Source organism: Cibotium barometz, chromosome 9 (assembly GCF_041138505.1).
Source record: "Cibotium barometz isolate CiBa-2024 chromosome 9, ASM4113850v1, whole genome shotgun sequence".
Classification (NCBI taxonomy): domain Eukaryota; kingdom Viridiplantae; phylum Streptophyta; class Polypodiopsida; order Cyatheales; family Cibotiaceae; genus Cibotium; species Cibotium barometz.
This window is the reverse complement of record NC_141054.1, coordinates 57,610,125-57,898,482: the sequence shown is the minus strand read 5'-3', so window position 1 is coordinate 57,898,482 and position 288,358 is coordinate 57,610,125. Positions and strand designations below refer to the sequence as shown.

Sequence of the window (288,358 nt, the reverse complement as noted above, 5' to 3'; positions counted from 1 at the left end):
TTTTACCCTGTTTTGGTCTAGAGAGAGAAAATGTCTAGTGGGAGGTAATCCAAAATTGAGATATTTTTGGATATAAAAATCCTCCTAGTGTCTAAAATGGTTTCCCCTGAAATAGAAATTCAAAAAGAAATTTCCAATGTACAATTGGAATTAATTGAAAATAGGTATAAAGGATTTTAGCCTAAGGGTCCAGATTTTTAGAAATTTTTGGATTATGGTCCAATTAAGGTTCCTATGTACCAATAAGATTAATCCAAATATAGGGAGGAGATAAATTGAAGAATAAAAGAAAAATCCCAAAAATGAGTAAATGCTCACATAAGATGAAGAGTTGACTGAGTACAAGGTTTATTAGTGAAAAACTATGAATATTACTAAAAAAATGAGATATTTTGGGTATAATGATACATTTTTGACACCTTGGTAAGGAGAAGGGGGCTCTTCAAGGAGGCACCTATTTCACATGTGTGGAGGAGTTTTAAACTAAAAAATAATAGATATTTTCATCTCTCCTCTCTCCTATTTCAAAACTAGATCCAAAAAGTAAGTTGAACTGACCAAAAAATGGTCAAAAATTGACCAAACTGATCTAGAAAATTCTAGAATCAGTTTGCTTGGTTAGAGGCTCACTTTTTCCTATAAATAGAAGCCTCCCCCTTTGTAAAAGCTTAATGGTGTTTTATGCACTGTTACTCTACTCCTGTCCTGAGCCATCTACATTGATTTTTTTAATAATTCAATTGTTTTTGGCCTAATCCTCTCCAAAGTGAATTGGTGGCCACTATTGCTTCAAACAATAGTAGAACCCTCAATCCCTCAAGCCAAAGGAGAGCTTATAAGCTCCATGTAAGCTAATTTTCTTACTTGTTTAATGAAAAATCTATGGTTTTCTTAATTTTTATGTTTTATAAATGTTGAATTAAATTCAAATGCTATGCCTTTGATTAAAAGGCCACCCCCTTCTCTTCTTTACATTCCAACCTTTCTTAATCCTAGAAAGATTAACTAAGTGATTAATTAAACTCTTCTTATTGTTTACTCTCTTAAATTTAAACAATTGTGTAGATTAGAGTTCTATAAATCTAATTGGGTAAAAAGTTAGAAATGTGTGATGAAATTTATACAAATTGATATTCAGACTAAAACTCATAAATTAGTAATTGGGTCTTCAGATGGAAGTACCGCAATTGCATGGAATCCCTGACTTGGTTGAGGCCTAGACATGATGGTATATTTACCTTATAATTCCAAGGACCATGACTACCCGTATATACCGAGGGTATAACTGTAGCTCTTTACTGGGAGTATATACGAGTAAATCTAAGACCTTGAAATTATAAGCAAAAATGCTATACAGATGATGAATTCGAATGTGGTTGATATGATTTTAAAACTTTGGTTGAGAATTGATGAGTTGATTTGGATTCTGATTGAAAAATGATGATTCTTGAATTTTGGTTGAAAAGCGATAAGCTAAGCAAAACCACAATAAGGATGAATGGGACGAGTCCCTGTGATGATGTTCGTAACTGGAATGACGATAATGACTTCAGCAAATCACTATGAGATTAGTGGATTGTGCTGACACTTTGCTATTGTTAACACTTGACCTAGTGGATCAAGTTAAGAGATGACAAATTAAAAATCTGTATAATTGAAATTTCCATGGAGGACTGTTTAGATGGAAATTTCCATGGAGGACTGTTCAGATGGAAATTTTGGTCTGATGGACCATTATTGTGTTAAAAATATGAATGATATGATCTAAATGAATTGTTATCTATATGCATCAACAATGTACTGTTGCGAAAGTCAACCATCGCGCAAAAGGCAAGCATTTGTATCTTCTCTTATCTGAAGTCTATATGCATAATATTACCGTTGAGTTGCGGTCTTTATCTCCTCATTTGAACCTTGTCTATTCCTACGATTGAGTGGGATTCCAACATGCCAACCATCCTCTCCTCGAGAAAATAGAAGAACATATAATAGAGGCATATACAAACGGTGCAGGTTAGATAATTTTTTTATAGCACCTGTGCGTGACACTATTTGAATATCTCTATGCCTCACATGAAAATCATCTCCTTGACTCGGCATGGTAGCGGCAACCTCACTTCCTTTAGGAACCAAGTATTGCCTTGAAGTTGATGGCGCTTCAATGAGTGATGACCATTCTCAAATCTACATGTGGACTTGACTGCAACATGTCTCTCATTGTATGAAGTGCACATGTATACGGATTATATCCATACATCATTGTTTGTAACCTCTCAAGTACATTATGATTTAAAGAAGGCATCCCATGAAGTCGATTCTCTAATTCATGCTCTATATCATACACATATAGTTGGGCAAATCGAGGAGCCGCATCTCGTGTTTCATTAGGTATTACAGAACCAACACGATGATAGGTAGTACCATGGATTTGAAAATTGAATACTCCTCTCCCCCTAGTGAATTGATTATCCAAGTGAGCACCCAGTGGAACGAATGCCAAGGCATTTTTATAAGAACGTATATTCTTTCTATATTCCTTACTTTCATTATCATTACCAAGTAACAACTCAACCAATACAGGAGGTGGATTTTCCAAAGGTAGTAAAGAGATATTCCCACTTCCACAACACTGTTTTCCCACATATTGTCTTATCTTTCTTGACGCCTCACGTTTCCAAATTAGTGCACCACAAAAATGACACTTATAAGTAAGGGCTCCTAAAATAAGTGAAGAGTACAATCTCCAAAATATACCACCATAGTTGCTGGGTGCTTAACATTCCGAGGAAATGAAAACACATGCCTCATAGAGTGACATTCGGATTTAATATCTTTCACATCGCCAACAACACAGCAAATAGAATGAAAATTATCATCCACAGAGGTAGCTCATTTAAATCAAATGAAAAAGGGCCTTGTTCTAGGACCATGGTACATGGAGATTAGATTATTCCACAAATTGAATAATAAAAGAAACAAACCATAACATCATTGCATAAATCAAGAGCATTAAAAATCAAAGAACACAAGATTGGGTGCAATCTCCCCCCCGACATGTGTGGCTCCACTCCCACACGCAATATTTAAATCATATTCATAAATTTAGCCCTTGGAGACATAAATAGCATAGCTTTTTCAAAATTGGTCTTTTTATAAAATTGAACCTTAGTCCAATGTTTATAAAGTATCTCATAAAAAATAAACCTTGCTCAATATATGTTCAATGGGCCAAATCATACAAAATCAAATGTTTAGCACACATGTGCTCGGCTAGATAATCTCGTCCAATGTCCACCTTTGTTGTCCTAAACTCATGAACTATATTCAATATAGTCCACAATGTTAGATCACAATTACTTTGGAATCACTCACAAAGATAATTCTAACAAATGGAAATCATTCAATACCATGCTTCACACATGAACCATGCATCACACAATGATTTGGATTCACTCCCATGATGAAATATGTTGAAAAATCTGATTCCCATGATAGTCCTCCCATTTGAGAAAACAACTGTCCTCAGTTGTAACTATCAGCACACACGAGTGATCAAGCACATTAATTGTTTCCACATTGGATTCACTCCCAATGTCCTCACGCGTGTCACACATGTCTTAAAGTTGATCAGATTCACTCACAATCTAACTCCTACATTGGATTCATTTGCAATGTTTTCATATGTATCACACGTATTCACAGAGTATACCACACATTTCACACGTGTCACAGCTGGTTGGATTCACTCACAACCAACTAGGGTCACCCTTATCAATAATTAATTCAAAAGAGTTGATCGGATTTACTCACAATCAAACTCACACATTTTCTTACATGCGTCACACGTCACAGTTGGTTGGATTCACTCACACCAAATAATTCTTTAATCACACTTGGGTCACCTAAGATATTCTTTTCACTTATTGGATCACCTAATAATAATTTAATTACCATAACATTCCCTCTTGTTTGGGTTGTAACTAAACTCAGTTGCATATTTAATTAGCAAGTGAAGAGAGTCAAAATATAATATCTATCACACAGATAGAATCCCTCTCAACACTAGATTATGATAAGTTATACGTCACATATAAATATCACTTAGATTGTCCGTCCAACGGACATCAAAAAAGTATCCTTTGCATACACCAATACGAGTATCTTTCAAAGACACCAATACAAGTATCTTTCACAGACACCTGCTAAACCTTATTTGAAATAGAAAAGAGAATAATTTGAAGAAAGTGTTTTAAATGAGGTGTTAAAGTTTAAAGATTGAATGTGAAATAACAATAAGTTACATACATTCTTCGGTGATCAGTCGAAAAACATATGTGCATCATTGTTAGTTTACTCAAGTCCTGATAGTGAATGGTCTAATATGTATTTTCTTCCACATGTAGAAAGTACGTATCAATCATTGAACTGTCTTGACCAATATATTTGAATTTAACTATAGTTTTTTTCCTCTTGCTTGGCAAGAAAGTCACCTGTCTAGTGGTAGAAATCATGATTGGGAGTGCCCTCTTATTTAGGTTGGTCGCCGTCGTCTTCGCCTTTAACCATATTCATGATCACAGCTCGATTCTTTGTCTTCTCTGGACACTCATATGGATAATTCCTTTCTTTTGTCGTGCCAATAACATGTAATCACATGAGATTTTTGATCTCCATTATTGGTCTTCTTTGCAGTTTTAGTTTTCTCCCCATTCACTTGTGGACCATTGTGCTTCTCTGCTTTATCTTTGTGCTGAAACTTCTCAAAATGTGTAGATCAAGAAGACTAAGGAATATGAGAATCTGTCCTCACTGTAGTGTCTCTCAAAAATCCAATTTTCTTCTTGCAGTTTATTGCTAGAGAGATGGCATTGCTAAGAGAATGAGGATGAAACATGCCAAAATCTGTTATGAACTATTATGAACTTCCTTCTTTGCTCTTTTTCATGAACTTTCTCTATAGCTTGAAGTTGCAATAAGGTTTGCCAAAATTTATCAGCATAGGTTGATATGTTCTTCTTTTCAAGCTATCTAAAAATATCCCATTGCTGTCTGCCTTTACCCTTAAATGACAGAGGTAAGAAATCCTTTTTGACTAGCTTTTGGAATTCTTTCAATGACTTTCGTTTGCATTTTCCCTGTCTAATGACATTCCACCAAAGAGCTCCACTGCTTACCAAATGATTAGTAGCACATTTAACCTTATCCTTCTCAGAAAAAATTTCTCTAGAAAAATGATCATCAAGTTGGCTCAACCATGCGAGTATGACGTGTGCATCCTTTTTGCCATAATCCTGAAAAATAAAAGCCTTTCTGCTGATCTTGTGTCCCTTTTGAGACTCTTGAGCTTTGAGAGTAGCTCGCACAGTTCTTTGGATAGGGTTCTCGTCACAATCCAAAGAATCACATTTGGAATATGCATGTCTTCGCTTCTTGCAAGTAAATTTCTACTCAAGATCTTCTCTTTGCCTCGTCTCATTCAACAACTAAGCTTGAAGTACGTTTACTTGATTTTGGATAGTAGGTGGTTGTGGATAGATTACCATTATAGAAAAAGCAAGTAAAATAATATGGAAATGCAGAAATAAAATAGAAAAGGTAGCAAGATTATCTGACTCCCGTGTATTTCGAAAGAAGGCTTGTTGAAGCGCTCAAATTCGATGGCGTCCAACGAACAACAAGAATAATAACCCAATGTTGCCTTGATGTCAACAATTTGGAAAGAAGCCCAGAACACTTGTTTTTGTACCAAAATTCAAAAATTGGAAAGTTGTGGATGAAGAAAAATTTATGGCATGGAAACTCCCTCTATCTCCATCTTTGACTAAGAAAAAATTAGATTTTTGAAGCTTTCTGTTATTTTGTGTGCAGAATCTGAAATTTTAGCATAAAGGGGATTTTGTAGCCTTTATTTTACTTGGGAAAGCATGGTTTTGAAGCTTGAATTTGGAAAGGTTGAAAGGTTGAAAGCTTAGTGGTAAAGCTTTAAAAAGAATCTATTTATTATATCTTATAGCTTGGGTAGGTATCCAAGGCTTAACCTAGGCTTATTTAAGCTTAAGATAAGCCTAAACTTAAGCATAAACAAGCATAAAATTGCCCGTGAGGCTACTTCAAAAAAAATGTGGATTTGCAGATACTTGTTAGCCCTCTAATATACAAATTAAGTAGATAGAGCTCTTATCAATTCTGAAAATAGTCCAATAAGCTCCTCAATGAGCTAATTCCATCCATAAAGATGGATTATGGAGAGGATTAGATTTGATAAAGGTGGTTTTGGGAGAAGAAGGTGGGTTTTTTTAAAGTGATTTTATGCATAAAAGTGGCTTTATCCCTCAAATTTTGATCCAAATCTTGATCCGATGGCCCAAAAAAACTGAACCTTATTTCAATGCTTTTAAAGTATCTCATCAAAAACAAACCTTTCCAAACATATGTACAATGGGCCAAATCATACAAAATCAAATGTTTATCACACATGTACTCGGCTAGATAATCTCATCTAATTTCCACCTTGGTTGTCCCGAACTCATGATATATACTCAATATAGTCCACAATGTTAGATCACAACTACTTTGGAATCACTCACAAAGATAATTCTAACAAATGGAAATCATTCACTATCGTGCTTCACACATGAACCATGCATCACACATAATTATTTGGATTCACTCCCATGATAAAATATTTTGAAACATCTAACTCCCATGATAGTTCCATATCTCTATGTGCCTATGCATTTGAATGTCCATTGATAGGTTCTTGAAGTACCGTAGCATTGGCAATTGCTCTGTTTCTTGAATCTAAGTGGATTCCACCATGGATGCCTCTATGCTCCTCCTCATTTTCAACCCTTCCAGATGTTTCAATTTTATTTTCATTAAAGTAATCTGCTAAATTAGCAACATTTTATTTTCGAATGCAAGCCCTTATCCATGAATGATTACAGCAAGACATGCGTGCTGTATCCAAAATTCAAAGCCAACGAACTTGATTCAAACTCAAGTACAGCTCCTAACCATCTTCAATCTCCTTCAAACACAAAATACAGCTCCTAACCATCTTCAAGTATATACAGCTCCTAACCATCTTCAATCTCTTTCAAACACAAAATAACAAATACTAACTATCCAAAATTTAAAGCCAACAAACTTCATTCAAGTATATACAGCTCCTAACCATCTTCAATCTCTTTCAAACACAAAAATACTAACTTCCTTTTATAAATATTCTTAACTTCAAACAGCAACATAATATTACCTTATTACATTTATTCTACTTCAACAGCCATTATCACACATGTGACCGTACTCCAAATAGACTTAGCTCAATAACAATGTAATTCTTAGAGAATTTTTTAATACATAAGTGAGTATAAGATATACAAACCATCTCCTACATAGATAAATGAGTATAACATGTACAATCCATCTCCTACATAGATAAAGGGTAATAACATATACAATGAGAGAGCTAGATGCTTTATTGGATGTACTTAACCCGCCTCCATCCCAACCCCACATTAGTTAACCAGAGCCATGTATGTTATTTATCTCCACAGTATAGAGTACTTTGTACTATTTTTTTCTTTTGTATCCATTTGATGTCCATTGAGACATGATGATGATGTACACAGGTTTTGTCTCATAGGCCATTTTTGGCCTTTAATATAATATTTCTCTCTCTCTCTCTCTCTCTCTCTCTCTCTCTCTCTCTCTCTCTCTCTCTCTCTCTCTCCTCTTAATCACTTTCACTAAAATATTTATCTCTCTCATACACACGACACACACACACACATCAAAAGTAAAAATTCATAATCTCATCAACAAGCACTAAGCAGACCCATCCGAGCGGAGCTAGGTATCCGGCCGACTGCTAGTGTGTTAGCTCTGGCAGTGCTAGTAGCCAATGCCAAATGCTAATTGCATTGCTTCAAGGACGCAACGATTCCAACACTTCCTCCCTATTTCAGCCACTCCAAAGTTGGCTTAACCTTCACCTTCAAGTATTGTGTTACTTGAGTTGTGTTGTGTTACAAAAAGTAAGGCCTCCTACCCTTTATATAGGGTTCACCAAGGGCTAGAGTTGGGCCAACCCTAGATCCCTTTTCCACCCCCACATGCCCACTTTATTTGGGGTGTGTTCACACCTACATGACCTCTTTCTCTCACCCTTTACCACTTGTACATCATATATTTCAATAGAAGCTCCATATCTTTCCTTCATTGCACACTAGTGATAAGTTCACACCTGAAATAACCTAAGTCTAATGTCCACACACTTGGCTAGCTGGATGCAGCCATTATTGTCCACACACACACTGCTAGACTGGTGTCCACATGCTACCGCTATCCACTAGATCCTGATGAGCTTGCATTCTCAACACTCCCCCTTAAGCTCACCATATCCATCTCATGTACTCCAAGCCTGTCTCTGAAGTACTCAAACTTCTCTTTACCAAGTGGTTTGGTAAGAGATATTTGCAACCTGCTCTTCAGTCTCTCTTCAGTCTTCACATATGTCAACTTTATCTGTCCATCCAAAACTTTCTCCTTGATGAAATGATAGTGGACTTCTATGTGTTTGGTCCTCGCATGATAGACCAGATTGCTTGCCAACTATATGCTACTCATGTTGTCACAATGTATCACAACTTTCCCATCACATTTATGTCTCAAATCTTTGAGTAGATTTTTTAGCCATACCACCTCACATGCAGCCATAGCTACTCCTTTATACTCTGCGTATGTGCTAGATAAAGTAATTGTGGGTTGCCTTTTGCTACTCCAACTCACCACTTCACTTCCCAATGTGAAAGCATAGCCACTAGTAGATCTTTTGTCATAAGAACTACCTGGCCAATACGTATGCATATCCATGAACATCCATAACTTTGCCATACTCAATAAAGGAGCCCATAATGTGCTATAGCTTGTGAGTCAATTTATGCAAAGCCCAAGGAAACCGCATTTGGATGTAGTGAGAAGATGGTTGGTAGTTTGATATATAAGTCATGTATATCAAACTACCAACCATCTTTCTATACATTGTCACATCAAACTACCAACCATCTTTCTATACATTTTCACATCCTCAATCTCTTCACCACAATCAACCCTTAGCTTCACATTTTGCTCCAATGGTATGCACATTGGCTTGCAACCTGTCATGCCATACTTAGCTAGCATATTCAATGCATACTACCTTTGAACCAACCAAATGCCTGACCACATAATGAAACTTTCACATCAGCGATATCCTTGTTTGAATCACCTGTCACAATCAAGTCATCTAAATAGATAACAATACCGTGTGCTTTCTTCTTTACATATAGTGATGAATCTAATGTTCCCACATGAAAACCAATGCTAATGAGATACGTGCTTATCTTATCTATCTAAGCATGTGGTGCTTGCTTCAATCCAAGGCCTTCTTCAATTTATATATATGTGTAGGATATTTGGGATTCACATAACCTTTTGGCTGCTCCCATGAACACTTCTTCTTGCAATTTACCATTCAGAAATGCATTCTTTACATCTATTTGATGCATTTCCCAACCATTTGACGCAACCAATGCAATCACAGATCTCACTATTCCCATCTTAGCCATGGGGATGTTTCATCATAATCCAAATCATGTGTCTGTGCATATACCTTTGCGACCATCCTTTCTTTATGCCTTTCTATTAATCCATCCGACTTACATTTCACTTTATACACCCACTTGCAACTAATGACATTCTTTCCACTTGGTAATGCAACCAAGTCCCAGGTATCATTGTGTACCAAGGCATCCATTTCTTCGTCCATTGCTTTCTCCCATACATGCTTTCCAATAGCTTCTCCCATACATGCTTTCCAATAGCTTCTCCCATACATGATGGTTCCACATGCTTTATCATTGATGTCATGTATGCATAATGCATTGCTGCATACCCATCATATGTCAATCTCTCCACTAGATTCCTAATCCTTTATGACCTTCTCAAAACCTGTGGTTCACTTGTGTAAGATTCCTCCCTCCAGCTTTTGAGATGTACAGGTGTAAGAACCTCCCCTTCTGATCTTGTAATTATTTCCCTCTTTGAAATAAAAGAAAGATTCTGTTTTACCCTGTTTTGACCTGGAGGGAGAAAATGTCTAGAGAGAGGTAATCCAAAATTGAGATATTTTTGGATATAAAAATCCTCCTAGTGTTTAAAATGGTTTTCCCTAAAACAGAAATTCAAAAAGAACTTTCCAATGTGCATTTGGAATTAATTGAAAATAAGTATAAAGGACCTTAGCCTAAGGGTCTAGATTTTCAGAAATTTTTAGATTATGGTCCAATTAAGGTTCCTATGGGCCAATAGGATCAATCCAAGTGTGGGGAGGAGATAAATCCAATTTGTAAAATAAAAATACCCAAAATGAGTTGACTAAGTATAAGGTTTATTAGTAAAAAACTATGAATATTACTAAAAAAATGAGATATTTTGGGTATAATGATTCAATTTTGACACCTTGGTAAGGAGAAAGGGGCTTTTCAAGGAGGTGCCTATTTCACATGTGTGGTGGAGTTTTAAACTCAAAAATATTGTGATATTTTTATCTCTCCTCTCTCCTAGATCAAACCAAATCAAAAGGGAGTCAAACTAGGTCCAAATCTTGTCCAAATTCAGCCAAACTGAACCTGAAAAATTCTAGAAACTAGTTGGACTTGGTTAGAGGCCTTCCTCACCTATAAATAGATCCTTAGCCCTTTGTAAAAAAATATGAGAAGTATACCATGCCAGTATTATACTGAAATAATGATATTTTCTATTATCCTCTAAAAAATCCTCTACAAATTGGAGAGATTGGAGTTTCTCTCTCTCTTTAATCTTCCTTGGAGTCTTCATCAACATACCAAACCAATTAATTGGTTGGGGGCCTCTACATTGATTAAAGAATCAAGAAATCTACGAGATAAAGTGTGGTTTATGGTCTTTTTTTAAAATTTCCAAATGTTCTCTCTTCTCAACCTCTCTTAAGCTTCAGAAGCATTCAATTGAATGGCTTTTTAATACAATTGAAGTTCTTTAATGAATTGTAGTGATAAAACACATAAATTTTCATTTATGCTTAAATTAAATATTTTTTTTAAAAGCATGTCTCTCTCTCCCCCAAAGAATGGTCATTCCTATGACTTATTCTATATTCAAATGAAGCTTCTCATGAAGCAATTCTCTAATCTAAAAGTAACTTCTATGCTTGTCAAATTGAGGCCAAATAAGTGGCTTTTTAATTCTTTTATACTATTTAATTCATGGAAAAATTAAGAATCAAGTCTATAATTGGATATTGATCCAATTAATGGTTATTCTATCATATGATATTACTAAACTTTATGTTTTCAAAATTATTAAGAATTATCAGTAATAGCAGCGAAGCTATGGCAAAATTTTAAAAAATTAACACACTTTTATGCAACACATAGTAGATATGCATAAGAGCATACATATGTATAGATCTTATGCATATGTATAGATATTATATATTTTTAGATCTTATGTGTATGTATGTCTTATATATGCTCTATATGCAATGCCTTAGAGCATGCTCTTATGTCATATAAGCACATAAGATATAAAAATAGCATGCTCTTATGTCAAAATTGAAAAGGCACCTCCTTGAAAAGCCCCTTTCTCCTTATACAAGAGCTAAGATCTATACATATATAAGATCAAGGAGAAAGGTGCTCTTATGCTCTTATAAATGTATAGATCTTATATATGTATAGATCTTAGCTCTTATATATGTATAGATCTTTTGTGTATGTCTAGCACTTCAGTCATCTTTGAAGAGAAAAAAAACTTCCAGAAACATATGTTTGTTCAAGCATAAGCTTCTTCACATACATTTTATGTTGGGCATAAGCTTCTCCAAGGACATGTTATGCTTCTTCAAGGTAAGGGTCATAAATCCCTAATATGTTTCTTTTTTTTTTGCTTATGTCACACCCTTACATGCTTGTGTGTGATTTTCAATGTTGATATTTATGCATATATGCTTGCATATAGCTCTCCAATGTACTAGAGGTCTAATGCATTATGCTCTTGCATCCATAGAGCTCTTATGTATGAGAGCTCTAATGCATTATGCATAAGACCTTTAATGAATGATTTCAAGAGCATAGCACATAATGCATTATGCATAAGACCTTTAATGAATGATTTCAAGATCATAGCACATAATGCAAAACGCATGTATGTATAAGATATCTAATGCATAATCCAAGTTTTTGGGGTTTTTTTTAATGTTTTTATAGCTTCTGCAAGTACATATTATGCCTATATAATGTCTCCAGACATATTATGAGTTTTTTTGCAAAGTAGCTACTCTATGTGAGATCTTCTTCTATTCAAGGTTGATGTTGTTAGGCTATGGGGGAAGCTCTATGTGCTTTTCAACTCTCTTAGGGGCAGTGCATGGCATGGGAATTCACATTCTCATCATCCATATGTTCTACCCGTAATGTTAACATTTATCTCCTATATTGTGCCAACTTGTTCAGGTAACCCACACTTGGATGCAACTATTTTACCCAAAAAAATCCAAAATAGATAACTATTTGTTGAGGTCATGATTAGGGCACTTGAGTGAGCATTAAGGATGCATGCGGGGTTTGAGATGAAGTTGAAGGGTTATGAAGGTGATGTTTGAGACATAGACAAAGTTCAAGGCGATGCATAGTTGAATGGTCAAGTTTTTTGGTGATGCATAGGTGAATGGTTTTGTTTTGAAGGATAAATGGTTGTGTTTGGAATGATTAATGGTTGTGTTTTGATATGCACGCGATCCACCATTGCTAGCGGTGGAAAGCGTACCAAGACAGAAAAGGCACAAGCAGTTGAAAAGGAATGGGAGTCTCAGGCAACAATTAGTTTGGATCAAATTAGTCGTGTTGTGGAGACTAATATTGAGGGTGTTTAGGATGCTGGGGAGAGGAGGTGGACAGTCAGACAGACTGACTATATGCCAGGTGGCTCTCTTATGGATGAGGGTAGTGGCAAAGAAGCTTTTTTATAGATTGTGCCTTATGTTATGAGACCAGAGGTGCCTCCATTCGAGGATAACAAAGATGAGAATAAGATTTACATTGACAAAGGTGAGGATATCATGCAAGAAACTAGATTTTTTAGTTGTTTTCAATGTCCTATGATACCTTTGTGCAGACTTATTCCTTATGCCCATGTTAGGGGTTTAAGGGAAGATGTTTCTGGTCTAAAGATTTCATTTGGAAAAGAGGGACATGTGCCAGAAAAGGGAGCATTTATAGTTTCCATTTGGACATGTGCCAGAAAAGGGAGCATTTATAGTTTCCATTTGGACATGTGAAAAGGAGACTACCTATGTGAATGAGGAGATCACTAGTGGATGGGATGCTATTTGGCATGACATCAACAGGGAGTTTGAGGAGGAGTTAAGAAGTAGACTGGAGTTGCACATCCTTGTGGGTAGGAAGTTTTATGTGTGGGAGGGAAACCATCGTACGATGGCTTGGACATAAGCCATCAAAGAAATATTTTCTTAAACAAGAGTAAAGCACCATCATGTATTGTGTACACGTGTATGATCATTGATTCTACACGTGTGAGCGAGATCAATCTCTTGACAAGCCTTCAAAGGATAAATTAGTAAGTTGCATATAAATTTATGATTGAGATCTTGTGGTGTTTTTCTTGAGCAAATTGTAATTTTTTGTCTTCATTTTTTAAAGCTTGAATACTCATGCTTTGGTGACCATAACCTTGTGAGACGAGATTGTGAATTGTGCCAACATTAGTGCTGCCAATCATGATGATTACATGAAAGATTTGCTAGAGAGAGATAGAAAGTTAATTACTTTGATTAGAAAGAAGAATATAAAGGGAGCCGAGCCTTGGTACCCTCTTACACGTATATACTTGGGGGCAAGCTTGTTTATAATGTGAGTATTTGATAGCTTAAGATTTGTTTGATACTCATTCTTTGCTTTAAATTGTCATGTGATGAGATTCGATGTTATGTGAAGGTTCAAATTACTCAAGCCTTGAACAAAAAGCTTGAGCAACTACGCTTGACCATGTGAATTGCATTTCTATTGAGATTAATATAGAGTGACTCTATTTGCGTTTCAAGACAATGTTAATTTTGGACATAGTGTGTTGAGAATGATATCCATTTGTGTAGATCCTTAACATTATTGATCCAAATCATGGTGATGCACGGCGGGCTAAAGTGTAGTCCTTAAAGTGGGATGTGGATAGCTTCACAACACTGGAGAAGCTGAATTTATTAGCATTGTGTGATGTACCAAAAGACTCCAAAATCTTTTGGTTGGGTTTATTGGAGGCAAGCAAGATAACCAAAAATATGTTTGGCCCTGTGCACGGAGATCATGTCTACAGAAAGTAAGTCATGGTTTTCTATAGCTATTTGTGTTTAGTTGTTTGCAATTTTCAAAACCTACTCTTATGTCATATGCATGCTTTCATTTGTGATGTGATTTATTTTTGCTTTGAAGCTAGCTTCGAAAAGAGGTCACTCTTGAAAAGATTTTTTACAAAGGGAAAATGCTATCCTTAAAGATTTTGTGGAAGAGCCTAATGGCATGGTAGTGCTCAATGATTGCTTCCTCTATGATGATTACAAGGAGATAAAGATTGAGAAGAGGAAGCCATTGTTCCCTCTTGAGAGACAGGCCGCCAAGACACAAGGGAAAAAAAGAGTGCTGAAAAGGCAACAAAGAAGTCTAACATGGTCTAGATGGCTGCCGAGGGGTTGATTTATACGTTGATTTTTTTTTGCAAGTGGTGTTGGAAATGTTCTTAAGAAAATGCTACATTCTTTTAAACTCAAAGATGCTTTCTCAATCATGTGTTGCATTTCAAAGTTTTCAGATATTTTGTGTGTTTGAAAGTAAGGGGTCATTTGGCTATCATGCTTGTAAAGAGCAAAGAAATGGTTGCCTCTAGATAATGAGGCATTGTGTATGTACCCCCAAAGTATGCATAAGTTGTCCAAGTGGGAGATGGAGATGTGCCCTTGGTGGGTTGACCTTGAAAAAGGTCATGTTTTGGAGCAGGAGAAAAATTTCCACTAGCATTTCAAGATTGGGCATCCTCTTGATATGGAGAAAAAGAGACCTACAAAAAGGAGAGGTAAGTTAGGTTCTTTATTAATGTAGGCATCAGCTAACCATTGGTCATTGTTTTGAGTTGCTCGTTGCTTTATTTTGCATGTATAAGACGAATACAAAGTTGTGGAAGAGCAGCCAAGGGTGGACTTATTAGATGCAGAGATAGACATGAATATTGAGGATGCTCATGATGATGGTATTTCTTTTCCAACCTCTCTAAAATTGACCTTGGGATATTCTTTTTGTTGTGTTGACACTACATTATGTCATGTTATGATTTTGGCTTTCTCTCTATCCAATTCCTATGTGCTGTCAAGTGTTGTATTCTTTGGGGGAGCCCTTGGCTCCGTCTCCTCACTTGTCCACCGAATTCCAAAGCCCTTTTCCTTTAAGAAAGTTTGCAATGCGGTACTTCCAAATCCAGAAGTTGTGTGTACTATCTCAAGATTTTCCCCAACAATCTTTCTGGACTGTCACTCATTTTGCTATACACAATGTTCACTGAATATTGCAAACAATCAACTTAAACACAGATACATACATGTACTTCGTCACCAATGCTATCCACACATTCCACAATTTTTATGGGGCGACAAAATCCAGGACTCAAAACCACTATTTGCATAAGTTGAAAATAACTTGGCGCCACTCACAAAATCTTTGAAACACATCCAAAACAATCCTCCACTTTCCGAAACACTCTAATGAACTCACACTTTGCATACAAGCTCACCCAAGTAGCATTTGAGCTTGACTATGCATAAACAGTCCACTATGCCTTGTTATGATAGGTTTTCTCCAGCCTTCCAATCCTTCAAATCACTGAGAAAGGATCAAACCAAGTGTAAACCATATACATTTACATCCATACATCCTCTATGTTACATATGGGCATCATCCAAACTCATTACATGCCAAAAGTTGTTCTCTGTTTTGATGTAAACCTATAAACAATCATTAACAATCACTAATCTAGGTCCAATAACTTCAAATGTGATCCAAATTCAAGGCCTAGTAATTCATTAGTTCCATATGATATTGCTCCACCTTCGTGTAAAAGGAATTTGACCAATTTTGAGTAATGTGAGAGTAATCGCTCAATTAGTCATGCCCTGTTTCACTAATGGTAGTATACTATCCTATTAATCTTGCTTAATCCAGCTCCTTTTTTATGTTTCTAGCTACTAGATGCCCCAATAAGCTTCTCTTCACTCACATACACTCATTTGCTAAGCAGTTTGAGCACTCCATATAGTAAGTAGACTCCGGAAGGTATCAAACACATGTAAAATCTCAAAAAATTGCTACAAGGACCTGTAAATTCAACACCGCATACTCCTAGGGAAGTTTGGGTGCTTGTTAATCATTACACAAGCCTTAGTAATTTAACTATGCATTCTCCAAACACTTCAATGCTTCCAATCTTTGTAATAACCACCTCCAATGGCTCTGATTTTGGCATACATTCTTTGTTTTTGTGAAGCTTCCAAAACAATGATTTTCCCTCTTGTACAATGCATAGATTTGCTTCAAAATCAAGTTAGGGTTTGCATACAGGTTTCTATTGCATTCACCAATGCCACATACATGTGCCCTTCACCCATTACATACATTTGCCTCTTTGCATTCAAGCTCTCAAGCTTTCCATTAAAACTTGCAAAACAGAATTTCCACTTGCTTTGGGCAACTCAAATCTTGCTTTTCTTGTGTCAAATCACTTACAATCTGCTCAAGGGAGTTTAGCTTTGCTTACCCGTGGTCCTTAGCTTTCAGATATGTTGAGTAGATGTGTGCTCCAAGCTTCTCTTTTCTCCAAGCTCCAATGGAAAGCTCCAAGCTCCAATGGAAAGCTTCTCTTTTCTCCAAGCTCCAATGGAAAGCTCCAAAAAACCAGAATTTTCCTCTTCTTCACTCACTCATAAAACCCTAATAGAGAGCACCAGAATTTTCCTCTTCTTCACTCACTCATAAAACCCTAATAGAGAGCACCAGGCTCTAATACCATGAAAAGAGAGAAGAGATAGACACAAGGGTAGAGAGGAAAACCCTAATTAGCTCTCATTATCTCAAACCATCAACATATACATAATAGAGAAGCTCCATAGCTTTCCTTCATTGCACATCACAAAACACATCACACTACACTAGTGATAAGTTCACATTGAAATAATCCAAGTCTAATGTCCACACACTTGGCCAGCTGGATGTGGCCATTATTGTCCACACACACACTACTAGACATCATGGTCTCCACATGCTACCGCTATCCACGAGATCCCGATGAGCTTGCATTCTCAACACCTGCTTGGTGAACTCTAGAGGGAAGGCATGCATCAGAGAGGTAGTGATGGTTATCTCTACTGGCTCAGAGAAATAGGGGATCAAGTGGTGAATTGAGCTAAGTCTACTGCATCCTCCTCTCTCTGGGTCAAGCATTGCCACAACGGAAGGAGGGGCATGCCCAAGCGAGGCAAATGGGAGGGGAAGAGGGGATTTTGATGGTGCTACAAGGGGAAGAGATTATAGGAGTTGAAGGGGGGGAAGCAGTGGGAGGAGGAGAGGAGGGATGATGGGGGGGGAGGGGGGGACGAGGGTCAGGGGGGATGTCAAAGGAGTTCTCTTCCAGGGGAGGGGGAGGGTAGAGGCTAGGAGGGGCACCTACAAGGGAGGGGGCTGAGAGGCTGGGCTCGTCCCAAGGACTCTTTAGGTCTGCTTTAGAAAATGACGGGTGGCCTCGTTCGAGGTTATCAGAGTGTTTGCCATGGAGTCCTCTTTGAGGGAAGGGGAAAGAGGTCTTAACGCCGTGCCATAAAGGGAAAAAACCAAACCCTTGCCTTCATGGGATGTGCGTAAAAAACCGGGGAGAAGGAAGCAGAGTGCGGATGAAAGGAATGGCGAGACCAAGGTGCTAAAAGGAGGAGGTAGCAGAAAGAAGGGGGGCCAAGGGATGGAAAGAGAGACAGAAGGTAGAAGCAAGGGGTAGGTAGGGCAGGAAGCAACACAGAGGGGCACTGCAAACAGAGGAGGGCAATAGAGGATGTGAAAGAGGAGGGTGCATGCTAAAGCGAGAGGAAGGGGAGGAGTAGGGGAGGACAACAGGGTAGGAGGGGGTTGGGAGGGTGCATGCTAAAGTGAGAGAAAGGGGACGAATATGGCACGAAAATTCTTTTCTGCATTAATTAATTACTTGAAGAGAGGGAACCTTAGACATGGGACAATAGAAGGCTTAGATGTTAGACCTTAGGGTTAATTTAATTTTTTTTTAAATTAACTATGTCTAGAGTGTTCGGAGCACTGACTTTGGAGTATCTAGAGTCTTTGTTTGATAAAGGCTTTAAAAGGGAGGTGTGGCTGGTATTCGAGCTGGGGCAAAGCCCCCCACGAGAGAGAGAGAGAGAGAGAGAGAGAGAGAGAGAGAGAGAGAGAGAGTTGAACGACGTTTTTTTTTACTTTTTTTGTTGCATTGGGTCTATATATTACAGGTTACACTATTAGGTTAAAATCTTAGCGCACTTTGATTAATTAGCACATGTTAGGGTGCTAATTAATTGAATTCATAGTAGTTGGCCTGAATATGGCACCATTAGGGGAGGAGTAGAGGAGGATGATGGGGCACGGGGGGAGGTGAGAAGGGGTGGGGCTCAAGCATGATTAATTTTTCAACTTGGGTTTAATGTTTTGAAAATTGAAGAGCCCATCTATGGTGGCTTCAATTTTCCATATATCTATTAGGCAAACACTTATACAAATTTTCTTTTCTATTACCATTTATGATGATGTCCCAAAGTTGCCAACAATATTTTAGAAAATGTAAAATATATTTTTCTTTTGACTTATGTAATATATTACAAGACATACGAAGAAAATTTGAAAACTTTGATAGCTAAGGAGATGTGTTAAATTTTAGAGTGGATTCGACAATCTTCATTTAGGGTCTTACTTTTATTTGTTTGAAAACATTGTGTCAAGAAGGGTAATTTGACATGTAGGTCAATGACAATCTAGTACAAAAAGGTGAATAGTGCCAAATTGATGTTTTATTAATTTGAAATACATATTTTAAGCTACAAAATGTATTAATTCGAAATACATATTTTATTAATTTGAAATACATATTTAATTCAAAATACATATTTAAATCTACAAAACGGTGAATAGTGCCAACTAATATTTTATTAATTCAAAATACATATTTAAATCTATAAAATGTATGTTATGCCTTTGTGGCCCTGTTGTTGCGTAAGTCACTCTCTATTTTATTTAGCATAGATGGCTTGTTTCAACAAACTTGGTAACTCATTCCATTAATAGAATATGGAATCTAAAGCATCTTGGTATATAGAAGTAAGATGTATATAGAAAAGTAATATTTGTTAGAGACTAATATGTAAATTATTTTTGAATAGGAATATCCAAAGGAGTGACAACACAAGTGCAAGGATCCCATTGACTATGTGCTCCAATTTGCTACATATTTGCAATTTTCAAAGCCTGCAAAATGAAACATCAATGTAGATTGTAAGGCTTGTGTATACATGAAAACAAAACCTTTGCTAAATAAAATGGAGAATTTAACTTACTATGCTTTAGTCATTTGCCTATAATTATGACTTGACCTAAAGCCTACCAAGCATGTACTTGGTGATCATTATCTTTATCATTGAGTAAATATTAATAGGCATGTATATCATTGAGTAAATATTAGCACAGGAGTGTATATCTAGCTAGAGTTGTAATGGGAATTTTTTCTAGAAGAGCATATTTTACTTGGGTAAAGATACATATAAAACAAAAGAAGATGAATCAACATGGTACGAACACATTTCCCTTTGCTAGCTAATGCCTCAACATAATTTGAGTAATTGGATAACATAATGAACATATACCTAGCCATTATTATAGATTTGCCTGTGCTTAGAAACATATCCAATATAGTAGATCTACTTATGACTAAAATTCTATTCATACAAGAAAGAAGCCAAAACATGTGGCTAGAGTGGTTGTTATAGTTCATGCATTATATCAAGGGGTTTATGGTTATCCAGTATATGTCATGCCAAGTAGTATTGCACAAGGAGGCTTAATTAAGTGATCATGGGGAATTCGGAAAAATGCATCAAGTGCATTACACATTACAAAGAGCAAGAGGCCCTTGAACATCTTTGGAGCGCCTTTAATGAGAGGTTACGAGCCTTTAGTGAAGAGAAAGAGCACAATGCCTTTTTTAATTTTGAGTTTAAGTCTAATGCTCAATCACAAGACACCAAAACGGAGATGGCATACACAAAACCATTACTCAAATCACCTATAGGGCAAAAAAGGTTTATGATGAGGAGCGCCTTTAATGAGAGGTTACGAGCCTTTAGTGAAGAGAAAGAGCACAATGCCTTTTTTAATTTTGAGTTTAAGTCTAATGTTCAATCACAAGACACCAAAACGGAGATGGCATACACAGAACCATTACTCAAATCACCTGTAGGGCAAAAAAGGTTTATGATGAGGAGAAAACGCATGTTCAATCACATGCTATCTCGGTCGATCAATGGATATTATTTAATTAACACAACCTTAGGACACGAGCCTCCTCCTCCTCCTCCTCTCCCTTGAGGCCTTTTATAGGGAATTGTGAGACCTTGAATAGAAAAAGGACATGGTTGAATGCATGCAAATAGAAAGGGCAAGGAGGTGCTGGGTTCAAAACCTGTTGGCTGTTGATGACACACGCACACAAGCACAAAGATCCAAAAAAAAAGGCAAAGAAGGTCATCATTTTTTTTTTACTTTTTCAAGCATTAATCATTGCATTCTAAAATAAAACCTTAAAAAACACTCTTATTCTTGAAAAGCTCACAGAATATATTTAAATGGAAATGTAAAACAATATTTGGGTGGCCTATTTATTGCACTTAGTTATTGTTGCAACCTTGGAGTGAAGATATTAGTAGGGTGGGGGAACTTTTTAGTTACTTGGGTTAGGGTAAGATATTGGGGGAGCTTTTTACTTACTGGGGTCGGTAGACACGACGAGGCCAGTGTTGTTAAAGAGGCACGTCCACCAATTGCGGCCGTTCTTCTGGTAGTAGAGGTTCATGGCGTAGGAGGCGTGGGCGATGGGCGTGTCGGGCAGGAAGCAGGCGCCCCCGACCTGGATGGCCCGACAATCCACGCCCCCCGGCCCGCACGCAAAGTCGATGTTCCTTCTCAAGTACACTTCGTCGGCAGCCGGCTTCCCCACACACCACACCTTCTGGCCACCAGCTGCTGCTGCCTTCAACACACCCCACCACCACCACCACCACCATTAGCTAATCAATCATCAACACAAATTGTGATTATGCTAATCAAGAGGGAGGTTTTACAGAAAGCACTATACTGGGGTTGTAGACGCTGTCGCCGTTGTTGACGAAACGGCCTCATCAATAAATGGGTAATTTGTAAAATACCTGCTCGCTGCTACCCAAAAAAAAAAAAAAGATTTTGTATATCGTCCAGGTGTATTTTAACGTCATGATAATAATAAAAAAGCGTTTCTGCAAGTTAACCTGAGCATTGAGCAAGGAAGGCAAATGTGAGAGCAATGCTCACGCAAAACCAATAGTAAGTTGCCATTGTTGTGGTCCAATGAGCAAGCAATAAACAAAGATTGAGGATCCCTAGCAACAAGAACAGGCAAGGTCATACGCCCTCCTTTGATTTATTGACCTCTCTAAAGTGGTGCTTGCTTCCAAACGTAAACTTTTGCTCTGCCTAGGTACAAACAAACAAAGTAAAGTTGGCCATGAATAATTACTTGTAGGTCATAAGTTCACTTCAAGAGCATTTTTCTTGCCCCACCCCACACTATTACTTTATATATGTCAAGAACTTGCCACTTACATGATTGCAATGTGCATGGCTATTCCCCTTGGGCTAGTTCTCAAAGTGTTAAAGTTCACAATAGTGCTTGTTCAAAGGAGAGGAAAAAGTTATCTTGTTGGCTTTTACGATAATACAATTAAGGGCCACGTTGATTTGGTGTATCATGCATACAACAATCCTATAGCACTTAAGAGCTCAAAAGAGAGTGTCAATCTTTTGTTGGCTTTTACGATAATACAATTAAGGGCCACGTTGATTTGGTGTATCATGCATACAAGAATCCTATAGCACTTAAGGGCTTAAAAGAGAGTGTCAATCTTAGCATGGAGTGTATATAAAGAATACTTTTTCTCATAGATCTTTTAGATGTGGCATAGGCCCCATCGACTACTTTAAAAATAATAAATGTGAGTCTTTTTCATTGGACACTTGGTTTGCTTTAAGCATCAAATTGTGCATCTAGCTCATGAGGAGTTTGTACGTGATTACCCATCTTTTCAGAATTTGTTGCTTGCCTCTAAAGTTCCAAATGGTTGTGACTTCTAGATAATCATCCACATATATACGTAATATACTTAGCCCCTCACATCATCTAAATGATCTACTTGAGCATTAAAAGTATTATTTCATCCTATCTACACTTTTGACATAGTGTTTTACAAAAAGGAAACATGAATGAAAATTTAATTTCACCAAAGAAACATTTTTCATTTGGAGCTTTATAACCAAAGCCATGAGAAGGTCTAGTTTTATAAAATTATCTGATCTTTCTTACGTATACATAAAAAAATACTAGTAAGAAACCTCTGACCATGCCATAAAATCTATCCACACTCTTATATATGACAAAGACAATACATAGCCTAAAAGCATCAACACAATGTTTGATGGTTAGAAACAACAATATTACATTTTAAATGACATCTATAAAACTTGATGATGGAAGATCGCAACATCATTTTGCATATTCTTGCAAATACACTTCACTCCCTTCAGCCTTTGTTACCATACCACATCACTTTTCCACATCTGCAAATCAAACAACGAGCCCTCGTTCTAAAACAATATATATATATATATATATCCCTCTCTCTCTCTCTCTCTCTCTCTCTCTCTCTCTCTCTCTCTCTCTCTCTCTCTCTCTCTCTCTCTCTCTCTCTCTCTCGTATTCTCTTCTAGATTTCTATGTTGATGTATTATCATATTGCATTACTATATCCTCATAGTTTTCTCATTGATGACATTAATTGTTTATAGTTTCTAAGTTGTCTAGCAAAGCATAACTTGCATATAACAGAGTGTTTGATTACATATTGATATTAGCCTCAATCTTCATTTCAAAATTTCTTTCTAATGATGTGATCCTATTTGTTCGTTATTAAATGTTGTCATGTAAAAATTCTACACATAAAGGAAGGATCTCTCGAGGAGTCAACTTAATAGATTAAACCCCACAAAGGCTTAGAGTGTGGCAAATGTCCAAAAGCATGTATGGCTAACAATGGTTACAAAGGAAAGAAAGGGTAATAAGTGTGCATTAGAAAGACCTTAGAAAGTGTACTAAGAGGCAACCAGAAACACGGAGACAAGTGTACATTAATAAGACCAGGAATCTATCTTAAAAGTGTACTAGGAGGCACCCACAGACATGGAGTTAATTTTCTCATATCTTTGCATTAGAATAGTGCAAAGTAGTTTGCACTATTGGAAGTAGTTTGCACTACTTCTAATAGGGCCAAGGACATAATTGCTTAGGCATAAATTGCTTAGAGTGCTACTTCTAGCCTTTCAAGCTTAGAGTGCTATTTCTAACATAAATTTATGAGAGTGCTATTTCTAACATAGTTTTTCAAGCTTCAAGGCAAGCTTGAAAAGAAGGTTGCGTAGGTTGAAACTTGCAAATGGGGCCACGTCTCTCCTATTATAGAGGGGGATACTAGTTATATGTCTAAATAGTTACTACTTCCAAATTATACACTCCTTCCAATAGGGCCAAGCACATAATTTCTTCGGCATAATTTTCTTATTTGAGTACTATTTCCAATATAGCATTTCAAGCTTCAAGGAAAGCTTGAAAAGAAGGTTGGATAGGTGTTGAAACTTGTAAATGGTACCACCCCTCTCTTATTGTAGAGGGCCCACACTAGTTGTATGTGAAAGTAGGGTGAAGGATTGTATATCTTAAAAGGGGGCATGAGGGAAATCTATTTGGCTCTACCTTGGTGTACTAACTTGGTGTACAATGCCTCCTATGAGCATGTGAAAAAAAGGTTGTTTTGGCAAACACAAAAATCAAGATTGTTGCAACATTGGTGGAGCATGATAGGCATGATAGGACAGTTATAGCCTTGTAGAATGTCAAGCAAGAGTTGCAAGGACTGTAGGAGATGCATTGCAAGGAGGAGCTATGGGCAAAATCTAGAGAGATTTGTAGTGCTTAAAATGAGTTAACCATTACAAGGCAGGCATCTTTTATGGCTAAAGGAATTTTACAAAAGAAGCTAGAAGTTGAAATATCAACATTTGTTTCCGCTTTGCAATTTCTTGGCATACAACCCATTTCAAGAGTGGTGTAGCTCTACAAGTGAACATTTGTTTTCACTTTGCAATTTCTTGGCATACAACCCATTTCAAGAGTGGCATGTCTCTACAAGTGAACACACACATAAATTACTTCCTTAACTCATTTATTCACCATGTATTTAGCTCATTAGATAACATAATTTAAGACCTATTTTATTTACCATGGTAGCAAAAATTTTGGCAACATGCTAATGTTAGCTCTCATTAGATACAAAAAATTGGTAAAATGCTAATGTTTAGCTCATTAGATATAAAAATTTTGGCAACATGATAATATTATGCAATAAACCTAGTTATAGGTATGGACTTTATTGAGTAAATGCTATGGCATAATGATAGTACATATCTTATTGAGTTTATGGTGTATTTCTCTTTCCCCCTTCAAAGGTGCCTTGCCTTGTCATGACTCAACCATCATCATTATAGCTAATGCATGCATAGGGTGTGGCATTAACATTGAAAATGTCAAGGGTGCTTACATCCTACAATGCCCACATATCTACCATATTTTTGGTTTTTCCTAGTTGTACAAAACATGGGATAAGTTCCCTAGTGCACCTAAAAGAGCTTGGAGTTGCTCACTACATCGATAAGTGGGGTGAGGGTATACATGTTATGATGAGGTTCCATGTGGGGAGGCTGTCTCCTCCACTTGTGACTCGGATCCTCATGCAATACACGCAAAGCAATTGTTTCACATACCCTTTTGAGATTAGGATCTAGAGCCCATGGAGCCTATCGAGATCTCCAAAAGTTTTGAGTATCCTCTTAGCAACTCTTAGCAGTGAGGATGAAATTTCTTCGAGGGATCTTGGTGAGGTTGAGGATGGCCTACTCCCTTCGCTATAGAGGACCAAATTAGGCCTATGGGAGGTGTGGCTAAGGATGTGGATGAAGACCTAATCTCAAAGCCAGTGATGGGAGAGGTACACTTAAGCATGGAGGAGGAAGGCATGCTAGTGGATGAAGCCACTCTAGATGACATTGCTTGGGATGCCTTGAATCCCCCTTTGACATCTTGAAGTGCACTGCTTGGGGGGGGCGAGCCATTGTGGGAGTCCAGCGGTGATAGTGCCATGACGGTTTAAAGGAAGAGGTTGACTTAAAAATGTTGTGTCCTAGGATGCTCCTCAGTGTCCCTTTATCCAACAACTCTAAGAGCGAGTCAGAGTGCTATAACCCCCCGCCAAAGTCCATGTAAGAGATTAAGTACACTTGTTCCCTATGTCCTACCGGTGTCACGGGTGACAACACTACCCAGGTGGATGTCACAACTCCCCTATACCAAACTCCATAGAAGAGGCCAAGTGCAGAGCAAGTTGCTATCGTGGTGGATGTTGCTATTGATGTGGTGGTGGCAGATTCCTTTGGGAAGGGAGAAGAGGGCAACATCGATGAAGATACTTACCAAGTGCATGCCACTTCTGAAGTTAAGGATGCTAGTGGGAAGGGAGAGGAGGACAGTAATGTGGCTGTGGTGGTGGGGTAGGCATAGTTGTGGTGGCCGGGTAGGCATGACCGACTCATCAAGCAAGGTAGACAACTCTACCCACAAGGAGGGTATGGAAGATGCCAGTGGAGAATTGGTTAAATTGGGAGGAATTATTGAAGATTCAAAGCATGATGTTGACTACACAGAGCAACCTGAGAAGATGGCAATGAAAACAAAGAGTGGAACCATAATGATATAGACGACATAGAGCTGGGCAGTGATGCGGATCCCTTCATTATTCTCCATCAAGCTAAGCATGTAAGTGATCCCAACTCTCCCACTTTCTTGCAAGCCTTCAATGGTAGCACTTGGATGGCCAGCATCATGTACATGTGTGCATGTATAACCACCTTTCTTGCAAGCCTTCAATGGTAGCACTTGGATGGCCAGCATCATGTACATGTGTGCATGTATAACCACCTTTGATCTTCCCTTTTTAGTGGGAGCATCGTCATTTCCTTTAAAAAATTCCATCAGGACGTTACAAGAATGTTTATGTTTGCCTTGTTCCTGGGTGCGTGATGCCTTGCATGATCATGTTAAAGCTTTTTGTATGAAGGGAGGGTGCAAACTACATTCTTGTAGTCCACCATCTAGGCCTTTTAATCATCCCTTTCAAGAGGGGAATTCTACAAGGTCACTTACACAGGTTCACAAATGGGTGTACATAGGCCACCAAAGATGTAGAGGTGAACCAGTTTTACATGATGCGCTACTGGCCAAAGCCAAAATAGAGTATGATGTTGCCATGTAAAAACACAAAGAGGGTCTCTCTTTGGAGGATAGAAAGGCATTCATAGAGGACTACATTCAGAGAGGCTTGGAGAAGTATAAGTTCAGGACCTTGCCTAAAAAAAGGGCAAACAACCATTTCACACCACTGAAGTAGTAATGTCCCCCAAAGTCGATAGTGGGTGAAGGGATACAAGTAGAAGCACCAAGCAAGTTGTCCCAAGATAAATTCTACATGAAATCATAATTTCTTCCCTTTAAACCTTGAACTAGGATTATTCTCAGCATGGTAGGGCCAACATTATTAATGAATATCGATGTCAGGATGTCCATTGATGCTTTAACCAATTTAATGAGTGGCCCACCTAGATTGGTCAAATTAGCTCCAACCAAGGAGCCTTCAAATGAAGGTAAGCACTTTTGTCATTGCTAATAATTAGGCTGATGAATCTGGCTTATACAATATTGTCTTTATTTTTTGGGCTGATGTTGTAGATATGGACCAACCCAGCAAGCCGCCAAGGCAGACATGTAGAGGCCAATGTTCCATTATTACAAACCCAATGAGAGCCTCCATGCCCAAGAGATCAAGCAAGCCAACAAGGTAGACATGCAAAGGCTGACATTCCATTGTTGTAAATCCAATGAGAGCCTCAATGCCCAAGCGATCCAAAGAGGCAATTGGGCCTGAAGTCTTCTCTGAAAATGCCCTTGAGCTCCAAGAGGAAGTGCCCTTGAGCTCCAACAGGAAGTGCCCACAACACGTAGATCCGTGCGTATGAATATGCACTCCTTTAGGCTATTCGATTGCTAAGGGAACTCTACTTAGTTTGTGTAGCTTGTTTTTGGTACGTAGGCTAGTACTTTCTGGTTCTACATTGTAAACATTTTTTTAGTGTGTAAACAGTAGTTTTTTGGGCTAATGGGCTAGTCAAACACCTATTTACTCAATAAACGTGTACTCATATTTTTATCTTAAATGCAAAAAGTTATTTTATGCACAACAATGTAAGTGCATGGGTGGTGTAAGAATGGGTAATGAAATAGTGCATGGAAATGTAAGAGTGCATGGTGATGTAAGAGGGTGCATGGTGATGTAAGAATGGAGAGTGCATGGGGATGTAAGAGGGCACATGGGAATGTAACAGTGTGCATGATGGTGATGTTGTTAGTATACACTCAATGCCCGCCTCTCAGCATGTATCTCACTTTGATGTATAATGCACATTTGTTAGGCCCCCATTATGAGGAGTAGCCATGGTGCATATGTCTTTAGTGGGAACCCTAGTTTAGATGCTAATGGGGTCATTATTGTGACCATTGATGATGGTTAGGAGATGGTCAAGCAACGGTATGAGGAATATTCCCTAGAATTTTTCCTCGAAAACTAGGTCCGTCACCCCTTCTACACCTCGTACATAGATCCATCCAGAGTCTATCTAGATCGCCATCTAAGCTCTACTTGAGAGTGCACGGGCGGACAGCACCATCACTTGTACCTCTTTGGTATAATCAGAATTTTAAATTCTCTCCATTGTGTATCTATTGCATTGTCTATTGTGCTTTGTCTTGCTGTCTCTTTCCACTGTGCCATATTCTTATAGATGTAAGAGGGTGCATTGGTGATGTAAGAATGGGAGAGTTCGTGGGGATGTAAGAGTGTGCATGGTAATCTAAGAGGGTGCATGGTAGTGTGCATGGTGCGTGGTAGTGTGCATGGTGATATAAGAATGGGAGTGCCTGGGGATGTAAGAGGGTGTGTGGGAATTTAAGAGTGTGCACTGGCCATATAAGTGTGCAATGTAAGAGTTTGCATTGTGCATTGGAATAATGTAACAATGTGCATCGTGCATGGGAATAATGTAAGAATGTGCATGGGGGAATGTCCGTAAAAATGTGCATGGGGAAATGTCCATAAAAATGTGCATGTGAGAGAAATAATGTGCATGGTAGTGTAAGAGTGTACATCGTGCAATATAAGAGTGTGCATGGGTAATGTAAGAACGTGCATTATGGTAGTGGAAGAGTAGGCATTGTGCAATATAAGAGTGTACATGGGTAATGTAAGAATGTGCATCATGGTGGGTGGGGCATGGTGGGTAATGCAAAAATGTCTAAAAATGTGTACACGTAATGTAAGACTCATGCATGGGCAATGTAAGTGTGTGCATGGTGTGAACCACATCATGCACAGGCACTATAAGAGTGTGCACCGCTTCTTGTGGCAATGCAAGAGTGTGCATGGTGTACACAACATCATCATTCACCGGCAATGTAAGAGTGTGCATGTTGTGCATGACATGGTGTGCATGTTGTGCATGATGTGGTGTGCACACACCACATCGTGCATGGGCTATGGAAGTGTGTATGCACCACTTCTTGTGGCAATGTTGTTGGCAAATCACAGGTCCAACCATGGAGCTATGGAGGATGGAACCTCTCCATGGTTGAGGAGGAAGAAGAAGAGAGAAAAGAGAGAGCAAGTTGGGCACAACACCAACAAGTGATTGTATTATGAATGATTGAGAATGAGATATGAATGAACCACCAAGTACAATACCCTTTTATAGGCATTAAACCCTATCTTTTGACCCTAACTAAGACCGTTCACACCTAGAGTGTTCACACCAAGTTGGCTATAAACCCAATGACCAGATGCCCGTATCCCCAATGTCACATGATATTTTGGTGTACTTCTAACACCCTCTCTCAACAAAATATCCATGGCTACTATGCTGTCAATGCTAGCTCTAGTTACTGCGCAGCGCATGAGCTAACAGCAAGTCGAGTCAGAGCAGAGGCAACATCACAACGTTCATTGGGGCTACCTGGTGGCGTGCAGACCCTCTTCACAGGGCCATGGTGTGACTCAAGGGCGGTCAACATCACGGGAATGAAGAACGCAGAACGTTGTGAAGGTGAAAAACACAGACAAGTCGTTTGTATGTTTTTCTGCGATGCAAGCAAAAGAGCCAATGTTTACATGGCAAAAGAGGTGACCGACTGAGCACCATTAAACACAAGGCTAAGTTGGGCTGAAGAATGATGCATGAAAGAGAAAAACGCAAGCATGAGGGTGTATACAAATCATAGGGAAGCATGATAAAAATGAAGAGTAGGCTAGCAAGGCAGGAGCATGGTGGTGATGATGAACTGAGAATCATGGCTCTAATACCATGTTGGCAATTACAGGTCCAACCATGGAGCTATGGAGGATGGAACCTATCCATGATTGAGGAAGAAGAAGAAGAGAGAAAGGGAGAGCAAGTTGGGCACAACACAAGGTGATTGTATTATGAATCAATGAGAATGAGATATGAATGAACCACCAAGTACAGTACCCTTTTATAGGCATTAAACCCTATCTTTTGACCCTAACTAAGAGGTTGTTCACACCTAGCGTGTTCACACCAAGTTGGCTATAATCCTAGGACCAGATGCCCGTATCCCCAATGTCACATGATATTTTGGGGTATTTCTAAAAAATGTAAGAGTGTGCACCTCATTATGTAAGAGTATGCATAGTGTGCACGACGTCATGCACGAGCATTGTAAAACTCCCCCCCACTTCTTGTGCAACATGTAAGAGTGTACATGGTGTGCACTACATCATGCACGGGCACTGTAAGAGTGTGCACTGCTTCTTGTGGCAATGCAAGAGTGTGCATGGTGTGTATTGTGTCGTGCATGGGCAATGTGAGAGTGTGCATGGTGTGCACACCACTATGTAAGAGTCTATACACAACACATCGTGCATGAGAAATGGAAGTGTGTATACACCACTATGTAAGAGTCTGTACACACCACACCGTGCATGGGGGGGCAATGAAAGAGTGTGCATGAAGTGCACACCACTATGTAAGAATCTGTACACACCACCTCATGCATGGGCGATGGAAGAGTGTGAAAATCACTATGTAAGAGTATGCATGGTGTGCACCACGTCGTGCCAAGAATTGTAAGACTCCCCCCTTCTTGTGCACCAAATAAGAGTGGGCATGGTGTGCGTCACACTATGCATAGGCAATGTAAGAGAGTGTATAGTGTGCACAATGTCATGCACGGATAATGTAAGAGTGTGCATGGTGTGCACACCACTAAGTAAGAGTGTGCACACACCACGTTGTGCATGGGAAATGGAAGCATGTGACCACTTCTTGTGGCAATGTAAGAGTGTACACGCCACTATTTAAGAGTATGCACCACTTCTTGTGGCAATGTAAGAGTGTGCACACCACTATATATAAGATTGTGCACCACTTCTTGTGGAAATCTAAGAGTGTGCACACCACTATGTAAGAGTGTGCATGGTGTGCATCATGTCATGCATGGGCATCATAAGGCTCTCCCGCCCGTTTCTTGTGCAGCGCATGTAAGAGTGTGCATGGTTTTTGCACCACATTAGGCATAGGCAATGCAAGGGGCACTACATCTTTTGGCAATGCAAGAGTGTGCATGGTGTGCACCACATTATGTATGGGTAATATGTATGGGTAATGTAAGAGTGTGCACTACTTCTTATGGTAATGTAAAAGTGTGCATGATGTATACGGGCAATGTAAGAGTGTGCATGGTGTGCACACCACTATGTGAGAGTGTGCACACACCACATTGTGCATGGGAATGGAAAACACCACTTATTGTGGGAATGTAAAAGTGTGCAAACCACTATGTAAGAGTGCGCATAATGTGGACCACGTCATGCACAAGAATTGTAGGACTCCCCCCCTTCTTGTTCACCACATAAGATTGTGCATGGTGTGCACAATGTTGTGCACGGGCAATGTAAGAGCGTGCATGGTGTGCACCATGTCGTGCACAGGCAATCTCGAGTGTGCATAGTGTGCACCATGTTAACACTCATTGGACACCTCTCTAGCGTCGACACCATCCATTGGGCAACTGTCACTTCATTTGGTTGTTTACATTACAAATGCTAACATTGTATATTTTACATGTGTGATCACCACTTATCTATGAAAGGCACGCCATGGGATTAATTATGGAGAATACATTCTTAGATTAAGTTTTTGCACAAGCCTAGGTGGACCTAAATAGCCATGGATCTATATTTTTAAGTATGGCCACCCAAGGTATGAAGGCTAGGGGCCAAGATAAGGGTCAATTTGTATTCTCACCATTCATTCTCTTATACAACTAATAGAGTGCTCTTCTTTTCTACTCTCTTTCTCTCTTTTATATCTTGCTTGCTTGCCTAATTCAATTAGAGCTACTATATGCTCATTATGTATGTGTGAGTGCATGTGAGAGAGAGATTGAGTGAGAGGAGGATTGAGCTTCCATTGGAGTGCGGCGGTAGCATTGGAGTGGAGCTTTGGAGTGTGGCTACGTGGTGGCAACATCGTCTCCTATGAGAATCCGAGCACAAGCGTTCACGAGGTGAGTGACACACCTTGCCCATGCAATTGTGAGCTAGGTTATGGAAAATCAGCTTATAAGTTTGAGCTATTTTACGCTCCGGAGTGTGGTTGGGCAAAGCCCCACGACTTGGTTAGTTCCTGCACTCTTTCTATAGTACAAGGGATTCCCATAAATGGCACCATTGCCGAGGAATAGCCCTACCACATAGCCACAATGTATTTTGAATGTGTGTGTGTGTGTGTGTGTGTGTGTGTGTGTGTGTGTGTGTGTGTGTGTGTGTGTGTTTGAGAGAGAGAGAGAGAGAGAGAGAGAGAGAGAGAGAGAGAGAATGAATTTTGTTATATTTTTGTTTTCTGTTTTTTCAAGAATGGTAGAAATGAACTGCTGAAAATCTGCCCATTTTGTGGCATTGTTGGCATTGTTGTTGAAATCTGCAATTTCTACAATTTGTTCAACTTCTACAATTTCTACATATTTCTCAATTTTTGCATGTTTTGCATTTTCTGTGAGTGCTACAATTTGTGCATTTAGGTTATTTCTTCTTCCACTTATCATTTACAAGTTCAATTTGTGGTTTTATATATTTTTTAATTTTAAAATTAAAAAACAATCAATTGAACATTACATTGAAAGAATTGGATTAAATAGACCACAAAATCGATTTCCTTGCATAGTGTTTATCCCAATTTCGACTCCTTACTACGTAGAGAAATTGGGATAAAAACATAAAATAGGGGAGGATTTGCAACACACAGAAATTTTTATGTTTTCTACACATTTTGTATTTTTTCATTAGTGTAATTTTACCACGAGTTAATTATGCTTAATAATCTCTCTAATTTGGGACATTTTGATTGGTTGGTCGTATTTAATGTGTGTAGGCTTTTAGGCCACTAGCCCAAAAAGTCCAAGAGTCTGTTTTGAGTGGCTGGACACATTTAATGCATGCAAGTCCCAAGTCAAAGATTCTAGGAAAACCCCTTTTCGACAAAACGGAAAATTGAAATCGTAAACAGTAAACCAAAAATGTAAAAAGAAAAAAATAAAAATAAAAAGTGAAAAGATAAAAAGGGAAAGGTAAAGGGTCCAAAAAATATATATATAGAAATTTTATTAAAAATGCACGCACAAACTTGCCTAATATATGATTTAGGCTATTGTGATCGTGTTGATGCAACTTGTGCGACACCCAAAAAATTTGCATTTTTACATAGTTGAGAACTATGAAAGCCAACGCTTGTAACGCTTAATCGACCCCAAAAAATACGCTATTTTTGGTGCCAGATGGGTTAAGAAACACAAAAGACGTGTTTTGGAAAACTTTGGACAATCCAAAAAAAAAATTAAAACGAATTAAATTTTAAAAATTCTCAAACTTATCCAGGGCATCTGTAAGACCTTATAACACCCAATATTCACATGCACCTATGATCTGGGTGTATATTAGAGGCCTATTTAGATGATAGTGCATCTATGGAGCTAGATACATAGTACCAACCTCCTACAATGGGCTCAAGACTTTCGATCACAACCTAGTTTAGCATTGTACAAGGACCTATCCTAGGGACCAGTGATACTTTGTCAAATTTTAAGTCAATGGAAATCCAAGAAGTGAGAACCCTAACCAAGTCTCACCAGTCAAGCTAGCTACCAGTCTTTTTGACTGCATAACTAGCTACCTTAGAGGTTCGGCCTCAACTGCTACCTCTGAACCAAATCTTACAACTTACGAACCGTATGATGAAGGAGTTGAGGTTAACTTTAGAGAGAGACATGATGTACTCTCATCGTTACAAGTAGGGAGTATTCACATTGATATCCATGTATATACAATGCTTATTGCACCTGCTGCAAACTGTGACCATTGAGCCACCCTGCTTATGCCCGCCGATGGTAGGACATTAGAAGAAGTGCAGGCGATAGTAGAGGAATTGATCCAGGCTACTAGAGAAAAGGAAGAGGAGACTTTGAAATTGACACAACAATGATTAACAGCACAAACAGTTCAATACACTCCAAAACAAGTCCCAAACCAAGACTGCGCAGGTAGTGCCCAATAGTCTCGACACAAGCAATAACATTACGTCTACCTCAAGCAAAGAGCTAGGCTTACAAATCATGGATCAACATCTTCTCACACAAATGATGGGGAGTATAACGCATCAACAGAGACTCTTATGGATTTCACCACAGGCCAAGCTTATATGTTAGTTGGGAAGGGATTGTCCAATCAATATCTGGGGCCACAATAGAGGAGGAACAATTGTAGGGTATCTGTAATTGTATAAATAGGGTCATTGAACATTACAGGATCCAAAGACCTATGGCGTAAGTTGGGACATCCAAAGCAAGAATGCCCACAATAAGCAAAATGGTAACACCTCCTTTGAGCCTAGTGGATCCTACTTTTGTAGTATCACCCAGCTATACCATGGACCACCAACCTATATCTTCTAGCCCAAAAGGCCATGCTGTAGGGACTTAGGAGCATACTAGCATGAGCTTCACCTTCTTAGATGCTAAAGCTGCCCCCACCCTAGGTAATACTAGTACGCTGCCTCATCTAGTGGAAAGTACCACACCACCAACTATGGCACCTTGACTGACGTAGAATTACCTTTGAGCCACATGCCCATGGTTACCACGATATCCAACACCACTTCACATAGGGAGCCCCCTACGCCTAGCATATCTAGTATTACCATTCCTATAGGGGTCACATCCCATTCTAGTGCACCCATGAAACATCCCTTTCCTAGAGTGAGTGTGCTACCAACTCCTGCGAGACTAGCTGCACCTAATGCCCATATGACTAAAGCACCTATTGGGGTGCCAGTAGGACACATACCTTATGTAGCACATCTACCCCCACCAAGGTTTATACCAATGCATCCTCATGCAATGCCACATGTTGCACCTCCACCTACTCCTATCATGGCTCCTGTTATGCCAACACCAGCTCTACCTAGAGACCTAATTGCTTTTACACAAGCCCTAGGAAGAGCGGTAGCGAAAAGTATAACACCTACTGTGAGAGATGATGGTCGACAAAGACATGGAAAATTTGCCCAGATAGCCAAGCTAACTCATAAATTCACTAGAGATGGTGATCCTAGGAGACATTTAAAAGTATTTGATCAAGTGTGTGAAGCCTTAGGAGAATGAAATGAGGTCTCCAAGACCAATGCCTTTATTCTAACATTAGATGGTAAGGCTAGGGATTTGTATAGAACTCTTAGAGTCGAGGAAAGCTTAAACTTCACTGCTCTTAGGAGATTGTTCTTGAAGAAATTTGTGCGTGAAGGAGTCTTATGGGGTGTAGCTTCACAGCTACACAAAGCCAAGAGGGAAGAAGAGGAGTCAGTTAGATATTTCATTAGCCATCTCAAGCATTTGAACTCTCATTTCCTTCCGCTTGAACGTTATTCGAATAATCAATTGTTGGATAGATTCATCCATGGGCTTAACCAGGAAGCGATCCATACTGGCTTAGTCATTAGAGCGATCACTACATGGGATGAAGTCACAACAAATGCCATCCAACTAGAAGATAATCTCATGGTTAAGGGAGCTAAAGCATTGGATTCTAAATCTATTACTTCCAAAGTCACGGGACATAGCACTTCTACAGTTAAACCCCCTAAAGGCAACACTTTAACAGAGATGAATTTCACAGATATCATGAAAGCACTGCAAGAGGGAATGAAGGCCAATAGAGTCCCTGAAAATGTACATATGTACCCATGGAGAGAGCTTCAATGGTGCTCAATCTGTTGATGACAAGGACATTTGACCAGTGAGTATCCAGTCCTAAGGGCATGCTATAATGGTAATTGTTCTTTTTGTGGGTGTTATGGTCATGAGGCTTCACAGTGTTGCACGCATTTGCAAACCCTTGTGCTAATGTTTCTAGGCCTCAACAATTGGCTTTACCTACCTCATCACAGCCACCATAAGCCATAATGCCTACAGCAGCATCTCAACCCAATGCTAATCAAACGACACAACAACCTATTTGCAAGGGGGATTAGCAATACACAAAATGTGTTGTTACCTCCACCAATTTTGGGACCTCAACCTCCACCCACGAGGATCACACCATTAAATCAAATAGGTTTCGAGGAACCTTTTTAGTGTCTAGACTATGAGGTTGACTTGGACAGTGCCTCACATGTCATCGTTGAGGACTCCACAGATCTTCATCCAAACTATTATGTAGTGGATGGGAGAGAGGGAGTCAAACCAGTTTACCAACTTGTTGTGATGGGCAGGGGCCAAGACATTAATGCCACAGCGAGAAGAATGCCTCTGTCAAGGTCCCCATCGAGTTTCAGAATGCCCTCTGTCAATGTTACTACTGTCAAGGTCCCCATCGAGTTTCGGAATGCCCTTAGAAGTTCCTCAACTCAACCAAGCACGGCCCTCAAACATGCCACAGGCTACTTATAACCGTTGTGGCATAGATCATTGGATTAAGGACTGCCCCAAGAAGATTATGTGGTGATAAGCCCACAAACATGACCCATCATCACGAAACATGATTGGGGTAAGTAATCAAACTCAAAGGCATATCCTTAAAAATCTAAATCACACACCTTTGAATGCTATCACCCAGCTACAAGCCGAAAACCGACATGTTCTCAAGCAATGATTTGTGGCCTCAATAGGGGAATCTAAAAAGAAGAAGAAAAGTAGGAGAAGAAAGTCAGTTAAAATGGGAAAAGGAAGGAAACCAAAAAGAAAACTCTTGGGATGCCTCAAGAGCCAATGGACAACATGTGCTTCTCTCTAAACAAGGTTGACCAGAGGTCTACAAAGATGTCCCAATTCATGGAGGAATAGCCAACGCTTGTCTGCTGGTTTATTTACGGCTTGCCTTCAGGTTGGCATCTAGCATCATGTTGACCCCAGCTGGCATCTAGCATCATGTTGACCCCAGCTGGAGCATGTCTGCCCAAAACCACTTCCACTTGTCCAAACACTACCAAACTTGATGGGAGAAATCCTCTACCTCTGGTCCACCTACACATCAAGCTCCAACTCAAATCTCCTTTAGCAAGCCCTCCATCAACCCTCTAAGATGGCTGCAAGCTGGTGCTGGAGATGCTTTAGACCAGACACTAACCCTTCTACTGAGAAATACTCTCCAAAACCAAGAGCACGGGGAAGGAGGCCCCACAGGAACATGCAGTTCCTAAAACTAGATCACATATGACAAAACTTAGCTCTTATCCTGACCCCTCAGAAGGAGATTGAGAAACTCCAAGTGTTTGGTGATTTAGTTACGAAAACACAAGAGGAGTTTGAACCAAGACCCAAGCAAGTGAGAGTCTCAGATACTGTACACCCTAGTACCTTAATGCCTACTATACTGAGATTGCAAACCTCTAGATGTGCCAAGTGTCATCATGGAAGAAATTGAGGCCTCCACCTCTCATAGTTTGATCCCTGACTAGTTTAAGGGACAACTACCATATGGAAACTTTGAGCCCATCTCGGAGGTCGGTTTTCTGTTGAAAGCATGGATCAAGCTCTCCTAAACAACTTCCTAATAACAAGACATTTACCTAATCATAAACTAATCCTACAACTAATGACAACACTAATCTAAGGTGGATTAAAATGAACAAGACTCATTGTGATGAGTGTGTGCTAATTAAGTTTAAACTCAAGTTCAGTTAGGTTACATGATGGAAACATGTACTCATAAAAAGACTTCAGATGTTGTTCTTGTATTCCAATGCCTGAAATGTCCTCCTTTTATATGAGGAGAGTATAACTTAGCTTTTCTCTTGCATGTGGGATAATTCTCACTTGGTGATGTGCCTTCTCACACTCACTCCATACTTTTCTTGTGCTCCATGGCACCATATTTCTCAACAGTCCCCCTTGGTGCCAAATCTTTGGGCTACTCAAGGTGGTTGGATGTTGGTTACATAATGTTGTTTGAATTTTTCCTTTCTACATTCCCCTATATGCTATGAGAAACTTTGGCCCATGTGCTACTTTGGCACTTCCCCCCCTTAATGCTACTTTGGCTCTTAGGTGAGGGATGAATTTCTAGCTTGGGTACATCATCAGTCCCAGAGGCTAGTTTTACAAGCACTTTTTGTAGGAAGTAGGATTTACAATTTTTGATAATTAGGTGGGTAGCTTCTTTGATGTGGACTAGATGCAATTTCCCAGTTTTCACACATGCTTGCATACTCATGTGGTTGCAGCATTTTTACAAAGATTGTAATTTTTCTTTTTCACACACACTAGCATGCTCATTTGGCTGCTCTTACAAAGGTTACAATTTTTTGCAAAAATAACTTTTCAATGTCTTTGTAAAAGATTTGCAAAAAAATGCTAATGATATTCATTGTTGCTTGGTGTCAATATGATTAGCATGAAAGATTTCTTTTCCATGTAAACAACCTCTTATAGAAGAGCTTTCACACCACAATTTTAAAGGCTTAGCATTTGAGCCTTAGCCACACAAAAAATATTTTTTCCCCTTTTTTTTTCCTTAACAAAAATTGAAGTGAACCTTTTTTTTCCTTAACAAAAATTAAAGTGAACCTATCTTCAACCTCACGGCCGCCTGAATGTGCTGCTATATGTAGATCGGCGTGTGGAGCTTGATGTTGGGCTAATGGAGCAGAGACGTGCATGTGCTGAAGGTGTTTCCTCCGCCGGGCTCTACTCTTCTCTCTCACGCTTACTATGCACAATATGTGCACTGTTTTGCTGCCATGAAGCATTGTTCTTGTGATTGTTGCTGTCTTTTTCTATTTTGCTGAAGAGGCTGCTCTGCTGCGAACATTGGGTAGGAGCCACAGCAATGACAGCGTGTGGGGCTGCTAGACGGCTGGCTACATTTCTTGTGCTTCTTGCTGTGTTGTGCTTCCACTTGGCTGCTGGCACCTCTCACAACCCTCTTCTCTTTCCTTACTTTTGGCTGTTGCTGCTTCTTTCCCATTTTACTGAGATGTCACTGTTTCTTTCCCTTACTGTGCTGCACTTTGGCCGCTGTACTACTGAGATGCTTTAAGGCTTTGATAAGCCTTATATTAAGGCTTTTTTTTTTATGGGAGATACTAAGGTTGTTGGTATTACGATTGTTGGTAGGATATCACAATAGTGTGCAACAAGGTGATGAGAGACAGTTGCATGAACAAGGGTAGCAACTCTAAAAGAAGGAACCCTAATATTAATAAGATCACTAATCACTTGCTAATAAAACCTCTAATCTCTTCATAATAAACTGAACCTAAACTAGGAGAGCTAGACCTAAGCTTTGATACCATGTTGAAAGCATGGATCGAGCTCTCCTAAACAACTTCTTAATAATAAGACATTTACCTAATCATAAACTAATCCTATAACTAATGACAACACTAATCTAAGGTGGATAAAAATGAACAAGACTCATTGTGATGAGTGTGTGCTAATTAAGTTTAGACTCAAGTTAAGTTAGGTTACATGATAGAAACATGTACTCATAAAAAGACTTGAGATATTGTGCTTGTATTCCAATGCTTGAAATGTCCTCATTTTATATGAGGAGAGTACAACTTAGCTTTCCTCTTGCATGTGGGATAATTCTCACTTGGTGATGTGCCTTCTCACACTCACTCCATACTTTTCTTGTGCTCCATGGCACCATATTTCTCAACATTTTCCAATCTCACCAACATCTATTCTGGAAAAAGGAGGTCATGAATGCACCACTAAATATCCCCAAATTGTTAGACTTTATAACCTCACAAACCAGTACCATAACTACTCGATTGAGTGGAGATCCTAAATTGTTTAAAGCAATGAGAGCTCTTCTTAATGGGAAACTAAATGTTGGATTACCGCCATGTTCTGGCATGCATAAGGCACGTCCCTGATATACAATGGAGACACCTCGAGTTGTACCCGAATCAATAGTCCAAGTGGAAGAAGAAAATACCAAATCTATGGTTAAAATTTCACTTAACAAATTGGGACAATACTTTGAAGGTGATGAGTCTAACACACTACTACCAATTACGGCCAAGGGTATCAGAGTAATGGGATTCCTTGATGGTGGTATGGGAGTCAGTATAATCATCAAGAAATGCTCGGAGAAGATGGCCAAGCCACGTCTAGAAGTCTCAGACATCATTGTCAAGATGGCTAACAAGACTGTCGCCAAACCTATTGGGATGATATGAGATTTAAAGATCAAGGTTCTCAAACATTGGGTCAAACATGCCTTCATTGTTATGGACTTTTCAAAACAACAAGAATCATATGAAATGATCTTAGGATGCCCGTTCATGAATGAGAGAAGCAAAGATGGTACATGACTGGTCTAAGAACCATGTCTACCTCCAATTCAATGATTCCATCATCAGGGTTGTGTGATTGGCCGCGTACATCCTATGAGTAGTGGTGGATAACTTTTTCAAAACTATTTAGACACCACCACTTATTCAGTCCCATTGCAATACTGCTATACTTGCAGAGAAGAGACCGATTTAGGGAAGGACCCACAATCTATTGAGCCTGAAGATGATCTAAATTGGATACATATGCTAAGGCTGTAGGTAAAGCAACCGATAAAGGAAAGGAAAATGAGCCTCATTTGCATCTAGCACCTAAGCATTACAATTCATACACCATAGGGGAACGCAAGTTAGTGTTTGATAATGCCAATCGTAATCCCACAAGTGAGAGTGGAGGAGTCTATAATGAGCCTGCAGCATTCAAGGAAGTAGACTTGGCTGAACTAGGAGAAGATCCTAAGCCTTTCTACATAGCCAAGGACTTAAATAAGGCCAAGGAGGTTGAACTTGTAGCTCTCCTCAAGGAGTATAGGGATTTGTTTGCATGGATATACCATGATATGAAGGGAGTTCCCACAGAGGTGGTACAACACACCATCCCCATGGTACCCAAAGCTAAACCAATTCAACAGCACCCTATCCAATGAATCCCAAATATGCAAGCATTGTTAAGAAAGAGATCGATAAATTCATTGAGTGTGGATTCATCTATGAGATTGAACGCTCAGAATGGGTCTCACCCATTGTGGTTGTGACCAAGAAGAATGGAAAACTTAGAGTGTGTGTTGATCTCAAGAAAGTGAATGCTGCCACCCCCGCAGGGAGCACTACCCCTTGCCATATTCATAACATGTGCTCAAACGAGTTGCTAGCAAGGAAGCTTATAGCTTTTTGGATGGATACTCAGGCTATAATCGCACCTGAGGTCCAAGTCAAAACAACATTTTTCACTAAGCATGGTGTATATTCTTACAAAGTTATGCCATTTAGTCTAAACATTGTACCAGCCACATTCCAAAGACTTATGAGAATACCGCTTTTAAGGACTTCTTAAGAAATTTTCTTGAAGTTTTCTTGGATGATTTGTGCATTCATTCATCTTGGAAAAAGCATCTAGCATGCCTAAAAAAGGTGTTTGAAAGGTGTTGATTTTATCGCATATCCTTAAACCCTTATAAATGCCAGTTTTGGGTGAAACATGGAGTTATTCTTGGGTATATAGTGTCCAAAAATGGGATTTCCACTGATGAGAGAAAAATCAAGGTCATCTTGGAATTACCCCCACCAATAAACTACAAGGGAGTCCAAAGATTCATGAACCGTTGGTATATTTTTTTCTATGTGGAAATAGCTTGTCCTTTGTACAAGCTATTAATTGTATTTATATGGACAAAGGAGTGTCAACAAGCTTATGATGCACTAAAGCAAGCCTTGGCCACCACCAGTGCTCCAATCTTGCGAACACCTAACTGGGATCTCATCTTTCATGTACACATTGATGCCTCTAATTTTGTAATTGGATGTGTCCTAGCATAGCCAGGGAAACACAAACTGGACTATCCTATTAGTTTTACAAGTCGACAACTAGATGATGCTAAAATCAATTACACCACCACTGAGCGTGAAGGGTTAGCAATGGTCTGTGATGTAAAGAAATTGGCATTACCTTCTTGCTAACAAATTGGCATTGCTAACAAATTTGTTTTTTATGTTGACCATCAAGCCTTGTTGTATCTGGTAAACAAGCCATGCTCCATATGAAGGATCACAAGGTGGCTGTTAATTCTTCTTGAGTTCGAATTTATAGTAGTAGTGAGGCATGGCAAGAAACATGTCATGGCAGATCATCTATCCCACATATCTAATGGGCAAAGCACCAATCGAGGTTGATGATGAGTTACCAAATGCTACACTGTTCAAGATTGAGGCTATTCTAGAATGGAGTGAGAGAATCATTAACTTTTTAGCTAATGGTTTTCCATAGAAGGAAAGGAACTGAGGAAAGATTTAGCAAAAAAGTTGCTAAAAGAGAGTGCACCTTACCAACTTATTGCCATAACTCTTTATAGATGAGGTAAGGATGACATATTAAGACACTGCCCTAGGGAGGATGAATACTTATACATCATCGAGCAAGCACACCAAGGGGTAGCTGGTGGTGGACACTTCGCAAGCGATGTTATAGTAGCAAGAAAAAAATACTCCAATCACGGTATTGGTGGCCTATGCTCTTCAAAGATTGTGCACTATTTGTCAAGGGATGTGACGAGTACCAACATTGTGCAGAGCCACAAAAGAAGGACATAATGTCACTACATCGTGCCAGAGTCAACTAACCTTTTAAAAAATAGGGCTTAGATTTCATTGGCCCTATTAGTCTCCTGATGCACGTGGCACACAAGCACGCTTCATCATTTTTGCCACAGATCATGTAACCAAATGGGCTAAAGCAAGAGCTTCACGAAAAGCAGATGCCATGGTGATTGCTAAGTTTCTCTATGAGAACATCATTACTTGCATTGGATGTCCATTTGAGCTAGTAAGTGATCAAGGCAAGCATTTCGTCAAACGATGTACTCAAAAATCTCACTAACATATTCATGACCGTTCACCGTAAGTCAACGCCATATTACCCACAGGAAAATGGCCACGCAAAGAGTACCAACAACAAGGTTCTTATTTTGATATTAACAAAGACTATTGAAGCTCGATGCACTAACTGGGAGTCCAAGATCACAGTTGCTTTATGGGCCTATCGCACATCATACAAAGTTGCAATTGGTTGCACACCATTTAAGATGGTGTATGGACTTGATGCAGTAATGCCTTGGGAGTTCATGATCCCTAGCTTAAGGGTAGCTGTGTAAGTGAAAAGTTTGATGGTCATGAATTGGCTAATCAGTTTTTTGTTTTGGAACAACTCACAGAGGAGAGACAAATTGTAGTGCAAAACATGCTGACAGAAAAAAGACGTGGTTTGACCAAAATCTCAAGGACAAGGAGATCAAGGTAGGAGATCTTGTACTTATGTATGGGGTCCATAGTGAAAAGAAAAAGCTTAAATATACTAGAAATTTAGGGTTTGTGAAGTTACTCCACAAGGTACTATACGTGTTAAGACTCTTGATGGAGTTGAATCTATTGGTTTCCTTAGTGGTAGTAAGTTTTAAAAATACTATGGACCTCTTACCGAAGAATCCTTACATTCTTTTCATGACAAGAAAGCCACCAAGGAAAGGGCCACTCAAAAGAAAACCCAAGCCCAAGAGGAGAGGCAAGGGAAAGACGAGCCAAACTTCAACAATGTAGAGAAGAAAACCTTAGACCTACTACATGAGCTTATGACGGAGAGGTAATCGATAACATGGAGGATCACATCCTAGCTGTGAGAACATCCATTCAATTGCCTAGCCCTTATGGTAAAGACTTTATAATGCATTACTTAATACAGGGACTAGTCACAATCTAATTTCCATCAATACATGGAACCAGTCGTCGTCGTCGGGAAAACCCCAACTCGTAGATACCTCCTTAAAGGTGAAAGGTATCCATGGTAGAAACACCAACGTTCTTGGGCTATTACAAATATAGATATACTGTGACGGTAGTAAGCAACTGGTGGGAGACTTCCTAGTTATGCCTACCAAAACATTACCTAAACCAATAATACTTGGTCATAAGTGGATGAAGGTTGCAGGATGTATGATTGATTGGCCGACATGGTATGTCTTTGTGGGTGAAACCACAGCTGAACAATCTACTCATAAACCCTTGCCACCTCTCACTATTATTGAGCGTTGCAAAACGAGGAGAAAGCTTCAATATCCACTTCAGTGTGTTCACACTATTAAAAAAACTCTTGATTCTTCTACCTCCACATAACAAACACCTACATATCAAAAGAACGAACAGATATAACGAACTATAAAGTGGCATATCAAAAAACTCTTGATTCTTCTACCTCCACACACCTACATATCAAAAGAATGAGCAAATATGACGAGCTATAAAGTGGCAACCCAAATCTACCTTGAAATGGGTTTCCAAGATTGCTCTATCCATACCACCTCAACCGACCAAGCAAGGGAGGACCTCAACACAAGAATCGGTGTAGGAAGTCCAAGTTACAAGTTACCCCAAAATGGTTTCCCAAACGCTTATTAAAAGCTCAGGGCAACTATGAGGGTAACAATTGTATTTGGATACCAAAACATAAAATTATACCACTAGTCTCACTGCCGTCGCTTACAAATTACCCAAGTCTCTTCAATGATGGAAAAAAGCTTCAATAGCTCAAATGCCAACAAAGAAAAAGCTATTGTAAATGAACCTTCACCACCGATACCCAAACAAGTCTGGATTCCAAAGAGAAACCCTATCACACGAGACATGGTGATTGATGGTGAAGCTTCTACCTCAATAAAGGTTACAAAACCATTGTTGGCTATCCAAGCCCCGACCCCATTGATTTCCCTAGAGCGACCCACTATGCAAGTGTCAACTCCATTGCTCGTCTATAAGGGTGAACCCATGAGCTCCATCCACTCTTATGAGAGCCCTTTGCTACCATTAAAGTTAAAAGTTGACATGCCACAACAAGTAACAAAGGGCGCTCCTAGCCAACAAACACTGATGGAGCAAAGTTGGAAGAGATGGTTACAAAAAACCTACAATACCTTTTGAGGTTAAGGTATGATAGAAAGCAGGAAGGGGGGACTTATGCTAATATCATTACTTTTACTCTCCACATTTTGCTCCGCAACAAAGTTCATGTCCATATCAAGAGGGAGTCTGTTGGAAAAAAGCTAACCCATGACAATAATATAGCTCGAACCAACAGTGTACAACAATATAGAAACTATACACATACTAAATATCTGACTAACCATACAAATTTTTAAAAAAAAATAAAAAAAAAAGATGATGAGAAAGAGAACATGTCAAATAAAGAATGAAGTATAACTCTGCTAGACTACAGGCTGTGAGCATGGACTTTTCATGGACCGACATGAGTGACCCTATCTTGAACCCGTATTGCCAAGAATGGTACAATTGAGGGTAGCTAAGTATTCCTCCTTTCCAGACCCACTCATGCTATTTTTATAAACCATTAGGGGAGAGATGTTATGGAGCCACCTTTGTGGACCTATTCTATCTACAATTCCATCCCCTTGCACCGTGTATTACCTATATGCATCGCATATTGTACGTGTAGTGTCCTACTTATGTTGGCACTATAGAACTTATTTTAGGCGCTATGGGGCATGACTATCGCAGTCCATGGTAGGAGAGACACCACAACGACACAATCACGTGAGTGTACATTACCCAGTGGGAGGACTCTATCAAGATAGAACTACACAGGAACAACTTGTCGATCAAGGAAGGAGGGTAAGAACTTATAGACTTACACCGTCATTTATTGTAGTAATTTTTTCGCTTCCTTGTTCCTTCCTTGTTCCTTCTGGAGCATGGTGGGTGATGTCCTAGACAACTTAGCTCACAATAGCTACTTAACTCACTTACCTATAGTACCCATGCCATTTCAGAGTGAGGATGCACTCAGACCATTGCCTAGTATACCATAGGACACACACACACACACACATATATATATGAAGCAAACCCATGTGAGGGGAAAGATCAACCTAATGACGTTGAATTGGAGCATGCTTACGAACTATGGTTATCTGACGATGAGCTTACTAGATGAGTTTGATTTACAGGTTAATGAGGTACAGCCTGTAGACCAGATCTAGATTTACAACTTATAATGGACGTGCAACCTCGATATGGACAGGCTTTTCCTCATTGCCCAGGTGTATTCTAACCCATCCTCACCTTTTTCTACTATTTCAAAGTTTTTTTAATGATTCTCCATTTAATGTTTGTTTGAGTGCTTGCATCGTTATGTAAGTGGTCTACCAATTTTCTAGTTATTACTTGGATAACCATTTAGGCTTTGGTCCTAGTTCAATCCTTCCTGAGATCAACCTTAGAGTATGCCAAGTAATTCACCTTCCTTAGTGTGCCCTCTTTAGTAAGAATAAAGCCTTTTAGGTGAATTGTGAAAGTGAACTTTTAAAAAAAAAACAAAAACAAAACAAAGTAAAAATACCAAGAAAACCCACAAGAAGATAACCATCGCCATGTGTGATGTAGGTAGGACTTTTGGCTCTTAGTGAGCCTTGGGACCGTAGCCTTGATCTCCATGGGATGAGACCTTATGGCTAAAAACCTATCAATAAAGGGCTTTAAAAAAACCATCGTTGTAGAGGTACTTAGCGATTCTTAGATACTCTTGTACGAGGTCTCTGGACCATTGCTTGGGTCTCTGCTGAATGGTGCCCTACTTTTATATTTTTAGAATCAAAATGAACGCTTAGAATAATAACTTCTCAGTTTCATTTATGAGGCTAGATAATAGCTAGAGATAGTTTCACCAAAGTGATAGTGTGTCGAGACGAAGGTCATAACTAGAGGCATGCTTTTTGTTTCATCTTAGTTAGATCGAATTTGGACCAATCTTAATATTACCCTTGTCTTAACTAGAAAATTTGACTAGTCGCAAAAATCTTTCCTCACTACTTGATTGGTATTTGATTGGTATTTGCATTATGCTTTAGCCTCGACGAATCTTCATTGACATATTCCGAGGATGGAATCTGCATCATCAGGAAGGGGGGAATGTTAACCCTCATTGGACACCTCTCTAGCGTCGATGCCATTCATTGGCAACCGTCACTTCATTTGGCCATTGTTGTTGACTTTAAAAATGCTAATATTCTATATTTTACGTGTGCGATCACCGCTTGTCTATGAAAGGCACGCCATGGGAATAATTATGAAGGTTGCATTCTTAGATTAAGTGTTTGCACAAGCCTAGGCGGCCTTGGATAGCCATGGACCTATATTTTAAGTATGGCCGCCCAAGGTGTGAAGGCTAGGGGCCAAGATAAGAGTCAATTTGTATTCTTACCATTCATTCTATTATGCAACTAATAGAATGCTCTTCTTCTCTACTCTTTTGCTCTCTTATGTGTCTTGCTTGCTTGCCTAATTCAATTAGAGCTACTAGATGCTCATTATGTATGTGTGAGTGCATGTGAGAGAGAGAGAGATTGAGTGAGAGGAGGGTCGAGCTTCCATTGGAGTGCGATGGTGGCATTGGAGTGGATATTTGGAGTATGGTTGCATGGCAACATCGTCTGCTACGAGAATCTGAGCACAAGCATTCACGAGGTGAGTGACACACCTTGCCCATGCAATTGTGGGCTAGGTTATGGAAGATTAGCTTCTCGGTTAGAGTTGTTTTATACTCCTGAGTGGGGTTGGACAAAGTCCCATGACCTTGGTTAGTTCCCACACTCTCTCTATGGTGTAAGGGCTTTCCACACCACATCGTGCAAGCATGGGCAATGTAAGAGTGTGCATGGTATGCATAACATCATGCATGGGCAATGTAAGAGTATGCATGGTGTGCACCACATCGTTTATTGGCAATGTAAGAGTGTGCATAGTGTGTAGCACATTGTGCACATGCAATGTAAGAGTGTGCACCTATTGTAAATAACAATGTACTTGCTTCAGAGTTGAAAAATATAACTTAGTTTGTCATTTTTACGATCAAAAAACTTCTATTTTTGGAAAATGAGCCATTTTTGCTTAGAAATTTGTAATTTTGAATCCAAATTTGAAATCTACGCGTAATTTTATGCTTAAAATAGTTTTTTCGGAACAAAAAACGGGCACCCGGAATGGGTTTAATTAAGCTTTTAAGTCTTTAATCTGCGAACTTCCGACCAAAAATAGTAACTATCCAGGCGTCTAATCAACGAACGGAACACGCCCCCATGGTCACGGGGCAAGGCCGGACATTTTTGTCAAAAAATATTTTTGACCCCCCGGGACGACGGCGGGCGGGCGGCCGGCGTGGGCCCCACCACGGGCGCCGCCCGTGAAAAAAACCGACAATCCGCCCGAGACACCCAAGCGTGTACACGACCTAGACGCACCCTCCAGCACACCCCTACACGTACCCCCTCCTCCCAGAACCCTCTATCCACAGGTGTCGCGCTCTCTCTCTCTTGGGGACACCTCCACCCCCATGTGTCACACTTTCTCTCTCCTCGAGACACCTCCACCCCCAGGTGTCTCACGCCCACACCCTCTCCCGGACACCTACACCACCCAGGTGTCACCTTCCCGCACCCGGACGTCCACCCTCCAAGCACCTATAAAAGGACCCTCCCAGCCCCCTTCTCCAGACAAGCCCCCAGCAAGCCCCTACGCGCAAGCCCTCTCTCAAGCTCTAGGACATGTCCTACACTCTTCTTCCCCCCCCCCCCCCCCCCCCCCCCCCCCGTGTGAATAGACTTAAAGTGTGCCTCTCCTCCAACCCTTGCCTTACTCTTCCCTAGGCCTCCCTAGACGTACACTCTTCTCAAGAGCTCTCCAAGTTAAGGACACCCTCTCAATTCCCCCCCCCCCCCATATGCGGCGCCTTAAACTTAGGCTAAGAGGTCGTTCCTGCCCATAAGCCCAACAAGCTTTTCCTACCCCAAACGGACTCCGTTTTCGAATCCGTTGAAACCAGTAGAATTCTCTCTTTTCTCTCCACGCTCCCAACCTCTTATATTCACCTCGTTTTCTCTCTATCCTCTTAAAACTCTAGTGCTCCTATGGCGCCGAAACGCCGCCGAATTGAAGAACCACGCGCTGCCCAAGGAGGGAATGAGGCGAATCGCGTCCCTGCAATCGACTTCGCCCCTCTTGAAGCGAATAGGCATGAAAACGATAACCAGGTTGGTCATTTAATAAGTTTAAGTAAAAATTCTCTCTTATGAAGTTTAATGCAAAGATTCGAAATAATAAGAAAGGAACCAAGGTTAAACCCCTAGTATAGATGGCCTAAAGTACCTTATGGTTACTCTTAAGTAAAGTTATAGGAAAATAATCTTGCTTTTGAATCATTGTCTTTCCGAAACGATAGTTTTTGTTAATGTGTGAATTCATTGAATAAAGGCTATGTCTCTTTTTATTGGATATACTGCTGGTTTATTGCTAACATGCAGGTACAGCTTCTCCCCCCCCTTAGCTAACTCCGTGCTTGCCTGTGTAGCCGGGCGGAGGATATAGCGAGGCGGTCGGGAGTCGGCCCAGGGCAATCCCCTCCTATGCCCCACTGGGAATTGGATTTCACCACCAGGGTGATGTATATATGCTGCCTAGTTCTGTGGGTCCAGGCTAGTGCGGTGACTTAACCCCCACCTCATGAGGAGACGTCCCCTCCGAAGAGCGAGAGGGTTTGTTACAAGCGTCAGTACCTGAGGGGGTGACAGGACGGCTTGGCCCTCATCGGCTGGCTGACGACGAGGGGAGACGGTCCGTGAGGTTTACCCAGCTGGTTGAGGCTGGAAGATCGAATTCTAGATTATCGATGTAGTTGTGGTTATGGTTATGGTTTGGACATGAGTTTGGATTGGAATATCGGCCCAGTTTCAGGGTCTTTGTAAATATTTTACACTGTAAGTATGTTCGTTGATTTCAATGTTGTGCTAAGGAAGATTTTCTTTAAGGAATCAAGTGTAATTAATTAATAAAGGAATTTGTTTTTAAGTGTTTCACAATGTGGTAGGACTTAATTAGAAAATAATTGAACGGGTGAGTGTGTGGAAAGTGGGAGAATGGATGCCCTGACGGTACCATTCTAAGGATGGGTGGACCCGATCAGTCGGGTAGCTTTCTACTAGTCGTAACCTACGATACTTAGGGAATAGTAGAGTCACGAACAAGACTTGTTTTAGGGGACCGAGCCAGCGGCCGTGCCTCATGAATACGGGGGAAAGAGGCGTTGGCTTCCTTGAACCAAGTGTGGGTCTTGTTCCATCTCCACGCACATTTCGTGCTGGGGATTAGAATTTCCTTTAGGATGACTACGCTTCCCTTGCAAGATAGAGTTAGGTCCGTCCGTTTGCTCGTAACCTCATATTTCTACGAGATCGAGGTGTCGTCAATCGGAAAATAACATGAGACTTGACCGCCTATCAAAAGGATTCCCCCGCCCTACGGGTCGGGGGCCTTACACGTGGTATCAGAGCGCGTTTAGACTTGGGAGATTTTATATTGTATTCTCTTGTTGCTCTAGGAATTCTTGTTAAACTAATCTAGTTACGGCTGGATGCAGGAGGACGAGATGGATCCCTATTCTCGCTTCCTGGTATTCCAATGCATGTTCATACTGCTTGTCGCTCTTCCGAATTCGAGTTCCGTGACACTATGATGCACATTGTAGACAAGCCAACCCTTCCTCTTTACACTTGCATCGAAAGGGGATGGAACAGAACTGAGTATTGGCATCGTCGATCTACCTATTTCATCATTCGAGCTGAGCACGTCGGCAATCTCACCAACGACTTGAGGCGGATCCGATATGCTGAGATGTTGCGGATGGTTCGCCTGTTCTGGTTTATTGGCACTCCTCGTAACACCTATGTCACTATCGATGGGAATCGCATGTTGCAGAATCGATGGGTTTATGATAGGGTGACTCAAGTTGTATCCCCTGATAGAGTAGCCATGACCCATCTTTCTAGACGAGGTTTACCTCCCCTACCAGAGACTTATCGAGTTCTTGAAACCATGGGAGAACCCCCCTACTTTTTCAATGCTACCACCGCAGATCTTTATTAGTTTCCCTACAGGACTATCATGTAAATAAATAAGACTGGATGTAGTCCAATCCTTGTAAATGGCTTGGTTTACTTGTAAATATTAAAGCTTGGAATAAAAGGTTTTGATTTTCACACTTATTGTCTTATGTGTATTAAACCGCCTAAGTGACATGATTCTAAATTTAGCTTCATATTGATAACCAGGATCGTCAACTTCTTGCTCCCAATGCATTATATACAGATACACAGGAGAAGAAGCTTCTCCTCAAACAAATGCAACCTCCCTCATTTAATGGGGCAGGTTCAAAGATTGAAAGGGATGCAGAAGTTTGGATAGAAGCCATGGACGATTACTTTTCGGCTGCTGGTACAGGAATTGGGAATCAATCCATGCTTGCCAGATTCCGTCTTACCGGGGACGCCAAACTTTGGTGGAAGCAATGGTGCCGAGATAAGGGCGTCACTGAAGATACCCAAACCTGGAGTGACATTAAGCAAGCTGTGAAGGGCCGTTATCTTCCCCCATCTCATGAATCTATTAAGATGAACGAGTTCTTCAGCCTCAAACAGCTTAGCCTAACCTTGGAGGAATACTACTCAAAATTTGTCACACTTGGCAAATATGCTCCACCTATGTCGATCACTCAACAAGTGGCCCGATTTTGCCAAGGGCTGAATGAACCTTTGGATTCTCGCCTTGAAGCAATGTGTGCGCTTTTGCCGCACAGGTCGTAGCTGGGGACTTGCCGGACACCGTATGCGAGCCACGAATGGCTGCAAGCATACAACCAGGGAAGGAAGCTCAAACAGAATGCCAAAGGGTGTGTCACTCACCGCTCAACTGCCGCCTTGAAGGATTCCCGCGTCGCAGCCGTGAAGGAGGAGCCGCCATCGCCGCTCTACCGCCTCTCCGCCGCCGTGCCGCTACACAATGCTCGATCGCTCTCTCACTCTCTCTCTCTCTCTCTCACTCACACACGCAGGAGAAGGAAACCAAAGAGATAAGGCAAGAGCACTCTTGTATTCACAACACATGAGAATGAGGATTTTAGGGTTACATTTGACTCATATAGGTGACTTGGCCGTTCACACTTGGGCGCCCATATATGGTCGGCCGACCCTAACCCTTATCCTACTGATATCCAAGGTGCGCCTCTCATCGGCGATCACCCAATCCCTTCATCCTTAACATATGGTGCCAACAAGCCCGGCCCATGACTCAGAATATTTAAATTAATGACGTAAAATATAGTACGTCGCCATGTCCGTCATGGGTTAACATGCCCCCCTTCCTGATGTAGATTCCGTCCTCGGAAGCTATGGTATGGTAAGCTCGAGAGGGTGTTGTGGTAGACCGTCTGCAAAACAGGGAAGTAGAGTGAAGGTATGCTGGAATTCAAAAGATATAAAGTGTATAAATTCAAGCATGTGAGACCACAATGGATGTTGCTATGAGAACTTAGTTTAAGGGTCACATGAGTGAGCTAGTGTAGCAAATTAATAGGAGTTTAAAATTATTGAAAGGAATTCAAGAGTTAGCAAGGTGTCAAAGGTTAATCAAGATTTATAACTGGCCTAAGTCAAGGAAAATAACCAGACTTAATAAATAAACAGATGACCACACTGTGTCTACTGTAAGAACAAGTTAATACCACAAGCCTTGGGACACAAGAAACATCAGAGTTACAGGAGCTTTTTGCCTTCTTCTTTTTTTTTTTAATTAATGCACGTGACAATTTTTACACACAATGGCGACCTTCCTAAGGCAAAACTAACATCGATCCTGGTACCATGTTTAACACAAGGCATTATCCAGGAATCTATTAGCTTACTTTAGGCAAGGCTACCCCCTACCAACCAAGGCATCGGTCTGGAGTAGAATACTCCTCGCCTACCAAGTATCAATAAGGCGATAGGCCAACATTAAAGCACATCATAGACTTGTATTGCCATTTATTGTAGGCTTTTTTTTTTTAAATCTATTTCTTTTGATCTTTGCTCCTGAACTATAATTTGTCTTGCATCCTTTCGACAAAGGGGTAATAGCTATGTGCTAGAGGTCAACACACACATGGCCAGGTGTCAAACATTAAGATGGTTTGACCCTAGACCTAAGACAATCGTATTCCAAGGTTAACTAAAGACATCATGCTGCCTGGGAATATTTCCAATAAAGTTAAGCTTATTAATGATTTACACTAGCATGCAAGCAACTTCAAAAACTAAGTAGTACATTGACAATTTCCATGTGGTCATGCATTATAGTTTATGCAATTGATTGAACAGTAAAAACGAAAGAGCGTGGGTATGGAAGAATTACACCTATAATTGGAGATCTCCTTGATTCGACGAGACAGCTTGCAATTTGATGTAGATATATTTTGATGAACGTTGCGGCAGTCTCAGGACTTGAAAGCGAACCCACCTCAAACTTTTCAACCTGTACAATCAACTAACAAGCACTATACCTCGAGAGGCACATCAGTGTGAAAATTTCAAGACTTGTTTAAGGAATCTAAACTAAAAAAAACTTGGAAACGCTAACCTACCTACCAGTCACCACACTACTACTGAGGATACGGTAAGAGGATGTTGTAGAGTCCTGGCTCTAGCCCTAAGGCTAAGCCTCTATCCGCATCATCCAAACAAATAAAGTCAACCTCAGTAGTGCCATGAGTTTCATCCGTCCATTCATCATTGTCAGATATTTCATTTTCATTTTCCCATCCACATAAACTCATCAAAAATGTAACCATGCGAGGATAGTCATCTTGTGGAAAAGGAAAGCATTGGGCTATCGGGGATATGTCCTCTACGGAGTAGGGGTCAGTCATGGTCAATAGGCGAATTAGCCATTCTAATTCTTCAACATTTTCTTCTCTGGCTAGTACATCTATATGATCCCATTCAGTTTCAATAACAGGATAACACATGTGAAATATCTGAGAAAGGTATAGATGATACCTCTCACCAAAGGTAGGAGTGGATGAAGTGTATGATGATCGGGCATCTGCCATATCTGCAAACACAGATATAGCATCAGTAGGTTTATGAATGACAGGTCAATCTAGTTCTTGATTGTATACGGATATTTCTCTTGTTTTTGTGCTCTTGCTCTTTTTACTATTTTTTGTTTTTCTTTTCTTTGTTTTTTTTTTAAAAAAATGTATGAAGCTATATATATACATCCCCTTGAATTTGGCAATTACATGGTCAGGGGAGAAGGTTATAAGGAGGAAGCATTAGAATGTCGAGCGCGTGAGTACATGCTCCCCCTTTCCTTGGGTAGATCATATTATTTGCAATGATGTTGCAGCCTCTTGGAACCAATTTGTCCAGTGGGTCATAGGTTGTGATGTGGGCAGATAGCTTTTTATGACCCTTGTGGCTACATCCAATTGCAGAGATGGTAGTGTACGCTCCCATTGACGAATGGAGGAAATGGTTTCCGACGATACTATTACAAGGGAAGACGTAGACTCATCGGTTTTTTGTTGGGTGTTGACAAGAGTAGGTGTAGAGCATGTAGAAACTTCTATATGAGTGTGTGCCTGGCATGAGGAGCTAGAAGCTTCATGTGGCTCCCCCCTTCCTGAGCTAGGTGGTAATGATCGATATCGTTTGGGAATCCAAACTAACTCTGGAAGAAGTGGTGCAGAGCACTCTATTACCTTTCCCTTACCACGGTCTTGAATTGTCATTGGGGTGGCAACAATTGGTTTGCAAGGTTTTACAAGTGATGTAGAGGGATTCAACTTATGTTTAGGGACCCAAATCTGGTCATTCCCCTCATAGTACCCTTGGGCTACTAATAATTTTTTAGGGATCCATCGCGATGTTACATTGCCCTTTCTCGGGTGGGTAGCTGCTTTCCTTTTACGAGGCTTCTTGGTGGCTGAACGAGATTGAGCAGGGGAAGTAGCTGTTAATGAAGCTTTGGGGACCCATTTGTATGTACTCTTTGGCATAGTAAGCGAAGCTTTAGGGACCACCTTGCCTGTTTCCACTCTTGGCGTTGAATCGTTAGAGGGGTGGCCAACAATCGAAGATGGTTCTGCCACTGGACTTTGTGATTTTTCATTATCTAATATTTGAGTGGATGACTTAGGTGCGGGATTTTGAGCGGTCAGACCTAGTGTTGGTTCTTGCGTTGTGACTTGTCTGGTTGCCCAATCGATATTGCACTTGGTGGCCATCATCCATTTGCGCCCTAAGATTACAGTCCCTTCCATGGTACCAGCAGGCATAACCAAAAAGCTTTGAATTATGGTTCCCTTGTCATAAGCAACCGGAGTGTGCAGAATTCCTGAGACAGGGGTTTTCTTCTTGTTGATTCCTTGAACTTGGATAGAACTCTTGGATAAAGGTGGTTTTCCCAGTTGACACCACACGCCATATGATAGCAAATTGTGTTGAGCTCCTGTATCCAATAATGCATTATACAGCACCTCCCCGTAAGGACTCTGTAACTCAATTGGGTATCTTAGAGGTGGGCAGATTCCAGTGCATCCTCCTCTGCTTCCTCGAAAAATACTTGCGTAATTCCCAAGTTGGCTTCTCGTTGTCTCCTAGCACGCTGTTGACGTTCTTTGGCTTCGACTCTTGCTTGTATCTTTTTAAGCTCAGCCTGTTCTTTAGCTGCCTTCTTTTGATGGATTGCGTGTAACTCCTCCTGGCTCAGGGGGTCATAGTATCTTTTGAATTTACTCCCATTAAGGAATCCAATGGTTTCAACTCCGTCGAGAGTCTCCACTCTAATGGTACCTTGCGGGGTAATTTCACATACTCTATATGGTCCCTTACCAGCATATTTGAGCTTCTTCTTTTCGTTTCGCACTCCATACATCAGGACTTTATCCCCAACCTTGATGTCCTTGTCCTTTAGATGGCGATCAAACCATTTTTTCCTTCTATCCTTCTCCACAAGGGCATTGTATACAGCCAATTGTCTTTCTTCGTTTAGCCTCTCAAGGATATATAGACGCTCTGCTAAGGGATTACCATCCCAACCCTCTTGAGTAGCAACACGAAGACTAGGAATGACAAATTCCCACGGCATGACTGCTTCTTGGCCATATACCATTTTGAATGGTGTGCAATTAATAGCCACTTTGTACGCAGTACGATAGGCCCATAAAGCTGTCGTAAGCTTTAGATCCCAATCCGTGCGATGAGCTTCAACTGTCTTTGTCAAAATAGAGATTAAAGTCTTGTTGGTACTCTCGGCTTGGCCATTCGCTTGCGGATAGTAAGGAGTAGATTTATGATGGGATATCATGAAATTTGTTGTGAGCTCCTTAATCACTTCATTTATAAAATGCGTACCATTGTCGCTCACAAGTTCAAAAGGAAAACCGAATCGTGTGATTATATTTTCAAAGAGGAACTTGGCTGTTGTTCTCGCATCTGCCTTACGTGTCGCTTTCGCTTCAGCCCATTTGGTCATATAGTCAGTGGCCACAATAATATAGCGAGATTGTGTGTTTCGGGCCGCTGGACTAATTGGACCTACAAAGTCTAAACCCCACTTTTCAAATGGTTGGTTTACTTTGATCGGATGTAGGGGCATCTGATCTTTCCTCTAGGGTTTCTTATATCGTTGGCATTCATCGCAACCCTTCACAAAGAGTGATGCGTCTTGGAACATAGTGGGCCACCAATACCCTGATTGTAAGATCTTTCGCGCAGTTAAGTCGCCTGAGAAGTGACCACCGGCTACGCCCATATGTGCCTCTTGCAAAATGTATAGATACTCATCCTCTCGGGCACAACGCCTAAGAACGTCATCCTTTCCTCTTTTATAAAGAGTCCCGGCTATCAGGCAATAGGGTTCGCATTCTTTGATTAGCTTTCGAGCTAGATCTTTACGAAGCTCCTTGGGTGGAAAGCCATTAACCAAAAAGTTAACAATCTTCTCACTCCATTCAGGCATTGTCTCCACCATGAACAGGGAAGTGTCCGGTAAGTCATCATCAACCCCCGTAGGAGCCTCACCATTAGGTATGCGAGACAAATGATCAGCCATAACATGTTTTTTGCCAGGTCTCACAACAACAGTGAAATCAAACTCAAGAAGAATCAATAGCCATCGTGTGATTCTTCCTGAGAGCATGGTTTGTTTACCAGATACAACAATGCTTGATGATCCACATAGAAAACAAACTTGGTGGCAAGGAGGTAATAACGAAATTTCCTTACTGCATATATCATTGCCAACCCTTCTCGCTCCGTAGTGGTGTAGTTCATCTCAGCATCATTCAACTGGCGACGACAGGCAAAGCTAATGGGGTAGTCTAGCTTGTGTTCTCCAGGTTGAGTTAACACACACCCAATAGCAAAGTTTGATGCATCAATATGCACATGGAAGAGTAAATCCCAGTTAGGCATTCTCAAGATTGGAGCACTCGCCAAGGTCTTCTTTAATAGCTCATAGGCACGGTCACATTCTTCGGTCCAAATAAACTCGATGAGAAGCTTATACAATGGTCGAGCTATCTCGGCGAAGAAGAGAATAAACCTTCGATAATAACCAACGTGGCCCATAAAGCGTTGGACTCCCTTGTAGTTGGTGGGTGGGGGTAATTCCAGAATGACCTTGATTTTACTCTCGTCAGTGGAAATCCCATTTTTGGACACTATATGCCCTAAGATAACTCCGTGTTTAACCCAGAATTGGCATTTGAAAGGATTCAAGGAGATGCGATATAATCTACACCTTTCAAATATTTTTCGTAAACACATCAAGTGCTCGTCCCAAGAGGAATGAACACAAAGATCATCTAAGAAAGCTTCACAGAAGTCCCTTAGATATTCCTTAAAGGCCGTGTTTATCAATCGTTGGAATGTTGCAGGTGCATTGGTCAAGCCAAAAGCCATGACGCGAAAGGCAAACACTCCAAACTCTATGATAAATGCTGTTTTAGCTTGGTCCTCGACTGCAATTGTGATCTGATTGTAACCCGAGTACCCATCTAAAAAGCTATATGCCTCCTTGCCTGCCACTCTTTCAAGCACATGTTCAGAATATGGCAAGGGGTAATGATCCCTTCTGGTGGCTGCATTAACCTTTTTGAGATCAACGCACACTCTGAGTTTCCCATTCTTCTTTGGCACGATGACTATCGGAGAAACCCATTCTGAGTGCTCAATAGGATATATGAATCCACATTTTACCAGCTTTTCAATTTCCTCTTGTACAATCTTTGCGTACTTAGGATTCATTGGGTAGGGACGTTGCTGGACTGGTTTAGCAGTGCTAATCATTGGAATCGTGTGTTGCACCACCGAGGGTGGAACACCCTTCATATCATGATATGTCCAAGCAAATATGTCCTTGAATTCTTTAAGAAGCTTCGTAAGTGCAGCTTCTTCCGCCTTGGTGAGGTCTTGAGCAATAAAAACTGGTTTAGACTCCTCACCCGGATCTGCTAAGTCTATCTCCTTAACTACCACAGGGCCATCGTAGACACCGCTACTCCCATTGGTAGGCGTTCGTTGGGCTTTTGTGTAGACTACTTTACGTTCCCCTGTGGTGAATGATTTGAAATGCTCGGGTGCGGGGTGTAAGTCTACTGGTTCTTGTTGTGCCAGGCTTTTTGCTTTCAATTCCGCTTCCTTTTGTTGTTGAGCCAACTCTTGGTTTTACCGCCTTCTTGCAGTACGACTTAGTTTCGGCTTCTCTTCGATTTCTAATTGGGCGACGTCATGAGGTTGCGGAATACACCACATGACACTTTGGAGGTATTGTCCCCAATTATCCGCTATCTTCCGATGAGCATCAATGGCTCCTACATAACTAAGCCATTCTGCAGTGGATCGCTCCTTGTTTATTGCAGTTCGTACATTAGCTCGATAGCGTTGGCGCTTATGTCTCGTTTTCTTCTTACCAAGTTTTTGATTTTTGTTTCTATCAGATTCGAACTCACTTGGTCGATCTTCACTTTCGGATGAACTGCAGGAGGTCATTGTCCTAGGCCTTGAGAACCTTGCTTCCACATTTGGGTGAATATTTGATTCATTTTCCCCATCAGGCTCAGGGTCAGTTTCTTCTTGAGATTCATACTCAGAGTTGCATTGGTCAGAGTCTTCGCTACTTTCAGTATCGGTGGAGTTTTCCACGTTCTCGCCATCAGGAGTCAAGTGCATAACACCTATCATGTTTATTGGCACTAAGGTGGCATATCTTGCCCCTCAGGTGTTACCCAACTTGTGCCTCTATTTTCCCATGTGTCTATGGTTGCCGCTAGGTGTACCCAATCCACGTTATCCGACTCAGTCATACCCGGTAGGACATCCATGTAAGGAGAATCCTTCCCATCATCAGTCTCTTTTTTGCATGTATAGCAATACCTTAATGGGGCAGAGTGAATAGTGGTATCCGATCGATTATCAATGATAACCTTGCTTCCTAAAGGATGTGCACGACCATTCTCAAGATCAAGTCGAATGACAGAGTCCTGGAATTGTAGATAGACATGGTTTTTCGACCAGTCATGCACCATTTATGCTTCCCTCATGAAAGGACGTCCTAAGATCATTTGATATGACATAGGATGCTTGGAGAAATCCATTACAATGAAGGTATGTTTTACCTTGTATCCCAGGACCTTGATCTTGAGGTCCCTTAACATTCCAATAGGTTTAGCTATGGTTCCGTTTGCCATCTTAACCACTATGTTTGTGACTTCGAGGTGAGGTCTTCCCATGGATTCCCAACAGTTTTTAGTCACAATGCTCACTCTAGCACCACCATCAAGGATTCCCTTTAGAGTTAATCCCTTGGTAGTAATGGGGAGGGTGGCATTAGATTCGTCCCCTTCAAAGTACTGACCCAACTTGTTCACAGGTATTTCCACGACCGAATCTTCATCAAAGTTGGGTTGTAGATCCCAATGCTCCCCTTCATCTTGAAGCGTGTCGGGTCTATCCATATTTGCAAATTGTGGTAACCCCGCCTTTAGTTCTCCATTGAGAAATGCCCGAAGAGCTAAGAATAGCTCAGGATCTCCGTATAATTTGGATATGATCGTGGTTCTGATTTCAGAGGACATGAAATCCATTAGCTTGGACACGTTCAATGGTACTTTTCGAGATATCGCTCCTTGACTAGGGACTGGTGAAGATGGAATCACTTCCTCTTCAATGGGGTCAGGCATTCCCTCACTAAACATTCTTTCCAGCAAGAAGGGTGTTTGTCCACTTCCTGATGTCCTATCCTCACTTCCTTCCCGAATGATACTAGGTATCGCTAACGGTTTATGGTTCCTGTGAGGTTGAACTTGCGTAGGAAACAATGTATCTGGAATTTTGACTTTTCTCGGGTTTGGTTCCAGCTCTCTTTGTGTTTCTTCCACCAAACCCCTTAAGTGTTGCACTTGTTCAATCTCCTCAACTGGGTTTGGGTAAGTACCAATCTTTTTCTTGAGGGTTTTTGGCCCACGTGGCTTGTCTTGGGGAGTCTCAGTCAGTTTGGGTGGTCGAGAGGGCATTAACTGACTTGGTTGTGGGACCGAGGAAGTTTCCTTCTGTTTTCCCTTATTTATGTACTCGCTTGATTCTCCTTCATTGAGCTCCCGAGTGGGTTCTTCCCTTAAGGTAGTGGCTTTGGTCCCCATGGTTTCTATTGAATCAGAATCGTCTTCAGGATCATTCATATACACGGGGTCGTCTCCTGTCCCTATGTTAGTCTTTGAACTGGGCTTGGAGCTCGTGGCATTAAGCGATCTCTTTCGCCGTGTTTTCTTTTTCTTTGCCTGAGCGATTGATGCAGTATCCCTCTCTTCAAGAATGTAGTTTTGATTTTGAAGCATTGACCGTGTAACTACATTTGCGGGTACAACGGGTGTGCTTCTTCGTGCTTGGTTGGTGACCTCAACCAAATTCAATGGCGTAATCTTGGGTGCATTAGGATTATGTGGACATTGAGCGATCAAATGATCTATGCCACAATGATTACATGTAAGAACCGGCATTCCCGATGTGCTCGCTTGATTTGGTTGCATCTGAGTAGAGATCTTCTGTAGCCTATTAGGGCACTCTGCTACACGATGTGGTCCACCACACTCGTAGCATTGAAGAGGTGGTCTCCTCGCCAAGGTATTAAGGTTTTGCCCCCTTGTGGCGAGAGCAGCCGCTTGATATACAGGCTTAACTTGCCCGAAATGATCCTCCATGTAGTACTGGGGAATCATTTCAAACGTATCAATCCCGTATGGAACAGTGGGGTCTATCTCCTCTTCATAATCCCCACATGCACTATGTGACTCACAACCCATCTGGTTTACAGGGGTAATCCTTGGATGTGGAGGTTGTGGTCCTAGCACTGGCGGTGGTAATGGCACAGACTGGACTACATTCGGATTCCTTGGAACTATGTGCTGTGATGGTTGCTCGATAGGTTGTGCAGGCATTAGCGCGGGTACTTGAGGTGTGTTTGACCAAGCTAGTGGTGCCTGGTTTGCCAACATTCGCTTAAGTGTTAGGCAATCTTTAGATTGATGGCCATACTTACCACATGCATTGCAATTCCCATTGAATTTGACTCTAAATGTGGGACATTCACTCGTGCTATGTGGTCCTAAGCACACCGAACACCATTGTTGCTCTCTCCTTGGGTACATATGGCTATTCTGAGGAGCTCGATTACCCCTAAAGTATTCTTGGAGAGCCTTAGTAAGGTCGGTCACAGACATTTCAGATATCTTGGGCTCCTTGGCAATAGGTTTCACCGTCATTGGCTCGTGCCCAGATACTTGCGAACTAACGGATTTTGTTTCTGAACACCTTTTTACCTGCAATCATCAAGTTGTCTTCTAACTGGATTGCATTGGCAGTGACTGCTTCCCACGTTGTAAGACCTCTAATGACTAGGCCATTGTAAATGTCCTCGTGGCGCAATCCTCGGATAAATCTATCGAGGAGTTGGTTGTTATTGAAGCGTTCATCGGGAGTGCAACGAGAATTTAGATACTTCAATCGACTTATAAAGTCTCTCACTGACTCCCCTTCCTCGCGTTCAGCTTTTTGGAGTTGAGATGCTACCCCCCAAAGCACACCCTCACGTATGTATTCTTTCAAGAACAATCTCTTGAGAGTGGGGTAGTGAGTGCGCTCTTCAACCCTTAAGGTTCGATACCAATCTTCGGCCTTCCCACTTAAGGTTAAGCCTAAGGCTTTACACTTATGCAGCTCATTGTGCTCTTCCAAGGAATCACACACGTGTTCAAAGACTTCAATGTGCTTCCTAACATCCTCGTTACCACTGAAGTTTTGAGTGAGCTTAGCCACTTGTACTGCCTTGCTTCTAGGTTCTCTCTCAGGTATGCCCCGCATGTTTTCTGCAATGGATCGTCCGATCGTCTGAGCAAATGCTGCGAGATCACCTAAGTGAGCAGGCATAGTTGGTGGAGGCACTTCTGGGATAGCCTGGTTGATAGGAGTTGGCGTTGGTCTGAGTAGGTTGGCAAATGACGTAGGATATGATATGTGGCTAGGCCTAGCTCCTCTTGGATAAGGGTGGTGATAAGGCGATTGTGGAGCATACACCATTGGCATACTAAGAGGCGTAGGAGCTACCTGAGCATGAGTAGCGATAGGTACATAGGGTCGATAGGCACTGGCACGCACTGTTGTAGGTACTGTTCCACTAGGTAGCAGTGTCGTACTAACTACAGCGGTAACAGGTGCACTTTCAGCTATGCTCATCATTGGGGTAGGCATTGCGGATTCCCTAATGGAAAGTTGAGCCAAGGTTGGAAAGCTAAAGTTACTACTCGTGGGCTCAACCTGCATTGAGACTCCAGGCGAAACAACATATGAAGGGTCTATGGGACTCACCGAGGGAGTCTCCAATTATGATAGGGTTGGTTGTTTTGCCTTGCCCGTATCCAAAAACCTCATAGGGCCAGTGGAAACTAGGTTCACTCCCCTATTTTGCCTCTCAATTTGGATAATTCTATGAATCACCTCACATATCATGTGTTGTTGCTCCTCTAGATTAGTGGCGCTAGATGTAGATCGTAGGACTTCTAACCAACCTACATGGTATGTGTAACCTGTGTATAGGTCAGTTAGAGTCTCTGTGTGTAGATCATATTCCCAATTTTCATTGAGAAATATCCCATCTAGACTTGGTGTGCCAAATGGTTCTCTTGAAGTGGACGCAATGTCACTTCTTATGGATTGGCTTCTAGGGACCTCTACTTTAGGAAGAGCATCGGAATGTGGTAGCTCAGTAGGGCCCTCATTAAACGAAGTGGGTAGAATATCCACATGGACACTCTTTGGGAGGGTAGGGTCTACATAAGATGTGAATGGCGAATCTACTACCCCTCCCTCCTCATTTACTTCGCTTGTCGCATGTTCGGAGCGTGTAGCTCTACTAAAGGTCTCTATTAGACGACTAAACATGCTAGATCCGGGTTGTGGGGCCCACACTGGCATGTTTTGGCTTGTCTCCTTAGGATTCTTGGTAGGGTGCCCTTCCATGGCTTCTGAGTCAGAGGACAAGTCACTATCCACTATTCGTGGATCTTGGGTTGCACTCCCTTGGGTTCCAGCCGAAGGCCAAGATGCTAACGTGGAGGGATGGTGTGAGCCTGCGTAGACTGAAACACTTTCTAGTGGCTCAGACTCTAGCACCCGACCAGAGCGTAGATGCATGTGACGTGGGTACCCTACATGCGTTGGTAACTACCCTTGAAACTCACACAAGTGGTTTCTTAGGTGTTTCGCACCCCGTTTTTACCTGTTTTTGTGTTGTTTTTAACCCGTTTTTGACCCCCTTACTTACGGTCGAACTTGGACTAGGGCGTATGATAGCTCGAAACGAGCGTATCGTTCAAAGGGTCCTAGTGTGCTTTACAGCACCGTGTTCGCCTATCTAGAGCTCCTGTAGTCCTCAAAACAGTCCGCTTCCCTTGGGGGGAAGGGGCAAAAGCCTATTTGCTTGTGGAGGAAAGGGTGAGGGCTTTATCCCACATACTCACTTTACTCCTTGGGGAGTGGGCTACATATAGGGCACAACTTCCCATAAGCTCTCACTTGAAAGAAAGCTATGGAGGCTCACTCTCCTATATATATATATCAAAAGACCGAGGCCGGGGTCGGGGTCGGGGTCGTGGTCGTGGGTCAATTGGGTCGTGGGTCGATTGGGGTTCTTTCTTTTCAAAATTTTTTTCTCCAATTAGAAAATCTTTCCTCTCCACACGTTCGGTTCTTTCTTTGAAAATAAAATTTAAATTTTTTCTTTTTTATTTTTTATAATTTTTTTTTATTTTTTAGTTTCTATTTTTTTTGTGAGATAAGTTTTGTATGGTTTCCTTAGGGTTCAGCCTTGGCCGCGGCGCAGTTCGCACACACAGCACAGATCTGGGGATTCAGAAATCCCTCTCACACGCAGATACCAGATAACAGAACGCACGCCCACACGCGGAGCGAAAATATAACAAAAGAAACAGAAATGCAACACAGAAACGCCTTGACAACAAACACACAATCGCTTTCCTACAGTGTAGATTAAACTTCACGCAGCATCCGAGCTGCAAACTGGAGCTTGGTGCATGGCAACTCCCCGGCAGCGGCGCCAAAAATGTGCGCTTTTGCCGCACAGGTCGTAGCTGGGGACTTGCCGGACACCGTATGCGAGCCACGAATGGCTGCAAGCATACAACCAGGGAAGGAAGCTCAAACAGAATGCCAAAGGGTGTGTCACTCACCGCTCAACCGCCGCCTTGAAGGATTCCCGCGTCGCAGCCGTGAAGGAGGAGCCGCCGTCGCCGCTCTACCGCCTCTCCGCCGCCGTGCCGCTACACAGTGCTCGATCGCTCTCTCACTCTCTCTCTCTCTCTCTCTCTCTCTCACACGCAGGAGAAGGAAACCAAAGAGATAAGGCAAGAGCACTCTTGTATTCACAACACATGAGAATGAGGATTTTAGGGTTACATTTGACTCATATAGGTGACTTGGCCATTCACACTTGGGCGCCCATACATGGCCGGCCGACCCTAACCCTTATCCTACTGATATCCAAGGTGCGCCTCTCATCGGCGATCACCCAATCCCTTCATCCTTAACATATGGTGCCGACAAGCCCGGCCCATGACTCAGAATATTTAAATTAATGACGTAAAATATAGTACGTCGCCATGTCCGTCATGGGTTAACACAATGAGGCCAACTACCTTACAAGATGCTCTTACCCGAGCCAAACCTCTAGCTAAAGAAGTAAAGAGTGGTCAAGCAAAGAAGAGAGTCTATCCTGAGTCTAACCCAAGGGGGCGCCTTCAGAGGAATTACCAATCGAATTTCCGCCACAACACTATTGGTCAGTACCCCAATAATTTTGTCCCCCGCAGTTATGCTAATTCCACTTCAGAATCCTATGGGGACCAAAGGTGCTTTTATTGCGATGAAGTTGGCCACTTCCGGAATGAATGCCCCAAACTTGCAAAACCCTCTCTCAATCCTAGTGTCATTGCTGCTCCACGAGGCGGCCGGGTAGTTCAAGGTCGTGGGATTCCTAATAACCGCCAGGCTGGACGAGGTGGTGGTGGACGTGGTAGAGGTCGTGGAGTGACTGCCCGTGTCTGCTCTATGATTGGTGAACCGACTTTAGAGATGGAAGAAGAAGAGCAAGCCACCATTCATGCAGCTATAGAACATCAAGGACCTAATCAGCAGTTTTCTGTTATCCAAGCTCCGGCTACTTATCAAGGTAGATCTTTCCAGCTTTTGGTTGATTGTGGTAGTACGCATTCCAAAATGCTTGCATAAGTTACAGTTAGATCAAAAACCAGCCCAAGCAATGATTGTTGAGTTAGCTAGTGGAAAAGAAGAAGTATCCTGACATTGTGTGGGAGATCTTGAATTTGAATTGGGTGGTGAATCAACCCATGGGTATTTTAGAAGCTTACCATTAGGGATTTATGATGGAATCCTTGGTATGGATTGGTTAATTGCAAACAATGCTGACATTCACTGTGCTGAAGGAAGCATCACCTTTAAGAATAGTCAAGGACAGGTAGTATCAGCCCAGGGAAGAACAGGTAAACCCAAATTTCATTTGGTCAAAGCTAATCGTCTTCTTAAGGGAGTGCACAAGGGCCAACAGATCTTCCTTGTCAAACTCAACAAGGTAGACGAAAGCAATCCAGATTTAGAACCCTCTTGGCTCCAGGAGTTTTCATATATCTTTCCAGAGGAACTTACAAAACTACCCCCATCTCGAGAAGTAGATCATGGGATTGAGTTAATCCCTAGGGCTGAATCAGTTTCAAGGAGACCTTACAAAATGTCTCTTCCTGAAGCCATAGAGCTCAAGGAACAACTTAGGCAGCTCATTGAGCAAGGATTCATTCGCCCTAGTAATTCCCCATGGGGAGCGCCTGTTCTTTTCCAGAGAAAGAAGGAAGGCACGCTTCGTCTTTGTATTGACTACCGAGGCCTAAACAAGGTCACTGTCAAAAACAAATACCCCATTCCTCGCATCGACGAACTTCTTGACAGACTTTATGGATCCAAAGTTTTCTCCAAGATGGATTTAAGGTCTGGCTACTATCAAATTAGGATCAAGGAATCAGATATCTCCAAAACCGCCTTCAATACCCGCTATGGCCACTATGAATTTACAGTCATGCCATTTGGATTAACCAATGCTCCCGCCACCTTCAACCGCGTGATGCAGGATATCTTCCGACCCTACTTGGATGAATTTGTCCTTGTCTTCTTCGATGACATCTTAGTCTATTCTCAGTCAAAAGAGGAACATGAGGAGCATGTACGCAAAGTATTGCAAATACTGCGCGAACATAAGCTCTATGCCAAGAAAAGCAAATGTACCTTCTTCACTTCCCAAATTGAATATCTAGGGTTAATTGTCTCCTCAAGGGGCATCTCAGTAGACCCTGCCAAAGTCAAGGATATATTGGAATGGCCACCCCCTAGGACAGTCAAAGAAATCCGTGGGTTTCTAGGCATCACAGGATGGTATAGGATCTTCATCAAGGATTATGCCAAGATAGCCACACCCTTAACTGATCTTCTCAAGAAGGAATGTAAGATAGTATGGTTACCAATCCACCAAATCAGTTTTAGCCAACTTAAGGCTATCCTCACCTCAGCACCAGTTCTGAAGCTCCCTGACTTCACCAAAGAGTTTGAGGTTGTCACTGATGCTAGTGGCCTTGCACTTGGTGGTGTCTTAATTCAAGAAGGAAGGCCTGTGGCTTACACTTCTCGTAAGCTTAAATCCTATGAAGTCAATTATGCCACCCATGATTTGGAACTCCTTGCAGTTGTTCATTGTTTCAAGTTATGGAGACACTATCTCCTAGGCCGTAAGTTTCTGCTTGTAACTGACCACCAGAGCTTAAAGTGGATATTCACCCAGCCCAATCTCAACATGAGGCAAAGGAGGTGGATTGAGATTCTACAAGAGTTTGATTTTGATATCAAATTTCGTCCTGGAAAGGATAATGTTGTAGCAGATGCCCTTAGTCGCAAATCCTTCCTAAGTGCAATCTCTATGCCAAATAACCCCATCCTAGAGAAGGTAAAGCAAGTTTCACCTCATGACCCTGATTACCAAAAGCTAGTAAGCCTAGTTCACAAGGAGGCACCCACAGAAAAGGAAAATGTATTAATCAAGGGATACACCCTCGATGATGAATGCCTCTACTTCATGCATAGGTTATGTATTCCCAAGGATCTTGCACTGAAGAAGATGATCTTGTATGAAGCTCATGATAGCCCCGTATAGCAGGACACCCAGGTTATGCAAAAACCTTGAATGCCTTAAGGAGAAGTTACTTTTGGCCTGGAATGAAGAGAGATATCCTTCAATACATCAGACAATGCCTTTCATGTCAAAGGATTAAAGCTGAAAGAATCAAAATGCCCGGGAAACTCCAACCTCTGGACATTCCTCAGATGAAGTGGGAATGTATCAGTATGGATTTTGTCACAAGTCTTCCCACAACACAAGGAGGGTATGATTCTATTTTAGTAGTTGTGGATATGCTTACCAAAGTCACCCATATTATCCCAGTAAAGAAGACATTTAAATCTTCTGATATTGCCCGCCTTTTCATCAAGGAAATCTTAAGGCTTCATGGATTGCCAAAAAGAATAGTCAGTGACCGGGACTCTGACTTCACTTCAAAGTTCTGGACATCATTATTCCAGGCTATTGGAACACAACTTTGTTTCAGTACAGCTTACCACCCAAAAACAGATGGTCAAATTGAGAGAGTTAATCAGGTTATAGAAGACATCCTGAGAGCCTATTGTGGGCGTGAACCAAAGAAGTGGATTCAGTATCTCCCTCTAGTGGAATTCTCTTACAATACATCCTATCACCAAAGCATAGGGATGTCACCATTCAAAGCTCTTTATGGTCAGGAATGTTTGTCTCCCTTAAATTTCTCTGACCCCACACTAAAGGTTGAAGCCTCTAGAATGATGCTTGAAGAAATGGAAGAACAAACCAAAGCTATTCGTAAGGATATTAAAGCCGCCCAGGATCGACAGAAGCATTATGCTGATACCAAAAGATCTGAAAGAATTTTTCAGCAAGGAGACAAAGTTTTTCTTCGAGTGCGGCCAAAGAGAAGTTCTTTATCTCTTGGAAAATTTAGGAAGCTGAGTCCAAGGTATTGTGGGCCTTATGAAGTCATCAAATGTTTGGGAAAACATGCCTACAAACTTCGCCTCCCAACCCACCTCAAAATCCATGATATATTCCATGTAAGCTTACTAAAGCCATATGTGCCTCATCCTGATCATGTTCTTGATGATGAACAAATTGTAATGCCAACTCAGGGACTCCTTGAAATGAGACCTAATAGAATCATTGACTCTAGAGAAAGAGTGCTTCGCAATAGAATCCTTAGGGAACATTTAGTGGAATGGAAAGATTACCCTGAGGAGGATGCCACTTGGGAGGAAGAGTCAACCCTCCAAAAGAATTACCCAGAGTTCGTGCCGAGATGACATCTCGAGTTCTTTTAGTAGGGAAGGATGTAACATACCCATTGTAAATAACAATGTACTTGCTTCAGAGTTGAAAAATATAACTTAGTTTGCGACACCTACACCACCTAGGTGTCACCTTCCCGCACCCGGACGTCCACCCTCCAGCACCTATAAAAGGACCCTCCCAGCCCCCTTCTCCAGACAAGCCCCCAGCAAGCCCCTACGCGCAAGCCCTCTCTCAAGCTCTAGGACATGTCCTACACTCTTCTCCCCCCCGTGTGAATAGACTTAAAGTGTGCCTCTCCTCCAACCCTTGCCTTACTCTTCCCTAGGCCTCCCTAGATGTACACTCTTCTCAAGAGCTCTCCAAGTTAAGGACACCCTCTCAATCCCCCCCATATGCGGCGACTTAAACTTAGGCTAAGAGGTCGTTCCTGCCCATAAGCCCAACAAGCTTTTCCTACACCAAACGGACTCCGTTTTCGAATCCGTTGAAACCACTAGAATTCTCTCCTTTCTCTCCACGCTCCCAACCTCTTATATTCACCTCGTTTTCTCTCTATCCTCTTAAAACTCTAGTGCTCCTATGGCGCCGAAACGCCGCCGAATTGAAGAACCACGCGCTGCCCAAGGAGGGAATGAGGCGAATCGCGTCCCTGCACAATCGACTTCGCCCCTCTTGAAGCGAATAGGCATGAAACGATAACCAGGTTGGTCATTTAATAAGTTTAAGTAAAAATTCTCTCTTATGAAGTTTAATGCAAAGATTCGAAATAATAGGAAAGGAACCAAGGTTAAACCCCTAGTATAGATGGCCTAAAGTACCTTATGGTTACTCTTAAGTAAAGTTATAGGAAAATAATCTTGCTTTTGAATCATTGTCTTTCCGAAACGATAGTTTTTGTTAATGTGTGAATTCATTGAATAAAGGCTATGTCTCTTTTTATTGGATATACTGCTGGTTTATTGCTAACATGCAGGTACAGCTTCCCCCCCCCTTAGCTAACTCCGTGCTTGCCTGTGTAGCCGGGCGGAGGATATAGCGAGGCCGGGAGTCGGCCCAGGGCAATCCCCTCCTATGCCCCACTGGGAATTGGATTTCACCACCAGGGTGATGTATATATGCTGCCTAGTTCTGTGGGTCCAGGCTAGTGCAGTGACTTAACCCCCACCTCATGAGGAGACGTCCCCTCCGAAGAGCGAGAGGGTTTGTTACAAGCGTCAGTACCTGAGGGGGTGACAGGACGGCTTGGCCCTCATCGGCTGGCTGACGACGAGGGGAGACGGTCCGTGAGGTTTACCCAGCTGGTTGAGGCTGGAAGATCGAATTCTAGATTATCGATGTAGTTGTGGTTATGGTTATGGTTTGGACATGAGTTTGGATTGGAATATCGGCCCGGTTTCAAGGTCTTTGTAAATATTTTTCACTGTAAGTATGTTCGTTGATTTCAATGTTGTGCTAAGGAAGATTTTCTTTAAGGAATCAAGTGTAATTAATTAATAAAGGAATTTGTTTTTAAGTGTTTCACAGTGTGGTAGGACTTAATTAGAAAATAATTGAACGGGTGAGTGTGTGGAAAGTGGGAGAATGGATGCCCTGACGGTACCATTCTAAGGATGGGTGGACCCGATCAGTCGGATAGCTTTCTACTAGTCGTAACCTACGATACTTAGGGAATAGTAGAGTCACGAACAAGACTTGTTTTAGGGGACCGAGCCAGCGGCCGTGCCTCATGAATACGGGGGAAAAAGGCGTTTGGCTTCCTTGAACCAAGTGTGGGTCTTGTTCCATCTCCACGCACATTTCGTGCTGGGGATTAGGATTTCCTTTAGGATGACTACGCTTCCCTTGCGAGATAGAGTTAGGTCCGTCCGTTTGCTCGTAACCTCACATTTCTACGAGATCGAGGTGTCGTCAATCGGAAAATAACATGAGACTTGACCGCCTATCAAAAGGATTCCCCCGCCCGGGGGCCTTACAGCACCACTTCTTGTGGCAATGCAAGAGTGTACATAGTGTGCACAATGTCGTGCACATGCAATGTAAGAGTGCGCATACCACTATGTAAGAGTGTGCACACACCATTTCATGCATGGGCAATCAAAGCATACGCACCACTTCTTATGGCAATGTAACAATGTGCAAAACACTATGTAAGAGGGTGCATGGTGTGCACCACATCGTGCACAGGCATTGTAAGAGTGTGCATAGTGTGCACACCACTATATAAGAGTTTGCACATGGTGTGCACAATGTCATGCATGAGCAATGTAAGTGTTATGCACAAGCAATGTAAGAGTGTGCATGTGCAATATAGGAGTGGGCATGGTATGAGTGTGCATCAATGTAAGAGTGTGCATCACTATGTAAGCACGTGCATGTGTAATGTAAGAGTGTGCATGCCAATATATGACTTTGCATTGCATGTAGGCTTGGGAAATGTAAGACTATACATTAACCTTGCTAGCCTCTTCTCGGATGAATGGTCGTACCACTTATAGAGAATTCCCAAACCTAACAAATTGTTGAAATGGAGCACATGGATGTGTGACTATATTTGGCAATGATGCCTTCATTTGTTGGAGTGATGCAAGCATTCTAGAAGCCATGTTTGCACGTGCTAAGGTAAGAAGATGTTTGTACCTGCAATGAAGAGGCCAAAAAAGAGCCTAGTAAAGATGTAAAATGTTTTCATACTGAATTTAGAGTTCACTATTTTCATACAAACCTGATGCCTATAAGGTTTCTTGCATTATTTTTTCCATGCTTACTACCACACGCAACCGATTTTAAGCAGCATGTTGGCCATCCTCTCCTTGGGCCTCTCCCTGGGTGGCTCCACCTGTAGGCAAAAGAGTAATATTGTCTTGTAAAATGGCCATAAGAGCACACATATTAAAAGATGTTGTTCCACCCACTGGCCCGCAGGCATTTCTTCCGAAAATTCGTAGAGGTTACTGACTACTAATGGTTCATCATCATTGATGCCTAGTTCTACGAGGTTGTTTCCTTTATTTGTGGTGCTTGTTTGTTGAGAACCAATAGGATACAAATAAGAGGTAGGGTGAAACAGGTTCTTTAGTTTTTTTTAAATGGGCTTGCAACTCTACGCACCTCTCATTTATAATGGTGCCTGTTTGTTGAGAACCAATGGGCCAGGATACAAATAAGAGATACGGTGAAACTGTATTCTTTAGTTTTTTTTTTTTAAGGCTTACAACCCTACGCACCTCCCATTTAATGGAAAGTTGCATTGTAAATGTTCAGACTCTTAGACTCTTGTTCAAAATATACTCCATGGAGATGCCATTCACTTTCATTATCTTGAGTTGATGATTCTAGAGGTTTCCTCTTTGGCCCCAATCACATGTGCAACATGTACATTCACAATCTGCACTATACACTTTGTACCAATGTCTATGTTTTATGCTTCTTACTCTTGCATTTGTTCCCTCCTCATCAAGGAACTTAACATATGAGTTTAGCACATTTAATCGAGTTCACAACCACATTTTCTACAGTAAAATTCTTCTTAAACATAGCTTCCTTAAGCATATCCGTGTACCAAAAATATAAATGGCACCCAAATACACGTTTTTGAACAAGCCAATCAATGCGACACCCATGAATTGTCCTACACCCAATGAGGAAACATGATTTTAATAAGCCATGGTATGACTCAATGACACCATTAGTGTCTTGGTTGGCATGTGGAAGTAAGTAATCATGCTACACAAACCCACACGCCTAGGAAAATGAAATACATCATGAAATGACATGAAATAAATTTTTTGATGAAGAACTAGATAAATTATATTTGTAAGTATACCTATACAATGTGACCAATTGTCTTTAAAGAACTAGATAAATTATATTTGTAAGTGTACCTATACAATGTGACCAATTACCTTTGAACTATTGTAAGAAAGTTTTTTGTTCTTTGTATTTATCCATGAAAGCAGTAAGCAATATGGTAGCTTCCTCTTCTCTTTGTGTCGGTACCTCAGAGCACTTTCCACACATATTTATTATGCCACCAAGATCCCTAAACATGTCCGTACGAGTTGTCCAATCTAGGACTTTACCAATGAGGTGCTTTAATCCACAACATCGAACGTGCCATAGACATAGGTAGATTGGCAAGTTAAACACAAGCTTGCATGCAACAAGTGTCACCACAAAGGTAAGACATAGATGACAACTTGCTCCAAAATGCACATAGGTTGTTTGACAAAGAACACACAACATACTTCAAGGCCTGAATTTGAGCTGTTGCATCGTCAACTAAGAAAGCATTAGCCTCCCAAGATGGATTATAGTCAAGCATTTGGTCTCGTTGTGCTTGCTATTAGCCATGTGGTCACCGAGATGGTTGTGTTGACCCGTACCACATGAAGATTGTTCCAAACAGCATCGAATACTAAAACGATATATAAATAGAACTATAAGAACATCTATATTCATAAGCACGTGATGTCAACAATAGATTATGGAGGTCAAAGTGAAAAAAGAGAAGTCCACCTTATACTTGTTGGTTCCAAATGTGGCATCCATGGCAAGCACACTATTTTGGTTGTACTTGTTCAACATTTCTAGTTGCCAATGTGTGTGAATCCTCAAAAAATGAATGGGTGTCCCTTTCTATCATCAAAAGGTTGATAACAAAAAAGAGTGGGACTTGTTATCCATGATCCAATTATGGACACTAATTGCATCATCGGGGTCGGTTTGCAAGGTCAATGTTTCGAACTTACTTGCAACATTCAAGATGTCATGAATAGTAAGAAAGGTATCTCTTACCATTCAAAACTTACCTTGCCAAGGCCTTGTGCAACATGTCACATATCATGCTCTTTTTGGGTGGTTTGCTCCACAGGATGCATAGGCGAGAGAGTTCTTGGGCGCATCTAGCGTGCGTGGATTGCTTGCATAGGGCTAGACGGATACGTGGCATCGGCGAGAGCAGCCAACGATTCAAAATCTAGAATGGGGTGTGCCTTATCCACGGGCTCGATAACCTTAGTACGTGAACCATGCATGAAATTCGATGCTTATTCCCAAAGTGCACGGTCAAAGGGAGACCCCCTCCTTAGTTGACGTGCCAGTGGGGCTCCCATCACAGCTGATGTGGAGGCAATCCTCCTTGCCCTATGCTCGGACTAGGCAAGAGTCGATAACCCATTCAATGCCGGTCCAACAGAGCGGGGTGGGGAAAAAAAACTAAGTAGCCAAGCACGCAAGGGGACCACCCAAATAGCAGCTCTACCCACAGCCTCATAGCCTGTGTAATTTGGCTCGTCTCCGCTCATCATCACCTTCAAATTTAGCTGTGGCATAGTTCGACACATCAGCGACGTATTCCCTCCAACAAGTAACAATCATCCCCAAGGGGCACTCTCTTTCAACGTCATCGTGGTATCATTGGTGGTGAGCTACATAGATTTGATTTGTTTTTTTTATTGAGTTAAAACTCTAGTGGAATCTGTTGTGAAGAGCTTTATGTAAGCGTGAGTTCATATGGCACAAAGGCAAATTCTCTCTTCAAATTGAATGCCATATTGAGTGGCCTTAATCCACTCTTGTCTGAGCCTGAGCCTTCAAAGCAGCCATTTAAGCACTAGCTTGGTATGAGTATTGTTTACTTGGCTTCATCATTATCATTTGTTTCCTTCAAAGTAGCCATATAAACACTAGCTTGGTGTACGGCTATTGTTTACTTGGGGCTTGGCTTCTCTTGCCTTTATTTTATGTTGAGTAGCATTGAATTTCTCATCCTCTTGATGTTTAGCCATTTTTTTCCAGTGGGATATGATTAAGCATGTTACTTATAAGAGATTTATAACGTTTCTTGAGCTTATCATAGAAATCATAATATTTATTGAGCTTACTCCTATTAAAATGCTCTTGAATTTTCACTCCATCTAGCCATCTAGGGTCTCAATTTTTGTTGAACCTTGTGGTGTCAGTTCAATGACTCTAAAAGGTCCAAGTCCCTTGTACTTCAATGAATTACACAGGGACTAAATTTCCCCTTTTAATGTCCTTATCACACTAAGATTATTGTCAAAACGGCCATTTCCTTCACAGCTTCTCAACAATCATTCCATGAATAGTTTGTATTCGTGTTTCATGGAGCTTTTCCAAGTTTATCAACCTCTCTATTAGTGTACTTTATATTTTCCTTTCCTTTACTACCGCATACAAACTTGGTTTTGATGATGTATCATGTCTTACAAAAAGAAAAGTTATTGGCACCTTCTAAGAGTTAGGCCAAATATCATGTATAATGGACCTGTCTCATGAGTTACGTGAGTAGTGCACCCATTATCAACCACCCAATCCGTAAAGACATGAGGTGGCAAGAATCGGTGAGTCCACGGGAAGGTCCTCAATGTTGATGATAGTCTTCTTGGTGGAAGAGGAACTTTGGGATTGGTTGGTAGACGAAGACGTTTGATTGGTGGGCTTCTTTGCAGAACCACCTTCTCTCTTCTTCTTGCGATAGTCAGGCTGAATGTGACCGCCAAGTACAAGTTTGATGGTACATTGGAGGTAAGGATCATGTTAAAGGGTTTTGAAGAGGTCGAACATTCACCCCATAGCTAGATTTACCATTATTCGTATAGTACTAGCATGGCTGCTCATGGTGGCAAGTGGCCGATATTGAAAATGGATATAAAGCTAGTTCAGAAAACAAATTGTGTAGAGTCCAAAAGGCATTGTACAAGTTGAAACAAGCCCACTGGGCATGGTACTAGTGGATGGATGCTTTCTTTGTAAGTGTTGGTCTCTCTAAAAGCTAGTCACATGTAAATTTGTATATTTTCTTTGAGCGAGGTAGGTACATGATGTGGACAGGCTCATTATAAAGGGGAGTTGAGAGAGAGAGAGAGAGAGAGAGAGAGAGAGAGAGAGGAAAACAATATGCTTAACAAAGAGAAGTGTAGGTCATGTAGAAAAGCCACTTATCAATTATTACTTATCAAGGAAGATCTCAAACAGTTCCGTGTTGGTGTGGCGCCAAAATGTTCTATGAGTTTCCATTAAATATATTCTTTGAGATTTTCAAGAATAAGAGTGTTTTTCTAAGGTTTCATTTTAGTATGTAATGATTAATGCTTGAAAAAGTCAATGAAATGATGACCCTCCATATCCTTTCTATTTAAGGCCATGAAATGATTACCCTCCATATCCTTTCTATTTGCATGCATTCACCCATATGCTTTCTATTAGCATGTATTGACTCATATTATTTCTACTAGAGGTCTCACAATTCTCAATAAAAGGCTTCAAAAGGCTCATTTAAAAAGTAAAGGGAAGGAGAAAGAAGAAAAAGGGTGGGAACACATATACTAAGGTTGTATTAATTGAATGCCACATCATTGGCATTTTAATTAATACACCTAAAAAAAGTTTGTAAAATAGGCACTTCACTGCAACTTACAAAAACCTTTGAAATCATCATCTCCTCTTGACTTAGGCCCAATCCGTAGGTCTAGCCACGGTAAGGCCAGCTCCTCATTCTGACTCCTTTCTCTAGCTTGAACATAAGAAATCGGCCTCTCCATTCTCGTCAAATGACCTTGCCTTCCCGACTCGACTGCTTTCCTGGTTACGCTTTCGTAGCTTCGTCAGTTCTCGTCCCAAGTTGCTTTTCATCTATTTACTGCACTTTGCAATCAATAAATTAAAAAAACAATGCGAAAGCAGCCCGGATTGAGGGACCTTTTAACTTCCATGCATATGGAAAAGAGAGAAAAAGGAAAAAACTGAACAGACTTAGAAGTCGTTGAAAGGAATATTTGAGCATGATTCTTTCCCGGTTCTCCCAGATTACTTTGCCCATGATCGCTTAACACTATACTTCGTCTGTCATGTTTTTTCCGCATGTGAAGAAGATGCCATACATGCAGCACACTCAACTTCATTCGTTTGGTTTTTGAGCTCATTGTCAGGCCTGATATTGCCTCCTTGAGCAGAGTCTCCTTGTCAACCTGCCTTTTCTTCTTTCCTTCCTTGCTTTTCAAGATGGGCCAGGTGAAGGGATGACCTAAACTCTGTTCGATCAAAGCAGAATTTAACGTTCATAATGTTGCAATGGATGGGAGGAGGACGGCGCAAAGTGAAAACTGTACGAATCTCTCTCTCTCTCTCTCTCTCACACACACACACACACACACACACGCACACCTAGAGAGAGGGGGGGTCTCTTCTTGCAGGAAGTTGAAAAAGCACAGCAGTTTTGTTTGTCTAGCTTATGCTTTAAAAAAAAAGCAGATTTTTGTGCATCTTCTCTTTGAATCCAAACGAGAGAGAGAGAGAGAGAGAGAGAGAGAGAGAGAGAGAGAGAGGTGCAATATGTTTGTTTCACTTATGCTTTTTTCAATGCGTTTGTTCAATGCTCATATTGCTTGCTATGGTTGGAGATCATATCAGACAAAGAAATCCATTGAAGCCAGGTAATGTTGCTGCATTTCATCCACCTTAGCAGCGCTGTTTGTAAGCTCTTTAAAAGCAATTCTTACAAACTATGTTGAAAGTTCTTACAAGACATTCAGAACTAAGACCTTGATGGAGAGTCCTGGTTGAGGTTGTGATTGGGGTTCCGTGTTCTAAACTTTGTGTTACTTTCAGGCAGCATCAGTTCTTCGAGCAACGGAGACAACAGTTAAGGTCTCAGGCAAATTTTGATAGATTCTCTCAGCAACAAGAGAATATTTACTCATTAGACATTGCGAGCTTGAAGCATCTTTCTCGGCTTGCACAACATTTTGTCAATGATCAGATCGAGGGTACTGAAAACTTTGCTTCAGGTGCGATGAGAACTTGATTTTGAAAACAAATAATATTCTTTCATATACCTACTTTCTTCCACCTGCCTTGCTTACTACAGTGAAACAGTCTGAACTTAAGTATGTAAAAGAAAGCATATGTGTCAAGGGAAACACATGCATCACTCCTTCCCTTGGTGCATGTGATCTAGGACTAAACTGAAACGCCCATCACTCTTCAAAAGTGAGGATAGCTGGCCTTGTGTGAACGGCAAGCTTGGATTGCACTTGACTAGCATGCAAGGCAGGGGATGTACCAGCTGGATACCACAAGCATTGGAAATCAAAGCATGGGGTGGAAAAGCAAAAATGTTATTTTAGAAAAAATGGAGATGTCATGCAAAATCTGTCAGCAACATGTGTAGCCTCAATATCAAGCAAGATCTGTCTGCAGCATGTGTAGCTTCACTATCAAACAAGATCCTTCTGCCACGTTTGCAACCTTGTGGTGGGAGCACGTGGAGAATGGCCAAGTGGACAACGTGAGCAAAATGGCTGAACCAACAACCTCCAAAAGGGGCTGCCATTACAGACAGCCAAGTTCTTGTCTGCTGCAGATCAGCCATACTGCTTGATGAGCAGCAGGTCTTCCAAGATAATGGGCCTTTCCTTAGCCCCACCAGCAGTAGACAAGTTTGCATCCCATCAGCAGACATTAGCCCAATGCCTTAGTTTCTTGTAGCATCTGCAGATACGTTCCAAGGGGCTGAGAGAGAGTATGCCCTTGTCTGGTGGTCAAAGGGACCACTGTGTGAAAACAGCATTCTTCCCAGCCCTAAAAAAGGGGATTTTACTGGGCTTTATTGGTTTTATTTGGGATTTTTGGTGTCTTTGCTGCTGGCCGACAGCCTTTAGGCTGGTCAACCAGCAGTCCCACAGACTATATATAGCTTTAACCCATCAAGTCACCATTGTACCACTTCATAGACATATTCGGTACCACTTCTGTTGCTGTTACTGCTGCGGGGGACTGCACATCATCTTTTTCATCATCGACATCATCATCGCTTCACCTTCCGTTGCTCACTAACATAGCTGTCAGGTACGATACCGTACGGTTCGTACGATACAATATCGTACCGGAAAATATGGTATGATATAATTAGAAAAATAAAAATAAAATCGTACGGTCTTTAAAAAAAAAACTTACAAACTTTAGTATTTTCAATTTCAAAGACAAGACAAGTTGTCACATGACTCAAACCAAAATTCCATTAAAACCAAGTTGAAAACATACATGGATGTTAGGCTAAAGCCTAAGTCATACAATGCGAGACGCTCTAGGCACATGTAGCCGTAGTAGTAAGTACAAAAAGTGATGCACCAAAAAGGGAGGCTAGAGGGTTGGGACTAGAATCTAGTGATCACTATCAAAATTAGAGCTCTTGCTAGGATCATCTCCATCAGAAGAGTGCCTATCGGAGCTTGCAGAAGTCACCCTCGTTAAGGATGTTGCCCTTGTCATCAAACTCGGGCTCTCCAAGCTCCTGTGACAAGGCAATCAGAGCGTCCTCATTTCCAAGAGCGGAGGAAGAACTATTGGAACCTCATCGTGTGTTTTAAAAAATTACTTATAAACTTTGGTATTTCCAATTTCGAGATATGGAGTATTTTAAAAAGGAGGGAAGCATCATAGTACAGAGGAAAGCTCAAACAACCATTGACAAGCAAAAACAAGACCATTACTCACAAATAAAATTTTATTTTATTTTTTCCTTGAAATAATCCGTACGAGTCTGTATGATATCTTAGCGTACGGTATTCCGTACGATATGCTGTCATATGTCGTACGGAGACAACTATGCTCACTACCACCTCGGAGTGTCCCTACATCCACCGACGCAAGCCTTTGACACCGACCATCTCACGGAGTGCCTTTGCCTCACATCGACGGGAGCCTTCGTCGCCGACCGTGCTTCAGTTCCGACATCGTCTTTGCTTCTGCACTGGTCTTTTTACTCAAAGTCACCTCACATTAGAGGGCTCTTGTACATATGTTCACTCACCATTATACATAGACTCACTCACCTATTTCATGCTGTGTTGTTTTGCTCTGATCTCTCGTACATTTGGTCCTTTTGTCCTTTTGCCCTCACAACCTCCTTAGCCCCACCTTAGTCCCACCAACCGTGATGCCAAGAGAGTCCCGGGGCGCGGGGATGCGAGGAGTATACGGGCTCAGGTTGCCATAAGGGTGTGATTAATACCTCGCAAAATGCTACAAATGCATTGAGTGTCATAAATTTGGGTGCCCTCGATCGCCTCGGTACACGGACATTGTGCATGGTTGCTTGCAGTAGAAATGGCAACAGAAACAATAGAAACGGCTTAAAACTAGGAAACCGAAACGGCTAGGAAACGACATGTCTTTAACATTATGTAGCATATGTAAATAGAAATGATGGAAAAGGCTGAGAGAAATAGAGGAAAAACTTGGGATAGATCACAATCTAATAGAAATAACAAGGAAAATTGGAGAAAATCAAAACCTACTAGGAAAAGATCGTGGAAAAATTCTTAGGCGAGATTAGGAAATGGGGAAATGGAAATGAAAATAGAAACGACTCCTCCCATAGTTTTTCTCATCCATAACTCATTTTGAGGCTTTGCACGAGTCAAGAAGATGGAGAACAACCCTAGAATCAAGGCGATCCTGAGGAAGAAGAGGTCGTGGACGAGATACCTTTCATGACTATGAGAGACATGTAAGATATCGGCATCAAGGATCCACTTTCTTATTGTCAGCGGTATTCAAAGGAATCTGGATTCTCTATCAAAGAAACTTCTAGCACTCATATCCCTCATGTGAAGAGCCTCATACTATTCATCCTACCCGTTATGATCTGTCACGTGCATCCCGCACTTGGATGCCACCTAGACACATCTGTACAGAAGGTGTAGGACCTGGGATGGCAAACTGGTCCCATGTGAGCCCAGTCTGGGACGAGTCAGCCAGGGTTCCATCCCAGTTGTCCAAGGTCAGGTGTGCATTGTCCTGCACATGAAACAGTGCCAGTCCGCGCTGTGAGTCTCCCTCTGAAATGATGTCAGTGATTCTGTGTATCTGGTATGGTATTGAATGCCAGATCATTGTGTAGACAAGTTAGGGTTTGCATATAGGAAAGGGGCCAGCCCATAGGGCTACCCCAAGTACTTGTGTGGGCATGGGGACAGTGTAAAACCACCCCCATGAGGGCCAGGAAGGCCCTGGCTGTACCCACCAGCCATGGATAGGCCATGGAGGGCTGTAGGACAGCCCTAGGGGCAGGCCACGGGTAGCATACAGGTTGTCCAGCCTTTTTATGGCTGTAGGGCAAGTATGGGGGCAGGCCATACAGGCTGCCCAGTCTCCAAACAGCATGTATACAGTGCCCAGGCCTTCTAGAAAACATGCGCCTAATGCCCAGCCAGCCATGAGAGCATGCGCAGCATTTTTTGGAATTGATTTAGCATTGAATGCTGAATATACAGTCGTGGGCTGAATTTATGCCAGCCGACTGGATTAGAGCTAGCCGACTGCCTTTATTGGTGGGTAGTATAAATACTTGAGCCCACAATCCATTGTGTTATCTCATAATTCACCAAGAGCTAAGGCAATCAAAGGGGCAGGACAGCCAAGGATTTGCCAACGCAAAGAGGGTGAAGGATTGCAGGTCAAGGGCAGAGTTATCTTAGCCAAGAAAGGTCAAGTTTTCTGTATTTTCTTTCAGATTTGCATCATTCTAATAAAGCAAATACACCATTCGTGGTGGGGGCCCTACAGAGGGTATTTGGGACCCAATACTGTGTCCTCTCGTCTCTCTCCCTCTCTCTCTATTTTCTGCACATCTTCATTCAGTTTTGTGTGTTAATTCCGTCGCGACAAGTGTGCTGTTTTCTGAGCTTTGAAGTTACCGATCTTCCCCAAAGCTTCTGCATGTTACAGTGGTATCAGAGCCTACTTCAAGTGCAAAGATTCAGCAAAGAAACCAGAATTTTTTCTCGCTCGTGTGGTTGGTTTTCAGACGCCGGTGGACTACCCCTTTTAGAGTGACTCCTGTCCCTCGAAGGACGGTTGGTTTTCAGCCTCCGGAAGTCTCCCACACACATAATGGATGGTTGGATTGCGCTCTAGAAAGGAAGTGCGTTTTCTTGCTATGGCGAGCTTCGACGATGAGAGAGACCAAGAACCTTGGGACCAAAGTGCACCAGGCAGCCCAGCTAGGGCACTAGGCTTGAGCGTTACAGAGATGTTCTAGCAGATGATGCGAGCAATCGCAGACCAGACAACCAAGTTGGAAGAGCAGAAGGCGCAGATTTTGGCTCTGGAAGAGCGTACTCGTTCTCCAGCGTTGCGTTTTCCATCTCCTCCTCCCTCTCCTTCCGTATCCCAAATTCCAGATCCTCGACACAGGGACCCTCTTGCGGGGTCACGACCGCAGCCAAGCTCTTTGCTTGAGTTGCAGATGTGTGCATTGGAGATCTGACAACGTGAAGACGAAGCCATGCGACGCGTGGAACACGAGCGTTACCTTGCAGCTTTGGACGCCAGATTGACACTAGCGGCGCCCTCGAATCATTTTCCGGAGAAAATGAATTTCAGTAAGTATAATGGTAAACTCGACCCCACAACTCTTTATTCATGGTTGCATCAGTTTGAAGCTTACTTTGCCGCAGTTAGAAAGACAGATACTGACAGTGATCTTAGCCAGTTGGTACTTGGAAGGTGAGGCCATTCCTTGGTGGACTCCGTGGGCTCATGCCCACACCAGATTAGGTATGGCAGCTTATGTGTGGGACGAGTTTGTCTGCGACCTTAAGCAGCGGTTTCTACCGCCCCACTACCTTGAGAGACTCGAAGATGAGTTCAGGGGAGTGCGTCAAAATGCGCAACCAGTCCTTCAGTTTGCCAATAGAATTTCGACTTTATGTTTGCAATTAGGCTTTTCTGATTCGGACAAGAAAGGACAGTTTTTATATGGCCTTGACACACAAATCCAGTGGGAGGTGCGTATGTTTAGGCCAGCCACCTTTGAAGCCGCACTCTCGCTTGCGTAGAGTGCAGAAATGAAGCATAATGGTGGCAAGACCAAGACTTCCCAGCCGGCTACTCCCAAGGCTACCGCCTCGGGGGGAAAAGGCTAGAACCAGACGGGGTCTTCCCCAGGACAGAGCACGGGAGCCTCTGGCTCCAAGAACTCAAACAATGCGTCTAACCTTACTCCAGACCAAAAAGCGGAGGCAGGCAAGACAGGTGGCAAGTTGAGTGCTGAGGAGCTTTCTCAGTACAAGGAGGAGGGTAGATGTTTCTTTTGTCATACAAAAGGACATACTTCTCGGGAGTGTCCTAAGAAGACTCCAAAGACCGCTGTTGCTGCCTCCACAGCTTTCGTGGTGAGCCCAACTCCCACACAGACCCCAGTGGCTGCCCCTAGTTCTTCTAATCCCAATGCTTCAGTTGGAGCAATCATTAGTCGGGAACTCGAAGATAAGCAGAAGGGCGCCCATGACCAGTAGTATGAGCGCAACGAATTGCTCAAGTTCTTTGGCTACATAGGTGGCAAGAGAGTCGTTGTCTTGTTTGACAGCGGCAGCTTCGTCCCGACTTCGGTGGACAAATAGGTTGAGGGTTTTAGCACAGGCATGATGACGAGCGTCAAGTATGAAGCTTTCAGGGCATAGAATTTGTGCGTGATTTTATGGTTGCCCCTCTTGTAGGAGCAGACATAATTTTGGGTATTGAGTGGTTTCACAAGTTCCTTCGTGATGTCAAGTGGGACAAGCACACGTTCTAGATCAATCGGAATGTGTCAAACGCCCCAGTGACCATTAAGTGTGAGCTAGGAATTCCGAACTTTTCGCTTATAAGCCACTTGCAGGGTAAGCGAGCAGTCAGGAAAGGCGCACATTGTGCAATGATATACATCCAGACAGCCCAGACGGTGGCCAGTGCTTCCGAGAAGTACTCGGCTCTCCATGAAAAGTTCCAAAAGATTTTTCTTCGGGACAGTCTCCCGTCCCAGCTCCCCCCGTCCAGACCAGAGGACCATAAGATTGACCTCCTCCTAGGCTCGGAACCCTCAAGCAAGTTTCCGTATCCCCTTTCCAAGGCAATGGAATCGGAGTTGGACCGCCAACTCCAAGAATTGTTGCAATCTGGCTTCATCCGCCCCAGCGTGTTGCCATTTGCAGCACCGATCTTATTTGTCAAGAAGAAAGATGGGTCTTCTCGTTTGTGTGTCGATTATTGTGCATTCAATAAGCTGACTATCAAGAGTAGATTCTCGATGTCTCGCATTGATTATATTCTTGAGAGGCTGAATGGAGCGAAGGTGTTCTCGAAAATCGATTTAAAGAGTGGGTACCACCAGGTGAGGATTGTAGAGGGGGACATCCCAAGACAGTCTTCTGTACGGAATGAGCCTACTATGAATTCGTGGTCATGCCATTTGGCTTGACGAACGCCCCAGCTACTTTCAACCGCATGATGATGCGTGTTTTCCGGGATTTGATTGGAAAGTGTGTGTTCATATTTTTGGACGACATACTGGTATTTTCAGCTACGGTTAAGCAGCATGACTGTCACGTGCATCCCGCACTTGGATGCCACGTAGACATATCTATACAGCAGGTGCAGGACTTGGGATGGTGAACTAGTCCCATGTGAGCCCAGTTCGGGACGAGTCAGCCAGGGATCCATCTCAGTCGTCCGAGGTCACAGGTGTGCATTGTCCTGCACATAGAGTCCAAGGTCAAGGGTGCACTGTCCTGCACATGAAACAGTGCCAGTCCACGCTGTAAGTCTCCCTCTGGAATGATGTCAGTGATTCTGTGTATTTGGTATGGTACCAGATGCCAGATCATTGTGTAGTTAGTTAGGGTTTGCTTTTAGAACAAGGGGCCAGCCCATAGGGCTACCCTGGGTCTTTGTGTGGGCATGGGGATAGTGTGAAACCATCCCCATGAGGGCTAGGAAGGCCTTGGTTGAACCCTCTAGTCATGGAGGGGCTGTAGGACAGCCCTAGGGGCAGGCTAAGGGCAAACATTCAGGAGATACAGTCTTTGTATGGCTGTAGGGCAGGTATGGGGCAGCCCATACAGGCTGCCCAGCCCCTAGATTGTTTGCAAAACAGTGTGCAGCCCATGTAGAAGCATGCGCCTGATGTCCAGCCATATAGGGAATAATGCGCAGCATTTAATGGGATTTTTCTAGCATTTAATGCTATTATTCAATCATGGGACAGAATTAATGCTGGCTCAGATTTACATCATTCTAATAAAGCAAATACACCATCTGTGGTGGGGACCCTACAGAGGGTATTTGGGACCCAATACTGTGTCAACTCCATCTATCTCTCTCTCTCTCTCTCTCTCTCTCTCTCTCTCTATTTTCTGCACATCTTCATTCAGTTTGTGCGTTAATTCTGTTTCGAAAAGAGTGCAAGTTACCGATCTTCTCCGAAGCTTCCGCTTGTTACAATGACATTGATATGGAGAAAGTCCTTAAGTTGCTGGAAAGCAATGAGCTCTACGTCAATGAAAAGAAGTCGGAATTTTATTTGTTCTAGGTGCATTACTATATAATTAGTGCAGAAGGCATTCGACTTGATCCGGCTAAAGTGGCCGAGATTGTAAATTGGGAAGTACCTCAGATAGCCTATGACATCAGATCCTTTGTGGGTATATCCCAGGCATACTCCACCCACATAGACAGGTGTTCTGACCTCTCATCTCACCGAACTGCTTAAGGGTGTAAAGACAAAAAGGTTACGGATTCGAATGACTCCACGAGCGTTGGAGGCATTCAAGAACCTCAAGGTGGCTTTATTAGAAGCGCCTTGTTTAGCACTTGCCTCGTGGGACGAGCCATTTCAGGTGATCACCAATGCGAGTAACATCGCAATTGGCGGTGTGTTACAACAAACTGGTCATCCAGTAGCTTACATGTCTCGTAAGTTATTGCCTGCGGAGAAAAACTACTTAGTCTACGATCGTGAACTCCTAGCAGTTATACAGGCCTTGAAACATTGGAAACATTTCCTTTATGGCCGTGACTTTGAGGTTCGCACTGACCATCAGGCATTACGCTGGATTCAGACAATGCCAAGTGCACAGTGGAGTGACCGATAACACCGCTGGAGCCAGATATTCCAGCAATTTGGTGGTATGATTGAGTACCTTCCAGGAAAGGCCAATCCAGTGGCCGACGCTTTGAGCAGGAAGGGACAAGTGACTTCGATTCAGACCACTAGACTCGATCTTGTTGGTACAAGACTAGATGACATGAAGCACACGTACATGGATTCTGAGGAATTCGGTACACAGTAGGAACAGGCATTGGATGCCACAGGACTATGCCACTTTTTGATACGCGATGGTTGGCTTTTCTACAAAGGCCGATTGTGTGTCATGAAGTCGTTCAGGGCAGCTCTTCTCCATGATGCCCATGACGCCATTACTGGTGGTCATAGGGGCATGAATTCGACTCTGGAGAAATTGGAACGGCAATATTATTGGCCCAAGATGAGGCGAGATGTGTTTACATATGTACAACGCTATGATATTTGTCAAAAAGTGTGAGCTCCTCGTGGAAAGAAGATAGGGTTATTACAGCCCTTGCCAATTCCTGAGGGTTCTTTCCAAGATATTTCAATGGACTTTGTCACGAATCTGTCTCCCAGTCCGAGTAAGCGTAATACTTAGTGCTTAACTATAGTGGATAGATTTAACAAATTTGTTATGCTTATTCCTTGCAGGGCCAATGGGACCGCCGAGGATGTTGCCTAGTTGTTCATTCGGCATTGGTACTCGATTGGCGCTATTCCTAGGACCATAGTGTTAGACCGAGATGCCAAGTTTACCAGTCATTTTTGGAGGGCATTGTTTGATAACTTTGGTACTAAATTGAATTTTTCTAGTGCATTCCACCCACAGACGGACGGCCAGACGGAGATATACAACCAGTTGGCCTTTGATGTGCTGAAGTGTTATGTCCACGATGAGCAAGGTAAGTGGGAATCATATTTGCCTTTAGTTCAAGCTGTTTTGAATGATTCTTTTTCTTCAGCTATTGGCGGGACTCCATATGAGGCAGCGTTTGGAAGACCTTTCCAGTCGTTTTTGACTAGGACCTCGTCTTCAGTACACCTGAAGCGAACAGAGTGACGGAGTCTTACCAGGAGATTTTAGAGTCAGTTAAAGACAGGTTGGCTAAAGCGCAAGAGGCCTACACTCGACAGGCCAATAAAGACCGAAGAGAGATGAAGTTTTCGGAAGGGGATTGGGTTTATCTTCGGATTATGAAGTAAAGGTTGAAGCAGGTGGGCAAGCGATGCCCAAAGTTGTCTTTCAGGAGCTTCGGACCTTTTCCCATCCAGAAAAAGATCAATGAGGTTTCCATGCAGTTGAAGCTACCTCCGAGTTGGACTATGCAGGATGTGTTTCACGTCAGTTGGTTAAAGCCATATGCAGGTTCGATCCCTTTAAAAGTTAAAGATGAGGCGGAACCAGATATTGTTGATGAAGCAGAAGTTATGGTTTCCGAACAGATTCTTCTGCACCGTTTCAAGCATGGCTCTGGCCGAAGGCAAAGACAGTGGCTCACGAAGTTTCAGGACCGAGGGACCCATGAAGCGGTATGGCTTGACAAAGAGTTTTTCGAAGACTATCCGGCATTATTGACGGATTATTTGGAGGCTATGCAGCTTCCGTCAAGTTAAGTAGAAGGGGATGTCTCGTGCATCCCGCACTTGGATGCCACGTAGACATATTTGTACAGAAGGTGCAGGACCTGGGATGGCAAATTGGTCCCATGTGAGCCGAGTCCGGGATGAGTCAGCCAGGGTTCCATCCCAGTCGTCCAAGGTCAAGTGTGCACTGTCCTGCACATGAAACAGTGCCAGTCCGCACTGTGAGTCTCCCTCTGGAATGATGTCAGTGATTCTGTGTATCTGGTATGGTATTGGATGCCAGATCATTGTGTAGACAAGTTAGGGTTTGCATATAGGAAAGGGGCCAGCCCATAGGGCTACCCCAAGTACTTGTGTGGGCATGGGAACAGTGTAAAACCACCCCCATGAGGGCCAGGAAGGCCCTGGCTGCACCCACCAGCCATGGATAGGCCATGGAGGGCTGTAGGACAGCCCTAGGGGCAGGCCACGGGTAGCATACAGGTTGTCCAGCCTTTTTATGGCTGTAGGGCAAGTATGGGGGCAGCCCATAAAGGCTGCCCAGTCTCCAAACAGCATGTATACAGTGCCCAGGCCTTCTAGAAACCATGCACCTAATGCCCAGCCAGCCATGAGAGCATGCGCAGCATTTTTTGGAATTGATTTAGCATTGAATGCTGAATATACAGTCGTGGGCTGAATTTATGCCAGCTGACTGGATTAGAGCTGGCCGATTGCCTTTATTGGGTAGTATAAATACTTGAGCCCACAATCCATTGTGTTATCTCATAATTCACCAAGAGCTAAGGCAATCAAAGGGGCAGGACAGCCAAGGATTTGCTAACGCAAAGAGGGTGAAGGATTGCAGGTCAAGGGCAGAGTTATCTCAGCCAACCACAACCACCAAACTAGTCTATATATAGTGCCCAAGGTCGACATAGACGTATGTTGGCCATGGGGGATTATCCTAGAATACAAAGGACCACACTCCTAAAATTAAGGAGAGTTGCTATTTTTGGCCCGACTCCGATGGAAATTCTGTTCGTGTCATTACATCTGGAATTGAGCAGATACCAAGAGTTGGCAAAGTGCCTATGACAGAATGTCTACCAGTTGGGATATTTTTAGAGGTAAAGATTATGGAAGGACCCATCTCTTCGATTGGGACATGTGGCAAGAAAGTGGACCAAAGTGAGACAAGTGGCCTCACACTTGTCACCTCAGCTATTGTGTGGCTCTCCACTTGTCATCGTAACCTTCTCTTGCCATTTTAGCTCATGGGAGGCCCAAATCTATAAATTGGAGCCCTCTCTCTTCATTAATAGAGGCTCTCTTGCTGCACACTAGCCTCTACCACCGTTACAGGCTGCCCTAATGATGGCTACTCTCTTTCTCTCTCTCTTGAAGGCTTCCCATGAAGAATACCGGCTGTTGGGGACTGTTTTGGAGGCTTCCATCGCGAAGAAATACTGAAGGCAAGGGTATTCAATCATTTATTATGATTTCTAGCCATTGTACTTGTTGTACCAGCATTTGTACTTACTGTACCTGCTATACCAGCCACCGTACCTACTGTACCAGCCACTGTACATGCTGTACTAGCCACTGTATCGGCTGTACCAGCCATTGTACGTGCTGTACCGGCTGAATGGAGAGTGGTACTTACTGTACCAACTCTATTGCATGAAGACCCGTGGTTTTTTGGGGAAGAATCAGTACCCACACGGAGGTATATGGATTATGTTGTTGGCTCGGCATTTCTACAGCCTATGTTCCGGCTCAGTTGCCATGTGTTGGGCTGTGTTATGGCATTTGTATATGGATAATCCGGCATCTCCCGTGGGGAGAGTAAGGCCCTCAAAGCTTGTACATGGTATTATTCTCCTTGGGTAATAAAATACTCCAAGGGGGGGGTCGGCCCATTCCGGCCTCTATGCGGTGTCACACATGCAAGCTCCATTTTCAGCATTTGTGGATGTTTTGTCCAGTTTCATGTTTTGTGCAAAGTGATGATGGATATATGTTAAGGCTGTGGCCATGTTTAAATGTTTTAATATGCATTGATGGTATCAACAAGTGTGTCAAAGGCCTAGTCCCCCAGGCACCCGCTGCGAGTTACATTGGTATCAGAGCATAGGCTTTCTTGGAAGCGGAGGCTTCCTTATCAATAAGGAAGAGAAAAGATCTCAAGTGGGGACCACACTTACCATCATTGCTGTTAAGCATGGCCAGCTGCTTCATAGCTTATGAAGCAAGAGCATGAGCAGTAGACAGCTTGTTGATCTAAGGATTTATGAATTCACAAAATTTATCTTGGAAGTATGTAGTTGGCTTTATGTGCACACGTTTAGCACTCTTTCCATATGGATATTGTGGATTATATTATCAAGCTTACAGGCAAGCTATATGGAGATATATCTCGGGATATCTTAAGGATATGGTGAGGAGATATTTCTTTTGACTTCATGACCAACCTGGCAAAGAACAGCTAAGTATACTTTGAGTTTGCAAAGTTGGTGCTTTTGCTATTTACTATGAAGTGTTTTTGATATTCACTAACCCTTGTATAGCTATGCAAGGAGAAAGGTGTTGTTGTTTGCCTTGAGATGGTGTCAGGGAAACATTGTTTATGGCTCCCTTTAATGGGATGAATTCTTTTCATGGCTCCCTTTATTGGGATGGATTATATCCATGGAGATTTCTTTCTTGGACGAGATTTATATAGATATTGGGCTTCACAAGCAATTTCTATGGACGAATCTATCCGAGTTTATAGAGAAGAAATCTTTGGATATCTCATGGATATGATGCTTTTATGGATAAAGTCCACCTCTACTCCAAGGTTTATGGATTATGTTTATGACTCCCTTTTACTGGGATGGATTATTCCTTTTGGCTCCCTTTATTTGGGATGCATTGGACTTATGAAACTCATGATTCACATACCCTGTGTAGTGTTCTCTTGTCCTACGTGCTCTCTTGAAGATTGTTTCTACCATGTGAGGGTGGAACAATAGAGAGCAAATGGAAGGGAACATGGGCACTTCAAAGGGTAGTGACAAGCACAACATACCCTGTGTAGTGTTCTCTTGTCTTACGTGCTCTCTTGAAGATTGTTTCTACCATGTGTGGGTGGAACAATAGAGAGCAGATGGAAGGGAACATGGGCACTTGAGAGGGTAGTGTGAGTTGGTGGCTGAAATGCCTATAAACTATGTGTAGCAGAAATGCTTATGGAACACCAGGTTATCTATGCCTGCGAGTGATTGTTTTATCTTGTTACTTGAGCCCACCTCTCATCCAAGGTGTGTGGTCAGAGTACCAACACGGAGTGCAAGTGGTAAAGTGGACATGACGGGACTTATGTCTATGCCAAGGGTCATGTGGACCGATGTCTTGTTGGCAGGAGACTTATTTTGTCTCGCCCATTTACTTGGGACATGGATTATGATATCTGGACTTCTGGGACTGTTTTGTCTCGCCCATTTACTTGGGACATGGATTATGATATCTGGACTTATGGGACTGATTTGTCTCGCCCATTTACTTGGGACATGATTATGATATCTGGACTTATGGGACTGTTTTTGTCTCGCCCATTTATCTTGGGACATGATTTTGATATTGGTATTATGGAGACTTATTTAGTCTCGCCCATTTCTTTTTGGGACATGGATTCTTCAGTTATATTGGATTTTTGAGACTGTCTCGTCTCGCCCAATCGATGGGACATGATTATATCTTGAATATATGGCTTGAAGCTTAAAGTTGCGGACAACTTTTAAGAAGTTGGGGAGGATGTCACCAGCCTGGACATTTCCCAGTATGAAAGAGGTCTGGTGGACTCCAAGATGTCTAAATATTTGGAAAGTACAAGCTTTGGGAATGGGGGATTATCCTAGAATACAAAGGACCACACTCCTAAAATTAAGGAGAGTTGCTATTTTTGGCCCAACTCCGATGGAAATTCTGTTCGTGTCATTACATCTGGAATTGAGCAGATACCAAGAGTTGGCAAAGTGCCTATGACAGAATGTCTACCAGTTGGGATATTTTTAGAGGTAAAGATTATGGAAGAACCCATCTCTTAGATTGGGACATGTGGCAAGAAAGTGGACCAAAGTGAGACAAGTGGCCTCACACTTGTCACCTCAGCTATTGTGTGGCTCTCCACTTGTCATCGTAACCTTCTCTTGCCATTTTAGCTCATGGGAGGCCCAAATCTATAACTTGGAGCCCTCTCTCTTCATTAATAGAGGCTCTCTTGCTGCACACTAGCCTCTACCACCGTTATAGGCTGCCCTAATGATGGCTACTCTCTTTCTCTCTCTTTTGAAGGCTTCCCATGAAGAATACCGGCTGTTGGGGACTCTTTTGGAGGCTTCCATCGCGAAGAAATACTGAAGGCAAGGGTATTCAATCATTTATTATGATTTCTAGCCATTGTACTTGTTGTACCAGCATTTGTACTTACTGTACCTGCTATACCAGCCATTGTACCTACTGTACCAGCCATTGTACCTGTTGTACTTGCTGTACCAGCCACTATACCGGTTGTACCAGCCATTGTACGTGCTGTACCGGCTGAATGGAGAGTGGTACTTGCTGTACCAACTCTATTGCATGAAGACCCGTGGTTTTTGGGGAAGAATCAGTACCCACATGGAGGTATATGGATTATGTTGTTGGCTCGGTACATGATATTATTCTCCTTGGGTAATAAAATACTCCAAGGGGGGGGTCGGCCCATTCCGGCCTCTATGCGGTCACACATGCAAGCTCCATTTTCAGCATTTGTGGATGTTTTGTCCAGTTTTATGTTTTGTGCAAAGTGATGATGGATATATGTTAAGGCTGTGGCCATGTTTAAATGTTTTAATATGCATTGATGGTATCAACAAGTGTGTCAAAGGCCTAGTCCCCTAGGCACCCGCTGCGAGTTACAGTTTCAATGTGTGTGAACAACTGCTAGTACGTATAAATCTCGTGTAGGAACAGCCTCTTAAAAGGCATATGTGGTGGCATCATATTTGGCATATGTGGTGGTATCATATTTAGCATATGTGGTGAAATCATATCTAGCATATGCTTTAGAATATCTAATGGGGTCTCTCCTATAAAAAGGACCTATGTCTATAATGAATTTATGCTTTCCACTACATCTTGTACTTCCTTAATCCCTTTGAGCTTGTGCTGAATATCTTGTTGGTCATCATCATCTCTCTCTCTCTCTCTCTCTCTCTCTCTCTCTCTCTCTCTCTGCTCACGCTACACGCTGTTGGTTTTCGCCATTTTCTCCCTCTTCGCCTCGTTCACTGCGTCCACCCTCTGCTCGTGCGCCGCGCACTAGCACCCTGCCCTGCTTGCGCCGCCTTGCTCTCGTTGTGCAGCTACTCTTTCTGCCTCTGCCTCCGCCTCCGCCCATTCTGGCTCGAGCTCCGACTGCGCAACTCCTCCACGCCACCCTACTCTATCCGCCGCTGTCCACGTTGCGTGCCTCTGCCTCCATCGGCCCTGTGCTCCACAATATAATGCAGAATGTTCCTACCTCGGATTAATGGTTGAACCCTCAACCAGAAGCGAGTCCCACCCTTACCCCATCGCACATTGGGCCGGCTCCCGTCTTCTCCCATGTCCTTGATCACAGCTTGAGCTGGGTGATTGTGACAATGGTGCTCCATCTTGAAGACAGTGTGAACAAGATTGAAGAACAGGCTCAAAAGGCCCTCTCATACCAGAAGAAGCTGATAGACAGGATATTGAACCAACACCGAAAGGAGATTCATGCTGTCAGGACTCAGATCTAGGGCAAAGACAATCGGGTAGAGGAAATGTACAAACAACTGCAAGATGAGATGCGACAAGAGATGGAAGCCTGGAAGGACGCATGCTTGGCTGCATGCATGGAGAAATGTATGGAATTATGCAAGGAAGAGATACACAAGTATGGCAAAGAGGAAGGAGAGCTAGCTATACAAGAAGCCCTTGCTCTAGAGATTGCCCAGTTGCGAGATGCCAATGCCAAACATGAGGCAGAACTACACAAGGCTAAGAAGGCAATCATAGCAGAGATTCAAGAGGCCAAATCAGGATTCCGAGAGGAGCATGCAGGCCTCCGAAAAGACATGGAAGCAACCAAAGAAGAGGTTGGAGAAACCTGCAAATGGGTTGAGGTTGTGAAAAAGCAAAAAACAGTCCACACCCCAAATGCCACATCCATCATGATGGCCATGCTTGAGAAAGAGGAGCATCGCCAATCTAGGGCTCTACATGTGTGAGTAACAAGCTTGCAAGTGGGCAACTCACCAAAAGAGGACGGTGAGACTTTATGGAGACAAATGGGCCTCACTAACACCCCTTTTGTAGATGCTTGGCGAGAAGGGAAGGACTTGACGAGGGAGAGGCCTCTCCTCCTCAAGTTCAAAGATACGGAGTTCTGTTTGGCTTTCTCGAAGAAGAGGTACACCATCCGAACCACCAAAATATATCTTGGAGATGACCTCACCCTCCTACAGGTGGAACACAGGAAAGGCAGGATGGTTCAGATTATGGAAGCCCGCAAGGCAAGAAAATGGGCCGTTTATCGTGATGACCGATTCATCATCATGGATAAATGCCCCACATGACGGTGCGGGGTCTATGAGACCACAGGTGCATTGAGGATGGAAGTATGGAATTTCAATGGAACTCTATGGTTAGACATAGGAGGCTTCACAGAGACTTACACAGATAGGGATATTATCTTGTACACAGAAACACATCAAAGCATTGAGGGAGGGCTACCCAAAGTGGAGGGTTACACATGGGAGTCGGCTTTCAGAGGACAAACACGCATGCATGCTTGTTTCGCCCTCATTTGAGAGGCATGCTCACAATGGATAGACACGATGAGGAGGCTCGCTTTATGTGGATGCGATTAGCTAGGCCTGGCTTGAGAGTGATGCATATTGTAGTATGCTACTTCCCACCAGAGAAATCAGAATATGCATGCAGGTTGACAGCGAAAGGGGAGACTCCATATGCGCCATTATTTGCGGACATTGCAGAGTTCTCCCAACAAGGAGAGGTCCTCCTATTAGGAGACTTTAATGGATGGACAAAAGGGGAACAAGTGTACACATATGACTTCCAGGGAGATGCCATTATGTTGTGAGAAATTGACTTGGTTGAGATGGGCCACCTGAGGGCCAACTAGGATATGGGGAATGCAACACCATATGGTAGACACTTCTTGGAGATGGGGGCTACGCATGAGCTGGGTATATATAATGGGCTGTCTCGATGGCCGCAGTCGGACAGCCTCACATCTTTTCCGCATGGGGGAGGCACTAGTATGGTGGATTACCTCATGGGGTCTCCCCCTCTTATACCACACCCAGACTTCACCATCCCTCCTCCCCCCATACTAGTTGACCACACACTACTTTCTTTCACGATCTCATGCCCCACCTTACTGCCCACACCAACACCCCCTGCCACCACCTTCACCTGGATTCATTTCCATCATGATCTTGACCACATTTATGAGGACCACCTCTCCCGCCAGATTTCAGCTCTCAACTTATCCCTCCCTATCTCCACCATTATATCCTAGCTCTCCTCCATCATCCATGACTCCGCCCACGCCAGCTTCCCCTATACCACATGCTCCACAACAAGTTTGCCAGTGGGGTCCCAACCCCAGAATGGATGGTATGATGAAGAGTGCAAAATCACCAAGCTTCGCCTCTTACGCAAAAGGGAACATGGGCTGACTTCAACACATAAGATGCAACGCATCTTCCGTACATTTCACTCGCCGAAAGAAACGGGCATTTCTCGCTAGACGAGAACAAGAGTTATACCAGCTCTTTTTGAGCGAGGACAACTTAGAAGCTTGGCGCTTTCTTGAAGAAAAAAGAGCACCTACACCTATCATAGATCCTAGCCTTTGGGAAGCCTATGTATGACTGCTATATGATGTGCCAGACCAACCTATACCACAAATGTCACACATTTCTCGGCCACATCATCTTACCTCTTTGATTCCCCCAATGTCACTAGGGCTCTTAAAAAGTTGCATAATGGGAGAGCAAAAGATCATAAGGATCTACACGCGGAACATTTTGCCCATGGGCACTACGTATTGGCTCCCATTCTTGCCAGTCTTTTTAACATAGCACTCTGTGAAGGCTTCCCACCCTCCTGGACTACCAACACCATTGTCCCCATCCACAAAGCAAGAGACCCCACGGACCCAGGTAACTATAGGACTATCATGATTGGTCATACAATGGCCAAGATCAATGGGGCAGTACTAGAGGACATGATGAGCCCTATGGCAGAGAGGATGGGAAACAAAGCATTAGGCCAGGCAGGCTTCAGGAGAAACTTCTCCACGTTGGACCATATCTTTACTTTACTTTATGGGCTATCTTTACATGTGTGTTGCTGCTTTGTGGATTTCCACAAAGCCTTTGACTCCGTCCCTTGATCCCGTCTGATGGGACGCTTGTAGGAGCACCAGTTCTCACATGAGATGATATGGGGTGTGATGGCACTATATGAGGCAGTACTCGGCCGAGTACGTGCACCCGGTGGGACCTCGGGAGATATACTTGGGAGATATATGTAGCACTACTGGGGTTAAGCAGGGCTGCCCACTCTCACCTACACTCTTTGGCCTATACATTGATGAGATCGCAATATTTGTGGATAGTTTCGAAGGTGGAGGTTCACCATTGGCTCAGACGGTAGTGCCCATATTGCTATATGCTGACGACATTGTCTTGATCTCAAATTCAGCCGAGGGTTTACAGAAACACTTAAATGCATTGGACAGATTTTGCAGGGAGAGAGACCTTACGGTCAATTTGGGCAAAACCAAGGTTATGGTCTGCAACACATCTTATGCAGTCGCCTCACGATTTTCTTTCATATACAGAGATGCCCCAGTGGAGATTGTGCAGAAGTATGTGTATCTAGGAGTCACTTTTATAGGCCCTTTGTTCTGCATGACCCCAACTGGAGAGACAGTGTTTCCAGGCACATTTCCAAGAACCTCGCACTAAGTGTTGGCTCTTTAATACTCTAGTACCACCAACGGCTATATATGGTGCAGCCTTTTGGGGGCCAGGCCTAGGGAAGGATCACTGGAGGAGCATAGAGAGGCTACAGTTGATGATGTTGTCACGCATGATGAGGAGTAAGCCATTTGTACCACATGACATTCTACATGCAGAGTTTGGGGTGGCCCCACTGGTTACAGATGCCCTTTTTCAGACTGTCACTTTTATTCAGCATGTATACACGCTTGACAGAGATCGCCTCCCACGACTAGCACTAGAGACCTCTATGCAATTATACAGTGAGAGGGAGAGGGAGCGATTGAGACGAGCTGGACTGCCCTCCTCCTCAGTGACACGGCTGCCACCATTACCGACACATGCATGGTACTTTGAGGTAGTCGAGTGGTTTTATGCACATGGCATACGGATGGACCGTCTCCCCCCGTTTTAGTATAGCCTGGATTCCCCCTACTCACGACAGGAGATCAATCGGATCATTCGGTTAGATCTACTCGGGCTACACATACACTAGACATGGCTGTCTCTGTCAGAGATTGGTAAGAAGAGTGAGTTCTACAGAGATCACTTCTTGAGACTCTCCGAGGATGGATTCTTTGAGATCCTTGGATACAAATAGATACACATGTCGCATGCTATGCGTATCACGATCGGCTAGCTTATGCTATCCTCCCACCACCTCAGAGTAGAGATTGGCAGAGCTGATGATATCCCACATGAGGAGAGGACATGCACAATACGCACTACAGGAGCAGTAGAGGATGAGCCCATTATATGTTCAGTTGCCGGGCTTACTATGAGACATGGGGGAGATTCCACTGCCTCTTCCGAGAGGGATTCAGACCACTCACACAGGTGATACAGTTTGAGGATCAGAGGTGCTTGGGCATGTACTTGATGGATCTCAGACGACACAGGGATGTAGTGTTGAGGTAGTATGCCGAGAGTCAGCCCCGGCTCCGACAAGACACCTCACAAAGAGCCATCACAGATTTCTTTGTGGTACACACATCCACATTGAAATCCACTGTCCACAACAGTTCCTCTACTGCGACAGAGCCCATACCCATGCTCCAGCTCCACGCCCTAGAGGAGTTCTTAGCGAGAGAGCTCAATCCATTTTGTGAGCCAGACGTGGCTGACCCAGAGCATCAAGACCCTCCACCGCATAGAGACGGATTTGTGAGGTTCTCCATCAACATGACACGCTCCCATCACAGAGGCCTGACATTCACTCCACCATTAGATGGTGGATATTGTCATTGGCTGATCACAACATATCTCACTCTACACAGGATCATTTGTTGATCACATGTAATGTCAGATGTTATCATTTTACTTTTTCTTTCAGTTTTCCATGGCTCAGTATATCCATGGTACCATTGTATTACTTTTGGTCTCATAGGCCCTTGGGGTCTTCTGTAGATGTTAAATTTTAATTTAACTTTCTTTCTTTCTTTCTCTTCTGCCCACTAGTTGTGTGTTGCACTCTAGGCATTTGTCAACATTTGGTATCGTTTGCTATTGCAGCCATACGAGCTCCACACACAGACAACACCTCTGCCTCAGAGCTCATCCTAAGAAGACTACCACTCCCCAGACCGCCACCCCAGCCACCACGGCTTGAGTGGTGAGCCTAGCTCCCACACAGATCCTAGTGGTTGTCCCTAGTTCTTCGAATCCCAATGCTTTGGTTGGAGCAATCATTAGTCGGGAGCTCGAAGATAAGTAGAAGGGCGCCCATGACCAGGAGTATGAGTGCAATGAATTGCTCAAGACCTTTAGCTACATAGGTGGCCAGAGAGTCGTCGCCTTGTTTTGACAGCGGCAACACGGAGGATGTGGTCACGGAACAGGCCACTCGGCGTGCCCGTTTTGTCTTGACTTCGGTGGACAAGCAAGTTGAGGGTTTTAGCACAGGCATGACAACAACTTTCCGCTCATAAGCCACTAGCAGGCTAAACGAGTAATCAGGAAAGGCGCACATTGTGCGATGATTTACATCTAGACTGCCCAGAGCGTGGTTAGTGCTTTCGAGAAGTATCTGGCTCTCCATGAAAAGTTCCAGAAGATTTTTCTTCGGGACAATCTCCCTCTCCAGCTCCACCCGTCCAAACCGGAGGACCACAAGATCGACCTTCTCCCAGGCTCGGAACCTCCGATATCATCTTTCCAAGGCAATGTAATTGGAGTTGGACTGTCAACTCCAAGAATTATTGCAATCTGGCTTCATCCGTCCTAGTATGTCACCATTTACAGCACCGATCCTGTTTGTCAAGAAGGATGGGTCTTCTCAATTGTGTGTCGATTATCATGCACTCAATAAGCTGACTATCAAGAGTAGATTCCCAATGCCTCGAATAGATTATATTCTCGAGAGGCTGAATGGGGCTAAGATGTTCTCAAAACTCGATTTGAAGAGTGGGTACCACCAGGTGAGGATTGTTAAGGGGGACATCCCTAAGAAAGCCTTTCGTACGGAATGGACCCACTATGAATTTGTTGTCATGTATTTTGGCTTGACGAATGCCCTAGCCACATTCAACCGCATGATGATGCGGGTATTCTGGAAATTAATTGGAAAGTGTGTGTTCATATTTCTAGACGACAGATTGGTATTTTCAGCTACTGTTGAGCAACGTGACATTGATGTGGAGAAAGTCCTGAAGTTGTTGGAAAGCAACAAGCTCTACGTCAATGAGAAGAAGTTGGAATTTTATTTGTTCAAGGTTCATTACTTTGGATATATAATTAGTGCAGAAGGCATTCGACTTGATCCGGCCAAGGTGGCCGAGATTGTGAATTGGGAAGTACCGCACAGTGCTTATGACATCAGATCCTTTGTGGGTATATGGCAGGCATACTCCACCCACATAGACAAGTTTTCTGACCTCTTGGCGGAACGAACCGATCTGCTTAAAGGGTGTCAAGACTAAAATGCAACGGATTCGAATGACTCCACGAGCGTTGGAGGCATTCAAGAACCTCAAGGTGGTTTTGTCAGAAGCCCCTTGTCTAGCGCTTGCCTCGTGGGACGAGCCATTCCAAGTGATCACCGATGTGAGTAACATCGCAATTGGAGGTGTATTACAGCAGAATGGTCATCCAGTAGCTTACATGTCTCATAAGTTACTGTCCGTCGAAAAGAATTACTCGGTCTATGATCGGGAACTCCTCGCAATTATTTAGGCCTTGAAACATTGGAAACATTTCCTTTATGGTCGTGACTTTGAGGCTCGCACTGACCATCAAGAATTATGTTGGATTCATACAATGCCAAGTGCACAGTGGAGTGACCGACAGCACCGTTGGAGCCAGATATTCCAGCAATTTGGTGGTATGATTGAGTACCTTTCAGGAAAGGCCAATCCAGTGGCCGATGCTTTGAGCTGGAAGGGAGAGGTGACTTTGATTCAGACCACTAGACTCGACCTTGTTGGTACGGGACTAGACGACATGAAGCACACGTATGCGGATTCCGAGGAATTCGGTACACAGTGGGAACAGGCAGTGGATGCCACAGGACCATGCCACTTTTTGATACGTGATGGTTGGCTTTTCTACAAAGGCTCAATGCGTGTCATGAAGTCGTTCAGGGCAGGGGGCAGCTCTTCTCCATGACGCCAATGACGCCATTACTGGTGGTTATCGGGGCATGAATTCGACTTTGGAGAAGTTAGAACGACAATATTATTGACCAAAGATGAGGCAAGATGTGTTTGCACATGTGCAACAATGTGACATTTGTCAAAAGGTGAAAGCTCCTCGTGGGAAGAAGATAGGGTTGTTACAGCCCTTACCAATTCCTAAGGGACCTTTCCAAGATATATCAATGGATTTCGTCACGAATCTGCCCTCAGTCCGGGTAAACGTAATACTACTATAGTTGATAGATTTAGTAAATTTGTTATGTAAGCTTATTCCATGCACGGCCAATGTGACCGCTGAAGATGTTGCCCATTTGTTCATTCGACATTGGTACTCGATTGGTGGGATCCCTAGAACCATAGTGTTAGACCGAGATGCCAAGTTTACTAGTCATTTTTGGAGGGCATTGTTTGATAACTTTGGTACTAAATTGAATTTTTCCAGTGCTTTTAACCCACAGACTGATGGCCAGAGAGAAATCTACAACCACTTGGCCTTTGATGTGCTGAAGTGTTATGTCCACGATGAGCAAGGTAAACGGGGATCATATTTGCCTTTAGTTCAAGCTGTTTTGAATGATTCCTTTTTTTTTCAGCTATTGGCAGGACTCCATATGAAGCATCGTTTGGAAGACCATTTTTAGTCGCTATTGACCAGAATCTCGTCTTCAGTACCTGAAGCGAATAGATTGGCGGAATCTTACCAGGAGATTTTGGAGTCAGTAAAAGATAGGTTGGCTAAAGCACAGGAGGCCTACACTTAACAGGCCAACAAAGACCGAAGGGATATGAAGTTTTCGGAAGGTGATTGGGTTTATCTTCGGATCATGAAGCAAAGGTTGAAAGAGGTGGGCAAGCGATGCCCAAAGTTGTCATTCAGGACCTTCGGACCTTTTCCTATCCAGAGAAAGATTAACGAGGTTTCAATGAAGTTGAAGCTACCTCCGAGCTGGACTATGCATGATCTGTTTCATGTCAGTTGGTTAAAACCATATGCAGGTTCGATCCCTTCATAAGTGAAAGACGAAGCAGAACTAGATATCATTGATGAAGCTAAAGTGATGGTTCCAGAATAGATCATTTGCACCGCTTCAAGCATGGCTCAGGCTAAAGACAGAGAGTTCCTCACAAAGTTTAGGACCGAGGGACCCATGAATCGGTATGGCTTGACAAAGAGTTCTTCGATGACTATCTGGCTTTATTGACGGACTATTTGGAGGCTATGTAGCTTCCGTCAAGTTAAGCAGAAGGGGATGTCACGTGCATCCCGCACTTGGATGCCACGTGGTCATATTTGAACAAGAAGGTGCAGGACCTGGAGTGGAAAACTGGTCCCATGTGGGCACTAGGATTGTAGGCGGCTAGAGCATAAGGGCTGCCCAAACAACTTGGACAGAAGCGTTGGAAAAGCTAGCAGCCCACGTGTGAAAACGAATACTTAAACAACATTTAATGCTCATTAAACAAGTCGTGGAAGGGATTTATTGCTGGCCGATTGAGAACTTTTGCTGGTATAAAAACACAGCCTAGAAAAACGATTCATTTATCTCATATTTCCCAAAGTGCTGTAGCAACTCAAGGGCCCGGACAGCCAAGGGAGAAGGTTGAAGGTCAAGGGCAGAGATTTATCTTGGCCAAAACAGGTCAAGGCTTAGTATTTTATTTTTAGATTTTACATCATTCTAATAAAAGCAAATACACCATTCGTGGTGGGGGCCCTACAGAGGGTATTCGGGACCCAATAGTGTGTCCTCTTCTCCCTCTCTTTCTCTGTCTATTTTCTGCATATCTATTTTCAGTTTTGTGCGTTATTCTCGTCGTGAACGATTTTTGATTTCTGAGCATTGAAGTTAGCGATCTACCCCGAAGCTTCTGCATGTTACAGCACATCAAGTATGGTCCAAATTGGAGGATCTCTATGCTCAAGATTCATCGATGCGGTTAGTTACTTTGCAAGGGCAACTCTACAGTGTGTTATTTCCTACTGGCAGTTCTATGCAGTTGTTCCTCATGAAGGCCAAGGTTATCCATGACCAGTTTGGCAATGCATGCTGCTTTGTCCTCTGCTCAGTTGGTTGCACTTATCCTCACCAAGCTTCCCCCGGAGTATGATGTGGTTTCTCGAGCTTTGAGGTGCGAGGTCACAACCACTCAATTGGATTTTGGTGACCTCAGCTCCCTTCTCTTGGAAGAAGAGTCCATCCTCGTTTCTCAAGGTAAGATCAAGATGTCTCTTAATAGTTTTGATCAGGCACTTACTTCAGTACAGAAAAAAGGTCGGAGTCGTTGCTTCTTATGTGGGAAGAGAGGACATCTGTCTAAGGATTGTTTGTCCAAGAAGGAGGACAACACCAAGGGCAAGTCTTCATCTCAGAAGAAGGGCAAAGACACAACATGAGACAGTGATACAGATACTTCTAGTGATTCATCTAGGGCTCCCAGGGCGCTTCCAACTCGGGAGGATCAAGATGGTGTTCTTCTCTAGTACACATGAAGTTTCCCCCATGTGCTTCCAGCCAAAGGAGGCTTGTGGGCGGGAGAGGGGGTTGTAAGCAGCTCCATTTTTTGGTGCATGGGAACCGTGAGTCGGAGTTCCAAGCATTAAAAATTTGGAAGGACAAGATCATCTTTGGTGTAGCAGAGACTATGGACATGATCTATTCTGAGTTCATTGTTCGAGGTTTTGGGACGTGATGTGCTCACAATCCATTGCTGGGGGATAATGGGCGCGGTGTGTCCGGCAGCTCATCATTCTATTCTTGGAGCTCATTGCACACTTGTGTGGGAATTCAAAGTTCTTTGCTGTTCGTGGTGGCATTGTGTTTCGAGGAAACAGGTTGGCGGGTGCTCTCTCCGAGGTGATTCCGGTATTTGTAGTACGGAGGGTCCATGGTTGCATCTTCATCTGCTTATCTTCTTCAGACTCTTGCACAATATGAGCTCAGAGGGGGTGTTAGAATATTGTGCATCTCAGTGTATTGGGGCCATGCCTATTTATTGGGTATTATCTACATTTTTCTCCTTTTAGTAGGTTGTGGAGTAGTCGGCCAGCTCCTAGGGGCAGTCGGCCAGCTCCCTACCTCACTATATAAGGGGCCTCCTCTAGTCACTTCTATTATCCAATCCTAGCACATTTGTATTGCACTCTCTTGTTGGCTATTGCCCTTGTAAAAGCCTCATGCTATAATAGAAGGTGATCTTGTCAACAAGCTCTCTCTCTCTCTCTCTTTCTTTCCTTGTCTATGTTTCCGCTTGTGCATACTTCAACACTTTTTATAGGAGAGACCCCTTTACAAATTCTAAAGCATATGTTGCCAACACATATGCTTTATGCCAAATATGATGCCACCACATATGCCTTCTAAGAGGCTGTTCCGGCACAAAAGACGTATACATACTAGCGGTTGTTCACACACATTGGAACCACTTTATTTAAAGTCTACATACAATGTTAGTTTACACAACCATTTTATTCCACATTAATCACTATTAATATTTAACTTCTTCTTCTTTCACTATTAATATTTAACAACTTCTTCTTGTACATAATACAAAGCAGTAGTTTAGGACTATTGTGTGTGCTGTATGTGTGATTCTGCCGCACTCTTCTTTCTATCTTTGAAAACCCTAGCAAATAGGTGCAAGTGTTCTACACTAATTCTAGAATTGGCTCTGGGATGCACTTAGGAGGGGCGAGTGGCTTCTATTCGATCAGTTACATAAGAATTGGCTCTGCAATTTCCTTACAAGCCGCTTTACGCGTGCTTTCTCTAGCAGTGGTTGGGATATTCCTTTTGCTTTTTGGAAAGATTGGATATGTGTATGAGGCCTTCCCCTTGTTAGAGCTAGTTTGAGTAGGAGGTCCTTAGTCGTCTCACCAAGGGAGGTAGCTTCGGAACTCTCATCCAAACCACTCTCTATACTTACTACGTCGCCGTCCTTGACAACTTGTTGCGTGCTTCGTTTCTGCATGCTCTTACCTGAACTTCACTTGTTAAGGTGTCTCGTTCTTTGGTGAACTATAGCCTCAAACATGGAAGCATAGCTATATTCCATGGGCTCTCCTTTTTCTAGTAGTAGTACCCAAATTGGTCTTGTTGCTCATAAGACAGAGCTTTCCTGTTTTGTGCCTCTTGGAATCTGCTGGTAACGTCACAGAGTGCTACTGAGCAGGTATCACAGTTCAGCCCTTTGTAACTCCTTTTTCATATCAAGTAAAAAAAAAACTCCATGAAGGTTGTGAACGTTGTGTTGTTTATGATTTTTGCATTGTTTAATAAGCAAGTAAGCCACTTCTTCCAAGCTATTTGACATTTCTTTGCTCTTCCTTGGCACTGGCACCCTAGATCCTCACATGCTGCTGTTTGTCTTTCCACTTCAAACAGCTTGGTTCCTTTTTTTGAGAGACCAGAGAATAGGTGAAAGAAGCACATTGTTTTTTTTTTTTCTGAGAAAAGATCCTTTCATTAGTTATAAAAAACGCCCGTAGGGCTACAAAAGATCCTCTCCTGCTCACAAGAAAAAACAGAGCAGAGAAAACAGCAGGGCAGCCAGGGAGACTCTCCCTAGGTGCTGAAAAGTACAAGTATCAGTACAAAGAACTGAATGGCTATATCATACAATAGGAGGGGGGAAAAGCCAAACAGGTAGCCTGTAGTGCTAGCAGGGGGACCCCGCGTGAAGGGTATAGAAGGGGCCGCTGCGCCAGGTGGTGTGAAAGGCCTGGCGCCGCAAGATTGCCTCATCCGAGTCGCCCCGAATGCGGTCGTACTGTCCCCGCAAGGTGTGGATCAACTCCTGCCAGATCCCCCGAACAGTCTCTGCTGGTGGCTACAGTCTCCCCTCAAAGGCCCTGAAACACCGGGCCTTCCAGGTGAACCAGATGGTGATGCTGCTGAGGAGCTCCCATCGTAGATCCATCTCCTGTGTCCAGCTGGTGGACGAGAAATCCGGTGAAGAAACAAGGCGAGGCTGGCCCCTAATGAATCTGATGGCCTGGCTGTCTTGCTCCGTCTCATAGCCCATAGCAGGCCCTGACGAAGTCGACCAAGCAGCGGCACCCCACGTATACGTACCCTCTGGAGAGAGGGGGGCCAGAATACGCAGCATCCGCAGCCAAATCAGCTGCGCCTGAGGGCAGTCCCAAAGGCAATGTCTCTGTGTCTCCATAGGGTGGCCGCATCGGGCGCAGGCCGTTGGAAGACCGCTGTAGACAAGCCAGGTGCCAACTGCTGAGCCCCTGTGGGCGACCAGCCACTGGAAAGTCGAGATCCTGCGGGCCTGTCGACTAGCCCAGAGTCGGGCCCAAAATTCCTCCAAAAACTCCTGTGAGAGTCCCTGTAGCCGCCAGTGCCCCGCTGCAGCTGGAGAGACCATCCTCCTCGCCGTCAAAATATGCCGTCCCAACCGAACAGTATACTGAAAAAAGGTAATCTCTGTGGCCTCAAGGGATGCATAAGGATCGTGCCACTCGTACTCACCAGGGTCCCACTGTATAGCCGGGCCAAGGGGCGCGCTGCATATGCTCATATGCGCCAATCCGGGAGCACATCTGCAGGGTCTGGGTCAATATGCCACTTCCGAGAAGCGGCGGCCACTACCCGTATCCTCTGAAAGGTGCACTCTGCAACCAAAGGCGACTCCACCTCCACTCTCTGAAGTCTGCCCTCATCCTGAATCTCATAGTAGAGGCATCTGCCATCCTCAGTGCAAGCTCTGACAGCAATCAGGATCTCCAACTGTGTAAAGGCTCCCATCCACCGTGGGGCCACTAGCTCGATAGGCGTGAACCACTCCTCTGTGAGTGCCTCCTGAATGTCATCCCTGATAATCAACCCCCCTCTGAACTGACTCAGCCTCTCCACCTGGATCTCCTCTGGTAGACTGCAGAAGGCCTGCCAGTCTCCAAAGCTACGTGCTGGGCCTGCCGCCAAAGGTCCCCAGGCTAGACGAGGCCGAGAACCCAGCAGATGACCCTGCTCTGTGCGAACCGCTGGGCTCCAGATGAGCGGCTGTCTGGCCCGCTCCTCAACACAAGAAGGAGGTCGCTGAGAGAGCCCCGGTCTCAGCAGCTCCCAAGCTCTCAGGATGCTCAAAGCAAATCTGTCCTCCCATCCTCTACTGAGGCCTGTCCTCCTCATCTCTATGAAGATCCATCGAATCTTTGGTGCCCAAGTGCCCCCTGCTGGGGGAGCCCGAGCCTGCAGCCGCTGCAAGAGAAGCTCTTTCCAAGGCTCAGTGCCTGGAAGCAGCCCCCGAACAATAAGCTTCCCCAATAAGGCTCTACTCTGATCGACTGGATCTATAATGCCCAAGCCTCCCTGAGCCAGCGGAAGTGTAATAACTGCCCATGCAACCTTTGCCCAAGCTGGTTGACCGTCCCGCCCAGACCAAAGAAAGTTCCTGATCAGCCTCTGGACCTGGGTGATGCAAGAGCTCGAGAAGATCTAGCAAGACGTAATGTACCACATGGTCGCTAATAGCACCTGATTTGCCACCACCACCCTCCCGGCCAGGGATAGTCGAGCTGTACTCCAATACAAAAGCTTCTTCCGAATGCTCAGAAGAAGCGGGGCAAACTGCTGCTCAGGTGACAAATCTAGTCCAATCTGGCATCCCAAATACCGCACTGCTGTGCCAGGAGGAATCCATTTAAAGCCGGGGTCCGGGCTCCATGCCGGAATGGAAGCGCTACTGATCCAAAAGGCCACTGTCTTGCGCCAATTGATCAATGCTCCTGAAGCTGCACTAAAAACCTGGAGCGACTGCTCTGCCCGAAGAAGATTGGCCTCCTGGCCATGCAAAAATAAGCCCCTGTCGTCTGCAAACTGAGCATCGAGCAGGTTCTCCCCCGAACTGGGAGCTGGAGTCCTCTCAAACCAACCTTCTCTGCCGTCAAATACATGCTCATAGCCTCCGCAAAGAAGAGAAAAAGAAAAGGGGCGAGGGGACACCCCTGACGGACTGATCTGGTCAGCTCAAAACTCGGCCCCCGTCCTTCTGCAATCAACACCTGGCTGCGAGTTGTGGAATACAGAGCCGCCACCCCTCTAATCCAACCTGGCTCAAAGCCCAGGCGAAGCATAGTGCCCTCTAGGAAACCCCAATCGACTCTATCGTATGCCTTCTCAAAATCGAGAAGCATCACGACCAACTCCTCACCAAGAAATCTAGCTCGGGCCGTCGCCTCCCAGAAGGTGAAAATGTTGTCAAGGATACTACGCTCCTTGACGAATCGTGTCTGGGTAGCATGAATCAACTCCCCCAGGAAGGGCTGGATCCTCAAACTCAAGGCCTTTGCTAAGACCTTGTAGACAGTATTGAGGATCGTAATAGGTCTCCAATGCCGAATATCATCTGATACTCCCTCCCCCTTGGGGATGAGAAAGATCAAGCCCTCTGAAAAGCTCTGTGGCATCACCCCAGTGTCCAAAACATACTGAAAGCCCCTGCGGAGGTCTGGCCCCAAAAGGTCCCAATAGCGCATAAAAAAGGCAGGCGTCAGCCCGTCCTCCCCTGGGCAACTATGGTGCGGCATGACCCTCAAGGCCTCAGCAAGCTCAACCTCTGAAAGAGGCGCACCAAGGACTGTACGCATAAGATCTGTGACCCTCCTCTGCACCTGGGCCCACACCGTCTGTCTGCAAGCATCCCGAGCCTCAGTGGCTGGCTCCGCTGAAAGCAGGTCTCTATAGAACCCAGTGGCAATGGCTCGGATCTCCCCGGGCTCAGTAACTACAAACCCGTCCGGCCTCCCAAGCTGACGGACTCCTGCTCGAGCATGGCGGGGTCCGGTAATCTCAAAAAACTCCCCAGTCACTCTATCCCCAAGCTACGTCCACTGAGAGGCCTGGCGACGATAGTAAAACTCATGTCTCTGCTCCTCTGCCTCTCTAACCTCCTGGCGTGCCTGGCTCAGCTGGGACGCCACCCACTCACATGCAGGCTGCCGCTCCTGAAGGCGCTGAAGCGAAGCAAGGCTGCATCTCAGCCGCTGCTCCCGCTCGCGAATCTCTCCCAGCCGTGTCAAAGCTGCAGCGTGCAGAAAAGAGCTAAGCTCCATGAGTCTCTGGGCACACTGGCCTGCTGCATCCTGGTCAGAGCACTGACTATCATGCCAGATCCTCTCAATGTCCTCTGCAAGACTAGGATTTGTAAGTACCCTCTCTGGGATCCTCAACTGCAAGCTGGGCTCCCGTGTCCTCTCCTCAAGTGTCAAAATAACTGGCGCATGATCTGAAAATGAGGTGCCAGCGAGAATGCCAACGGAGCCCCCTCGCTCCCCTAACCAGTCGCCCACATAAAAGCGATCAATCCGTGATAGATTAGTCCCTCCCTGCCGGCGATCCGACCGAGAGAAACTAAGACTGTCCTGAGAGCGGGAGAAGGCCCCATGCTGCCATGCATCAGTGATCCTCAGTGACATGCAAAATCGCTCCCAAGTTGCAAGCTCTGTGCCGTGCACTGTAACATGACTGCCTCCCACCCTATCAGCCGGGTCCTCAAGCATGTTGAAGTCACCCCCGACACACCAATGTGTGGCCTCCTCTGGCAATGCATCCGTAACTTGGGTCCAGAACTCTGCTCTGGCACTAGCATGGTTGGGCGCATAGACGTTGAGCACGCCCACTAGCTCATCATGCATCCTCAGAATGACATACTGTGCTCTACCAGGCACAATGATCCCTCGATCCACAATGGCCTGCCGCCATACATCTGCAATGACCATGCATACTCCTCCCTGTCCACCCAAAGGACCAAACCCTGCAGACCAAAAGGTGTCCCATCTACCAGGCATCACCGAACCATATCTCCGGATCCTGCTCTCACCCAAGTGGTGCTCCTGCATCATCAAAATATCAATGCTGCCACCAACCAGGCATCTCTGAAGCTCCTGCCTCAAGCAACCACGATAGCGTATATAATGTGCTCCGCCAAGGCCCTGTACATTCCATGAGATGATCCTCATGGATGACCTGCTGAGGTGGATGCTGTCTCAGCCGTACGGCGGGCCTTCGCAAGCGGCTTGGATGGAGAATAGTCCCCATCCGAGCGGCTACGAATCTGCCCACCCGGTGTACTGCAAGAATCACGGATCAGGCGCCAGTGGTTGTGACCCATGGCGACTGCCCCCCGCTCAGACAGAGCAACCTCGTGTATACATACATATCTAGGGTCGTGTGCTAAGTCTGCCACTATGCGAACGACCAAATGACGAATCCCTGAGGCATCCACACTCCCGGGATCCAAGAAAAAATGAGCCAACTCCCATAGTCGGCCTATCACATCTGTCACCTCCAGATCGCTCACATGATGAGAAAACTCAACTGCCTGAGTCTTCAAAGTGCTAAGAGCGAGCTCTAGAGTCCACTCCCGGTCGCATGGGCCACATAGAGGGAACGAGAAGGCCACCGCTGAATCAAGTGCCTCCTCCCCGCGGGCCGGAGGAATCACTACATGAACTCTGATGGGTGCTGGCTCATGGGGGCCCTCTGCTCCAAAAAGCCGTGTGAAGGCGTAATCAAAAGCCTCCGAGCGCTGTCTAGTGCCGAGGCGACTCAGCCGACTGTGGATAGATGATATCCGTGAAGCCCGAATCGGCATGGTAAGTCTCCTCTGTGGTGCTCGAGCGAGGTCGGTGCTCAGCGCCCTCCGGACTGCAGGTGAACGCCAGGGGACTGCCAGGGCCTCCCGGGGAGGAGAGGCGGGCGGGGGGGGAGGGGGGGGGGGCGAGGGGGGTGGAGAGGGAGCCGCTGCCGAAACCGGAGCGGGGACGGGAGGAGGCGAAGGTGGAAGCGAGGCGGTGGGGGGAGACGGGGGTGGGGGGGGTGAAGGAGGGGGTGCTGGCATCTCCTGGTCCTCAGTCGTCTCGCAGGGGTCTCCTCCTGGAGGGGAGTAAAGCTGTTCCTCATCACGGGAACCCAGTGATGCTGAGACTGTGGCTGCTGCTTCTGCAGCGGTCTCTGGGCGTGCTGCTGTGGCTGTCTCCCTCGACGGCGCCCCTGTCTAGGCTGCCACTCCGAGGTCTCTGTGGCCTGAGCAGGTGTCCCGGAGGCTGGCTGCTGAGCCGCATCTGTGGGCGGGCCATCAGGGGCCTGCTGCTGGGGTGAGGGTCGGGGTCTCCTGCGAGGGCAGGCCTTGGCCAGATGACTGACGTGCCTGCAAATGAAGCACTGGTTCGGGAGCCCCGAGAACTCCACTCTCTGATCAATCCATCCCCCCCCTATCCTAGGTAGCTGAATGACCTTAGGAAGGGAGGAGATGTCAGACACCAAAACTCTGACTGAGGGTAGCCCAGCTGCTCTGGCCACCACTGAAGCTGCTGTGGGACCAGTCTCTAGTACCGAGCCCACCAATGCTCCTAGCCTAGAGAGGAGCGGAAGATACTCCCGGCGGAGTCCAGGGAAGCAAACTGTAACATGGAAAAGGCGCTCTCCCTGCTCGGCCGCTGCTGGGTCAAAGCCATGCTGCCAAGGTCTGAAGAAAGCCCGAGCACCCCTGATGTCAAGGGGACTCATGGCTAGGACCTTGGCCACGCTCTGGGCGGTCTCGAACTCGATCTGGTAATGTCCACGGCCCAGTAACTGTACGTCCAGGATCTTGCCCACATCTGCAAGAAGGCGGGCCTGGAGAAGATCCCGGATCTCCCCTCTGCTGGGGCGAGTGCCGACTATACGGCAGATGGTGGAATGAGCCTGGAGGCGTTCCACCTCTGCGGTGAGGCTCGCTTCCTCTTCTGGCGAAAGAGAAAGCCTGATGGGGGTGTCCTCAGGGCAGGCGAGGGGGCTGCGGGGGAGTCCCTCTGAGGCGGGGCGGGAGGAGCCTCCATCAGAGTCTGAAGCTATGGCGAAGGCGAGGCGAAAGCGGAGATCCTGCAAGAACCGAGCTGCACACAGAGAGGCGGAAGACGAAGGCCGGAGAAAAAGGGAAAACCCCCCTGGGGGCAGAAATCAGCAAGAAAAGGGAGGGGGGGGGGGCGAGGCGGCGAAGAAGTAGCCCGGGGGGGGGGGGGGGGGGGGGGGGGAGCTGTGCGCAAGAGGGGTGGGGGGGAGAAAGAGCTGGTGGAGGGGGGGGGGGGTCGGGGCGCTGCAGAGGGGAGGTGGGCGCCAAAAGGAAGGGGGGGCGCGAAGGAGAGGTGGGGCGGCGGGCAGTACAGCGAGGGAGGGGGGCGCAGAAGCGAGGGCAAGCGGGGCGGCAAGGGGGGGCGCGAGGAATGAGGGGGGCGCGAGGGGGCGAGCAGGCAGGTAGGCGGGGGGGGCACAGGTGTGCAGGTAGCGCGAGCAGGGAGGGGCGGGAGCTTCAGCGAACATCGAAAGAAGCACATTGTTATGTGTTTTTATTTTATTTAGGAGGGTGCATGTAAGTACACATCGATTCTGGGCTATTAATATATACAGAAAAGGAACAGTACCACATTAACTATCATTACAGGAGTTGAGACTTGGGACTTTTAGGGATGACTACTGTGAACCTGTAGGGCAAACAGGGACAGTAAATTGAAACAAGGTGATTAGTTCTACTGTGTGTTTGTCAAGTACTTGTTTCCTTGTTATAGCTGTTTGAACTAGTGCAGTAATGAGACTGTGTGAAAGCTGTTGAATAAATGCCCTGGTTGTGATATCAGGCTGCTGTGTGAATTGTGCATGACTGGTTCTCATGCGTTCACGGGCAGGTGTGGTTGCTGCACATGTACATGCTGAAGATTAGTGGCCACCATCAATAGCACACAATTTGCAACCTGTGGTAGCTAATAAACAGAAATAAAAACCTGCTAGTGTCTCAACATGGTGATTGGTTTGTGCTTTACGGCTGGCATTCTATTGACGGTAATCTCATTTCTTCAAGGAAATCTTGATCTTGAGCAAAAGAGGGTGCATATTAAAAATTGACAGGCAAGAACTAGTCAAGCTGCTAATTTCAAGATGGGGGCGTTCTGCATTGCACCTTAAGATGTTGCCTTAGCATTTTATATCTCTGACACCTTCCTTGTGCCTTGTTTAGACCAGATTTAAAATTCTTGGGTACTGAGGCAAACGGTTGAGGGAGAGTGGTTGCTCTGGATAGAGATTACGTGTGAGGGGGAGGGTAGAGGAGTTACGTTGGGGCCTGTCCCATCTGTGCCTCTGGGGGAGAAATGTCCTGAGAAATCAAATATCTGTTAGAATAGCTCCCACAGCATTGGCAACATAGGTGTGCGTGACATTTATGGATGCATATTTTACTTGCCAAGTTTGATTGGGTAGTTGTCCTTTGAAGGTCACATATAACACACAAACAGCTTGTGCAGAGGAATTCAGGAAAACAGTGTGTTCTGAAGGGCATGCAGGGAACCAACATGATGATGACCATCATTGCACAGGTGATTTTCTGGGCAAGTAGTTGTGAGCTTAAATGCTCTTGATTTTTTTCACTTACAGGGTAAAATGGTTTTTCCAACCCTTTCAGTGTAACCTGCAAAAGCACTCATCTGGTTCATCCATCTCATAATTATACTGCTTTGCCAGGCAACCATGAAAACCTTCCAGAAACCACACTCGATGTAGCAGCTCTTTTAAGAACAACGTAAGCAGACACTTGGGAAAGCAAAGTGATTAGTGTCTTTTACACCAGCCTTTCATTGGTAATATGTTTTCAAGGAAGCTGTGCTTTTGTTGTAGTGTTGGAACCCAATGGACGCCTGCTTCTGCTGCTGCTGCTGCTGCTGCCTCACACGATGGACCAGGAATTTGCTCCCAAGAACCATCAACGGTTCTAGCAAAGGCTTCACATCTTGGAAGTGATGATCCAAAGCAGGAGGAAATGAATCTCAAGAGTCAACCAAATTCGAAACAAGACAATATTACAAAACTTAATCCATTGCAAAAGAGTGCTCAACAGCATAAAACTTTTGCAAGTAAGAGCTTTCTGTCAAGTGGATTTTATAGGACATGATTTCCAGGTATTTTTAAAGAGGTGTGATGATGGTTTCACGTGATAGGGTTCTTCATTTGACTGTACAGACTTCAAAATACTGGATCTTATCAGTGGTCAAGAGAGTGAACAGCAGAAAGAGGGCTCATGTTCTGAGCTTTACGCAGCTTATGTGCTAGAAGGTATTCAATCTTGGATGTGTTAATGAAAGCTGATGTAATTTACTAAGTCTCTGAGCTGATTTCACGTCATTCTTCATCCTTTTCTCTGGGAGTAGTATAAGGTAAGACTTGTTACATATAGGAGCATTGCCCATCCCTGCCGGTGGACTGGGCAGGTGGATGGGCAGGATCCCAAGTGGCTCCCTTGCGACGGGCACATATAGGCTTTATTACACGTAGCATGAGCAGGTTCACATTTTTCAGCAGGTCCCAGTGCAGGTTGTCAGCTTTTGGGAAAGTGATGGATTTTGATTGACCCTGTGCTATGTCTCTGGAAGGTTTCTTCCTTGATGGGTATGCGTTGGCAATCCAAGTCAGCATCCCAAGGATAAGGTGAATAAGACCCTCGGTAAGAAAAGAAGGCATACTCCGGACATGTGTTCCACATCTCCGGAAGGGCCATAGTGATATGCTCCTCAAACTGATTCCAAAATGTCATGAAAAGGTGGGTGAAAGGCCATCATCCCCTGGACACTTACCTTAGGGTAATGCATGGAGTGCTTGCCTGAATTCCTCAGCGGAGAAGGGGGCATCAAGTGAAGTATACATGTCCTCTGTGACCATCTGATGCAAAGCAGCCCAAACCTTCTGTCGTGCTCTATCCCTCTATGGGGTATGAGGCCAGATGCTATGAGAGTATGTCTTTCCTTGTCAAGAACCCAATCATCAACATAGAAGCGGTCTAAGCGTGCATAGATGCAACCTGCATCCCTCCTCCTATTGGACAACAAAGGAGGAGAGAGGATGGCCTGTTGTGTATCATCCTCAACCCAAGAATATCTGCCATGTATAGAGAGAATAAACCTCTCCAAGGAGGCCCTCTCAAGTGGGTGCACCATACCCACTTGTCCTCTTTTATCTGCTGCTCCATGAAGAGGAGCATCATTCCTCCTCATGTCCGCTCATGTGTCAATGCTAAGTTAACATGGGATGCCCTTGCAGCAGTTTATCAAGTGCGCAAACGAGGCACGTGTTGCCTACTTGAAGTAGTTGGACATGTTAAATATGAATGAGAAGGACTCTATCGATGAGTACCTTATGGCGAAAGACCTTCGAGAGCAACTTGCAAACATTGATGAGATCATACCAGATCCTTCTCTCGTCTCTTCTATCCTCAATGCATTACCTAATCATATCAGAGTTTTTCCACGACACTCAGGTTGCTTATGAAGGCCAATCCCAACACATTCTCTTTTGATGCGTTGGTGTCCTTACTCCTGCAAGAAGAGAAATCTAGAGTGAACAGGTCTAGCATGAGGACGGGGAATTAGGCTTTGGTTGCCTATGGGCAAAGCCTGGTGCCAATGGCTATAAGCCAAAAGGTGTATCAGCCACCTCTTCTGGCAAAGATGCAGACAAAAGGGACAGCGAGAAGCCCAAGAAGAAGGGTGAATGCAATTACTACCGCAAGCCAGGTCATTACATCAATGAATGTAGGAAGAGGCTTGCTAAGGAAAAGGAGAAGAAAGACTTTGGGTCTTACTCATTGCCAAACAGTGTACCTAATTTGGGATGACTACTTAACATGTAACTCTAGTGTGTTTCGCTCTTCATGTCTCTTGGGTCGTCTTGGTGATTGTCTACCTCTCATGTCACTGTCTAGTCTGGGATGCATGATAAGCATAGTGTCTTGTCAGGGTTGTGTGAGTGTGTAGTGGAGCATTACTGTGCCGCTAATCGCCCATCTAGTGGCAACATCCATGCAAATCGCTGGAATTCGCCACGGATCTCAGTAAAGTCAGTGTAGCCGCATGTCTCCCTAGTCAAGTAGCAACTCCTGAAGGCATATTGCCATAGAGTGAACCTGTGACTCATAATAGTGTTACAAACCCTAGTGTGCCAGGCAGTAAGGTGTGCCTACAAGTACACCAAAATATGGCGATCCTGTCTGGGACCTGGGGGGTTCCATGGCCCCCTGCCTCTCCATGTCCGCTCCACCTGCTGTTTTTTTTTTGCCATGGTGCTGTCTTGTTTATTGTTCCAGCGAGCCTCTTGCTGTTGTATTGCACACTAAAGCCAGCCCCTGTTATTCTTGCTGTGGTGAGTATAGCGGCCACCCACAGAACTGGTTATTCCTCCAGAGGGTGGTGTACAGGTGTGCGCAGCTCGCTGTGGCGCTCGAGGGTGGTGCCGGAAGCTTGCCATGTTGCACTACTCTCTGCCCCATATGAACCCTGCCCACTTCCTTCACACGTCACTCGCTCCTTCCAGCTTGCTCAGCGTGCCTCTTCCAAGCTGTTGCTTGGCACTTCTTTGTCAAATAGTCAACCCTGCCTGTTACTCGGTGCTCCTCCACACGTTGACTCATGCTTTGCACACTTCTTCTGACGGGTAAGGTGATGGAAATTTCTCTGGATTTTATGTGCAAACATCCGTCAAATCTACTTTTCCCTAAAGAGGCGAAGCCACATGACTCCATACACATCAGCATACCACCCATTTTGAGGCTTTGAGCCCACCGGGGGTTTGGCAATGGAGCAAAGGGTGTGTGAGAAGCTAGCTTGGGCAGATTCGTGTGGAATAGATGTGAGATATGTTGTAATGGCTGAGAGTGATGATGAGAGATCAAGGTCAGCTGTGTGGTGGTATAACAGACCATGGTGAAAGTGAATGTGGGTGAAGGTGGATGTGGGGGGATCTGAGGTGTGTGGCAAGTGGGGGCAAGATATGGTGAAGGTTAAGTAAGCATGATCTGCCCTAATGGGTGGTGGTGGGATGGTGAAGGTCCTAGATATGTGCAAGAGACTCCATCAAGTAATCCACCGTGCTAGAGCCAACCCCCGAACCGGAAAAAGCTCAGGCTATGCAACTTTGCAAGGTGGGCCAACGGGACATCTCGTTATAGATCCTAGATTAATCGTCTCAAACCCAGTCTTCACCCTCTCTTGTGTCTTTGAGATTTTCTTCTGGCTGCTTGTTTCTATGAGAACATTCAAATACTAGATAATGATATGCACTTGTTCTCCTCAGAAACAACATACAAGTTAGCATTGAAGGGACTTCTTGAGACTGATAAACGTGGGGGCTAGTTTGATGGTTCTACGGCTTGGGGGCTGTACAGTGCCGTCTTGAGCTTGCGAACCATGCTGTCCATACCGGGGGCCTTGAAACTTAGTGGCTGCTCTACATACACCTTCTTGAGGACCCGCTTGAGGAAAGCGAACTGCACATCAATCTGAAGAACAGCTCACTTTCTCTTTTTGGTAAGGTCAAGACCATATGGATCATGGTTCACATGAACTAGAAATACTTTTTTCTTTCATAAAAGTGAGCCATCTGAAGGACAGCCCACCTCCTCTTTTTGGTAAGGTCAAGACCATATGGATCATGGTTCGCATGTATTAAAGTACTCCATGCTACACTATTAACAATGCCTTTGATACAAGTCCTGACACCAGTGATAGGCAAGGTTATGGTTCGCATGTATTAAAGTACTCCATGCTACACTATTAACAATGCCTTTGATACAAGTCCTGACACCAGTGATAGACAAGGTATGGCCTGCATGTTGGTGCAGATCATGCATCATATGAGATCTGATTTGTGTTTTTTTTTCATGCTTTCATTTCAGGTATGGGGAAGGTTCCCAACTGCACCCCGAAGAATGTAGAAAAAAAGAACGACAAGGTTGGTCCAGCTTGTAAACCCACACCTGGGTAAGTGTAGAAGTATATAGAAAAAATCTTAATACAAACATCTTGCATACATTTTACCACACGTCACTAGTGTATCAGCTATGGTTTTTGAATTGCAGAGTGCAGCACCTTTCAAATGACATGAATACAAAACATGCTAGAAGACAGAAAGGCATTGTGCATCTTCACGGAAGCTCTGTTTGTAAGACGGTACAGTACAGTCTTTCTTATGTGAAAGATGGAACCAAAACTTTGAGTGCAAAGGCCTAATCATATCAGTTTATGGCTCTACTCATTCACAAAATATTTGAAGAATGTCTGCAAAGCTCAGAGGATGGAGTGTTTGGAGTATTTTCTACAGAAAGATGCAGTGATGTTTATGCTCGTTAGTTTATGCAGGGTGAAAAATGTGATGCAGTAAATAGCTTAGAAACTTTCTCTCACACTGATGGAGAACTTCGCCCAGGGAAATACCACCGAGGGAAATTCCATACAGGGGATCACCACCCAGGGGAAGATATAAATATCTGGCCAAGATTGCATTGTGTCAATTCACATTTGGATCATCTACCTGATAGGGCATTGTCAAAAGAGAGACAGTTTTCAGGCCCTGATTACATTGTGACATTTCCTTCTCCTGTATATAATTGTGGTCCAAAATTTTCAAATATCGACTCACAAGCTCAGTCAGTGAGTTTTGCTTTAGAAGAAAGCCATCTGTTTTCCATCTGCTCCGACTATGAATCGACAAATGCTGGCTATCACATGGATGATTATGGATTGTTTGATGACATTCAATGTGATGATAAGCCAACAGATGTTCGTGCCAGTCAAAGCAATGATAGGATCACAAACCTCCAGATCGAAAACTTGACTGATGGCGTATTGGCACTGCATGATTCTTCAAGCCCTAATGCTTCACCATCATTATTTGTACAGGTCTCCATTTTTGTTATTTTTTTTTTCGCTTTGATAAAAGGGCATGCTATTTTATCTTTGGGTGAAGTTGCTTGTTCTGCCTGTTGGAAACTTGACTGACCGAGTATTGGCAATGCATGATCCTTCACCATCATAATTTGGACAGGTCTCCATTTTTTGTTCTTTTTGTTGTCTTTTTGATAGCAGGGCACACTGTTTAGATTTGCGTGAAACCGCTTGTATCTTTCACTAATTTGTATTCAATTTTAAAGGCCAATGTGCCATTTGGAAGCCACATTGTCCTCCTTAAGCCAGCACCGCATGCGTTGGCTTCCAAAGAGTCTATGAAACCAAAATGATGTATATGAAGTGTCCATGAAATCTCGTCATGGATGAAAAAGAAAAAACAACAGAAAACTAAAATTGAAAACTGAAAGCTAAGATGTCAGACCGTAAGATTATACAAGATGAAAAATCTAGATCCCACTATGCCAAGTATAGGGTACACTAAGTGACGGGATATGGGAGAGAAAAAAAAACAGTCAATTATGCCGGGCAAAGGTCCATCCAGGATATCCATCGTGGGTGATATAAATGTCAGTAGTCTGCCGTGAGGATGAGGCCGCTCCATGGCAGGCCAAGATCTCCTAAATTTGGGGGGTGGGCAGGGTTCGACGGAATGAGGACGTCTAGATCTATTGAGTGTGTGTGTCTAATCTGATGTTACTCCCATGGGCCTGCTGCGAGGGGGCACTGTGGTATAGGCTCCCATATCTATTCTGGTGGGCTCTGGTGCCTCCCTATCCACCCCTCTAGGATGGAAAAACTGGTGATGGTAAGCTGTGAGAAAGAAAGAAGAAAGGAAAGTTATATTAACGTCTACAAAAGGCCAAAATGACCTATGAGAACAAAAGATTACGTAATCATCCAGAGTACAAAATATGAAATGAAATGAGCTGAGCATTACATTGCAAGGCTAGAGCTAACTAGGATCTGTGATCCATGATCTAGGATCTATGAGCTGAGGCTAGAGCAGATCCAATACAGTACAGGGCTGATCCAAGTATGCATATAAAAGAGGGGGGGGCCTGATCCAAATGAAAAGTAAAGTAAAGCCGATACAAGGCCGATAGGGGGGGTGCTGGGGAGGGCATCCTCATCCTAAAATCTCCCGCATAGGGCGTTGTAGCATGGAAGTCATGGTAGGGAGGCTAAGTCGATGTGGTAAGGCCTGTCAGTGGTGGGAAATGATAGCCACAATCCTCCTGTGATGGCGTGGGCATGGTCGAGGTCCTCGTGGCTTAGGGTGTCTGGTCTTGCAAAGCTTGGTGGCTCTCTCTAGAGTCACTCCTCTCAGCTTGGCTCCCACCTGGTGTCCAAGTGTGTGGTCAGATCTCGGTGTCACAGGCGGGCACGTGAATACAAAAAACCATTGGCCCAAATCACAACATACATTCAACATCCATCACAACATGAGCATGAATCAATACATCTGTCACATGCATCATAAACATATACATCTTGAAAACCACATAAGATAATCTTGCACATGACAGAGCACTAGGGGCTGAAGTTGGGCCAGCCCCCCCCGAGGTATCTTTATTACCAACACAGTATTCTCTTGTACAAGATGCGGGTGCCCGGGAGTTCCACTGCTTTGCCAGCACCAGATTTATGCAAATCTGTGAAAAACAAAGTAATACAAGCTCTCGGTCACCAACCAGCAGTCACCAATTGCTCAATAAAGAGAGCAGACCCTCGGTCACCAACCAGGGCGAAAGCAGTCACCAACTGCTTTCCAGTGAAACCAAGCCCTCGGTCACCAACCAGGGCTAAACAGTCATCAACTGTTTCCTTGATTTAATGGCTGTCCACACGATTGTGCAATCCAACAGCTTCAAACAGGCCCAAAACAGCACTTTGGCCAAACCGTTTTGCAACCAGTGAGTAGGGTTGAAGCCAGGCACAAGCTGTATCAATTCCAATCCAAGAAAACCTTGTTATCTTGCAGAGTTATGCTATAAATCAGCACAGCCTGCCTGTAGAGAAGCAAGAGATGCTGCCGACCAGCCCGAGAGAGCCTGTATGTAACTCAACTGGCTCCCTATAGCCTGTATTCAACTTGGCCACAGCAAAAGAGAAGAGAGAAATCATTGACGACCAGCCCAATAGCACATGTTTTTTTGTAGTCGGCCAGCCCTACAACACACATTCTTGAAGTTGACTAGCTGTCTAGCACCAGTAGGAGCAGTCGGCCAGCTTCAAGTCTCTTCTCACTGCTGTTCAACAGCCCTAAACTCCCTCTGGAAGAAGTCGACGTGCTCTTTTTGGCTGCCCTGACTTGTTCAACACACCATGCTCCCAGAAAAGCAACTCGTGTGCCATAAAATACCTCCTCAACCACTTTTAGCAACTTGTGGGCTTTTGGCCTAGTGCCTGGGTGCCCAACACTCATAACTGGTCCCGGTTCATTAATAAAGTCCAGAGTCTAGACCGATGTGAACTCTCTTATAATTTATAAGTTTGTCCGCCCAAACTTTAATGAGTATGAACCTACAACCATAGACTTTAGTAGACAAAGGAAATAATAATTAAATAAGGTTGAGTGTGCACACTTACCACCTGCAAAACACATAAAAATCACTGCCTTAGTCCCAAACAGGTGTGCACACGTGTCCACGGGGTGTCCCTTGCATGAGTCCAGTTAACTCACTAGTGTCACCAACCCTTCCATGAGTTCACATACTCACTAAACAGGGTCACCAACTCTTTCATGAGTTTACACACTCACTAAGGTCACCAACCCCTGCATGAGTGCATTTAAGAAAAAAAAGAAAAAAAAGAAAGAGACTTCTATTAAGTATGAAAAAGACATACGACAATCACAACTATAAGCCGGAAAAGAATAGAATCATCCCAATATGTAAGGTGATTTCAACCATTGAGGAGCATCATGATGCCATGAAAGACCTATGGTACTAGAGGAAAAGAAGATGCCATGGTCTCACTCCCGTATAAATATCACGTGCTTTGCTTGCGTAGAACGAGAGGGCCCCTGAATACGAGCCCAAGTAGCCATAAGAGTATGGATGATATCACCCCATATAGTACTAATGCACTGAGACCCAAAAATCTGGGCACCCTCAATAGCTCCGTGCATCTAGCTCTCCAGATCTGCCATGCTGTAATACTGGCAACAATCTCCCAACTGGTGTCAATCCTCTGTTTGGGGAGTGTATAATCAGAGTGAGGGACATCCTGCAATAAACCATGCTGGGCAATACCTCTGCGAATGAAAATAGTAGAATCTGTACCACTGTCCTCATAAAAAAGTTGCGGACTGGATTGGGAGAGCCAAGCAACTACCTCCCAAGTCACATGCATGGCTCGGCCACTCAATTTGCCCATAAGTTGGGCTACAGAACCCCAAATCTGTTGTGCAGTACTGCATCCCCATAAACAATGTTGTACAGTCTCAGAATCTGCCGCACACCTAGGACAGGAAGGTGCTACACCGAAAACCGATCTCCACTGATTGGTGGGGAGACCACCATGTATGAATAACCAAAAGAAATGAGAGATCTGGCTCCTTTTGTATGAGTGCCAAAGTCTATGCCAATATCTGCGCTATATCACTGGAGAAATATCAGAGCTCTCCCAATGAGGCCCAAGAGTAGGGATCCTATGCATCTGTCTAGTGAGGAGAAGCCTGGCATTCCAGACGGTGAAACTGAAAAAAGGAAGGCTTTTCAAAAGATCGAAGGCATCAATCCACTTCCACTCTCCGGCATCCCACTGAAGATATCTGATAGGACTGCTACCATATAACCACAAACACCAAGAGCCATGAGTCACTATCTGAGGAGAAGGGTCAATGAACCAACGCTTCCCCGAACGACCAACAATCCTCACTGGACTAAGCCTAGTATCTCGGATGATCTCCTCCATACTACATCTCCTCAATCTCCCTCTAGGCATGATAGAGTAAATGATGCAATCTGTAGCCTCTTGGCCAGGGAGAGCAATGATCTGTAGAGGTATGCCTATCCTCGAAAAAACTCCCAGCTAACTCGGATGATAGTCTCCATGAAAGGTCCCAGAGAGCCACTCATGCGGAATAGCTGCATCAATCTGATCAATACGAATGCGAGAGCCCCTAAGATGCTGAATGGATGCAGCTCTTCGATCCTCCGTAAGACTCTTAAAGGTCTTCCAAGCAAGAACTGTGTATGCACATCTCTCCCAACCTTACCACTGCATATAACGAGATGCACCAAGTGGCCGACCAGCCTCATCCCTGATGAGCTCGTTCCACATAATAGGTTGTCGGTCAGCCTCATCCAAAGACCTAGGAAGCCTTTGTCGCAAAAAAGATCTCATGCTTCCCCTTGCTCTGACAATGGCTACAATAAGAGGGGAAGATGGTGCCCTAATATCAGCCTCTGTGAACAAAAATCTTGTGCTGGACATCGAGTCTCTCCCGACCCGGGGTGTACATCCGGAAATCTGAGACAAGAAAAAATCCTTCCAAGGCTCAGTGTGTGGTAGGAAACCTCTGACCACAAGTTTGTAGAGCAACGCCCTGTACTGAACATCCGGATTGATAATATTCAAGTCCCCCTCTTGTTTGGGTTGAATAATTGTGAGCCAAGCTACCTTGGCACGAGTGTCTGAGGTGCTATCCAAACCCGACCAGAGAAAATTGCGGATCAATCTCGATTGACCAATGCACGCACGAGAGAAGAACCAACAAGAGGCAATAAACCAAGTTGAGGCAAGCAATACCTGTTTAGCCACCAAAGCTTTGGAAGCTAAATCTAATCTCCTGGAGCTCCAACGAAGGAGCTTCTTTCGAATACTCTTAAGTACTGAAGCAAACTGCTGTTATTGGAGAAATATCAATCCCAATCTGGCATCCCAAATATCTAGCAGTGCATTCTCTGCTGATCCAAGTAAAACCAAGCTCTACACCCCAAGCAACTCTCAGTGAATCACTAACCCAAAAACCAACAGATTTGTGCCAATTAATGATTGCCCCTGTTGCCAAACAGAACTACTCTAGTGCTATCCAGAAAGAACATAAGCATATATGTGAAGCCTCCAAGAACATGGCTGTGTCATCAGCTAACTCAGAGTCAACCAATTTCTCTTGACTGCGAAGAGGCAACCTCAATCCAGAAATACCAGCAATGGAGCGGAGAAAGATACTCATGGCCTCTCCAACTATGATATATAATAATGGGGCTAAAGGGAAACCTTGCCGTACTGAGCGAGAAATCTGAAACCGCTCTCCTCTATCACTGCAAGCGAGCACTCTACTGTGGGCATCACGATACATGCATGAAACTCCCTTGATCCATCTCTGAGAGAAGCCCATATGGCTAAGAGTATCCTCAAGGAAGTCCTAATCCACTCTATCATAGGTCTTCTCAAAATCCAAGAGCAGAATGGCTAAGGGCTGATTGCTCGCTTTAACCCATTCGATGGCCCGCCAAAACGAGAAATTGTTATCAAAGATGCTCCTGCTATGTAAGAATCCATTCTAAGTATCATGAATGACATCCTGCAAAATTGGCTGCAATCTGATGCTCACTGCCTTAGCAAGAATCTTATATGCAGTCCCAAGTAAGGTGATAGGTCTCCACTAGCCAATCAATGTCTTATCCCCACTCTTAGGAATAAGATAAATAAGCCCCTCAGTGAGAGAAGAAGGCATAGAACTTGTGTCCCACATCTCCTGGAGAGCCGATGTGATCTCATCCCCAATCTCATCCCAAAAAGTAATGAAAAAAACAGGGGAGAGGCCATCCTCCCCTGGACACGTACCATGAGGTAAGGCATGAAGAGCACGATTGAACTCCTGCATAGAAAAAGGGGCATCTAGAGTGGCACACATCTCCTCAATGATCAAATGTGGCAATGCATTCCAAACCTTCCTCTGTGTTTGTGTCTCAAATTAGAGTGCGGCTCAGCACTAAGAAGCTAGCGATAGAAATCAGTGGCAATCTGTCTAACCATAAGAGGATCTGAGTTAAGAGTGCCATGTGAATCCTGCAACTGCCTGACACTATCTTTGGCATGAGATGGGCCGTGAGTAGCAAAGAAATGTTTGTTGCGTCTGCCACCCATCTGTGTCCAAAAGGATTCTTGGGCATGGAAACGGTACTCCGTGCGCTGCTCAAGAGAGTGATGAAGTTCTGCCCTAACAATACATAAACAATCTGCAACCCATTGAGCATGAGGATGTTTCTCGTGCTCTTTCTGTAAGGCAGCCAATCTACGTCTAATAGCCCTTTCTAAATCCAAGGCCTCTTGCCACTTAGATAGGGCACATGTGTGATAAAAGTCACTAATATCACAGAGAGCAGAGGCTAGGCTTTGAGAGGCCTGTGAGAAATCATGAGATCTCCAAATATCAAGCATATGACGTGATAGCTCTGCATCTGAAAACAAATGATCAGGGATGCGTACATGGGGTGCAGATCCATGGCAATTCGGATCTCTAATACATAAAACCACTGGGCAATGATCCAATTTGGAGGTGCCTGTAGCAATAAAAGTATGCCCCCACCTTTGTCAAGCACCAAATCATCCACATAAAATCTGTCTAACCGTGCATAAATACATCTTGCATCCCTTCTCCTGTTAGACCATGAATAAAGAAGAGTGGATGGTCTCCTCGAAATGTCATCCTCATGCCAACAATCTCTGCCATGAATGGAGAGTATAAACCTCTCCCAAGACGCTCTTTCAAGAGGATGCACCAAGCCCTCATGTCCACCTCTTTTATCCGTTGGCATCTCAACCATGTTAAAATCCCCACGAATAATCCAATGGTTGGCAAGAGGTATCAGGGTAGTTTCCAACAGGCATTCCTCTCACCTCTATGGTTAGGAGCATAGAGGTTGAGAATACCAATGCGTGTAGTACCCTACATAACAAGGATCCACTGCGCTCTGGTAGGCAAAATGACACCATGTCCAATGATGCAAGGCAAGATCAAAGCTGAAACAGAGATACAGACACCACCCTTGGTACCAATAGCTGGTGACCAAAAGGTGTGTCTCGAGAGAAGCTTGCATGATCTCCCACATTGGCTAGCATCTAGTTTATGCTCTTGCAAGAGCAATACATCCATAGGTCCACGTGTGACTGCACAATGAAGCTGGGTTTTTACAATTTGTTTCCGCCGACGCGGAAAAAAACCCCCAAGACCCTGAATGTTCCAAGAGACAATCCTCATAAGAACTCAGAGTAGGAACGACCAGATCTCGTGGTCGTCGAAGGACCCCCTTTAGAGACGGAAGTACGTCTCGCATAAGTAAGGGAGGGAAAATCTGACGATGTAAACCTTACCTCTCTCTCCCACTCCGGGGAAAAGCCAGGGCTAGTCCTCAAAACTGGAGAGGTACCATGACAATGCGAATGCTCAACATCATCCTCAAGGGTACAATCATTCTTCAACTGTAATGCAGCATCCTCCTGTGAAGGATCCAGATCATGTGCTTGCAAAGCCTCATCCTCCAAAGAAGGATCAACATCCTCTGAGGCAAGAGCTGCATAAGGGTTAGGGTGCTGCACAAGGGGTGTCACTGAAGGGGCAGGTACGGGGCCATAAGGGTTAGGGTGCTCCACAAGGGGTGTGACTGAAGGGGCAGGTACGGTTGCCGACGGGACCTGCCATCCCTAACCACAACCCAACGTTGCGTGGTCTGCTGTGGCAAAGGAGCAACTGGAGTCTCGGCAACTGCAGAAGGTATCTGATGGGTAGGACCACGCCGCCTCCTAGCATGGCCCCTCGATCTGGGACAATCTCTAGCAATGTGGCCCTGTTGTGATGACAAATCCGACATTGGTCAGGTCTGCCTGCAATCTCCATCCTCTGGCGGAAATGAGATCCATCAGGTCTCTAAAGCATAATATGATCGTCAGTAGTCGATGAATCAGGAACAAGCACAAGGACCCGGGGTACATCATCAAGAGTGGCGGTAACAGTCGCGGAAGCTGAGATGGGAGAGCTCGGAAGGACTGGTACCTCTAGAACCTAGCCAAAGGATGCCCCTATGGAAGCTTTTAGCTTATGGAAGCTTTTAGCTAAAAGCTTCCAATAGGACCGAGGAAGAGCAGTGAGACCGCGGTAAGGCGCTTATCCTCCTCCACTGGATCAAAGCCCACTTGGTACTGAAAGAAGAAAATCTTCCTAGGACCAAGAGGGAAGGGGCTGCCAGCCAAAACTTGAGAAGTAGCTTCTGAAGAATGAAAGTCCACCTGGAAGAAGCCTCGACCAAGCAAACGAGTATCCTGGAAGTGTACAATCAGTTCCGAAGGGAATGCTGCTAGAAGCCATTCACGGGCCTGCGAATGAGAGGGGTGGGAACCATAAACTCTCGCAACAAGGGTGGTCTGGACCTCAAGGTCAATGTCATACTGAAGAGAGGTGAGCTCGTCTTGTGAAAAATTGATGATTCTCCCGGCCAATGGGGGTGACGAAAGATTGGTTGTGGCGGAAGAAGCCATAAAGCCAATCGAGGGCCGACTTGAATCCAAACAAAAATGCTGCTGAAATAGAGACAGGTGAAGAAGAAGGGCGGAAGCAGCTGGGGCAGCAAAGGGGCAAGCAGGGGCAGCAGTGGGGCAGGCGGGGGCTGCAAATGGGCAGGTGGGGGCAGCAGAGGGGCAGGCGGGGGCAGGAAACAGCAGCGCAAGCTCACCACTCCAGCAGCGCAAAACGATCAAGGCCTGAGTGCATAAATTCAGTAGTCAGAGTCACCAACTCTTCTTATTGACTTAGAGTCGCCAACTCTAATCACTCATTAGAGTCACCAACTCTTGTATGAGTGAATCTATCATGCTCCAAGAAATCCTTCTGCACACAGATCTCTGGAGGATGGTGACACTCGGGGCTCCGATGTGGAAGAAATCAGTGAGTGGCCTCTGCACTAGTCCACGGACTGGCGCTGCTGGCCTGGTCTGTAGTAGAGATTCCGTGTTTGCGTAGCTCCAAGAGAAAGAGCCCTAAACATCTCTAATCTGAGAAGTCCATGATCCTAGAGAGAGGCCCAAATCCCTCACGAAAGAGGCAGTGAAATCTCCCCTTGATCTCATAATATAGTGGACATCTGCATATGTAATGCTCCTCTGTCTGCCTCTATGTGGCACAACCGGCAGGTGTGATCCTCTGAGGCTATCCTCACTGGAACATATCTGGTTTTCTCAATCCTCAATTGATGGGAGGAAGTGCAGATCTGACCAATGGCGCATTTGACTCTGAATGAAAAGTGAGTATCCATATATCTCGGGCGTATGATAAATCCATCCTCGGTCAAGTGGAGGAGATGATCTCTGTAGAAAGCCATCTTCGTCCCCAAAGGCTGTGTAGGTCAGCTCCATGTCCTCCTGAGTATCTAGTCTGACAATATCCTTCCTAATGACCTTATTCAGCTCTGTACGGACGAGGTCAAAGGAGGGGGCCTCTATGTTGTACTGAGGAGGGAGTGCATCCATCTGTATCCCATGTAGTCCAAGCGAAGTAGTCGCTTGTGCATACCAGCACTGTGTGTCACCATCTCGTGCCAGTCCTCTGGAGGACTCCAGCGCCAATCGGGGATATCTATGCTGTGAAAGCTCCCATAGTCTGTGTATGTATGTCACTGTTTGGAATAATGCCTCTGTGACTACAGGGGCTACCCCCATCTCTGCTTGTACAGTCTCATGTGGCACAGAAGGTGTACTCCTAATTATCTGAGAGCATCATCATAACCAAAGGCCTCTCCAGCGGCTTCCAGCCGTCATAGAATTCTCTTGTATCAGTATGAGTTGGCTCTCCTGTCTGTCTTCTCTTGTGGTATAAGCTCGGCTCCCATAGAGTAGTGTGGGAGTGACCAGCTTGTCAAAAAGCCATAGCTTCGTCCTCGGCTCCTGGAACTGTACCTGTGAGCACAGCCTCTCTAAAGAACCGAATGCTGTGTATCTGAGCTGCTCCTGTCATGGAGAAAATAGGTCCTGTAAAAGGGACCCCTAGGTAGATCTAGGACGTGACATGCTCCAGAGGCTCTCCCCTGTATGTGAACTGAGTCGTCCATCTACTAATCCACTGCATGGAAGTATTAAAGATCATAACCTTGGTTTTACCAAGGTTCACAGTGAGCTCTCGAGCATCGCAAAAAGTTTGTAGTGCCTCTAGGTGTCTCTGCAGAACTTTAAATTATGATCTAGATACATGAGCAGAGAGCTCTCATATCACCCTAATACATCCCTCATGGGCCGCTGTGACATGGTGCTCAAGGTGGTAAAACTGAGGTGGCGCGAGAAGGTCCTGCGATGATGGGAGATGATGGCCCGGATCTTCCTGTGGTGGCGTGGCCGTGGGTGAGGGCCATGGGGTCTGGGGCGTCGAGCTCTGCATAACTCAGTGGCTCTGTGGAGTGTCACACCTCTCGGCCGAGCTCCTACACTAGCCTGTGGTTTGGGTATGATGGGTGGTTCAGCCCTTGGAGTGCTGGTATGGAAGAAGTCGGTGAGAGCTCTCTGTGCTGGTCCTCGAGCAAGTACAATTGATCTGGACCTCACTTAGGACTCCCTGTGTCTACGGAGCTCTAGAAGAAAAAGTCCCACGCATCTGTGATCCGGGAAGTCCATGATCCTGGAAAGTTGTCCGAACCCAGCTCGGAAGAGGCAGTGGAACCTCCCCCGAATCTCATAGTATACAGGGCATCGGCATATGTAATGGTCCTCTGTCTCGGGCTCTGTGTGATAGAGCTGGCATATCTTGGCCTCTGGGTGGCCGCCCTAGGCCCATATCTGGCAGTCTCCACTCTCAGCTGGTGGGACGAGGTGCGGATCTGGCCTATCGCACATCTCACCCCAAAGGATAGGTGTATGTCCATGTAGCGTGAACGGATGATGAACCCATCCTCTATCAGGCATAGGAGGTGATCTCTGTAGAAGGCCATCTTAGTCCCCACGACTAGGTGAACTCCATGTCCTTTGAGTATCCAGTCTGACAATGTCCTTCTGATAACCCTGTTCCGCTCTGTGCGGCTGAGAGCAAATGACGGGGCCTCTATGCTGTACTGGAAGGGGGGGAGTGCCTCCATCTGCATACCGTGCATGCCAAACCAAGTGCCTACTTGTGCATACCAACACTCTATATCTCCCTCAAGTGTCAACTCTCTCGAGCACTCCAGGGCTAGCCGGGGGTATCTATCATGTGGAAGCTCCCATAGCCTATGCCAGTATGTCACTGTTTGGAATAGAGCCTCTGTCACTATCGGTGCAGCCCCCATCTCTGCCCGCACAATCTCATGTGGCATTGACGGTTTACTCCTAATCATGCGTGAGATCATCGCCACTAGGGGCCTCTCCATCGGCTTCCACCCATCATATACCTCCTCTGTATCTGTCTCGGCCGGCTCTCTCCTTTGTCTCCTCCTGTGGTATAAGCTAGGACCCCAGATGGGGGCACCATAAAGTAGTGCAGGTGTAACTAGAGTATCAAATAGCCAAAGCTTCGTCCTCGGGTCCTGAAACTGTATCTGTGAGCATTGCCTCTCTAGCGAGCCAAGGGCTGCATATCCCCTCATCAATCTAGCGTCGGCCGCCTTCCGCATCGAGAACTGAGGTCCAGCAAAAGTGATCCCAAGGTATACATATGAGGTAACATACTCCACAGGCTCTCAACTGTATGTAAACTGTACTGCAGATCTACTTATCCACTGTGAGGAGGTGTTAAAGATCATGACCTTGGTCTTTCCAAGGTTCATAGTAAGGTCCCGGTCCTTGCAATAGGCCCGTAATGCATCCAAATGCCTATGCAGCCCCTCTGGTGAATCAGAAATAAGAACAATATCATCTGCATACAAGACGATTGATATCAGGACTCCTGCCAAATGTGCTCCTGGTCCTCCTTGTCTGTCTATGTAATCCGAGATCTCGTCAATGTATAGACCAAATAGAGTAGGAGACAAGGGGCAGCCCTGCTTCACCCTGATAGTGTTGTGTATGATCTCTGAGTGACCTCCTCGATCCCGTACTCTGCCTGTGACTGACTCATAGAGTGTAATGATCATTACGATCCCCCACAGCATCTCTGCTGGCACTCCCATATCCTGCAGTCTCCTCATCAGTCTGGCTCGTGGGACAGTATCAAAAGCTTTGAGGAAATCCACAAAGCAGCAGTATATCCATTGCCCCGTGAGCTCTCCCCTCCTCAATGATCCCCCGTAGTGTAAAGATATGATCTAGTGTGGAGTGCCCTCTCCTGAAGCCTGCCTACATGCTCTGAGTCTCTGCTCCTTGGACCATCTACTAAGCTCATGCTCCAAATTTGAACCATAAATCTTGGCCAAGCTGTGACCAATCATGATAGTCCTATAGTTGTTGGGGTCCATGGGGTCACCTGCTTCCAAGATAGGTACAATAGTATTTGATGACCAGCTGACGGGGAAGCCCTCACATAAAGCCCTGTTAAAAATATGAACCAGTAAAGGGGCTAGCGTGTCCCTAGCATGGGAGAAATGCTCGGTGAGGAGTCCATCATGATCCTGTGCTCTCCCAGTCTGCATCCTGTCAATAGCATCTCTCACCATGCTGAGGTGAAAGAAGGAAGAGTGTGGGGGACGAGGTTTGGGTGGATGGGGGAGAGGTGGCTGCTCGGGGACATGGTAGAGAGAGGTGGCATAGGTGTGCCAGGTGCTGGGTGAAGTAATCGGAGTTGGAAGGCGATGATCCTGGAAGATCCTCCAGGCCTCCTTACAGTCCCTTCCAACAAATATCTGGTATAGCTCCTGAGAGAGAGAAAAAAAGAAAGAAAGAAGTTATATTATCGTTTACGGAAGGCCCCAAGGGCCTATGAGACCAAAAGTAATACAATGGTACCATGGATATACTGAGCCATGGAAAACTGAAAGAAAAAGTAAAATGAAAACATCTGACAGTACATATGATCAGCGGATGATCCTGTGTAGAGTGAGATATGCTGTGATCAGCTAATGACGATACCCACCTCGGCTAGAATCGATTTGATGGTGGAGTGAATGTTAGGTCTCTGTGATGGGAGCATGACATGTCGGCGGAGAACCTCACGAATCTGTTTCTGTGTGGTGGAGGGTCTTGATGCTCTGGGTTAGGGATGTGTGGCTCGCAGAATGGATTGAGCTCTCTCATGAAGAACTCCTCTGGGGCGTGGGTACGGGTGGTGGGGTCTGATGTTGTAGTAGAGGAACTGTTGTGGGCAGTGGATTCCGATGTGGATGTATGTACCACAAAGAAATCTGTGATGGCTCTCTCTGAGGTGTCCTGTCAGAGTCGGGGGCTGTCTCTCAGCATGCTGCCTCAACACTACATCCCTGTGTCGTCTGAGCTCCATCAAGTACATGCCCAAGCACCTCTGATCCTCAAACTGTATCACCCGTGTAAGTGGTCCGAATCCCTCTCGGAAGAGGCAGTGGAATCTCTCCCGTATCTCATAGTAAGCCGGACAACTGAGCATATAATGGGCCTCATCCGTTACTGCTCCTATGATGCATACTGTGCATGTCCTCTCCTCATGTGCGATATCCTCAGCTCTACTAATCTCTACTCTGAGGTGGTGGAAGGATACCCTGAGGTGGCCGATCGTGATACGCATGGCATGTGACATGTGTATCTGTATGTATCCCGGGATCTCAACGAATCCATCCTCGGAGAGTCTCAAGAAGTGATCTCTGTAGAACTCACACTTCTTACCAATCTCTGACGGAGACATCCATGTTTGGTGTATGTGTAGCCCGAGTACATCTAACCGGATGATCTGGTTGATCTCCTGACGTGAGAGATCAAGGTATGGGGTATTCAAGCTATACTGAAACGGGGCGAGACAGTCCACCTGTATGCTATGTGCATGAATCCACTCAACTACCTCAGAGGATCATGCATGTGTCGGTAATGGTGGTGGCCGTGTCGCTAAGGAGGAAGGCAGTCCAGCTCGTCTCAATCGCTCCCTCTCCCTCTCGCCATATTATTGCATAGAGGACTCTAGTGCTAGTCATGGGAGGCGATCTTTGTCAAGCGTGTATACATGTTGAATATAAGTGACAGTCTGAAAAAGGGCATCTGTAACCAGTGGGGCCACCCCAAACTCTGCATGTAGAATGTCATGTGGTACAGATGGCTTACTCCTGATCATGTGTGACAACATCATCACCTGTAGCCTCTCTATGCTCCTCGAGTGATCCTTCCCTAGGCTTGGCCCCCAAAGGGCTGCACCATACATAGCCGTTGGTAGTACTAGAGTACCAAAGAACTAGCACGTAGTGCGGGTTATTGGAAATGTGCTTGGAAACATTGTCTCTCCATACGGGCTAGGGAGGCGTGCCCCCTCGCAAGTCAGTCAGTGGCAGCTGTGGTCATGCAAAACAAAGGGCCTGTAAAAGTGACTCCTAGATACACATACTTCTGCACTATCTCCACCTGGGCATCTCTGTATATGAAAGAAAATCGTGAGGCGACAGCATAAGATGTGTTGAAGACCATAACCTTGGTTTTGCCCAAATTGACCGTAAGGTCTCTCCCCCTGCAAAATCTGTCCAATGCATTTAAGTGTTTCTGTAAACCCTCAGCTTAATCTGAGATCAAGACAATGTCGTCAGCGTATAGCAATATGGGCACTGCTGTTTGAGCCAATGGTGAACCTCTACCTCCGAAACTATCCACAAATATTGCGATCTCATCAATGTATAAGCCAAACAGTGTAGGTGAGAGTGGGCAGCCCTGCTTAACCCCAATAGTGCTACATATATCTCCCGAGGTCCCACCGGGTGCACGTACTTGGCAGTGTACTGCCTCATATAGTGCCATTACACCCCATATCATCTCATGTGAGAACTGGAGCTCCTGCAAGCGTCCTATTAGACGAGATCGAGGGATGGAGTCCATAGTTGTCACGGTACGAAAATACGATACCGTACGGTACGATACCGTACGGGAATATTCGGTACGATATGAAATTTTGGGATACGGTACGATAAAATACGGTTTTTTAAATTAAAGAACACCTACAAACATAGACATTTTCAATTTGGAAGGGTAGAGTCTAGAGAAGTTGTTTCAAACCAAAATATCATTAAAAACAACTAAACAAGTTTGAAGTGACAAACAAAAGTACATAAGTATAGAGGTGCGATGCGATCATGCGCGCTAGGCGCGAGTACAAAAAGAGAGGCTAGAGCCAAGGCCCAAGGAGAGACTAGACAAAGGCATCACTATCAGAGCTCTCGTTGAAATCATCCTCATGAGAAGAGGACACATCAGTGGCCTCGCCGAAGTCGCCATCGCTAAGAAGGTTGCCCTCATCATCGAACTCGGGCTCTCTAAGCTCATGTGAGAAGCCAAAGGGAGCATCCTCATCTGCAAGAGCGAGTGTGGAGCTACCCGATCCACGCCGCACATAGGTATGCACTATGTCCCTGGGAGCACCACGAACCGTGCATCCACGGCTTCCTACTTGCACTCCTCTGCCACTACCTCCACGCCCACGACGAGTGCGAGTAGGTCGTCGATCAAATGACTCGAGCTCTCGATAGATCTCTGCATAGATCCTCTCCTCCTCCTCATCCTGCACTTTGTTTACACTCTGAAGAGTGTCCCCTGTGAGCTTGAATGCATCCACATTCACCTACATTGTACAATGATCAAGTGACAAGCAATGTATTAGAATTTGGTTCCAAATTTCAATAAACATTGAAGTTTGAAATTTGAATGCTTATAACTTATAACTTATAAGTTGTAACTTATACCTGTCTCGCTGATTCCATCTTTTGCATTGCGCGCAGCATGCGCAAGTTAGCGCGGCAATACACTAGCCGCTCTAACTGTTGCGTGCTCAAGCGATTACGTAACTTCGTGTGTACAAGTGAGTAGGAACTCCAGTTCCTCTCACATGCACCCGAAGAGCAATCCTGAGCTAGGATTCTCAAAGCCACCTTTTGGAGGCTTGAGAGCGCATACCCAAATGTCTCCCACCAAAAGAGGGGCTTCACAAGGGATTCCCTCTTCCAACAGGTAGTAGATGCAAACGCGGCTCCTCCCCTTTGGTCATTGTAGCTTATGAGCTCCTCAAGGAACTTCCCATGGCGATCCTCCGGCAATGCTTTGGGCAAGTAAGCATCTCGGGCTTCAAGTAGCTCCACGTTGGTGAAGAGGGCGGGTGATTTGTAAGCCGGATGCAATAAAGCGGCAAGACCATGGATAGGTCTTCGCATCCACTTCCATCTCTTCTCCACAATGGCCAACATACCATCGCGCTTCTCCTCGTCGATGGAAGGAGAAACGCGTAACTCTGCTATGGCCTCTCCCATGAAGTGAACAAGAAGGCCCATGGTGGCTCCCTCCATGTCGGTCATCCGCAATACCCTATAGAAGGGCGTGACCGCAATGACAATAGTGCGGACCGACTGCCAAAACTCCTCCTTTAGGCAAAGCCGTTGCATGGCTTTGGCCTCCGCCGATTCTCGCTCATCCCACTCATTCCACATTGTGGAGACCACTGTTTGGCGAAGGGAGGATTTCACATCGTGGAGGCGCTCCAAGACGAGCCACATGTAGGCGAAGCGTGTAGATGAAGGCTTCTTCAATTCCAACTTGCTATGTTCGCGGAACATGGCAAGCACCTTCACCTTTGTGGTGAAGAAGGTAACAATAGAGATAGCTTCGGTCATTACTTCCTTCATCCACACTAACTTGCCCATATCCTCCATGAGCAAGTCAATGCAATGGGAGGCACAAGGCGTCCATACTATGGAGGGATAGTCCTTCTCGAGCAACTTCCCCATCCGACGGCAATTTGAAGCGTTGTCGGTGATGACTTGCACCACGTTCTTCGATCCAACCTACATGTCACAATGCACATGAATGGATGCAATGAGCGTATGCCGTATGAGACTTGAGTCATGACTCATGATATAGCCACATATGATCATATGATTCATATCACATATACCAAAGCCTAAACTTTAAAGACTTTAGTGCAATTTGAAAGTTGAAACTTACCTCCATGATGGCTTGCTTGATATGGCGATATATGAATGCACCCGATGTTTTCCTCCCGGCCTTTCCGGAATCCACGCCCCGCACAAAGTATGTGCCAAGAGGGCAAGAGACAAGTATATTGATGATGCCTCTCTTCTTCCGGTCACTCCATCCGTCGGAGAGGATGCTACACCCATACTTGGACCATGCCGCCCGCACCGGATTGAGAGATCTATCGATTCTTTCCCTCTCGTCCACAAGCCTCTTCGTGCGCATGTCATGATAGGAGATGCCGGTCCATCATTCACATGGGCCCACATTTGTGATGGGAGACTTTAATATGTGTGTATCTAGGGAGCAAGCCACGTCGCCTCATTCTGTAATGGATGGCCCGGAGAGAAAGGCGTGGGAAGCTTTTGCAGCAAGGTCGCTAAAACAAGACATGTGGTCTTGGTTGCATTCAGATGAAAGGGGTTACACTTATGCCTCACAACAGTTTCGGGGCACTTATGCTAGATTGGATAGGATGTATATTTTACATCAAGATCTCTTTTTGCCAGAGGTTCTTACTATGATGGTTGATCAGCAACAGGTTTTGTCAGATCATTGGCCGCTTGTGTTTGAAATGGTCTATCATCCTGTGGATGCATATAAAGGCTTGTTGGGACGCTTGCCTTTGTGCTTAAATCACACTTTTTTGGAGCATGAAGTTTTTGATGTTTATATGCGTCAGTTGATACGACATTTCTCCACAAGAGTGTCCATGGCTGATTATCATGCTTGGCCAGTGTTCCTTACCAACACTCGGAAATTAGCGCGGCATTATGGTCTTGCTAATGCCTCTATACAAAAACAGCATGTGGCTCTTCTTGAGTCGCTTTTAAAGGGCTTGCAGGCGTTCATGTTTACTGACTCTATGGATGCTGAAGTTGCGGATGCCATAGAATAGCTGAAAAAGGAGCTATCTAGGGTGCAGGAAGCACAATATGTTCGCTTTAAACTACTTGCACGTCTTGATGCTTTGCGAGATGCTAACTGTCAATCTCATCGCTTCTATGATAAGTTGCATCAAAAACATATGCGTGAGAATATTGTTAGGCTGATGGATGCCAAAGGCAACCTTGTTACTCAACCTTCTGAGGTTATTCAGCATTGCATCAGGCTTTATGAAGATTTGCTTGCCCCTCGAGAGGATGTCTCACCGGCTGTCCTGGCTGCAAGGGAGTCATTGTTTGCTGAAGTACGATATCAAGTTGACCCTGATGTGGCGGTTCAGCTTGATGCTCCTGTTACTCAAGGGGAAGTGGAAGCTATTCTCTCCAAACTTTCCATGGGAAAGAGCCCTGGTTGGGATGGTTTGACAAATGAGTTTTTCCGAAAATATGCTGATCAGCTTGCAGAGCCTTTGACGCTTATTTGTCAAAGGGTTTGGGATGAGGGATATATGCCTGCCGATTGGAAGTTGGGCATACTTCGTTTGTTGCCCAAAGTCCCTTCGCCTACTTCTTTGGCTCAATGTCGCCCGATCTCACTTATGGGTATTATGTATAAAATCTTTACAAAGATTTTTGCCAATCGCTTGCAGAAGGTGCTTCCTACTCTTGTTCATCCATATCAATATGGATTTATGCATGGCAGGAATATTTTGCATAATATTCTTAATGTTCAAATTGGAGTGGATTATGCCAAGGCAAAGAAGCAAGAGATTGTGATGGTGCAGCTGGATCTTGAAAAAGTTTTTGAACATGTCAGCTGGTCTTTCCTTTCTCAGTTAACGACAGCCATGGGCTTTGGTCCCAAAATGGCTAATTTGGTGCATTTACTTGGCTTTGGCTCTATCACGCGGATTATGCTCAATGGAGGACTTTCGGATGGTATTTCTCTCACCTGTTCTCTCCGGCAGGCTGTCCTCTTAGCCCTCTTTTCTTTGCCATTGCCACTCATCCTATGTTATCTCGCCTAGATGCTATGGCATCGCATGGTGAAGTGGTTGGTTTGCATCTCCCTCATGGCAAGCAATTGGTTGCTCAAGCCCTTGCGGATGACACTTTTATGTTTCTCAGGGCCGAAAAAGCCAATATAGATCGAGCAATGGAAGCTTGGAATAATTTTGCATTGGCTTTTGGGCTGAAAATAAATTCAACAAAATCAGTCCTCATTGTATGCACGGAATTTGATCTTGAGGCATTAGGATGGCAAGGCCGTGTGGTGCATACAGGAGACATTGTTCGTCATCTTGGATATCCGGTGGGTGTGGATGTGGACCCCCAAGCGCTTCTTGCTTGGATTTCTGCTCGGATCTCCGATAAATTTGTGTATTGGAAAGCTCAAGGGTGGCCTATGCATGTGAGGGTTAAGGTAGCTCAGGTCATTATGCTTAGCATGATTTCCTATTTTTTGCCTTTGCTACCTTGGACGCACAAATCTCTCATCCGTTTGGTTGCTCCCATTCGGTTTATGCTGTGGAAGAGGCAAGGAAATATTATGGGTCAAACATGGATAGCTTGGAATCACATTACGACGCCCAAAAGAATGGGTGGGGCTGCTTTACTGGATGTCCGCTTGCATATGGTGGCGCGTAGGTGGGCGCTTTTTCAGGATATGTGTTTGCAGGAGCAGCCTTGGGTATTCATGGCTCGTGACTTGATTGAGTTGGAGGGATTGTCACATGGACGGACACGTGTGCAGGCTTCATGGTGGGACATTGTGAATGCGGCTCATCCTGTCCGTATTCGCTCATCACACATTTTATTGCATATTCTCCTTTCTTGGCATGAAGTTCTACTATTGGCTCGGTGGGATCCTGGTCATGAAAGACTACTTTTGAACTCTTTGCAGTTCGAAACATTTGTGGAGTCGTGTGTCATTGTTTGGCCAGACAGAGATGCTTCACGCATACGACTCAACCGCATGGTCAGGCTAGGCTTGGTTAGAATTTGAGATGCTATGATACCTGGTCGTGACAGGCCATATTCGTTTCGTCGTATTCGGCAGCACTTTAGGGTTCCTCGGACATTTCAGCCACTATGGGTTGACATCATGCATGCAGTTGAGCCTTTTACTCCATTGCCTCGGCCATCTGCAGATCAGCCTTGGCTTGATTGGGCACTATGTAAATCTGGCGACTTGATGTCACTCTCAGCTAACTAGGTCTATCATAAGCTTGTATCAGAGAAAGATTGGGTTTCAGCCAAGGCCAATAAGATGTGGGGATTGCACAAGTTTAAATCATGGTGGCAGAAAACTCTTATGCGTGGTTGGCAGTCTAAACTCCCTTACCAAGGTAAGGTTTTCATTTGGAGGATGTTGGTGGGAGGGTTACCTACACGGGATCAGGTCAGCCGTCGTAAAATTACATTGGCCTCTTGCTTCTTCTGCACGACATGCACTGAAACAGTTATGCATCTGTTCATGAGTTGTCCAGTGGCCCGTCAAATTTGGTCTTTTGTCTCTCGCGTTTGGGAGGCAGTAGAGAGGTCTACTGTTTCGGATCATCAGTGGATATTTGGGATTTGTCCTCAAGTCATTACTTCGGACAGTCACCTTGTGATATTCCATTTCCTTAGATGGACAGAACTTTGGCATATTTGGACTACATGGAATGGGTTCATTTTTGATTCCTTGTCTGGAATACATGGGCACATTCTACGTATCCGCGGTTTGCTGCATTGGCAGTTTTCTTCTCTTCTCTCAGCTCAACTACTGGATGCAGATATTATTTCGTTATGGTCTACGGCGGCTCGGTTGGCTCATCTTTGATGCTTTTATATGGGATGCTTATTTGGCTAGGAGGCTTTCTTATTAGTGTACAGGTTTGCATGGTCATGATTCTTTAGAGGATCTTTTGTGGGGGTTTTGTTTGGGGCCATAGGTTTTGTGTGAGCCATGTGGCTGATGTACATTTTACATATAATATAAAACACCATTTCACGAAAAAAAAAAAAAAAGAGAGAGAGTTACGTTGCTGCCTTGGGGGCTTGAGGAACGGGCCAGCATAGCGAGCTAGCGAGGCGGGAGAGAGGGCGGCGAACAGCGAGGCGGGAGAGAGGGCGGCGAACAGCGAAGCGAATAGAGGTGGGAGAGAGGGTGGCGAACAACGAAGCGAACAGAGGCGGGAGAGGGGGGCAAACAGCGAAGCGAACAGAGGCAGGTGAGGGAGAGGCGAACAACGAAGCGAACAGAGGCAGGAGAGAGGGCGGCGAACAGTGAAGCGAAGAGAGAGAGAGAGGGCGGCGAACAGCGAAGCGAACAGAGGCGGGAGAGAGGGCGGCGAACAGTGAAGTGAACAGAGGAGGGAGAGAGGGCGGCGAACAACGGTGAGAGAGAGAGAGATTAGGTTTAGCAAGATCCTACGAAGCAAGAGTCTAGCTGATTAACACCTAGCAGATATGAGAGAGAAATGAAATGAAATGATATATTAACGTCTTCAGAAGGCCAAAATGACCTATGAGACCAAAAAGGTTACAACAATTGGTGGATCTGATACAATGTCTGTGTAAGAAAACTAAAAAACAACTAAACAACTAACTGAAACTGAAACTACGAGGAAAAGTACGGTACTAGGAGCTCCTAATGGATAACATCCGGGAGGAAAACTAACAAAGGTAAGCATCATACACATCACTATCCAAAGATGTCTCTCATCGGTCGATGGCGGATATCCTCAATGTCCTCCATGGTGAGTACTCTGACTGGACGTCTCCCATGCCGTGCTAGTATGGTCTTGAAGACTTGATCCTCTGTTGTAGTCTCCGCCGGTGTCGAGATGGGCCTCTCATCTTGGGGCGCCTGGACCGCCCCAGCTCTATAGTCCGATCAATCAATGGTGCGGCTATACTCTGGGGCTAGCTGCAATGCCTGCTGGCCTGACTGCTCAATCTCTGGTCGAAAGAAGTCTGTAATCTGCCTCTGTAGGTGTCTCTCTCTCTCTGATCCCCTCCCTCTCAAGAGACCCTCTCTATGTCTATGCAGCTCCAGCAAGTATAATCCGAGGCATCTCTGATCCTGGTATCTCATGACTCTAGAAAGTGGTCCGAAACCCTCTCTAAACAGGCAGTGAAAACGGCCTCGTATCTCATAATATACTGGACAATGACATATGTAATGTAACTTTGTCTCTGGCTCCATCTGGCAGAGCTGACAAATCCTGGCCTCAGCTGGTACTCCTCTGAATCTGCCAGTCTCAATCTCTAGCTGGTGTGAGGATGTGCGCATTTGACCAATAGCACACCGTACCCCATGAGAAAGATGAGTATCCATGTAGCTAGGTCTAATCACAAACCCATCCTCCGTGAGCTGGAGAAGATGATCTCTTTAGAAAGCCATCTTCGTACCAAGCTCGTGTGTCGGCTGTATCCATGTCCTCCTAGTGTCCAGCTGAGTCAAGTCCTACCTCATAAGTCTGGTAATCTCTGCCCGTGTGAGAGAGGGAGGGTGCATCCAGGGAGTACTGAAATGGAGGTATCCTGTCCATACTAAAGCCATGCAATTGGAACCAAGCTGTCATCTGTGCATACCAACATGATCCGTCTCCCTGTGATGCCAACTGTCGTGAAGACTCCAGGGCTAAGCGAGCATATCTGTCTCTAGGGAGAGCCCAAGTGCTATGTATAAAGGAGACTGATCGAGTGAGTGCCTCTACTACCAATGGGGGGGCAGCCATCTCTGCAGCACGGATAATATCATGTGGTACGGAGGCCTTGGCCCTAATCATCCGGGAAATCATAGAAACCAAGGGCCTCTCCATACGTCTCCATCCATCAGTGCTACCAGCTCGGCTGTGGAGGGTCCCCATATCTCCACTCTATACAGCATGGCTGAAGTGACCAAAGTGTCAAAGAGCCAGAGCTTTGTTCGAGGTTCCTGAAACTGAACCTGCGAACACATCCTCTTTAGTCTCCCCAATGCTGCATAAGCTTTGGTCAATCTGGTCTCCGCTGCTCTCCTCAAGGAAAATAGTGGGCCACTAAAAACCACACCAAGGTAAGTATATGCGTCTGTATACTCCACTGTCTCCTGACCATATGTAAAGGTGGGTACTGACCTCCTAACCCACTGTGCTGTGGTGTTAAACACCATCACCTTGGTTTTACCAAGGTTAACAGACAATCCATTGTCCTGTGCAAATGTGTGCAATGCATCCAAATGATGCTGCATCCCCTCTGGAGAATCTGAGATCAGCACAATATCATCAACATATAATAACAGCGGAATCCATGTCCCTGCTAGCTGTGCTCCTCTGTCACCCTCCCGCTCTACATAGTCCGAAACCTCATCCACATACATCCCAAATAAGGTGGGAGAAAGGGGGCAGCCCTGTTTCACCCCAATAGTGGAGTGAACCATCTCAGATATACCCTGAGTAGTACGTACTTGCCCCACAACTGTCCTGTATAAAGCCATGATTCCCCAAATCAGCTCTGTGGGCACTCCCATCTCGTGTAGTCTGCGCATCAGTCTGGCTCTCGGTACTGTGTCAAAAGCTTTGTGGAAATCCACAAAGCAACAATAAATCCTCCTGCCATATAATCTGCCCTCCTCAATAATAGCTCTGAGTGTCAAGATATGGTCAAAACCTCTCCTGAACCCTGCCTGCCCTGATGCACGTATGCCCTCTCTCTCTGCCCATCTACTCAACTCCTGCTCAAGAATAGCTGCATATAATCTAGCCAATGTGTGACCAATCATGATGGTACGATAATTCCCAGGAAGCATGGGATCCCCTGACTTGAAGATAGGCACAATCGTGGACATATTCCAAGTCTCAGGAAAACCCTCACACATGGCTCGGTTAAACATGATAGCAATAAGCTCTGCAAGCATATCTCTGGCATGAATAAAGTGCTCTGCTACCAAACCATCATGATCATATGCTCTCCCAGTCCTCATCCTGTCAATAGCTTTCCTTACCATCTCTCAGCAGTAAAGAAAGCACATGTCTCTGGGCATGGCTGCGATGGGTCTAGCAGGGCGGCTGTTCTGGTGCTGTGTACAAGGATGCTGCATACTCACCCCAAATCTCTGTGGAGGTAATGGCTGGTGATGGTGAATGCTCATGGAATAGTCTCCATGCCTCGCCTGAGTCCTGACTTATAAATAACTGATACAAATCCCTCTCTAACAGAGCAAGATAAGCTCTCTTCTTCCGTCGCACTAGGTGCCGGAAGGTAATCCGTGACTCTCTGTGAGTGGTAACACCCATGAACACCTCTCTCTGTAATCTGATCCTCATCTCTCTGCACTCCTCATCATACCAAGTGTTCTGGGGCATGTTCCCAGATCGTCTCCGTGTAGGCTGACTATGGGGATATGCCTCTGATGCTGCAGCATGAAGCGTCTTTATCAATATCTGAGTGAGCTCATCTAATGGCCGTCCCGGCTCCTCGGCACATAAGCGTCTGTATATCTCATCCGTGTACACGGTGTCAGTCTCCCTCGTAAAGGTATAACGAGTGTGTGTGGAGACCTGTCCCAATGGAGCGGTGCTGAACTGAAATGTGAGAGTGAAGGACAAGATAGCATGATCCACTACTATTCCAACCGGCCTAGTGCCTACCATAAAATCCTGAAAAGAGGGAATGAGACTGGGCTGAGCCATAACATAGTCCACTGTACTAGCACCATGCCGATGTGGAAAGCTAGTGAAACCGCCCGATGTCGGGAATCTCTGTAGGCCATTCAGGATGGCCAATCCATGTGGAGTCCCCATGTCTATCAAATACCGCCCATACACTGTATGTTCCTCATCCTGTGAGAGTCTAGATAGGCCCATATCCCTAACATCAAGCTCCCTCAACATCTCCTCTGAGGTATCATAAAAGAATGTCTGGTTATGGGCGGTCTTGGCATTGAAGTCCCCCAAGAGAATGATGTCTCCATCCCTGGAGAACTCCCAAATGTCATCATCCAAAATAGAAAAGGGAGACTGCCCGCTAGGTGATGCATACACTGATGTACTAGGAGCAAAATAGCATATAGCAATCTAGAGATATCTGCCCGTCTCTGCCCTCAGTCTAACCCACATGTACCTAGCCTGCTCATCTCTGCGGACTATATGTATCAGTGGCTGTAGCTCCTCTCTAAACAATACTGCCACTCCTCCTGAGCCCCTTCCTCTATGCTCTGAACGAGTCTCCTGTCTACAAGCTGTCTCCCATTGGTATCCACTAACATGTGGCATGGACTGTCCAGGAGCCTGATGTGTCTCACAGTAGAAGATGATGTCCCTCCCAGTGAAACTATCCTCAAAAGCCCCTACATCACGGCGTAGAGATCCATTACAATTCCAAGTAGCAACTTTGAGTGTAGTCCCATAGGTCTCGCGCCGTCATGAAGAGCGCCTCTCCATAATCACCACTCTACCATATCTATAGAAGGCCACTTTCCCTTTCTCTCGGGCTGCCCTTATCTCGGGCATAACTTCTTTCATGTGGGCAAGTTGCGAGAGTGTGAGGTCATCTCCAAGAAATATTCCCGTCTTCTTGAGTGTAGGACGTCTCTTCAAGAAGTCCTTCGCTTCCATGGAGGGGAAACGAATGATAAGTGCTCTCTCCTTAGAAGATTCGCCACTACCTTCTCTCTTCTTTCCCACTCTCCATGCCTTTGTGTGCGTGGCTTCAATGCCTATCATAGAGAAGAGCTCCTTGGTTTCCCCTTCCGCATCAGCACGGTCTTTTAGACCGGACACTCGTACATGTAAGGCCCGGGTCTTCCTCCTTTGCTCCTCTTCAAGGGTCATGTTGATGATGGTGGGAGTGGGGATGGGTGGCGATTCTTTACCTTTCCCTTTCTTGGCGACCTCGATCCATTTCTCTGCCTCGTCCATCTTCTTTTGTGTCTTTGTGATCACCTCCACCCATGAAGATGTCTTCTCTTTATGTTGCTCCTCCTCCTCTCGAATGATCCTCATTTGTTCCTTGATGGCATTCAGCTCTTCAATAAAGGAGGGCTGAAATTTTCCATCCTCAAGCTTGCTTTTTGAAGTGGCTTCCAACTCCTTTTTGAGGGCTGAGATTTCAGCCGCTTGACTTCTAGCATGCAATTTGGCCTCCACTAGTTCCTCCTTTAAGGCTGAAATCTCAGCCTCTTGCTTGGATGCTCTCTCTTTGAGCTCTTGAATTTTGTCAAATCCCTTCTCGAGTTTGGAGAGGCGGTTTATGATTGCGGTAACGGAAGAGTCGACCATCTTCTTGTTTTCTTTGATAATTGTGCCGAGCTTGTCCTCCACCTTCACGAGCTCCTCTTTAAACCTGGTCTTGGCCATCCACAGCCAATGGATTGAGAGAGAGAAAAATGAAATGAAATGATATATTAACGTCTTCAAAAGGCCAAAATGACCTATGAGACCAAAAAGGTTACAATAATTGGTGGATCTGATACAATGTCTATGTAAGAAAAGCTAAAACAACTAAACAACTAACTGAAACTGAAACAACTACTATGAGGAAAAGTAAGGTACTACGAGCTCCTAATGGATAACATCTGGGAAGCAAAACTCCAGCAACAAAGGTAAGCATCATATACATCACTATCCAAAGATGTCTCTCATCGGTCGATGGCGGATATCCTCAATGTCCTCCATGGTGAGTACTCTGACTGGACGTCTCTTATGCCGTGCTAGTATGGTCTTGATCCTCTGTTGTAGTCTCCGCCGGTGTCGAGATGGGCCTCTCATCTTGGGGCGCTTGGACCGCCCCAGCTCCATAGCCCGATCAATCAGTGTACCTCTGGTGCGGTGTCATGACCCTGTGAAAATGGAACAGCACAAGTGTGGGCATGGTGGTTGCTGAGCAAAAATATTAAATGATTCACATTTGGGGTGCTCGGACAAAGAGAATGATGTGTGGACATCTCCAGGTGTGAAGGGGGACCAAAAACATTAATATTTTAATGTTTTATTCATGGGTTGCCCCTAGGCCTAAGTGGCCCCTAGGGAACTTTAATGTTTATTAAAGTTGGGCCCTAGTATAATTTTGGAGAGAGGCCACTCCACTTTTGGAGTTACACGCCTCTCTCATCTCTCTCTCTCTCTCTAGCTTTTTGGGAGTCGTGCAAGTTCCAAACGTGGAGAAGAGGAGAAGGAAGGTCGACTGCTGCATAGGGTGTGGCTGCTGTTTTTGCTGGAGTTTTTGAAGAACAGGCCATACAGCCAAGCCGTACAGCTCTGTACGGATAGCAGGTACTGTGTACGGTTGCTGCAGGTCAGGCGGCTGTTACTCTGTTTTGCAGGCTGTTGCAGGCGGCTGCAGTTGCAGATTCAGGCGGCGCAGGCAGGTACAGTCCACGTGGCAGCTGAACGACTGCAGGGTACAGTTGTACGGACAGAACAGGTGCAGTCGGCGCTGATTCAGGCTGTGCTGGCAGGAACAGACAGCAGGCGGCTGTTGTGCAGAGCTGTGCAGGTACTAATTTGTACTGTACAGGCGACTGCAGAGACTGTACGAACAGGTACAGTAGGGTTTTAGTGACCTGTACGGACAGGTACAACTGTTCTCAGTTCTGTTCAGACTGGGACAGTTGCAGGCAGAGTTTTTCGAGAGCTTGGTTGGTGAAACAGTCAAGTGGTTGCAAGGAGGAAAAGTACAGACAGTCAAACGGGCATGTACAGAGTGGTACAATTGGCCTCGCGAGTGCAGAACCACGTGCTGATTTGGTAAGCTCTGAACTTGTCTATCTATCTTTCTTTCCATTGGCTTATGTCTGCTGTTCTGCAGAGTTGTGCAATCTGGCCCCTTGTGAGAGGAGGGGTATGGCAGATTGAAAGGGTGGAAACAGAGATTGGACAGTGGATGTATATGTGTGAACTGAGTTGTGGAACCATGTACATGGGATATGCCAGATGTGTGTTCAAGGCTGTCCTGCTGAATGGTCTTGGCTGATCAGAGGGAAACACAGAGTGTTGCTTTTGTGGGACACAGATCTGTGAGTGAATCCTCTGTGCTAAGAGGTATTGTGGGCTGCCAGATTGGACGTACAGGTGTAGTACAGGTGTATTCTCTTGGTTGTTTTTGTTGTACTCAGGTTTACATTTTTTTTGAATTTGAATAAAAAAATACCGGAAGGGGCGCCAAGCTTTGGGGCCAACAGGTGTCGTTCTCATTATAGTTTTGGGGCACTCTAGCTCCAATTAAATTTGTTTTTATATCTGGACTACAAGTGGAAGGGTGACTACTAGTCTACTGCACTTTGGTTTCTACCAGAGGCCCGGTTTCAAGGTTCGGTTTGCCAGGACCCATCATCAACTTTCTTAAGGGGGTGAGCTCGTGGTTGACTCGAGGAAAGTCATCGCTGAAAAATTCAGCAACATGTCTGATACAGCAGACGAACATTTTTATCAAGAAGAGGAAGAGCAAGAGACCTCTCCTGAGAGAAATGAATATGAGGATATTCTTGCAGGAGAACAGGCTGCAGATGATGAGCAATATGAGGATGTAACACAGCCAGAAGATATGCCTAGTAAAGAGGAAGATGATGCTCAGTTTAAAAATCGTTTGGCTGGTGTTATGGATGTGTTTATGTAGCTCACACAAAGTGAGAAGTTTGCTGAATCTCATGACGCAGTAGTATCGGGGACCCAAACCCAAAGCTTCAATAACCATGGCCAAGCGGACATTGTTACGAAAGTGCTGCTGATCCCAGGGTGTTACCCTAGTTATGTTTTGATAGGTCCGCCATTTGGTCTGAGCTACAGAAGTTCCTAGGTGAGGAAAAGGTGAGCGCTCATACTGTTCTATAAAGTCTTTCTTCACAGACTCTCTTGCGTCTTGAAGGTGAGAATCATCAGGGATAAAACTAATTCCTGTTGCCAAGCCATGAAGGAGATTAAGAAAGAAAGGAGATTGATGGGAGTAAGATTACTGTGAGCGACAAGTAAAAGTTACGACTTATATAAAGGAAGGAGCTAGCGTAACCTAGAAGCCAACGGTAACGAAGAAGAAGGTGCATCCTAAGAACCTTCCTCAGGGTCATAGTGCTGCCTTCCCACAGGATCCATCTTTTGGACAGTTTCCGAACATGCAACATGCTTTTGGTGCTAACTCTCAGAGTTCCTTCTTTGGACAGCCATCTATTCCTCAGCAGACTATGCATCCAGGTTATTTTGGTGGTGGCTGCGTTACTCACTGGAGTCTCATCTGGATTTAAAGGAAGTAAGAACTCGAGCAAGAAATCTGAAAAGTCTGGGCATGTTTCGCATGATGCAAAAGGGTCTACAGAGGCGCGGTATAAGAAGTTGCCAATGCCCAAGAGAACTCCTGAGGAGAGACAGGCTTTGAGAGATGCTCGGAAATGTTTTTACTGTACTGAAGAGGGACATATGTCTTTTAATTGTCCCAAGAGAAAGTCCCAAAAGGACTCTGACAATAAAGGAGAGCCCAAGTCAAAGAAACCAAAACCTTTTGTAGTGTTAGTTCCTGATCTTGTTGGGGAATAGCCAGGTGGTGAAGAGACTGAGTTGTGCAGGGCATGGGGCAAAGTGAGAGATCAAAATGCCTTGATATTCTTTGACACAGGTGCTAGAGCCAACTTTATTTCACCGGATTTGGCTGGCCGATTGGGGATTCGTGCAGAGGAGATGGGGCCGTTATATGAGGCTAACATGGCTTGTCCAGGGTATGCAGAACCCGTCACTCCTATCATTGGGAAGCTCAAGCTTCATTTGCAGGGTTATGTGGACAGCGAAGAGTTTTTCATCATGCCACTTGATGGATGTGATGTTTTGTTGGAAATGCCATGGTGCCACAGAGTACATGCGGTGGTGGATACATATAATAGGAAGATTGCTTTGACTCATAGAGGGAAAGAACATGTTTTGGATGTAAAACTTAAAGGGGAATCTGTTCCTATTGTATCAGCTTCGGCAATTTCATCAGTAATGAAAAAGCATCTTTTCGCGTACTTGATTTATGTAAAGGATGCAAAAGATGATGAGTCTAAGTCTAATTTGTCTATGTTAGATAAGGACAGGACTGATTTCTTATGTGGGTTCCAAGATTGTTTTTCCGAGTCATTACCAGGAGAACTTCCTCCGGAGAGGCCAGAAGATGATGCCATTGATCTAATTCCTAGTAGTACTCCACCAAATAGACTGCCGTATCGTGTTAGTGCAACCCAACAAGAAGAAATTACGAGTCAGGTACAGGAGCTGTTGAATAAAGGGTTGATACAGCCTAGCTCATCATCCTTTTGCTCACCTGTACTCTAGTGCAAAAGAAGGATGGTTCTTGGCGCATGTGTATTGACTACCGGGCGCTGGACCGCTTACAGGGTTCCACAGTCTTTAGTCGGATTGATTTGAAAAGCGGGTATCATCAGATACGTATGAGACCCGAGGATGTGCATAAGACAGCATTTCGAACCACGTTTGGGTTGTATGAGTTCTTGGTTATGCCCTTTGGTTTGACAAATGCACCTGCCACATTTAACAGAATGATGAACAGGATTTTCCGGTCTCATAGAGCGTTTGTGGGCACATTCTTTGATGATATGATTGTGCATTCACAAACTGAGGAGGAGCATAGAAGGCATTTGGCCATTGTGTTTGCAGAACTTCGGAACCATAGGCTGGTTATTAATGGCAAGAAGAGTGAGTTTTTCTTGCAAGAGATACACTTCTCTTTGGGGCATATTGTGTCTAGGCATGGAGTCCGTATGGATCCATCGAAGGTGGAAGCAATTCTTAATTGGCCAGATTTGAGGACCGTGCATGATGTACGCAGCTTTTAAGGATTGTGTTCCTATTACAGGCGGTACATACGGTATTTTGCTGAAATTGCTTCGCCCCTTCATGCCTTAACAAAGAAGGCAACTCCATTTAGATGGGCTGATCGGGAAATTACAGCCTTCAAAAAGCTTACTTCGGATCCAGTATTGGTATTACTGGACCTCCGAAAGGCTTTTGTTGTTTAATGTGATGCATGTGGAAACAGCATTGGGGCCGTTCTCATGCAACAAGGACATGTGATCGCCTATGAGAGTAGAATATTGCAGGATGCCGAGAAGCATGTACAGGTTTATGAGAAAGAGATGTTGGTTGTAATTCATGCTCTTTCTACATGGAAACACTATTTGCTTGGGGCTGATTTCACTGTGCAGACAGATCATCAGACCTTGCGTTATTTCCTCACGCAAACTAAGCTTTCAGAGAAGCATATGCGATGGGCAAACTTTTTGTCTATGTTTCACTTCCAGATTGTGCATGTAGAAGGCAAAAAGAATGTTGTGGCAGATGCTTTGTCACGCAAGCCACAGGTCTCAGCAGTTTCACTTGCTTATCATCATGAGCTTGATGAAATGAAAGAGCAGTATGCCCATGATGAGGACTTTGAAAGGTTGTATGATGAGATATCTGAGGGTGAGCGGCATGAGCACTATACTCTCAGAGATGGGTTTTTGTTGATGCATGGTAGACAGTGTGTTACCAGGCAATTGAGACTCAAGGTTATGAATGAAAGTCATGCTCCACCGTATGCAGGTCATAGAGGTATTGACGCCACGGTAAAAGCAGTGGAAACTTTCTTTTATTGGCCAACCTTGAGAAGAGATGTTAATGCTTTTGTTAGGCAATGCATTGTATGTTAGAAGGTAAAGTTTGACCGTCAAAAGACACCAGGGTTACTACAGCCTTTACCTATTCCAGATAGACCTTGGGAGAGCATTGCCATGGATTTTATATTTGATCTTCCACGTACATAAACAGGGAATGATGGCATTTGGACTATCATATGTAGGTTCAGTAAGCAGGCCCATTTCATTCCCGTGCGTAAAACGATCAAAGTTGATCAAATGGTTAAGTTGTTCATGGCGAACATCTTCAAGTATCATGGCTTGCCTACGTCTATCATTAGTGACCGTGATCCACGGATGACGAGTTTATTCTGGAGAGGGTTGTTTGACAACATGGGTACAACTCTCAAGTTTTCATCTTCATTTCATCCACAAACAGATGGTCAATCGGAAGAGGCTAACTCTACAGTGTTGGATCTTCTCAAATGTTATGTGTCAGAGCACAAGCAACAATGGGAAAAGTATCTTCCTTTGGTGGAGTTTGCTTATAACAACACTATCCATACCTCGACGGGCAAGGCGCCTTTTGAGATTGTGGAAGGAGGGAAGAGGGTACCACCTTTGAGGCTGATCAGTATGGAGAGAATAAGGATGAAGCTTATCGGAGAGTTAAGTTGGCACTCCAGAAAACTCAGCAAAAGCAAAAGAAAGCAGCAGACCACAGAGGTGCATTAGAGTTTGCATTGGGTGATTGGGTTCTTTTGCGATTTGAAAAGGCTAGACTCAAGAAGATGAAGGGTAAAGAGCGCTTATTCCCTAAGTTGAGCATGCGTTATTATGGGCCTTTTCAGGTATTGGAAAAGATTGGTGAGGTGGCCTATCGTTTGAAGCTACCAGATCACTGGAGGATTCATAATGCTTTTAATGTGAGTCTTCTTAGACCTTTCCGTGGGGATGTGCCTGAGGATGTATCAAATGAGGCTCAGCCGGAAGTTGAGGAACTTGATGAGGTTCTTATTCCAGAGAAGATACTGGCACATAAGGAAAGAAAGGTACGAGGTAAAGTTTCCCGTCGCTATCTTGTGAAGTTCAAGAACTATTCACCGATGGATGCGAAGTGGATGGAGGAAGGTGACTTAACAGATTCACCTCAGGTTTTGCAGCTTTATCTCGATGCCTTTGAGGTGGAGCCGACTCTTGTTGTGGCTCATTCAGGTTCAGAGCATGGGTCTGGAGCATTGCCTGATGCTCAAGAGGGGGGTCGCACCTCCACTCCCTTGGTACAGACAGGCTCAGGTGACATCTAGAGGTCGCTTGGTGCAGTTTTTGATCTCACCCGAAGGTACTGATGGCTGACAGTACATCTGTTTATGGGACTTCTATGATACATGTGTACTAGTCACATTGGATGTTGTGGTTGTGTATGGTTCACAGTGGTATACAACTTGGACTATTACTACGCCATTGGTTTGCAGTGAATGTTGATACATGTGCATGGCTTAGAGAGATTGGGACGCTGATCTTGCCATATTGTATATTTCACTCTGAATATTTTGTTGTATCACCAGAATGCAATCGAGGACGCTTGCCATTTTTCAAGAGGGGGGTGTGTCATGACCCTGTGAAAATGGAACAGCACAAGTGTGGGCATGGTGGTTGCTGAGCAAAAATATTAAATGATTCACATTTGGGGTGCCCGGACAAAGAGAATGATGTGTGGACATCTCCAGGTGTGAAGGGGGACCAAAAACATTAATATTTTAATGTTTTATTCATGGGTTGCCCCTAGGCCTAAGTGGCCCCTAGGGAACTTTAATGTTTATTAAAGTTGGGCCCTAGGATAATTTTGGAGAGAGGCCACTCCACTTTTGGAGTTACACGCCTCTCTCATCTCTCTCTTTCTAGCTTTTTGGGAGTCGTGCAAGTTCCAAACGTGGAGAAGAGGAGAAGGAAGGTCGACTGCTGCATAGGGTGTGGCTGCTGTTTTTGATGGAGTTTTTGAAGAACAGGCTATACAGCCAAGCCATACAGCTCTGTACGGATAGCAGGTACTGTGTACGGTTGCTGCAGGTCAGGCGGCGCAGGTCAGGCGGCTGTTACTCTGTTTTGCAGGCTGTTGCAGGCGGCTGCAGTTACAGATTCAGGCGGCGCAGGCAGGTACAGCTGTAGGTACAGTCCACGTGGCAGCTGTACGACTGCAGGGTACAGTTGTACGGAAAGAACAGGTGCAGTTGGCGCTGATTCAAGCTGTGCTGGCAGGAACAGACAGCACGCAGCTGCTTTGCAGGTACTAATCTGTACTATACAGGCGACTGTAGAGACTGTACGGACAGGTACGGTAGGGTTTTAGTGACCTGTACGGACAGGTACAGGTGTTCTCAGTTCTGTTCAGACTAGGACAGTTTGCAGGCAGAGCTTTTCCAGAGCTTGGTTGGTGAAACAGTCAAGTGGTTGCAGGGAGGAAAAGTACAGACAGTCACTGGCATGTACAGACTGGTACAATTGGCCTCACGAGTGCAGAACCACGTGCTGATTTGGTAAGCTTTGAACTTGTCCATCTATCTTTCTTTCCATTGGCTTATGTCTGCTGCAGAGTTGTGCTATCTGGCCCCTTGTGAGAGGAGGGGTATGGCAGATTGAAAGGGTGGAAACAGAGATTGGACAGTGGATGTGTGAACTGAGTTGTGGAACCATGTACATGGGATATGCCAGATGTGTGTTCAAGGTTGTCCTGCTGAATGGTCTTGATCAGAGGGAAACACAAGAGTGTTGCTTTTGTGGGACACAGATCTGTGAGTGAATCCTCTGTGCTAAGAGGTATTGTGGGTTGCCAGATTGGACATACAGGTGTATTCTCCTGGCTGGTTTTGTTATACTCAGGTTTACATTTTTTTTGAATTTGAATAAAGAAATGCCGGAAGGGGCGCCAAGCTTTGGGGCCAACAGGTGTCGTTCTCATTACAGTTTTTGGGCACTCTAGCTCCAATTAAATTTGTTTTTATATCTGGACTACAAGTGGAAGGGTGACTGCTAGTCTACCGCATTTTGGTTTCTACCAGAGGCCCGGTTTCATGCGGCTATACTATTAAGAGACTAAGGTTATGTAGAAGGGTGAGAGAAGGGTGTGAGTGTGAATGGACTTGAGGTCCACTTGTTCACCTATTTAAAGGTGAAGCCATGAGGCATTTTGTATGAGAGCAAAGCCTAGTTGTATGCATAAGCAACTTAATAAGCAAGAGTTCTTTCTTGTACTTTTTGAGTCTCTCCACTCCACACACTTGATCTAGCATGAGCACCACGTTTTTTCATCATGGTATCAGAGCTTAGGTGATTTGAACCACTTGTGGTGTAGATTAGGTCAAAAATATCCATTTTTTGCTTATCTTTCTTGTGTGGAGCTCAACCCTCTTCCATTGGAGGCCTTCCAGCAACCGGTAGAGGCAAAATCTTGTAGATATGTCTGCATGGAAGATGTAGTAGACTCGTGGGCGCATCAGGTCGTACGGCCAATTGATGAAATAGGCGCTTCCACGCGGCGGCATTCCTCCTGCAGCAGCTCGGCGCAGTTTTGAGCTGCAGCGCTGGTCGTACATCAGTAGCCCGCCTGTGAGCCATTATTAGGCTAGGCTGGCTAGGGCTTTGATAGCCCACTAAGTGAAGAGTCTACAGCTCGGGTTTGAGCTCCGATGGCGGCCTGAAGCGACGGCTATAGTCAAAATAATCCACTCGCCTCTGTTTTTTCACTCTCAAGCTCTCCATTAAAGCTTGTTTTTGGGTTTTTCTTGCTCAATCATCACTCCCTTGCTTTAATCACTAAAATGGTGGTGTGAATGCTTAGTTGCTGAGTTCCTCTCTTGTCTTTGAAGAGTTCCCATCCACATGAGGTAGCGTCAAGCTTCAACATCAACATCAAACTTCAAGCTTTCAAAGTGATTCAAGTGTGCTTCTAAGCACTAATTGTGTTGTTTAACACTAATTACTCTGTTAATCCAGCAAAGGGAAAGTGTTCTTAAACACTAATAGTGTTATTAAACACTAATGGTGAGTTAATCACCAAAATAAGTGTCATTTGACACTAAAAATGTGCCTTTTAGCACTAATTGTGTTTTATACACACTAATGGTGATATTAATCATCAACTAAAGTGTTGCTCAACACTAAGGTGGTCTTAACCATCAAAGGAGGAGGTCATTTACATTAAAGAGGCTCTTCTCATCAACATGGAGGCCGGGCACACACCATAAGTGCCACATTCAAGTCTTCATCATCAACCGCTTCTTCCAAAAGAAATGGTGCAACCATGAACCAATTGTCTTCATCTCATGAGCTAAAGAGGTTGAAGAATTCTGGTTTTTTCATCATCAAACTCATATTTTTGAGTGGTTTTAAAGTTGAACACATGTACACTAAGTGTTCATCTTCAATGTTTATGTGTATTACCCTTGAGGCCCTTGTTTGTAAGAGGCATAGGCATGCCATAAGCCATATGTTCTCGTTTCCTAAGCCCAAGGCACTTCATTCCGCTGCATATTCTGCTTTTTCATCGTATAAGATGAGTTGTAAGGTTGAGCATAGACTCCCTAAATGCTCTACCTTGTTGTTTGTCATGATTTTAAGCATCTTTTGGCATTGTTTTTGTAAGAGGCATTGGCAACATTATGAGCCATGCCCTCTCCTTCTTGAGCCAAAGATGAGTAACCTTATTTGTTTGAGTATTTACCTCAACCAATTACTCATTAAGCTTGTAACTTCAAACCCTAAAGGGTATCATTTAACCAACATGCATAAAAGCTATTATAATTGTGGAGTAGACACTGCCCTTGACCAATGCATAAGGCAAGTGGTAAGACCCTCCCTTTCCCTTCCCCATTTAAATCTACCTCATTCCTCATGGAGGAGATATGGTATTCAAGGAAACATAAAGCATGATGGAGGACCATCTAAAAGCAAACCACTTAAGCAATGGTGGCAGCCTGCTTATGATCATTGTGTGAGAATGGTCAAGGTGGAAAGCATACGGTGGAAGCAATGGCATGTGTCTCCTAAGCATGTCATCTACAAGAAGCCAAGCAAACACAAAGAGTGGGGTGCACCATCATTGAGGTGTACATCTTAATCGACAAACAAATAAAGACTTAGATGGCATCAATGTAATAGCCTCTAAGGCTCTAGGAACACTTTTGTAAATCCTAGATAACCACACCTATATTCAAGCCTTGTACGCCTAATGTTATAAAGGCATCTTATGTCCAATACCACCTATTCCATCCTTCCATAGTTGGTATTGAGGGGGGGGGGTATTAAGAGACTAAGGTTATGTAGAAGGGTGAGAGAAGGGTGTGAGTGTGAATGGACTTGAGGTCCACTTGTTCACCTATTTAAAGGTGAAGCCATGAGGCATTTTGTATGAGAGCAAAGCCTAGTTGTATGCATAAGCAACTTAATAAGCAAGAGTTCTTTCTTGTACTTTTTGAGTCTCTCCACTCCACACACTTGATCTAGCATGAGCACCACGTTTTTTCATCATATACTCTGGGGCTAGCTGCAATGCCTGCTGGCCTGACTGCCCAATCTCTGGTCGAAAGAAGTCCGTAATCTGCCTCTGTAGGTGTCTCTCCCTCTCTGATCCCCTCCCTCTCAAGAGACCCTCTCTATGTCTATGTCTATGTAGCTCCAGCAAGTATAATCCGAGGCAGCTCCACACACACACACACACACACACAGAGGGGGGGGGAGAGAGAGAGAGAGAGAGAGAGAGAGAGAGAGAGAGAGAGCGTCTACTAGAGGCCGAACTCGACCTATGAGACAAATCAATGTACAACTGTCAATGTCCTTTGGATGTCCAGAAAAAAAAAAGGACAAAATGAACATGAAATAAACTATGAAAGTACTAAGCTAGTGGGGGGGGGGGTGATGGATGGAGCACAACTGCTAGAGGCTCAATATGCAACCTATATGCGTAGGGTATACAAGAATGCAATGCAAATCTGTCTAGCTCCAACTAGTACCATAATGGGAGTGTAATATGATGGTGCTGATGTCGAGCCCGTATCTCTGTGATCTCTCTCTGATGTAGTCTGGGAGTCTGGTAGCCCGGTGCTCTCGGTCTCCGTCTGGCTCAGAGGTCCTCAGTGTGCTCAAGTGTAACCCTCTCCTGTGTCAGGGTAGGCACTGGGATAGATCTCTGGAAGAAATTAGTGAGCTAGAGCTGTCGCCCACCTCTCCCTGTGGTATGAGTCCGTAGCAGCGTCTTTGTGGCGCTGTCTCTAGTGAGAATTGGCCAAATCTGCGTTGGTTTGTGGACTCCATGATCTGGCGGAGTGAGGGATGTCCATTGAAGATGGTGGTGTATCTCTCTCTAATGACACTGTATGCTTTGCATCTGCATACATAATGCTCCTCACTCTCAACCTCCTCCTGGCATAGTCTGCATATCCCCGCTGCTCTGGGGATCTGTGTTGCCCTACCTGCCTCAATCTCAAGCTGGTGTGATGACACTCTAAGCTGGGCAATGACCACTTGGGCGCTGTGAGGCATGTACACATCCATATATCCGGGTCGCTGAATGAATCCATCCGCTAAGATACGCATAAACTGATCTCTGTAGTATAGCATCTTCGGCGATAGAGGCTGACTGGGTGTAATCCAAGTCTGCTGAGTGTATCGCTGCCATAAATCCTGCCGAAGGACTTTGTTTCTCTCACTGTGAGAGAGCTCGATGTGGTGTGCATGTATATCATACTGGAAAGGTGGCAGGTGATCTATCCTGAGACCATGCCGAGTGAGCCATCGTATCATCTGTGAATACCATGATCTCCTATCTGCACTCTCTGTGAGCTCCCTGAACGCCTCAAAAGCTCTATGTGAGAGTCGATCTGATGGCATATCTCTGATCCTCTATATGAAGTAGATCGTCTGGAAGAGGGCCTCTACTAGCATAGGCGGTGCAACAAACTCCGCTCGAACAATGTCATGTGGGATAGAGGGTTTGCTGCGGATCATCCGTGAGAGCATGAGAGAGGCCTCTCTATCTGAGACCATGTGGAGATGGCGAGCCCAGGTGCCCATACTGCTACAGCATACATCAAAACAGGGGTGACTAGTGTGTCAAACAACCACCCCTTCGTGCGGGGCTCTTGGAAGTGTGCTTGGTGACATTGTCTCTCTAGCATGGCCAGAGCTGCATACCCTTGTGTGAGTCTATCCTTGGCTGCCTGTGCCATAGTAAATCTTCCTGGCGGAGTCGCGAATGTAATCCCCAAGTACACATATGAGTCTACCACCTCTACCTGTCCTCCTGCTAGTGTGAAGATGGCCTGTCGTCGAACCAGCCCTGAGGTGTGGAAAATCATGACCTTGGTTTTCCCAAGGTTTAGTGTAAGTCCCCTTTGTGTGCAGAAGGCATCGAGTGCATGGAGATGATGCTGTAGTCCCATCTGCGACTCAGAGACCAAAATAATATCATCTGCATATAGCATAATGTGGACTGTGGTACCTGAGATGTCTACCCCGTCCCCACCACCGTGAACAATGAAGTCAGCCACCTCATCAATGTATAGCCCAAATAGTGTAGGAGAGAGTGGGCATCCTTGCTTCACACCTACGGTGCTAGCAGTAACATCAGATAGCCCCCCGGGGCATCGTATGCGCCCGGGGACCTGGTCATATAAAGCATAGATGCCCTAGACCATCTCTGATGGGATCCCTAATGACTGGAGGCGCTGGAAGAGTCTCTCCTGTGGCACTGTGTCAAATGCTTTGCGGAACTTCAGAAAGCAGCAGTATAATCTCCTCTCCCGTGCCCTAGCTTGATCATTTAGACATCTCAGAGTGAATATATGGTCAATAGTGGAGAAAGCTTGTCGGAATCCAGCCTGCCCTGGTGCTCGCAGTCCATCCGTCTCTGCATATGAGCTCAACTCTGCCTCGAGCACTGCGCCATGAAGTTTGGCCAATGTATGACCAATCATGATAGTCCTGTAGTTGCTGGGGTCTAGCATGTCTCCCGCTTTGTGGAGAGGCACGATGGTGTGCATAGTCTACTCAGTTGTAGGCCCTCCACTAGTGCCCTATTAAAGAGGTGAGCAACAAAGGGTGCCAGTGTGTCAGTTGCATAAATAAGATGCTCACTCTGTATACCTGTGTGGTCAGCCGATCTCCCATGCTGTAACCGGCGGGGATAGCTCTCTCTACCATCGAGGCGGTAAAGAAAGTAGAGGTGGTGGTAGGGCGGGGCTCCTGTGGCTGTGGTATGGGCGGTTGCTGAGGGATATGGTAGAGGCTATTTGCATATGTGTGCCATGTGTGTGGATCCTCAATCGGGGTACGAGGGCGACGCTCTCTCATCCTGTGCCATGCAGTGGCTGTATCTCTGCTCATGAGAAGGTGCTACATATCCCAGTACCGTGCCTCCTGATATGCACGCCTCTTACGGCGTGTGAGGGTCCGTATGTGTCGGCTCGCGTGCCTCTGTGTAATGGTCCCCAGTGCTCTCTGGGCACGGAGGTGTCTGTATAGCTCTCTGCACTCATCATCATAGCACCGATTTTGGGGCATGCTCCTAGATCTATCTGTGTGTGCAATGTGTGTATGATGGGAGAAGCTGTGGGTGGCGGCCGTATGTAGTAGAGATGACATCTGAGTGGTAAGTGTGTCTAGGGGTGACAGGGGATCCATTTGGAGTAGCCCGTCATATACATGATGCTCATATATGTCTGCCAGGTCATGGGTGAAGTAGAAAGTGGTATGCGATGCTTGTGTGGGCTGTGTGGGTGCTGGTGTGGAGCTCGCCAGTGACAGCAAGAGGTACGAGTGATCCGCACTGATAGGATAGGAGGGGATGGTGAAAGATGTCACTGCCGGTGTGGTCTCCCTGGACCCCATGATGTAGTCCACTGTGCTACCTTCCCTTGACCGTGGAAAGCATGTCAGTGCTCCTGAATCCTGCCAACTGTCTCATCCCGTTATAAATAACAAGATGGTGTCGGGCTCCCAACTCAAGTAGGTGATGACCATATGTGGTGTTATCTAGCCCCATGTCCTCTGACACCCTGCAAGCTCCCGTGTCCTCCACGTCTAGTGTGTGCATCACCTCCGGGTGCTCGAAATCATAAATGTCGCACTGTCGGCTCTGTGCCGTGCATTGAAGTCCCCCATAAGGTGGACTTCCCCCATGATCTCATCTGAAAGGGCTGCATTTGGTGACTCTCCCAATGGCCCTGTGTCCTCCTCCTCCCCTCTATTCTCCTCCTCTACTGTCATGGCATATCTTGATCCTCTAGGAGAGAAGTAGCATAGAGCAATGTATAACACCCTCTCTGCCGAGAGCTGCAGTCTGATCCACATGTATCTAGCCTCCTGGTCACGTGCTACCACCCGTAGGTGCTCATGTAGGTCTCGCCTGAAGAGCCCTCTTCTTTGGGTAGCCCCCTCTTTGGGCTCTGGTGTGTCGCTGTGAGTAATATGATGTCCTGTCCCTCCATGACCTCCTCCATCCTCCTAGGATGTGTCCAAAGTGCTCCATTGTAGCTCCAAACTGCTATGTGTATTTGTGAATCTGGATCCTCCATAGCCGATGTCCCATAGGCCGCTTGGCGCTAATCGGTGGCCTTGCCATCGATGATGACACGACCATCGCGATAGAATGCTCTCTTGCCCTCTTCAGGGCCTGTAGGACTCTCGGCATGCATGTTTTCCTGTTTTCTATTGCATCCTCGTAAGGTCGTCATCTAAATAGATGGGATCTCCCTGTAATCCTCGTAGAATCACCCTCTTCCTCATGAAGGTTGCCCTCTCTGTCTCCCCTGCAAAGTGTAGGATGAGGGCTCGCTTGCGTGTTGAGTCTTTCCCGGCTCTCTATGCTTTGGTGAAGGGGGGAGGGTCCTCTTCCCTGTAGCCGAGCTTCGTGCATAGAAGCTGTCCATCTTTCTCGGGAATGGAGTTGGGTGTCTTGGTTATACCTGTGACTCGAATGTTGAGGCGGCGGGCCTGCCGCATCTTCTCCTCTTCAATGGTGGTGTGAATGATTTGGTGTTCTTCCCTTTGAGTGTCCTCCCTCACCTCTTTACGGATGTTCTGCTTCACCACTTCAACCCATCTTGATTGCTTGGCTTCGAGTTTTCCCTCCATGTCATTTGTGATCTCCTTGGAGATCGCCGTGATAGTGTTGCCATTGATCTGCCCTTCTTCCTTCTCGGTGTTCTTGACGGCTACCAGTTCCACTTTCAATGCACTCACCTCCTCCTTGAGTGCCGTGTTCTCTTGTTCAAGTTCCGTGACTTGTACTTCGAGGGCCATGCCGCTGTAACTTGTTCTCCACCTCATTGAGGTTGAAATCGGATGTCTTCTTGTTTTCCTTGATTAGTGCCTTCATTGCTGTCTCGAGGTCCTCGAGCTTCTCTTGGAGACTCGGAGCCATTCCTCGAGATTATTCTGCAGTGCTTCCCACAGGCAGGCAGAGAGGAGCGAGAAATGAAATGAAATGATATGATATATTAACGTCTCTAAGAGGCCATAGTGGCCTATGAGACCAAAACTGAGAGTACATCTGAAGTTGATGTCTCATCAAAGAGAACAACTAAATGAGACTAAAAAGTACAATAAATTGATTGTCCTACAGTTATAAGAACAGAACTGTAAGACTCCGAGATGATATTGAGTAGAAAATACTGGAAAATACTGAAAAATGTATATCAGGTAGATCAATGTATGCTGATCAGTTGAAGTGTTGCTCTCTCCTTAGATCAAGTATCTCTGCCATGGGGCTGTCTAGAATGGAGAGGTTGTAGAAACGAGGTAGGCGCCTCCGATGTCGAGCAATAATGGCTGTGATCTGGCGATGGTGAGGATGTCGTGGTCGGGATCCTGGTGGGCGTGGCCGACGAGCACGACATAAGATAATTGCTCTATCAGTGGTGACTCCCTAGGAGTGTGGTCGGTGCCCTGATGGCCCAATGGAGGAGATATCAGGAGGTGTGTGGGCTGGGCTGGTGGTGGTGGTGCTGAAGAAATCTGTCAGGGTCCTCTGTCTAGGTACATCATGGCTCGGCTTCCTGTCTGCAAGAGGGTCTCACTATGTCTCCTGAGCTCAAGTAGAAACAATCCCATGCATTTCTGATCCTCAAACTCCATGACCCTGCGTAACGGCCCAAAACCCTCTCGGAAGAGGCAGTGATATCTCCCTCGGATCTCATAATAGACTGTACATCGGCAAATGTAGTGTTCCTCTGTCTCTACCTCATGGTAGCATAGCTGACAAATGCGGTCATCCAAGATCTGATGCACATATCACCTTGTCTCAATCCGCAGTTGGTGTGATGAGGTCCGAATCTATCCAATGGCACAACGTATCCCATGTGATAGGTGTACATCCATGTACATTGGGCGGGTGATAAAATCATCCGGTGAGAGGTGTAGAAAATGGCTCTTGTAATGAGCCATTTTTGTGCCCAAGGGCTCAAGGGGGCTAGTCCATGTCCTCTCTGTGTCCACTCTGATGATATCCATTTTGATCACGCAGTTTTGCTTTGAGCGGGTGGACAATCCAGACTTTACTGAAAGGGGTGGTAGTGCCTCTATCCGCAAACCATGTAGGTCAAACCATGATCTCATCTGAGCGTACAAACAATGAGTATCTCCCCTCCTCTGCCAATTGTATGGATGAGGTCAATGCCAATTCGGAGTACCTCTGCTGAGGGAGCTCCCATAGCCGCTGTAAAAAGGTAACTGCGTGGAATAGGGCCTCGGTTACTACTGGTGGGGCACCCAGCTCAGCCCGAACAATCTCATGTGGTACTGATGATTTGCTCTGAGTCATGCGGGCAATCATCATAATCAGTGGTCTCTCCATTTGCCTCCATCCCTCATCTGTCCCTCTCTGAGATCTGTGATGTATACTAGGCCCCCAAATTGGAGCTCCGTACAGGAGGGTCGGTGTGACAAGCGTATCAAATAGCCACTATTTGGTGCGTGGCTCTTGAAACTGTATGTGTGCACACTGCCACTCAAGTGCCCCTAAGGCTACATGCCCTCAAGCTAATCTAGCTGCTGCTGCGTCCTTCAGGGAGAAACGCGGTCCTGTGAAAGTAACTCCCAAGTAGACATATGACCTGACATACTCTACTGGCTCCCCTTGGAAAGTGAATTGAGGCTCTAATCTCGTCACCCATGCCTGTGTGGTGTTAAACACCATAACCTTGGTTTTCCCAAGGTTCACTGTCAGATCTCTATCCGCACAGAAAGCCTGTAATGCATCTAGGTGTCTCTGTAATCCCTCCGGAGAGTCTGAGAATAGAACAATATCATCAGCATATAACAAGATGGGTATCAACACCCTTGCCAGGCATGCCCCTAGGCCTCCCAATCTGTCTACATAATCAGAGACCGCATCAATGTACAGTCCAAAGAGGGTGGGCGATAGCGGGCATCCCTGCTTCACCCCTATCGTACTGGTCACCCTATCAGATAGTCCGCCTAGAGCTCGGACTCTGCCTGTCACACAGACTCATACAAAGCATATATCCCCCATTGCATATCCTCGGGTACCTCAATGTCATGCAATCTGTGCATAAGCCTGGCACGCGGTACGGTATCGAAGGCTTTGCGGAAGTCCACAAAGCAGTAGTATATCCTTCTCTTCTGTGCCCTGCCCTCTTCCATAAGTGCCTGAAGTGTCAGTATGTGATCCAAGGTAGTAAATCCTCTCCTGAAGCCAGCCTGTCCATGTGCTCGATGACCATGCCTCTCTGCCTATCGGCTCAACACCGACTCCAATATAGAGCCATATAATTTGGCCAAGTAATGACCAATCATGATCGTCCTGTAGTTGCCTGGTACCATGGGGTCCCCACTCTTAAAGAGTGGTTCAATGATATGCTCTGTCCAGCTATGTACGATGAGCGGACCCAAAGTGTCTCGTGCATGTGAGAAGTGCTCTCCAACTAGCCCATCATGATCCTGTGCCTTTCCATTCTGTAATCTGTCTCGCATCTAGCACCATCCGCATAGTAAAAAAGGTGCTGCTAGCCGGTCTAGCTTCCAGTGGAGGGGGGGTGGGGGGCTGTCCTAGTGCATCATATAGCTCTCTAGCATAAGTATGCCATGCCTTAGGTGCAGTAATCGGAGTACCAGGCTGTCTCTCCTGAAACATCTTCCATGCCCTCTTGCTGTCCTTCCCTAGGAAGAGTTGGTAGATCTCCTCCTCTAGCTTAGCCAGATAGGCTCGTTTCTTCCTCCGCACAAGGCGCCGAAAGATCATCCTGGCCTGTCTATGCGTGTGAGACCCAATGGCAATACGCTGTAGCTGTGCTCGTGTCTCACGACACTCATCATCATTCTGTGGGGCAGTGCTGCAGGGGTGGGTGGAAGGGATCATAGTGCAGGGAAACGCATATGAGGCGGATGCATGTAGTACACCTGCCAATCTTCCCGTGATCTCGTCCAGAGGGCTATCTCGGGTACCTAGGTAGATGAGTGGCTGGCCCATATCTCGGGGATCTACCACTAGTGTGAAACTTAGGTATGCATGATCGGCTGCTATGCCAATGGGCCTACTGGAAATCGTGAAACCGCGCACATCAGGTATCAATGAAGGAGATCCCATCAAGTAGTCCACTGTGCTTGCTCCCCCTTTAGAGTTCCAGTGTGTGAGAGCATATGATCCTTGCCATCTCGATAAGCTAGTGTATATGACCAACCCATGTGCACTCCCGAGTGTGAGAAAATGCTTGCCACAATCTGTAATCTCCCCCTCATCCTGTGCTGATCTCTTCAACCCTACATCCTCTGCCGTGATCTCCCGGTACATAGCCTCTTCAGTATCATACAACTCTGTCTGCTCTGTGCCTGTACGTGCATTAAAGTCTCCCAATAGTAATATGTCTCCCATGATGGCAAACCTCATGATATCATCATATAGTGGTATATAGGGCGACTCTCCTCATGGTGCAAACCTGGAGTGGGCTGGGGGAAAGTAGCATACCGCCACATATAGCTCGCGGAGCCCCTCTCTGCATATTCGGACCCACATGTACCTCGCATCCGCATCTCTATGTACCACATGTATTTTGTGACGAAGCTCCTCCCTATAAAGTATTGCCACTCCTCCAGATGCTCTGGTACCTCCCACTATGCGTGGCTGAGGGCGGAAAACTGATTCCCATCTATAACCCCGGACGTCAGGAAGCCTCTTGTTTGTGCACTGATGGGTCTCCGTATACATAGCAATATCAATGTGTCTGAAAGTATCCTCAAAGTATCCTGCATCTGTTCTAAGGGCTCGGTTGCAATTCCACACCGTGAATCGCAAGGTCTCATAGGCCGCGCACCGTCAAGCGGGCCTCCTCTCCGTAATGATGACTCGGCCATCTCTGTATACCGCCCATTTCCCCTCTTTCCTTGCCTCAAGCACACGCGGCATGTGTTCCTTCCGGTGTGCTATCTGTGCCGGTGTAAGGTCCTCATCCAAATAAATCTTTTCCCCCTTAAGGGCCATCCTTTTGGAGAGGAAGGCCTTCTTCTTCTCCAAGTCACCAAACTTGATGATCATTATCTTCGCCTTGGTTTCATCTGTGCCTACTCGCCATGCTCCGGTAATGGGTACATCAATGGCTCCAATTTTTGTTGCAAGAGCTTTTGCATCCTCTTGGGGATTTCCCTTATCTTCCCACCCAACTACACGTACATGTAAGGCACGTGCCGGTCTCTTGGCTTCCTCTTCCAATGTAGCATTCATGACCTCTAGTTTATTGAGTGGTGTATCCTTTTGTTTTTTTACTACTTCAATCCATGGGTTGACTTCCTCAATTTGTTTCTTTGTGGCACTGGCAATTTCAGCCCATGAATGCATTTCCTTCTCACCTACAGCCACTTTTGGCTTACATGATTCCAAAGTGTTTTGCATTTCTGTGATGTCTTTTTCGCGGTCAGCCATACATGTCTTCAAAGTGGCTTCGTACGATGAAACTGTTGTGCCAATCTCTCGGAGCATGTCATCCTTCCATTTCTGCATCTCTTTTTTCATTTCTGTGTGCATCAAGGCTTGGGTTAATTCCATCTCAACCCGTACTTGGGCTTGCGTTTCTCCCTTCAATTGGACATATATCTTTTCCTTCAGCGTTTCGTATATCACTTTCCTTTGGGCATGCATCTGCTCGGTCCATTGCTTTTCAAGCTCCTGTCGCATGGTGTTCATCTTTGTCCTTATGTGAAGCTATAGCTCCTCATAAAGGGCCGCATCTCGTCGGGCCATCTTTGTAATCCTTCGTGAGCCAGGGGACATGATTCCTTCCCTCAGTCTTCTGCGGTAGGCATTTGGTGCCTTCGTGGGGGTGTGAAAGGTTGTCTCACCATCCTGTTCGCCCTCTAGGGGTTGAGACATGTTTTCCCCTACTAATTGCTGCCTTGGGGGCCTGAGCAAGGGTGGGTGGGAAAAGAGAGCAGAACTGAGGAGAGAAGATCGTTTGCTTCAGGGCTTTTTCAGGCGGACCAGGGCAGTGCTTCTACCGCCAAACGGTGCTTCCCAAAGGCGAGTAATGGCCGGCAATGCTGTGTTGTTGCAGCAGCAGGCGGAAATTCTGCACAGGACAGCAACAGGTGAAAAGGCGCAGCCAGGCAGTAGGTAAGCAGAGGCGCAGTTGCTGGGCATAGAGCAGGTCGCAAGTTGTAGATGAGGAGGCAAGTATGTCGCACGTTGAACAGACGAACAGGTTGGTGTATTCCGCTAGTCTTGTGCTTCCAGTCTTCGGCCTTGTTCGTCTGCGACCTTGCTCGCCTACGACCTTGTTCGCCTGCAACCCTATTCGTCTGTGACCTTTCTCGCCTCCTGCGACCATGTTCGCCTGTGACCCTACTCATCTGTGAGTGTGCATCTTTGCTCGTTGGTGACCTTGTTCGTCTGCGACCTTGCTCGCTCAGTTACGACCTTGTTCCTGTGACCTGCTGTGTGTCTGCAACCTGCTCTGCGTGAGTCTTGTGACTGCTGTGCGTGAGCATTCTCCTGCTGCCCAACGTCAGAGCTTGCGATTGCCGCACATCAGAAGAGAAGGAGATAGACTCGAAAGCAATCACATCACCAGAGAAGATGCAGGACGGGCTCACGTGGATGCGAAACCGTGGAGACAATACGTTGGGCAGCCAGAAGGACACCCACTAGAAGGGCCCCCACCAAACATCGCCACAAGAAATACTGAACATCTCCTAAAGACCCAATGGGTCTATGAGATGAAAGTGATCCAATGCTATCCATGGTATGCCGCATCATGGAAAAGAAATGTACCTTTTTGCTGTGCTATATTCTTATATCACATGCATGTATAATGTGCTCAGCTTTGTATGGCCCTAGTGACATTGGTCACAGAGAAGAGAGAGGATCTGGTTGGTCAGGGTATCTGAGATGTGTCAAAGGTGGGCTGTGTTTGGACATCTCTGTGTGCAGCAAATGCATGCCATTTCTGAGGCATGACTGATTTCTAGCAGCAGCACCATATCCTAGTAAATTCCTTACTTTTGCTTGTGTGTTTGATTAGTGCATGCCAATGGAATTGTTTACCTTTTTGATACGATGAGAGCTATGGTCATGCTTTATGTCATCTCCAGCACCATATCCTAGTAAATTCCTTACTTTTGCTTGTGTGTTTGATTAGTGCATGCCAATGGAATTGTTTACCTTTTTGATACGATGAGAGCTATGGTCATGCTTTATGTCATCTCCAGGCTCCTCATGGTTTTGCATTCAATAGCCCCATAACAGATATTTTCAGCGAATCTACCTTTGAGTTCGAAACAACTGTTTCAAAGAGCTGTGTTTTTGAAACGGAACAACTTCAGTCACTTTCTTTATGGGATAAAAGGCTAGATGCAACCTATGGAAATGTTGGAGATCTTGAGTTTTCAGATGCAGCATGTTTGTCTTTGAAGAAAACTACTGATGTAGACTTCTCACCACTTAATGCATTGGATGATGATGAGTTTAAATATTCAGAAATCCCTCAACACGTAAGGCTCTTGTTCAGCTCAAGTTCTATTTTTATGCTCCTACTCCAAGATAACCTAAGCTGATTCCCTTTCTGGTTCTGCTTTTTTAAAAAAACTTTGGGACAGCAAGACATCAAAATCAGTCCAACGAGACTCTTGACAGGTCTTTGTCTTGACCTCTTCTATACACAGTTCTTTTATTTTTAGAATTCTAACCTGGTTAGCTCTCTAAATTTATGTTCTGCATGGAACTGAACCATACCTTGCTGCAGAAAAAGATGAGTTTCTTGTTGAGAAGTTAAGAGAAATAGCATCTCTTTCTTCTATAGACACACTTTTTGGGACTAGTGTCTCAGATTTTCCATCATCACCTACAAGTCCTCTCATAAATCAACCTGGAAACATCCAGAAGACATGCCATTTGAAGCAACCTCATGGTGCAAAAATGTAAGTGGCAAAAGGTTTAGCCTATTTTTCACAATTGTAACCATATAAGAAAGAAACTCGAGCTTCAACCATCTCAAGGAATGGTTATACTGATTTCTTTATTGCTATTTGAGCAGCTTATGTGAGTACGTGGATGATTCATCTTTCCAAAAAGTCTCAGGTATGTCCGAGAAGGCAAACGAGTACTTTCATACAAGCTTTTCTCAGATATGCCCATTTCATGTGACAACATATAAGATAGACACTTAGGAGCCATACGGTACCATTCTTCAACAGGGCCAAGTAGACCTGTAGTCAGCCTTTGATTTGATGCTTGCCTTAATAGTGGATCAACTCTCTAGGTCTGTCTTGATGTGTGTGTCTGTTGTTGTAACATAAGGTGAGCTCTGGGTGTCCTTCTGTAGAAACTGTAGTGTAGGTTAAAGCAAGAACATAAACGCAAGGGAAACACACAGGCTGCTGTACGGAATGAAACGAGCAGGCATATGGAATGAAACGAGCAGGAGTCTGTCGATGGGGAACTTACAAAAACTGTATTAACGCTCAATTCGTTATTATTTTGTGTTTCTTAAAATAAGCCACACCATGCATAGTCAGTGTACCAACCTTAGCCAAGTGTCACAACTTCTAAAAGTGCTCACACTACGGTTACAAGTATATAACATAAAATCCTAAAACCCTAATGTTCCTAGGCATTTTATTCCCGTAACACATATACACTTGTTCACTACCTGAAGTGTGAAATCTCCTACAAATCCCCCTGTAGTGATAAAGTGCAGTATATACAAATGTACATAGTAGATCAATCCCCAAATGGTAGTAAGCCCAAAGCTTTGCGAAAAGCTTCGAACTTTTCTCGAGGAAGCGCCTTGGTGAAAAGATCAGATCCGCCATGTTATCTTGTGATGGACAATAGATTAGGCTAATGTCTCTTGCATGAATCCTCTCCCTAACATATTGATAATGAACCTCTATGTGCTTGGTCGGTGCATGGAAAACTGGATTCCTCACCACAACGATAGCACTCTGGCTATCTGTAAGTATGGGAGTAGTAGCTTGCTGGCTAGCATACGAGTCATCAAGTAATCTCCTCAACCATATGCACTCAATTGTGGCTGTGAAAATTGTTATGTACACAGACAGATTCACATGTAGGAGTAGCCACTGTAAGTTGATTTTTGCTAAGCCAAGATATGGAAGTATTACCTAGCAAAAAACCAAAACCACTAGGGAACTGTCTGGTGTCAAAATCTCCAGCGTAATGTGAATTGCTGTAAGCATAAAGCTGAAAATCACCTCCCTTGGCATAAAACATCCCATAAGATTGAGTGCCTTGGAGGTATCCAAACACTCGCTTTACACCTTGCCAATGCTTTTAGATTAAGATATATCTGGTGGTGTGTTGCATAAATATAGTAGACACCCAACAGCCTCGCTGTAAATAGTAGCATCAAAAGGCTCACCCACATCAAAGCTACTAAGCCTCATACCTCTCTCAACCGGAGTAGCAGTAGGTTTGCAATCTTCCATGCCAAACCTCTTTAAAAGCCATGTAACATACATACATTGAGACATAATAATGCCACCATCTGTTTGCAGACTGTATACCCAAGTAAACATACGATTGGCCAAGATCTGACAATCTCAAATGTTCTTTGTAATTCGGTTTTGAAATCTGAAATTTTCAGCTGATTATTCCCCATCAAGATTATGTAATCCACATAAAGTATGATGACCAAAATGTTTGCACGTGCACATAAAGAGTACTTTCAGTTTGACTTCATGAAACCCATGGGTGGTCATGTGCATGTATCTTTGCATACCATACTCTAGGTGCTTGCTTTGGTCCATAAATGCCTTCTTCGAGAAGCATACTTTGTGTTCATGATCTGCAATCACAAAGCCAAGACGCTGATGCACGTAGACCTCTTCCATAAGATCATCATTCAAGAATGCCGTCTTGATATCCAATTGATGCATACTTCATCCATGATGTGCTGCCAATGCAGTGACTGTCCTAATGGTAGTCATCTTTGATGTAGGGGCAAAATTTTCTTCATAGTCTATTCCCTTCATTTGAGAATATTCCTTAGCTATAAGCTTGCCTTAAATCTATCGATAGACCCATCCGGCTTCCGCTTGAATTCATACACCCACTTCGTACCAATAACATTTTTATCGGGAGACAAGTCAATAAGTTGAAAGTTCCCATGTACCATTCTTGATAATGGAACTTTATTGATCCTTCATGGCCTTTTCCCATGCTCATTGCCATGAGCCTGCTCATAAGAGGTTGGCTCTTCTGAATCATACATGCTACCAATGCAAGCAAAATCCACATCATGCCTGCCAGATTCACCTCGTCTGTGCACCCTTGCCATGCTTTCAAAAAGAGCTAAAAGTTTGCTGTCTTCAAGAGTACGAACCATCCATCTAGGGATTGTTTTAGTCTCTCCTATGGCCGTTCTTTCTTCCCCAATAGCTTCTTCTACACCTGTAGGCATCTCGAGCTGCTCTATGGCATAGTCACCAGAAACGGGAAACAGAAATAGAAACAGAAACAGAAACAGAAACGGCACCCCCCTCGGAAACGGAAACGGCAACCGCAGGAAATGGAAACGGCTAGGAAACGGCACATATACTTGATAAATTAAACCATAGAACCAAAAACTAGTAATTACAAACTCAACAGCCAGACTTTCTCAAATTTGCATAACAGACACCTCAAGATGAAGTCAATTTCTTGTTGAATTTAGAATAGAAAGTACAATGCAAATACATCAGCCAAGTTTGGAACTCATGAGTAGACTCAAACTTGCGAGAGATGCACATCGTCCGAGCCCAAATCATCATAATCTAGAAAGTCGTCGGAGCCGCAATCCCCTGCTTCGCTCAAAGCATCTATTGGCGCAGGCGGTAAACTGGCATGCTCCTCTGCCTTTGAACCCTTCTCATTCTCCTCTGACCAATGCTTCCGAGATTGGGGGTTCTCATTTCGCTCAAGAAGATGCAAATTGGCACTCACAAAAATTAGATCATTGGTCTTTTGAGTGCCAAGTTCTTTGAAGCGATATGGCTAAATGAGCTCCATAGTTGCTCCAAACAAGACGAATTGACCGCCTGGCTCAGAATCTTGATAGCCAATTGTTGCAACTTTGGAGTGTCTGCCCCATAGTCCTCCCACCAAACACATGGATCAGTGGTGAAGCGATCTGCCAAAGCATTGGCTCTTTCAAACCTCCTCTTGCAAGCCCTGTAATCTGCCAGTTGATCCTTGATAGTTCTCTGCTTTGCAATGTCAGGCTCAAGTCTCTCCAAAATCATGTCCCATCCATCTGCACCTTTGAATCTGTGTATTGATTGCCTGCTTGAAATTGGGGATCAACCATGAAACCTGCTGCATGCATAGGTGAATGGTACATATCTCATCTATCTTGGCATAGCTTCCTTAAAACCTGGTATTTCTATTCATTTTGCTCAATGTGCTCCAACTTTTCCACCATCTTGTCCATCCGCTCGTAAATCTTTCCAATGCATGGCTGAAGTGAATCTGTTGTCTTGTCCATCCCCTCGTAAATCTATCCAATGCATGGCTTGCTCTATGATGGGAGCAACCCAATCCAACTTCCCGATGTCCTTGAGAAGATTGTTGAGGCAGTGCGCCATGCATACAAAAAATGTGATATGAGGAAACCTGTCACACAACAATCTACCGGCTGCCTTGTTCGCATTCTCTCCATCAGCTACAAAGTGGATCACTTTCTCTTCACCCACCGCTTGTACGGCTGTTGACTACTCTTGGAAGAGTGCTTCTGCACTTTTCCCTGTCTCTCGGATGCATCATGCGATGAGATAAAGTAAGATTGCCCTCTGGAATAGGCAATGATACCATGAATGGATCTAGACCGAGTGTCGCTCCAGCCATCTGCAATAAGTGTGATGCCATTCCTGTCCCAAGAGGACCTAACAATCTCTGTTGGCTGCAGCAACCGTGCCCTTCTCCTTCGCTAGTAAGGTGGTTCTCAATGCCTCTGATGATGGAGGAGTGTAGGTGGATCCATACTTTGCAATCTTGCGCAGCATGTCCTTGAAGTAGAAGCTACGAGCATCCTGAAAGGCAATGGCATCATGGTAGAAGAAGCGCGCAACACTACCATCCACCTCCTCCTTTTCTTTGGGTCCCATCTACTCTGAAGTTTACTCTACCTAGACCGAAGAGTACCCCTCGCGCCCACTGCTAGTGGTGGTGCACCAAATGGACTTGCAGTGGGTCCAAAAAATGATGGCATTCCACCAAATGAAGACCTAGTGGTTCCAGAGGTTTGTCCTGAAGTGCCCACATATGTGGAAGGATCTACTTCCACCCCTGCTCTCCGAGCCGATGAAGATGCCCACGTTGCTTCATCTTTCTGACGAAGCTCCTCTCGTGCTTCACTAGTGATGTTGGTACAAAATGCAATGTCTTGTCGATGCTGATGAAGCAGGTGTGCTTGAATATGAGTTGCACTGCCGGACTTCGTAAGGAGACAATATTTGCATGTCCACTTTTTCGCGCCTCTTGTTTTGTAGGCACCCTCCGCTAGGATCTCATCCCACCAAGACCACTCCGTAGATTTAGACTTCTTTGAGGTGGAATGATCCATGGAGGCCATGGATGCAAAGACTGCAAAGAAGGACCGAGGAACAAGGGTCATTGCAATGGACAATAAGGACAAGGTGCCAGGAGATTCTAAAAAAAGGAGCCGACAAAGTTTGGAGAAAAATAAAATTCTTTATTCATTCAACATTAGCAATAGGTTTTGGCAATACAAGTTACAACACGTGACTTTCTACATGGGCTTTATTGTCTTGATCCTCATGACTGGTAGGTTCTTCTACAAGCTGTAGGTTTCGGCATATGGGGGCTCGTCTTTGAGTGTGTCTTGGGACCATTTGCAATGGCAAGCAATCTTCATCATCCCAAAACCACATGGGATGGCAATGACATTGTCGAGCCCTCTTAGAGATTGCCTCTTGCAATGTCAAGCTCTTTCAAAGAGGCAAAGGGCATCGACAATGAGCTGTCTCGATGTATTGTCGCTCAGCCACGCATGAACGACAACCACAACGCTGCTCATAGAATGCCATTAGTGCAAACTATTGAATGTAGCACAATAAGAAGAAGAGAGGGATTAATTGAAAAAGGACTTGTTATATTAATAAAAAAGGTGCAATTTAATTAAGAAGCTTCCCATCTATTTTAAAAAAAGTCAATGATCATTAAAAAAAAACAAGGTTCATTTACAATTTGTTTAAAAAAAAAACACTTACTAATTAAAATTTATTGATTGTGGAGGACCAAGTTGAGAAGTGCCTTGCTCCGACTTTAGCCTTGCTCAAATTTCGGCCTTGCTCAAGAAGGGGAGAAAGGGAGGGAAAGAGAGAAAGGCGGGGAGAGAGGAATGTGCTGGAGCTTTGGGATTTGAATCTCAGCTCTAGGGACTTGTGTACAAGTACACTGTACAAAACAAGCAGTGTACTATAGATTATATGGTGTAGTGTTGAGACAAGTTGCAAGGAGAGCAACGGGCAGGAGGCGAACTCGAAGGCCATCAGCACGTTTTGTCTGAACGGGCATCGGATGCTGTTACGGGCGGGCCAGCCATCGTTTTTTTTTGTTTTATTTATGCCACGTGGGCAGCGAACCTCATCGAATTATTAATGGGCGGAGCCTAACGTTTTTTCTTTTGGGCGGAAAAAATGCTACGTAGGCAGCGTCGCGCTCCCCCCCTCCCCCGGTTTCTGGCCGTTTCGTTGAGGTTGATGTGGGGAAACGACGTTCCCCCCGTTTCGGGTCACCGTTTCCCCCGTTTAGAATGCTAGTCAATTGGTTTTAGGCTTACGGAAGTCCTCAATTATTGCCCTTCCGTCACGGTAGAGAGGGGATGATCTGAATTTTCTGTTATGACGACATCTCTACTTGTAAACACCTTGTGAGTAGCAAGATCATAAAGTTTGTACCCTTTGCTCTCACTACTATAGCCTAAAAAGATAAATCTCACTGTTTTATCATCGAGCTTTGTTTTCTTCTCTTGAGGTACACTAGTAAATGACCCGTGGCTCCACTCGCTTTTTGAAAGTTCCCTCCCTCTCTCCCTAAACCTATTCCAAAGCTCTTTCTTCCTCTCCGCTCCCGAACCTTCCACATGTAAGGCATGGGAATAGTGAAAATGAAGAATAGATATAGATGTGCATATGTCAAACATCCAAACACATGTAAATAATCCACTTTTGGTGGCTTGTTGTACCAAGCTTCATATGGTGTGATTGTCTTCAAGGTTTTTGTAGGGCACCTGTTAAGAACATGTGTCGTGCATAAGATTGCGTCAAGCCAAAATTTGAGAGGCAAACCTTGACCTTTGACCATGCATCTAGCCATCACCATCAAAGATCTATTCTCTCTTTCTGTCACACCATTTTGTTGAGGTGTTTAAGGCACTGTACATTGATGCTTAATGTCCTTGTTAAGCAAAATCTCCTTGAATGCATTAGACATATATTCACCTCCTCTATCTATACAAAGAATGTGAATTTTGAACCCTGATTCATTCTCAACCAAAGCCATATAACACTGAAAACGCATTAACACCTTAGATTTTTCCTTCGTAGGAAACACCCATGTGAACCTTGTGTAGTCATCTATGAAAGTGATAAAATAGATATGTCCACCCAAAGACGGTGTGCTCATTGAACCACAAACGTCACTATGCACGAGCTATAATTTTTTATTAGCTCTCACTGAACCATCTTTTGGGAATGGCTTTCTTTGCATTTGGCCAAGAATGCACCCTTCACATACATGATCAATTGGGATCTCTGAGGCATACATTCCACCATGTTATGCTTCAGCAAAAGAATCAAACTTCTGAAATTTACATGTCCAAACTTGGTATGCCACAATTCAGTTGCCTTCATTGCATTTGAATCTGATGCAATGCACACATGGTGTGATTGTTTGTATAGGTATCCAACCTATACAAACCATTACATAGAGATCCTGTGGATACAATATGTAACCCCTTTGTTGCGTCTTTGATGAGACACTTCTCACCTTTGAACCCCACATGTAAATCTTGCTTGGCAATAGAAGATACAGAGACCAAATTCTTCTTAATGCTTGGCACAAAAAACACCTCATTCATGCAACTTTGATTCCCATTGGCCAACACTGAAGGCTCTTTGCCAACACCTTTCACAAGGTATGATGAGTGATCTGCACAAGAGACTCCAATGACCAAAAACAGATTGCATAGAGCTGAAAACATCACTCCTTATGTGATGTGACACGTAGCATCACTGTCTACGTCCCAAACAGGAGAACTCTTCTAAGAGGCACTGAGAGAGACTTCATAAGACGTAGAAGCATCATCTTGAATCTCTTTAAAAACACTCAATCATCATTCACAAAAACACCCAATCATCATTCACAAGTTTGGCTGAATTCTCTGTTCCCCCTTGGATATATCGGCCTTATTGCTTGATTCCTTGCCAGAATCGTCTTCTTGTCTTTCTGTTGAGAAATCCTTTTACGACACTCGTAAAAGCAAGCCCACAAGCTCATCAAAAGTGACCGGATCTCTACCACCTCTCATTGAGATATTAAAAGATGTATGAAATCTAAGATAAGGTGGCAAATAGTTCAAAGTATTTGTAACTAGCTGCTGATTTGGTATAACTTCATCTTGATTCAGCAGTTGTATCTTTGACCTTGGTTAGATGTTCTCTCATACAATCTCCCTCATGCATTTCAAGCATATGAAGTTGGCTTTTAAGTTAAGCAACCCTTGGCCTCATTTCTTGTTGATACATGTTATCTAGTCTGTCCCAAGCTTGTTGAGCTGTCTTATGAGACTGCCTGTAGCTGGCACCCTTGTCATGGGAACATATCCAGATGACATGGCAAAGTGGGAAGTGACTTGGAGTGACGTGGACTTGGTGGATAGCCGGCCACGGGACAGCTGGCAGATGCCGACTTGGACTTGGCAAGTAGTCGGCCATTGATGGCGATAGTAAGTTGGCCATTGATGGTCAACCTCTAGCAACTACACGGCTTCTTGCTGGGAGCAGATATATATCACATCCTCATCATCACTTTTGTATCTGATCCTGGAGCACTTAGCCCCCTTAGTTTTCCTTTGTAGCTGCACTGTTTCCCCCCCAAGAACTGTCTAACCTCTGTGCCGGAGGGACAAAGTGTGAAAGTGGCAAATCCTGAAGACAACACTGTCGAGCAACTCCTTGCCTAACCATAATGGCCAAGCTCCTGTCAGTCCCCTTGAATCTCAGCTGAGGCCCAGACTGGGTCAACCAAATGATAGAACCAAAAGAAATGATAGCATCCCTCTTAATCCTACCAAAGAGGTGTGCAATCGCAGACCAAACCCTCTGTGCTTCCCTGCATTCCCATAAACAATGGTAAACTGTCTCCGAAACTCCTGCACATCTAGGGCATGCTGGGCAAGCACCAGTAACTGACCTCCACTGATTGGTGGCCAGACCACCATGAAGAGAAACCTAGATAAAGGAGGAAATCTGTGGCTTCCTATAAGAATGCCACAATCTCCGCCAAAAAACCCTCTGAATGTTAGTCGAAATGCGGTAGGATTCCCAATGGGGTCTAAGAGTAGGGACACTCTGAATGTGTCCCAAGATAAGATGTGTGGCATTCCGCACCGTATAACTGAAAAAAGGCATGCTTTTCAAGGGGTTACAAGCATCCTTCCACACCCACTCACCAGGGTCCCAATGCAAATGTCTGATAGGGCAGCCACCATACAACCAAAGGCTAACACTCTCTGTGATCATCCCTGGAGGGGGTCAACAAAGACGTGCTTCCCTAACCTGCCAACAACTCTGATTGGATGAAACTGGGGACCCTCAATAAGGTCCTGCACGTCACATCTCTCCAACTACCATCCATCCTGCACATAAAAAAAAACCGGTACATCATCCTCCCTAGGCAAAGGGAGACCCATAACCTGAAGAGGAACACCTGTCCCAGAAAAAACCCCAAACCAAGAATGATGACGGTCTTCCAAGAAAGATCCAATAATCCAGTGGTTGGGAATGGCTGCATCAATCTGTGCAATCTTCCGACTAGAGCCTCTCAAATGCTACGTGAGATCCAATCTCTGTACCTCGGTGAGGCTCTGAAACCTCTTCCAAGCCAACACTGTAGGGAAAAGGGTCTCCCAGCCAGCCCAAAGAATATGCATAGCTGCCCCAAGAGCCCTACCATGCACATCTAAGATCAAATCATTCCAAAGAATGGGCTGCCGGTTAACTTCCTCCGCTGAACACGGGGGTTGTGTACCAAAAAACTCCTCAGGCAGTCCCCAAACCAAGAATGATGACGGTCTTCCAAGAAAGATCCAATAATCCAGTGGTTGGGAATGGTTGCATCAATCTGTGCAATCCTCCGACTAGAGCCTCTCAAATGCTACGTGAGATCCAATCTCTGTACCTCGGTGAGGCTCTGAAACCTCTTCCAAGCCAACACTGTAGGGCAAAGGGTCTCCCAGCCAACCCAAAGAATATGCATAGCTGCCCCAAGAGCCCTACCATGCACATCTAAGATCAAATCATTCCACAGAATGGGCTGCCGGTTAACTTCCTCCGCTGAAACGTGTACCAAAAAACTCCTCGGGCAGTCCCAGGCCCGTAGGAGGGACCTAACCAGGGGGGATGAAGGGGAGAGGTGAATTGCATCTGGAAAAATAAAGTGTGAGGTGAGAGTCCAGTCACCTCCGCGAACAGGGACACACTTCGTGATCTGCTGCATGAGAGAGTCCTTCCACGGTTCAGTGCCTGGAAGAAAGCCCCTAACAACCAGCTTACACAGCAAAGCCTTACATTGCACCTCAGGGTCAATGATATTCAATCCCCCTTCCTGCTTAGGCCTGATAATGGTTTCCCAAGCAACTCTAGCCTTGGTGTGTGCATTTCCATCAAGCCCTGACCAAAGAAAGTTCCGAATAAGGCGATGAAGCTGGCCAATGCAGCCCTTATGAAAAATCCAGCAAGAAGCGATAAACCAAGTTGTGGCTAGCAAAACTTGGTTAACCACCAAAGCTCTAGAGGCCAAGTCTAGCTTCCTCCTACTCCAGTGATGAAGTTTGCTTTTAATGCTTAAGAGCACTGGAGCAAACTGTTGTGCAGGGGAGATGTCAACGCCCACCTGACAACCAAGGTATCTATCAGAGCATCCTCTCTAAATCCAAGTAAAACCAACATCTGTACCCCAATCTGCAAGAGGAGAATCACTGATCCAAAAACCAACTGACTTATGCCAATTGATAGTAGCTCCTGCTGCCAAACAAAAGGAAAAATCCCAATCCACTCTATCATAAGCTTTTTCAAAATCAAGCAAAAGAATGGCAAGAGGCTGCTGACTAGACTTTGCCCACTCGACAGCTTCCCAGAAAGAAAAGATGTTATCAAATATACTCCTTCCTTGGAGGAACCCATTTTGGGTATCATGGATAGTCCTTTGGAGAATCGGCTGCAACATTATACTCAAGGCTTTAGCTAAGATTTATATGCAGATCCAAGGAGGGTGATGGGCCTCCATTGCTTGATGTCAGTCTTGTCCCCACTCTTCGGGATAAGGTGAATCAGCCCCTCCGTGAGGTACGGAGGCATCATACCCGACAACCGCATTTCTTGAAGGGCAACAGTATAGCATCTCCAATATGATCCCAAAAAAGAATAAAGAAGGCGGGAGAAAGACCATCATCCCCTGGGCATGAACCATTGGAAAGAGCATGCAGTGCGTGAAGGAAGGGGCATCCAGGACGAACACATAGCATCTGTTATGAGCCTGGGCATGCACTCCCAAACTTTCTGCCGTGCCACGTCTCTCTGAGGGGAGGGCACCTCTGCAGTCAACAAAGACCGATAAAATTCTGAAGCAATACCCCTCACCTTATCAGGCTCAATCTGAACCTCACCCTGTGAATCCTGCAAGTACCTCACAGAATCCCTGCTATCTATGGGAAGGCCTGTGTGCTGAAAAAAACTCTTTGTTGCATCTGCCACCCATCTGAGTCCAAAAGGCCTCGTTCGCATGAAAGGCGAACTCAGCCGTCCTGTCCGTGGCCAAGTGCAGCTCTGCTCTTATAACTGTGGTCAAGAGGTCTGTAATCCAAGTCGCATGTGGATGCTTTTCATGTTCCCTCTGAAGAGCAGCAATCCTACGCCTAATAGCTCTCTCCTTGTCCAGAGCCTCGTTCTTCTTAGACAAGGCAATGCTATGATAATGATGGTCGGTCCTCTCAAGAGCTAGCGCAATATTATGACGAGGATCAGGACCGTCACAAGATCTACATATCTCCCTGATCTCAAGGAAAATGTCAGCATCTAGATAAAGAGAGTCAGGGATATGGATACGGGGAGAGGCCGAGCGAGGCCCAGGCTCCCTGAGACACAAAACAACGAGGCAATGATCGGATTTGGTGGTGCCAGGCATAATAGCAATGGTGCCTCCTCTGTCCAAGGACCAATCATCCACATAGAACCTGTCCACACGTGCAAAGATGCTCTCATCCCCGTTCCTGCGGTTGTGCCAAGAGAAAGATAAGGAATTTGGCCTTCACTGGAAGTCATCCTCAGTCCAGCAATCCCTGCCAAAAAAGGAAAGCGTGAACCTCTCCCATGAGGCTCGCTCCAAAGGGTGTAAAGCCCCTTCGTGTCCACCCTTCTTGTCAGAAGGTTGCTCAACCATATTAAAATCTCCTCCCACTATCCAATGATCCACCTGGGGAATGACATTTGTAATGGTGTCCCAAAACGCCACCCTTTCACCTCTCACGTTAGGTGCATAGATATTCAAGATTCCCAATTTTTGACCCTCATGCATGATCAAGATCCACTGCGCTCTAGCAGGGATGATAACACCGTGCCCAATAACATGAGGTATAATAGATGCTGCCACTGAAATACAAATACCCCCTCTAGTCCCAACTGCCGAGGACCATAAGGTGTGGCCAAAAAGCATCTTACCAGTTTTGCCACACTGAGATCTATCCAATTTGTGTTCTTGCAACAAAAGCACATCCATAGACCCTCCTGTAACAGCAAGGTGAAGCTGGTCCTTCAGAAGGCGCTTCCTACTGAAACTGGCCTCTGATAGAAACCTGAGTGCGGTAGACTAGCAGTCACCCGTCCACTTGTAGTCTAGATATGAAAACAGAAAAGATTGGGGCTAGAGTGCCCAAATCTGAAAACAAAGCGACACCTGTTGGCCCCAAAGCTTGGCGCCCCTTGCGGTATTTCTTTATTCAATTCCAAAAGTATGAAAGACTGAGTACAACAAAAATCAGCCAAGAGATTACACCTGTATGTCCAATTTGACGGCCCACAATACCTCTTAGCACAGAGGATTCACGCACACAGATCTGTGTCTCAAAGCAACACACTGTGCCTCCCTCTGATCAGCCAAGACCACTAAGCAGGGTAGCCATGAGCATACATTTGGCATAACTCAAGTACATGATTCAACATCTCAGCTCATACATACATGTACTGTTCAACCTTTGTCTCCACCCTTGTCAATCTGCCATACCCCTCCTCTCACAAGGGGCCAGATAGCTCAAATCTGCAACAGACATAAAGCAGTAGAAAGAGAGATAGATGAACAGATGCGGAGCTTACCAAAATCAGCCCGTGTATCTGCACTGGAGGAAGTAACGGTACCAATCTGTACTTGCAGGCACTTGTTTCCACAACCCTGCTTCACACGTGTGTATGTACTTGTTTGTACCCTCCTCCTTGCATCCAACTCAGTGCTGTACGTGTCTGTACAGTCCTGAAAAACAGCACTCTACCAGTATGTACTTGTTGGTACCTGTCCGTACAAGACTGTACGGGCTGTACTTGCAGTAACCAGAAGTAGCCGCCTGCTGTCTTGATACTGGTCGCCTGCGCCGCCTGCAACAGATGATGCCCAGCAGTTGTCCAGCACCTGTTCTGGCCGTACAGTGTACCTGCAGAAGTACAGAACTGTACTTGCAGTCGTACAGCCTGTACTGCCTGTACTGCCTGTATTCTGCAGTTGCAGCCGCCTGTTGCAACCTGTATCTGTTCCACAACCCAACGCCGCCTCTGCCTACAGTAGTACCTGCTGTCGTACAGAACTGTACGGCTGCTGTACGGCCTGCTCTAGCACACAGAAATCAGCAGCAGCACACCTTCTCAGTCGACTCCTCTTCCTGCTTTTCCACGCATGAGAACTAGCATGTATGCTCCACGTTTCTCCAAAAGCTAGAGAGAGAGAGAGGAGAGAGAAGCACACACTGGAGTGGCCCCCTCCCCATAATAATCCTAGGGCCCAACTTTAAAAGTTATTAAAGTCCCTAGGGGCCACTAAGGCCTAGGGGCAACTTTTGATAAAACATTAAAATTCTAATGTTCTAGTTCCCCCCTTCACACCTAGGGATGTCCACACATCATTAACTCTGTCCGGGCACCCCCCATGTGAATCATTCAATATTCTGACTTAGTAACCACCATGCCCACACTTGTGCTGTTCCATTTTCACATGGCCATGACATACCCCCCTCTTGAAAAATGGCAAGCGTCCTCGATTGCATTCTGGTGATACAGCAAAATATCCAAAGTGAAATATACAATATGGCAAGATCAGCGTCCCAATCTCTCTAAGCCATGCACATGTATCAATATCATTCACTGCAAACCAATGGCGTAGTAGTAGTCCAAGTTGTATACCACTTTGAACCATACACAACCACAAAATCCCATGTGACTAGTACACATATATCATAGAAGTCCCAGAAACAGATGTACTGTGAGTCTCAGTACCTTGGGGTGAGATAAAAAACTGCACCAAGCGACCTCTAGATGTCATCTGAGCCTGTCTGTATCAAGGGAGTGGAGGTGCTACCCCCCTCTTGAGCATCAGGTAATGCTCAAGACGCATGCTCTGCTGAACCTGAATGAGCCACAACAAGAGTCGGCTCTAACTCAAAGGCATCGAGATAAAGCTGCAAAACCTGAGGTGAATCTGTTAAGTCACCTTCCTCCATCCACTTCGCATCCATCGGTGAATAGTTTTTGAATTTCACAAGATAGCGACGGGAAACTTTACCTCGTACCTTCCTTTCTTTATGTGCCAGTATCTGCTCTGGAATAAGAACCTCATCAAGTTCCTCAACTTTCGGCTGAGCCTCATCTGATACATCCTCAGGCACATCCCCACGGAAAGGTCTAAGAAGACTCACGTGAAAAGCATTGTGAATCCTCCAGTGATCTGGTAACTTCAAACGATAGGTTACCTCACCAATCTTTTCCAAAACCTGAAAAGGCCCATAATATCGCATACTCAATTTAGGGAATAAGCGCTCTTTACCCTTCATCTTCTTGAGTCTAGCCTTTTCAAAGCGCAAAAGAACCCAATCACCCAATGCAAACTGTAAATCACGTCTGTGACGGTCTGCGGCTTTCTTTTGCTTCTACTGAGTTTTCTGGAGGGCCAACTTAACTCTCCGATAAGCTTCATCCAAGCTCTCCACATACTGATCAGCCTCAAAGATCTTATCCTTTGTATGCAAAATGGGTGGTACCTTCTTCTCTCCTTCCACAATCTCAAAAGGCGCCTTGCCTGTCGAGGTATGTACAATGTTGTTATATGCAAACTCCACCAAAGGAAGATATTTTTCCCATTGTTGCTTGTGCTCTGACACATAACACTTGAGAAGATCCAATACTGTAGAGTTAGCCTCTTCTGACTGACCATCTGTCTGTGGATGAAATGACGATGAAAACTTGAGAGTTGTACCCATGTTGTCAAACAACCCTCTCCAGAACAAACTCGTCATCCGTGGATCACGGTCACTAATGATAGACGTAGGCAATCCATGATATTTGAAGATGTTCGCCATGAAGAACTTCACCGATCCACTTTGATCGTCTTACGCACGGGAATGAAATGAGCCTGCTTACTAAACCTGCATACGATAGTCCAGATGCCATCATTTTCCGTTTGTGTTCGTGGAAGATCAAATATAAAATCCATGGCAATGCTCTCCCAAGGTCTATCTGGAATAGGTAAAGGCTGTAATAACCCTGGTGTCTTTTGACGGTCAAACTTTACCTTCTGACATATGATGCATTGCCTCACAAAGGCATCAACATCTCTTCTCAAGATTGGCCAATAAAAGAAAGTCTCCACTGCTTTTACCGTGGCGTCAATACCTCTATGACCTGCATACGGTGGAGCATGACTTTCAATCATAACCTTGAGTCGCACTGGCCTGGTAACACACAGTCTGCCATGCATCAATAAAAACCCATCTCTGAGAGTGTAATGCTCATGCGGTTGACCCTCAGACATCTGATCATACAACTTTTCAAAGTCCTCATCATGGGCATATTGCTCTTTCATTTCATCAAGCTCATGATGATAAGCAAGTGAAACTGCAGAGACCTGTGGCTTGCGTGACAAAGCATCTGCCACTACATTCTTTTTGCCTTCCACATGCACAATCTGGAAGTGAAACATTGACAAAAAGTTTGCCCAATACATATGCTTCTCTGAAAGCTTAGTCTGCGTGAGGAAATAGCTCAAGGTCTGATGATCTGTCTGCACAGTGAAATCAGCCCCAAGCAAGTAGTGTTTCCATGTAGAAAGAGCGTGAATTACAGCCAACATCTCTTTCTCATAAACCTGTAAATGCTTCTCGGCATCTTGCAATATTCTACTCTCATAAGCTATCACATGTCCCTCTTGCATGAGGGAACTGCACCAATGCTACTTCCACATGCATCACACTGGACAACAAAAGTCTTTCGGAGGTCCGGTAACACCAATACTGGGTCCGAAGTAAGCTTTTCTTTGAGCTTTTTGAATGCTGTAATTTCCCGATCAGCCCATCTAAACGGAGTTGCCTTCTTTGTCAAAGCATGAAGAGGCGAAGCAATTTCAGCAAAGTACCGTATGTAACGCCTGTAATAGGAACACAATCCTAGAAAGCTGCGTACATCATGCACGGTCCTCAAAGCTGGCCAATTAAGTATTGCTTCGACCTTTGCTGGATCCATACGGACTCCATGAGCAGACACAATATGCCCCAAGAAATGTATCTCCTGTAAGAAAAACTCACTCTTCTTGCCATTAACAACCAACCTATGGTTTCTGAGTTCTGCAAACACAATGGCCAAATGCCTTCTATGCTCTTCCTCAGTTCGTGAATGCACAATCATATCATCAAAGAATGTGCCCACAAACTCTCCCTGAGGCCTGAAAATCCTGTCCATCATTCTGTTAAGTGTGGCAGGTGCATTTGTCAAACCAAAGGGCATAACCAAGAACTCATACAATCCAAACGTAGTTCGGAATGCTGTCTTATGCACATCCTCGGGTCTAATTCGTATTTGATGATACCCGCTTTTCAAGTCAATACGACTAAAAACTGTGGAGCCCTGTAAGCGGTCCAAGATGTCATCGATCCTCGGTATGGGGAATCGATTCTTGATGGTATTCTTGTTTAGCGCCCTGTAATCAATACACATGCGCCAAGAACCATCCTTCTTCTGCACTAAGAGCACAGGTGAGGAAAAGGGTGATGAGCTAGACTGTATCAACCCCTTATTCAAAAGCTCCTGCACCTGACTCATAATCTCTTCCTGCTGGGCTGCACTAACACGGTACGGCGGTCTATTCGGTGGAGTACTACCAGGAATCAGATCAATGGCATGATCTTCTGGCCTCTCAGGAGGAAGTTCTCCTGGCAATGACTCGGAAAAGCAGTCTTGAAACCCACATAAGAAATCAGTCCTGTCCTTATCTAACATAGACAATTTAGACTTAGACTCATCATCCTGTGCATCCTTTACATAAATCAAGTACGCGGAAAGATGCTTTTTCATTATTGATGAAATCGCCGAAGCGGATACAATAGGAACAGATTTCCCTTTGAGTTTTACATCCAATACATGTTCTTTCCCTCTATGAGTCAGAGTGATTTTCCTATTGTATGTATCCACCACCGCATGTACCCTGTGGCACCATGGCATCCCCAACAAAACATCACAGCCATCAAGTGGCATGATAGAGAACTCTTCGCTATCCACATAACCCTGCAAATGAAGCCGAAGCTTCCCAATGATAGGAGTAACGGGTTCTGCATACCCTGGACAAGCCATATTAGCCTCATGTAACGGCCCCATCTCCTCTGCGCGAATCCCCAATCGGCCAGCCAAATCTGGTGAAATGAAGTTGGCTCTAGCACCTGTGTCAAAGAAGATCAAGGCATCCTGATCTCTCACTTTGCCCCATGCCCCTGCACAACTCTGTTGCTTCACCACCTGGCTGTTCCCCCACAAGATCAGGAACTAAGCCTGCAGAAGGTTTTGGTTTCTTTGACTTGGGCTCTCCTTTATTGTCAGAGTCCTTTTGGGACTTTCTCTTGGGACAATTAAATGACATATGTCCCTCTTCTGTACAGTAAAAACATTTACGAGCATCTCTCAAAGCCTGTCTTTCCTCAGAAGTCCTCTTAGGCATTGGCAACTTCTTATACTTCATCTGTGAAGACCCTTTAGCATCACGAGAAGCATGCCCAGATTTTTCAGCTTTCTTGCTCAAGTTCTTACTGCCTTTAAACCCAGATGATCCACTGTGAGTAACGCATTAGTTGTCATAGCATTTTCAATCATCTGTGACATGTTCGTTACTCTTGTCTTGATACAATAATCTCGTACCTCTTTGGGCAGCCCACAACAATACTTCTCTACCTGCTCAGATAATGGTACCGCACGATAAGAAGTCACTGGGAGTAAAGCTTCCCAAAACTTCTTGTTATAATCCTCCAAATGCTCACACTTTGAAGCATCCAATTTGTGCCATGCGGTCATAACATCCACCTCAAATGTAGATGTGAGCCATACGGAAGAGAGAACCTGTTTGAATTGTACCCAAGTGGTGGGTGCTATGCCCTGCAAGAGAAGAGTAGACCATGAAACCGGCCTCTGATAGAAAACCAGAGTGCGGTAGGAGCAATCACCCGTCCACTTGTAGTCTAGATGATAAACAAAACACAGATTGGGACTAGAGTGCCCAAATCTGAAAACACAGCGACACCTGTTGGCCCCAAAGCTTGGCGCCCCTTGCGGTATTTCTTTATTCAATTAAAATAATATGTATGGCTGAGTACAACACAAAAACCAGCCAAGAGTTTACACCTGTAAGTCCAATCTGACTGCCCACAAATCCTTCTCAGCACAGAGGATCTATGCACACAGATCTGTGTCCTCAAGCAACACACTGTGCCTCCCTCTGATCAGCCAAGTTCACAAAGCAGGCCAGCCATGGGCATACATCTGGCATAACTCAAGAGCATGATACATCTTCTCAGCTCAAACATACATATGCTGTTCAATCCCTGTCTTAATCCCTTGTCAATCTGCCATACTCCTCCTCTCACAAGGAGCCAGATAACACATACCTGTAGCAGACATCAAGCAATAGAAAGAGAGATAGATGAACAGAGTCAAGGCTTACCAAGTTCAGCTCGTGAAACAACACTGGAGGAAGCAACATCACTAATCTGTGCTTGCAGGCACTTGAATCCACAACCCTGCTTCACACGTGTGCTTGCACTTGCCTGTATCCTCCTCCTGAAGCTCACTCCTATGCTGTCCTTGAAAGTACAGATCTGAAAATCAGCATTGTACTTGATTGTACTTGATTGTACTTGCCTGTACTTGATGGTACAGTCTTTCTGCAGTGAATCAGAGGTAGCCGCCTGCTGGATTCTGCTACTGATTGCCTGCGCCTTCCTGCTGCAGCACTGTCCAGCACCTGTACTTGCCCTTAAACTGGCCGTACAGTGTACCTGCAGAAGGTACAGGGCTGTACTTGCAGTCGTACAGCACTGTGCAGCCTGTTTCCTGCAGTCTCGCAGCCACCTGTATCTGTCCCACAAGTCTGCGCCTCTCTGCCCACAGCAGTGTCTGCTGGTCGTACAACACTGTACGGTGATTGTACGGCCTGTTCCAGCATACAACACTCAGAAAACAGCAGCTACAGCCCTTTCAGCAGTCGCCCCCTTCTTCCACAGCTTTTCCACGCTTGAGCATCATGCGCATGAAGGAACCTCTCCTTTTGCTACACGATTCCCCAAAAAGGGAAGAGAGAGAGGGAAGAGAGAGAAAACTCCTCCCCAATTTAATCCCTAGGGCCCCAACTTAATAAGTTCCTAGGGCCACTAAGGCCTAGGGGCAAACTCCAATAAACATTAAAAATTAATGTTTCTAGTTCCCCCCTTCACACCTAGGGTTGTCCACACATCTTAAACACTGTCCGGGCACCCCCCATGTGAATCATAAAATATTCTGACTCTGCAACCACCATGCCCACACTTGTCCTGCTCCATTTTCACAGGGCCATGACATACCCCCCTCTTGAAAGATGGCAAGCGTCCTCGATTGCATTCTGGTGATGCATCAAAATATCTAAAGTGAAATATACAATATGGCAAGATCAGCGTCCCAATCTCTCTGAGCCATACACATGTATCAACATTCACGGCAAACCAATGGCATAGTAATAGTCCAAGTTGTATACCACTGTGAACCATACATATCCACAAAAATCTCCATGTGACTAGTACACATATATCATAGAAGTCCCATAAATAGATGTACTGTCAGCCTCAGTACCTTCGGATGAGATAAAATCTGCACCAAGCGACCTCTAGATGTCATCTGAGCCTGTCCTGATCAAGGGAGTGGAGGTGCTACCCCCCTCTTGAGCATCAGGTAATGCTCCAGACCCATGCTCTGCTGAACCTGAATGAGCCACAATAAGAGTCGGCTCTAACTCAAAGGCATCGAGATAAAGCTGCAAAACCTGAGGTGAATCTGTTAAGTCACCTTCCTCCATCCACTTCGCATCCATCGGTGAATAGTTCTTGAACTTCACAAGATAGCGACGGGAAACTTTACCTCGTACCTTCCTTTCTTTATGTGCCAGTATCTGCTCTGGAATCAGAACCTCATCAAGTTCCTCAACTTCCGGCTGAGCCTCATCTGATACATCCTCAGGCACATCCCCACGGAAAGGTCTAAGAAGACTCACGTGAAAAGCATTGTGAATCCTCCAGTGATCTGGTAACTTCAAACGATAGGTTACCTCACCAATCTTTTCCAAAACCTGAAAAGGCCCATAATATCGCATACTCAACTTAGGGAATAAGCGCTCTTTACCCTTCATCTTCTTGAGTCTAGCCTTTTCAAAGCGCAAAAGAACCCAATCACCCAATGCAAACTGTAAATCACGTCTGTGACGTTCTGCGGCTTTCTTTTGCTTCTGCTGAGTTTTCTGGAGGGCCAACTTAACTCTCTGATAAGCTTCATCCAAGCTCTCCACATACTGATCGGCCTCAAAAATCTTATCCTTTGTATGCAAAATGGGTGGAACCTTCTTCCCTCCTTCTACAATCTCAAAAGGCGCCTTGCCTGTCGAGCTATGTACAGTGTTGTTATATGCAAACTCCACCAAAGGAAGATACTTTTCCCATTGTTGCTTGTGCTCTGACACATAACACTTGAGAAGATCCAACACTGTAGAGTTAGCCTCTTCTGACTGACCATCTGTCTGTGGATGAAATGACGATGAAAACTTGAGAGTTGTACCCATGTTGTCAAACAACCCTCTCCAAAACAAACTCGTCATCCGTGGATCACGGTCACTAATGATAGACGTAGGCAAGCCATGATACTTGAAGATGTTCGCCATGAACAACTTCACCATATGATCCACTTTAATTGTCTTCCTCACGGGAATGAAATGAGCCTGCTTACTGAACCTGCATATGATAGTCCAGATGCCATCATTTCCCGTTTGTGTCCGTGGAAGATCAAATACAAAATCCATGGCAATGCTCTCCCAAGGTCTATCCGGAATAGGTAAAGGCTGTAATAACCCTGGTGTCTTCTGACGGTCAAACTTTACCTTCGGACATACGATGCATTGCCTCACAAAGGCATCAACATCTCTCCTCAAGGTTGGCCAATAAAAGAAAGTCTCCACTGCTTTGACCGTGGCGTCAATCCCTCTATGACCTGCATACGGTGGAGCATGACTTTCAATCATAACCTTGAGTCGCAATGGCCTGGTAACACACAGTCTGCCATGCATCAATAAAAACCCATCTCTGAGAGTATAATGCTCATGCCGCTGACCCTCAGACATCTGATCATACAATCTTTCAAAATCCTCATCATGGGCATACTGCTCTTTCATTTCATCAAGCTCATGATGATAAGCAAGTGAAACTGCAGAGACCTGTGGCTTGCGTGACAAAGCATCTGCCACTACATTCCTTTTGCCTTCCACATGCACAATCTGGAAGTGAAACATGGACAAAAAGTTTGCCCAACGCATATGCTTCTCTGAAAGCTTAGTCTGCGTGAGGAAATATCGCAAGGTCTGATGATCTGTCTGCACAGTGAAATCAGCCCCAAGCAAGTAGTGTTTCCAAGTAGAAAGCGTGAATTACAGCCAACATCTCTTTCTCATACACCTGCAAATGCTTCTCGGCATCTTGCAAAACTCTACTCTCATAGGCTATCACATGTCCCTCTTGCATGAGAACTGAAAGCCTTTCGGAGGTCCGGTAACACCAATACTGGGTCCGAAGTAAGCTTTTCTTTGAGCTTTTTGAATGCTGTAATTTCCCGATCAGCCCATCTAAACGGAGTTGCTTTCTTCGTCAAAGTATGAAGAGGCGAAGCAATTTCAGGAAAGTGCCGTATGTAACGCCTGTAATAGGAACACAATCCTAGAAAGCTGCGTACATCATGCACGGTCCTCAAAGCTGGCCAATTAAGTATTGCTTTCACCTTTGCTGGATCCATACGGACTCCATGACCAGACACAATATGCCCCAAGAAATGTATCTCCTGCAAGAAAAACTCACTCTTCTTGCCATTAACCACCAATCTATGGTTTCTGAGTTCTGCAAACACAATGGCCAAATGCCTTCTATGCTCTTCCTCAGTTCGTGAATGCACAATCATATCATCAAAGAATGTGCCCACAAACTCTCTATGAGGCCTGAAAATCCTGTCCATCATTCTGTTAAATGTGGCAGGCGCATTTGTCAAACCAAAGGGCATAACCAAGAACTCATACAACCCAAATGTGGTTCGGAATGCTGTCTTATGCACATCCTCGGGTCTAATGCGTATCTGATGATACCCGCTTTTCAAGTCAATACGACTAAAAACTGTGGAGCCCTGTAAGCGGTCCAAGATGTCATCGATCCTCGGTATGGGGAATCGATTCTTGATGGTATTCTTGTTCAGCGCCCTGTAATCAATACACATGCGCCAAGAACCATCCTTCTTCTGCACTAAGAGCACAGGTGAGCAAAAGGGTGATGAGCTAGGCTGAATCAATCCCTTATTCAATAGCTCCTGCACCTGACTCATAATCTTTTCCTGTTGGGCTGCACTAACTCGGTATGGCGGTCTATTCGGTGGAGTACTACCAGGAATCAGATCTATGGCATGATCTTCTGGCCTCTCAGGAGGTAATTCTCCTGGCAATGACTCGGAAAAACAGTCTTGAAACCCACTTAAGAAATCAGCCCTGTCCTTATCTAACATTGACAAATTAGACTTAGACTCATCATCCTGTGCATCCTTTACATAAATCAAGTACGCGGAAAGATGCTTTTTCATTACTGATGAAATCGCCGAAGCGGATACATTTATGATGAAAATAACACTTTTATAATCAAAATAACAATTTCAATATATGCTTCTTTCTATGCATAGAATTTAATTCTAAAGAAAGTAACACTTTTTTAATAAAATATTTTTAGCATGCATTTTTCTATACCTAGGATGAAAAATAACACTTTAAGAATACATATACGATGGGAATTACACTTTTTGGATTAAAAAAAAGTAAAACTTATTTTATACAATTTTAGAAAATTTTGCCATAACCTCCTTTGTATGATTGATCATTTTTTAATTTTTAACTCTCTAAAATTAATTAGAATTTCACCAAGAGTATTTAAATCATTCTAATGTAAACATTTTCTACTTATTTAAGTATTCCCCTTTGAGTTTTACATCCAATACATGCTCTTTCCCTCTATGAGTCAGAGTAATTTGCCTATTGTAAGTATCCACCACCGCATGTACCCTGTGGCACCATGGCATCCCCAACAAAACATCACAGCCATCCAAAGGCATGATGAAGAACTCTTCGCTGTCCACATAACCCTGCAAATGAAGCCGAAGCTTCCCAATGATAGGAGTAACGGGTTCTGCATACCCTGGACAAGCCATATTTGCCTCATGTAACGGCCCCATCTCCTCTGCGCGAATCCCCAATCGGCCAGCCAAATCTGGTGAAATGAAGTTGGCTCTAGCACCTGTGTCAAAGAAGATCAAAGCATTCTGATCTCTCACTTTGCCCCATGCCGTGCACAACTCTGTAGCTTCACCACTTAGCTGCTCCCCCACAAGGTCAGGAACTAAGCCTGCAGAAGGCTTTTGTTTCTTTGGCTTGGGCTCTCCTTTATTGTCAGGGTCCTTCTTGGACGTTCTCTTGGGACAATTGAATGACATATGCCCCTCTTCAGTACAGTAAAAACACTTTTGAGCATCTCTCAAAGCCTGTCTTTCCTCAGAAGTCCTTTTGGGCATTGGCAACTTCTTATACTTTGTCTCTGTAGACCCTTTAGCATCACGAGAAGCATGCCCAAATTTTTCAGCTTTCTTGCCCAATTTCTTACTGCCTTTAAACCCAGATGAACCACCTGTGAGTAACGCATTAGCTGTCATAGCATTTTCAATCATCTGTGACATGTTCGTTACTCTTGTCTTTATACAATAATCTCGTACCTCCTTGGGCAGCCCACAACAATACTTCTCTACCTGCTCAGATAATGGCACGGCACGATAAGAAGTCACTGGGAGTAGAGCTTCCCAAAACTTCTTGTTATAATCCTCCAAACTATCACACTTTGAAGCATCCAGCTTGTGCCATGCTGTCATAACATCCACCTCAAATGTAGATGTGAGCCATACAGAAGAGAAAACCTGTTTGAATTGGACCCATGTGGTAGGTGCTATGCCCTGCAAAAGAAGAGTAGACCACCACTGCAAAGCATTGCCCTTGAGAAAAGTGGCAGCTTTCCTCACCTTTGAGGACTCTGTGTAATTCCCACCAGAAGAAGCAGCATCAAACTGCTGTAAAAAGGTAAGTGCCTTCAATTTATCCTTGGCCCCACTAAAAGTGTCAAACTTCACTGCAGCTCCCCCTTCCTTGTAATCCTTCGCCTTTCCCATAGGCGTTAGATTATCATATGGAAGTTGTTTCGTGAGATTGCTGCCCCCAACATTCATACCCATCATTGGGTCAACATTTCCCATTCCAACACCAGGCATACCATACATCCCAGCCATGTTTCCATACATTCCACTATGCATACCTGGCTGCATGCCACCAAACATATTGCCTTGCATCCCAGGTTGCATGCCTGCAAACACATTTCCTTGCATACCGGACTGCATACCACCATACATATTCCCTTGCATGCCAGGCTGAAAATTGGCTCCAAAAGGCCCATACATACCCATGCCTCCCTGAGGGTAACCCCCAGTCATGGATTGAAACACCGAGCCACCACCAAAGTACCCTGCATGCATATTCTGTTGAGGAATAGGTGGCTGTCCATAGAAGGAACTCTGAGAGTTTGCACCATAAGCATGCTGCATATTCGGAAACTGGCCAAAAGATGGTTCCTGTGGGATGGCACCACTATGACCCTGAGGAAGATTCTTCGAACGAACCTTCTTCTTCTTTTTCTGGGGCTCTGTGCGAGGCTCTGAGCGAGATCTCAAAAATTCAACAAATCTCTCACTCTGAGTGAGCTGCATAAAAGTATCCATAACACTAGCCAAGCGATCTTTGAACCGAGCATCATCATCCTCTTTACCATGCACATCTTCTGGCTGTGTTACATCCTCATAAGGCTCAACATCTGCAGCCTGTTCTCCTGCAAAAATATCCTCAGATACATCTCTTTCAGGAGAAGTCTCTTGCTCTTCTTCTTCATGATAGAAGTACTCTTCCTCTGTATCAGACATGTTTGCTGAATTTTCAGCGATGGCTTTCTCCAAAGCAACCACGAGCTCACCCCCTTCAGAAAGTTGATGATTGGTCCCGGGGACGGAACCTTGAAACCGGCCTCTGATAGAAAACCAGAGTGCGGTAGGAGCAATCACCCGTCCACTTGTAGTCTAGATGATAAACAAAACACAGATTGGGACTAGAGTGCCCAAATCTGAAAACACAGCGACACCTGTTGGCCCCAAAGCTTGGCGCCCCTTGCGGTATTTCTTTATTCAATTAAAATAATATGTATGGCTGAGTACAACACAAAAACCAGCCAAGAGTTTACACCTGTAAGTCCAATCTGACTGCCCACAAATCCTTCTCAGCACAGAGGATCTATGCACACAGATCTGTGTCCTCAAGCAACACACTGTGCCTCCCTCTGATCAGCCAAGTTCACAAAGCAGGCCAGCCATGGGCATACATCTGGCATAACTCAAGAGCATGATACATCTTCTCAGCTCAAACATACATATGCTGTTCAATCCCTGTCTTAATCCCTTGTCAATTTGCCATACTCCTCCTCTCACAAGGAGCCAGATAACACATACCTGTAGCAGACATCAAGCAATAGAAAGAGAGATAGATGAACAGAGTCAAGGCTTACCAAGTTCAGCTCGTGAAACAACACTGGAGGAAGCAACAGCACTAATCTGTGCTTGCAGGCACTTGAATCCACAACCCTGCTTCACACGTGTGCTTGCACTTGCCTGTATCCTCCTCCTGAAGCTCACTCCTATGCTGTCCTTGAAAGTACAGATCTGAAAATCAGCATTGTACTTGATTGTACTTGATTGTACTTGCCTGTACTTGATGGTACAGTCTTTCTGCAGTGAATCAGAGGTAGCCGCCTGCTGGATTCTGCTACTGATTGCCTGCGCCTTCCTGCTGCAGCACTGTCCAGCACCTGTACTTGCCCTTAAACTGGCCGTACAGTGTACCTGCAGAAGGTACAGGGCTGTACTTGCAGTCGTACAGCACTGTGCAGCCTGTTTCCTGCAGTCTCGCAGCCACCTGTATCTGTCCCACAAGTCTGCGCCTCTCTGCCCACAGCAGTGTCTGCTGGTCGTACAACACTGTACGGTGATTGTACGGCCTGTTCCAGCATACAACACTCAGAAAACAGCAGCTACAGCCCTTTCAGCAGTCGCCCCCTTCTTCCACAGCTTTTCCACGCTTGAGCATCATGCGCATGAAGGAACCTCTCCTTTTGCTACACGATTCCCCAAAAAGGGAAGAGAGAGAGGGAAGAGAGAGAAAACTCCTCCCCAATTTAATCCCTAGGGCCCCAACTTAATAAGTTCCTAGGGCCACTAAGGCCTAGGGGCAAACTCCAATAAACATTAAAAATTAATGTTTCTAGTTCCCCCCTTCACACCTAGGGTTGTCCACACATCTTAAACACTGTCCGGGCACCCCCAATGTGAATCATAAAATATTCTGACTCTGCAACCACCATGCCCACACTTGTCCTGCTCCATTTTCACAGGGCCATGACAGACCACCACTGCAAAACATTGCCTTTGAGAAAGGTGGCAGCTTTCCTCACCTTAGAGGACTCTGTGTAATTCCCACCAGAAAAAGCAGCATCAAACTACTGTAAAAAGGTAAGTGCTTTTAATTTATCTTTGGCTCCACTGGATGTATCAAACTTCATAGCAGCTCCCCCTTCCTTATAATCTTTCGCCTTTCCCATAGGCGTTAGATTATCATATGGAAGTGGCTTCGCAAGATTGCTTCCCCCAACATTCATGCCCATCAGAGGGTCAACATTTCCCATTCCCACACCTCGCATGCCATACATTCCAGCCATGTTTCCAAACATTCCATTATGCATACTTGGCTGCATGCCACCATACATATTTGCTTGCATTCCAGGTTGCATGCCCCCAAACATATTTCCTTGCATACCGGACTGCATACCACCATAGATATTCCCCTACATACCAGGCTGAAAATTAGCTCCAAAAGGCCCGTGCATACCCATGCCTCCTTGAGGATAACCTCCAGTCATAGATTGGAACACCGAGCCACCACCAAAATAACGTGGATGCATATTCTGCTGAGGAATAGGTGGCTGTCCATAGAAGGAACTCTGAGAGTTTGCACCATAAGCATGCTGCATGTTCGGAAACTGGCCAAAAGATGGATCCTGTGGGATGGCACCACTATGACCCTGTGGGATTCTTAGAACGAACCTTCTTCTTCTTTTTCTCGGGCTCTGTGCGGGATCTCATAAATTCAGCAAATCTCTCACTCTGTGTGAGCTGCATAAATACATCCATAACACCAGCCAAACGATCTTTAAACCGAGCATCATCATCCTCTTTACCATGCACATCTTCTGGCTGTGTTACATCCTCATAAGGCTCAGCATCTGCAGCCTGTTCTCGTGCATGAATATCCTCAGATACATCTCTCTCAGGAGAAGTCTCTTGCTCTTCCTCTTCATGGTAGAAGTACTCTTCCTCTGTATCAGACATGTTTGCTGAATTTTCAGCGATGGCTTTCTTCGAGGCAACCACGAGCTCACCCCCTTCAAAAAGTTGATGATTGGTCCCGGCGACGGAACCTTGAAACGGGCCTCTGATAGAAACCAGAGTGTGGTAGACTAGCAGTCACCCGTCCACTTGTAGTCTAGATATGAAAACAGAAAAGATTGGGGCTAGAGTGCCCAAATCTGAAAACAAAGCGACACCTGTTGGCCCCAAAGCTTGGCGCCCCTTGCGGTATTTCTTTATTCAATTCCGGTGACAAACCCGGCACTGATCGGGTTTACCTGCAATCTCCATACGTTGCTTCAAAGGGCCACAAGGGCCCGGAAGCAAAACATAGTCCTCAAAGAGCTCAATGTCACGGGCAAGAACCACGACCCTGGGGACAGCATCCGCCGAGGCAGTGACCACGTGGGTAGAAGATGTCGGCAAGGCGTGAAGGGGGGGCACTTGAAGAACAAGCCCAAAGGCAGACCCGATAGGCCAATATGCGCGAGGAAGACCTGGGAATTTGAGAGTAATCGGGAAACGGTTCCGGTCTTCCTCAACAGGGTCAAAATAGCTGGAGTAGGGAAGAAAGAATATCTTCATCGGGCCCAATGGCAAAGGGCTGCCCTTCAAAACCTCTGAGGCTGCGTCCTCATAATCAAAATCCACTTGGAAGAAACCTCTTCCAAGCAACCTGACATCTCGAAAGTGTAGAGCGAGGTCGGAGGGTAGAGCCGCCAGGACCCAATCCCGAGCCTAGAGACGGGACGGGTGAGATCCAAAGATTCTGGCAATGAGCGTCGTTTTGGAGTCTTTCTCTATTTCGGCGTAGAGGACCACGAGCTCGGCTTCGGAAAATACAATGGTTCGCCCGGCCGAGGGAGAATGATTAGCCATGATGCTAATCGAGGAAAAAGGCCGACTTGAACCCGGATGAGGAGCAATCCGAACCAAGGGGAAGAGGAAGGCGTTGAGGCGGAGGAAAGGAAAGGAGGGAGGAAAAGGGAAAAGCAAAAAGGAAAGGGAAGCAAGGGGAAAAGGCTGGACAAAAAGGCGAAGAGGGGCCGGGGAAGGGCAGCACAACAGGGCTGCGCAGAGGGAAGAGAAGGGCGGGCAGGGGCAGGGGCGAACAGAGGGGAAGGAAAGGCGAATTAGGGCGGGCAAAGGCAAGGAGGGGAGGCGGAGGAGGATGGGGGGCGAAACAGGAAGAGAAGCGGATGGGCGCAGCGAAGGAGGAAGGAAACGAAGGAGGAAGGAGGGGGCAGCGAAGGAGGAAGGAAGCGATGGCAGAGGAACAGAGGCGGCGGCGGAAGGGAGCGATTCAGGCAGCGAAGGAGGAAAGAGACGAAGGGGGAAGGAGGGGCGCAGCGATGGAGGAAGGAAGCGAAGGCAGAGGAACAGAGGCGGAGGGGATCGAATCAGGGTTCGGGGAGCTTGCGGTGATCAGCGCTCCAACAGGCCGAATAGTCGTAGCTCCACTGTTTTCTCTTACAGTAGTCTAGGTTTATGCACTCCCTACGCATCCCTTGGTTTCCCTTCGGCCACTGGTCTAGATGCTGGTGTGCGGAGACAGTGACCACTCTTGTACTCTTCGGGATATATAGTGGATTTTCTTGGCTTGGCTATTCTCATTTCTTGCTATTGTTCATGGTTGTTGCAGTTCACTGTTGTTTTAGTACTTGTGCACTTATGTTCACTGAGCACTTGCAAGTGAGCACCTTGCATCTCTCTTCATCACAGGCTTGTTCTCACTATGCACTAGCACTTTGTAGGTATTTGAGCAGTTCTGGTGAGTAGACTCCCTGGCTCGACATACTGTCATCTGAGAGAGAGTCCACCGTGAGTAGGGACAGGCGTTCCTCATGGGAGCAGATATATATCACATCCTCATCCTCAGTTTTGTATCTGATCCTGGAGCACTTAGCCCCCTTAGTTTTCCTCTATAGCTGCACTGTTTTCTCTTACGGTAGTCTAGCTTGGTGCACTCCCTATGCATCCCTTGGTTTCCCTTCGACCACTGGTCTAGATGCTGGTGTGCGGAGACAGTGGCCACTCTTGTACTCTTTGGGATATATAGTGGATTTTGTTGGCTTGGCTATTCTCATTTCTTGCCTCCCCCTCGCCTATCTTCCCTCGCCCACGCTTTGTTGCCCTACCCTCTCGCCGTCACCCTTACCCTCTCTATTTTGGAGAGCCTTCACCCATCCCCATTGCCCTACCCTGTCGCCGTCGCCCTACCCTCTTGCCGTTGCCCTTAAACACTAAACCCTCAAATCCCTCTTCGCTCTCGATCTACCCCTTCGTCTTACCCACAAAGAAACAAAAAGCTACTCCTCGCCCTCAACCCTTCCACCCACCTGCCCACTCCCTCACCTCGCCTCCCGGCCCCGCTTCGCCCTTGCTCATCGCTCTCACCCATGGCAGCCCTCGCCCACCGCTTCGCCACTTAAAAAAAAATTAATCCTCGCCTACCTGTCCACCACCTCCTTCCTTGCCAATAAAAGCTGTTGGACAAACACAACCGCCCAGGCGCGAACACAGCTCATGGTTTCCTCGTCAGCACAACCTCCCTCTGTTAGCCATCCTTCCTCAACCTCCGACTCTACCTCCTCCTCTGGCGATTATTCCTCCTCCGACGAGGCCTACCACCCAAGTCATGGAGGCCACTCTAATTCTTCATTGGCATCTAATTCATTAGCATCTGAGAAGGCTCCCTCCCGGAGACAACCCAAATGTCCCAGTAAGTTTTCTCGAATCACTTTAGCATCTCCGTCTCTTCCACGCATATCCTTTCCCCCTTTCACAATTCAAATTTCAGACCTTTCTGCCCATCCCTTGTTCACTTCTATTTTTTCTCCTCCTGAAATCACTACTCTGAATTGTCAAGTCCTCGCATCTCTAGCCTTTCCCACCATTGATGAACCTCTTCTTTGTGCCTATCTTCATCAGTTTCCTCACCTCTCCGCCGTCGGCTACATTACCCTTGATAGTCTTGCTCATGCTCTAGAGTTTCCATCTGTTCCTCAACCTACGACACCTTCGTTCTGTGGTTTACCATTGACTACCTTGATGGATCAGTGCAAGGCTTACCTTGATCCCCGACATTCAAAATATTCTCGCTTTCATCAAATCTTCCGCCTTTTTCATTATTTCTTTCTTCTAAGAGAACCCCCCTCATTACCATCCATCCCCAACTCCATTCTTGCCGATGCTTTTCTATGCCTTTGCCTAGTCAAACCCTATCCCTTTTCCAAACTCATATAAACTAACCTTTAGGATCGAAGCAAGCGCATCACCACCCAATTCAAAAAGTCGGCCACTTCTCTCTTCATCCTCCCTTCTGCTCCGTTCATCACCTTTCTCCTTCGTCTTCCGGGAGCTTCGGCACCGTAGGGCACACTTCGTCCTGACCCTTCTACACCCTCTACACTAACTTCTTTGTCAGCACCCTCTTCCTCGGCTTCGTCAGCACCCTATCCCCTGGCTTCTTCGTCAACACCCTCTCCCTCGGCTTCTTCATCAGCACCTGCTGTCCACCCCGCAAACACTACTACACCCTCTACACGGGCTTCTTCGTCAATGCCCTCCCTTCGTAACAAGCGCCCTAGGATGGTTCAGGACACCCCTCAATGGCTCGCCCAACTCCCTCTATTTGATCCCTCTTTTCATCTCAACAACGGGAGGAGGTCCGCACCTTTTCGCCCTCCTATCTCTGCTCCAAACCTCTCCTATGCTACAGCTCCTATCCCGTCTGCCTTGACGACTGCACCACCCGCTGCCCTAGTATCTATTGCAACCTCCCTGCCTTCAACCTTTCCACCTTCGTCTCCTCATCCCTCTTCGTCAGCACCTCGCCCTCGGTCCACAATCTTGATAGTGCCACCTGGGTCTCCTGATCCAAACCGTAGGTTTCCAAGAGCTGAGACGGCAGCTACCGAATTCAATGCAGCTATGCACTAGCACTTTGTAGGTATTTGAGCAGTTCTGGTGTGCATAGTGAGAACAAGCCTATGATGAAGAGAGAAATGCAAGGTGCTCACGTGCAAGTGCTCAGTGAACATGAGTGAACATAATTGCACAAGTACTAAAACAACACTGAGTTGCAACAACCATGAACAATAGCAAGAAATGAGAATAGCCAAGCCAAGACAATCCACTATATATCCCGAAGAGTACAAGAGTGGCCATTGTCTCTGCATACCAGCATCTAGGCGAGTGGCTGAAGGGAAACCAAGGGATGCGTAGGGAGTGCACCAAGCTAGACTACTGTAAGAGAAAACACTGCAGCTAAAGAAGGTGTTGATGAAGCCGGGGGACAGGGTGCTGACGAAGAAGTTAGTATAGAGGGTGTAGAAGTGGTGGCAAGGCGTGTGCGACGGAGTGTGCCTTGCGGTGCCGAAGCTCCAGGAAGACGAAGGAGAAAGGTGATGAACAGAGTAGAAGCGAGCACAAAGCGAGAAATGGCCGACTTTTTGAATTGTGTGGTGAAGCGCTTGCTTCGATCCTAAAGGTTAGTGTATATGAGTTTGGGAAAGGGATAGGGTTCGACTAGGCAAAGGCATAGAAAAGCATTGGCAAGAATGGGGTTGGGGATGGATGGTGATGAGGGGGGTCTCTCAGAAGAAAGAAATAATGAAAAAGGCGAAAGATTTGATTAAAGCGAGAATATTTTGAATGTCGGGGATCAATGTAAGCCTTGCACTGATCCATCAAGGCAGTCAATGGTAAACCACAAAAGGAAGGTGTCATAGGTTGAGGAGCAGATGGAAAAAGTAGAGTATGAGCAAGACTATCAGGGGTAATGTAGCCGACGGAGAGGCGAGGAAACTGATGAAGATAGGCACAGAGAAGAGGTTCATCAATGGTGGGAAAGGCTAGAGATGCGAGGGCTTGACAATTCAGAGTAGTGATTTCAGGAGGAGAAAAAATAGAAGTGAACAAGGGATGGGGAGAAAGGTCTGAAATTTGAATTGTGAAAGGGGGAAAGGATGTCCGTGGAAGAGACGGAGATGCTAAAGTGATTCGAGAAAACTTACTGGGAGATTTGGGTTGGCTCCGGGAGGGAGCCTTCTCAGATGCTGACGAATTAGATGTTGATGATAAATTAGAGTGGCCTCCATGACCTGGGCGATAGGCCTCGTTGGAGGAGGAATAATCGCCAGAGAAGGAGGTAGAGTCGGAGGTTGAGGAAGGATGGCTATCAGAGGGAGGTTGTGCTGACGAAAAAGCCATGAGTTGTGCTCGGGGCTGGGCGGTTGTGTTTGTCTAGCAGCAAGGGTGGTGCACATACGATGATGATCGAGAACACCTAAACTAAAGTGGGCATAAAGCTTTTATTGGCGAGGAAGGAGGCAGTGGACATGGACACGTGGTGGGCGAGGATTTTTTTTTATAAAAGTGGCGAAGTGATGGGCGAGGGATGCTGTGGGTCAGAGTGATGAGCAAGGGGGAAGCGGGGCCGGGAGGCGAGGCGAGGCGAGGGAGTGGACGTGTGGGTGGAAGGGTTGAGGGTGAGGAGGAGCTTTTTGTTTTTTTTGTTTTTTTAAAAAGGGGCAAGGGCGAGGGGGTTATCGGCGAATGACAAGGGGGGCAAGCGGGGAGGGTGAGGGGTGGGTTGATGGGTGATGGGCAAGGTGAGGGGGTGAGTAGGGTGGGGAGGGTGAGTGGCGAGGGGGTGGTAAAGGCGAAGGGGGTAGATCGAGAGCGAAGAGGGATTTGAGGGTTTAGTGTTTAAGGGCAACAACGAGAGGGTAGGGCGATGGGGATGGGTGATGGCTCTCTAAAATAGATGGGGTAAGGGCGACGGCAAGAGGGTAGGGTGAGACGGCGTGGGCGAGGGGGTAGGCGAGGCCGAGAGGGGTGGGGGAGAAGGCAAGGCCGGTATGGGTGGGCGTGGGCGAGAGGGGGTGGTGAGGGTGAGAGGGGAGGGGCGAGAGGAGGTGGGTGAGGTCGAGAGGGAGTGGGGGAGGGCGAGAGGGGAAGGGCAAGAGGGGGTGCTTTTTTTTTTTAAACCTCTTAAATCATAAAATAATGGTGAAGGGGAGTGAAAAAAGGAGCTAAAAGGGTGTTTTTTTTTTTGGAAGAAAAATAGATATAAGAAATAATAAGAATGAGAGAGAATAGAAAATGAAAGAATAGGGAAATTATTTATCTGTGCAAATTGATAGAGGCAAAGAAAAGCGGAGGGTGAGAAGTATACTTCTTGATGTGGGAGCCGTTGATCAAAGGGAGAAGGGTTCCATCAAGATGGGCGAGTTGAACAGTGCCTTACGGAAGAATCTCTTTGACAATGTTTGCCCCTTGCCAAGCCGGAACCAGCTTCTTGGCCCTTTTCAGAAATTTGGCCTGGTATAGGAGTACCTGGTCTCTCTCTTGGAACTACGGTCTACGAAGGTGACGATCATGCCAGGCTTTACGACGATGTTGCTCAGCACTGAGAGCTTGGGTGGCCAAGAGTCTGGTCTCCTCTAGGCGTGATAAGCGGGATACTGCAGCAGTACATGCGGCAGCAAAGCCAGGGAGCTTTGTGATGCCGACACGAGTAGAGTCTGTGTTAAATTCGAATGGTGAGATTGCTTCGAGACCATAAGCTAGCTGGAAAGGGGTGTGCTTTGTTGTAGCGTTGAAAGCAGTGCGATAAGCCCTGAGAGTGCCATAGATCGCTTGGCCCCATGTGTGCGGGTGAGAGTGACAAGTTTTTCGGAGAAGAGTGCCCGAGACCTTGTTGGTGCTCTCGGCCTGTCCATGCCTGTTGAAGATGTGCTTGTAGAGAAATTTGGCCACTGTAGCTGCTGTGTTGTTCCTAGTTGCCTGGACCTCCTCAGCCCACTTGGTGGCGTAGTTTGTGGCGACCAGGAGATATTTTGCTTCTGAGGGATGCGCGATTGGCTCTATAGGCCCCACAGAATCAATGCCCCACTGCTCGAATGGAAGCCAGGCTAATGAGATTTGGAGGGGTCGATTCACTTGGCGAGAGGGTTTCAGGCCACACCTTTGGCAAATGTCACAATGTTGGACATGCAGATTGGCATCTCTGAACATAAATGGCCACCATAGGCCGCTTTGGAAGATTCGGTGTGCAGTGATGTGACCGGGATAGTGACCGCCAGATTGGCCAGCATGTGCATCCTCCAAGATAGAGGGAACTTCATGTGGACTAACACAGCATATCAGAACAGTCTGCGCTGGCTTTTGTAGAGTTGTCCTCCGATGAGTTGAAAGGGCCTACTCTTCATTAGGAGGCGGCGTTTATCTTGCGGTGTAGCCATGGACGGGTAAGAGCCTGTAGCTAGCAATTGAAGAACATCCCCATACCCTTCGGGGGCAGCATCTTCCTTAAATAAGACACTATCCGGAAGATCATCAGAAATACTTGAAGCTGGTTCACTGGAGTCGATGCGTGAAAGATGGTCAGCCTTGACATGATGTTTCCCAGGGCGCAGAAGGATGTCGAAGTCGAACTCGTGGGAGAGGAGGAGCCAACCCCATATGTGACCAACGACTTGAGGCTTCTTGAGGAGATCCTTCAGGGCATGGTGGTCAGTGATGACAATGAAATGGACGCCTAAGAGATAATGGTGAAACTTCTGAAGCGCCTAGACTATTGCTAGTCCTTCTCTCTCTGTAGTGCTGTAGTTCTGTTCTGCTGAAGTCAAAAGGCGACTGGCATAGTACATGGGCGGATCCAAATTGTTCTCCTTGTCTGGCTGAGCGAGTACAACACCCACAACTGTTAGGCTAGCATCAGTGTGTATGTGATGAAAAATGAGGGACCAATTTGGTGTCACTAGGATAGGGGCTTCTGTGAGACGACGTTTGAGATAAGAAAAGGCAGTGGAGGCGGAAGGGGACCAGATGAAAGGAGTAGAGGGGCTAGTGAGCTTGGTGAGAGGAAGGGCTATGTCGGCGTACATGCGGATGAAGGGGCGCTGGCAGCCCGTGTGGCCAACGAAGCTGTGTGCCCTTGGGATTGTTCGGAGGTGAAAGACGAAGGATAGCCATGATCTTGAGCAAGATCCTCAGCTGAAATGATGTGACCAAGCAACGTACCTTGAATGACAAGAAAGTGGCATTTGTTGGGATTTAGGCGTAGCCAAGAGGCTCTGCATTTGTCGAAGATGGGCGCCAACTGAGGGAGATGCTCGCTGAAGGCCTTTATGCGAGAAGAGAGGCGTGTGCTGTTGAAGTTGGTAAAGTCATCCATGAAGATCCGCAAGAAGCTGAGGAGATAATCCTTGAAGATGCTTGACGATGCGCTGAAAAGTAGGGACCTGAGCCGCTCAGGCTGGCTACAGGTATACTAAAATTTGGCACGCCTGGTGGGACCTCCTCTCTTCACATCGGAGTGAATACTTTGGCTGCTGTGTTTTCTGTCGGCAACTCTTGCCGATTCTCTCCACTGCATGTGGCAAACACGTTCTTCACTGCATGTGGCAAACACGTTCTTCACATGGTCCTGAGGATAGCCCCATCAAAAGCTCCCCCTCCAGCCCCCCAAAGTTCTACAAAAGGAGGAAATTTCGTTACATTCCACCAAGAAATCCTCTTCCACCCCTACCTCTTCCTTCCCTATCACCAAATACCTCATCTTCTTCTGTATCTTACAATACCATGGACCAAGCGGCCGGCCAACCTGAGGCCTTGGCCACTGTGCTGGGCAGAGTCAATGTCAAACTACCCAACTATAGCCGGGACTGTCCTAAGCAAAGGGTCAGCACCTCGGCTAATCCGGTCTCTGACTTCACCTTCCCCACCATGAACTTCATCTCCGTGAAGCTTCCTCAAGCTCCCTTCCCCTTTTCCAATACAGTGATTCCACAAGTGGCTTTCTCACCCAATCCGGCCACTCTAGGCATCCTTACTCGTGCCCAACATGCTGCCTCTAATCTCCCTTTGGGCCCCATTCCATCCCCTGTAAAGGATTCTGTACCACCTTCACCCTCTGCTATTGACCAAGCTTTCCAAGATGCTGTCATGGAGCTCCAAGGCCAACCTCCAGCCCATCCCAATACCCTTGGGGGTTACCGTATGTCCATGAAGGCTCTCCTACAAACCACTCATTACAATATCTCTCTCTACTCTCTCTTAGCCCCCAGGCCAGAGCTGAGGCTGAAGCTCTTCTGCATTCTTTACCTTGCATGCTAGCTGGCGGTGGCCGGTCCCTCCAACATCCGTTAGCCAACGATGCGACCACTCCAGGGTCTAGCTACTCCATCTGCATGTCTGGAGATTCAGGCCACCTCTTCCTTAACTGACTACAAAAGCACATGCCTTACTGTAAAAGTCACAGGAACCTTTCTCTTTGGTATTATCATTGACGGTGGCTCAAGTGTCAACATCATGCCGGAGTACACTCTGCAAGCTGTAGGCCTCCACATGAGCAGACCGGCCAACTTCTCCATCACCTTGGCCGACCAACAAGCTGTGGCTCCCCTTGGGATTGTGGAAGGAGCCTTGGTCGAAATGCAAGATCTCCAAGTCAAAATGGATTTCGTGTTCATTCGCCTTCTAGAGATTCAAGGCAGCTATTCCCTTCTCATCGGGCGGCCATGGTTGAAGCATGCACGTGTTGTTCATGATTGGGGTTCTGATACACTTTGGCTTTCTCTTCCTAGACAGGCCAAGTGGGAACTCATTCTCGAAGCCGGGCCTGACCAAAATGTGGGCTCCTCATTCATCATCTTGTCTCACTCTCATGCCCTCACTACAGAGTTCTCTCACACTGAAGATGCTGACATCCTGGATTGGCTAGGCGCCGCGGCTTCCCTCTTTTGCTACATGGTAGTTCTCTCAGAGGTCGCTCAAAGTGAAAGCATAGAGTCAACCCTTCTAGATGGCACTATCCAGGTCATCAGTCTTGGAGAACCTATCAAAGATTGTCGCCGCGGGAAGAAGGCACCAATCCCTTCTCCAACATCATCTCAGGATCAGGGGTCTTCAGTCCATAGTCACATGAAACGGAGGAAACGGTGCCCCGAAACAGGGAAACGCCATTTCCCCACGGCAACCTCAACGAAATGGCTAATTCGATGAGGTTCGCTGCCCATGTGGCATAAATAAAACAAAAAAAAAACGATGGCTGGCCTGCCCGTAAACAGCATGCGATGCCCGTTCAGAAAAAACGTGCGCTGATGGCCTTAGAGTTCACCTCCTGCCCGTTCCTTCCTTCCCGTTGCTCTCCTTGCAACTTGTCTCAACACCACACCACTCAACACCACACCATATAATCTATAGTACACTACTTGTTTTGTACAGTGTACTTGTACACAAGTCCCTAGAGCTGATATTCAAACAACATTCCTCTCTCTCCCCCCTTTTTCTCTTTCCCTCCCTTTCTCCCCTTCTGGAGCAAGGCTGAAGTCGGAGCAAGGCTAAAGTCGGAGCAAGGCACTTCTCAACTTGGTCCTCCACAATCAATAAATTTTAATCAATACGTGTTTTCTTAAAAAATTTTTGTAAATGAACCTTGTTTTTTTTAAATGATCATTGACTTTTTATTAAAAAATAGATGGGAAGCTTCTTAATTAAATTGCACCTTTTCTATTAATATAATAAGTCCTTTTTCAATTAATCCTTGTCTTCTTCTTATTGTGCTGCGCTCAATAGTTTGCACTAATGGCATTCTATGAGCGGCATGGTGGTTGTTGTTTATGCGTGGCTGAGCGACAATACATCGAGATAGCTCATTGTCGATGCCCTTTGCCTCTTTGTCGGCTCGATTGTGTACTTTCTTTTTTTAGAATCTCCTGGTACCTTGTCCTTATTGTCCATTGCAATAACCCTTGTTCCTCGGTCCTTCTTTGCAGTCTTTGCATCCATGGCCTCCATGGATCATTCCACCTCATAGAAGTCTAAATCTACGGAGTGGTCTTGGTAGGATGAAGTCCTAGCGGAGGGTGCCTACAAAACAGGAGGCGCGAAAAAGTGGACATGCAAATATTGTCTCCTTACGAAGTCAGGTTATGCAACTCGTATTCGAGCACACCTGCTTCATCAGCTTGGACAAGACATTGCATTCTGTACCAACATCACTGGTGAAGCACGAGAAAAGCTTCGTTAGAAAGACGAAGCAACGCGGGCATCTTCATCGGCTCGGAGAGCAGGGGTGGGAGTAGATCCTTCCACATATGTGGGCACTTCAGGACAAACCTCTAGAACCACTAGATCTTCATTTGGTAGAATGCCATCATTTTTTGGACCCACTGCAAGTCCATTTGGGGCACCACCACTAGCAGTGGGCGCGAGGGGTACTGTTCGGTCTAGGCAGAGTACACTTCAGAGTAGATGGGACCCAAAGAAAAAGGAGGAGGTGGATGGTAGTGTTGCGCGCTTCTTCAACCATGATGCCAGTGCCTTCAGCCTGCTCGTAGCTTCTACTTCAAAAACATGGTGCACAAGATTGCAGAGTATGGATCCACCTACACTCCTCCATCACCAGAGGCATTGAGAACCACGTTACTAGCGAAGGAGAAGGGCACAGTTGCTGCAACAACAGAGATTGTTAGGTCGTCTTGGGACAGGAATGGCATCACACTTATTGCAGATGGTTGGAGCGACACTCGGTCCAGATCCATTCATGGTGTCATGGCAATCTTACTTTATCTCATCGCATGATGCATCCGAGACAGGGAAAAGTGCAGAAGCACTCTTCCAAGAGTGGTCAGCAGTCGTACAAGTGGTGGGTGAAGAGAAAGTTATCCACTTTGTAGCTGATGGAGAGAATGTGAACAAGGTAGCCGGTAGATTGTTGTATGATAGGTTTCGTCATATCACATTTTTTGTATGCATGGCGCACTGCCTCAACAATCTTCTCAAGGACATCGGGAAGTTGGATCGGGTTGCTCCCATCATAGAGCCAGCCATGCATTGGAAAGATTTACGAGGGGATGGACAAGAGGACAGATTCACTTCAGCCATGCATTGGAAAGATTTACGAGGGGATGGACAAAATGATGGAAAAGTTGGAGCACATTGAGCAAGATGAACAGAAATACCAGGTTTTAAGGAAGCTATGCCAAGATAGATGGGATATGTACCATTCACCTATGCATGTAGCAGGTTTCATGGTTGATCCCCAGTTTCAAGCAGGTAATCAATACACAGATTCAGAGGTGGAAGATGGATGGGACATGATTTTGGAGAGACTTGAGCCTGACATTGCAAAGCAGAGAACTATCAAGGATCAATTGGCAGATTGCAGGGCTTGCAAGAGGAGGTTTGGAAGAGCCAATGCTTTGGCAGATCGCTTCATCACTGGTCCATGTGTTTGGTGGGAGGACATGAGGCAGACACTCCAGAGTTGCAACAATTGGCCATCAAGATTTTGAGCGAGGCGGTCAGTTCGTCTTGTTTGGAGCAACTATGGAGCTCATTTAGCCATATCGCTTCAAAGAAGCGAAACCGGCTTGGCACTCAAAAGACCAATGATCTAATTTTTGTGAGTACCAATTTGCGTCTTCTTGAGCGAAATGAGAACCCCCAATCTTGGAAGCATTGGTCAGAGGAGGATGAGAAGTGTTTAGAGGCAGAGGAGCATGGCAGTTTACCTCCTACGCCGATAGCTACTTTGGGCGAAGCAAGGGATTGCGGCTCCAACGACTTTCTAGATTATGATGATTTGGGCTCAAACGATGTGCATCTCTTGCAAGTTTGAGTCTACTTGTGACCATTTGGTCCATCTCCATTTCAAGAGCCACTTCTATGGGATTGTCACTCCATAGAGCGGCCAGATTTGTGCCATGTTCACATGGGGCCAGGCCAGTGTGCCATGTGAAAGGGCCAGTTTTATGGTGTCACATGGACGAGAGCTAGATCAGTGCCACCCGTGTGCGACCAGTGCTGCGTCACATGGAGGGAAACTAGTTTCGTGTCACCCGTGTTTGATTTGCTTCGTGCTGTATGGACGGGAGCCTGTTGGTGCCACCCGTGTATGGCCAGGGTGGTGTCTTACCTATGGGACGCCCCCAGTGTACCGTGGAATGGTGTTTGCTGACTTGGTGGTGTGGCGTGTGAATAGGTGGTAAGTTTTTTTATTTTGCCCTTTTTAAAAGGTAAAATCCATAAACTAGAGTAAACCTTAATTTTTATAAGGCAATGTGTTCACACATTTAAAAGAAGGGCTGGACATTTTTCTAGTGTGGGTGCCCATAAGTGTTAATTATGTATTAAGGTTTTATAACCTTTGATAAAGGCTTTTGCATGGAACATTTTTGGAGATTCCCCACGTGGGTGGTGGCTGGCTTCTTTCTCTCCCCATCGCCTGCTCTCTTTCTCCATCGCCTCCTTACAGCTGCTGTACCCACCTGTTTGCTGCGACTGTACCCGCCTAATGAGCTGCTGTACTTGCCCCATACCTGTCCGTGCTGTATCCACCTGAAGCTATACCTGCCTGCTGTACTGCCTGAAGTTGCCCGTGCCTGTACTACCTGCCTGCTGTACCCGCCTGCAGGGCTGCCCACGCCTGTACCTATTGCTGTACAGCACCCTCAGCTCATTTATTGCCCATGTGTACCTTCTGGCTGCCCACGTGTACTTGACTAGTACCTAATGTACTTGCAACTATTGGCTACCCACGTGTACCTGCTGGCTGTCCATATGTACCCGTTGTACCTGACTGTACATGCCTGTTGAATTCATTGTACCATCTGTACAAACAGTACCTGTAGTACATGCACACATGTGAAGTTCTTGATGTGCTGGATTGTACCTGCTACAAATTGTATCGGTTGTATCTGGATTGTACTCACCGTACCAGGTGCTCTCATAATTTTCTCATTTGTATAAATCTGAAATTTGCAAATTTAAATTCAAAGAATGCTTTAAGTTGTGTAGTGCAGGAGCATGGCATGTATATGTTGACCATGTTCAGGAAATTCTTCCTGGTATGGCTAGTGTATTTTCCTGTGTGGTGTTGTAAACCGCGCTCTCAGAGCTTCTGAGAGCTAGTGAAGGTTAGACTCACCACGGAATTTGGGAGCAAAGTTCATTGGGGAGAACCAGGCCACGTTCCCTCCGCGGTGTACCCCTTGGCCTGCGTTAGTACGGACGTGCCTGTTGGTGCACGGTCCCGGAAGACCAGTGAAAGGTAGGTGTCTGCCAAGTGAAGGTGGGAATGAGCCTGTGATTTGGGGCTACTCCGACCAACACCTCTTCATCGACTTGAACCAGTTTTATTTGGTTGTTTTCATTCCTGGAGAAATCTAGGGAGTCAAGTCCGTGACACTTGTACAAATATAAATACTCCAAGAAATACAAAAAGTATTGAGGGGGGGGAGGCCCTTTCCGGCCCCAGTGTTGGTGTCATTTGTATTTTCAGTATTTCCAGTATTTGTGTTGCTGATGTTGTTCCCATTGTTTAATAACAGTTAAATTAAGTGTTCTAAATATGTGTATATTGTCTTCCGATCTGTAGGCCTCTTGTAGGGAGTGGTCACATTGGTATCAGAGCCCAGTCGTCTCTCTTTTTCAAGAGGAGACACGGAGTTTTGAGATCGGAAGCAAGTACGAACACTTAATTCAATGGACAGCCAGGGCAACCCATCGGAAGTGCCGAATGCGAGGGGCCAATCAATTGCTTCTCGGGATTCCGATGCATTGCATGGAAGGCATAAGCCTCTTGAGAGAGTCTATGACATTGCATACATGGGACAGCCATCACGTGGTAAAGAACCCATGCACGAGGAAGAGCCCAATGCATTGAGGGCTAAGTTGGAGCACATGAAGAGGCTCTTGTAGGCAAAAGAGCAAGAGCTGAAACTCTTGCATGAAGACCCTCATGTACAAAGTGTCATAGAAGCCAAGAAAGCTGATGCTATGGTGGACATGACTTTTGAGTCTATGGCTCGAGAGGTGGGTAAGAAGCCAAGGGAGCTGGCACTCTCTTATCTTATCCGCAAGGGTGACCTTAAAGAGGGAGAGGATGGACATCTCATGTTCAAGAATCCACCCCGTTTGCAGCATGGAGACCCAGCCTCTCAAAGGTTGAGATCATACTTGCATAAAGAAGAAGTTTTGGTCACCTCCGGCCATGCATTCACTCCTCATGGCACAGGAGGAAATAGATTTATGCATGTTGAAGGCCATTTGGATTCTAGGTATGTACATCATGGGGACAGTGGTCGGCATGCAAGCCAAAAGACCTTGTCTATTGAGTTGTCTCGTGGCGAGACAAGGCATCTTTCAGCGAGGTCACATGTAGTGGGGCCACAAGAATCAAAGACCCATGTCACTTTGGCTAGTGGAACACCTGTCATTGCCCATGAAGCTCATGCAGAGAGAGCTGTCCCGTTGGATAAGGGGAAGAGAAAAAGAGAAGAACATGTACCACATCCCAAGAAGCTGAAGGAGTTCAAAGCTAGGGACAAGTCCATGAACTTTGATGCCTTTCATGGAGAGTATGATGTCTCTAAGGTGCTAGCTTTTGTGGCCCAGTTTGATATTGCTTTTAGTGATGAGGACTTCACTGAGAAGTCCAAATTTCGTCATGCAAGCATATTCTTGAAGGGGACAGCTACCCATTGGTGGATCGCTGAAAAGACCACCAAAGACCCCATTTGCACTTGGAAAGAGTATAAGGACAGATTTTATGCCCAATTCTTGCCTCCTAATGCGGAGCAAACTCTCACCCAAAAGTGGGATAGACTTAAGCAAAAAGATAATGAAAGTGTGCAGCAGTATGTCAATAAGTTTTGGAAAGTGTTGCTTGTGGTAACTCCCTTTATGCAACTCTCCGAGGATGAAAGAAAGAGGAAGTTTCGCTCCGGATTGCAACTAGCTTATCGTTCGGGCATTGAATTGCACCCGAAACACACTTTGCAACAGCTTATAACCTCTGCTCTTGCTACGGAGCAATTGGTCCTCAAAATTAAGCAAGATCAAGGGGGTTCTAAGGGCAAAGAGAAGGCTGTCCCAAACCTGCAAAAAGGTAGACAGCTACCTAAAAAGAGCTTCCGGGATGTCCAGAAGGGAGGTAAAGCTGAAAATACCTCATCCAAGGATCATGGGCCAAAGAAGAACAAATTTGGCTTGACCCCCGAGCAAAGAGAGCAATATGCAAAGGAGGGGAAATGCTTTTCTTGTGGCAGCAACAAGGATGGTGTAAGAATGGATCCTGCCAAGATAGAAACGATTCAGAATTGGCCAGAGTTGCAAAATGTACATCAAGTCCGTAGTTTTCTGGGGTCATGTTCCTATTACAGGTGCTTCATAAGGCATTTTGCTATGCTCTTGCTCTTGCTACGGAGCAATTGGTCCTCAAAATTAAGCAAGATCAAGGGGGTTCTAAGGGCAAAGAGAAGGCTGTCCCAAACCTGCAAAAAGGTAGACAGCTACCTAAAAAGAGCTTCCGGGATGTCCAGAAGGGAGGTAAAGCTGAAAATACCTCATCCAAGGATCATGGGCCAAAGAAGAACAAATTTGGCTTGACCCCCGAGCAAAGAGAGCAATATGCAAAGGAGGGGAAATGCTTTTCTTGTGGCAGCAACAAGGATGGTGTAAGAATGGATCCTGCCAAGATAGAAACGATTCAGAATTGGCCAGAGTTGCAAAATGTACATCAAGTCCGTAGTGTTCTGGGGTCATGTTCCTATTACAGGTGCTTCATAAGGCATTTTGCTATGATTGCCACCCCTCTACATGATCTCACGAAGAAGAAAGCCTCTTTTAAATGGACTCCAAAGGAGCAGGATGCCTTCTTGCAACTCAAGAATGTTATCATATGTGGACCCGTATTGATTGTTCCTGACTTGCAAAGGTCATTCATAGTGGAATGTGATGCTTGTGGCGATTGTATAGGGGCAGTCTTAAATCAAGAAGGTTATGGAGTTGCATATGAGAGCCGTCGATTGCATGATGCCGAGCTGCATATGGATATCTATGATAAAGAGCTCTTGGCTGTAATTCATGCCTTAAAGATATGGAAACATTATCTTCTTGGGGCTGAATTTGTAGTCAAGACATATCATCAAAGCTTGAGATACTCTCTATCTCAAACAAAGCTTTCGGAGAAGCAGATGAGAATGGCAGACTTTCTTTGCATGTTTCATTTTCAGATTGTACATACTCTGGGAAAGAAAAATGTGGTGGCAGACGCATTATCCAGGAGGCCTTATGTGGCTGCAGTTTCGGTGGCCTCTCATAAGGACTTATCTGCCATGCGAGATTTGTATCATTTGGATGCTGATTTTTGCCATATATGGATTGATTTGATGGCTGGTCACTCACATGCCTCTTATGTGATCAAAGAGGGTTATCTTATGAAGGTTATGGACTGCCTAGATCCCAGCATAGGAATGATGCTATTTGGACCATTGTGGACAGGTTTAGCAAGCAAGCTCACTTCTTGCCCATCAAGAAAACCATTAAAGTTGATCATATGGTGAAGCTTTTTCTTGCTAACATCTTCAAGTATCATGGTATGCCTAAGTCCATTGTTGGGGATAGAGATCCCAGGACTACGAGCCTCTTCTGGAGGGCTTTATTTGATAATTTGGGCACTAAACTTGAGTTTTCATCAGCTTATCATCCCCAAACGGATGGCCAAAGTGAAGCTGCAATTTCAGCCGTGTTGGATTTGTTGAAGTGTTATGTGGCAGATCAAAAGACTGCATGGGAGAAGTATCTTCCACTTGTAGAGTTTGCCTACAACAACACAGTTCATGCCTCCACGGGCAAGGTCCCGTTTGAGATTATTTATGGCAGAGTGGTCCTGCCACCCATCCTTCGTACAAAGGATGAGATTTTTGCCATCTGATGAGTGACTTGGATGTAGCCTTTGCTTAGGTGTGGACAGCCATTGCAAGGTCACAAGATAAGCATAAAAGGTTTGCTGACAAGCATAGAAGAGACATGCAAGTCAAGGAAGGTGATTGGGTATTGCTGAAATTTGAGAAAGCTAGGCTTCGGAAGAGGCCAGGACAAGAGGGATCATATCCAAAGCTTTCTACTTGATATCATGGACCCTTCCAAGTGATTGACAAGATCAATGAAGTGTCCTTCAGGCTTGCTTTACCTAGCCATTGGAAGATTCACAATGCTTTTCATGTGAGTCTTTTGCGGAAGTATGTGGGGCCAGATCCGGAGGAGCCTGTCATAGAAGATCCGCCAGAAGTTGATGAGCTTGAGGAGATCCTTCAGCCAGAGCAGATTGTATTTCACAAGGAGAGAAAGTTACCACATGGGAAGCTTTCCAGGAGATACCTTGTGAAATTTAAAAATTATTTACCAATTGATGCAAAGTGGGTAGATGAGGATTATTTTGTTGACTACCCTCAGCTTCCACAGGCATATCTTGAGGGTTTTCAGTTGAGGTCAACTGTTTAGAAGCCAGGGGGGATGTCACCATTTGGTCCATCTCCATTTCTGGAGCCACTTCTATGGGACTGTCACTCCATAGAGCGGCCAGATTTGTGCCATGTTCACATGGGGCCAGGCCAGTGTCCCATGTGAACGGGCCAGTTTTATGGTGTCACATGGACGGGAGCCAGATCAATGCCACCCGTGTGCGACCAGTGCTGCGTCACATGGACGGGAACTAGTTTCGTGTCACCCGTGTGTGATTTGCTTCATACTGTATGGACGGGAGCTTGTTTGGTGCCACCCTTGTAAGGCCAGGATGGTGTCTTACCTATGGGATTGTCACTCCATAGGAAGACCAGGACATTTATTTATATTTGTCGCGCCAGTTTTGTGCCCGACAGGAACCTCTTGTACAATTTTCATGAAAGGGAGATTTCGTCCATTATTTGTGCACATGCATTTATGCCTGCATGCATAAATTTGTTTTTGCATGACTTGTTTGCGTGTGTCTGCGTGTTATGTCATGCCAGTACACTAGACGGGGATGTCCCCAGTGTACCGTGGAATGGTGTTTGCTGACTTGGTGGTGTGGCATGTGAACAGGTGGTAAGTATTTTCATTTTGCCCTTTTTAAAAGGTAAAATCCATAAACTAGAGTAAACCTTAATTTTTATAAGGCAATGTGTGCACACATTTAAAAGAAGGGCTGGACATTTTTCTAGTGTGGGTGCCCATAAGTGTTAATTATGTATTAAGGTTTTATAACCTTTGATAAAGGCTTTTGCATGGAACATTTTTGGAGATTCCCCACGTGGGTGGTGGCTGGCTTCTTTCTCTCTCCATCGCCTGCTCTCTTTCTCCATCGCCTCCTTATGGCTGCTGTACCCACCTGCTTGTTGCGGCTGTACCCGCCTAATGAGCTGCTGTACCTGCCCCCTACCTGTCCGTACTGTACCCACCTGAAGCTGTACCTGCCTGAGGCTGCCCACGCCTGTACCTGCCTGCTGTTGCAGTGCTGCCCACGCCTGTACTTGCCTGCTGTACCCGCCTACAGGGTTGCCCACGCCTGTACCTGTTGCTGTACAGCACCCTCATGCTCATTTGCTGCCCTTGTGTACCTGCTGGCTGTCCACGTGTACCTGACCGGTACCTGTTGTACCTGCAACTGTTGGTTGCCCATATGTATCCGTTGTACCTGACTGTACCTGCCTGTTGAATTCATTGTACCATCTGTACAAACAGTACCTGTTGTACCTGCACACATATGAAGTTCTTGATGTGCTGGATTGTACCTGCTACAAATTGTACCGGTTGTATCTGGATTGTACTCACCGTACCAGGTGCTCTCATAATTTTCTCATTTGTGTAAATCTTCAATTTGCAAATTTAAATTCAGAGAATGCTCTAAGTTGTGTAGTGGAGAAGCATGGCATATATATGTTGACCATGTTCAGGTAAAATTCTTCCTGGTGTGGCTAGTATATTTCCATGTGTGGTGTTGTTAACCGCGCTCTCAGAGCTTCTGAGAGCCAGTGAAGGTTAGACTCACCAGGGAATTTGGGAGCAAAGTTCATCGGGGAGAACCAGGCCATGTCTCCTCCGCGGTGTACCCCTTGGCCTGCGTTAGTACGGGCGTGCCTATTGGTGCACGGTCCCGGAAGACCAGTGAAAGGCAGGTGTCCACCCACTGAAGGTGGGAATGAGTCTGTGATTTGGGGTTACTCCGACCAACACCTCTTCATCGACTTGAATCAGTTTTATTTGGTTGTTTTCACTCCTGACACTTGTACAAATATAAATACTCCAAGAAATACAAAAAGTATTGAGGGGGGGGCCGGCCCTTTCCGGCCCCCCCCCTTTCCAGCACTGGGGCCCTTTCCGGCCCCAGTGCTGGTGTCATTTGTATTTCCAGTATTTCTAGTATTTGTGTTGCTGATGTTGTTCCCATTGTTTAATAACAGTTAAATTAAGTGTTCTAAATATGTGTATATTGTCTTCCGATCTGTAGGCCTCCTGTAGGGAGTGGTCACACTACTCATGAGTTCCAAACTTGGTTGATGTATTTGCAGTGTACTTTCAATTCTAAATTCAACAAGAAATTGACTTCATTTTGAGGTGTCCGTTATGCAAATTTGAGAAAGTGTCGCTGTTGAGTTTGTAATTACTAGTTTTTGGTTCTATAGTTTAATTTATCAAGTATATGTGCCGTTTCCTAGCAGTTTCTGTTTCCCGCGGTTGCTATTTCCGTTTCCGAGGGGGGTGCCGTTTCTATATCCGTTTCTTGTTTCTGGTGACTATGCTTGAGTCGCCGTTCAGTGGCGACCTCCTTCGCCAAAGGCTAAGCACACGTCTGGCAATCCGGCATTGCCTCTGGATGATTTTCCCTCTGGATGGTGGGGTGAGAAATATCGGGACTTTCCCGTTGCCCAAAAGCCCGCTCATGATCCCTCTGCTCTCCAACACTCTGCCAACAGTGGTGATCCCATTACCCTTCCCTCCTGTCAAGGTCTTGTCCGCGAGGTGTCTTTGGGCGACCCGGATGATCCTCGGCCCATCCTTCTTGCTTCGTAGCTCAGGGATCACCCTTCTCTTCTTGAGCAGGCCATTTCATTGTTCAGCTCTTATCGTGACGTGTTCGCTTGGTCCTACAAAGACCTAGAGGGTGTCCCAGCTGACATCGGTGTTCACACCATTCCTCTCCAGGAGGGCACCCGCCCAGTACGTGGCCGCGTGTATAAACTGAATCTGAAATATGCTGAGGCTGTCAAAGTCGAGCTCGACAAAATGGATGCAGCCGGCATCATCTCTCCGGTTGAGCATTCTGAGTGGCTTTCCGCTATGGTCATCTCACCCAAGAAGAAGACCAACAAGATCAGAGTTTGCGTGGACTTCCGCGCTCTTAACAAGGCCACCATCAAGTATGGCTTTCCTACCCCCTTCATGGATAGGGTCCTGGAAGATGTCGCCGGTCACGCTCTGTATAGCTTCATGGATGGCTTCAGCGGTTACAATCAAGTAGCCATTGACCTGGCAGATAAGGACAAAACCGCTTTCATCACTCCGTGGGGTACCTACAGATATCAGAAAATGCCATTTGGGCTTTGCAATGCCCCGGCCACTTTTCACCGCATATGAGGTATAATCGATCTTGACAAATAAAGATATTAAGGACATAGCTTGAGCATCTCTAGAGTCCCATCTCTTCTGCTCTTGAGAAGAAGTAGGAGGCACTTGTACTTGAACTTTTGCAACTCTGTGCTGCAGTTCTTTGTGGTGTTGCATGTTGTAGTGTGAGTGGATCATCACCAGAGACTGTGTCCCACAAGCCTTTAGCAACCAACATGTCCCGCACCGTAAAACTCCGTAAGGAGTAATCAGTGCCATCTAGTTTAACCTCTTGGGTCAAAACCCCAAATACATCCCGTGCATGTGCCATTATTGCTTACCAAATGACATGGCAAAGGACTATGCAAACATAAGTTTTTAAAACACGAATATTTTTACCACTGTGACAAGTTGAAGAAGCCAACGCCCAGTGTATCTTCAAACCTGCACCTGTACGGAAACCCTAATTTATCTCCTGTACAGAATAACCTTGTCACATGTATGCTGCCTGCCTTGTTGCAGATTCAGTCCGCTGCTTCTATCCACCACCTAACCACAGGCAAAGCTGTAGAGATTGCCAAACACCTGTGCTGCCTGGCCCTCACAACCTGTTGTGTGCCACCTGGGTGTTATAACACCTTTGTGCTGCTCCTTACAACTGCCTGTGCGTTGCTGGACCTTACAGCCACCTGTGCGCTGCTTCTCCTGTGCTTGCTGCTGTCTGCCTTAACACAATCTGTGCGCTGCCTTCACCTTTGCGCTGTCTGCATGCAAACTGTGCGCTGCTTCATCAAACTGTGTGCTGCTTCACCTTTGCGCTGCTGAACCTGTGTGCTACTTTACCTTTAACAACTACCTTGTCTACAGAAGATTGACCACAAACAACCACCTGTATACAGCCTCAACACTCTGCCAAAGCTCTGATACCAGTTGTAGGGATTGTAGTATGGGTCAAAGCAAGAATTTAAACACAAGGGAAACACACACACTGCTCTATGGAATGAAACGAGCAGGCGTATGGAATGAAATGAGCAGGAGTCGGTTGATGGGAAACTTACAACAACTGTATTAACCTTCAATTCGCGTTTCTTACAATAAGCCACACCATGCATAGTAGGTGTACCAACCTTAGCCAAGTGTCACAACTTCTAAAAGTGCCCGCACTAATGTTATAAGTAAATACATAAAATGCGAAAACTCTAATGTCCCAAGGCATTTTATTCCCCTAACAGGTATACACTTTTTCACTACCGAAAGTGTGAATTCTTGTACATCTTCTTGTTGTTACATAAGCTGAGCACCATTGTGTCCTCTTGACTCTCACTTGAGTTGCACAGATTGGTAGAAAAAGAAAACCAATTATCTTGCTTTTATGATGTCATTTAACTAGTAAACAACAAGTCTCTTAGAAAGGTTGTCCTTGGGCCCCGAGCCTTACCTTTTTCAGTCCAGGAGTTCACTTCGTTATCTAAGAAGGATGGGGTTGGTGGGTCGCACCCTCTCAGGGGGGGACTCAAGTGTATGCACATGTTACAACCTTTGTGTTAGAAGATCAACCTTCATCATAACATATGAGGTTGAAATCTTAAACATGTAATCTTGAACATGACGGGAGAAAAGGAGGTGGAGTTGACGGCGGGCGCTTACTGGGACGCATGCATTGCTTAGGAGTCAGTGCCTAGATGAGTATTGTGACAACAAAAATTGATTCCTTTTTTTCAGAATAACAATAAGGTGGAAACTTGTGGAAGAATCTTGTAGGGTCCACAATGTGATGGGGAAGCTAGCCATGGAAATACGGGAACCGAGAAGCGTGATGAAGAAGCTAGTGGCGGGAGACGGCTTTTGGCGGCTAATCTCGTTGCGGCTTGTCAATCATTTGATGACGACTACTTTATCCCATGTAATAATAAATATGGGCTTGATACTAATTAGTAGAATGATTATGGATGTGAGTATGAGTGGAGTGAATCATTGCAAATACCATGTGTATGAATTATAAATACCTTGGTATAGGAATAGAGTAGTTTGAGAGTGAAATATTATTGGATTGTATTGGGAAAATAGAGATGAGTTAATGGACTCAATAAGATACTTAAATAATATGAAGACCACATGCCAAGTACATGAAGGGCATGTGGAGCAGTGTGAAAGAGTGTGGAGAAGTGTGGGATCAAGAGGAATCCTTCTAGAAATCCTAAGTGGAATATGGAGGATGTTGACATGTGGAAAAGAGAGGGTCCCTATGGGCTCCATGTGAGAGAACTCTTGACTTTTTCAATTTTAAAAGATTCATGAGCATCTTTAGATAGGACACTTGTCAAAATGTGCCCAAAAGGACAATTGATAGTGATCCATGTCCTTATGTCACCAGGGGTAAAGGAATCTACTGGCTGGAAATGTAACATGGTGAAGAAGGGTGAGAGTTTCTCTATAAAAGAGGCCTCTCTCTTCCCTCTCAAGCATCTCATTTTCTCCTAGTAGCATGCCATAGCCTTGTATCCAGCTCCTCCTATGCTTCTTCATCTCCCTTGAGCATTAGGCTCTCCTACTCTTGTAGTCCTCTCCAATTGGAAGTCTTTTTTGCTTTATGAATCAAGCTTTTGCTTTCTTTCTCTATCTTTTCCATCTTATTTTTATTCGCTTCAAAGCTTAGTGTGTCCACATGAGTAGATTTTTTCCTGATCTGTTATAAGAGGATCCTCTACTCCCTTGGGCAACCTCAACCCACCATGTATTTTGGAAGCTACTTCTCCAGTAAGGAAAATCGTTGCCTCTCCCCACAGCTGCGGGCGTGTATAGACAGTTTTGGGTATTGTTCACTAAAACAGTCATAACTTTGTGCTCGTTTCTCCGGTTTTGATGAAACTTATATCAAAATCTTTGTTTCTTCAAGCTCTATCGATTGAGATTTTCAAACTCTGTTGTTCTGAGTAGCATATAAAAAGTTATAGCTATCTGATCATAGCAGATTATTTACTTTGGAAAGTTTTATTGGTTTGTGAGAAAGTCTTCAAATCTTTTGATCTTTATTTTCTTGAAAATGATACGGCCCAACCATCCGATCCATGCAAATGAGCCCTATCAATATATCCCTTTCACTTCAATTCACATCATATTGAGCCAAAAGATTTTCTTCCAGCAAAGACTTGCCCTGACTTTTGGAGCTGATCGCCTGGCTCAAATTAATGTTTTCCCAGAGCTTTTTCTATTTGCTCTTATGGACTATAATCTCACCTTCGATGTCTATGCATTTGTTTTGATCTAGGGAGATAGAGGGTGAGAGTTTGTTTCTTTTGCTTTCTTTGACACTGAGACCGTCTCTCCTTCTTCAACTTTTGGATTTGAGACGTAACCAAAGTTAAACCCCCAACTTTGTGTCACATCTTTTGGTGGAGACGCCGGGAAGGTTTTGCTTAGAATCCTTCTATCATAACCTCACGATCCCGCTTGAAAGAAAGGAAGATCATCTTTGAAAGAAATTTTTTCTGGCTTCTACTCATCTTTTAGAGTGTTCCATGGATTGGAAGGAGAAGACTTGGTGAGTTATCTCCGAGAGTTCAACCGAGCATGCCGCTTAACGCATTGGTCTATGAAGGAGCGGACTGAAATTCTTCCGGACTTCTTGGAGGGTGTGGCCTTAACTTGGCATGAGGCTTTGCCAGAAGAGACCAAGAGTGATTGGGACAACTTGATTGGAGTAATGAAGGAGAGATTTGGGAGAGTGGAGTCGCCAAGTGCTTTACTATTGCAGCTGGATCAAATTTTCCAAAAGAAAGGAGAGTCAGTTTCTACCTTCTCAGTGAGGTATGAGGCCTTGTTCATTAAGTATCAACAAACTGCTTTACATGGTGTCGCTTCTTCTTCATCATCTTCTACTGGGGACTCTAAAAATTCTTTGATAGTGGAGCACCTTAAGATGAGCAAGTTTGTCATGGCTTTGGATCCTGGCTTGCGTGGAAAAGTTCTTAGCAAGAATCCTAGTAATTTCAAAGAGGCGCTTGGCATTGCTTTGAAAACGAGGCTGCTCTTCAAATTGAGGCCACGTTCCAACCTTCTGTAAGTGTGTCAACTCCACCACCTCGGGTAGAGGTAGCCTCAACATCTTAGGTACCACCTCCATCACACTGGATCACAATATTGCACAACTTATGGCAGAATTTGCTGATTTGAAGTTGCACTTAGACAATGCAAGGCCGTCTAAGGCTCTCCACATATTGAGGATAAGACTAGGGATAAAAGCAATGTTATGTGCTATGAATGTCGAGAGAAGCGACACTATCGTCTTGAATGTCGAAAATCGGAAAAAAGAGAGGATAAAAGTGTAGTTTGGATTTTGGATTGAGCAGTTTCTGTGGGTAGTTCTTCTCTTGATTGTTTGAGAAGACTATCCCACAGTTTATATGTACTCTTTTCTTATTATTAATAAAAATACATCTTCACTAAAAAAAAGAAAAAGTGTAGCACTTCTGGAAGAAATATATTCAGAAGAAGAAGAAGAAGAAGAAGAAGAAGAAGAAACCTTGATGCCATTGATGGCAAGAAGAAATCGTAGAACTAGAAGTGATGAAGAAGAAGAAGAAGAAGAAGAAGAGAAAGAGGAGAAACAAAAAAAGAAGAAAAAGTCGTCTAGGAGAAAAAATGGACAATCGGATTTTCGTCTTGGACAAGGATCTCTTAGTTATGACCTTTTAACAGACCTTAGGGAGAAAACTGCACAAATCATGGGCAACTTTTGACACACTCTCCAAAACTCAGGAAGGAATGGGGTAAGTTAGCCAGCACAAGAGAGCCAAGAAAAAGAAGAAGGATAATGGGATCCCTATGGCTCAAAAGGTAGACATAGATATGGGAGATGATGTACCTATGATTGATGTCATCATTGATGAGCAAACAATTTCTAATGCATACATTGATGGAAGTGCATCAAGAAATGTCATGAGTGAAAAAACAATGAAAGATGCTGATTTAAAGTTATCTTCTGTTAACTCTCTCTATCGCATCAAACTTGCTAATAATACTAGAGTGAAAACGCTAGGAGTGGTAAAGAATCTGGCAGTGGATGTATGTGGTATCTCTGTGCCTACAACTTTTTAGATTATTCCTACAAAGCCAGATGCTAGGGCTTACCCATTGATCTTGGAAAGGCCATGGCTTCTCCATATGAAGGCAGTTTGGAACTGGGAGATAGGTGATCTCATTCTTCAAGGAGAGAATAAGAAGGTCCGCTCTGCAACATCAAGAGTCGCCACAACAAAGTGGTAAGAGATGAATCTTCAACTTCTGATAGTTCAGAGTTAGAGTCATCCGACGATGAGGAGACAAGTGGTAGCTCTGAGGCGTCCATCTCAAAAGGAGAGGTGGAAGGAGTTGTGTTTAGCCTTTGCCTAGACATCGATCGAGGAAACACTGAAGGAGAGGAAACCTTGGTGGAAGAAGCTTCTTTAATTATGCCCGAGAAAGAGGAACTCGCCAATCTTCGCGAACAAAATGAGCTGCTTGTTGATGAGTGCATAACAGGTACTCAGAGGGAGAATTACTTGAAAATGTTGGATGGTTTTCCTAACCTTTTTGCAAACAGCTACTCACAGGTATGCCAAGTTACCTTAGTAGAGCACAAAATCGATCTCAAACCCCAAAGCAAGCCAGTGGTGCAACGGCTGAGGCGTTTGGGAGTGGTGCAAGAAGAGGTGCTCAAGAAGGAGATAACTAGCTTACTTCTAGTTGGTTTTATTTTTCCAGTAGAAAATTTAGAGTGGATTTCTCCAGTGTGGTGATCACTCCCAAGAAGGGTGAAAAATGGCGTATTTGTGTGGATTTTTGCCCTTTAAATACATGTACAAAGAGGGATTATTTTCCTCTACCCTTTGAAGATGCGTGCACATATTAACTGGGCCTCCCCACCCATGGGAAGAATCTTGTCTATGGTAATCAAAACCTGAGGCATGCCATCATTCTCTCCCCATTGATCACTATTGTGTAGGCAGGGTAAACCCATAGGCGGGGATGCTTAAAACCAAGGACGTGTTAGCCAGCTGTTGGTAGGGAATATACGACCACTTAGTGGATGATAAGCTTAGTTGTGTTTTTCCTTCACAGAGGGGGTCATATTCATGTAGAGGTGATGAGGCAATGGAGTTTAGATTTCACTTAAGCAAGCGTTATGATTAGTAGTGTACCTCTCATACTGACCTTCATTTGGACTCGTAGAGGGCCCTCCAATTTATGGTCCATGTAAGCCAGAGCCACCCTTCCTATTGGGGGATACACCAACATAGACAATACATACAACATTGGGATTAAAAAAAGACCTTCTTCAAGGAGGTATCGTGGTGTGAAAAAAGCTGTAGCACAACTTCTGTCTCTGGATGACTTCTAGCAGCTGGTATAGAGGTACATGTGTGCATCAGTGAACAGAATAGATGGGACTAGAAAGGATGTCAAATGCTCTGTTGCACAGATTTCGTCTTCAGAAGGTCTGAAGGCCTACTTCTGGTAGTTGACAAATGGAGGTCTCTCTTGAGTAGATGGAATTGTCTAGAGAGGTTGTGGGCTTGTGCCACCACCCCACCTGTTAGATCATATTCAACATCTTTTCGGAGTACCATCCTGCTTTATTGTATACCCTTTCTGCACTCATCAACCTTCCCTAGCTTGTGGCAAAAGAATTTGAGGCTCTGATATGAGTGTTGCTTGCAATCTTGAACTGAAAATTGGAACCCATTTACACTCACACATGCTCAAAGTTTTACCACCCAAGATAGAACGGCTGATTACAAAGTACAATGTAGAAATACTGCTGGGACTGAAACTAGAAATGCTGCAAACAGGTCCTTTTATAGGCATGAAGGGGCTACATATTTTTAGTATCAAGTTTTACTAATTGCCTTTGGCTTGCAGGAAGTGGCCAAGCGAGGCTCGGTATAGCCTCTATTGACCACATGCCAACTTGGATCGTGGCACAAGGTCCACCGGAAGGCAAAGCATCTAAAAGGCATACAGGATTTCTCTCAAACTTCTTCAAAGAACTGGAATATGAATTAAATGACTTTTCCAGTGATACAGAGTGCAGCTCCAAAATCTCTGAATCATCCTTTGTGAGAAAACCATACAAACGGAAGAGAAATAGTCTTGAGTTAGCTGCTAGAAGCCTAGATAATGCAGCTCCTGCTGTTCTTCAAAGCCTATCATCTATTGACAGAAACCCCGAAGTAGGAGTTGCATCAAAATTTGCAATACATGATACAAGGTAACACCATCTGTAGTTTGGTCTGGCTTTGTCAAATAAAAGGCCTGCATGTTTTGTCAGCATGGATACCTGACACACTGTATATGTTTGTTGCAGAACTGGGACTGAAGCCAATCATCTATTGACGCATGAAGCACTCGGTGAACACCCTTTCACTTTATGGTCTTTATCTGTGTGGATACTAAAAAAAATTCATGCAACAATCTAAAGTTTGATTAGGCTGACTCTATACATATGAGCCTGCAGTGTAGAAAGCAATAGAGCACTTGAAGAGAAGAGACATACGCAAAGTATTCAAGCAAATGAAGAATAAGAACACTTGCATTGATTCACTAAAATTGATTGATTCCCTCGGTAGTTCCAAGATTGCTTGTTTATACAAGTGGTCGATCCACTATGAGTAGGTGCGCCGTTTGGGCTATAAAGCGCCTGCCAATGAGGAGTGCAACCTACCACTTATTGTTGCCAATATTAGGGGTGTGCCACCCACTTGCTGATGGTGTGCAAGTGGTGGTCCTCTAAGGTAAGAGATAGACCTAGTAAACACAACGGAGTGTACACGGCCGATGGAGAGGCTGGTTGTAGGTAGGTACTTCCATCAATGGATCACCTTCTTGGAGTGCCATTTGTCACTTTGACAGCTGCATGGCTGGCACTTTTCAACTGAACTAGTATCAACTATCAACTGAACTGGACCCTTGCCAGCCGAATACGTGTCAGGGCAGTCTGGTGGCAAATCGCCCACCACTAAAAGATTCACCGTTCCAGTGAATGCAACTGAGAAGAAGTTGTCAGAAAATGAAGGATAGCCCACCTCAGGCCAAGCCGTTGGACAGGTAGGAAGAAGCCACCCTAGGCTCGAGCATGGAAATAAGGGTGTTATTGTGGTTATGGAATGTGAAAAAAATGAACATAAAATAAGGATTTAGAAGAAATTTTGCATAATATAATGGTATTTACAAGGATGATGGAGATTGTCCCAAAAATACAAAGCTAAATACTTCAGAAAAGTACAAAGCCAAATACTTCAGAAAAATGAAATGCAACGGACTGCACTAGTGTCCTGCTGTAGAAGTACTGGGCTCTCCGGGATGTTCAACAGAGGAGAATCCCTGGGAAATGGTGTTGTGACTCAGAGTGGCGCATGGCAAGCGAGATGGAGTGGTGAAGAGGCTGCCAAGAGCAGATTGCAGAGTGTGACAGACGACATTGAACTAGGCTGCCTGGTCACGGAGTGTGGGAAGATCGGTGATGTCGGCCTCACGGGAGGAAAGGTGGTCCTGGGACGTCGTGAGCTCAGGCGAAGATTGAGTTCAGTGATATGTGCCTGGGAGAGTTTCTGCTGCAGTGTTGTGACCTCCTGTTGCAAGTTATTCTTAGAGGATGTAGCCTGGATGATTTCTATTTTGATAGAAGTGACGGAGGTGGTGCGATGCTGCTGGGCAATGGGCGCGGCCTGATTATGAGCTCGCTGCAGGCATCGCCATTCCTCAGAGAGGAGGAAACAGTAGTTGGTGGGGTATTCAGAGTGCATCTGAATATCCAGAGATAGCTCACCCAAGGCCTGAACCAAGCGTCGAGCACGGCTGGCCGAGGAAGATGCAGGGTATTGGAAAACCGAGTGAAGCAAAGAATGTCCCATAGAGGGTCGGGGCTGGTGTCGGTGAACGTAGATGCACTCCGGCAGCGAACTACAAGATGAGGATCCTGGTGAGGAAGGAAAATAGGTGGGGTGATGGGAGAGAGTGGGAGAGAGGAAACCTTGGTGGTCAACAAAGTTAGCACCCGCAGACATTTGAGGGGCTATGGGTGGGCTGGATGTGGGAAGCTGCACATTGGTGGAGGAGGGATGCGGCGGTGGTGACGGAGTCTTGAAGGTGGATGTAGGTGGCGTGGTTGTAGTGTTGGACGGGGCTTGGAGGATGTAGTGGACTGTGGTATTAGCTAAATGCATTAGAGGGATTAAGCACTTGAGAAGGCTTCACAATTCATGGTGGATCAAACAAACACAAGCATGATTAAAAACATGATTAGCAATGATAAAGAGATTAGGGAGCTTAATACACCTCATGGATCTTAGAGGAGATAAACCTTATTTCTTTATTCATAATGGGGTGCCTCTTATATAGGCTGAATACAAAGCATAAGGAGCCAAGTCAACTCCTATGATTTCTCCCAGATTCTCTCTCAGAAAATCTCCTAGCCTCACTATTCTCTTTCCATGATTCTAGCTCCCTAGATGCATGGTGGGCTGATTGGCATCTACCTAGCTACTTGCAAATGTAGAGATTCCTCAGTAACTAAGTTGCTTTTACAATGTTGAAAATAACCTTAGACTATATGACCCTTACACACACAAATAACTAGGGATATTTGATGAACATTACTAACAAATCCTCCCTCAACAAATATCCTATTACCTAGTGGTCAGTTACCTAGGTACCATGGCATGGGTGTTGTCACGTGCACACTGCACTAGGGTGACACATTGGCATCATTATTCGCATTTATACAGAAGTAATACCTTTTTTAGGAATATTTGTCGTACGCCGTGACCCCATTGTGAGCCCTCAGTCCAGGGACAGTCAGGCACGAGCTACATAGGTTAGTCTCCGAGCCATAGAGGTCAGTCTGTAGTTAGTCCTCTTAACCGACTTGGAGAATTCATCAGATTAGTGTATGTAGCAGTCGGCCTTAGTAGTAAGTATGCATTAGTAGCATAAACATAATCATTGCATGCCTATGGGCCAACCAAAGGGCCAGCCCATGGCTTTAAGAGCCTGTCGAAGGGCTGTTCACAGCCATGGACAGCAGAAAGGGTGGCCAGCATATACAGCAGGCTGACAGCATATCTGAGCATATGCAGCAGTCAGCAAGCATTAGGACTCAGCAGCAGCATAGAAAAAAAAGGGCTACAACATTAGTTGTTAAGCGCTAACATTAAAATGGTATTTTATGCTATTTTTATATCATTTTCTTGTCCAAGAGAACCTGGCCGAGAGCATCCTCTGGCCGACCAGCTCCCTATAAAAGCAAGCGCATAAATTCAGCATAAATCATTCATTCATCAGAAAAGTCTCAAGTCAGCAAATCAGCAAACAAGTCTCCTATCCTCTCTAGGCAAAGTCCTTGAAGTCTCTTCAACATTCAGCCAGCGTTAGTGCAGTCCTACAACTATTTTGAACTTGCATAAGTGGCCCTGAAGAGTCTTTTGCAATGCCTTGGATTGGTAGATTCAATATTAGTTGGCTCTCAGATTAGTTCCAAAGGCCTAGCAACAAGCATGATCAGTTCCGGTAGGTGACCCGCCGTTGTGTTAAGGGTAAGAGAAAGCAGGTATGGGGACAACAGTGGAACAGATGCTCAGTTCTTTAGCAAGACTTGGAAGTGGAGATTAGAAGTGGAAGGTGTTCAGACAAAAATAGCAAAGTCAAAGTCAAAGTCAGAAGTAGCAGGTCAAAGTTAGAAGTCTAGGGAAGAAAAATGAGAGTGTCCAGTGTCCACCCCGTCATCAAGTTTAGCTGGAGGGGATGTCACGTGCACGCCCGTGCCATGGCTAATCCTTAGCATGAACAGCCTAATCCCTTAGTAGCTTTTCTTCTGAGATGAACTCAGAGGGCTTAGACCAGCACTCCAAACAAGTATATAAGCATGAAGACATTAGTCAAGTGAAGCAAGTCAGTCATTTCGTCATCATTCATTCTCAGTCATTAGGTTAGCATATGTAGGGGCTAGAGTCCAGGCCTGACCAAAGGCCTGACCATATAATACAAAGAGAAACTCTGACACCTATCTCTCTTCTTCTCTCCTGTGTCTTAATCATGTTTAAATCAACATCTTGTTCTTAATCAAGTTTAGGGCTATGGATCAGTACAACAAGGCTTCCGCACATGCAACAAGTGTGAAGGTAGTCTGTTGCCTCCTAGTATAAACAAAGGCAAAATGAGAGATCTCACGCTATTGGTAGTTGAAGATAAGGGTCCTTGGCCTCTTTAGAAAGCCCAATCATTAGCAACATAGTTGGCCTCATGAGAGGCCTCCTTCTCTTAGTCTTCATTAGCTTCTTCTTCTTCTCCTACAAGGAGAGCAACCTTGTTCTTCAGGAAGCAATGTTCTTTAGTGTGGTTGTTCTTTCCACAGAACCCACAAGTCTTCTTGTTTGTGTCGGTGTAGGCCTTTGAGTTCTTGTTGGAGGTACTTTTGTTGAAAAATTTCTTCTTTGTGTAGAGTGCCTCATCAAGATTGTGGATTAAGCTTTGCTTCTCTTGCAACCTCTTGTATCCTTAAAGTAATGCTGTCTCTACACCATATATGTCATGTGCAAGACATGTGCATGCTCATTCCGAGGGCTATTTCGTGAAGGGCAGCAGATAAAGAACCAGTTTTGGAACTAGAGTCTGGAGCTACAGTAGTTAGGCATGGGCAGGAGGACTGTGGAATCACCCAGGAAGCTGTCATCTAGCATTTATGGAGGCATGTGTGTGTCAGCTGCTGTAGCAAGTGAGGGTTTGTCCAGGGGACCTGGTCGACAGCAGGTCGGCCAACCCACAACTGTTTTCCAAGCCTATAAATAGCAATCACTTGGCTCCTTGTTGATCATTCAGTCCTTCATGGGCTGAGTAATTAGAATAGGCATAGAGTAGATGTTTACCACCTTTTGAGGGGCAACCAAAGGCTTGCCAAGGTGTACACCTTTTTGTACTATATGAATATTTTGAAATTCAGCTCTCTCTCTCTTCTCTCCATCTCTCTTGCTCGCGTTTTGCATTAAGTTGTTCTAGGATGGTGTTTAGGGCTGAAAGAAGACTCCCAGAGCTTCCGCATGTGACATTGGTATTAGAGCATCACGTTGAACAAGGCTAAACACTAAGGGTGTGACATGTGGGGTCTTTGATCGTAGTAATCACAACCTTAGGCTAACTAAACTGCACTTAATGATGCTTAAGAGATAGACAAATATGTGTCAATGCAATGCAGCTATATTAGATGAATGGGTTACAAGGAGATCTGAATAGATCTATGATGCTGTCCTAGATGACTATCCTTCTCGGGATGAGAGGAATAGGCTGAATGCTGATGCTGAGGACTGTTCCTTGCTCCAATGCTGAGGTCCACCCTTCGATGCCGGCTTCCCTCTATGTAGGAGTTAGGAATGATGAACTATATGCTGAATATGCTGCCTATATACTGATATGTTGAATAAACTGCTGTCCCACTGTCTTTCCCTTGTCTCCTAGGAAGGAAACGCTGAAGGGATGGCTTTGGGACTGATGCAATGCTGATGTGATGCTGAAAACGCAGATGCTCTCCTGTTGCCTGGGAAGGAAACGCTGAGGAGATAGATGCGTTGGCTGAATCTGCTCGATTGAACTGGATGAGATGCGCTATGCTGAACTGGATGCGTTGATGGGCTTACAACGCTGATGGCAGATGCTATGATGGACTGAATGCTGATGCGCCTCTATTTATATGAGGGACTGGTGCTGGTCGGCCAGCTTTGCTGCAGTCGGCCAGATGCAAGAAGCCCACGACTGCCATAAAATGCCAGTTGGCTGGTTTATACATGCTGTCGGCTGATGCCATAAATGCCATAAAATGCTCATGATGATTAGGATGCTGATGTTGGTGAATAAATATCCTGATTATATGCCTGATGATGCCATGCCACTTGTACACCTGATGGGTGTGCACGTGACATTCCCCTCTGCTAAACTGTTGCTGGGTGGTATACCTGGCAACCTTTCGACTCTTCTGGTGATCCTTCTCCACCGAACCACTGGCCCCTTCTGTCTTCTGCTGCCGGGACTGAGGTCTTCTGTAGGAGTGGAAATCTTTTGAGCCAAAGACTCGATCTACTGCGGGAACTGAATGGCAAATGCTGGTAAAACTGCTTGGAAATACCTGAGTCACCCTTGACATGTCTGTGGAATCCTTTCACCTACCATCTCCGTCGTTCCTGAAGCTTTGAACCTCCTGAGGTGATGTTGGAGCTAACTTCCGTCTTCTGTGGAAGAGAACCCCCTGCTGCTGCCAGTTGAAGCCCAAAACTTATGTCCTCCTTTGATGATGGATGTCATTCTTCCCCAGAGAATTCATGGGCAAACATGTATGCCTTGCAGATGCAAGACTGACTACTAAGATAAGTGCTAAGATGACTACTATGCAAGCCATGTGCAACCCTATATGCTGTCCAAGAATGCAGATGGGTGGGTTACTAATGCATACCTAAGGGAAAATCCCTAAGGGTGGCCTGCAAGATTTTGAGAACTGGGTTTATCTGTGCGGAAGCGATTAACCTGATGTCTGACTGAATGACTGATGGAATGAACATGATCTAAGGCTGGTTACCCTGTAACGCTCTGATACCAATGTGACATGTGGGGTCTTTGATCGTAGTAATCACAACCTTAGGCTAACTAAACTGCACTTAATGATGCTTAAGAGATAGACAAATATGTGTCAATGCAATGCAATGCAGCTATATTAGATAAATGGGTTACAAGGAGATCTGAATAGATCTATGATGCTGTCCTAGATGACTATCCTTCTCGGGATGAGAGGAATAGGCTGAATGCTGATGCTGAGGACTGTTCCTTGCTCCAATGCTGAGGTCCACCCTTCGATGCCGGCTTCCCTCTATGTAGGAGTTAGGAATGATGAACTATATGCTGAATATGCTGCCTATATACTGATATGCTGAATGAACTGCTGTCCCACTGGCTTTCCCTTGTCTCCTGGGAAGGAAACGCTGAAGGGATGGCTTTGGGACTGATGCAATGCTGATGTGATGCTGAAAACGCAGATGCTCTCCTGTTGCCTGGGAAGGAAATGCTGAGGAGATAGATGCGTTGGCTGAATCTGCTGGACTGAACTGGATGAGATGCGCTATGCTAAACTGGATGCGTTGATGGGCTGAAAACGCTGATGGCAGATGCTATGATGGACTGAATGCTGATGCGCCTCTATTTATATGAGGGACTGGTGCTGGTCGGCCGCTTTGCTGCAGTCGGCCATAGGGTTAGTTCCGTACGTCGTACGACTGAAACCGCACGTACCTGCCATACCGTACGGTACCGTACGGATTCGTACGATACCGTACGATTATATATATATATATATATATATGTATTTTTTTTAAATTTATTTTTGGGTGTGTTGTTGTTGTTGTTGTTGTTGTTGTTGCGTGGAGCAATTTCAGTCTTCTAGAGAGCCATTCATTGCCCTTTGCAGCCTATAGGGAGCTGTTTGTCAGGAGCGTGTGCACTTGCCATTGCCATATTAGGCAAGCGATCATATTGCCTGATGAGGAGGAGGAGGCAATCTTCATGGAGCTCTATAGTGAGCTTGTGGCAGCAGATACTCGCAGCACCAGGAGTCAGCATGGACGGGGCCGAGCAGTTGGAGTTCATAGGCCTCCGCCTTCGGCATCGGCAAAGGGTGGCCTTCGCACATATGTGAGACGGGGATCCTCGAGCTCCAATCCCCGCCTTCATGATGATATTCCATTGCCCCCTCATGATGATACCCCACTGCCTAGAGAGCCCTTGTTTGATGATGATGGCAACCTACTTAGCGAGAATGATCCCCAGAGTGTCTCGTCCACCTTCGAAGAGTCCTCTTCAGAGAACTCTCTTGATGGACACTCTAGTAGTGATCATGTTGATGATCATGCAGATGTTGGTGATGATGTAGACTTTTGATATGTTATAACTCTCTAGGCATTGGGCATCTATCTCCTTCTAGCCCATCGATGATGTATTGTAGTATGTAGTATCATGTATGTACGCATGTTGGCGGTCGTCCATGCCATGAGTTTTTGGCCTATCCTTTTGTAACAATTTTGTACTCTAATGGCATGATGACATTATGTTCATGGTTCTACTATTTTGTAACTTCTTGTCTACAATTTTTAAGTTTAGGAAGTATTTTAAAAAAAAAAACGTACTAATATCGTACCGTACCTCAAAAAATTTTGAGGTACCAATTAGTACCGTATTTTATCGTACCGTACCGTATCGTACCTTTCGTACTAACTAACCATGGTCGGCCAGATGCAAGAAGCCCACGATTGCCATAAAATGTCACAAAGTCCATAAAATGCCAGTCGGCTGGTTTATACATGCTGTCGGCTGATGCCATAAATGCCATAAAATGCTCATGATGATTAGGATGCTGGTGTTGGTGATGAAACACCCCCATATGATGCTCATACTGATATATGCCTGAATAAATATCCTAATTATATGCCTGATGATGCCATGCCACTTGTACACCTGATGGGTGTGCACGTGACAAAGGGTCTCCTAGATGAAGGTGCACAGTCCAAGGAGAGTAACACAAGACATGGAAGAAGTTCCTAGGAGGTTGGTTGGTGTTGTTCTACAAGACCCAGGGGGAATGGCAATCCTGTGAGTCGGGTGCTACCATAGTTGTCATGGTACAAAAATACGATACCGTACAGGAATTTTTGGTATGATATGAAATTTTGGGATAGCGTACAATAAAATACGGTAAAAAAAAAAACAATTACAAACTTGACATTTTCGATTTGGAAGGGTTAAAAACTGCCAACAGTGAAAAACTGCCACCAGCAGTCAATTCGTACCATACGAGACCATACAATATCGTACAGAATTGTACTGTACGAACCATACTGTACGAATAGGAACCATACTGTACGAATAGGTTCGTACAGGTACGAGAAATAACTATGGGTGCCACTTGGGGCATACCACGAAAGGCTTTTAGCGGCAATGGTTCCAAGGGAGGACGATCCTCCAAGGGGTGGAGTGAGTGCGAGACACTAATACTCAGGAACATAAGACCACATAATGTGTTCAGGGGTAGGGCATGAAGGAATAGGGGACATGATGGAACAGATGCATAGATCTTTATAAGATTTGGAGTGGATTTGGAGACCGGGCAAGGTTTCAGTGAAAAGGTTTCTAGGAAGGGAAGGATGACAAGTTGGGGAGTCTAGGAAGAGACAAAAGGGGATGATGACAGTCATCCAAGAACAGAGGTTGGAATCCCATCATCAAGTTTAGGAGAGGGGCATGCCATGTGTAAGACATGTGCATGCTCATTCCCAGGGCTATTGGATTCCATCATCAAGTTTAGTAGAGGGGCATGCCATGTGTAAGACATGTGCATGCTCATTCCCAGGGCTATTGCTTGAATGTTAACATATAAAGAACCACTTTTGGAACTAGAGTCTGGAGCTACAACAGCTAGGCATGGGCAAGAAGACTATGGAATCACCCAGGAAGCTGTTGGCCAGCATTTATGGAGGCATGTTTGTGTCGGTTGCAGCAAGTGGGGGTGTCCAAGGGACCTGCGTGTCGGCCAGCCCACAAGTGTTTTCCAAGCCTATAAATAGCAATCACTTTGCTCCTTGATGATCATTTAGTCCTTCATGGGAATAGGCATAGAGTAGGTGTTTACCACCTTTTGAGGAGCAGCCAAACGCTTGCCAAGATGTACACCTTTTTGTACTATATGAATATACTGAAACACAGCTATCTCTCTCTCTCTCTTCTTTCCATATCTCTTGCTTGCATTTTGCATTCCAAGATGGTGTTTAGGGCTGAAAGAAGACTTCCAGAACTTTCGCATGTGACAATCTAGCTTAGGTTTTGGCAAGTTTTCCAAAGTAGACAGAAGATGTGAATATTCCTCACTGGCATGCTTTTAAGAAGTACCGCTATGACATCTTCTTCCACTAGTGCTTCCTCCTATGGCTGCAGGTTGAGCCATTATACTCTTCATGTAGTTTATGTGCCGTGGGAGGCTGTCAGATGATTTCATTTTAAGTTCATAGAAATGAATTTTAAAGCCTATCTTTGAGTGCTTACCTTTTGCTTCAAAAATTGTGTCGAGTGTATCCCAATCCTCATGTGCACTTTTAGCCTTAGTGATGTAACCCTAAAGCTGTTATGGCAAAAGCATTTTCATTTTTGGTAAGCCATAATGTTTCACTATCCCCCCTGGTTGTTGGTTTCTTATGCTTTCCATTTGCAATGTTCCAAAGTCCCTTTTTCATCAATACAAACTTCACCTTGGTCTACCAAGTGTGAAAGCCTTTCCCATCAAATTTATCACTGTGACCCTTGGAATCTATTAAGCAAGGTCTTACCTCTTGGCTTATAGCTCAAGGGCAGTGTCTAATGCTTTACAAAAAGATGCTCAAATAATCATGCATTGAAAAGGAACCTCCCTCTTAATGATCATTCAAGAAGCTCTAGAAGTCTCTCATTGCATAAAAAGCCAAAAAGTCCAAATCCTTTAGCATATGCATAATAGTAAGATTTGGGTTTTCTAATGAGCTTAGGCTTCTTGATTTTTATCTTGATGCTTAACCTTCAAGTTTTTCACATTGGTTGACTTACATGAAGTGGGCATTGAAGCTTTGAGTGTGAACACACACTTTCTTTGTGTAGAAAATGACCTTATTTGGAGTGAGCAATTAAGACTTAATCAAGAGGGAAAATAACAAATGAAGTGCCCATGTTGTGTAGCAGCTTACCAATGATTGATTGAAGCCCTTAAAGGATGGAAAACACCAATATGATTACGATTAATCATGTTTGGTTAGCAGCAGCTCATTGTTAAGCTCTTTGTCTGAAGCTTTGATGAAAACAACATGAATACTTGATGGAATTTTCTCAAATTTCAACCACACCTTGCTTAGAGTATGAATCAGACCTACCACGGAATGCCGTTCTGCCCATGTGGAATGTGGGAACGACGTTTCCTCTAAATGGGTTGTACAGAACGCTCTGGAACGCCTTGGAATGTTCCGTGGTGTGGAACGGCCAGATGGAATGTTCCGGAACGTTCCCTTACCCATTTACGGGCCGTTCCGGGAGGGGTGGTTGAAAATTGGCAGAAAAGTGGCCTCAAGCAAGAATCGCGAACACGTGGTGGTAACGCACCGTTCCCAGCTGTCTACTCGCTTTCCTGTGCGATGACCGTCGACCACCCATCGGTGCTAGCGCTCGGTGCCGCCATCATCATCGTCCGATGTCGTCTCGTTGCTGCACAGTGCACATCATCTCATCGCAGGCACAACATCTTGATTCTCATCACACCCCCGTTGCACATCACCTTTGCTCATTGACACCAGCTGGGACACTCAAGCCTCATGTGTAAATGCTTCAGCACTTGTTACTATGCGTCATAGCTACTAGGAAATGCCGTTCCCCCTCTAGGGAACGGGGGAACGCCGTTTCCCAGTCCTGGACGTTCCGAAACATGGGGGAACGTTTTGGAACGTTCTGTCACAAGGAACGGCCAGGGGGAAAAGTTCCGCCACGTTCCGAAACATTCCCCTAGTAACAAGCCCAAAAACCCTTAAAAAAGGGAAAAATGTTGAAAAAAAAACATTTTTCCTCTAATTTTTCCACTCGGCTATGCATACATAACATAAAATTTCAAAGTTTTAGCCTATCCTACTTAAAATTCATCATTTAAATGACATTTTTCAGAATTCCATTAGTTCTGTTTGTTGATGTGGCGTTCCCCCGTTCCTGTTCCCGTTCCGGGGGTTCAAAACGTTCCCGTTCCCAGGGGCCAAAACGTTCCCTCATTCCCGTTTCCTGGTAACTATGCTTTCTGTCTCCAAGCAGCATGGCGTCGAAGTTGTGGGATGAGCAGCAACAAATATTCCAGCAAGGGAGGAGCAAGGAAGTGGAAGTGCCACTACTATGGCAACAACGAGAAGAATGGAGGAACAGATAGAGTCAGTGCCCAACTCATTAGAGAGAAAGGCCATGGCATCTACTCTTGCCCTCTCATTCCAAATACAAAGAAGGCTGCTCTTACCGCATTCACAGCTTCATTGGATGCACCCAAACTGGCAAGGCCACTAGCACCTATGGCATGAGTTGTTTCTTCTTCATCGGGCTCGGAGCCCACTCCTACCAGGGCTCATGTAGGGCCCTCATCTTCATCCACTCGTCGCCGTTGCCGCCACTCAGCTCAGCCCGGCCGCCGCCCAGCTCAGCCCGACCGCCACCTAGCTTAGTCGGTCGCTTGCCAAGCTCCGCCCGACCTCCACCCAGTTGCCGCCTGTATAGCGCCACTGCCGCCCATCTTTGAGATTCAGGGTTTGGATTTAGACTTGGAGCTTGGACTTGGACTTGGAACTTGGAGTTTGGACTTGGACTTGGAACTTGGAGTTTGGACTTGGAACTTAGACTTGGGATTTGGACTTGGACTTGGATTTGGAACTTGGAGCTTGGACTTGGAACTTGGACTTGGATTCATTCGATTGGGATTTGGATATTGGATCTGGTACTAGCCCGGTGAGAGATACTTGTGGGTCATCCCCGTGGTGTGCTCGGCATCAGAGATCTCGTGCCTTGACATCGACATTGATTTGGATATCCTACATCGGTATATTTGTTTGTTTGTATTCATTGATTGTATTGATCCTGGCCAACGTGCCTGTGGATTTTTCCCAAATAAATTCTTGAAAGGGGGCGGGGCCTGTTCCCCGCTCTGTGTGGTGTATTGTGCAAGATCCCTATTCCTTTCTCTCTCTCCCCTCTCAGCCGAGACATTATCAGAGGATACATGCGATATTGGCATGACGTCGTGCAGCACGACCTTGGCGCTTCAGCCTGGCTATGTTGGACCGACCTATGCGAGACATTATGGGATGAGTCTATCTCAGCTGCTTCCCATAGCTTACCATTTTTCCAATTCCACACTTTTATCAGATATGCCTTTTTCTGGTAGCTATATCAGGCCACTAGTTCCTCTTTGGCCACATGTTATAGCTAGTTGTTTTTTAGTTTATGCTTTTCATTTTCTACTCAGGACATTTAGTTTCCTTGAGTTTTGGATGTATTGGTACTTTTGCCTCATAGGCCACTTTGGCCTCTTGTAGACGTTAATATATCTTTCTTTCTTTCTTTCTTTCTCTCTCTCTATATCTTTATCTCTTGGACATGTGGTTGAGTCTATCACTGCACGTCCTGCTGATGGCTTACAATGGTATCAGAGTAGGATTTCTCTTAAAGAAACTTTCTTGGGCTGACAGAGCCATGTTGAGACTAGAGGGAGACCAAGGGCCTCATGAAGGGAATAACTAAGCTGGTTGTTGGAGGTCGGGTAGCAGCTTGCCCACGGTGCGGCCACCCTTGGGAGTCTTAGAGACTCAACAGATTTGGCAGCGGATTCTCCGCATCTTTACCTGTGTGGTTCTGGCCAACACATGTGTATAATGCCAATTGGGGTCACCACCTCTATTAGTGAGAAAAGGGCCAGGCCCGCTAGAGCCTCAAGAAAGCTTCTCGCCGCTTCCGCATGCGATCAGATCCACCCTGTAGCTTACCCCCCAAATTGCGGAGGGTATGTATGATGTCGAGCCAAATGCTCTTGATAGACTCTGTTGGCGGAGTGTGGGTACCCTCAATGGCTCCGTTGCATCGAGCTCGCCATGTGTGCCAGTCTGCAATGCTACTACAAATTTTCCATCTCTGGCATGAGCTTGGTCACTAGTGGTTTGTAGGTGGGGTTGTGACTGGTATTGCCGAAATGCTGTGGTGAGAGACCTGAAGGGCTAGCCCTTCACCGTCCTCCTCGTAAGCCTTGACCACCTTAGCCTTTGTGGCCCAAGTGACAGTGCCCCATGTAATGATCCAAGTCAAGGCCCTGTGCATAGTGACGCTGTATATGCAAAGAAGGGGGCATCCAGAGTCTCCACCCGATCCGCATGGTCATGCCAGCTGGGTCCCACTGTAGGCGCGTGAGAGGTTGGCACTCCCATACCCATAGCCGCCATAATCTCTCCCTGGTCACCTTGGCCGGTGGTGGGTCTATGTGCCTCTCCCGTGCCTGAAATCCAACCACCCTCACCCTCTGTAAGGTGCAGCTTGAAATCCTCTCCAATAGAAAAAGTGAGCAGACCACTGCCTTCATCTGCTCCGTGGACTGCCACAAGAATATCATGCATGGTTAGCATGCCTAGCCACACTGGGGGAGTCGGGTCTGTGATAGGAATCAACCAGTCGTGAGGAATAGCTGAGTCGATGTCAATGCTGAGCTTGTCTCTACCCCGGATCCATGTCAGGCCTCTCTCTTGCATCTCTGGGGGTAACGTCTGGGGGTAACTGCCTATGTGCAATCCAATCTCCAAGGAACCTGGTAGGTCCTATGCTCAATGCGCCCCATGATACATGAGGTCGGGCCCCCAACATGTGGCCACTAGGTAAACGGATCAGGGGTTCTAGACCAATGGCTGTTGAAGCCACTCCTCTCAGGCTACTAGAGCTATCTGCCTAAGGGCCGGCTTGATCCCAAGCACGAAGTAAATTGGCTGAAAATCTGTCCTCAAAATCTAGACTAAAACCGTAGGCCCGCATCTCTGTGAAGATCCATCTGGTACTCCCACGGTTCCCCTAGACTCGGGGTGCTGGCTGAAATCTGGGCCAAGAGGAAGTCCTTCCAAGGTTCACCATCGGGAAGCAGTCCTCTAACAATGAGCTTGCCCAGTAGGGCACGGCTCTGAATAGTAGGGTCGATGATGCCTAGCCCCCCTCTACGTCGTGGTTGAATGATCACTCTCCATGCCACCTTGGCTCTGGTAGGCCTCCTGTTACCGCCGGCCCATAAGAAGTTTCGGATCAACCGTTGTACCTGGCCAATACATGCTCGAGAGAAGGCCCATCACGAAGTGATGTACCACATGGTGGCAAGAAGAACCTGGTTCGCCACCACCACTCTACCTGCTAGGGAGAGCCTCGCAGAACTCTAGTATAAAAGTTTTTTTCGAATACTCAGAAGAAGAGGGGCGAGCTGCTGCGCAGGAGATATCAATGCCCACTTGGCATCCAAGATAGTGAACTGGAGTGTCCCTCCGGATCCACTAGAAGCCTCAACTAGGTGTCGAGTCGGGGCAGGTGCTGAGCCTACCCAAAAACCACACGACTTGTGCCAGTTGATCTATGCTCCTAATGCGCAACAAAAGATCTCGATTGCCTCCGTGAATCTCTAGAGATTCCCCACATCTCCTGAAAGGTAAGCTGTTGTGTCGTCTGCAAACTCTGAGTCAAGCAGCTCCTCTTGAGTGCGGAGGGGGAGACAATCCCTGAAGCCCAGTCTCTTGGGTTGAGAGAAAACTACTCATGGCCTCGGCGACGAATAGGAAGAGGTAAGGTGCCAGAGGACAGCCCTGCCGTACCGAGCGGAAAAGAGGGAATTTGTCGCCATTGGCTCCCTCTATGAGAACCTGGCTGTGCGAGGCTAAGTAAAATCCCGAAACCCCATGAATCCACTCCACGGGGAATCCCATTTGGCTCATCGTGCCCTACAGAAAGTTCCAATCCACCCTATCATAAGCTTTCTCAAAGTCTAGGAGTAGCACTATGAGGTCCTGCTGTCGCATCTTGGCCGAAGCTGTCGCCTCCTAGAAGGTGAAAATGTTGTATAGAATGCTCCTATCTTGAACAAAGCTTGTCTGAGTGTCATAAATCAAATTAGGGAGGAAAGGCTGAAGTCTCTTGCCGATGGCCTTGGCCAAAATCTTATAGGCGGTCCCTAGAAGAGTGATGGGTCTCTGCTGCTAGATCTCCAATTTTTCACCACCCTCCTTAGGAATCAACTGTATCAAACCCTCTGAGAGCCTCTTTGGCATGGCACCTGTGAGCATAATCTCATTGAAGGCAGCTCGAAGGCCACCTTCCATGAGGTCCCAATGACGAAGAAAGAAAGAGACTAGAAGCCTGTCTGCCCCCAGGCATTTTCCCCTGGGAAGTGTTGCTAGTGTCTCTGCCACCTCCTCAGCAGTAAATGGAGTCAATAAGAAGGACCGAAGAGAGGGGGGAACCACCTCTCTCGTGTGCCACCAAACCCTCTCGCGTGCGTCCATCACCTGTGGGGATAATGGGGCGTCGGTGAGAAGAGATCGGAAAAAATTTGTGGTGATAGCTCTCACATGGGGGGGATCAAAAATAATAGCTCCATCCTAGCCACACAACTTGTGAATGTCGTTTGTCCTCCTATGTGGGGGACTGGCTATCTCAAAGAAATCCCCTGTGACTCTGTCACCAGCGTGGGTCCAGAAGGAAAATTCGGCATGGTACTTGTACTCGACCCTCCTCTCCTGTATGGATCTAATCTCCATGCAGGCGGCAGTAAGCTGACTCTCAATCCATGGGCTATCTGGAACTCTCCTGAAGCCGTTGTAAAGAAGCCAGACCCCTCCTCAGACGTGGGGGCATGATCAGTATTTTGGTATGCACTACTTTTTCATATCACGCCCGGTTATTCTGTCCTTAGATCACCCCTGAAGGTAGGACATGCATGCGAGATCACCCCTGAAGGCAGGACATGCATGCGAGCTCTAGGATTCCGGACAGCCTCATTCAAGACCCCAAGATCTGCAACAGGATAGAGCAGATATGGGCGGGACCGGATGTTATTTCAAGCTTTGCTGCGTGCACATTGGATGTGGGCGTGGGGGAGATCAATAGTTTCTTACAAGAGGCAGCCCAAAGCAGAGTGGAGGGATTTCAAGAGCATGAGAGGAGGCTGCAAGCCCACTCATCAACATAAAACTTGTCTAGTCTAGAGAGGTTGGGGCTGGTGCTCCTCCTATCCGATCGCGAGTAGCTAAGGCTCCCAGGGCTGTGCCGAAACTCTGGAAGATGCCAAGGGTCTTGTCCCCTAAGTGCCAGTATCATCTCCTCAAAGGCAGAGTACTCTGCTCCTGACACTGTGGCCATGCCGCCTCCAAGTCTGTCCTTTGCTGTCTCTATCATGTTGAAGTCTCCACCCATGCACCAAAAGTCAGTCTTGGGAAGGGCCTGCCAGACTGTGCTCCAAAAGAGGGCTATACCTGCAGCGGCGTTCGGGGCATAAACATTGAGAAAGCCAACACAATCCTCTCCAATCAAAATGGTAACCCATTGTGCTCGCCCAGGAACTATCACTCCTGAGCCTGTTCACTGCCAGCAAAAGCTGCTCTCACTGACAGAAATACTGAAAGAAAAAGTAAAATGAAAACATCTGACAGTACATGTGATCAACATATGATCTTGTGTAGAGTGAGATATGCTATGATTAGCTAATGACGATATCCGCCTTGGCTAGAACCGATCGATGGTGGAGTGAATGTCAGGCCTTTGTGATGGGAGCATGTCATGTCGGCGAAGAACCTCACAAATCCGTCTGTGTGGTGGAGGGTCCTGATGCTCTGGGTCGGGGATGTCTGGCTCGTAGAATGGATCGAGCTATCTCGCTCTGGGGCGTGGAGTTGGAGCGTGGGTATGGGTGGTGGGCTCTGATGTCGTAGTAGAGGAACTGATGTGGGCAATGGATTCCGATTTGGATGTGTAACACAAAGAAATCTGTGATGGCTCTTTGTGAGGTGTCCTGTCAGAGCCGGGGCTGTCTCTTAGCATGTTGCCTCAACACTACATCCCTGTGTCGTCTGAGCTCCATCAAGTACATGCCCAAGCACCTCTGATCCTCAAACTGTATCACCTGTGTGAGTGGTCCGAATCCCTCTCGGAAGAGGCAGTGGAATTTCCCCTGTATCTCATTGTAAGCCGGGCAACTGAACATATAATGGGCCTCATCCTCTAGTACTCTTGTGGTGCGTACTGTGCATGTCCTCTCCTCATGTGGGATATCCTCAGCTCTGCCAGTCTCTACTCTAAGGCGGTGGGAGGATACCTTGCGTTGGCCGATCGTGATACGCATGGCATGTGACATGTGTATCTGTATGTATCCCAGGATCTCAAAGAATTCCCTCCTCGGAGAGTCTCAAGAAGTGATCTCTATAGAATTCACTCTTCTTACCAATCTCTGATGTAGACACCCATGTCTAGTGTATGTGTAGCCCGAGTAGATCTGACTGGATGTTCCGGTTGATCTCTTGTCGTGAGAGATCAAGGTAGGGAGAATCCAGGCTATACTGAAACGGGAGGAGACGGTCCATTTGTATGCCATGTGCATGAAACCACTCGACTACCGCAGAGTACCATGCATGTGTCAGTAATGGTGGCGGCGGTGTCGCTGAGGAGGGCAATCCATTTCGTCTCAATCGCTCCCTCTCCCTCTCGCTGTATAATTGCATAGAGGTCTCTAGTGCTAGTCGTGGGAGACGATCTCTGTCAAGCGTGTATACATGCTGAATATAAGTGACAATCGGAAAAAGGGCATCTGTAACCAGTGGGGCCACCCCAAACTTTGCATGTAGAATGTCATGTGGTATAGATGGCTTACTCCTGATCATGCGTGACATCATCACCTGTAGCTTCTCTATGCTCCTCCCTAGTGATCCTTCCCTAGGCCTGGCCCCCAAAAGGCTGCACCCACCATACATAGCCGCTGGTCGTACTAGAATATCAAAGAGCTAGCACTTAGTGCGAGGTTCTTGGAAATATGCTTGGAAACAAAAGCTGTAGAGATGATATTGCACGACTCAAAATGATGTGATAATATATTACTTTAGTCAAGTACATGCTTTTTGACCCTTACATATCACACTCACATATAAGCACATGACACATGGCATATACACTTATCTTATCCAGTTATAAGGGGTGTTCACACACTCGTGAATGAACAAGGTTACACACACACACACATCGAGGGTGGTTAAACATACAAGAGCTCTGAAACCCCAACAGGATCACCAGCTTGGAGTGCCATTTGTCACTCTGACAGCTGGACGGCTGGCACTTGTCAACTGAACACCTGTCAACCGGACCCTTGTCAGCTGAACATGTGTCAAGGCAGTGTGGCAGGCTACATATACAAACACATTAGGTGTCTCTTGCAAGTCAACGAGGCTTTCTCCTACTCATGTGCTCTTGACACACATTTTAAAGCATTATTTCAATCCCTTGAAGGATTCTTTGTACGTTGGGCATGGTGCATTACCCATTTCAAGGCATGTGAGAGCGTGCATTAAAGGATATGTTCAGAAGCTTGACTTACAGGTGTACACCCACTGGATATGCTAAGTACTATGGGCAAAAGCATTTGGAAAAGAACGGTTTTGGTTTCAAAACCGTAGGTCAACCTCGTAGAGATACCCTTGTTTTGAACCATTAAATATCTGACTTTATACATATGTCTTGTGTATTTGCAGAGGATGCTTCATATAACTGCTTTGTAAGTTGTCTATATGGCTTAGAAGAATCCTGCTGGACCCATTGACGACACCCCTACAGATTCTAACACACATGTGCATGCAGCCCCCCCCGCCCCTCGCCCCCTCCCGCCATGCTGCTTTCTTGCAGTCAATACCTCTTTGTGAGGGTTGTTCTCTGATCCTACAGATGTATCTTTAACGTAAGGATCTTGTTTTGAATGGAAAAAAGGAAGGGGGGTGTAGCCACACTGGGGGCAGGTAATGCCACCTATCTGCACCTCTCATTGTACTAAGTTTTGTACCCCATCAATGTAAAAACAACCATGCTTGTTGGGAAAAGAAGGCAATAATGCGTAAACTAAATTAGCCAAAACATGAGTGACAGGATAGCATAATGCATGCTTGTTCAGTAATATCATGAGTGCCGTGAGACTGCCTACACCTATAACACGCTTGTTGATGTGGGCAACCTGGAAAACTGATATCTTCTTCATTGATGACTTTACAGTGCCAGATACAGAAGAGGGAAAAATCAACTTCAGCAGTTCATGCTCTCCATCTACACGGATATCAGAAAGAAGCTCCAATCATTTAGAAATGTCGCGGGAGGCCAGAGACATAAGCCAAAATATAAAAGAGACTTCAAACCTGGTAGAAGATTTTCCCAGGAAAGACATGATGTCGAAATTGCGCCGCAAGTATCAAAGCCAGAACTCAAGAAAAGTTGCTTCTGGCACACAGTTGTTTGCATGCTCTGAGTCAAATCAGAAAACAGGCAACACGATCTCCAACATACTCTCCAGGCTGAAAAAACCTTTCCAGGATAGTGGTCGAATTGAATTGGGTGCAGTATTGTATAATGGTACAGAAGGAGAGAGCAGCAGGTGAGCTAATCTTTGGCAGGCTCTGCATCATATACACAATCGCTCTGTGGGAAGCTGCACAGATATTGTAAACAGCACCTCAACAAAGACAAATTATGTTTGCAGATAAATGCTTGCGAGTATGGATGGGAGTGCAGGATTCTGCCGACATACGATCTGGCTATCTTCAGCTTGCATGTAGTGAGATCGGCTTCTTTGTGTGAATGGGTTCAATTATTTTACAAACAGATGGCACTATTTGTATGCTGTTAGCCAAGCCATGAAAGAATTTCTTCTTATTCTTAAGAGAGATCCGCATCATACACAAACGTAGCTCGTGCCTTAAATGGTGTGATTTGCTGCTTCCCTGTATCCACTTTGCCTAAGAGGAATCTGCATCACATGGAAACGTAGTTAAATGCCTTGGATCATACTTTGTGGTGTCTTCTCTCTCTTTAAGAAACCAAGATGGTTGATGTTGTCGTGCTAGATGTTTTGCCTAGCCTTGATATTGTTGGCGTGGCAAGATTGAGTGAAAGGACATTAACTCCATGGTGAAGTAATTGAAGCAAGAATTTGTTAACGGCAAAGACAAAGTGGGTCTTGGAGAGATGGCTATAAAAACGCCCAGCAACTGGAAGATACAAGGAGAGGGATGTAATAGATCTCTTTCAACAAGCTCTAGTGAATGTGGGGACAATTTCTAGGAGGAATGGAGTCTGCTCTAGATGCTCTCTTTGAAGCAAGCGGATGGTGTGATGCCTCATTTTACTCCTTGTGTTTTCTTCTTAATTGTGTTGTGCGATTTCTATATTAGATGAAGTTTTGTAAAAGCTTTTGTTCGTTTCTCCTCTCTTTTTGAATCTCTTTTGAAAGCCTTCGCATTTAGACTGGGTTATGTATAACAGTATAGTTATAGTAGATTGGTTTTTTGCTAAGAGATTACCTTGATTTGTTCATTCCGATCACTGATTCAAGAAGATGGTATGTCTCGAACCAAAGAAAGGGTATGCCAAATCAGTCCATGAGATTATCCATGCCGATCCGAAATGAGTGCGTGTATCCACACCAATCGATCAAAAAAAGCGTACATCTGTTCAACCCAAAGAAGATGCGTATGGTGTGCCAATATGATGGCTCACATCGATGAAACTCATGTTGGTGAGCAAGGTGGATTTCTCACCGTGAGTGAACAATTGGTGAAGCGTGTGTGTTTGGGGTAAGGTCTCGTGATCGAGTCTTACTTCCAGCTGTCATCTGTAAGGACATTGCTTGGTACAAATAAAAAATCTCGCATTACCAAAAAAAGATGGATTCACATCATGAGCAAGAATGGATTAATGTCTAGGTTATCCAAATGTGCATGATTGATCACGCTTGCTTTTGAGAACTCCTCTAGGGTGTGGAGCCGAAACACGGGTATGGGTGGTGGTGGGCTTTGATCTGGGAGCAAAGGCACTGGTATGGGTGGTAGACTTTGATGTGGATGCATGTACCGCACAAAAAGTTTGATGGCTCTTTGAGAGCTGTCTTGTTGAGGTTGGGCTTGTCTCTCAGTGTGCTACGTTGGTACTATATCCTTGTGTCGTCTGAGCCATCAAGTAGATGCCCACGCATCTTTGGTCCGCACACTGTATCACACGGTCAAATCCTTCCCAAAAAAGGTAGTGTAATCTCTCGTGTATCTAATAGTAGGTTGGGCAACAAAACATATAGTGTGCCTCATCCTCTAACTCTCTCGTGGTATATGCTCTTCATATCCTCTCCTCTTGTGAGATATCCTCGGCTCTACCTTGAAGGGGGTGCAAGGATTTTTGGCCATGAGTGAAGATGGATTCACATCATGAGCGAGAATGGATTAATGTCTAGGAGTTTATCCAAATGTGCATGATTGATCATGCTCGCTTTTGAGAACTCCTCTAGGGTGTGGAGCCGAAGCATGGGTATGGGTGGTGGTGGGCTTTGATCTAGGAGCACTGGTATGGGTGGTTGACTTTGATGTAGATGCATGTACTGCACAAAATTTTTGATGGCTCTTTGAGAGTTGTTGTGTGCTACATTAGTACTATATCATTGTGTCATCTGAGCCATCAAGTAGATGCCCATGCATCTTTGGTCCGCACACTGTATCACGCGGTCGAATCCTTACGAGAAAAGGTAGTGTAATCTCTCGTGTATCTCATAGTAGGTTGGGCAACAAAACATATAGTGTGCCTCATCCTCTACCTCTCTCGTGGTACATGCTCTTCATATCCTCTCCTCTTGTGAGATATCCTTGGCTCTACCTTGAAGGCAGTGCAAGGATTTCTGATCGTGAGTGAAGATGGATTAACGTCATGAGTGAGAATGGATTAATGTCTAGGACTTTATCCAAATGTGCACGATTGATCACACTTGCTTTTGAGAACTCCTCTAGGGTGTGGAGTCAAAGCATGAGTATGGGTGATGGTGGGCTTTGATCTGGGAGCAAAGGCACTGGTATAGGTGGTAGACTTTGATGTGGATGCATGTACCGCACACAAATTTTGATGGCTCTTTGAGAGCTATCTTGTCAAGGTTGGGATTGTCTCTCAGTGTGCTACGTCAGTACTATATCCTTGTGTCCTCTGAGCCATCAAGTAGATGCCCACGCATCTTTGGTCCGCACACTGTATAACGCGGTCGAATCCTTCTCAAAAAGGTAGTGTAATCTCTCGTGTATCTCATAGTAGGTTGGGCAACAAAACGTATAGTGTGCCTCATTCTCTACCTCTCTCGTGTGGTACATACTCTTCATATCCTCTCCTCTTGTGAGATATCCTTGGCTCTACCTTGAAGGCGAGGATATCCTAAGTTGGCCAATCGTGATACACATAGCATGTGATATGTATCTGTACGTATCTTGGGATCTCAAAGAGTCGATGTCCGATGTGTGTAGTCCAAGTTGATGTAACTAGATAATGATTCGCTTGATCTTTTGCCATGAGAGCTCATGGTAGGATGTACTGAAATGTATTGAAATGCGCAGAGATGGTCCATCTGTATGTCATGTGCATGAAACCAAACTACCATGCACATGTAGGTAATGGTGGTGTTTGTGTCAACGAGTACCCGCTCCCTCTCCCTCTCTTGATGTAACTGCATAGAGGACTCTAGTGTGAGGCGTGGGAGAGGCGGTCTTTGTCAAGAGTGTATACATATTGAATGTAAGTGATGGTCTGAAAGAGGGAATTGGGGCCTCTAAACTTTTCACGTATATAATGTCATGTGGTACATATGGCTTACTCTTGATCATGAGTGACATCATCATCACTTGTAGCCTCTCTATGTTCCTCCACTCATCCTTCCTTAGGTGCGATTCCCAAAAGGCTACACTGTACATAGTTGTTAGTTATACTAAAATGTTAAGAGTAGCCAATAATTAGTATGGAGCTCTTGGAAATGTGCCTGAAAACGATGATTCTCAAGATGGGCTAGAGAGGCATGTCCCTTTGCTAGTTAGTCAGTGGGTCGTGGTCAAGCAAAACTTGGGACCTGTAAAAGTGACTCCAAGGTATACATACTTTTGCACAATCTTCAATGGGGTCTCTCTATATAAGAAAGAAAATTGTGAGGTGACCACATTAGATGTGTTGAAGACCATAACCTTAGTTTTGCCCAAATTGACTGTAAGGTATCTCTCCCTTCAAACTTTGTCCAATGTATTTGAGTATTTTTCACAAACTCATCGTTGAATCTGAGATCAAGGCAATTTTGTGCCTACATAGCAATATGGGCACTAGTGTCGGGGCTAATGGTAAGCCTTTGCCTCCAAAATTGTTGACAAAATTTGTAATATGATCAATGTATAAAGATCAAATGATGTAGGTGACAACTCTCTCTCCATAGTCCATCGGGTGCATGTACTTGGCCAAGTACTGCCTCACATAGTGCCAACACACCCAAGATCAACTCATGTGAGAACTGGAACTCTTGTTGCAAGCGCCCCCTCTAGGATAGAGGGATGCTACAATCGGATCAAAAGCATGCATTTATTTAGGTATACTATGCAGAACAAGAGAGAGAGAGAGAGAGAGAGAGAGAGAGAGAGAGAGAGAGAGAAATCAGACACAATATTCGATCCCGAATACCCTCTGTAGGGCCCCATTGTCGTGAATGGTGTATTTTCTTTATTAAAATGATGCAAATCTATAAACAAAATCTGGTTCTTGATCTTTCACCTTCCCCTTGGCTGCTGAGAGCTTTCCCCTTGGTTGTCCTGGCCCTATCAACCCGTTGTGAATGTTGCAAATGTATAACTGATTCTCATGCTTGGCTATTTATAGTGCCTTCTAATGATGGTCGATGGCCTCATGCATGGGTTGGCCTACTGATGATTCTCCCATGACCTGGATTTAATGCTTTTAAATCATGAGCTTACACACAATGATGTTGGCCACCCTGCACATGTTGTCCAGGTTGCTGCCTTAGTTTGTGCTGCCTTGTGATGTTGTGGCAAGGCATGTGCATGGTTGTGCAGTCTCAAGGGTTGTCTGGCCAAGTCCCCATGGGCTGGTTGGACATGCTGGCCGACTGGTGGGCCATAGCCATTCCTTGGCTGGTGGTCAAAGGCCATGGGCCTCTTAGGCCCTTGGGGTGGCCTAAGGCCTACCCTTTGCCCAATCAAGAGATACCAATCCCTTCGTGGGGTAGCCCAAAGGGTTGGCCTCTTCTTCTACATGCTTCCTATACAGATGCCTAGTGTCCGGCTACTATAAACCAAACACTTAGAACAAGTGACATCATTCTAGAGGGAGGCTCATAGTACAGAGTAGCACTGCTTCATGTGCAGGACAGTGCACACTTGACCAAGACCTTGGTTGACTCATCCCAGACTGGGGCTCACATGCGACCAGTTTCCACTTCAAGTCTTGCACTTGCTGTACATATATGTCCACGTGGCATCCAAGTGTAGGATGCATGTGACATCCCCTTCTTCTTAACTTGATGGAACTTCATAGCCTCTAGATAGCCCGTCAATAAAGCCGAATAGTCGTCGAAGAATTCTTTGTCAAGCCAAACCGCTTCGTGAGCACCTCGATCCTAAAACTTCATGAGGAATTGTCTTTGTCTTTGGTTGGAGCCATGCTTGAAGCAGTGTAGAAGGATTTGTTTGGGAACCATCACTTCAGCTTCATCAACTATGTGTGGTTCTGCTTCGTCTTTAATCTTTGTATATGGTTTTAGCCAAGTGACTTGGAACACATCATGCATAGTCTATCTCGGAGGTAACTTCAACTTCATTGACACCTCATTGATCTTTCTCTAGGTAGGAAAAGGTCCAAATCTTTTGAACGATAACTTTGGGCATCGCTTGCTCACGTGTTTTAGCTCTTGCTTCATAATTTGAAGATTAATCCAATCTCCTTTCGAGAACTTCACATCCCTTTGATCTTTATTGGCCTATTAAATGTAGTCCTCCTACACTTTAGCCAGCCTCCTGTCCTTGACTGATTCCCATCTCTCTTGGGAAGACTCTATCAATTATTTGTTCGCCTTCAGGTATTGAAGACGAAATTCTAGTTGATAGCGACTAGAATGGTCTTTCAAGCGCTGCTTCATAACAGAGCCATGACAATTTGCTAAAAAAAAGAATCATTCAAAACTTCTTGAACTAAAGGAAAATATGATTCCTACTTACCTTGGTGATCGTGGACATAACACTTCAGTACGTCAAAGGCCAGTTGTGGTTGTAGATTTCTATTTGGTCATCTATCTGTGGGTGAAATGCATTAGAAAAGTTCAGTTTCATACCAAAATTATCAAATTCCCTCCAAAAGTGAGTGGTAAACTTAGCATCTCGATTTGACACTATGGTCCTAGGAATCCCACGAATCGGGTACCATTAGGACATTTTGGAGGTCATTCGTAGGGCCTTGTAAGAAAATGGTCGATTCTTATTTTCTCTCTAGAAAAAATCTTGAAATATTAAAATAAAGAGAATGTAAAAGTCATAAAAGTGTAGTCTCTGAGCTCTAGAGGTAAATTTTCTCCCAGGCGACGACCGTCTTAAAGTTCGTTGGAACCTTCTTTGAAATGATGCATTTGAAACTACAAGAATAAGGTTAGCTCAGGAGAATATTATTGCATGGAAGACAGTTTGAGGGAATTAGGACCTTCATCTCTAATTTCAAAAGACAAATACAAGCCTTCTCTCACTATAACCAGTCCTATTCTTTCACTCTGCATCATATAGTATACTTACTCATTCCTAGAACACTCCAATGGAGAACAACCATGTACACACTCATTCTATTGAAGAGTCCAATCACGAAAGCATTAAGAGAAAGTACCATTTGCACATTGATCTAGATAGTGCGTATGCGCCCATTCAAAAATGCAGAAGTGGACAACTACTGCTCTCATCGCATATTAAAGATCATATGAGGTTGTCGGGGAAGCAACACATAGACCTTTGGTGTGATGGCTCCATCTATCCTATTGACCCCTGTACTGCTTCACATCCTCCCTTTTCAAATCCCACAACTCTCTTACATTTTGCTGGTCATGGCGCCACGTCATGGCGCCACAGGCTTACTAGGATATTGCAAGTCAATTTCTTACATACAAGAAAGAGAAAGGAACTATTCACAACACTTAGCAAATGAGCTTCTTAGCTTGTCTGGTGAACGCAAGACACAAAAAGTTAGATTGGAAGAACAAGAATTTCAAATCAATAAACTAAGAAGTGACCTCCGCAAATATAGAGAAAAAAACATAATCATTGGATAGCGCATACGAAAAAGAAAGCTCAAAAACGTCGAGAACTTGAGGCTCGTTTCTAGAGGCCTGAAGAAGAGAATCCAAGCCATAAGGTAAGATTGCACTGAATGCATTTCCATTCAAATGTCTTTTGTGTTAGCAAATACTATTATTTTATTTGTTGGGCTTCTTTGGGATTTACATGTTCTCTACGTTAGTAATGAGTAGTGCTGTATTTGTAGGGTTGTCATACATCCTGAGACAAAGGAATATTAATCCCAATCTCAATCCAACAAAGCAACTAAAACCATTCATGACATCAAGAATGGCAAGAGAAATGATAAAAGAGAAGAAGTTCAAGGTGGTTCAACGAGATATAGTGGATGAATTTGTAACCAACGATACAGTTTCAGCTCTGGAGATATTCAATACGCTGTGGATTCAAGTGGAGTTAGTCGTAAGGGTTATAGTGCCATCCAGAAGTCAATGTCATCTCTCCTTGAGGCCAAAGGCATTAAAGCAAAGCTACTTCCAACACCTACAAAAGTTTGGAGACATAGGGAGGAATTAAACACAGAACAGCTTCACTATGTTGGTCACTCATATCACATTGTAGGAGAATTTAAGGGAGAAGGTGGCAGCATATTCTACAATGAGCACAACAATATATTCATGGACTTGGAGCTCTTGCAAAAGAGAATGGTGAAGTTCTATGATATTACATTTAAGGAGGTAGGAGGTAGGAGGTAGGAGGTGTACTTCAGTTTGTCATCAAGCTTGAAGTTCTATGATATTACATTTAAGGAGGTAGGAGGTGTACTTCAGTTTGTCATCAGGCTTGATGAGTGTGAGATTATCAAGGAGAAAAAGACGGCGAAAAGGGTCACAATAATATTTATGAATAGAGCTCTTTGTAATTGCAGTAGGGATGATCCAAAGTATTTTAGTGTGCAGTCCGAGACGAACATCTGGTGGCTAGGTTCATTTGAGGTCAAGAAAGAGGACCATGAATCCTTTTTTTGGGTATTTCATCAAACACATATCCCCAATCTCATCAAAGAATAGATGAATGCAAACAGGATGCTCCATGTAGAGAAAAGGGAGAAATTTTAAGTCCAATGGCATCTTGCGGGTGATTTGAAGACTCTCAAGTGCTTATTTAATTGCACCAAAGTGGCCAATGCAAAGTCTCCATGCCTTTACTGCATGGACTCCGTAAGGGTGATGGACTCTAAGCGGTGGAGATCACCACCCAATAGATAAATTTTGGATGAGAACTTTAAACCAGTGTTTGAGATTCCTCTTTCCAATGTGCATACATGCACGCTCCATGCTTTGTGTCGTATCATAGAGAAATTGGTATATCTCCACATTGGTTGGAAGATCAAGAATGTAGTAGAGAGGAAAGAAGTCATCAGTGCATTTTTGGAGAAGGTGCTATCAGAAATTGGAATACATGGAGGTAATGTCCAGATTTTGAAGGACACTAATCATCAAATGAAAAAGGAATTCCAATGAAGCCCTCCATTGGAGGTGTTAAGACAAGAAGATTTCTTTCCAAGCCAATGAATAATCAGCAACACAAACTTACAAAGTTAGGAAAGCAATATACAACAACCTACACAAGTCGAATCGAATACCAACAGTGGAAAAAGCTTCATAATACAGTGAAAGACCATGAAGGTGCTTCAAGGAATGTCGAAGCCAATGTTTAGATTCAGAGCTGCTTGGACATTACACACTACATGGTATGTTTCTAGCTTACTCTTGTTTCCTAGCCATCGATACTAACTTGCATTGTATGTTTTCTTATGCAGTATATTCTCTATAACCACATGCCTTACTTTATCAACAAGTACGGAGATCCTAGCATTTGGAACACACAAGGACTCGAGAAATCACACTATATGGCCCAAAATGCATATTTCAAGCACACACAACATGGTGGTGGAAAAAGTAAGGCAAACAGCCTACAAGAAGTGTTCCAATGGTTCTATAGAAGGATACTGCAACATCTACATAAAAAAGAAACCTTGAGGTCATTCAAACTGATGCAGACACTCAGACATATGGAAAGGAAGAGATTGAAGCGTACCGAAGCATTTAAAAACTGAGATGCCATAGAAACACAAAACAAATGGAGATTACAAAAGATTTTTATTAATCATCGTTGGACAGATAGATGTAACACATAAGTCTTTTATAATATATCTTTCCATTTTATTGACTTTGGCAATTCTAGTGAATCTGGCTTTCGTTTATACCTTAGCAAACGGTGTTTGCCATACTCTTCTAGTTCCTCTGGGTTCTCTATGCCTAGAGACAATGCTATTGTAGTATATGTATGAAAGTAACCCCTTCGGTTGCCGACATAACCAGGGTAGCATCCAAAAATTTCTAAGGCAGTAGACTTCTCTATCAAAATAATCTTCTCATAACTCTTAGGAATAATCATTGCACCTAGGAACAGGGACAATGTCTTGAATACAAAATTTGTAACTTTCCCTTCCTGGCTCATGGCATTGTGGTAGACTATAATCTTTGCCTTAGACAATCTGCTTAGATAGTGAGAGAGAGCTACGTCTCGGCCACAATACTCCCTTTTATGCCGCTCTGCAAGAATTTGTGTTTGACTTCAATCTGCTTAGATAGTGAGAGAGAGTTACGTCTCGGCCACAATACTCCCTTTTATGCCGCTCTGCAAGAATTTGTGTTTGACTTCAAATGTACTCTACAAAACAAAATAATTAAGGAAACATAAGTCTACATATCAAATTCACACACACAGACACACAGACACACAACACACACATACATAGAGAGAGAGAGAGAGAGAGAGAGAGAGAGAGAGAGAGAGAGAGAGAGAGAAAGAAAGAAAGAAAGAAAGAAAGATTTTATTAACGTCTTCCAAAAGACCGAACTCGGCCTATGAGACAAATCGGAGTACCTGTATGGGGTATCCTCTGTCATCCCAACAAAATGAAAAAGTACTGAATAAAAAAGCTGAATCTGGGTGTGCAGGGGATGGAGCTCTATTACTAGGAGAATGCAAAGCTATATGCATGGAGTATACAATCATGATATGCAACCTAGCTAGCTCCATCCTGTACCATACTGGGGGTATAAAATGGTATACATCAGTGAAGGGGGTGTCCACAGCTCCCTGAAGAACATGCCTGGGTGTGCTCTGAAGCGAGCCAGTCGCTCCGCACCCTCTCTGTGAAACTGAGCTCTGATCTCTGTCATCTCTCTCTGGTATAGGCGTGGTGTCCGAAAGCCAGGTGTCCTCTGTCTCCTGCGGGCTCTAAGTGTCTCTGCTCTCTGGAGAGTAATTCCCTGCCGTGTAGGGGCTGGGAGGGGTATGGATCTCTGAAAAAATGTAGTAATCTGTGTCTGTCGCCCCCCCTATGGAGCTGTCTGAGCATGTAATAATGTCTCTCTGTGGCGCTGTATGTCTAGAATGTATCTCCCCAGTATGCGCTGGTCTGCTGTCTCAAAGATCTGGCGTAGGGAATGTGGCTCTCTGAATAAAATGGAATATCTCTCTCTGATGGCTGTATATGCTCTGCATCTGCATACATAATGCTCCTCACTCTCCACCCCCTCTCTGCACAATCTGCATACCCTCTCCTCTCGGGGGGATCCGTGCTGCTCTGCCAGTCTCAATCTCCAATCGGTGTGATGAAACTCTGAGCTGACCAATAGCCACTCGGGAGCCGTGTGGTAAAAAGCCCTCCATGTATCTAGGCCTCTCTATAAATCCATCATCAGTGATACTCATGAAGTGATCTCTGTAGTATAGCATCTTCGGTGGAAGAGGTTGTGTAGGCGATATCCATGTCTCTCGTGTATAGAGCTGCCATAGATCCTGTCTCAATACTCTGTTCCTCTCACTATGAGAGAGACGGATATGTGGTGCATCCCTGTCATACTGGAATGGTGGTAGATGATCCATGTCTAGGCCATGCTGTGAGAACCAATGTGTGACCTGTGCATACCATGATCCTCTGTCTCCTGCCTCAGCCAACTGTCTAGATGCCTGAAAAGCTCTGTGTGATAATCTGTCCTGTGGCATCTCTCTGAATCTGTCTAGCAGGCATATAGTCTGAAATATGGCCTCTACCATCATAAGAGGCGCAGCAAACTCTGCTCGGATAATGTCATGAGGTATTGACGGTTTGCTGCGTATCATGCGTGCCATCATGAGGGCCTGTGGTCTCTCTATCTGTGTCCACCAATGGGTAGCAAGGCCTGGCGCCCATATTGCTGCTCCATACATCAATGCCGGTGTGACTAATGTGTCAAATAGCCACCCCTTCGTCCGGGGCTCCTGAAAATGCGCCTGGTGGCACTGTCTCTCTAGCATAGCCAATGCTGCATATCCCCGTGTCAATCTAGCTCTGGCTGCTGAACCCATGGTAAAGCGTGTGGCTGCTGCAGAGAAGGTAACCCCTAGGTACACGTATGATGTCACCACCTCCACCTGGCATCCTGCGAGAGTGAATGTCAGCTGACTCGTGCCCTGTCTCGATGTATGAAAGACCATAACCTTGGTTTTCCCAAGGTTCACAGTAAGACCCCTCTGTGTGCAGAAATCATGGAGTGCATGTAGATGCTGCTATAGACCACCTGGGGATTCAGACACCAATACAATATCATCAGCATAGAGCATAATATGTACTGAGGTACCTGCTAAATCAACTCCATCTCCGCCTCCCCGTGTAATGAAGTCAGCCACCTCATCAATGTATAACCCAAATAGCGTGGGGGAAAGTGGGCATCCTTGCTTCACACCAATGGTGCTAGCAATAGTCTCGGACATACCTCCTGGACATCTGACTCGCCCAAAAACCTGCTCATATAATGCATAGATGCCCCATGTCATATCTGCTGGTATGCCAAGAGACTGTAGGCGCTGAAAGAGCCTCTCTCGTGGTACTGTGTCAAATGCCTTGCGGAAATCCACAAAGCAGCAATAGAGCTTTCTCTTCCTCACTCTGGCCTGATCAATCATACATCTCAAAGTGAATACATGGTCAGTGGTAGAGAAAGCTCTCCTGAAGCCTGCCTGCCCTGATGAGCGTAAACCTGCTCGCTCAGCATATAAGCTAAGCTCCTGCTCCAGCACTGCACCATAGAGTTTGGCTAGCACGTGGCCAACCATAACCGTCCTGTAGTTGCTCGGATCGAGCATATCCCCTGTTTTGTGAATCGGCACAATGGTGTGCATCGTCCACTCCGCAGGCAAACCCTCTGCTAGTGCCCTGTTAAACAGGTGTGCAAGAAAAGGAGCTAAAGAATCTACTGCATATATGAGATGCTCACCCTGCAGGCCCATATGGTCGGCGGCCCGTCCATGCTGTAGGCGGCGGATAGCTTCCTGTACCATCGAGTGGGTAAAGAAGCTAGCTGTGGGTAGGTCGAGGCTCCTGTGGTGGCTGAGGTATAGGTGGCTACTGTGGGGCATGGTATAGACCCTCTGCATATGTGTGCCATGTCTGTGGGTCTGCAATAGGTGTCGGGGTCCGGGGCTCTCTGAAGTGCCGCCATGAGACAGGGCTATCTCTACTCATGAAGAAATGAAAGATCTCTAGCTCCTGTATCTCTGCAAAGGCCCGCCTTTTGCGGCGAGTAAGTCTCCTCATCTCTCTCCTCGACTCCTGCTCTGTGATGGCTCCCAAGGCTCTCTGTATGCGGAGTCGTGAGTATAGGGCTCTGCACTCGTCATCATACCATCTGTTCTGGGGCATAGTCCCAGGTCTCGCAGGCTCTCCTGAGTGTACACGATGTGGGAAGCTCTGTAATGCAGCCGTGTGTAGGAGTGATGCGAGCTGGGCTGTAATGGTATCCATAGATGCCAGGGGATCCATGAGTAGGAGCCCATCCTCTACTCTGCCCCAGTGTATATGTCTGCCATGTCATGTGTGAAGTAGATGGTAGTGTGTGGCGTCGGTATATGGGGGGCTGGTGATACTGGTGATCCGGCTAGTGAAAATGCCAAGTATGTATGATCTGCCCCAATAGGACGAGGTGGAATGGAGAATGAGGTGACAAGCTGTGATGCCTCCAAAGACCCCATAATGTAGTCTACCACCGTGCCTCCGGTCCGTGTATGACCCCCATGTGGGAAGCATGTCAGCCCTCCTGATCCCGGCCACTGTAGCATCCCGTTATAAATAACGAGACGATGCCTGGCTCCCAACTCTAGTAAGTGGTCCCCATAATGCCCTCTGTCTGGTCCAGTGTCCTCTGATGCCCGACTAGCCCCTATCTCCTCTGGATCCACAGGGTGGAGGATCTCCATGTCATCATAGTCATACACCTCACACTGTCTGCTCTGTGTGTGGGCATTGAAGTCGCCCGTAAGAAATACTTCCCCTAGTGTAGAATAATGCATAATCTCCTCTGACAGACAAGTGTATGGCGAGGCTCCTATCTCCTCCTCCTGTGGCATGTCCTCTGTAATGACGTAGGAGGATCCTGATGGAGAAAAGTAACATAGAGCTATGTATATAACCCTGTCCTGTGAGAGCTGTAAGCTGATCCACATGTATCTGGCCTCTGGATCCTGTGCTACCACTCTCAAACTCCCCTGTAGCTCCCGTCTGAATAGGACTGCTACTCCCCCCGACCCTCTCGAGGTACCCTGGCGTGTGGTCCTCCTGTATGCTGACTCCCACTGGAATCCCTCTACTCGAGGTAGCCCTCTCTCTGGGCTCTGATGTGTCTCTGTCAGAAGTATGAATCTTATCTGTACGAACAGTTGGTCTTACCAAAGGTTAATAGAACTTTTAGTATCTTCTCCTACTTTGTTCATAAACTCTTTTGTGGAGTCATTCAACTTATCAAAGCCATATTTGGCATGCACCTCTATGAAGGTTTTATCATCTGGCACAAATCCATCCTCTTTGAATTTCTGTGCTTTGCCCAAACAAATACTAAGACACTCTTTCCTATTATAATTTTCCTCCAATGCTAAGTCATCTGCATCATCTTTCGAGACAAAACCACTACCCTCTTCTGAGACAAAACCACTACCCTCTTCCAGAAAATTGGCAATAGCAAATAAAGCAAAATCTTCCCTCAGGCTGAAAATATTATGAATGTCAGCCAACAGCACATAACGATTGTTATTAATAACGAATTTTGGCAGCACCGGTAATACTAGACCACACTGCTTCACTTTGAAGAGATCTACATCCACTGGTCTCTGTATTGTTGACGTCTTTAGAGCAACAATATCCATCGACTTCGAATCCTCTTCCTCCTGTACTAACTCAATATCTTCCTTATGTTCTGCATCATCAGAGGGTAATCTATCTTCTGGGGGAATTCTTGGAAGGTTGCTGCTAAACAATCAGACTTACGTGCAACCTTCCTTTGGATACTAATTTTTTGAAATCTTCCATGTGTTTCGATAGCTACTCTGCATGCTGATGCAAAATGGACTCCACTTGCAAAGGCTTATTAAACATCTTTGCAATGATGTGAAAGTCTTCAGCAGCTCCTAGGTTACAGACAAAATCGAAGAGTTTCTCATCAATTAGAGCTAGATCATTGCTCTCAAAAAATTCTTTCTTCTCTTCCTTCACATCAGTGCTAAGACGTTGCTCCTTCTTCTTCTGCTTCTTCCTCTTTGGCATCTCTTCAATAGCCTCCGTTGAGAAATCGAAATCCCTCTTAACTCTGGCGACGAGCATGTCGCTTAGAAAGGGACACTAGACTAAGAACGCCTGCTTTCTCCTGTTCATCTGCCTCTGCATCCTCGTCTTCTGAATGGGGGTCTTCATCACTATGATCTTTTATGAAGTAAACGGGGTAACTTGATTCTCTCGGCTCCACAGTTGGAAACCCTTGATCTTCTATTTGTCCTCTCACAAGCTGTGGCTCATCTATCCTTGCCATAACTTTTGTAGGGTCGTCAGGTGGTGAAGTCAATAGATCTTTTCTTTGTGCTCATCAACAGTTTGTAGACTTCATTCGCATGTCGCTCCTACCCACAGCACTAAACTAATGATCCAGCGTAGTGACTCCCCGCTTAAGCTTTCTTTTTTCTGAGAAGTAAGACACTGGCATGAATTAGAAAAGGGGAGAGTCACCCCTTATTGTATTTGTGCAATTTGGCACAATAAAGAAAATCCATTAACCCTACAAGGGCTATATCGCGCCAAACTTTACAAATTTCTCTCTCGCTCTCTCTCTCTCTCTCTCTCTCTCTCTCTCTCTCTCTCTCTCTCTGTGGGTGTACTGTATGTGTGTGTCTGTGTGTTGTTATTGTTGTGTGTGTGTGTGTGTGTGAGTGTGTGTGTGTGTGTGTGTGTGTGTGTGTGTGTGTGTGTGTGTGATATAAGTGTATGTATGTGGGCGTATGTGTGTGCAATTTGGCACGATAAAGCACCTCCATTACCATTACAGGAGCCATATTGCGCCAAATTACAAAAATTGCACACACTCTTTCACTAACTCTTTCTAAATTACTTTCTCTAACACTTTATCTCGATCTCTCACTCTTTCTCTCTCTGACTAACTCCCTAAATCTTTATCTATCTCTCTTTGACTATCTCTAAATCTCTCTCTCTCTCTCTCTCTCTCTTTCTCTCTCTCTCTCTCTCGTTGTGGGTGTACTATATGTGTGTGTCTGTGTTGTATATGGTTCTGTGTGTGTGTGTGTGTGTGTGTGTGTGTGTGTGTGTGTGTGTGTGTGGATGTGATATAAGTGTATATGTATGTGTTTGTATGTGTATGCAATTTGGCGCGATAAAGCACCTCCATTACCCTTACAAGAGCCATATCGCGCACAACTGCACAAACTTCTCTCTCTCTCTCTCTCTCTCTCTCTCTCTCTCTCCCTCTCTTTGTGAGTGTATTGTATGTGTGTGTCTGTGTTGTATACGGTTCACTCTATGTGTGTGTGTGTGTGTGTGTGTGTGTGTGAGAGAGAGAGAGAGAGACAGAGAGATAGAAATAGATTGTGTCTGTCTGTTCCTGCATGTCTGTGTGTCCATGTGTGTGTGTGTGTGTGTGTGTGTGAAAGATTGTGTCTATCTGTGCATGCATGTCTGTGTGTCTACGTATCTGAGTGTGTGTGTGTGTGTGTGTGTGTGAAAGATTGTGTCTGTCTGTGCATGCATGTCTGTGTGTCTGCGTATCTGAGTGTGTGTGTGTGTGTGTGTGTGTGTGTGTGTGTGTGTGAGAGTGAGAGAGAGAGAGAGAGAGAGGAGCAAGCAAACTTACCTATTGCCATTTGCTTTCTGGTTATGTGGGCGTGGATGCTAGAATCTCTCTCTGTCCGTGGGTTTCTGAAAAATTGGGTTGCTCTCTCTCTCTCTCTCTCTCTCAAATACGAGAACCGTTAATAGTGGCGTGAGGATTAAATAACTTTAAAAAACGAGCCCACATGTTCACAATTGATACATGGGATTTGTGAATATTAAAAACGAATCTTTTTTTATTCTATTTGTAACGGTGCGTCTGAGAGAGAGAGAGAGAGAGAGAGAGAGAGAGAGAGAGATCCATCGAGCACGACAGCGATCCATCAAGCCACCGCCGACAGCTTTGGTATGTGTTTCTCTTGCACACACTCATGTGCGCACGCACACACGCACACACACTCATGTAGAAACACACAGAGACACACACACACTCATGTAGGAACACACAGAGACACACACACACTCATGCACGGACACAATAGGACACACACTTTTTTTTTTGGTAATATCAGGACACACACACACACACACACAAGGAGACAGGGTAAGGGGCCTGGATTGGCAGCAAAGGCTGCCTCTCAGAAGAAGCCAAGGAAAGGAAAACCTATTCATATTGTGAAGCAAGCCAGAACAAGGAGATTCTCACAAAACTTCTACATTCTTAAGGAGATCAGGAAGGCGCAGAATTGTGTGGAGTTATGTGTTTCCAAGCTCCCGTTCCAGCGGGTGTGTAGGTCTATATTATGTGAGAACTGGAGCCTATCCGTTAAGTGGAAGAGAACTTCCTTGCTCTATCTATACAGGAGGTTGCAGCACCTGAAGACTTTTTTGTAGAGTACTTCAATGACCTGTGTGTTGTGTGTGCCCACACACATAGGATGACTATAATGCCCAAGGATAGTGAGACATTGAAGAGACTTAGGTGGAGGTATGAGAAGCTTCTACACCCTGCAGAGATTACAGACCCAAAAATGAAAAACATCCTCATGATTCCACCAGCAAGAGTTCCTCAAGATAAAATAAAAATTATAGATATTACACATGATATTAACACAAGAGCCAAGGCATGAAGAGTAGAAGGCAAGGAAAGATAAGGATCAACAAGTAAAATCAAACCCAAAGAATCTCCACAAATAGTACATCAAAGAAACAGAAGAGTTGGAGTCAGTCAACCTGGAGATACTAAGGAGCTTGCAGAGGGGCATTTTTGTCTTCGTGAATATGGAAGATGGTGAGCAATAGCTCTCTCTTGACATCGTGGATGTTAGAACTTTGATGGAGAGGACATCACAGATCATAGATACTATTCTATACATTTGTTTAAAGTAGGTATCCGAATTGCATTTTCTGATAATATGGTAGTTCCGTCTTTAGTTCTTCCCTTTTTCCTCAATGAGTTACCCTTGTTTTTGCAATTTAATAAAGTGCCAGCTTCCATGTGAGAGCCACTTTGAGGTGTTTATTCTCAACTCTCAGCTGGCACCACTGCTACTACAAAGAAGGAGTACTTCTTCCCAGCAAGAGATTCAAAAGTGGTTCACCTATTTGAACATGCTGGAGGTTACCGTATTAATTTTTCCATACAAATCAGGGTATGTTACTCCTCTATCTTGTTAGTTATATACATCTAATAGATAGGGGATGCCTTAGTTTTAGATATTTCTGCTTTTGCAAAAACCATTGGAGCCTTGCCGCCGTTATAGAATTGGATAAGAGAATCGTGTGGACTCTTAATTCAGTACCAATATCACATCCTGAGTTAGGCCTGTAAGTAAATATTCAAAGCACCTTTCTCTAGTATCTATGGCTCCTCAAGTTGGCAATGTATCTTATTATGAAAGCTTATTTATTATGCAGGTGTATAATAAGGCTCCTGAAGTTGGCAATGTATCTTATTGTGAAAGCTTATTTATTATGCAGGTGTATAAAAAGGCTTCTTCATGTTCTTGGTTCCCTATATGGAGACAATGAACTGTACAAATCAGAGGTCAAGCCTGTTCAAGTGCCCAAGCAAGGAGACTCACACTCATGTGGATGGAGATCGATGATACATGCAGAATATATTCTCCAGAGTCTCTTCTCCATGAATCCCTTCATGTCCAATGTAAGTTGAAGAATCATTGGGTGGACATTAATTTAGCTAGATTTGTGGTCTGACATTGTGAATTTTATTTTTCAGATCGCATTACAGAATTATGATAACTATATGTGGAGCGGTGCAGAGTGACCATGATACGATTAATACTAAAGAATAGCACAGATATGTTTGAGAGGAGAACCAGCCAGAATTCCCCGATCATGCAGACGTCGAGGCGCTCCTTTAGGCTATAGGAGATGAGGCAAAGCCCTCTGAGCACATACAAGCAGAGCCAAGGTCCAATGTGGAGGTTAACATTGAACATCCCAAGGCTGATGAGGTAGAGCAAGTTGGAGGCAGAGCCGACGAAGCCTAAAGAGAAAACAGACGAGAAGTAGACTACAGAGGCCGAGGCAGGACCTAGTAGGGAGGCAAACAATGAAAACCTAAGTCTGATATGAGGATGCCAAGGCTAGTGAGGATCCCAAGCTTGATGAAGATCCCAAGCCTAATTTACCTGATGTAATGTAGCCAACTCAATTTTAGGAATTGTTTCTATTAGTTTTGTCTCTTAACAATGATTATAAGCTTCAATCATATTCACACTGATTAGAATCATGTCAATAATGGTTCCAGACACTGAGGAGGCTTATTATCTTGGATGTTAATGGATTGCTGCTCAACAGATAGCCCAAGAGCTTTGGACCAAGTGCTACAGGGAATTACAAAGTCGAAGAAATGCATGTCATGCTAAGGCCCAAACTGTATCAATTTATCAACTTTGTAACTAAGCACTTTAGATTGGCCATATGGTCCTCAATGATGACGCATAATTTGAGGCCTCTTGTCACGCTAGTTTTGAGAGAATCTAAGATTGAGGAAACAAAATTGTATTTCGTATATGACAAAGGCACTGTTACATTGACCCAGGTGTTTTTCATCCCAACAAACCTGGGGTGCCCTTACTTATGAAGAGCTATGTGGATATCCAACACCCATATAATCCCACAAATACATTATTAATTGATGATACCCCTGAGAAGGCTATGTACAATCCCATGGGAACATGGATATCACCCTTCGCGAAGAAGGTAATGCAGATGATGTTTATTTGGAAGAACAATTGATTCCATATTTAGATGGATTATTGTACAAATCAAAAGACTCTGTACAAGATTATGTAATGAGAAATCCTTTTTTGTAATGTAATGTTTTCAATTGTTCTATTCTCACTCAAGTAGTAATGTGTCTTGGAAAATAGTATACATTGTATTATTTTTTGAAAGTACTGCATCGAACAAAAGGCTCTTGATTAATTATGTTAAAAGAGTACATTCAAATTTGTAATGTCAAGTAGGAGTGTCATTAACAATTATGTCAGAAGAGTACATTAGAGTGGGTATTGTCAAGTAGGAATGATCTTAACTGTGTTACCCAATTCTTTACATTGTATTAATTGCTCCCTTTTAAGGAGGACCTTTCTTCCATTGTGAATGAAATTAAAGTGTGCCGGCGTGTCTTGCAAGGATTCTTCAACAATATCCTTCCGTAGCTGTTGTAAATTACATTTTTCTCGTATAGAAACAATTGTCACCAGTGTTGAAGCTTCATCAATCACTTCAATGTCTATGACTTTGTTGTCCATTGCACTTTGCGGCTTCCTGATCCATTGGTACCAACTCTCCATTGATGTAACGGGACCTGCTATACTAGAAGGACAAGATAAAAGTTTGAGTTGCAATCATGTACTTCGCAACTACTGTCTCTAGTGCAATGTTACAATGGATATCGTCAAAACTTTACTTGGCCATCCCTCATCAAGAAGTCTCGTTAAAAGGAATGTGTCCAAACCTTTGCAGATAAGCATGGTTCTCGCTATCTTCACTTGAAATAAGCTAAAAAGTTTCACAAACATAGTAATTGGTAGGTAAACAATAATTTTTACTACACGAGTTGGAATGCTCCCTCGTAGGGAGCGTTGCACATCCTTGAAAAGCTTGCTCTTTACTGACTCCATTACTGAGGGGTCTGGGATAGGCCAATCCGTGTAGTTCCACTTAGCTTGCAAAGGTAGCTCTTCCAAGCGGCCATGATTGTGTTTCTTGTTGAGCAGATGGTAGAAATGATCATAGAAAAAGATTCTTGTATCTACAAGGCTTTTGTTGCTCCTTCCCTTATAGTAGCCGACCAATGTGTGCGTGAACCACATTCATAATTCCAATGATCTACTTCTAAACTGGCTCCCACTCCTTATATAATGAGGGATACACATCTACAACCACAAACGTGGACAGTTTACACAATTCATTAGACCATTATGAGAAAATGAAAGATTGACAAGCGATAGATTTACTTACAATTTTGTCTATGCGAGGGTAATTTTATGTCATCTGGATTCTTAAGCACAAGCTCATTATGCATATATATATAAGCTGCAATAGGAATTCCTTGATGGTTTTCCTTCCAGTCTCTATCTTGAAGTCTTTTACTCTTCCTTTCCATGACGCCCTAAATGTATTCTTGTTGCTTGTCTTTCTTTTCTTCCTTGACTGCATAAGGACCCATGTGCCCTTGTGGTGATTAGCACTTCAGTCCACTGATTTTGCGCATTGAGAGAGTTGGATACAAGTATAGTAAACACTGATGATCTTGGTCTCCTTGCCCTAGGAATTGAATCATCTATGATGGCATTAGTGGGACAAAATAGAGATAATATGAAACGAGATTTGCTACCCATCTTTTCAAGAAGGAATGGAGTACAAAAGCCTGAAACTTCAAAAAATGGAGTGCAGCAGAAGGTAGAGGAAATAAAAAGAGCGTGAGATATTGTTTAAGGCCAAGAGGAAGTTTGAGAGGGGGGAATTTTTCCTCCTTTGCAAAAAGGTGTATTTAATACATGGATTCGAATAGAAGTTTCCCTCCCTACAAAAGTGTAGGTGTTTTTAATGCATTTAGGTGTGAAAAGTGACTATCAAGGGTAAGTAGAGTACATTTTGACGTGAGAAAGAAGAGTTTTTGGACTTGGAAAAAAGAAATAACCTATTTTTCAACGTAACGTTGCCTTCTTCCTGATTGGATGCGCTCCTTTTTCTCTCTCTACTAAAAGACCCTACGAATGACCTCCAAAATGTCCTAATGCAACGCCGAGTGAACCAGTGGGCAACGTCATTGGTGGTCACATTGGCCATGCGTGGAATACTAGCATCACAAATTTTCTAAATCTATCAACAATAGTTAAGCACTGAGTATTACGCTTACCTGGACTAAGAGGAGGCAAATTTGAGACAAAATCCATAGAGATATCTTGGAAAAGTCCTTTGGGAATGGGTAAAGGTTGTAACAACCCTATCTTCGAGGAGCTTTTAATTTCTGACAAACATCACAGCGTTGCACATGAGTGAATGTTAAGATATCAAACTCAACTAGTGTTGTGGACATTGATGACATGCCTGAGTGATAGCTTTTACACTTATGCCACTTGCATGGTTAACATAGTTATAGCGCTAGCTCATATAATCGAGTTCACACAATGGACCAATCTTTGTATGTTATTGTAGGAGAGGACTTTCCCTTATAGTATGTACTTTTATCTTTTTAGTTATATGGTTGTAGAGAAGAGAAGAAGATAGAAGAAAATTTAGCTCCATCTCTCTCTTGTGTGTGTGTGTTTTGTTTGCAAGGAACTCAAGCTCTTTCTCTCCCCCACATACTCTTTATGGTATCAGAGCCTAGGTCAAGCTAACAAGCTGAGCAGCAAGAAAAGAAGCTACAAAGGCAAAGGAAGCAGTACACGAGTAAGACCATCATCATCTCTTTTCCTTCTTATTTTGGTACGACACTCCCTAGGTAGCTCCAAGAGCTACACATATCTGATTGAGGAGCTGTCTTTGCAAGCATGGAGGTGCCTATAAGATGTCGAGTACTTTATACTAAATGTTGTTTTAAAGCCAGAATCGTATTTTGGGTGCGTCAGTCCACGTTCCCTCACACTGTAAGGTGTTTTTGAGTAGTTATGGGAAGTTCTGGTTGAGAATTGTATTTGCTTGAAACCTACTTATTGTAGTGCAGCAGTACATGTTGGGAGTGTAGATAGTGTGAGATCCCTGTTTCCACCGTGCAACGGATTCGGGGTGCTAGCAGCGGAAGTAGCCTTTCTTGCGCAGGCCAGGGTCCCACACTCGGGGCCTCGTCCATGGATATCCGAACAAAAGACTAATCCGTCGGTTTTTCTAAAACCGAACCCGGAAAAACTTCCTTTATCCGAAAAGCACGGGCGATTCCACCAGGATAACTTTTTACTCTAACGTAGTCAAGACCATTACTGATCAAACTGATCCGACTGCACCTTTAAAGGTACTTGGTCAATCAAGGACGAAACTTGTACTTGGATCATTGGGATCAACGCTTTTTTCCCCATCAAGAGACACAGCCGTTGATTCCTATCCATAGAACAATTACTATCCGGGATTTACTTCATCTATCGTAATAACAGAAATTGAGTCTTGATTTACGGATCCATTAGTCCAGCCTAACCCCATCCAGTCCCATGGGTTAGCCAACCTCCCAACCACTGTAGTGATGGGATCCAATTAGGAATTTGGTTAGGTTTTGTTCCGGGTACCAGGGAAAAGAGTTCCTAGGCCCCCTAGCCGAAAGTTCATACAAACATAAAACTAGTCACATCACTTACACACCCAATATGAAATTGCCTTTTTCTCAGCATCAATTAACTTTCAAACAATCCTTTAATGAAACCATTATGTCACTGATGACAATCCTCAAAGTCTCTGGTTGAATCCTTATTTTCCGTCATTCATTCATCGGTGTACTTATGGCATCATTGGCAACCAGAACGCTCACCACCTGTTCACTCAGGGACCTTTTCCATAGTTCCTAGCATATTCATATAATAGAATGGAATCTCCGTGGAAGATCAGCAAGATCAACCCACAGATCCATATAAAAGAGCCATGGACTCATCCGTTGAGGACCAGCAAGGTCAATCAACCAGATCCATGCCCGGTTTTAGAAAACAACTCTTACTCCTTGTTCCAATATCTTCCATGATGCACGTGTGGGTATCTTCGGCGACCCAGAGCCCGAGCACCGTATGGTCAGCACCCTCTAGGATCCTTCGCAGGTGACCTAGCGCTTCACTCATAGGCCGCTTCCTTGGTCCCTCATCCACCGTACCGGAAGCTCACCATTTAAATCGAACCGAGGCTGGTCAAGACCTCGATCGACCTTGCTACGCGAGACGTCCTCCATTGACTCTCCGTCAGCAGTTGCAACTTTATCAGTTCGGTCTTCATGACCTTAATCCTCAAGACGGTCAAAATGCTTCCCCAGCATTCTTGACATAAAACAGTCATTTACAAACAGTCACAAAATACAGTTTCTATAACGAACTCTCGTCTTTCCACATTATCCACTCTCGGACCACATTACTTATTCCCTATTCCATTCAATGTGTACTCATTCTCATCCATTCACTCATATAGACTACACATTATTTCACATACACATTCACATTCATTATTCTACATACATATCCATGTTCGTACGTCCACATCATACATCCAATTTCACATTCATACATACGCATCTACATGCATACATCTATTTTCACATCCTCATTCACACATCCACATTATACATACATCTAATTTCACATTCATACATACACATCTACATGCATACATCTATTTTCACATCCTCATTCATACATCCACTTTCACATGCATACATCTACATCCGAATCTACATCCATACATCCACATCCACATCTTCATTCACATTCACATCCATACATCCACATCTACATACATACATCCATTTTCACATCCTCATTCATACATCCACATCCACATACATACATACATCCGTATCTACATCCATACATCCATACTACATCCATTCTCGCCCTAACACATCCCATATACATCTTATCCCATCAGATACACTCTCTACCTCGTCCCATACACATCTTAACACATCCTAACTTATCTTAACACATTCTATCACATCTCATACACCTCTTATCATATCCTATCACATCTCATACACATCTTATCACATCTTTTCACATCTCATACACCTCTTATCACATCCTATCACTTTCCATACGCATCTTATCACATCTTATCACATCTCATACACCTCTTCTCACATCCTATCACTTCCCATACGCATCTTATCACATATTATCACATCTCATTTAAAAATCAATCTTTTATGCATCTTCCTATGCATAAATTAATTTTAAATGAAAATGACACTTTTAAATTAAAATTCCATCTCTTATGCATCTTCCTATGCATAAACTCAATTTAGATGAGAATTGACACTTTTGAATTAAAAATCCATCTTTTATGCATCTTCCTATGCATAAATTCAATTTGGATGAGAATAACACTTTTAAATTGAAATTCCATTCTTTTATGCATCTTTCTATGCATAAATTCAATTTAGATGAGAATGACACTTTGAATATAAAAATCAATCTTTTATGCATCTTCTTATGCATAAATTCAATTTGGTAGGAATTACACTTTTAGAATAAAAGAATTTCTCTTTTGCATCTAAGTTATGCATAAAATCCATTTATGATGAAAATCACACTTTTAGTATAAAAAGAATATCTTTTATGCATACCTCTATACATGAAATCCAATATGATAAAAGTAACACTTTTACAATAAAATAATCAACTTTTATGCATACCTCTATGCATGAAATCCAAATATGATAAAAGTCACACTTTTATAATAAAATAATCAACTTTTATGCATACCTCTATGCATGAAATCCAAATATAATAAAAGTCACACTTTTATAATAAAATAATCAACTTTTATGCATACCTCTATGCATGAAATCCAAATATGATAAAAGTCACACTTTTATAATAAAATAATCAACTTTTATGCATACCTCTGCATGAAATCCAAATATGATAAAAGTCACACTTTTATAATAAAATAATCAACTTTTATGCATACCTCTATGCATGAAATCCAAATATGATAAAAGTCACACTTTTATAATAAAATAATCAACTTTTATGCATACCTCTATGCATGAAATCCAAATATGATAAAAGTCACACTTTTATAATAAAATAATCAATTTTTATGCATACCTCTATGCATGAAATTCAAATATGATAAAAGTAACACTTTTAATTATAAAATAATCAACTTTTATGCATACCTCTATGCATGAAATCTAAATATGATAAAAGAAACACTTTTATAATAAAATAATTAATCAACTTTTATGCATACCTCTATGCATGAAATCCAAATATGATAAAAGTCACACTTTTATAATAAAATAATCAATTTTTATGCATACCTCTATGCATGAAATTCAAATATGATAAAAGTCACACTTTTATAATAAAATAATCAATTTTTATGCATACCTCTATGTATGAAATTTAAATATGATAAAAGTAACACTTTTAAATCTGACATCAATCTCAAACTAACCACTTATCCTTGGCCATTAACTCCATGGAACGCACTTATCTTTTATGCATCTTCCTATGCATAAATTCAATTTGGATGAGAATAACACTTTTGAATTGAAATTCCATTCTTTTATGCATCTTTCTATGCATAAATTCAATTTAGATGAGAATGACACTTTGAATATAAAAATCAATCTTTTATGCATCTTCTTATGCATAAATTCAATTTGGTAGGAATTACACTTTTAGAATAAAAGAATTTCTCTTTTGCATCTAAGTTATGCATAAAATCCATTTATGATGAAAATCACACTTTTAGTATAAAAAGAATATCTTTTATGCATACCTCTATACATGAAATTCAATATGATAAAAGTAACACTTTTACAATAAAATAATCAACTTTTATGCATACCTCTATGCATGAAATCCAAATATGATAAAAGTCACACTTTTATAATAAAATAATCAACTTTTATGCATACCTCTATGCATGAAATCCAAATATAATAAAAGTCACACTTTTATAATAAAATAATCAACTTTTATGCATACCTCTATGCATGAAATCCAAATATGATAAAAGTCACACTTTTATAATAAAATAATCAACTTTTATGCATACCTCTGCATGAAATCCAAATATGATAAAAGTCACACTTTTATAATAAAATAATCAACTTTTATGCATACCTCTATGCATGAAATCCAAATATGATAAAAGTCACACTTTTATAATAAAATAATCAACTTTTATGCATACCTCTATGCATGAAATCCAAATATGATAAAAGTCACACTTTTATAATAAAATAATCAACTTTTATGCATACCTCTATGCATGAAATCCAAATATGATAAAAGTCACACTTTTATAATAAAATAATCAATTTTTATGCATACCTCTATGCATGAAATTCAAATATGATAAAAGTAACACTTTTAACTATAAAATAATCAACTTTTATGCATACCTCTATGCATGAAATCTAAATATGATAAAAGAAACACTTTTATAATAAAATAATTAATCAACTTTTATGCATACCTCTATGCATGAAATCCAAATATGATAAAAGTCACACTTTTATAATAAAATAATCAATTTTTATGCATACCTCTATGCATGAAATTCAAATATGATAAAAGTCACACTTTTATAATAAAATAATCAATTTTTATGCATACCTCTATGCATGAAATTCAAATATGATAAAAGTAACACTTTTAAATCTGGCATCAATCTCAAACTAACCACTTATCCTTGGCCATTAACTCCATGGAATATCCTATACCATCCACACTATCCACTTCCTGGTAGTAGCTTCACCACCAACTTTGGTGATGCAAGGATGCGATCACCATTAGGAAGGGGGTATGTTAAATCACTTCATTGGTTAACATGGTTTTGGCCTCTTGACCTACCTTAAGGTGCTTCGCCATCTTACCCATGTGAACTGGCACTTATCTTTTATAAGACAGCATTGGAATATATAAAGCAACCTTACCATACACTTAATGTCAAATAGGAAAGTCTACAAACTTAGTGTACCTTAAGACTAGTAATAGAGGCTGGATCATTTTTTAGTTTAAGCGACCTAGTGTGAAAACTAGTAACCTATACATAAGTCATTTTTTACAATAAGAAATACACAATAATTCCCTTGCAATAGTTTTCTTGTGATCCCTCCTTCTTCCCTCTTCTTGCTTATGTGCATGCTATTGAATCTTGCTTGCTTTATGGATGCATGCTATATAGGATTGATTGTAGTTTTGTTCTTGCATTAGCTTCTTCTTCTCTCCCCACCTTTTGTGGAGAACCACCACAAAGGCAGATCTCTTCTTGCCTTCATCTAGGTATTGAGAGCTCTCTCTTCACCCCTTTGGCAAGGGGATCATTCCACTGTGACAATGGAGTGAGGCTCAATGGATGAACTAGTGCACCCACCACAATGAGAATTTATAGAGGATGTGATGGATGATCTAGTGCACCCGTAATGGGAATTTACATTTGTAGCTCAAAAGCAAGACCCAACGACACATGCTTTGGAAATAATAACGTAATCTCTCTTCATGCTTCCATCTACTCTCCCTTTACCCCTTTGGCAAGGAGCAGTGTGACGATGGAGTGAGGATTTGACAGTGAGCCAGGGCACCCATAATGGGAAGTTGCATTTGTGTCTCAAAGGCAAGACACAATGACACATGCTTCGGCAAGGCTAAGGTAAGCTATTGACTTGAATATGTTCAAATCACTCAAGAGCTTACCTTAGACTTGCCAAAGCATGTGTCATTGGATCTTGCCTTCGAGATGTAAATGTAACTTCCCATTGTGGGTGTGCTAACTTGCCATCACATCCTCACTCTATTATCACACTAGAATGCTCCTTGCCTTCGAGATATAAATGTAACTTCCCATTGTGGGTGTGCTAGCTTGCCATCACATCCTCACTCTATTATCACACTAGAATGCTCCCTGCCAAAGGGGTGAAGGGGTAGAGCCCTCAATGCCTAGATGGAGACAAGAAGAGATCTGTCTTCATGGTGGTGTTCTCTTAGAAAAGACTCAGGGAGAAGAGGAACTACAATCAAAACTATCTTATATGTATCCATCAAGCAAGCAAGATTCAATAGCATGAAATCAAGCAAGAAGAGGGAAGAAGGAGAGCTCACAAGAAAACTATTTACAAGAGAATTATTGTGTATTGCTTATTTTCAAAAATGACTTATATATAAGTGACTAGTTTTCACACTAGATTGGCCAAACTTAAAAATAATCCATCCTCTATTATTATTCTTAAGAAAACTATGCGCACTAAGTTCATAGACTTTCCCTATTTTGACATTACACATATATATTAAGTCATGGTAAGGCTACTTTATATATTCAACACCATATTAAAAAAGGATAAGTGCCCATTTGGTAAGATGACAAAGCACCTTATGGTAGGTCAGGTAGGTGAAACCATATCAACCAATGAATTGGTTGATAAGGTATGTCAGAGATACCCAATACATTCCATACATAACCTTGTTCTTATGTTTGTGCTGGTCCAAAATTCCCATTATGTTATGCTGGTAAAGCTAGAGTGGGTCTAGCTTTGCTGGTAATTTTGTTAATAATTGGGCACGATATCTACACACATAGATGCATCGTGGTTCCCCAAACTTTTACAATGTGCACAATAGAGTAGTGTTTTGGGTCACAAATGATGGTACTCTATGCTTGTGTGGTTCTACCTATATATCAAACATCAAACTAGATCTCTCCTTGGATAGAGATGTGCATCATTGTTTGGAGGTTCTTTTTTCTCCTTTAGCTTGACTTTTTCTAGGATGGTCGAGGTTAATTCATGTTTTTTACAGCCTTTCCCTAGTGTCTGAGTTAAGCCAACTTGACACCCAGGATGGCATAGCCAAAGATGGAGTCTTGTTTTCTTCCTGTTGGGGTAGTTCCTACATGTTATCTTTGAATTCTTAATGGCCATCTTGTAGCATGCATCTAATGTAGTTGGTCTAAATAAGATCATACAGTCATGCAATCTGGGATCTTGTACTCCTTTTTTTGAAAGCACAATAATAATTGTTCATTATCTGCCTCTTACATCATGAGTGAATATCGCTTTGGTTTTTCAAACCAAGAATTCTTAAGGATAAGATTTTTTAGTTTTAGGCTGGTGTATAATAGGGAAACCAATCACATGGTGAGGCATTATTATTACTAATAAGTCTAATAAAATTGAAGATAAACCTAAAGACAACCTGAATGAACTGTCGATTCATACTAGTGAAACCAATCACATGGTGAGGCATTATTCTCACCAATAAGTTTGATAGTGCCTCACACGGTGAGGCATTATTCTCACTTTCTAATAGGTCTAATAAAATTGAAGATAAACCTAAAGACAACCTGAATGAACTGTCGATTCATACTAGGGAAACCAATCACATGGTGAGGCATTATTCTCACCAATAAGTTTGATAGTGCCTCACATGGTGAGGCATTATTCTCACTTTCTAATAAGTCTAATAAAACTAAACATGTTTAAAAACAAGAACAAAATACTTTGGTCAACAAGCGTAAATGTTGACCAAAATAGGAAAGACTCATCCCATGGGTTAAGACATCATTATCACCAATGAGACTGACACAACTGTCCAAACTACTTTGGTCAACATGTGTAGCTTTTATTAAGGTATTGAGCTCAACTAGTACATTGATGACCCCCCTAGGTGATAGATTCCACATTTATGCCAGTGGCATGATTGGTGAGATTATGGGTGATATGATGTTGCTAGTGGTTTATAGGCTATATGACATCCACTTTGGTGGTGTACTAGACTTATGGCATAGTTATAGTGCCAGCTCATGTAGCTGCTAACTTATTTTCTAAAGAATAATTAACATCAATGATTAACCTTCTAAATATAATATCTTTTTTAGAGGGATACATAATTTCTAGAGAAATTTTCTCTCTTTAGAACTATTCCAAGGTATAACTTAAATTCAAGATATCATTTGAATCCTAAAAAATCTTCTGATGTCAAGTTGGTTTGCTGAGAACTATGAGAAGTTTATCCTAGTATGAGAGGGATGGCTTGTCCACTCTTGAATGTGTGTTTTTGCTTACAAGGAACTTAAGTTCATCCTCTCCCCTGCATTCTTCTCAAATGTTGTAACAAGTTATTGGATAGTTAAGATGAGGACTGGGACTATGAGCCTCTTTCGAGATCATGATGACTCTGAGGATTAGATTCATATCTTGGACACTGTAAGAATAGGATTTATGTCTTAGTAAAACCATGGACACTCTTCCATAAAAATCTTGGAACGAGGTTTGCAGCAAGAGAAGACATGCTGGAAATTATCTCCCTGTTCATGCTTAGGTGTAACATCCCTTTTAGAAGCAAAAATTTGACTTTGAACCAAGAGTAGCTGGTGATTCTGCTAGTGAGGACTCCTCCTAAGGATCAACTTATGCATTGCCCATAGTCATCCACTAACCAAGAAAGTGAAAACCATATAGAAAGCCTTAGAAGTATCTTCTCCCTATGGAGACGGATCTTCATTAGCTTTGCTATGTTTAGGCCATGGATTCACATGAGATCTAATCTAGATAGTGGGAAGATGACCTAAACAAGATCACTATTTAGGCCAAAATAGTGGGTCAATAAAGGTGACAAGGAGCCCAAGATCTTTGACCAAGCCAAGCTCTAACAGCTACCAAACACAAGCTCACTAAAGTTGAGGCGGCCGAGGTAGAGAAAGAAGCAAAACTCAAAGAGTTCATTGTGCCTTAACATGAAGATTTGAGGTAAGTGTCCGATTACTTTAAATACTCTATAATATTGGGGGGAGACAGTGCTACACAATGAGAAGGCTTAAAGAATACTAGGCAAAGGGCCACATGCTTCATATGACAACCTTGTTAAGACCAAAGAATCCAATCTCACTAGTTCGGATAAAGAAGCTAAGCTAATGTTTATTGCCAATGACCTCACCCCTAAGCATGAAGGAGAATTGATAGCCTTGCTCAAGAAATTTCAAGATGTTTTTATCTATGACGACATGAAGGGAATTTCTCTAGAAGTGGTGAAAAACCATCTCTCTCCATGGAGATGCAAAATCACATATGAGCCTATCACATGAATCTAGTATGGATAAATGGTCAAAGAAGAGATAGATAAGTGTAAGAAATTGAGCACATTGGCCATTAGCAAGATCTGAAGTTTCCTTACGGTTCTATGATTAGCTCTAGAATAGGGTCTCAAATATAAACAGGAACGGTTGGTGGTTTGTACTTGACCACTTACTCAAGAATAGGCTATAATTCATCATGCCTATGCTCCCACACACCATGGCTTGATCTCTCCACCTATCTTTCCACTCTCACTCCTCTTTAGCCTAGCATCATGAATTCTAACATGGTATCAGAGCTATGATAACAATATTCTCATCACTAATAACATCATGCCCATTGCCATGATTTACCTTTCTTCTTGTATTCTTGATCATCAGCATTTTTCTCTTTTCCACCTTTGCTGTGTTTTAATTCTAGGTCTATGCCTTCCCCTATCAAAAGGATCATGAATCGCCTCACTAATTGCATGTTACCACACCTGACTATGTTTTGCCCAGCTAAGTTCTCCCCTCCTGAAGAAGTTCATGTTTCACCTTTAAACACTACCAATAGCAACATTTTCACCTCATAGCTTTGTGATTTACTACCAACCAGATGGGCTCTATGATGATTGTGATTCTGGATACCTTCTCCTATGTGGCTCTACAATGCTACATTTGAAATAGTTTCCTTGGTGACCTCTGTGTCTTCCTCATAGCTCCTCTATGGCACCTCTAATTGGCTACTCTACCTTGACAATAGCCAGATTTTCATCCTCACCTAGTAACTTTTCCATTGTAACATGGTTCTCTACTATATGGTGGCTTGGTCATAGAAGATAATACATCCTCCATTGCTATGTTTGAATTAGCCATGAGTATGTTTAATGTGATAGAAAGTTTTCTACTTTCGCTTTTGCACGTGGACTTAGACGAGGAGTATGCCACAATGCGAAGTAATCGAACGAAGGGATGTATTCCTGCTGAGGTGCTACGACTTCAAGGTGCAAAAGCCATTGATCTTTGGACTGATGGAAGCATTTATCCCCTTGATCCACAGACTGGTGCACCTCCCCCTTTTCGTAATATCACGCAGGTCGTACGCTTCTTGGGTGACGGTTATAATGGTTTCTTAGGGTACTGTCAGAGGCTCTATTCTTTGTACTTGCAGGAACTCTCAAATCAAAATCACCTCAGGAAGCTTCTAAAATTATGCAAGGCGGAAAAGGAAGAATGTGTGTCAACTTTCATGGCCACAAAGGAGCATATGCTGGCTCGAGTCAAGGATCTAGAGAAGGAGGATGCAGAGTAGAAGATGAAGCTTGATGAAGGTGTGGAAAGCAAGGATCGAGCTATAGAGAACTATCTCCGTCTTCAAAACTCAACTCGGAACCTTCGCCGACGTGTCGATCATTTCACTCACCTCCCCGTGGGATATAATGCAAGGCAGCGAAAGCGCAAGCCTCTGAGTCTTCTTTCCAAAGATGGGGGGGCTCGCAAGCGACGTGTGCGTCAAACAAGGTAATCACAGCTTCAAAACTAGCATTACATTCCTTTTTCATATAGTTATATCATTGACTCTGAACTATGTGATGTCCAGGGAATGTGCTAAAGCAATATTAGGTTGTTCCAATACTGAGGAGTCTATCCTTGAGCACATTATTCCAGAGCAGAAAGTAATCAATATGATAACCAATCCAGTAAATGGTGCATTGCGTGACAGGATTCAAAAGTATTTTCTCAAGGAATTCGAGCAGATTGTCAGTCCCGTTGACATGCTCACTGTGTGCGACACAGCAGGTATCAGTGATAAGGGATACAGGGCTTTGTATACTTGCATCACAGCACGTCTACGAGGCAAAGGAATGACACGATCTATACTTCCAACACCATACAGTATAGTTATGGCAAGGAAGTCAGCAAACAACAATATTGCCGACTTGCTAGGGGGCTACAGATGGGTGGATGGTAGCATGCCAATGTCAAATTCAAAAGATTTTGCTTACAACAAGTTTAACAATGTTTACGTCGAGGTGGAGGCGCTTCAACGAGCTATGATTCAGTTTTATGATATGACATTAGAGGAGACGGATGGAAAGGCTATATTTGTCCTCAATTTGGATGATTGTCAGCTTGTAAAGGGCCAAAGGGTGGAACGTACAAGTCTGACACTCATGAGCAGGGCATTGAAGCGAAAGAGCTTAGACAGCAAAGATGAAACAGGTGATGCGGAGAATAACTTGCACACAAAGCGACACAAGCAAGATTACTTTGGAGTGCAGTCTGAGAAGAACATATGGTGGCAGGCGGCATGGACCCTTCCGCACGAGAACCATGATAGTCTGAGGTGGTACTTCACCCGTACAGGTATTCAAGGAGTGATACACAGGCAATCAAATGGTGAAGTCTTGCATGTGCCTGGCACTGGTGACTTTGAAATAGAGTGGCACCTTGGTGGTGATCTCAAGATCCTCAAATGCATGTTGGGAACTAAAAGCGGTGCTAACACTTTGTTTCCATGCATCTTTTGTTGTCATCCAAGGATGCCAAGTGTCGCAGTGGGGAAGGCCAAACAAGCAACCAAAGTGAAAGGTTGTAAGCAAGCAAGTGCAAAGGGCTCAAATCAATTACAAAAAGGGAAGGGTATGCACGTCTGGCTCAATGCAATTATGAGCTGCAATCAAAGCAAGGCACCATCTCGCGCAGAGGAGGATGCTACTTGGAACCCTATTCTTTCAATTCCACTGTCGCAAGTACATGTGTGTACCTTGCATGCAAGACTTAGAATTCTGGACAAATTGTTGATGCTCCACATCAATTATGCTTGGAACATGGAGCCAGAGTCACGGTGAGAACAGTGCATCCAAGAGCTTGAAGTTGTTTTATCATCCGTGGGGCTTCACGCAGGTGCTGTCACCCTCTCTAAGGATCACAAAAAGCCATCAAGTACCCAAGATAACCCTAATAAGATATGTATGGGTGGTGCAAAAGCAAGACACCTGCTCTCAAACTATGGTGAGGCTCAAAGCCATACACATTTTGAATTATGGAAGCAGATTTGTGATGTAACAACCTATCGAGGCAATGAGGCGACACTAGGATTGAAGCGTGCACATGTGTGGGAAGCTTGTGATGAGATGATGAGGCTTCTTAAGCACCCGTATCTTGATGAAGCAGAGATAGCTTCATTCAAGACTTCGATTGACAGATTCACAGAAGAAATGATCGATGCTTGGGGGGAAACTCATATAACACACTACATGCATATTCTCTATGCGCATAGTTCCTTCTTTCTAGATGAATATGGGTCTCTTGCACTCTGGAGCAACCAAGGCATGGAACGATCACATTACCAAGCCAAGGCGGCCTATTTTAAGAACACGGGTCATGGCGGTGGCAAGGTTCGCAGCAATGCGTTTCAAGAAATGTTCAATTGGTTTTACCGTGCACTTACTGGGAGAAAGGCCCAAAAGCGAGCCGGAAATTTGTCTTTGAGGCGCAAAATCATGAAGGTGGTAGGTGCAAGAAGGCGAAAGAGAAGGGTGCAATGCGTCAATGGCACGTGAAAGAGCGAGGCAATAGCACAGTGGTCGACTAAGAAATGGCCGCGTGTGGTTACCCACCCAATAATTCTTGTTCACCACTTTTTGGCGCGTTCATTGTAAATTGACTTTTTTGTAATTTTGGCCTCCTGTAAATATCAAAGTGAGTTTTATTGTCATTTTTAAAAGTCTTGACTTGTGAGCTCTCTCTCTCTCTTCCTCTCCCCTTGACTCTCTCGCGTGCTCTCTCTCTCTCTCTCTCTCTCTCTCTCGCTCGTGCACTAATATCTCACGCACATGGAGCCCCCAAATGATCCTCCCTCCAATACGCAGGATGACATTTTCAAAGACCTTGGCCCCTTACCGGTGGCACATAGAACTGAAATCCCAAACATTTACCCACAAGCCCAAATGGATCTGGAAGCTGAGCATGTGAGGCTTGAGCGAGAGGCCCAAGAAGCCCAAGAACACCAAGAAGCAGAGAGATTACAGAAAGAAGCAGAGGACATGGAGGCAGCTGAGAGAGCAAGAAAAGAAGCCGAAGAGACCGTCAGAACACAAGAGGAGGATGAGGCAGCAAAGAAAGCACAGGAGGATGAGGCTGCCAAGAAGGCGGAAGAAGACGAGGCAGTTAGGAAGGCGGAGGCAGATAAGAAGGCTGCAGAAGAAGCTCAGGCCGCCGCAAGCAACGAGAGAAGATTAGCATTCTTTGCTGTGGAGGAGGATTGGCTTAACAGACAAGCTCGCTGATTTTTTGCTGACCTACGAATGGCCGGATACGAAGATGACACAATTTTGGAAGCGGCTATACAAGGTCTTCGAGCAGAATATACAAAGAGGAGAAATGAAGACACAGTAGAAAGGGAGCACCTGCCGAGTAGTAGGATTCTCAATGCAATGTTAGACAGAGTCTTGGCTCATGCACTTGGTAAAGGAAAGAGAAAACTCTCAGCTGCTGAGGAAGTAGAAAATAAGAGACAGAAGCTTGAACGAGAAGCCAGGGCAGCAAACGCACGGAGGCTTCGTGAGGAAAAAGAAAGGAAAGATGAAGAGGAGCGAGTAAGGAAGGAGGCAGAGCAGAGAGCAGCTCAGAAGACTCCATCTGCAAAGGCAAAGAAAACTCCAACACCTGCAAAGGCTAAGAAGGGGAAAACCATTCCTAAACGCACAGAACCCCCTTCCGATAACTTCCAAGAGCAGCGACAAAAGTTCAAAAATGACACGCCAGCTTGGACTCGCCATGCGCAAGCACCACCGCCCCCAACAACGCAGAAGAAGCAAAGGTGGAGACCAGGGACAGTTGCCCTTAGAGAAATTCGCAAATATCAGAAGAGCTGCACACCAATTATTCCAAAGGCACCTTTTGCGCGTCTCGTCAAAGAGATTATCCTCGACCAGCATCGGGATGTCAATCGTGTGCAAGCGGCGGCACTAGGCGCTCTGCAACAAGGTGCCGAGGATATTTTGGTTTCGCTTTTCCAAGACGCAGTTTTGTGCATGGTGCATGCAAAACGTGTCACTCTGAAGCCATCTAATCTTTCTTCCTTCATGGAGCTATTCATATGGTCTTCATCAAACACATCTACCTCACAAACCATGCATGGACCTCAAGTCACATTGGCATGGAAATGTTGACACAAGAAGATGACATCAAATCATAGATGCATGGGGAGTTGTTAAAACTTTCAAAACCTATCTTTCCAATTTTATTTATCGGATTCTCTACTTAGGATGTCCCCAAAATATTATTATTTTTTTATGTCTCTGGATATGTTGTAAAGCCTTGATGCTATAAAAGGTAAAGATGTATTCTTAGCCCAGTTAGGAGTCTGGGGGGTGGTGTGACTAAGCAATAATCTCAGCTTAAGTCATAAACTAATTAACGGAATAGCATGGCATGAGAGGTGTACATGGCTAGGTCACCTCTCCCCTCTTGGTTATAAAAGAAGGCTTCTTTATGCTATCATTGGCATTGATAAAATGACCATGCATTATGCTCCACATGATCTTTGAGGTATTCTTCTTTTGGATCTCTAGTTCCTGTTTGTTAGCCTTTTCAAGGGCTATTATGGTGTTTGGGGCTTTCCCATCAAGCCCCAAACACTATAATAGCCCTTGAAAAGGCTAACAGATAGTGTTTGGGGCTTTCCCATCAAGCCCTTTATCTCCTCTTGCTTCAAGGTTAAAGCTTGAGCTTTTTGGTTAGTTGTAGCCTTCTTGGATACTTCCCTTGTCTTGGTTACTATCCTTATCTTAGCTTGGAGCCTTATAATGACATTAAGAGGGACTATATGAATACTTCCTTGTTGTACAATTAGTAGGTTAAGGCTTTTCAAAGTGGTTGTGATGCTTTTTCCATTAGGCCGATTGTCACACTTTGTTGGGACACAAGCATGATCAAATCTACACTTGTATCATGTGCCACAATTATGAATGATCATTGGGGGGATTTGGTGCTTGGATCACTAGGGGCATTTAGTGCAATATCTTTGTAGGACACCCCATAATATAGTGTGGGACTTTTTGTATTGGCATAATCATTGAATTGGTGGCCCATATGCCATATTGTTGAGGATTCTTGCTCTTTGTTGTTGCACCATAGCTTTTGAATAAGAAAGCATAGTCTATGTGGCTGGAAATTGGTGATGACATGGCATGTTACGAGGATTACCCTCGGCCCACTCTCGGCCTTGCTATTGCCTTCCCTTGGCTACACAAGCAAGAGTAGAGTCAAATAAGGTGGGGAGAAGATGTACCTGGACAATGAAACCAGAAAACATATCCATTGAAACCAGAAAACATATCCATTGAAACCAAGAAAACATTATCTTCTAAGCATTATTTTTCAATAATTCATTGAGTGATAATATATAAAGCAACATCAGACAACAATGATCTTATTAGTTAACAATCCCTTCAATATGAAAAGAGAACCATAAAAGAATTACGAGAATAAGATTACTCACTCATAATTTTTCTTACTAGCCTTGCTTCAAGACATTTAAGGAATTTACGAGACAACTAGTGTCGTAGAAGTATCACACCTCGCTTGTAAGCTAAATAGGTAGTCTAAAAGATTAAGATTTCAATATGGGGAATTGCTACTTTTCTATTTCATGCCATATCATCACCAATTTGGAAACTTCTTAAATATGCAAAATTTCCCATCATGCTATATATCATTAGAAAGATCTCTAAGAGTAGATTCCCAATCTACAATCTCTGACAAATTTTGATATGTTTTTCAACCCATTTTTTAAGAAAAAGATGACATGAAATTTTTTAGAGGCCCCTTTTTTTAGTCAAAATTTTACCTAATGTGTGTTTTAGATTAGCAGGGTAGAGTCACTGAGTATTGTTCTACTGGTGTGGTTCTTGGAGAGGGATACGTTGAGGTGGTAGTACCTGAAGGTTGGGTAAAGAACTTGTGGAATTCTATTTACACCTCTCAATAAGGGGTTTTGATAGTAGTCATGCATTGGAGCTTGTGTCACCTCAAGAGAAAATTATGGTATGACTAAGGAGAAAATTATGGTAGTAGGCGTGCATTGGAGATTGTGTCGACGAGTAAGGAGAAAATTATGGTAGTAGGCATGCACTGGAGCTTGTGTCGAGTGAGGAGAAAATTATGGGGCTAGTAGGGCTAAGGGTTTCCTTAGCACAAGGAGTGTTAGAGTCCACCTTGCTAGGCTTTAGATCAACAGCAGGTAGAGTCACTGAATTTTATTCTACTAGTGTGATTTTTGGAGGAATGGGTTAAGGTGGTAGTACTAGAGGCAATTGTGGCACTTTATACACACCTCTCATTAAAGGGTTTTGGTAGTAGCCAAGCACTAGAGCTTTTGCTGCAACTTAGGAAAAAATTATGAGGTTATTAGGCCTGAGGGTTACCTTGGCATAGTGGGGAGTGCCAGAGTCCATCTTGCTAGGTTTCCTTGTATTAACAATAAGCTATGCCATGGTTCTCATGGCACGGGCAACAATGAGCATAATATTGCTACTATCTAGGCCTCAGTCAATTGACAATCCATGTTTCTATGCTTTCAATGACAAATTTCCCACCAAGCTATATCTCTTATTGAGAATAAGTGTGGGTGTCTGGCCTGAGGAACTATGGCCTTGAGCCTTGCCAATGCTAACCTATTTGATTGAGACAATTGTTTACCAACTCATGCATTGTAAGATTCCTTCCCAGCCTCTCAAAATGTCCAGCATCTTCCCCTGTAATCAATCCCTCTTCAGAAATATAAAAGACTTGTTTCTAACTGTTTTAACCTAGAGAGAGAAAATATTCTAAAGAGAGAATATTCAAATTTTTAATATTTTTGCATAGAAAATTATCTCATCTTATTAAAATAAGTTCCCCTGAAACAAAAATTCAAAAAGAACTTTCCAATGTGCAATTGGAATTAATTGGAAATGGGTATAAAGGACCTTAGCCTAAGGGTCTAGATTTTCAGAAATTTTTGGATTATGGTCCAATTAAGGTTCCTATGGGCCAATAGCATCAATCCATGTGTAGGGAGGAGATAAATCCAATTTGAAAAAGAAGATACCCAAAAATGAGTAAATGCTCACATAAGATGAAGAGTTGAAAATGTACAAGGTTTATTAGTAAAAAAACTATGAGCAATATTAAAAATATGAGATATTTTGGGTATAATGATTCCATTTTGACACATATGTAAGGAAGGGGAATTCTTTAAAGGAGGTGCATATTTCACATAAGATGAAGAGTTGAAAATGTACAAGGTTTATTAGTAAAAAACTATGAGCAATATTAAAAATATGAGATATTTTGGGTATAATGATTCCATTTTGACACATATGTAAGGAAGGGGAGTTCTTTAAAGGAGGTGCATATTTCACATAAGATGAAGAGTTGAAAATGTACAAGGTTTATTAGTAAAAAACTATGAGCAATATTAAAATATGAGATATTTTGGGTATAATGATTCCATTTTGACACATATGTAAGGAAGGGGAGTTCTTTAAAGGAGGTGCATATTTCACATTCTTGAATGAGTTTTAAACTCATAAAAATTGAGATATTTTATCTCTCCTCTCTCCTAATTCAAGTCTAGTTACAAAAAGTTAGCTCAATTGACCTAAAAATGGTCAAAAATTGACCAAACTGAGTTGGAAAGTTCTAGAATTAGTTTGTTTGGTTAGGAGATCAATTTTTCCTATAAATAGAAGCCTCCCCTTGTTGAAAAAAAATATATAGTGTTTATGCATCGTTACTCTACTCCACCTAAGCCAAGAACTGTGAATTCATTAATAATTCACTAGTTTTTGGAACTTCCCTCTTTCTTCAATCCCCATTGGTGGCTCCATCAACATACTTAACCAAATGATTGGTTGGGGGCCTCTATCGTGAACAAAGAATCAAGCAATTTGTAAGGTAATTAGTGAATATTGATCTTTTCTATAATTTCTCAATGTTTCTCTCTTCTCAACCCCTCTCAAGCTTGAGAAGCTTAATTGGTATGGTTTTTAAATGCTATTGAGGTTAATTGATGAATAGTAGTGAAGAGTTACATAATTTGATGAATGCTATTGAAGTTAATTGATTAATGATAGTAAAGAATTACATAAATTTTTATTTATGTTTAAATTCTAATGGTTTTTATGTAATTTCTCTCTCTCACTCAAGAAATGGTCATACTCATGACCCATTCTCAATCCAAATGAAGCTTTTCATAAAGCTTTTCCTTAATCCAAGATTAAGCTATGCTTGAGGCCAAATTAATGGCTTTTTTCTATGCTTTTAGTTTATGTATATTGATGATTCAATCCATTATGGATTAATGATCCAATTAGAGATCATTTTAATTATTTCCTTAATGATAAGCTTTATCCCTTAGAAAGATTGAGATTTATCAGTCATAGCAGCGGAGCTATGGTAAAATTTTTATAAAAATTATGCATAAAATAATTTCATTCAAAGCATAAAAAGAGGACTTCCTACCATATTCTAGGAATTATCATCCTAGATTAATTGAAAGAATTTCATTATAATCATGGAGAAATTAAATTTTTATATTATGCATAAAGGATAAGTTTTTATATCAAAAGTGTTATTTTTATCATTTTTATTTCATGCATAGAAGTATGCATAATGGATAAATTTTTATATCAAAAGTGTTATTTTTATCATTTTTATTTTCATGCATAGAAGCATGCATAATGGATAAATTTTTATATCAAAAGTGTTATTTTTATCATTTTTATTTTCATGCATAGAAGTATGCATAATGGATAAATTTTTATATCAAAAGTGTTACTTTTATCATTTTTACTTTCATGCATAGAAGTATGCATAATGGATAAATTTTTATATCAAAAGTGTTATTTTTATCATTTTTATTTTCATGCATTAAATGTTAAATTTTTTATATATCATGGTGTGGTGCGTGCATGTGTGGTTTAGATAGTTTTATTTGATATTTTTTTATTAATTTTAAAATGTCAAAATTTATTAATTGCTATTCAAAATTTATTAATGGTGTGGTGTGTGCGTGCGTGTGTGTGTGTGTGTGTGTGTGTGTGTGTGAGAGAGAGAGAGAGAGAGAGAGAGAGAGAGAAAGCGTATATGAAATAGTGTGTGGGTGTGCGGGTGTGTGTGTGTGTGTGAGAGAGAGAGAGAGAGAGAGAGAAAGTGTATTTTGAAATAGTGTGTGTGTGTGTGTGTGTGTGTGTGTGTGTGTGAGAGAGAGAGAGAGAGAGAGAGAGAGAGAGAGAGAAAGTGTATTTGAAATAGTGTGTGTGGTGTGTGCGTGTGTGCGTGTGTGGGTGTGTGTGTGTGTGTGTGAGAGAGGAGAGAGAGAGAGAGAGAGAGAGATATTAATTGTATGTATGATTGACAGATGGAAGAGGTGACTTGCATTTTTTTTAGCACATGAGAAGCATTCTTTCCTTTGATGAAAGGGTGAAATTGGTTGCCGAGTTTGAGCGTCGTTATTTTCATGTTCCAAGTTGGTCTATGGCCGGTTTATGCTGTTGAATGGAACAATGTTCAACAAATTATTAGTATACGATTAGATTTAGATAAATTAGATGAAAATATTGCGCTCATGATTATTCAAGAAAGCTTGGGCTTGATTGATCGTTATTATGAAATAGACTATAATGTCCATGGTGATAAACATCAAGCACGACAAGTATTCGATGTGGTTATCAAATGTATCCCAAAGCATAAGCTCCTTCGAAAATAAGTTTTGTTATTATTTAGTAACCATTGGTGGTAGATTGTATAAGTATTTTTTATTCCTTTTTACTATCTCTAAGTATAAACAAGATCATGATTGTTATTAATATATATAGCTTGATTATGTTTCATGCAGAGACATGTTCTTAAATATCTTGAAGTTGACCTGACAATAACAAATTGTTGGATACGATCTTCTTTGAGAAGACGCCCCAATTGGGCTTTTTTGGATATCATTGTAGCCCAAAATGGGAAGTTCTTGGCTTTGATGGGTGGAATGATATTTGTGAGATCCCTGTTTCCACCGTGCAATGGATTCGGGGTGCTAGTAGCCTTTCTTGCACGGGCCAGGGTCCCACACTCGGGGCCTCGTCCACCACGGATATCCGGACAAAAGACTAATCCGTCGGTTTTTCCAAAACCGAACCCGGAAAAACTTCCTTTATCCGGAAAGCACGGGCGATTCCACCAGGATAACTTTTTACTCTAACGTAGTCAATACCACTACTGATCAAACTGATCCGACTGCACCTTTAAAGGTACTTGGTCAATCAAGGACGAAACTTGCACTTGGATCATTGGGATCAACGCTTTTTTTCCCATCAAGAGGCACAGCCGTTGATTCCTATCCATAGAACAATTACTATCCGGGATTTACTTCATCTATCGTAATAACAAACAATCCTTTAATGAAACCATTATGTCACTGATGACAATCCTCAAAGTCTCTGGTTGAATCCTTATTTCCCGTCATTCATTCATCGGTGTACTCATGGCATCATTGTTGGCAACCAGAACGCTCACCACCTGTTCACTCAGGGGCCTTTTCCATAGTTCCTAGCTCATAGTAACCGGCAATATATTCATATAATAGAATGGAATCTCCATGGAAGATCAGCAAGATCAACCCACAGATCCATATAAAAGAGCCATGGACTCATCCGTTGAGGACCAGCAAGGTCAATCAACCAGATCCATGCACGGTTTCAGAAAACAACTCTTACTCCTTGTTCCAATATCTTCCACGACGCACGTGCGGGTATCTTCGGCGACCCAGAGCCCGAGCACCGTATGGTCAGCACCCTCTAGGATCCTTCGCAGGTGACCTAGCGCTTCACTCATAGGCCGCTTCCTTGGTCCCTAATCCACCGTACCGGAAGCTCACCATTTAAATCGAACCGAGGCTGGTCAAGACCTCGATCACCTTGCTACGCGAGACGTCCTCCATTGACTCTCCGTCACACAGCAGTTGCAACTTTATCAGTTCGGTCTTCATGACCTTAATCCTCAAGACGGTCAAAATGCTTCCCAACATTCTTGACATAAAACAGTCATTTACAAATAGTCACAAAATACAGTTTCTATAACGAACTCTCATCTTTCCACATTATCCACTCTCGGACCACATTACTTATTCCCTATTCCATTCAATGTGTACTCATTCTCATCCATTCACTCATATAGACTACACATTATTTCACATACACATTCACATTCATTATTCTATATACATATCCATGTTCGTACGTCCACATCATACATCCAATTTCACATTCATACTTACACATCTACATGCATACATCTATTTTCACATCCTCATTCATACATCCACATTATACATACATCCAATTTCACATTCATACATACGCATCTACATGCATACATCTATTTTCACATCCTCATTCATACATCCACATTCACATACATACATCTATATCCGAATCTACATCCATACATCCACATCCACATCTTCATTCACATTCACATCCATACATCCACATCTACATACATACATCCATTTTCACATCCTCATTCATACATCTATATCCACATACATACATACATCCGTATCCACATACATACATACATCTGTATCCACATACATACATACATCCTCACTCATACATCCATATCCACATACATACATACATCCATATCCTCATTCATACATCCATATCCACATACATACATACATCTGTATCTACATCCATACATCCATACTACATCCATTCTCGCCCTAACACATCCCATATACATCTTATCCCATCAGATACACTCTCTACCTCGTCCCATACACATCTTAACACATCCTAACTCATCTTAACACATTCTATCACATCTCATACACCTCTTATCATATCCTATCACATCTCATACACATCTTTTCACATCTCATACACCTCTTATCACATCCTATCACTTCCCATACGCATCTTATCACATCTTATCACATCTCATACACCTCTTCTCACATCCTATCACTTCCCATACGCATCTTATCACATATTATCACATCTCATTTAAAAATCAATCTTTTATGCATCTTCCTATGCATAAATTCATTTTAAATGAAAATGACACTTTTGAATTAAAATTCCATCTCTTATGCATCTTCCTATGCATAAACTCAATTTAGATGAGAATTCACACTTTTGAATTAAAAATCCATCTTTCTATGCATAAATTCAATTTGGATGAGAATAACACTTTTGAATTGAAATTCCATTCTTTTATGCATCTTCCTATGCATAAATTCAATTTAGATGAGAATGACACTTTGAATTTAAAAATCAATCTTTTATGCATCTTCTTATGCATGAATTCAATTTGGTAGGAATTACACTTTTAGAATAAAAGAATTTCTCTTATGCATCTAAGTTATGCATAAAATCCATTTATGATGAAAATCACACTTTTAGTATAAAAAGAATATCTTTTATGCATACCTCTATACATGAAATCTAATATGATAAAAGTAACACTTTTACAATAAAATAATCAACTTTTATGCATACCTCTATGCATGAAATCCAAATATGATAAAAGTCACACTTTTATAATAAAATAATCAACTTTTATGCATACCTCTATGCATGAAATCCAAATATGATAAAAGTAACACTTTTATAATAAAATAATCAACTTTTATGCATACCTCTATGCATGAAATCCAAATATGATAAAAGTAACACTTTTATAATAAAATAATCAACTTTTATGCATACCTCTATGCATGAAATCCAAATATGATAAAAGTAACACTTTTATAATAAAATAATCAACTTTTATGCATACCTCTATGCATGAAATTCAAATATGATAAAAGAAACACTTTTATATTAAAATAATATTTCTTTTATGCATACCTCTATGTATGAAATCTAAATATGATAAAAGAAACACTTTTATATTAAAATAATAATTCTTTTATGCATACCTCTATGCATGAAATCCAAATATGATAAAAGTAACACTTTTATAATAAAATAATCATC

General features: G+C 44.3%; 3 protein-coding genes and 1 pseudogene across 10 annotated transcripts; 2 read left to right on the top strand and 2 right to left on the bottom strand.

Annotated features, from left to right (window-relative positions):
* Nucleotides 1–19,298: 19,298 nt before the first annotated feature.
* LOC147635756 (major pollen allergen Ole e 10-like) lies at nt 19,299–21,929 on the bottom strand. Of its 2 annotated transcripts, none has more exons than XM_086802237.1 (4): nt 21,686–21,929; nt 21,517–21,593; nt 21,150–21,411; nt 19,299–19,634 (listed from the first exon to the last, which is right to left on the bottom strand). In XM_086802237.1, the coding sequence occupies exons 1-4, from the start codon at nt 21,750–21,752 to the stop codon at nt 19,594–19,596; spliced, it is 447 nt and encodes a 148-aa protein (XP_086658363.1). In that variant the 5' UTR covers nt 21,753–21,929; the 3' UTR covers nt 19,299–19,593. The 2 variants fall into 2 exon arrangements, with proteins under 2 accessions (XP_086658363.1, XP_086658362.1); XM_086802236.1 differs by having other exon boundaries at nt 21,517–21,596; nt 21,686–21,915.
* A 54,716-nt stretch (nt 21,930–76,645) lies between these two features.
* LOC147635753 (uncharacterized) lies at nt 76,646–244,015 on the top strand. Of its 7 annotated transcripts, XM_086803155.1 has the most exons (19): nt 76,651–76,745; nt 77,033–77,265; nt 77,571–77,593; nt 77,769–77,947; nt 112,602–112,682; nt 112,828–112,885; nt 112,981–113,216; nt 113,323–113,415; nt 117,026–117,110; nt 117,209–117,299; nt 117,489–118,028; nt 166,224–166,505; nt 166,611–166,647; nt 166,757–166,931; nt 167,048–167,091; nt 222,909–223,257; nt 223,354–223,397; nt 242,874–243,249; nt 243,355–244,011. In XM_086803155.1, exons 2-19 carry the CDS (start codon nt 77,224–77,226, stop codon nt 243,356–243,358), a joined length of 2,739 nt encoding a protein of 912 aa, XP_086659281.1. In that variant the 5' UTR covers nt 76,651–76,745; nt 77,033–77,223; the 3' UTR covers nt 243,359–244,011. The 7 variants fall into 7 exon arrangements, with proteins under 7 accessions (XP_086659282.1, XP_086659283.1, XP_086659286.1 ...); XM_086803156.1 differs by having other exon boundaries at nt 76,646–77,265; nt 112,611–112,682; nt 242,874–244,010; XM_086803158.1 differs by lacking the exon at nt 166,224–166,505 and having other exon boundaries at nt 242,874–244,010.
* On the bottom strand, nt 133,278–135,282 carry LOC147635755 (uncharacterized). Its single transcript, XM_086803163.1, has one exon. It carries the CDS (start codon nt 134,813–134,815, stop codon nt 133,775–133,777), a length of 1,041 nt encoding a protein of 346 aa, XP_086659289.1. The 5' UTR covers nt 134,816–135,282; the 3' UTR covers nt 133,278–133,774.
* On the top strand, nt 206,495–216,038 carry LOC147635754 (uncharacterized; annotated as a pseudogene).
* Nucleotides 244,016–288,358: the final 44,343 nt, after the last annotated feature.

What these genes read in the sequence shown, in the direction of transcription:
- LOC147635753 (XM_086803155.1), top strand. Translation starts at nt 77,224, where the DNA reads ATGTTGCAATGGATGGGAGGAGGACGGCGCAAAGTGAAAACT. An exon ending in GCAGCTCTTTTAAGAACAAC is followed by an intron (nt 112,886 to 112,980) that starts GTAAGCAGACAC and finishes CTTTTGTTGTAG; the next exon opens with TGTTGGAACCCAATGGACGC. An exon ending in TTTGCAATACATGATACAAG is followed by an intron (nt 223,258 to 223,353) that starts GTAACACCATCT and finishes TGTTTGTTGCAG; the next exon opens with AACTGGGACTGAAGCCAATC.
- LOC147635755 (XM_086803163.1), bottom strand. Translation starts at nt 134,815, where the DNA reads ATGGGGAAGTTGCTCGAGAAGGACTATCCCTCCATAGTATGGACGCCT.
- LOC147635756 (XM_086802236.1), bottom strand. Translation starts at nt 21,752, where the DNA reads ATGGCAACTTACTATTGGTTTTGCGTGAGCATTGCTCTCACATTTGCC. An exon ending in CTTCCTTGCTCAATGCTCAG is followed by an intron (nt 21,597 to 21,685) that starts GTTAACTTGCAG and finishes TTTTTTGGGTAG; the next exon opens with CAGCGAGCAGGTATTTTACA. An exon ending in CGTCGTGTCTACCGACCCCA is followed by an intron (nt 19,635 to 21,149) that starts GTAAGTAAAAAG and finishes TTCATTTTGCAG; the next exon opens with GCTTTGAAAATTGCAAATAT.